The 287,768-nt window shown below is 41.5% G+C and overlaps 8 protein-coding genes and 1 long non-coding RNA gene across 17 annotated transcripts in view; 6 read left to right on the forward strand and 3 right to left on the reverse strand.

Annotated features, from left to right (window-relative positions):
* Nucleotides 1–12,113: 12,113 nt before the first annotated feature.
* Nucleotides 12,114–38,075, forward strand: MAN2B2 (mannosidase alpha class 2B member 2). Of its 2 annotated transcripts, none has more exons than XM_015862884.1 (19): nt 12,114–12,140; nt 16,168–16,314; nt 19,852–19,957; nt 21,907–22,079; nt 22,952–23,067; nt 24,150–24,327; nt 25,785–25,983; nt 28,779–28,969; nt 29,534–29,717; nt 30,604–30,737; nt 32,515–32,771; nt 33,752–33,943; nt 34,229–34,481; nt 34,587–34,697; nt 34,787–34,979; nt 35,630–35,782; nt 36,165–36,277; nt 36,831–36,948; nt 37,841–38,075. In XM_015862884.1, the coding sequence occupies exons 1-19, from the start codon at nt 12,129–12,131 to the stop codon at nt 37,933–37,935; spliced, it is 2,925 nt and encodes a 974-aa protein (XP_015718370.1). In that variant the 5' UTR covers nt 12,114–12,128; the 3' UTR covers nt 37,936–38,075. The 2 variants fall into 2 exon arrangements, with proteins under 2 accessions (XP_015718370.1, XP_015718369.1); XM_015862883.1 differs by lacking the exon at nt 12,114–12,140 and adding an exon at nt 13,495–13,740.
* A 1,693-nt stretch (nt 38,076–39,768) lies between these two features.
* On the forward strand, nt 39,769–52,547 carry LOC107314073. Of its 2 annotated transcripts, none has more exons than XM_032444558.1 (5): nt 39,769–41,229; nt 43,128–43,454; nt 44,788–44,910; nt 45,356–45,462; nt 46,119–52,547. In XM_032444558.1, exons 1-5 carry the CDS (start codon nt 41,178–41,180, stop codon nt 46,314–46,316), a joined length of 807 nt encoding a protein of 268 aa, XP_032300449.1. In that variant the 5' UTR covers nt 39,769–41,177; the 3' UTR covers nt 46,317–52,547. The 2 variants fall into 2 exon arrangements, with proteins under 2 accessions (XP_032300449.1, XP_015718437.2); XM_015862951.2 differs by having other exon boundaries at nt 43,131–43,454.
* A 2,211-nt stretch (nt 52,548–54,758) lies between these two features.
* LOC107314078 lies at nt 54,759–74,888 on the reverse strand. 2 transcript variants are annotated; one of them, XR_001555292.2, is made up of 5 exons: nt 74,001–74,888; nt 70,953–71,082; nt 63,709–63,820; nt 57,255–57,301; nt 54,759–56,832 (listed from the first exon to the last, which is right to left on the reverse strand). It is a non-coding gene; the product is annotated as an uncharacterized LOC107314078 (long non-coding RNA). The 2 variants fall into 2 exon arrangements; XR_001555293.2 differs by lacking the exon at nt 74,001–74,888 and adding an exon at nt 72,532–73,975.
* Nucleotides 74,889–84,427: 9,539 nt separating this feature from the next.
* KIAA0232 (KIAA0232 ortholog) lies at nt 84,428–137,453 on the forward strand. Of its 4 annotated transcripts, none has more exons than XM_015862598.2 (9): nt 84,428–84,597; nt 98,833–99,336; nt 112,292–112,429; nt 122,674–122,740; nt 123,519–123,600; nt 124,635–127,932; nt 132,454–132,562; nt 134,248–134,345; nt 134,751–137,453. In XM_015862598.2, the coding sequence occupies exons 2-9, from the start codon at nt 99,106–99,108 to the stop codon at nt 134,928–134,930; spliced, it is 4,203 nt and encodes a 1,400-aa protein (XP_015718084.1). In that variant the 5' UTR covers nt 84,428–84,597; nt 98,833–99,105; the 3' UTR covers nt 134,931–137,453. The 4 variants fall into 4 exon arrangements, with proteins under 4 accessions (XP_015718084.1, XP_015718085.1, XP_015718089.1 ...); XM_015862599.2 differs by having other exon boundaries at nt 84,429–84,597; nt 132,481–132,562; XM_015862603.2 differs by lacking the exons at nt 98,833–99,336; nt 123,519–123,600 and having other exon boundaries at nt 84,429–84,597.
* Nucleotides 137,454–140,471: 3,018 nt separating this feature from the next.
* On the forward strand, nt 140,472–194,993 carry TBC1D14 (TBC1 domain family member 14). Of its 3 annotated transcripts, XM_015862604.1 has the most exons (14): nt 140,472–140,722; nt 144,645–145,371; nt 156,956–157,076; nt 172,817–172,935; nt 175,418–175,500; nt 176,609–176,726; nt 178,203–178,309; nt 179,197–179,277; nt 180,439–180,533; nt 181,550–181,621; nt 182,490–182,618; nt 185,715–185,824; nt 190,843–191,101; nt 191,811–194,993. In XM_015862604.1, exons 1-14 carry the CDS (start codon nt 140,680–140,682, stop codon nt 191,874–191,876), a joined length of 2,130 nt encoding a protein of 709 aa, XP_015718090.1. In that variant the 5' UTR covers nt 140,472–140,679; the 3' UTR covers nt 191,877–194,993. The 3 variants fall into 3 exon arrangements, with proteins under 3 accessions (XP_015718090.1, XP_032300410.1, XP_015718091.1); XM_032444519.1 differs by lacking the exons at nt 140,472–140,722; nt 156,956–157,076 and having other exon boundaries at nt 145,300–145,371; XM_015862605.2 differs by lacking the exons at nt 140,472–140,722; nt 144,645–145,371; nt 156,956–157,076 and adding an exon at nt 169,466–169,588.
* On the reverse strand, nt 194,298–197,842 carry CCDC96 (coiled-coil domain containing 96). Its single transcript, XM_032444439.1, has 3 exons — nt 197,447–197,842; nt 196,476–197,336; nt 194,298–196,265 (listed from the first exon to the last, which is right to left on the reverse strand). Exons 1-3 carry the CDS (start codon nt 197,840–197,842, stop codon nt 195,723–195,725), a joined length of 1,800 nt encoding a protein of 599 aa, XP_032300330.1. The 3' UTR covers nt 194,298–195,722.
* Nucleotides 197,843–197,900: 58 nt separating this feature from the next.
* TADA2B (transcriptional adaptor 2B) lies at nt 197,901–203,155 on the forward strand. The gene is made up of 2 exons (XM_015862807.2): nt 197,901–198,217; nt 198,598–203,155. The coding sequence occupies exons 1-2, from the start codon at nt 197,948–197,950 to the stop codon at nt 199,588–199,590; spliced, it is 1,263 nt and encodes a 420-aa protein (XP_015718293.1). The 5' UTR covers nt 197,901–197,947; the 3' UTR covers nt 199,591–203,155.
* A 778-nt stretch (nt 203,156–203,933) lies between these two features.
* GRPEL1 (GrpE like 1, mitochondrial) lies at nt 203,934–208,440 on the reverse strand. The gene is made up of 4 exons (XM_015862808.2): nt 208,327–208,440; nt 207,588–207,753; nt 206,007–206,088; nt 203,934–205,176 (listed from the first exon to the last, which is right to left on the reverse strand). The coding sequence occupies exons 1-4, from the start codon at nt 208,395–208,397 to the stop codon at nt 204,830–204,832; spliced, it is 666 nt and encodes a 221-aa protein (XP_015718294.1). The 5' UTR covers nt 208,398–208,440; the 3' UTR covers nt 203,934–204,829.
* Nucleotides 208,441–250,598: 42,158 nt separating this feature from the next.
* SORCS2 (sortilin related VPS10 domain containing receptor 2) overlaps nt 250,599–287,768 on the forward strand; it is a 509,530-nt gene continuing 472,360 nt past the window's right edge. The window contains exon 1 of the mRNA XM_032444044.1: nt 250,599–250,742. Within this exon, the coding sequence (XP_032299935.1) occupies nt 250,713–250,742 (30 nt within the window). The 5' untranslated portion in view covers nt 250,599–250,712. The remainder of the gene's footprint in view (nt 250,743–287,768) is intronic.

Genomic DNA, 287,768 nt, shown 5'->3' on the forward strand with positions numbered 1-287,768 from the left:
TTTTCTAAACAACAGCTCAACTTCAAGCACAATGCTTTGCTGTTTGCCAATAACTGTAATCAACAGTTCTTAGTTTCCATTCAGTTTAGTTATGAACTCCACAGTTACTAGGTGTAACCAGATAAAGTTTTTCACACTTTGAAAAAGCCCCAAAGCATTACACTGAAGGGAAAATTAATGTCAAAATTCTGATGCAAGCCTATGCTCACATATACTGTGTACCACAGGTGTTCACTTTGTTGATGAAGTTTATGCTTTAGCAGCACGTTCAGCCTCAATATATAAAAACCTAGAATCCAATTCAAATTCAGTATTCTGCCTTCCCTTGAAGAACTTCTATGATCACAACATCCCAGTCCCCTTCTCATTTCAGAACCAGTACAGACCCCATGGAGAGATTACACCAACTCCTGATCACACAGTAACCAGAATTTAACTAATCTTTCTGCATTTATCTGTAAAGAAATTATTGAGCTGTTGTGATTGTTCTGCTGTTAATTTTCAGGTCAAGTTCAAACTTCAGTACATAAACTCTGACACAACAAAACCTGCATTCCATATAAACTAATAATTTTGTACTTTTGTACATGTGCTTGTATAAAATCCCTGCAGTTCGTAATTAGCTTTTAAGCAAAATGAAAACGAACAATAAAAGCTTTGGGAAGTCAAGCGGGCTGCAGAGCGAATCCCCTCACCCTGGCTTTGAGTACACTGTGACAATCCTGTAGGTCTCTGCCTAGCAGAGATAAAAAGGCACTGTCAGAACAGGTTTCGCTATAGCAGATTGCCTAACTATCTGAGAAGGGCAGAATCCAGGATTCCCAAGGAGAATATTTTCAACATCTAATCAGTCTTTCAGCTCGCCAGACTGTCCCATAAAGACCTCGTATTGGAGGCTGAGACTTGATGGAGAGCTGAAAAAGTTCAGTCCAGTAGAAACAAAATTAAGTCCGAATTAATTTTTGTGTAGTTTACTGAAGAAGAAATCTTATCACTAACCTCCCTTATCTTTATGTAATTTCCTATGTTTTTTAATGATTGACAGGATACAGTTCTATTATGATAGATCTCATAAATAAAATAGGAGCATTAGCATATGCCTCAATCAGAGGGATGTGTTTGATTTAAAATAATAATAAAAATCACAAAATGTTCAATCCCACCTATAAATGCAATATTCAATCCAGTGACAATGGGACTTGATATAACCATCTTCAAGTGTCACAGCCTGTCTGGATTGGCCAGATTCAAAAGATTCAAGTCATACCCATATCACATATCCCAAAGTTACATTTCAGCCAAACAACTTCTGGAAATCATGTAAAATATATTCTAAAAAAATCATTTTCTATGTCCAGTATGTACCACACTTTAAATATTTACATGTTTCTAATTTCAAAACAAGGATGCTTCCACCTCTTCACTAACTGCTAAAACTGAAATGCTTAACAGGTCCAAATGAAGAAATTGGCAGACTCATCTGACAAACAAATTCCTAATAAATACTGAAAAGAAATGCATTCCGTGTGCTTTGAGATATTTCATAGTGGAATCTTACACTATGGATGTGCTTGAATAACAAGATGCATGACCATGTCTGGATATATATAGGGCTTTTTTATCCCTGGTAGGCAAAGGGATAAGCTTCATTTGCAACAGTTCAGGAACAAGGCTAAATGAAAGAGAGAAAAAACTGAATCAAATAAGGAATCAAGCGAGATTGTATTTCATGTTCAGTATTATTCACTTGAAATCAAGGAAGACTATGCACACACACTCACACAAATAAAGGCAGATATAGGAATAGAATCTATTGTTATACATTGGAAAAAAGCAAAAAGATATGCTATTCCAATTGGCCTCTTTCCCTCACTTTGTCACTACTGCGTTGTTTCCATAAAATACAAAGAATTACAGCTACAAATGTGAATCCAAAAAAAAAAAAAAAAAAAAGATAAACCACCTCTGGATATTAGAATTTATGGCTCTCCTAGCAACTGTATTTCACACACTTGCATCCAGGCAGCGTTCTGTATGGTGTTTGGTGTGGGCTTTTGTGCTTTCCCAGCAATGAGGTTGAATTATGGTTGCTGTGGGAACTGTATCTCTGAATTTCTTGACTTATGCCACCATCTCAGCTAAAATGTTACATTAACATAGGTAAGTATGTGCTGGGTTTCTTACCAGAAAAAGGAACCTACATGGATTGTTACACATTTAACTCTTCTTACCATAGAAAGAACACATGGCTGTGTCTGTCAAAGTAGAGAGCTCTAATTGTTCTCACACTGCCTATACAAGAAGTAAAACAGAGCCACATAAGACCTGTGAGTCAAATACAGAAGGGTACCTACAGGAATAGCAGAAACACGATGAGGTCACTGAAAACTTGTTTTTGCCATCTTCTTTTATTTGTTCCACCTTTTAATTTCATGGTTTCAGTACATGTTTCTTTCAAGGTTTTAAGAGAGGATGTATACAATCGTCATCATCTCTGGAACTGAGTGAGCTTTCTGTGTGTGATGGAGCTGACAAAGCCAGTATTGCCTAGCCCCAGTCAACAAGGGCACTGCTATGGTATATTGTGAACACAGAGTAAAAGGAAGTGATTCCTGCCATAAGATTACTGAGGATGGACATTTGACAGACAATATAGATCACAAGCTGCTACAGAGACATGCATCAGTGTAGCAGAGAGGCACAGCCTCTTGCTGCTGCTGGAGATGTTCTTTGGCAGAGGCTGATTTGTCTCATGGCTGAAAGAAGAAATCAAAGTTCGAGGTCAGTTTCTTTGACCCCAAATACACATTTTGCTCTATCCCTACGACTATATCTTGTCTTCTGGTAAAAACAGGAAAGGGAGGGAGTTTTCAACAAACTTCTGTATTTTGGAACCTTCGCTGAACAATTATGCCTCTAAAATCATCAGATTAGAAATCTGAAATACCAAGTTGATATTACAGAACTTTAAAATCCAAATCAAATCCATTGCACAGTTGCTAAGTCCAAAAAAAAAAAAAAAAAACACCAAAAAAACCCCAAAAACCATCAATATGGAAATTACTTCTAAAGTGAGATTGTTAATTACTGTTAGGAAGAAGAGGAAATCAAAAAGCAAACTAATGTCACAAAGTTACTAAGGCACTGGCATATTTGTGAAGGACACACAGCAATGCACAGCTACTCTGTCCATGAACTCATGACTAAATAGCTTCCACTTATAATACAAAAGGTGAGTGTTCCACTAGGGCAAGTGGGATCTAAACCTCTATTAAATACAGAAAAAACAGCCAAAGTAAAACATAACTGTACTCTCCTGACTCAGAATGGAGGAGACAGCATACATGAAAATAATATCCTACCAAGCCTAAGAGATACACTTTCTGTCTATTTGGAAAACCTCAAGTTTATAAAGTAAATTAATTAATAAATAATGTTCTTTTCAACCTGTAAGTGCAAGGAAAATAAGAATAAAGCTTAAAATGTGAGCTCATAACTATTTAGAATCATAAAATCATTTAGAACTGATAATATCTACTTTGCATATTATTATGAAGGTCAAAGTTAGAATCATACAATCATACATGTATGGTGCAAAAGACCCTTAAGATCATCAAATCTGACCATCACCTCACACTAGCAAAGCCACCATTAAACCACATCCTTAAGCACCAAGTCAACACATCCCTTGAATACCTCCAGGAACACAACTCCAGCTCTTCATTGGGCAGCCCATTCCTATGCCCATCCACACTTAATGCAAAGAAATTCTTCCTTATGCCCAGAGCCTAACTGAGGCCATAGCCTCACATCCTACCACACTGATCACCTTGTATTCTTGTCCCTTCACCAGCTTCCTGCTCTTCACTGAATGCACCTGAGCAACTCAGTAACTGTTGAGCTTCTTTTGAACAAAATCCAAACCACAGAATATTTCCAGAGCAAGCACTCAATTTCAAAGCAGAGTTTACGATGTTAATGCAAGAGCTTATCAGAGAGCCTCCTAAACTGAAAGTCACCTGATAACAGAAATAGCCTTGAGGTTAGAGCTTCCAAAGATCTAGAAGGTTACACAGTAAGACAGACCTACTAAGAAACCATTAAGACTTGTAAGAGTAACACTGCTACTATTAGACATGCATCTTTAAAGATGAAGCTATTTGAGTCTAGTGAAAAGAAATTATTCTGGATACAAAGAGAATGAATATTACTATACTTTGTACCTGACAAAGAAAATGTGGATAATTTTAGTTTCAGGGCTCTGAGAAAATTCTATTAAATACAGTAATTATTTGAGGTAGATCTTTGAAATGGAGAGGCACATCACTGACAAGGAAAAAGTGCTAAAGTCTCTTCTGAACGATACATGCCTTCTCTGTAAGTAAAACCTCAAGTTACTGGACCCTATTAGTTTCTAGACTTAACTGTCTATCAATTGAATTCACAGCCTTTAACAGTAATATCAAAATGGTTCCAACTAAAATAATGGAACTGTCCTTTACATCATACTTCTGAATGACTAGGCAACGTCATGCACTTCAGAATGACTGGAAAAGCCTGATTCTCCTTCCTAACCAGCACAGTAAATTCATGCTAACATGCTTTTTCCTGGTACTTCAATAGTCCTTTATAGCTCAGAAATGGCATATTTATAACAAAACTGCACTGCAGTTTAAAATAAAATCTGGGGGAAAAAATAACAAAGAGAAAGTAGATGGTAGCATGCATTAGTTCTGCTACTTTAGTTACAACTGCTGTTTTCAAAATACTATCTGTATCTTCTTACTGGGACAAACAAGAAATGCCCTTTACATGGAAAAAAGAAAAACATTCAAAAACCCTTTGTAAAATACCCTGTAAGCCACATCCATCTCACTGGACCACCAGGTTCATTCTGCATGTTGCGGATAAACCCGCAAACACCCACAGCATCCTAGTCAGGAAACCTATGTTTATAAGGAACTCATAATATTAAATAATTTAATATAAGAAACTGCAATCATGATATCAACCACAGCTTTTATGGAGCTCTACAAACACAACATTTGAAGATGAACACTGAAGTGATAGTCGAAAACTGAAGGCAATTTAAGTCTATCAGAAACATATATATATATATATATATATATATATATATATATATATGTAAGTCTATAAGGAAAATCCTTAAAAATCAGCAAAGTATGAACTGAGTGACATAAAAAAGGCATCACAAGACGTTTCTGAATTCAACCTTCCACCCTCACCCCAACCAAAGAGAAAACATCCATGAGGGTTGAGACTTCGTTGCATTTAAAACCGTCGGAAATTTGTGAAGTAGCTCCCTCTTCTGGTTTAACACACAATGACAATTCAACTTAACCAGCAAGATGCAGAATTTGGCCAGTACACAGCATCTTCCGTTCTTTTGGGTTCTGTCCCAAACCATCAAGTGATCACACAGAGACCTAGAGAGATATGAGCTACATACATGGTTTTGAATAAGGAGCCTGGGACACAAGGATGGTTGAATCCCCTGAGCAGCTCAGTAATGACCTTTGGCTTTGTACTCCTAGAACTTAAGCTTCTGGATTGAAATACTTGAAACAAAACAACGTAACATCTTTAGAATTCATTTCATGTTTAACAGGTTCATACAGATCAGCAAAAACTGCACAGTGCTTTCTGACTTGACTGATAACATTAGAGGGGGCTTTGTGAAGGCTTGGTGATTATTCTGCATCCCAGCTGGACCAACAGGCAACTCCATAAAAATCTATATTCAAGCTGAATGACAATATTTAATTTAAATACAAAAATTACTTTAAATGGCAAAGTTGTGGCACCACTGAAATCAGTTTCCTCCATCAGTGCTGTTATTCATAACAAAATCATGGCATAAATCAAATTATAGTGTATTTAATGAGAAAAAGGGAGCAGAAAAGATATTCCTGTTAAATTCTGGACCAGATAGCTTGAAAGCATGATGTTTGACTTGCTAATACCTGCATAATCAGGCACACAACAGCATGATTTCATCTTTCATGATGTGTATACCAAGTGCATCTTAGAGGATGCAGCCAACTGAAACGCCCAAGGAAATTTTGATCATTCAACCACAAATAAACTCGAAATTGCCAGGAATTACTTGGATGGAATTGAAAAGATCGTATAAAATAGTAAGCTTTGGAGACCTGGAAATTGTGAGAGACAGAGGGAAAAGAGGTAAGATTTGCTGTGCAAGCACCTGCTGCAAATGGCAGACTTCCAGTGGCACAGAGGGGAGACCCCTTCGCCAGACTCTGCCACAGTCAATGGACTGAGACCCCCCATAACCAGCTTGGCAGAGAGAAGAGGTAAAGGAACAAAGAGAAAGTAAAACGAAATCAACTGAGACTAGAAAATATGACTGAGTGTGTAAGTAAAGCCATTACAATGGGGCAGACTGGAAGGAAGGAAAAAGGATCAATAGGAGATTAGAGAGGAAAATGTGGCTGAAGACCACATCCTAGACACTGAGATTGTGAAGGCCACAACTTCAGACATCAAAGAGCCAGAGGATCACATAAACAAATACAGGATGTTACAGGGAGTGAGTCCTTGAAAAGAACAGGGAAAAAAAATCTGGAAACCCGGCAAAAAATGTTGCAAAGCTTAGTATGTTTTTCAGGTGTCAACACAAGAGACCATACAGTGAAGAGATGAAAAACGGGGAGTTTTGCTGAATGTACAATCATGGATGTATGAAACAGAATTGGAATAATAATATCATCCACATAAATGGTATCAGGAGGTACATTAGGGTGCATACAAGCCCTGTGATGCACCCTGCAGTGCTGTATGGAAGCTATCAGTGTACACTGTGGTGAGGCAATGGGTTTACCAGCCTCTCCCAAAATTGCAGGCCTCAGAGGATCATGGTTCATCTCAGCCTAACTCCACTTTGGACAACTGGAAGACCAGAACTGTGAGGCATGTCCATCCTACTAAGGCCTCACAGAAATACATCCATTCACGGTGATCACACCTCAAAAGAAACACTGACAAACTGTTAAGAGCTGCTACTACGTCTTTTTAGGAGAAACAGGACAACCAGTTGTTTGGTTTGGCCAAGAGAGGACTGAAATAGCAGCACATCTACAGATAGAAACTCCCTATTTAATTACACGTGAGTAATGAAGACATGGCCCACAAGAACGTCACTTCAGCTGCAAGCTTGTGCAATCAAATTGCTTTCCATGGAATTCATGTAGCACTGGCAAAGACAGTACTGAACCAAAAGCAGACTTACTGTCTCTGAAAACTACAGTGAGCAACAAACTACTGCACATAAACCTTACAATCACTGAATTCAGAATCATCGGTTCCCAAGACCTCTGGCACTTTCAAATAGTACACTGCTCAAATGTATATTGACAATAAAAGCGGTGTTTGATCCACCTTATCCACTCAATGACTCACTTTCAAATTACTCAAGAAGAAAAGAAAATGGTAGAGCAGCGTAAGGCAAGTATAAGGAAAGTTTACATCACACGACTCACAAGGTTACTACTGCTCAGGTTTCATGTAACTCAGCAGCATAAATTTACAAACTGAATGAAAATTAAAACTGTTAAACCAATTTCAGCTCATGAGTTTCTGAGGATTTATCAAGATTGAAAACTAGAAATACCAACCTTGATTCAATCTTCTCTTCAGCATACAGTCATTAGTGATTGCAATGCTATTTATGTTCTGGACGAGATCTAACAGATTTGAGTTTACCCCTCGGAACATCTAAAACGTATTTGAACTTACACAACATTACAAAAAGTTGATATGATTTCAAACTCAAAGCAAAGGGTCTTGTACAAGCAGTCCTACTCACAGTTCGCTACATTTTTGGGGGCAAACAGCATGAGATCTGGTTTATCAGGAGTTCAAAGCACTGCTCAATAGCAGACACTAAGTTCCTACCAAAAAGAAATTGCAACTTTTCATATTTCATTCTGCTACATTGTAGCTGGGTACTCTCATACTGTTCCTCATGCAGCTTTTGCGAGGCTGCACTTAATGTGAGCAAAGTGCTTTGAAATCTTTAGCATGAATAAAATATATTTTGCACTTAGATGTTAATTATAGAAGTAGCAATATTTTAAATAGGGTTTTGTTTCAAGAAAGCAAGACTAAATCAAACATGGTTATCTGGGCTTTGATTGCTATGTTTTACTTACTATGCTCTATTTTTCTTTGCATTTGAAATGTGCAATTTTGCTTTTCTGTTATGGAAATGAATGTTTTTTTTTCATCTAACACATCTAATTTTGGAAAAAGAATAATTTTCTTTCTTAGCCTAAGACAGAAACGTTGCTGAACACAACACAGGAGTCTTAATGACAGAGTGCTGCAAGAGCACTGCACACATTCAGTAACAGCAGCAGCAAGTGGTGCCCAGAAGACTCACTGAATTAGAATTATGAATACATAAATGGTTAAGTGCACAGATATATATCTACATGAACACACCGTCATATTTAATGTACATTAATTAGTCCTTCTGTTCACTGATTGGGTAGCCTCAACTAATGCATCTGTAATCACAGTCGTTATGGCCTTTCTTGAAAATAAAAGGATTCTGGATAAAAATAGAAGAAAAATCTGCATTGAAAGTCCTAGGAATAATCAATTTTCAACTAAAGGTTCTATTTGGCTTTATATAATTAAAGCTATTTCAGAGAAAAACTTCAGAAAATAAAAAGTTTGGGCTATGTCCAAACCTATCATGCAAAAGGTCAAGCCACCTGTTACTGTAGTACTTCCTTTCAGATGTTGTTCTTTCCTTCTGCAGAGAGTGCTGGTTATACTGCTGTACATGTCCCTAGATATCGGTAACATTTAGTAGACAACATTTATTTTGGAAAATGGAAAAGAAGAACAAAATGCACGTTAAGCCTATTAACCAAAATGGGGTGTACTGCCTGCAGATGATTACGATTCTGCAGTCTGTGTGACCAAATTACGGTGCTTCAGCCTGTGTTCAGTCCTCTGAAATTCACCTATTCCCATGCTGAGGAAGAAAGAGAAAACATACACGGTTTCCATTTATGTTAGGGTATAAAACTGGCATCCATAAATTGTCTGTGTTAAAGAAAACTGAAGTCAGGGGTTAGCAAACTAATTTTGAAAGTCACGGTTGATTCTGTCATATGACAACGACATCCCAGTAAATCAAAGGAATGCAACACTAGCACAAAATAAAACATAATACTATTAAAGCAGTGCTGAAACACTGGTATTTACCCAGACAAGTGAGGTTAAGAAGCATATCCCACTCATTCAAATCTTTAAATAAAATTAAATGCCAACCTAAAGCTTGTTTTCAACTTTCTATGATGCTTGAGAAATTCTGTCACTCACTCATTACAGTCCCTCACACGGACGTAATTTCCACCCCCAGCTATCGTCATCACATCTGGTTTAGTATGCAGTTATACACAAAAAAAATACCAAAGAAAAAAAAAAAGAAAGAACAAAATATTACCTAGGCACCAAATCACAACACATTTTAAGGAATACTTTGGTATGCATGCGAGTGTAATTATGCACACTATTAAGTAAACCTTCAAATAGAAACCACCATGGAATAGTTTGGGGAAAAAATAAACTTAGCCCAAAGCCTTGATTGAGCTGCAGCTTCATTATCAGTCACTGGGGCTTAAATCACTGCTCCAAATAGAAAAAAACATGAGACACAGACATAACAGAAAACTTGGCATCCCACAAAATCACAGATAACAACACTGAAAGAGACCTCAAATCATTAATCTTTCCACCTGCCCCATGGCAGCATCTGCAGCTTTCTCACTTCAACCTACATTTGCAAAACAAACTTTAAGTGAGTGAGATTTGGCTGTTTATCCACCTCATCTGTTCTAGGGCTTCATCACTGCAAAGCTTTTCCTGCTGTCTAACCCGAATCCAGCCTCACCACCAGAAAGTTTTTCAGCTGGCCCTGAACTTGTCACGTGTTCACCTTGCAAACAGCAGTGCAGTTAGTGCACACTAACAACTGACATCACTGAGATGAGGTCCTTGATCCACCAAACCTACTGGAAACAGAATCAGTGGAGACATGGAAATGTGCTCTCTGACACCTGCAACTCTACATATAGCATGTACTGGAAAACAGAGGTTGAAATATAGTGTATATTCAAAGTGGTTCAGAGGCAGAAGGCACCAAAAGGCAGCTCCTTTTTAAAGAATATTCAGAAACGAGCCTTTCCAAGTTACAACTCCCATCAAAGTTAAGAAAACACAACGAAGGCACAAAACTCTCACATGTACTGCATGGCCTCACGAGCAACAGCAGCGCCAAGTGCCCAAGTGGACTGATGCCACCTCGTCCCATAGGACAAAACCCAACATCTCCCCACAGAAGCCAACCGGCCGAGGTGCTCACACCAGGCCCCTCAGCAGCCTGAGCCCCTTTCCCCACCTTCCCTGAGCGCAGCCAAACTCTCCACCACCCACAGCCATCCTCGTTAGGCCAAGAGCAGCCGCCACGTTTCGAGGCCATCGGCCTGGAGTCTGCAAGCCACCAGCGGGCAACAGGACGTGGGAACGGCCACTTGGCTGCACCCCAACTCAGCGCCCCGTACTCACCTTCGGAGACCTCGAACTCGGCGGCTCCATTGAGCTGGTAGAGGCACCAGTCAACCGCGCTGTCGCCTGGGGGGGCGCCAACTGGAGGAGGAGGAAAGGCAGCGTCAGCCGGGGCACGAGGGAGAGGAGACGGGAACGGCGGGGGGGAGTGCGAGGGGAAACGAAGGGGACGGAGAAAGGAGCGGACGGATGAGAGGGGACTACAGGGAGCCAGGAGAAAGGAGCGCGTTTCCAAATACCCTGCTTTTGGGACATGTGTGCAGCCCTGCCAAAGGTGCCCAGTGCTCTGAACTGTGATTTGCTCCGCTCCCAGCGCCGCTAAGCTCGGGCCGCCTCCTCTCTCTCCCAGCGGAGCGAGCGGCGCAGCAGCCGAGATGCCTCGGGGCGCTGAGGGAGCCGGGGGAGGGCGGACGGGAAGGAGGGGCGGCTCCACCCGGAGCTCTCGGCGGAGGCGGCGCTGCCTCTCGGCTGGACGCGCCCGGCCTCGGCCGCGGCCACAACAGGTGAGAGCGGAGCAGCACCAACACGACGCGGGGATACCGCCTGCCCTTCCTCCCTGCGGGAAGAGCTCGGAGCCTTTAGTGCTCTTGATCCAGTTGTGAGGATGGAGAGGGTTGCTTGCCCTCGAGTTTGCAGGTCTGCGAGCTGTCCTTCTAGCTCTGTGATAGGTAACTGCGAATGCAAACCTCTTGCAAAGTGAGCTTACGTGCTGTGTGTAACGACCCTTGTTTTCACTGGAAGTTTGTAGATTCTAGAACATGGAAACAGACAGATAGAGCAAACTTAGCTAGATGTGTCTTTATTCTTACAATGTCCACCCCAAAAGCACCACAGGAGGATATGTGAAGGTACGTTGCCATGTGGCTTCGTTGGCTCAACACAAAGATGTGGCTTTGTAGCTCACAGCCAGCAGGGGCTGCACATGCCATCCCTCTTTCTGAGAGGCCCACACGTGCCATAGCTCACGTGGAGGAAGCAAACACCCTCTGCATGGGAAAGGAGGAAAGTGTAAGAATTAGTACAGGACTGTAATCAAGCCATGCTAAGAGATCAGGAGCACAAGAATAACGTACCAATGTAGGCAGCTGTCACAGCACAGCGGCAGCAGATCTGCCACCTATAGCTTGTTGCTATTTTTGAAGCAGTGTGTTAAGCGGTAGGGAAACGTTATCTCTGGCATAAATCCCATTTGATGTGCTGACATTCGTTCCTTTTCATAGCAGGTGATGCCTTCACATTCGTACGTGCTTTCATAAACTGCAAGTGATTTGATTCAGTTTTACTAATGAAAGTTTTCTGCTCAAACATTTATGTTTTTATCCACTCCACACAGAACAGTGTAACACTGTGACCCCTGTGAAACAGCAAGGAGGGCACTTACGTGTTCTGATGAAAATAGCTTTAAAATGGGAATAACATTCTGCAGACATTCTCAGCTACTTTAAGAAGAAAGTAAATGCCAACACTTGAGTATTCCTGGAAACTTCACCTGAATTACGAAGACCATAATGCCTTCTGAGGTAAAAGAACATCACTTCATTTAGACTGTGTGTGTATATATATCTCTCTAAGCCATATGTTTGCTGGATGTGCAATAGCTTTCTTGGAACTGAAAAGGTTTAAGCCGGTGATTTGAGGGAAAACACAGTTTCATAGAGCTCTATTAGTAAAGCTTAATTCAGCTGTCTTTAAAGATAATAACTCCCTCTACAAAGTACACACAGACCTTGATTGCTCTTCACAAAGCATTATTTTAAATAAAATTAACCTTAGGATTCCTGCTTTGCCCCTTAATTTTAGGGAAAAATTATATTCGGGAGTATATCTGGGAATATTGCTAAGTAATAGGGGCCTTTATGTGGGAGAATCCATTCATATCAAGCTTATTTTTTTTATGAAATACAGGAATCAAATCTTCAAATCAATATCAATATACAAATACCATTCTGGACTTCTGGACTTTCTGTCTAAATGCAGAGTTTACTTGAAGTTTGGTCTGTTTCTACAGGTGCTTTGCATATTTAAACGGATTAATTTGCAAGTTCTGTTTGGATTTATCTTCTTATTGGTGTAAAGCTGTAGAGGGACGCTTAAACTATTTGTGATTGTTTCCTCTGGAGATAATTGATTCAACTAAAACTAGTTAAACCAGTAGAGCTAAATCAAGAGATAAAGATGATGGTGGGAGCAAATATAAATTTCAGCTGATCTCCTTTTGCACTGCTGGAAAAAAAAAGAGTTAAGCATGATAGTTTTTATCGTTGCAGGACTGTGAGATGGAGGTTCTAGTTTCAGTAAATTACATGCTTCTAACAATAAAATAGTCGAATTATACTGATGTCTCTGTAAAGAGTTATCAGAGAAAGAACTATTTTGGCTGTTGATATATTGGGCAAAACCAGGTGAAACTGCAGACAAAATTCCTGCAGAGGCTGGTTGAACTACAATGCCTACGTAACGTTTTTGTAATGATGGGCTTTTAATTTCCTCTTTTCACAAGGGCTTCCTGCTGTCACAGGGGCCAGATCCTTCTAAGAGTGATAAAACAAGGGAGAAAACCAATTTAAATGGGATCAGAAGGTCAACCGCATAAAATAAAATCTTAATCATACTACTTCAAAGCCCTCAAAGACCATAATCCATATTGCAGCGTCGTGGCTTGAAATAAAGAACTCCTGTCTCATTCAGAATTTAATGGAAAGAGGGAGGGAGGACTGATACACATCAAATGCCCAACTCAACACCTTTCTGAGCAATCTTATTTAACAAAACAGTTCCAGAGGCACCAATATGAGGCACATAGCAGGGCTGGGATCCCACTGGGGCTCGCACCCGCATCCCCTCACTGTAAGCTGAACCGGGACCAGGCCCAGCCACCGCTCGCCCAAGATGGAGCCGCCCCAGCCGGGAGGCGGGACCCGACCGCAGCGGGGCGGGACGCGGAAGCTCTGCCGGCCCTGTGCTGCTGCCGGCCGTGCCGGGCTGGGCCGTGGAGCTGCCATGGGTTCTCTGCTGCTGCTGTTCATCTGCCTCGCCCTGCCGGCCGCCAGCAGCGGGGAGCTGCGGGCTTTCGTGGTCGCCCACAGCCACATGGACGTCGGCTGGGTGTACACCGTGCAGGTGGGCGCAGCGCTGCTGCCGGGGTATGGGGATGGCGGGGCCGGCCGTCCCCACTGCCCTTCTCTGCTCGGCCTGCAGCGAAACGCGAGCAGCCCCGAGGGCTTCCCTTATCCAGTGCCTTCTTGGAGGCCGGCTGGGCGCCTGCTTTCTGTCTGGGGCCCAGGGTGCTGGCCTGGAAGGCGAGGCAGGCTCAGGGGCTGCTGGTCTCTGGGCTTGGCTTGTAGCGGTGTATTGGTGCTCACCAAGTGCTGTGTTTTGTGTCCTGTGAGGTTTTCTTAAAGAAAAAAAGCCTTCAGTCTTACAGGCAGTCTTCACTCTCCATCCCTTCGCGTGCTTCTGTAGTAAGATGAAGCCTGAAGGTAATTCTCTGGGGATGTGGTCCCAGCCTGCTGTACAGGTTTGCTTAGTTATTAGGCTTCACACATACTACTTTTTTTAGTGTTTCGTTTCTGTGTTTGTTATGTGGAAAACATTTATGGTATCAGAACCCCATTATGTACTGGTAATTATGGTGCTGATGGATAATTCCAGTGTTGGATGTTTAATAAAACTTTGTTTTTTCCCTTCAATGGCAGCAGTCTGTTGCTGTGGTGTACTAACTTAAGCAAAATGCAGCACCACACTAACATAGCTTACTGAAGATGTGAAGGATACCTCACCACTGTCTATGAAAAACAAAGTATAATTCTTAAATCACTTCACAAGTTTAAAATCTACGTATAAATAAGTGCAATTTTGTCTTATCACTGCTTATTGTTTCATTTCCTTAGCTGATAGAGGATATGAATTGGAACAAAAATCATTATTATTGCTTGCAGGTGGCCTGGCTTGTGAGAACAGTTTTTAATTCACTCCCAGACCACTGGGCTCTGTAGGAGTTCTTGATTAGCTTGAGTTTGAGTCATAATATCTTACTTCCCAAAACACATCAAGAAAGTATTTTTAGGACCTTTCCACTCTGAATATTTTAGTACTGTGTTGTATTTGAAGAGTCCTTGATCAGCTCTTAAAATGCAATGTATTTTGCTTAACTATTAAGAATTAAAATTAAGCTTTATGTCATAATCCTTGTAAATAAAGGTTTTAGAATAGATTGCTTGCAGCTGATTGCCAGTGACAAATGAAAATTTAGCAATCATTTGAGTAGCAGTAAGACTTGAAGGCCATTCCCTTTGTGAAAATTGGATAATAATGAGTTTCTAATCATAACCTTGATTTTTTTTTATGAAGTCGTTAAGAAATGATGGGTAAGTCATTGAACAAGCAATTATTTACATATGCTCTGAATTATTCTAGACCGTTCCTCCTACATTGAAATGTTTTCCCTTTTTTAACGACAACCTTTAGCCAAGGTAGCTGCGTTCCAGTTGTGGAAAGGAAGGAGATAGGAAAAGTTAATTTCATATTTGAATCACATCATCTTGCTCTTATTTCAGAGCAGGCTTTTCTTTCTTAGAAAATTAAAAACTAAAATTAAATTAATTAAATTTAATTAAAGATTTTAAAAGCACCAGTTAAAACTGTGAGTTCACATTTTGTGTATCGTGCCCATTAGCTTCAATTGGATGAAGGATGTCTATTAAACGCTTTCAGGTGGATGTGTTGTATATGTTCTTAATCAAGAAGCAGTGGCGTTAAGCAGAAAAGTGATATGGATGATGTTAAAACAGCTCTGCTGTTATAGTCAGGTGCTGAAACTGTTGCAACAGACATTACAGGTATTTCTGGGAGCTCTTCTGTTGCCTTTAGGTGTTGAATACCACTTTGAAGTTAAGGGTAGAAGACTGGATCTGGACAAACAGAATTGTTTCTGACAAGGGAAAGCCTATTCAAGAAACATTAATGTGCATGATTTCAAATTAACATGATGTTAATTTGATAGCGTCGTACCATGTAATAGGTTGTTTGATGAGTACAGTTACTGTGCTTGCACACCAGTAAAATTCGTAGGCCTCCTTCTAGAATCAAAATTGCTTTAGGAATGGGAGCAATATGAAATAGATGTGCAGATTCTCCTTCAGATTGTTCTTCATCAACAGTCAAATTTGTTCTAAGAGTCCTTTACCAGTTTTGTGTTGTTCTGCTCCATGATTTAGAACAGAATTCCATCCTGTTTGACAGCTGCCTGATGCTTCTCACAACAAAGAACTTAATTTTCACTTAAATGTTGCTCAAAAAATTACTGTTTCAGTCTTAAGAGTTTCATGACTGAAACCTCTGGGGCCATAATAGTAAAATTTTCCATTTGTGCAGAAGTGTTATACCAGAAACATACACACACGGCAGAGCATGCTTGCTCTGCAAAAGCAATTCTACTGATGCTCTAAATAATCAAAAGAGCAGAAGGGGTAAAGCCCAGTGAGCATTCAAAACAGCCCTTTTAATATCAACAAAGCTATATACAGTTTCTTTATTTTTTTCTTTCAGGAGAGCATGCATGCTTATGCAGCAAATGTCTACACATCTGTTGTTGAAGAGCTAATGAAAGGTAAGCAGCGCAAATTTATTGCTGTGGAACAGGAATTCTTTCGGCTTTGGTGGGATGCAGTAGCCACGGATACACACAAGCAGCAGGTAAGTTGTACTGAAGCTAAATGTGCTTCTAACAAAGCATCCATGCTTATTATTTTTTCCAAAGGTCAAGAAGGGACAAAGTACTTCAGCATTTGTTTAAGTTATCTCTGAATCCAGCTCTTCTTGCAAAAGAACCTTAGCTCTAAAGGCAGTTGCAAGAGGTTAAAACCGAAGCTGTAGATCAGAGCAGTAGGTGGTGGTAACCTTTGAACTGAGGACTCTTTACACTTTGCAATTCTTGTTTCATCGATGAGTTTCTTATTTGGTGGAACAGCAGTTTAAGATAAGTGATTCCAAAAGAATGTGCCCAATACCTCTCAAACATAACGCTGTTCTCAAGAAGGAATTTCTTTCTTTTCAGTTAAATGCTGTTCAAAAAATTGCTGTTTCTAAGCAGTGTTAGTGTAGCTAAGGGAAAAGCAAAGGACTCAGCAACAAGAGCTGTTCCTCGGGATTCTCTATTGATAGGCTATGATCCATTTGAATCTTGAGTTACAACTCAAGAATTATTATTCTTTTCCTAGTAAATACTTCATGAAATTTGGTTTCTTATGAATCAGTCATAGTGGAATCAAAGGATGGGGTGGCAGCCTAGTGGATGGTGATGTGTCTGGTTGCAGTGCATCATGTTTAACCCTCTCTAGACCAGTGGGTACAAGTGCCTCTCCCTATAAGTCCTCATTTAGAGGATGAGGCAACAGCAGCATATTACATGCAGTACGCTAAATTTCAGCTTGTGTAAAGACATCTGGTTTGATCTCTGGTTGATCCTGTGTGGATCTCATTATCATTGTAGGTCCCCTCCAGCTTGCAGTGTTCCATGATTCTATGAAGCCCTGTCATGTAAGAAATGTTCCTCCTACCTGTGTGTTTGTTTAGTTGTTTAGACACAGTTCTTCATTAAATTCTGAAATTTCTACAGTGTTTCTTATTTAAAAAATAGCTCGCAACCTGTGTGCAGCTTTGCAGTGCGTAGGCTGCTCTTTGCCCATGCTTTGCAAGAAAGTTTTCTTAGTTTTAATTCAAAAATAGTGTTGTAAATCTAGGGTGGGGATTAAGAAAATAGCATGGGCTGCTTTGTGCATTGTGGTAAAGTACTCTTTCTAATGGAGATTGTTCTTATTCAACGTATGTTGTGTTGCAGTAACACAAACTGTAAGTAAAAGACCTATAATTCCCTATAGGTCTTAATATTTATTCTTACTGTGTGGTGTCTGAAGAGTAAATATTTATCACATTTGACCTCAGCAGCACCAAATTAGTATATGTGATTCAACCCTAACTTTCCTTGTCCTGATACTCGAGACATTTCTGCATTTTAATCCACTCTCTGGTTACTTCATAGTTGGTGCTTTTCTAAAAATTGAAATGATTAAGAACAAGTTTCTCTTGAACTTGTTGGGCAAACGCTGAATGTATAGGAGCTATGATGGTTGTTGGTAACTGACATGTTCTTAACACTAGGAAGTTGCAAATATTGGGCCTTGAAATTAGGTCACTGTAATTATTGCCCTGCTTTTTCCACTTGAACTCCAGCATTAACTATTTTCTGTAGTACAGCCCTTGGGTTTTAATTTTGCTGGTTTCTCCTAACTTCGTATTTTGCTTGAGATGAAGGATTTAATTATTTTTTCTTTGCACGTCTCTGCTTTAGATTGGTGGTAGTATTCAAATCAGTAACAAGTATGCCCTGAATACTGAAGCTGGTTTTACAGTTCGGGCAAGAGAATATGTAAACTGAAATGCATTACAGCAGCATGTAGCTGGATGTGAACCTCCTAATTCTCGGTGCATGTCGTTCATAGAATCATAGAATGGTTTAGGTTGGAAGGGACCTTAAGTATCTTCAAGCTCCATCCCCCTACCATGGGCAGGGCTGCTGGTCACTAGATCAGCCTGCACCATGGCCCCATCCAACCTTGCCTTGAAGGCCTCAAGGGATGGGGCATCTGTAACTTCTCCTGGCAGCCTGTTCTCTCAGTATTTTATTTTGTGAACCATTCCTGTCTCCTTACCATGGCTTGATGTTTCAGGATTTTAACTAGTGGGGAAGGAAGATATTTAGCTACTTATCTGGCATGTACGGGTGGGTCCATGTGAGGAAGTACTGGTTGTTGCAAGGTCTGCAGATATTTTCCACTGTTGTAACAGCCTGCTCCTTGCGTAACTGCTATGTCTCTTTCCTAAGTTCCCCTGTTCTTTTTCCCAGTTCAAGTCATTGAAGGGAGCGGAGTATATAGATATCTATTTTTACTTTTTTTTTTCCCCCCCTTCCTCAAGTTGGATATAATTCAAATTACTTGAAATATTCTTTTAGTATTTTCAACCCCCGTGTGGTTCCATGAAACTTAATTGAAATTTCTGTGGTCCAAAGTCTGGTTCAAAGATATCTTTTTTGGACATCCACCCAAATCGGGAATAATAACCACAGATGCTTTTCATGTAGGTCAGGACCAGTTCTGTGCTGACACCAGATATCAGTTATCTGGTCTCCCAGCATGCTAATCAGTCACCACAGTCAGCTGGAACTAATTTATGAATACTGAGCCCTGAAGCATTTTCACAACGTTGTGAATGAGAGAAATGATTATAATCAGAATTGACAATCTGGCATCGTATCTAAGCAGACACAGGGGCATTCACTGAAGGTTCCTGGGGAAATAAACATAATAGGCCTGGAACAGCCATCCTACATGACATCCTACATGACAGATATTTAACAATAAACAAATAGTGGTGGGCAAATAAAATATGTATTTATACCTCAAACTTTCAGCAAGTCTGTATCTTCAAAGTTCCAGGTAGCAAAGTAGCTGTAATGAAGACAGAAGCCTCACAAAGACTTTTGGAAAGGGACAGAGACTGTGATTGCCCTCCTTCCACACGCACTTGTACAACTTTATCCTGCATATTTGCTGTCTACTGCACTTGACCATACACTTGGGCTTCTAGTGGCTGAAGTTAACAAAAAAGTTCATGATCTTACTGAGGTCATGAGCTAAAGGAAATCTCAGGAGCCTGGCCATTGCTCCTTGCATGTGGTTTCATTTCGCTCTCTCATCTAGCTGCCTAATGGCTTTCCTAAGGCAGGATGGCTGCAGCAGGAGGACGGCTTCAAGAGGAGAAGTAATACTATCTTTTTTAAACTTCCAACTGTAGTTTAGTCTTTAGGCAGGATCCTAGGCTGTGTGGGGGGGCAAGAGCCTGTTGTTTAGATTAGTAGAGCTGTCATCATGATTTTATTCTGAGAAGCAGTATCTACATGGTGGTGCATCTTTGTGCCACTACCTTGTTTCTGTGTAAGCTGGGTAAATCAATGCACTGTGCAACCCATTAGTGTGCTTTCCCTCCCAACCCCATGCTTTTCTGCTTTTGATGGCACTCAGTGCAGACAGCCTTTTATCCCACTTATGACCTAGATGCCCTCTTGACAGCTGTTTTGTCTGGGTAATATGCTGTGATTGAAATGAATTTGCAGCCTATTTAGAGAAGACTGAAATGACATTTATGTTCTGTGTCTTAATTTCAATATCATAGGTCCATCAGTTACTTCAGGAAGGACGATTGGAATTTGTCATTGGAGGACAAGTGATGCATGATGAAGCTGTGACGCTAATTGATGATCAGATTTTGCAGTTGACGGGTATGTGTATTTGCATTTAATTTTTATTTTTCATTGTTATGACCTTGGGGTTTTTTTTTTGTTTTCATTTCTCAACCCCAAGTTTGCTTTAAATATATATATATATATATATATATTGTTCTTTAAGAACTGGTTTAAGTATCTCATTTGTTGTATTCACTGGTGAGTCATCTGTATAAAAAAGCCTTTGCCATTAAAAAAAATTAAAATCTGCAGTAAACAGGGAGGTTACAGACTCCTTTGGGACAGAGACCTTTTTGGTTTGTGTCTATTTGAGGGCTGAAGCTCCTGTGAAGATAGTTGGATAGTGAAGATAGTTGAAGAGGTGAGGGAGAGGAGGGGAGAGGGAGAAAGGTTCATACCACTGTTATGCTGCATATGCCCAGAATATGATATGAGGGAGTGGCATACATGGGGGCAGGGGATAAGAGGGCATAAACAGTGGCCTGTCATGGCTGATACGCTGTGCCCGTTTTAGGGCTACGCTGTGGACAGTTTCTTACATCAGAGAATAATGGGTCAGATAACAGGTTTTTCATGAGATAAACCTGTCTGCACAATAATACTGTGTTCCTTGCTTGTTGACGTTTGTCAGGAGTACAAGGGGAGCTGCTGCTTTTCCATCTCAGTGAGTCACCACATCACACAGGCGAAAAAGGAGAGGGAGGGGATGGAGTTGGTTTTTTTTCATCTAACGCTTGTATTTATAACTGGTTGAGAGCTAAAAATATGGTATTTACAAGCAGTTTTTTTAAATTTAATTTAGTGTGTAAATGTAAATGTTGTTTAAAGGATTATTCAAATTTACGAGCTAATTTGCCAGAAAAACAAATATTAACATAATAAAATATCCCCTTTTTTTTTTTCCTGAAAGCACTCTGCTGTTTCCGCTAAAGGAGTATATGGAAGAGAAAGAGAATAAAGATGTACCATTGCAATATAAACTGTGTACACCTTGAAAAGACAAAGCCAGTGTGGATGACTGGGATCTACATCCCTTTTCTTTCCGCACAGTTAGCTGAGCTTAGGTGAACAATCTAGCAAACAGCATCTGAAATGTCCTTCACTCACTTTTTCTTAATGTTTTCACTTAGAAGAGGCATTAACCATGGGAAGAGTGATGTGAAAGGAGAGTGCCTTGGACCCTCAGATCTTTAAACATGATCTTTGGAGCGAAGTTAGTCCAAAAAGAAAGGATATATTTGTATGTTCAAGTAGTTACGTGCACAGCTATAAAGAACTATAAAATCAAGATCTGGGTGGTTTTTTTTTCAGGGGGAAGGTTCGGTTTGGTTTTGGTTGGTTGGTTGTTGGTTTTTGTTTTGGACAATGATAATCCATATGATGTGTTATAGAGTTCTCTGTGAGACCATCTGCTTAGTTCGTTGGGTTGTTTCCATTTAATTGGTTTGCCTGAATTGATCCTGTTTGTTCTTTTCTGATGTGTATTCTGTTTTCTTTATTACTGAAAATCATTTCAATACTAAAAAACATTGATTATAAATAACATCTTTTAACAATATTGCTGTTAAGCTTTGTCTTTTTTCTATTTTCATGATCAGTCATATTCATGTTAGTTTTGTCTACTGGCTGCCTCCTTTGTTCTTTTGTCATTGATATGAGACTAACGTTTCCTGACAATAGGTTGAATGATTTTAGCAAACTCGAAATGAAACTCCAGCATCAACCTTCTACACTTAACCTAATCTGTCTTTAGGTACTGTTTCTGAGGCCTGTCTAGTTCCCATTTATTATTCATCCTTTATGATGTTAATAAGATATACTTGGCATAGCAAAATAAATACTGTCATTGTGAGGCTCTAAATGCTTTGGAAAACAGCAACAAAGAGCTATCCTATAAGTGCTATATAAGTCATACTACACGCATATTACTTTTAGAGAATGAACTTGTAGGAGTGCACCTAATATAAACAAATTTTGCTTTGCAGAGGGCCATGGTTTTTTATATGAAACTTTTGGGATCAGACCTCAGTTTTCTTGGCATGTTGATCCTTTTGGAGCCTCAGCTACAACACCAACTCTTTTTGCTCTTGCTGGCTTTAACGCTCATCTTATCTCTCGAATTGACTATGACCTGAAGGCTGACATGCAGAAAAACAAGGTAAAAATACTGGAGGACCGGAACCCGTGACAGTATGTACATATAATAATCTAAAGCATGACGTTATGAAAGGCCTCTCTGATTTGTGCAAGAAAACATAGGTATTTCTTCTCTAAATGTAACTGAAATACTTCTCTAATATTGTGTGTGGTAGTGGAAAAGTACGCTGTGTCTGTACAGTACTGTCAGTAATGTCTTCATGACTTTTGGCCAAGGACAAAAATATAGTCTAGCTTGAGAAGGATGCAAAATGTGGGCAGCTTGTCAAGGAATAAGTGGTCATGTTAGAATTGTAATCTTTTAGAATTAATTTCACATTCCCACAAGAAAATCTTTGGTATCTTGTTTTGTATATACACAGATTTAAAGTGTAGAGTTTGTGTTTGGGGCAGTGACTGTCATAGCTTGGAACACTTATTTGTGACTGTAGAAGTGATAATACTCTGTCAGGGTTGAAGCTGAACACTGTTGTGCTGAATTCAGTTTGTTTCTAATGCTCCTTTCTCTTGCACAAAGTGTTCCAGATATAGAAATATTTTTCTTTTCATGACATGATGTTTTATCTTGGTCTGTCAACAATTTTATGCCCTAAATTATGTGCAAGGGCTTTGACTGGTATGAGCTGGGCATTAGGCAGAGCTGTTATGAGTGTTGCATGGAATTCAAGCATCTCTGGAAAACAGGGCTCTTGTTGAATTTGATGAAACCAGAACTTACTGCCTCAAGCTTGCAATGAATCCTGATTCTTCCTTTCTGTTTTTATGAGCTTTTGAGTATCTTTTCCCATGAAAACCTTTTCAGGAAGCTTCCAAAATGGCAGTTCTGTGCTTGTCCTCAAGGAGATTGGTTTTGTTGTTGTTTTTGTTTTCCAGAAGCTTCAGTTTGTATGGCAGGGTTCTCCTTCCTTATCTGAAAGTCAGGAGATCTTCACCCATACTATGGATCAGTACAGCTACTGTACCCCATCGCAGCTGCCTTTTTCAAACAGGTCTGAAGATTTCAAAAATATGCAGAAATATGCTTTGGAGAGTTTATATTGTCAGAGTTTAAGACTTTCCTTTGATTGTGCTCATAGAATCATACGATGGTTTGTGTTTGGAATGACCTTAAAGATAAGTTCACCTAATTCCAACCCTCATACCATGGGCGAGGATGCCACCCACAACAGTGTGCTTTCAATGGCATTCTCCTGCTTTCTGTCATAGACCTGTGGTAGGTCAGTGAGAAGTCTAGACTGTGGATCTGAGTCAGGGTTATTAAGCACCCCCAGCTACCCACCATGATGCATGAAATCTGCTCAATACCTGACAATTGAATTCTCAAAAGTGACATTTTCTACTGACAGGCATTAAAAATACTTCAAAATGTTGACAGACTAAAAATAATCTTTTCTACCAGCAAGAGTCTTAGAACACAGGTACAACGTTCATCTACACACAAATTGTGTCAGTTCCTATCAAGATAATAACTATAGGATGAAAATGTGGAGCAAATCAGTTGCTATAAACAGGATATGCCCAAATTGGGGCTGGGTTTTTGTTTCTCTGCCTGAAAGTTTAAGAACTCCAGGAAGCTTAGTGTGGGCTTGGCTATTGCTAGTTGATTTTCTGTGAGAGATTTTTAGCATTATATTGGACTGAGATCGTGTACGTTTTGTGTATAGAATAGGCAACTTTTCCATTTACTTTGTGGAGAAAAAAATGAGAACTGTGAACTGAAAACTTTGTTATCCAGTAATATGCGCTATGTAAGCTGAGTTTACTTGGGGGGGTGGGGTGGCATCCTCATTGTTTCAGAGCCAGCTGGTTTGTTATGTGATTTCTTTGTTCTATGGAAGCAAGCAAGCAGAGACTTGGAAAACTACAATGAGAGAAGGAAAAACAGACAACCTTCCTCCTGTCCTTCCTGCTAATAAACACTAAAATCTAAACTTTGGCAACAAATGTTAGCTGAATTTCTTGGTTCTGCATTCCCTCTACCAATATTTTATCCTAGGACCTTTTTATGAGGTTTTTCTCAGTTTGTTGAATAAATCTTGTTTATGGTCTATTATTTTCTTCTTCTACCTAGATCAGGGTTTTATTGGAATGGATTTGCAGTTTTCCCAGATCCACCAAAAGACTGTGTTTACCCAAACATGAGCCTCCCTGTTACAGACAGCAACATCCATATGTATGCTCAGGCCATGGTGGCAAACATTAAGGAGAGAGCAGCCTGGTTCCGAACAAATGATGTTTTGTGGCCGTGGGTAAGTGAATTATCATCAGAGTTTGCCTGAGAAGTGGCCACCTCTCAGTAGTACAGTATGGGCAGTAGGTAGGTGCTACTCTGCTACAGTGTGTGCTGCCCAAGTACAGAGTACAAATCATGGGACTGTGAAGTGTTTTTCTAGTAAGTGATTAGTAATTACTTCTAAACATTAGAGCTTCCTCATACTGCCTGTGGACTGTCTACCAAATCTCCTAGCCTACTCAATATAGAAAGAGATGTAACAGAGTTGTAAAGATAACCTCTTGCCTAACTCTGTACTATGATCTGTTTTCCTCACTTTGTACTGACTATTTGGATGACCTCTTTACATAACTGCTTAGCACAACAAAATTCTGTGTTTTAAAAACCATTAGCATTACAGAAAATGTGCTAAACATTAGATAGACAACATCTTTTCAAACTCATGTTGTCATTTTCTTATGAAATCTTTAGTTTTTATTTAGAAACAGGTATATCCTAGATGGATCATCCAAACGCTTTTCACCAATCTGCTATGTTAATCATGTCGGACATGTACAAATAGCACTGCTATACTTCTGCAAGATTTAAGTTGTTAGAAAATAATAACCTTTCCTAAATTGATTGTACAGTCTGTTTTTGAAGCTTGATGGATGCCGTAGGTCTTGTAATCACAATTAAAAAATAATGTGTCATCTCAAAGATGGATATTTCACCAGAATATCTGTTATGGTAAAGTGAACAAGCATTTTCTAGTGGATGCAGTTTTGAGTTACTGCTTTGCTTCTCTCCTGCTTGTGCCACAGTTGCATGATGCTGTGGCTGAGTGTCTCACTTTCCTGTTCAGCTGCTGTGGTTCAGTAAAGGCATTGTTATAATGGTGTTGTTTGCTTGTTGTTTGTTTGTAAAACATTTGTACATGCAGGTAGGTTATAATGTGATGCCTTCAACAGAAGTCAGAGGTTGTGCAAGCATGCTCAAAGAAAGAAGAGGCTTTACTGTATCACTCCCCTTAGCAATTAGGATGAGCATATAGTCTACGGTCAAGATATGGAGTCAGCAACATACTGTGTGACATTTGTACTATAGAATTCACTTCTCGTTTCACACCATGTCTGTACTTCCTAAAGTTTATTTTCTGCTTTTTGCTCCTAGAAGTTCGGTATTTTCTGCTGTGAGAAATGCAGTGTGAAAAGAACAGATCTTTCTAGTCATATATTCATACATTTTCCAGTTGCTGCCACATTTCATGTTCTTGCACACAATACGTCAGCAGGCTTCTCTCTGTCTGTAATGTCAGCTGGTTATCAGCTGATCTGGGCAGGTAACCCTACCTGAGGTTTCTGTAACAAATAACTTCTTTATTGTTAATTAAGTTCAGAAGAAATATTACTTTAATACAGGCTGTTGTTTAAAAAGATCCTTCTAAATTACATGACCCAAAGGTATTTTACTGTTCTATTTTTGTAATTGCAGGGCTGTGACAAACAGTTCTTCAATGCATCTGTTCAGTACTCCAACATGGACCTGTTGTTGGACTATATTAACAAGCATTCTGATGAGTTTGGAGTGACTGTCCAATATGCAACCGTTGGTGATTACTTCCAAGCAGTTTATAGCAGAAATCTTACATGGGAAATAAGGAATTCTCAAGACTTTCTTCCATATTCAACAGGTAAGTAAGTTAACAACTGCATGACATCTGCAATTGTACATACTTATTATGCTAATAAAGGAAACTGAGAAAATGAGAAATAAAGAAAGCCAGCAGTGTGCCCTTGTGGCCAAGAAGGCCAATGCATTAACAAGAGCATGGTTAGCAAGGGAGGTTCTCCTCCCCCTCCTCACTTCCTAGGCAAGGCCATGTCTGGAGTACTATATCCACATCTGAGCTCCCCAGTTCAAGGAAGACAGAGAATTTCTTATCAATACTTATAAATATCTAAAGGCAGGAACACTTCCCTCTAGATGAGGCTGCCCAGGGCCCCATCCAGCCTTGCACTGAACGCTTCCAGGGATGGGATATTTATTTACATTACCATGCTCTATAAATTAAGACAAATTGATCGAAACTTAGTGATATGGGGAAGACAGTGCAGTGGTTGTAATATTCCATTGGGGCAGCTAGCAGCAATGGATGGAGGAAGAAACCATGAAAGAAAAGATAAGAAAATAGGAAAACTCTTGGACTCTCTTTTACCTGAAGTGTGTGTTTTTGAGTAATCTCTTTCGTGTAGACGTAAAACTTGGTATTTGTTATTTTCTCTGCCTCCTACACAACAGCAGAAATGCACAAATACCTGTAGTCTCCTATAGTATTAAATGCGTGTCTTATTTTTCTCTTCCTCTAAAATGACCCATAGTAGGTACACAGTGCTTCAGGATCCAAGAAACTGAAAGGAAACCAATAAATCAAAATATACCTTGAAACAAATGGCTATGTTACCATACAGAGCAATGTCCCACTGTTGCTATTTAAAAAGATAGGATTATGCATAAATTAGAGCATAGATAGGAAGAGTGGCACTGAGTAATCTGAAGGAAGAGTCACGTAACCAAGGGAACAAGGAAGGGCTCAAGGTGATCTTAAAGCTCAAAGATTACTTCTGTGTTAGTGCAGTAAAACATCAAAGTGAAACAACTGGTGCTGAGAACTTAATGCTTACATCATGTGTATTCTATGTATATAGGTATAATCTGATTGTTTGAACTGAATGTCCATTAATATTTGAACATACCTACAGGTTTATTACTACGTGAAAGAAATTCAGTTTGTGGTCCGTAAAGCCTTGTTTGTTACTTTCTGTGCTTTTCAGGTAGAATTGGGCAGTTATTAAGGAAGGTGTGCTGTACTCAACATCCTTTTAATTCCTTTTCCCAGTAAATTTACTCCATAATCTTTTTTATATTAGTGCTTAAAAAAAAAAACAAAAACACCAAAACCAACCAACAAATGTAGAGAGATGGCAACAGGTAACTTCTCAGTTATAGAACTCATTAGTTTCTTTCATTGTCTTGATAAATTATTGAGATACCTTCTATACATAATTGTAGCTACGGCTGCTTCATCACTATTATGGACTATTATGACCCAAATATATCTTATACATCCAATAATCTGTAGCTTGTCTTTTAATTTTTAAATAATAAAAATAACCATTTCTTCCTGTGAGTCATTGCATGGACTGATCCCTGACTCACTCGCTTCCCCTGAGGGATCATGTCATATCCAATAACTTGCTGATAAATACATTGTGAGTTCTAACTGCTAATAGCCTTTTACACATTCTGAGCTCTTACCTGTATCTTTTGGTGTAATTTACAGGCAGCTGTCACTTGTCACTATCTTGCATAATAGCAGCACCCTTAATGCTCCATGTGGGTTCCCACACATAGATGCAATCTCTTCCCTAAACATCTTACTGTGCCTTGCAATTACAGTATAGATTTGAGTGCACTTTCTCCCACGTACTGTTTTGCTTCATGATGATTAATCCTCTCTCATTCTTTCTATGTCATTTTATTATGAGTCACTTATTGGGCTCAGTGTCACTTCTGACATATGCCTTGGAAACTCAAGTTTTAAGTCCCTGAAAATTATTTTCTTTTTCCATTCTACATTTGTTGCACTATGCTGTGGTGCGTGTGCAAAACTTGCTTGTAACCTTGAAAAGGAATTAATTCTGGTTGGATTCATAGCATTTCTTCTATTGCAAAAGAGTTTGTCCTACAGTTTTTGACACAAAGATCCCATTCTCTAATTGTTGCTTTTAATTGTAGGATCCTGGCAGATTGCTACAGTTGCTTACACAGACTTTACAAGGCACTTTCTGCAGCTTCTCTATGGAAAACCAATTCATCAGTGGTTTATCTGTTTAAAAAGCAAACAACTAAGGAAAGATGTGGAAATTTTAAAACAAATAGCTTGTTTTCCTAGTTTGTGATACTAAAAGACATTAGCACGAAGGAACCACTGAAAGATTTTGCACTAACCACTCGAGGGCACATTTTGGAGTACTATGGGGTCGTGTTATCTCATCACTGTTTCTATTCCATTTTTAAGATTTAAAATTTAAAATAGATCCTTTTATCTGACTAACAGTGGAGAATACAGAGGGCAATAACCAAAGATTATAGTCTGACTTACAAACATAATGTCCTTTATTGAAACTTCCACGGTGTTTTGTGCAGGTCCACAAAAAAGTTTTTACAAATGCAGTTTAATGCAGCAGACAAGAGCTTTGTGTCAGTAATTGCATTCCTAGACTTGTACGAAAGACTGTACTTATCCAAAGGGCATATTTATAGCTCCTTCTTTGTAGGATTCATAACTATTCCATTTGATGTATGGTGTGTAATACAAAGCAGTTTTCATGTGGGTAGGTGTATGGTAGTAGTCTAATGAACAGCAAATAAGCAGCAACAGAAATGGTATTTTGGCCTTCATTGGATCTCTTCAACTCTTAACAGAGCCATTTCAAGCCTGGACTGGATTTTATACTTCTCGGAGCATGTTGAAAGGAGTCGCTAGGTGTGCGAGTTCACTGCTTTATGCTGGAGAGTCCTTTTTTACACAGTATGTCCGGAAACACCCAGCAGGTTCTATCTGCAAACATGCAGCGCTAAAGCAGCTTCAGAGCCTTAGATGGGCAGTTTCAGAGGTAAAGATTGGTTTTTATATATATATATATATATATATATATATATATATATATATATATATATATATATATATTCCTATATAGCATATAGGAAACACTTCATTTATAGTGTCACATATATGGTTTTAGCAATAATGCCATTAAACATTTGTATACCTTAGTGCTTTTCCTGGTCATAAATGTTTTGTCAACTAAGTTATTGAACAGAACTTAGTAGCAAATGAAAAGCCTGTCATTGTGGTATTCTTGATTTTTGTGTGTTTTTCTTTTTAATTCTAATACATACCTTCAGAAATGTCTAAATACTAAAAAAAAAATGATAAAGTGTAGAGGGATGTCTGTGTGTATCTTCCCTTTGACCATTTTCCTCTATGTATAGCACTTTGGAATAGGCTCAATGTAAATCTGGGAAGTACAGCTGTAATACTTTATTATTTTAAATGGATTGTCAGAGGGTTACTGGATTGTGGTAGTGTTTGTTTTGTTTTGTTTTGTTTTTTTAATTCTGAAGATGCCATTTGTTTGCATTGCATTCTGACCTTTTAACCTATTCTTAAACATAAGGTCCAGCACCATGATGGCATAACAGGCACAGAGTCTCCCAAAGTTACAAGCATGTACATGGATAACTTGATGTATGGCATGTTCAACGTTAAGAAACTAATGGCTTCCATAATCTTCGATATGAACAATGCTAAGAAGAGTGGAGAGGTCTATTATACTTACAATAAAGACTCAGGAAAACCAGGTACTTTTTAAGAAAGCTTTTCCAGTATCTTTCCTATCTTATGAAAATTACCGTGTTTCCTTCAGAGTCAATATATTTACCACCTACATTTTGTCAACCACCTCTGGAAAATCATGTTTGCTGTATAAGACATGCTGTATAAGATGTGCTAAGCCTGAACTAATTAATGAGTGTTCGGATCTCAAGCACCTGAAAACTGAACTTCATAGTTCAGTGTAAATGTCAAAGCTGGCTCCTACATTCAAACCTCAGCTGTATAAGAGAGAGGAGGGAGGGGTGGTATAATTATGAAACTAAGCCTACTACACAACGTAATCCTGTGCAGTAAGAATCACAATCACAGCTAAGAAAAGTTCTTGCTCTGATGAACTGCCAACGAGTATAAAAATGTAGAATAGTTTTAAAGACGCTGTTCCAAAGGCTGCATTGCTTTTTGTCTTGACTTTGGAAACTTTTTAAACTGTCAGATATAAGCAGTGCCGTGGGCTGCACAACAGACTGATTTGGTTTTTTACAGGGCTGTTTTTAGATTAGGCTTCTCATTTGATCTTCTGTATAACTCTCATAAAGTTAATTCTGCATGACAGCGAGTTGTGGTAAGCTGCTTATTTTTGCTGAATGCATTTACATTCAACTCAGGTGCCACTGGCTGAATGCAGGGTCTCTTTTTTAGAGTAAATAATAGGAAATTACAGCAGGAGGGGTTTTTATGAAGTACTGTGAAATGTACTACTACTTCCAATCATGAAGTTTTACTGCAGGTCTTTATGTTAAAACTTTGTAATGTAGTTGTGCTTAAGCAGATCTCTTAACTACTTTTCAGCATCGCATTTTAAAAATCGTAATTGTAGTGACTGATTGTTCTTACTTGTTTCTCTACACAAAGGTACTACAGATATTGACCATTATGTTATTGTGTATAATCCCCTGGCCTGGAACATCACTACAATTGTCGCAGTCCCTGTCAACATCTCATCAATGAGTGTTTATGACGAACTGGGACATTCTGTACCAGCACAGGTACTTGAAAGTTGTTTCTTTATGTTGCCTTTCTTTCACTTACCAGTTCTCACTGACTTGATCCTACATGGTAATATATTATATTACAGGGAGACCAAGGATTACTTCAAGTCTTTCTACTCTTCTTGTGTGTTTTTTCCTTTGCATGTCTGCTGTGTGCCACCTGGCAGGTTTTATTCTAGCATAAATGCTGTGTTTTGAAAAATAAAATAAAAATAATAATAATAATAATAATAATCAAACAAACAACATTGTTTCCAATAAAGCCTTATGGGCATAAACTCTGCCCTCCCCACTTAATGGTCCTGTTTGTACAATTGACGTTTTGCCTTGGAGAAGAAGAGAGATTTTAGAAAAGTAGGATCTTAGTTACAAGCCCAAAGGGAATGAGGGACAAGCAGCTGCCAAGGAAATCCAGCTCATGCTATGTTGTAGTCAAGCTCTATGACAAGACCAGCTGTTTCCCAGGAGGAAAGACAGCAGCCTTGCATGAAAACTAGCACCAGCCTTTCTCAGGATAGTCTGCTTTGTAGAGTGCATCACCAAGTGGCTTGAAAGACCTGTAGGAATGCCTCCTGCACAGAAAGGCCTGAAGAGGCTTGATATGCTTCCTGATGCTCCCTTCTGTCCCCGAGATGCCGTATAACTCAGCAGCTTTTGCCTGGTGGATGGAGTTCCTCTTATTCATGTATCTGTGACACATTACTGCTGCTGTGCATCAAGGCACACTGTAGTCAGGTACACAGCAGCTGTCTGGGGTTTCAGCACATATGCATGATGATGGTGTGAGGTTTTATTGCCTTGACTGGGAAGCCATTAGTCTCTTGGGTTAGTGCGTGGTCGTGCTTACCTGTCAGCCACTTACCTCCTAGAGGTTGTCTTTTCTGAGTTATTTTAGCTTTGTAAGGTAAAAGTGGGAGACTGAAATGTTTTTAAAGCTTTTATTTCAGGACATAGAATGCCCTCAGGTCAAACTGTTGTTTTTTTTTACTTAAAAGTTCTCTGTTCCAGAGTTGTTCTGTAGTCTTTTCTTTGCTAGAAGTTACCCCCAAGTGCACATGGGTAGTCACTTAAAGCAAAATGAAATCCGTTTTTAAGTTATGTGCAGTTAGTTCAGGATTGTTTCAGTGTACATTTATATTGCACATCCCTTCCCCTCAAGCGAAAAATCTTTAGCTCAGAGCCTTGATCTAAGTATATGGTTGAGAGGAAGTGGGGGTTGACAAAAACTGCTGCCTTTGGTACCATGTGCATGAGCTGCATAGTACTGCATAGTACATAACACTGATGTTCTCTTTACACAAAAATATGCCACAAGATTTCACCTCTTCTCCTTGTCCCTTGCTTAAGGTGGGGGTATACCTGGTTGCTTCTTCCTCTTGCCACCCATTTTCTCATATTCACACTAATTGCTTCCTTTATGTTTCAGCCTCTTCTGTCATTTAACTGATTAGTTTTAGTTATGATTATTTCTGCTCATTACCTTGTGCTGTGTGAGATTAAGATCTTTAATGCTATATTCACAACAAAATATGTCACAGCTTTACAAAGTGCTTAGCAACCTTCTCTTTGCTAGCATAGCTAGGCTTAATCTGAAGTCACTAAACTAATTTAAAGAAGCATGGATTTAATTAAGAAGCATAAGACTAGCTTATATAGAAATATATTTTTATAGTGTAAGTTAATTTTTGTAGTGTAGGTCTTACTGCACATGAGGACAGTTGCCTTGCTAATTCACTTTCTGTAATGGAACAATGTTGTATATGTTAACTTACAGATTCAAAGTTCAGCTGAGTCCCATTCTATCTATGATCTGTACATCCTAGTTGAATTAAGTGGTCTGACTTACAAAAAATACAACGTTAAGCCCTCAAATGATAAGCAGTCTGCGTTTACTGGAAGATCAACTAAATACGAGCGGAAAGACGTGATGCATTCAGTTCAGCAAAGTCAAAAACTGCTTCCTGTGTCCGGCAACTGTTACGAGATCATGTTTGATCAAAGCACTAATCTAATGCACAGCATTACAAACAGGTGAGATTGCTTTTTGTGTTTCAGATTCTGTAAAACCATTCTGTAAAAGTAAGTCCAGCTACTATATTGTGTGCCTTAATTCCGAGACATAACTAAATTTTCTTCATAATTATTTCTTTTTCTCTGCCATTCATGTGTCAATATTTATATAATTAAGGTCAATATTATATAATTAAGGTCTTACTAGTTACTAGTATTTGGAAGTCATTCTTTCTGTGACAGGAAACTATAAAACATTTTGAAAGCAAACATTTAGGCGAATGAATTAGTCAAATTTAGTTAAGCAAATGAAGTGAAAGAACAATCAAGATCAAAGTGAGGTTTGCAGCTTGTCTTTCTTGGCTGACATGAACTGGCCCAATTCCTTGAGGTTTCAGTGAAGCTGCGCTTTTTGCCTGATCAGGATTAAGGTAGCATCTTAAATTATCTTCATGTGACTTAGTGGAGAATGGAATGGGTTCCTAAGTATATTAGCCATAAGGAGGAGACAAAGTATGCTGAGCTTGTGTGGGTTTTGCTACCCTGTTGCCACTATATTCTTGTTACCAACTGTTAAACATGGAAACCTTTGCCACACAGGTTTTCTTAGCTACAACATCAGATGAATTAATCTGATTGCTCATTGTTAAGTAGAGGTGTTCCTCATTTCTGTGCAGCATCTCGTTTTTGATCCTATAGCAGCTCTCACTTGTACTTCAAAACATGACCTAATGTGGGTACTGTTTCTGTTTTAAGGCGCTCCTATGTTATGGAAGTAAAAAATGTGTGAAAATCCTTTTATTTATACACTGACAGATGTCTTAATGGGGTGTGCTTTAATTCTCTGTTGTCCTTATTTCGTTAGTCTTATCTAATGAGTTCCTCTGTTTGAGAAAACAGGTTTTTCTTATTTTCACAACCTTATTCCAGTTTTCCATCTGTTATGTACAAAATGTGTTTGTAGGTAATGCAGTTCTTGTTTTTTCTTCTCTGGTTCACAGGGAGACAAACCAGTCTGTCCAGGTGACCCAGGAGTTCCTTGAGTACCATGTGAATGGAAATGTTACAAAAGGACCCATTTCAGACAACTACTTATTTGCCCCTAATGCTTCTGCCATTCCAGTATCACAAGCAGTTGGGATGGAAGTGGTCTCTGGAAACTTAGTGACAGAGATACGGCAATACTTCTTCAGGTGCAGCTCCATTACAGCTTCACTTCACTTGAAAGTGTAGTCCTCTGTTGATGTATGAGAGTCGTTCTGTGTAGCTCCTCCTCCACACAGTGGAGTTCTTGTACTCTGAAGGTTTCAGATGAGAACAGAATTGTGCATCTGCTAAGCATGATGCTAAGGAAGCACTTCCTTTTAGATAAGTCGTATCACCTGGGGAGGGAGGTGAAGATTGTTCGGAGTTATCTTAGTAGTCTGTTTTATAATGTAATTATAAATAATAATTAATAATCCTTCTTATTTTTACAGCAATGTTACTGCTCAGTATTATACACATGCAGTATTTACAAGGATGTATTCAGTACCAGAAGGCTATGATGGGAAGTTGCTTTGTCATAGGATAGAGCAAGAATACAGTGTTGGACCTTTGGAAGTAAATCGTGAGGCAGTTCTGAGAACAACCACAAATTTGAACACTGGGCAGCTGCTCTACACTGATGATAATGGATTCCAGATTCAGAAGAGACCATTCAAGGCGTATGTCAATAACACAATAGCACGGGTAGGTGCCAAGGCATAATCCAAACTAGATGGTGTTTTATCTTCGTTCTCCATCACTTTTATCTAGATTGCTATTAATACAGTATGAATTACTATGTTTTTTCAGAACTATTATCCTATGGTCCAGACTGCCTACATTGAAGATAATACCACAAGGCTGGTGCTGCTTGCAGAAAGAGCTCATGGTGTCTCAAGTCAAGGGAATGGACAAGTGGAGGTAACAAATGCAGTTGTGTTGGTTTTTTTATTAGGAGAGGATAGCTTTGTGGCTGTTTGGGTTTTTTGTGACACTTCTTCTCAACACAGGTGATGCTTCACAGGAGACTATGGAACAATCTTCAGTGGGACCTAAATAACAATCTTACTTTGAATGACTCTTCAGTGGTTCGTCCTGTGTTTTGGCTTATTTTAGGAACAAAGTCTGCCACCAATGTTTTGTATAGGACAAGTGGCCTTGCATTACAACACAGGCCAGTTGTAATGTTTGGAACGTTTTCAGGTAACTTGTTCTGTCTCCTGTGCTATCTTTACTATCTGAATAGTTTATCTATTTTGCTTTGACTTCATAGCGTGAGTTTGTAAATGCAGACTTTAAGCCTCCTGTGTGGTGAAGTTAGTATACAGAGAGTTTGAAGGCAGGTTTAGAGACCGTTAATTACTTTGCATTAATTTCAGATATGGATGCTTTCCAAGTGTTTCCAAGAATGTTTTTCTTGTTATGTAATTATCTCTGCATTTAGAGGAGAAAAAAAATTGTAGAGTATGCAACGAGAACAAAATGTCCACACAGGGAATTATTGCATAGTAGCTTAGTGTACCATATATCAGCTTCCTGGATGCTGAGTCTTTGGTGATCTTTTCTGAGTCATTCTTTCAGAAATATTTGACTGAATAACTAAAACTGAAACCTGGTAGTGGAATAAAAGCATCAGACTGCATTGAAATCTGCTTTGTTGGAAGCTTTAATACACTTCTCCAGCACGTAGATTCCTTCTGCTTTGTATCTCAGAAGACCTCAGAGGAGAGAGCACAGCATCTGCTTTAGATCTGCCTTGGCAGAGAACAAAAAAATCTCTTTAAGTTACTCTAGCCAGGCTTATGTATGCGTGATGAATGTTTGATGTCCACTTTGTTTCCTTTTGCATGGAGGAGATAAACCAGAGCTACCTGGGCAACTTCGGCAGACATCAGCCCACAGTTTTTCTGTAACAGTCCCACCTAATCTTCATCTCCAGACTCTGAGCATTCCAGGGTGGAGATACAGCTCTAATCATGCAGAGCAGGTCCGCACCATTCACATGGGTAGGTGCTTTCAAAAGCATGTCTGAAAGTTATGCTTTAAAAAGCTCTCAGTATTTTTCTGTGTTCTGTAAGTAGTGCATTTATTTAAGTGTTAAATCCCATAATGAAGACAGTTAATTGTCTTGGCAGTTAACAATTGCTTTACTCAGATATTAGAGTGTCTCCTATGTGAGTGAGTGTCATGTCCTGTTAACAGGGGGAACTGGGTGCTTCCTGCTCTAAGCACTCTGGCTAATCTTCAAAAATGGATCATAAGTTCAAATAATGTAATTGCAAAGCACAATAAAATTAAAACCAAAGTAAAAACCAACCTAACAAACAAAAAAAAATGGTTTTATTTTGTAAGAAAGGAACTGTTTCAGGTTGCTTTTTTTTCTTAAAGGTAAACAGAAACAAGGTGATGCAGACTTCAGTCGTGTCCTGCTAAGAATTAGACACCTGTATGAGGTTGGAGAGGATCCTGTGCTGTCTCAGCCTGTGATGGTGAATTTGAAGGTAAATCTAATCCTTGTGGATAGAACACTACTCAAGGTATTCTTGTTCCATGGAGAACTCATTCTGGAATGAAATGTCTTCTGTGATACAGACTTCACAAATGGTGGATATAAAAATGCTACTGTAACTTTAGCCTTAGAGGAATGCAGATCTTACTTATATTCAGACTTGTACCACAAAAGCTATTACTTCAGATAAAGCTGTCACAGGCTCAGTATGCAGACAATATGACAGTATCAAGGTGGAACAAGGTGTAGGGCGTTCTGTTTTCTTCATAAAAGTTCAGTAAGAGTTTCAATTCTTGAATGGCAAGATTAGTAGGCTCAGAACTCTGTTAAAATATAGAGGAAGCTCTCAACACCTCTACTTCTTAGTTCAGGTGAGTCTGTATTTGTCCTTGTGTTGCAACTCGGAGTATCCTATGACAGATTTAAGTCTCTGCTGCTCTGCTTAGCAGGTCAGTGCTTTATCTAAAGTTCTACTCTGGTCTATCTGTGTATTAGATCAGTGGTTGTTAAACTAGTCTCAATAAGTTGTCACTCTTTACTTGCAGTCTTTGCTGAAAGAATTGGGGTCAGTGAAGTTAGTGGAGGAGAGATCACTCACAGGCACCTGGGATGTGAACACTTTGAAGCGGTGGAAGTGGAAGACTGTGCAAAATCAAAGCAAAGGTGGGTGGAACAAGGTGGTTTGTGTCTTTATTCCTGTTGACTGTTGAAGCTCCATGAGTTCTCTGATTTAAAATATTTCTATATTTGCAAGATGGAAAAAAATATTGTTCCATCTACATCATATACCTAGTATGTAGCATAGTCTGCAAGCAGTAAGAATTAGCAAAGATTCCCAGTAAGAACTAGGCTGCAGTATTTCTCTTATGGCTTATTTTATCCAGAATTCTTGAACTCAAAAAAGGCTTCAGTTTTCTATCTCTGTCCAGATTCAAGTAGCTACTCTATGAAGTCACATTTCATGAATTTTGTTACACGGTGATGAGTTGTGTTAATCTGAGCTTAGCCTTTTGCTCTAGAAAAACAGACAGCTGGAGTTAAAAATCCTCCTCTGTAATCAGCTTAAAGGTCTGTGTGGATAGGATTCCAGTTAGGGCTCACACTCAAGTGCTGTAGGTGCCCTCATTTCATTTCGCATTCCAGTTAGTTGCTTGGACGTTTTCCTTACTCTCACAACTGTATTATGTGCCTTGTAAAGTGCTTACAGATACCTTGGCTCAGGCAAGCTGTGAGTTTCAAGCTCTGCTTGACCTGTAGCTTGGAACTTGCTTGTTTTTTACTCATGATGAACTAAAATGCATGACTGGGGACTCACTCACATCTTCTGGTATGAGTCAGTATATGAAAAGTAGGTAGATTGGTGTATATTTTAATATTAAGAATGGTAGTACACCATAAGTCCCATGCTACTTATAGGTTTAAAAGAAGAGAACCTGCTCAAACACTGTCTCTTAAGGAATGGTCAAAACACATCTGTTGAGATAGAATAATACGTACATTTAAATAAAGCTCCTTCTTGAATAAGTTACCAATTTTTCTGTGTCGTATCTTGCAGGATTCTCCAATAGCACAAAGATCTCAGATGACTTTACTGTAACTGTTCACCCGAAGGAAATAAGGACTTTCTTTGTGTATTTTCAAGATCAATAAAGACTGACTTTGTTTCAGGACTGAATATGTAATTGCTTTCCATTGTTGTTTGGAAACGTAAATGATGGTCTTCGAAGATATTCTACTGCTATCAATGAAAAGAATGTCACTTTGGAATAAACTCTAATTATTAAACCGTTGACCTGTGTATACTTTTAGTAATTACTTAGGATTCTTTTTCCTGAAGTTTATTCAATTTGAAAATACAAAGATGGCCTTAATGTGGCAGTGCCAGTGGTTTGAATCATTTCATGTTTGCTGTGGGTGGTTTTAAAGCTATTGATTTTATGATGTTTGATTTGGGAATGCTGACAGAGGTTCATTAGTCCTCTAGTCTTGAATTTTCTTTCTTACTGTGGTAGCTTCAGGAGTCCTTTCTCAGGGCTTTTATTGTTAGCGATGGCTTCTCAGTCACAGAATAATGATTTGCCCAAATCCATTCTGTTTCTATATCCCCATTGTGCCTTTCAGCTACTTTGTCCTTCAGGCAACAACCTCAAATCTGCTTTACTGTGAACTCAGTTTGAATGTGGTGTTGGTATTCCTGTGCGGCAAGTTCATTAAAACTGCCTCTCTTAAGATTTGGAGTTGATTAGATTTGCTTCACACTATCCCATTATTCTTCTGCTCTGTTCTAGTTAGTTATGAAGGATGGTGTTTAGAGAGAAACTGATGGTAAGTGTGAGTTCTAAGCAGACCTGATTGAGCAGCAAGCAAAAGGAAACAGACAGCAAACAGCTTTTCTAGTAGCTGGTGCGCTTTTGTGTTCAAGTTCTTTTTCTTAGCTGAAACTGTGGAATTCTGTTCACATGCCCTTAATTTACCTTTTCACCGTACAAGTGCGTGTGGCTGAGATGAGAATCAAGCTGAACACTTTCTGCAGTGGTAATGATGAACTGTGCTATGTACAGCAATGTACAGACCTGTATTTCTGGCCAGCAGAACTTGAAACACATGGGACTAAAGGGGAAATATAGGAAATACTGTGGGAGTGTGCTGAGAAAAGAGAGCAAACAAAAAGAGGGTGTGAGACTGGTACAGGAAGTTCAAAGCTCCAAATCTGATCATCCTTCATTTTGGTCACAGCTAATTGCAGCACAAGGTTGGGTTTATTACACACCTCAAATACTTGTGGTTACATCTGCAGTGCTGAAATGTACCTATTGGTTATTTATCATCACAATAGAAACGTTCACTCACGACCCTTGTTTTGCATTGCAAACCTAAACTAAGGCTAAGAAGAAAATAGTTCCTCTTTCCCATTAGCATTCACCTCATTTGAAAAGGTGCTTTTGGTGAATGCATTGACAGCACTACCATGGTTGATTTCTTTTCACTGTGCAATAATTACTTCTTTTTATTTAAAGGGGAAATGTTGCAGATCTGCACTTTAATCACGAGAGTGAGTAAAAGTGTGACGTGCACTCATGTTTATTTGAATGAGTCATGGTAGGCACATCTGGCCTATTTGTTGTGCTACAGAGCTGTTCTATGTAATTTATTGTTGTTGGAAAACAAATTGGGTGGGGTTTATTTCCATGCTCATAAATGTTTTGAGAAAAGTATCACCGTATTTTTTCCACCCACTCAGTACACCACAATGAATTTGTGGGGTTGTGCTGTGAACTGCTACAGCTAAAAATAAACCTTTTTTCTAACCCTTTTCCTATGCCAATTCATTTCATCTCTGACAGTGGGTGCTTTGGATTGGAACCAGAGCATCTTTCAGAGTGAATGTGAGCTGCTACCAGCACTATTGGAAAAGTTTCGCCCAGCCTCTATGTATGGAGCTGCCAGCTGCACACCTGAGCACAAAGTGCACAAATACACGTATTTAAATGCAAAAGAAGCTAATTTCTCCCTTGGGTCTGTGCAAACCTATTTCATTTATTCTGCTCCAAAGATAACATGAATTTCAGTACTAGTAAAGATGATAGAATATTTGTAAGTATTTAATTCATCTCTTCCTTCACTTCATTTTAAAGGTATTTGTTATGCTCTCACTAGCCCTAGCCAGCTGGGTGCCATCAGAGATAAGGACAGCCTACAGCAGTCCCAGAACTTACCATCTTAGAAACTTATTTATCTTTGCTCTTGTGTTGGGGTTTAACTTTACTTCGTGTTTAACCTGGCAATGCAAGTGACACCAGATAGGGCAGATGCTGAGAAGCAGGCACGCTGATGCATCGTGGTTTTGTTGCTGGCAGATGTGAGCAGCGCTCTAGGCTCTAAATGCGGCTGTGTCTTCCTTACAAATTGCAGCTCAGCTGTTCTGGGCACATGCCTGGTGCTGCTGCCAACCAGATGTTGGCACTGGGATATTTTCTGGATAAGGCAGGCTCATATCAAGACTTGTAAATTAACTAAGTCATGTTTTCTAAGTCATGTTCCATTAGACTTTTAATTTCTTTTTTATTTTTAACTTCTGTCGCTGCCATTTTTGATGTAATACAACTGAGCGTATCTGTGGAACGATTTTGTGTGGCCTGCTACTTCTGCATTTGAAAGGTCTTCAGTCAATAAGGGAATAAGGCTGATGTGTTTTGCCTTCCCCGTCTCTACCAGGCAGTCTAAGTGATTCTGGGCTGGAGCCAGGAATCAGTGCAGTTGTCTGTGTTTCAGATTACATTTTGAACAATTGGATGGAGATGAGTTTCATCAAGACAGACATTAACTTGATGACGTACCATAGCTCACCTCATACAACCCATGCTCGTCATCTTCCTCAAGCAAATGCATGACAAAGAAATGTAGGAGTAGTGCTCAGTATCAGTGTGATCTATGTACAAGCATAGCCTCTTAGGCTTGGGCAAAATTACTCCGCGTGTATGGAAAGGAATATCGACAGCCTTAGGAAGTGAGAAGTCTCATCTTCACTGAATGCTCCCAAACAGAAGATTGCGGAAGTGATAAATCATGAAGGGAGTGCTGCTACTGTTGGAAAGCAGCAATCTGTGTCTTAGCAGAAGGGATGCCTGTCTGTCGTGAGGAAAGGCAGCCGGTGGAAGTTCTGGGAAGAAACACTGTGATTTCAGGAGGCACAACTGGGCCCTGAAGCAGAGACAACTATGACTGCAGAGCCCTGAAGAGCATAGAGAAACACTGGGCTGCGTTTGCATTTCGCGTCATTGCCACCACATGAGGGAAGAGGAAGTTGGGCTGCAGCTCTGATGTGCTTTCATTTGTTGTCTAGTTCATCTTCAGCAAAGACACCCTGATGTGCACGCCAGAATAACTGTGTGATGGTTGCCACTTCACTGAGAATCCTGTTGGCAACGTGTGTTGGCTGCTTAGGTAAGTACAGCTTATGGCTTTGCTTCTTTTATCATTAGCAACCTGTAGTTCTTCAGATTTTTTATGTATTTCAAATCCAGCCCAAAGCATGTCAACCTCAGATAGACTTGTGTGTACGTGAGACAAATGTGAAGCATGTTATTGTAATCCAGAAATCAAAATTAAAGCGTGTGGGGGATCAAAAGGCATTTTTACCATGAGATTGTTGTGGGAAAACGTGTAGAGGAACACAATTTAGACATTTAAAATGTATTTTAAACGTATTTTAAATGACAAAACAAGTGAGCAGAAGTGACACAAGTAATCAGTTCTTCGAACAGCTTCCAAGTTGTTGTTTGCTCACCACGTCAGTTCTTTCCCTTATTGTTCAGCTGTTTATTACCCCTACAACATTCTCTGCTTTTAATGTAGGCAGATACTCTGTTTTAGTCTACGTGTTAATGCAAACTTAGAGCTGTTTGCACAAATTGACAGCAATAAATATGCTGTATTCTTACCCAGAAGTATCCTCAGTAGGGAGCACAAAACATTTGGCTTCTAGCATAATGTTATAACAATAAAGCTCCCGGTAGAATTTCAGGCTGGTTTTCTGAGCCTTTGCTGTTTCTGTTCCTCCCATACATGTCCTGCAAGGGTTTGGGTGATTCACAGAGCAGCTGCAAATGCTGGGCTCGCTGAAATGGAGGTGCTGTTGAGTGCTGTATTGTGGGGGAAGAAGTAGAGGTGTCATTAGGTGTGATGGCTAAGAAGCTAAGGAAGGTTAAACGTAATTTGTGTAATTCTAATAAAACTTAACCAGATGCCACGTTAGGACCAGTTAAAGGCTGAGTCATCACCTTCCTTATATACCAATGTAAAAAGAGTCTGAATTGCAGGATAAGAACTGGAAGAAAAATACAAAGCTTACACTCCTTTTGAGTAGTTCCTCGCTTTAACAGTTTACACTCTGGAACAAGGATGATAATTTTTCACACATCAAATGAAATCCATATTCTCAGCAGCCTGGGGAGGATAGATTTGTGTAGGATTGGCCTTTCTGTGATGAGAAACCAAATCGCTGACGTTGAAGAAGAGCATTATCTGATGTCCGTGCAGTGATTTCACTATGGGAGAAAATATTTTGTACGCTGTTGTACTGCACTTCATGGAGGCAATCCAGCAGGTGAAGTGGGCAATGAGTGGTGAAGTGGCTGAAAGTAGGAAAGAGTAAAAAGTGTGATGTTCTCTGATATCATCCTTAGCTTAAAGCCAAAGGAAAACCTGACGAAATAACTGTGGTGTGAATATGGTGGAATATGTAATAAAATAAGGAGGTGAACGTCATGCTATAGATACAACTTTTTCAGCAATAGCTTAAAAGGAAATTTCTAACAAAATGACAGAACCCAAGACAAAAATGCTGCACTTTTTGTCACTAACAGAAGCAGGGCAGGAAAAGAACTCCTACATGGGGACAAAAAATTCTAGTGAGTTTTTCTTTCTTTTTGACAAGCCTTTTTCATGATGGATGAATCATTCTGAATAACTCCTTTTGGTCATTCCTTATCTGGCAGATAAAGACAAAGTGTTTAATGTGCTTCAAAGTCGAGATCTCTTATTTATTAAAAACAAACAAACAAAAAAGCCATTCATTTAAAATAAAAAATAGGTATATTGACAAGTACCAAGAAAAACTTTGCACGTTATGCACCGGTGATGAAGTGATGTAATACACAACTAAAAGTTACTTCAGCCACAATGTGTCTACATTCAAGAAGTGGGCAGTAACTAGTCATAAAGATTAACGTCATCATGATTTTACAGTATTAGAATATTTAAAATAGTATCACTGTAGATATTAGAGCTGTTATATGATCTAATTGCCTCTTTCTCTTTAAATCTGTACGTATTTCTCCCAGTAGCTACAGATCCCAGCAATGTAGTAGTCACCCAAACACCAACAGAAATGCACCTATCTATTGGAGACTCCACAGAAATAGCCTGCACTTGGGAAAAGTCGATTAAGAGATATAGAATCAGCTGGTATCTTGTTAATAAGGAGAACATCACCAGAACTGTATCATCAAAACTTGTACGCAATGCCACCCGTGAATTCAAGGATGTCCTGGTGATTGAAGCTGCCAGTGCAAATGACACTGGGCTTTACTACTGTGAGATAATTATTGAAATACCTTTCTATAAAAAAGCATATGGAAATGGAACAATGCTGGTTGTTGAAGAGCGAGGTAAGATTGCATGAGTATGTTTATGCCACTTAGCGTATCACTTCCTTCCCCTTCCTCAATGCTGCAGATCTCAGAATGAGCAAGATGAACACAGGAAGACCTGAATGACTCCTTATGGCAATTACCTTAAGCTGCCTGCCTTAACAATCCCGGTGTAAAGTGTTTGCTTTCTTCTCTAAGGGTTTTACTAAGAAGAATTAGCTCTCTTAGGATCTGGAGAACCCGTGTATCAGCAGTTTGTTTCACAAAAGACCCAAACCCAGTTCCTTCTGTAGAGGAATCCATTAGGGTGGATGTGAGATACATTCATTATCTTCTATGTGGTGGGAAATGGGTGAAATAATCATGTGTCACCGCTGAGGAACACACATTTAATTCTATTGAGAACAAGTTAGAAAAAGTGGGAGATTAATATGAAGGATATAGAAGTTTGGTGTCCACATTAATAAGTGTTTCTGTCCATGAGCTCATGACAAGTTGATTTCTAGAGGCCGTATTATCTTACTTTATTATTGTCACGTGCTAACCTTTAGCAAGAACAAATCAAAGTCCCAGTTCTGAATCAAAGATTGATAAGCATTAATACAGTGTGTATTCAAACCCAATTAACTTATTAGGCAGCAGGGATGAGATGTGCTTCACATAACTCCAGAGAAAGAGCGTGTCATACCTAGAAAGCAATTTACCTCACTTCTGTTACACAGCTCTCTCCATATTCCAGGCATCACTTCCTGAAAATGCCAGTCTCTTTCTCTCTTTTTCTGCCTCTGAACTGTAAAGAAAAGACTAGGTGGCCAGTTCTGACTAGACCTTAACATGATCATGTAAGTGTTACATCAACTGCTTAAGCCATAGAATCATCTGCTCATCCAGCCCAGTCTGGGGCACTGCTTTACACTTATGACCAACTGGTAGCCCAAATGGAGGCACAAAGATGATAAAAAATCTAGATAACACCAAAGGAGATTTAAAATGAAGAGCGAATGAAACAGTGTTGTTCTAAGTAGGAGGGGGAAATAGTCTCCTGAATTGTATTTAGTGATCTGATCCATCTTGATCAAGAAGCAGTAGCCTAGAAGTATGGTAGAAAAGGTTCAGATGCACTTGGGGAAAAAGCTTTCATTGCTGTAGGAGCAACAAGCTATAAGTGGTACTGATGTTAATACTCATCAGAGAGCATCCATCAGGAATGATGCAGGGTAGATGATGTTGCGTATGAGTAGGAGAATGGATTGATTCACCCCTGAAGTTGCATTCATGTTCGGTATGTAATAATGTTTTTCAATTGTTTCTTTGAGTTGTGCATAACTTTACTTTAAAAATGTAATTGCAGAAGCTCAGTCATTGGAGAGGAATGCGCCATTAGTTTGGGTCATCATTCCCATCATTACGTGCTTAGCAGCAGTGGGAAGTTTATATTTTTGCTACAAAAAGAAACAGAAGTTGACAATTTCTGGTGAGTGACAGTATTTCCATTAACATGTACTTTCTGAAATAAGTGCTCAGAAGGTGCTCTGAGCAGCCTGGTCAAGCTGTAGGTGTCTATGTTCATTGCAGGGAAGTTGGACTAGATGGTCTTTAAACAACTCAATTCTATGAATGTATGATTCGTGGAACTTGAGGTCTATGTGAGAACTGATAAGTAGTAGATGCCTACTCGGAGGTGAGCTGATATTGGTTATCTAGATTAGTTTTTGTGGCACATGCTGTTGACAAGTTCTCCATCACATAAGAGATATTGAGAAATCAGAAGGTAGCTGATATCGTCTGCCAGCAGAATGCCACACTATCATCTGTCGCTGACTGGCCGCACATAAGCTCTGCACACTTTGCTTCAGTAGTTTGGTAGAGTAAAAATGTGGGCAACAAGAAAGTGATGATCATAACTCTTTTCTACTAAGGTTCTGCCCAGCTTCCTGCACCACAAGAAGGGCATCAGGAGGAGCAGGCACTTGAGGTGGCAGAAATTTATGGAAGAACTGAGTCCACCAGAGAAGAAGCTGGTTGGGTAAGAGGTTTATGCCAAACCTTTCTCTTGCTCTGAGGAAAAGACATTCAAAACAAGGCACTGGGGGGTATGTACTGAACTGAAAGCATGCAGTGATAAACTGCAGGTCTAAGAATGGCATCTTACTGTGTGTGAAGAAGTTCTGAAGCACAGAAATGAAAGATAAGTACTTTAAGAGCCAGCACTCCGAAATAAGGACTTCCCAAATCCTACATATGCTTAGGAAACGAATATATGTTGGTTTCTGCATAGCCCAGAATAACAACATCTGAATCCCACTTCAGTTTGGTGGTTTACTGCATCAAGAAGCATCCACCCAGAAGGAACAATATGGCTGATTATTTCATTTAGCTTTTGCACTTTTCAGATTTCACAGAGCCTTATTTACACCTGAACTCATATCTTCATTATCCCAAATGAGTACCTTGAGTCTGGTGCTTCATTAGCTGAGAAATGAATCCCAACACAGGGAGATTTTGCCGCTCAGTGTCAGTGATTTCCCTCTAGAATTGTAACTCTGTGTTTCTGTGATGCATCCGGTGCTTCTCCCACTTTTCATTTAGGCTATGCTATATGTTTGTGTCTTGGATATAAGGTTCGTTTTAAGTAGACTTTGAAAGTAAAACTTTTGACTGGAATTTTCTTTGCTTTTTAAGGCTGTCTCTACGCTTTATAACTCACTGGATTCTTTTTACGACGCATCAAACCGAAAGATGATGAATCCACCGTCACTACTGGACCCAGTGCAGCAGATAAGCACATCCCATGGTCCAGGGCAGATGCAAAGTCCAGAACAAGGGTGTGCTGAGAAGCTTCCATCCACTTTTGATAATCAGAACTCAAGGATCATGTAATAACTGTTATATGGCTAAACAAGTTATGGAACTGAAAACAGTATGGTAACGTGCTGCTGAACTATCCATTACGTGCATTTCCTGTGAGAAACGTGTCAGAAGAAAGGTTGGTTCAGGGCTGTTTTTTGAATGTTTTGTCACTGACCTTATTGTAAGAGCAATTTTAGAAAGCTGTCTTCATCTCAGCTGTTTTAAGATGGTCTGAATGATCCCTGTGGTCCTTGTCAACCCAGGATATTCTATGATTCTAACTCCTCCCCCATATCCAGAGTGTGGAAATAATATAGGATGCATTCTATTTTGAAAGATCTTCTGGACTGAACAACTTTCTGAACAGCAAAAGCATTTCTTCAGGTAGCCCCTCTGTACATCAGTTTTTCATGATGAGAGAGCTGGGGCTGTTCAGCTTGGATAAGAGAAGAGAGACCTGAGAGTGGCCTTTCAGTATTTAAAGGGGGGCTGTAAGAAAGAAGGGGAGAGATTCTTTAGCAGAGTCTGCTGTGACAGAATGAGGGGAAATGGTTTCAGACTAAAAGAGAGGAGATTGCCATTGGATATAAAGAAGGTTATTTTTTACCATGAGGGTGGTGAGACACTGGCACGTGTTGCCCAGAGAGCTGGTGGATGCCCCAACCTTGGAGACATTCAAGATCAGGCTGGCACCTGGTCAACCTATAGAGGTATCCCTGTTGAATGCAGCAGAGCTGGGCTAGATGTCCTTTAAGGCTGTTTTCCAACCCAGTTGATTCTGTGAAACAGCAGAAAGTAAAGGCAAATGCATGTCATGGCAATCATTTGGCCAAGCAGACAGTAGTGCATACAGGATGACGTCTGCTCTCTGAAAAGGTCGTCTGTGCTGTCAATGCCATAGAATGAGTGGTGGTGCGCCAGGAGGTGTTGTGTTCCTGTGGAAAGGGGCAAGAAGTTAATTCACAGAGCTACAGAAAGTCTGTCAGAGAACGCAGTCTGCTGTGTGCAAAGAAATACTGGGTTTAAATGAAGCTGTATGTAATATAATTAGGTGTATTTATTGCCAGGTGTCTGCTATGCTAGACACAGAGCAGCTTCCCAAAGCCCTTCTAAACAGCTGGCGCCATCTCAGCATGTGACTGCTGGCTGTTCAGCATCCTGCAGTGAACTCCTTGCTTTACAGCACACCTCGTGCTCTGGCTCTGCTCGTGCTGTGGTGGCTGCAGCTCATGGAGCACCCTCCCAAAGTGCTGCAGTATATTGTGGATGCGTGTCCTGTTCCTGGGCTGTTCTGCAACCTGCCCTGGGGCATTCTGCAGCATGCTGCTGCCTGAAATACACTGTTATGGCTGAACTGTGAGCACACCCTGCAGGAGAGAAATTATTTCTTACTCTACCATTTATGTAGAGGATTTTCTTCTCCTACTTTTGAACTTTGGTCACTTTACAATCTTGGTCTTTTTGGTCCTTAAGCTTGTTATTACAGATACTTCTGCTGTGTGGTGGAGCACTGTGCTGTGCCGTATTCCTTTGGGGCTCACAGACATGACTGTCCTTGATTTCTGCAAACCCTGCAGCTTTTTTTCCCTATACCACAGAGTCAGAAGCAGTAACAGGAGAGGTGACCTTCAAAGCAGGTCAAGGAAGCTCTCAGTTATGCCTCACAGATGTACGTGGGTGTGGTAATGTTGGCCATTTTATGTGTTACTGGTCACTTCTATAGATAAGTTCTGTGAAGAGATGTGTGCAATATTCAGATAATGAGTAAAACCACTAAACAAAGATTGCCACCTGGCCACAGTTTCATAGTCTGTAAATCATATTTTCATTACAGCACCAGTAACAAATTGTTGATTAAATGTTGTTTCTAGTAGCAGAGTTCCTTATTAATGACAGCTGCTCATATTTTGAATGCTGACATGGTTGTATCCAACATCTGGCACATGGGGAGACGGATCTCCACTTCATCAAGTCTTATTCTTGTCTGACAGCAGCCGTGAACTGCAGCTGCCCTCCCCATTTCTATCCCACTGGTGGCACTGGCTTGGAGCTGGTGCACTTCAGCCTGTTTCCTTTCACCTGGTACTGCAGACCTCAGCCTGCTCCATTGCACAGAGATCCTGTGGAGCTCAGCTTCATTCAGCTACCTGGCATTTGGGCAGCTACTCTTGGCAGTTTGGCTGCTGGATGCTGCAGTCTGCCTTGAACCTCACTCCTAGGAAGAGGAGCCTGGAGCTGCACCCCTGGCTCTATAGCATCAGGCATCCCTGGCAGCAGACAGGAGGAGGAGCCCCCAGCCCATTGGCCCAATAGTCATGTTTCTGTGTGTGATGCTTGACCTGAGATAAGGTGTTTTTGCTTGTTGCTCTATTGAAAACTACCATCTTCAAGTAGATCTTCTCTTTAAGGAAACCTGAACCACCTGAGAAGGAACTGACGCACATATGTGGGGCGCATGTTTCCACTCACCTAAGGGAGATGTGTTGCTTTTATTCTGTCTCACAGACTGGGCCTTCCTACCTCAGTGCAGTTTTGTGCACTGCATCGATTGCAGTCAGACTCCAAACCAATGCATATCACCACATCCTTTGTAAACAACTGCAGAAACAAAGCAGAATAGATCTATGATGGTCAGAATTTATTTCTGATGTTATAATTGTCTTGGGGAAGGTACAATGAAGGCTGTTTGGTTTGCTGGTGTTTTTATTTAATTAATGCCATCTTATACCACTCTTGTAGTAGCTTTTTAAGCTCCTTTTTAAAATGCAAACTTCAATATTAACATCTAGCCCTATACTGAGCTGCTATTGAGCAAGAAAGGAAATGGAAAAAAGCAGCTGATGTGTTGTTGAGGCTGTGGGGGGAGGCTGATAGCCGCTGGTCAGAAAGACCAAGAGCTGCTTTCTCACCCTTCCTGTCCACGGTGCTGTGACAGAGCTATGGGGCTGGTAAGCATCCTGTATTATTTCTGCTCTGAAACCACATACGTAATATTTTACAAGGGGACGAGTACGCTGAGCATGTTGGCATTGCATTTTGGTCATTTGCTGGGGGTCATCCTCATGACCGCTGCTTGAAATGACCCCCTTGGGAGGTTTTCTGTTGTTCTTTCTGACCATAACGTGGGACTTTCCCCCATGCTGACCACAGCTCAGCAGGGTGTGCCTGCAGAATTATATAAGGATGAAGGCAGTGCAAGTGACAAGTGGACTGCCTGTGTGAGAGTGACCAAAGCACCATGGTTGTTGGAAATACAATAGTGAAAAACTTCTTCCTGTTGCTACAATAAAAAACAAAAGAGCTCTGGAAGACTCAATATCATGAAACTTCAGCACTGAAGTGTATAAATCCCATGCAGAGTAGCATGCAGGAAATGATTCAATCAGGGGCTGAAAACTAGACAGAAGTATTTACACTGTAAATATTGATTTACTGTTAGTCGGCTTTGGTATGCTTGACTTTACCTGTCTTTAAACTTTAATTATTTATTGCATGCACTTATTAATTGGATGCGTGAAATCAATTTTAAGGGTATTTTGAGAAATAAATGATAAAATAATGATCTATGCAGATTTCAACCCTGAAAAATTGCCAGAACCCCCTCAGTAGCTGCAGCATTTAATCCCCAGACGTACATGTGTGAGCTGTGGGAGTGAGATAACCTTTAAAACCATTACCCAGATGCAGAGCATGTTTTCAGAATTGGTGCAATGGAAAGCCTTGCTCTTCAGTAACTGAAGTGTGATGGTGCTCTGAATTCAATAGAAGAACGGGATGCTGGAGGAAATGAGGGTTTTGATAATTGCGTCTCAGCATGGAACATGCACTGCTTGTTTTTCCATAAAAGGCAAATAGAAAAGGGAGTGTCATCAATAGTAATTGAAAAGGGAAGGGCTGTTCAGTGCTGCTGTGAGAAAAACACTGAATTCATCACTTCAAATTGTGTTTTCTCCCGTGCTTCCTACGTTCAGGTACTTAACAACTAGTGAAACCTGTCAGAAAGCTGTTCTGCAAACCTTCTGGGGTAAACGTTCGGGGATGAGAAGCTCTAAGAGAAGTTTAACCTTTCAGCTCTCCTGGCAGTGATGGTGACATAAATGGCTCGTTAGAGCTGATGAATGTATTTAGTCAGACTTTTCCAAAGCAGAAGCTGCTGCAAAGAGCACAGGGTGAAATTTATTCTCTGAGAGAAAATCAGGGCAAGGTCGTGTAGATCACGTTTAAGCCTGAGCGCCTGGCCAAGTGCCACGGAACTTCAGCATCTGAATGGTTTCTGGAAACAACGTGACTCTGCACATCAGCATCATGTTAATAAATTATACTTCTGGCCCAAGTCAGGGCAGCAGGACCTAATTCTGTATAAATTATCTGTAATGCCTCATCCAAGCCGTTGTCTACAACATTCCTCGAAGAAAGAAACTGCAAGGAAGTAACTGATGGTTTGCATGGAGACTGATGTAAAGTTTAACCCATCGCCAACTCCCAGCTCACGTTCCTGAGAGCTGGAGTGGTGGGTTGGCATCAAAGCATTTCTTGCTCTCCTGTATGGCCTCCTATCTGTACTCTGCTTTGTTTTGCAAACAGTCAGGGATGGTCTGTTCTGTGCCTTGTGCACCAAGCTGCTATTTTTAAAGAAAAGCAATTTAGAAGAAAATATTTAAGCAATACGAAGCACGTGAATTGAAAGTCTGAGCAGTTCTGGGGTGTGTGTATGCACTTGAATACAAATACATAACATTAAAATAAAATAAAAATAGAAAGCAGACGTTGCCACCAAAATGACCTTTCCATTACTAGACATTCAAATCCTGTGGTCTATTTTGTGCTTTAGCATTTTTGAGGCACCTTCTGAAAACCTCACGTCACCTTTGTTTGCACAGAAGAGCAGGTCAGGGATGAGGCTGCCTTTTCTGCCGAGTTCCATGGCAAAGGTGTGGTTGCAATGAAGCTTCCTGTTGGCTGAAGCTAATGATGTCCCCCCTCTGTCTTTTGGGGGCACTTTTTTCTCTTCCTCTATGGTCACTAATGTTGATGAACATGATCCAAAGCCCAGAGAAAGTGTCAAGTAGACACTTCATTTTGTTCAGGTTTCCTCGAGTGGGAGGAACTGGTTTCTCTTTAATAGCCATGTTTTATGTTCTTGCTTTGGTTATGTGTTAGAAAAGGACAAGAACACTACTGAAACATTTTGAAGCACATCTCTTGAATAAAGCTGATAGAAACATAGAACTGATTCTCATATTGAGAAAACCTTTGAAATGGATTGGTTTTTGTCTTCAAAATTCATTGACTTATTCCTGGGTTTATAATCTTGTATGATGTCACAGGTAGCCATGTCGCCAGTAAAAGATCTTGACTGAAGATGGGGAATCAACATATTTCTACAATTAATTTTCCTTTATTTACATACTCAGTGTGTACATCAAAATGATGCATAACCATGAATAATGGATGAGATTTAACAAGAACAAGTGTAGAGTCTTGAAGGGTCTCCTAGAAGGATTCTGACAGAGGGTCACAAAGATGAATAAGGGCCGGCAGCATCTCCTGTGTGAGGAAAGGCTGAGTAACCTGGGCCAGTTCAGCCTGGGGAGAAGACAACTGAGAGAGGATCTGATTCATGTTTATATCTTTCTAAAGGGAGGTGGGAGACAAATACATGAGGCCAGGCTCTTCTCAGGCACTGCAGACAGGGTACTTAATATGATTTAGGCTCTTTCCATGTATGCTGGGTGAAATCACTGTATGAAATCCATGCCTGCTGGATTTATGACTCACAAATTAAATGCAGATGCAATATTCAGAGTAAGAATCTGGATGACTCTGGATGAGAGGAAGAAAATGTGTCGGAAAATGTTTTAGATGAGTGGTTGTGGCCCATAAGTTATCTACAGTAAATGTCCTATTCCTTGTTATGGGCCTGTATGTGAGTTACGATACATCCACATCAAGAAAAACAAACAAAAATAAACCTTTCACCCATCATTAAAACGAGTATGGAAACTCAAAAAACAATTGTCATTTGATTTTTGGTCTACAAAAATCTGTGGAGCCATTCCCCCCTTGGACTACAGAATGCAGGGATCCCCAAAGGCCATTCCCAAGCAGGGTCCCTGGCCAGGCACCACCACCTCACATTGCTCATTGCTGCTCTTCCTGGTTCAGGTTATTTCCTGAAATCACTGGAAACAGAACATAATTTTCCAAGAAGCTAATTAGCTAATTACGCTGCTATGTTCCAGTCTCCAGCTCCATTTCCATTTTTACCTATTCTAGGAAAAATAAATCTATCTATATATATGCAAACATACATATATATATACACACATATATGAGAAACAATTTTATGTCAGTACTCTAAACAAACGCGTTTGTTTTAGATAAACTTAAATCAACAGCATCTTGTCTTAAAAGCTAATAACTGCAAGAAAGCAACAGAGAATGTAAGTCTTAGTTCAGAAAAATAGGCATTATTATACCTGCTGTTATTTTACTGGCATTTATATGTGCATAATTTTTATTACTATTTTCAAGAATGTTCTATGAAAGAGTCCTTAAAATACTCCTTTATTCCTGGTCCTAGAATGAGTAATGGCTGAGCTCACAACTGCCTGGAAATGCCTTCAGTCAATCAGAAGCAGACAGGAATCCATGGCGTAGGACTGAAGGACTGGACAGACCAATAAAGTATATATTTGCACACGCACACAGAAAGCCCACACGAGCATTTCTGAAGTAATTGCGAGGCTAAAACTAGTTCATGCTCTCCACTAAATAACTTAACAATATGCACTTACAAAATTAATATTGATCAGAGATATGATTTAGCAGAGTGTTGTTAGAGTTAGGGTACTATGGTTAGGCTGCGGTTGGACTTGGTGATCTCTAAGTTCTTTTCCAGCCTGGGTAATTCTATGATTCTATGTCTGAAAAGGAACAAAGCTTCCCAGACACACTCATCAATGAAACTTGGGCAATTGTGTCCCTTCATAGTGCTCTAAAGAAGCATTTATTTAGTTATTTATTAAGAGAAACAGAATGCAAACAGGGTGCCATCTGGGTCCGGGTCAGGCAGTCCTTACTGTACAGTCCTGGAACAATCCCAGAAGTTCAAATGATCTCTATTTTTGTTTGCTCCTTCAGCCCCACCAAAAGGCCCGCAGTTGCTTCCTGCGTTACACAGATCTCTACTGCCATCCCCTGCTCGTTTCTAAAACTGCTTTTACTCCTAAAATCATTGGAATTGATCAGCGCCCAACTGGTCTTTGACTTGAGCCAAACAAAAAGAGACCTTCTGTGAGCTTTTCTAGAGAAATGCTTCTTATTTTGTCAAAATTATTAAGAAAACACACATCTCTTGGCTTGGCTGTCATCTTGCTTGGTATCCATGTGGTGATCTAGTCAGGCAGAATTAGGATCACTTAGAAGGAGTCATAGGATGTCCTGAGTTGGAAGAGACCCACAAGGATCATCGAGTCCAACTCCCGGCTCCACACAGCACCACCCAAAACCCAAACCCTGTGTGTGACAGCAGTGTCCAAGCACTCCTTGATCTCTGGCAGCTCAGTGCTGTGCCCACTGCCCTGCACAGCCCATTCCATGCCCACTGCCCTCTGGTGCAGCCCCTTTCCCTGGCCCCCACCCACCCCTCCTCAACACAGCTCCATGCCACTCCCTCGGGCCCTGGTCTTCTTATGCAGAGACACCCCACCTCCTAGGCATTGTCCTCATGCCTCACACGCTTGATATTGGGATATTGATATTGGCAAGAGTGCTCTGGGGTTCTGGCCTGTTCCTGTTCTTTTGCAGATGAGAAAGGACAAGGATGCTAATAATAAAGTCTTCAAGAATCTGGATGGAAACGGTGATTTCCAAGTGGATTTCAAAGACTTTGACATCTTTGTGGCAGCCCTGATTTGATGCTGTCATAAATATTTTGAGCAGAAAGCAGCCAAATAGTTGTCAAAATGCTTGCAAGATGCCATCTTTGCCTGTGCTCCATATGCTCCTGCTATGGATGCCGTCATCCCTTCCATGTACTGAGATGCAGTTTACAAGCATGCTAGGCTGTAAAAATAAATCTTTCTCAGCTTACATTCCTGTCTTGAATGCTGATGTCTACTCCTTTGTGGAAGAGCCTGGGCTTAATGGGTAACACGTATGGAGCAGTTTCTCTCTCTCAGCTTTTTAAAATGCTGTTCTTATCCAAAAGGCTCGATATCCATCCGAGGGCAGAGCCCAGGCAAGGATAAATGCTGTTGGAGCTGTGAAAGCAGCTGGAGGCAGGTTTTATGCAGCAGCCTCCCTGGGATGCAGCCATCAGGATGTGTGTGTGCACAGCCTGATCACAACCCTCAGACATGCAGCTGTTTACATTCATCTGTGTGAAAAACTTCCTCCTAATCTCTAACCTGAACCTCCCCTGTCTCAGTTTAAAACCACCCCCCCTTGTCCTGTCACTATCCACCCTTGTAAACAGCCATTCCCCTTCCTGTTTATACACTCCCTTCAAGTACTGGAAGGCCACAGTGAGGTCTCCCCAGAGATAAGCAACAGCTTCCAGCTACACAGAGACCAAAGCAATGCAGGCTTTGGAGCACATTACAGGTACACATCCACCAGCGATTTCATTTCCTTCATCTTCAGGACCATCCCATTTGGTGTCATGCTCATGTAGTCCTCAGAGCCAGGTGGTTCCTGTCCCCACCCTTGTGAAGCGGCCACTTCCCCTGTCACATATATATACCCAGAGCTGGACCAAGGGCTGGGTTCTGCTGTGTTGAGTGAGGCTGAAGCTGGACCTCCAGCTGAGTCTCCAGATCGTTGTGGTACAACAGTGTGATACACAGCCACGCTGAATGACACTCAGGGGTTGCAGGGATCATAGATTTCCTCTATATATCCCAGAAACATCCATTCTCGCAGACATTATTACTGTTTTTACCACTAGGTGGCATCACATACAACCTTTTTCTTCCTCTTTGGGCCTAAAACTCCACACTCTCCTATTGAGACAAATTTGAAGAATTGGTCTTAAGATTCAATAAAAGCCCAGAAGTGTTCTTAACACAGTGGCAATCTTCTCTCTAAATCAACACTTCTCATCCCATGGCAGGCGGGATGAGTTGCCCGCAGCCAGCATTTCCCTTTAGCCCTGCTGAGGTGCTCCCCTGGGCTCTGCTGCTCTGCTGCAGCCACCCAGGGATACCTGGAGAGCTATGAGAGCATCCCTGACAGCACAGAGCTGGTGCAGAGGGAAGGAAGCGAAGGGTGTGGGGCTTTTGCAGTGTCTTTTTTTTCCCTGCAGTTCTTTCAAAAGCTCCGACTCTGTGATGAATATTCATCTCAATGTAGTACTGAAAATTCAACTGATGACACCTCAGAGAGAAAATGATCCAGGAATAAAAGAAATTAACATATAGCTCCCACCTTATCATGGAACAAAAGTGACTTTTCAGAATACATTATCAAACTAAAAGCACTTCATTAGAGTCATTTAAATCTCTTTCAATCCACTGATTTTATTCCCCAGTACCATTGATTTTCACTACATCTACCCAGAATGGGCTGTGTTTCCTTCCCCGAGTAAACTTTAGTCAGGTTGCAGAGGTGCTGGACCTGTTTTTGTACCCACCGTTTAATCTTAGCTCCTAGGCCTAAGTATTACAAAGGATGAGACTGTTTAACAGACCATATAAGGCAGCTTTAAGGGAAAAGAAAAGACAACACAGCTAGCAGCTCAGCAAGTATGAGCTACTGATTGTGGACAGCTTGTGTTTGTTTTAGTTAGGTTAACAGAAAATAATAGATGTGGGAGACAATATTACTCACAAGTGAAGATAAGGAAATATTCATCTATGGTAAGTTCCAAAGGAGAAAAGGCTTAAAGGCTCAAAAAGTCAGCTAAGAGCAAACCAGCCAATAGATACTCTTTGTTGTCTTATATGGAACAATATACATTTGGATTAACAGTAGGTACCTTCCAGTGATTAACATATTCCAGGATCTGTTTACATTGTGGCATTACCTGAGAAGGTCCCTCTTTGTACAACCTTCAGAATAATCACAGAAAAAAGTAAAGATTCATGGGAAAAAAAACCACACCTCCCAGAAAATCATTGGGTTTATCTTCCCAATAAACCCAGCTTGGGGCTGGACACAGGGAGCTTCTGCCACTTGGTCCCTCTGTTGTGTAAGAGACTGGAGAGGCTGAACAATGAGTCCCTGGAGCCTGGCAGATCAAGTATTTTGGCAGCAGCGCAGGTGGCTGTGTCCTAGATACTCTGCAAGGGCACATTTTATATTTTAATCAATAGCTACTTAAAATACATATCTGGCACAGCTGAAAAGATGGTCTTTGCCAGGTGAGCTCCAAAACCACTGAAAGGTTGGGCCACATTCCCAAGTCATTCGTCTCTCTGTTGAGCCCATATAGCAGGATGGAAAGGTCTCATCAGGGCAGGAGGCATCTCCTTCTCTTTCTCCTCTTTCTCCAGCTCAGAGAAGCCGGACACTACTGTAACTGGTGTTAAAGGTTGGGTGACTCCTGCTTAGACACATGGAAGAATTTACAGAATCACAGAATTATCAAGGTTGGAAAAGACCTAGAAGATCATCTAGTCCAACCATTACCAATACTTCCCTCTAAATCATATTCATCAACACAACATCCAAGTTACATCTCTGTTTAGCAAACGCAGTTCCATGTCTACAGCCCAGGTGAGGTTCAGTGCTTGCCCAGCATCCTCGTGCCCCCCAGGGGATGCACAAATGCTCTTAGGTCCCTTTCTGAGGCACCTTTCCCATGTTCAGGTTCTAACAGTCTGCTCTCTGAGCCACCCACATGGAAATTAGTCATTACAGCAGCTAATTGACTGTGCTTTTATACAGCTTTTTCAGGCCATTTTCTTCCCTAGACTCATTCCAATTATTTTTCCCCCTACTTGAGATTTTTACTCCTGTACTCACCTGAAAACCTCTGGGTCACAGCACTGTCTAAATTATCTGGTCATTATCTGTATGGAGAGAAAAGCAACATCTTTACCAGCACAGTGCTCTCCAGCAGGTGCTAAATAGCTGCATACATTGTCTTATGCAGCAGGATTAGGCAGCAGAACAGTCTACAGATAGATTGGCTTATTTTTGTCTAATAGACATTTCCATTACATCCAAATAAGTGCACTGATATTTTTCATCATGATTTTACAACTTTTCAGTCAACACAATTGCCAATAACATTTTCTTTTCTTTTATGACAGGCAGAAGTGGGTCTCTGAAGTATTAGGTAGCTATTGACTGTTGCATTCAGAAAGAACGAAAGATTCCTGAGAAGAAATGGGTAAGAGAGCTGAGCAGGGATGTACTGATCCCAAATGAAACAGCTGAGAGGAAGAGAAAGCCCAAAGCTGTGGCTGGAGGGGAGCTGGAGAGGATCCAAAGGAGATCCCGAGTCCCAGGTAAACCCAGGGTAATGCCAGCACAGGGAAGGTAAGGAATGATGGGATGAAACCAGTTAAGCACAGCAGAGCAAGGCAGGTCCCTGCTCTGCTGCTTATTTTGTAAATAGCAAACTGAAGGATTTTTCTCATGCAATGCCCCCAGAGATCAAGCAGAAGAGCTATTCTCCCCTTGGTGCAGGAGGCTGCTGTTGTGTCCTGCAGTTTAACCAGTAACACATCAGCTCCATCTTTCAGCGCCCAGAAGAGGAGCACTTTAGTGGCTGAATATGTTGCTTGCAATTTGCTCAGGCTATGCCCAATTACCTCATTAATGAACTGATTTCATCATGGTACAGATAAAATAAAGCTGTGCCTTAGGTTTGCTTTTGTAAGTCCCCCTAACTTTACAGCAGTAAAATGAAACAGTGCTAACTTTGTTATTATCTGCAGAAGCACAAGCAAAAGACCTCTCTGTAGGTAGGCAGTTTTCTGCAGATCTCAGCATTAATAGAAATAGAGGGACAAATCATTTTATTTTCCTGACACTTTTGATGAGGGAAGGGTTCAGTTCAGTAGCTTTAAATATCTATCTAATAGTGGTTTGGGGTTAATGGGTGTAGTATCGCTCTTTTCAGTCAGCACCAGACTTCAGCTGTACACGGGGATCAGAGGCAGTGGCCTTCCTCCTGCCAGGCTACAGGAATGCTGACCTATGGCCATCACACAAGATGCAGACCTTGGTTCTGTGGTGACGGCAGGATTAAGATTCTTGCTTGGAGAAAAAGCCTTAAAAGTATTTTAGAAAAAGTGCTTGGTTCCCAATTCCAATTGATAAGCAAAGAGTATTAGGTTTTGCAACTGCTCAACAACATGGGATGATAGGAGAGGATTCACGACTAAACACAAAAGCCATAGAGGCTTTGTTATAGGATATCGCTTGTTGTCTATGCACATATTACCTTTGTTTCAAAGTCTGAGTGAAGGATAACAGTGCTGAAATGGAAAGCGATAGTTGATAATGAAAGCAAGCAAGCCATCAGCTCAGTGTCCCCAGTGAGAATAATGCCCTGGGCTTGCAGAGGAAAGGAAAGAATCAAGACAGTGGGAAAGCAGAATAAAAGAAATACAATAGTTTCCTATGGCTATATTTAGAGCTGAAATTGTGAATGCTAAGGAAGTACTTGTACTTTTTGCTGCATCATCTTGAGGGAAGAGGCAGAGACCATGATTAAATGCTTCCTCTTATGATGGTGCCTCAGCAGAATAACACATTGCTATGGGTACTGCAAGTTTTATATCACCTACAGAGAATATCTTCATTGCCCTGATATCTCTGACTTGAGAAGCACTGCAGGACTCTCAGCACAGTCATTTTAGCTTTGCTTTTGTCTTTCAAACATATGAATCACCTTTACCCTTTGCCCCCTCAATCCCTGGAGAGGTTCTGCCTTAGGCTTGTCTTCATTTACCAGGGACTCTGTCTGCTTTCAAAGCAGCACTGGGATGGACTCTTAAACCAAGACAGCAGTTATACTTTCCATCCAGGATCAAATTCCTTTATTGCTGTCCAGATAAATATAAGTGTATTCATATTCCCAGGCCGTAGGCAAAGTGCTGTGCACAGGTAGCAGCTAAAGGAGCAAAGACAGTGGCCCTGTTGTCCTGCAGGCAGCTCTACCCTGACTCACTGGGCCAGGACTCCACCTTCCTGGTCCTCTCTGGAAAATCTTGAAAGCAAACACTTCAGGACATATGGAGTAGGATGGGGCCCTGAGATAAAGGAGAGATTCTACCAAAGACAGGCGGGTTTAGCAGACACTGACTTTAGCCTTCTAAAAGCCCAGGAATTAAAATGATAATTAACAGCTGTGCCAACAGGTTTTGACTCCATCTAAAAAAAAAACTCTTCACAAAGTCTTGAGCCTTCATTTTCTCTCCAGACCAGCTTCTGCTGCAAGATCAAGGACCATTTGCTCCAGCAGGCTGGCCACTGACCTACATACAGCAGCAATGCTAAAGGAAAAAAAGGGCAAAGCTAAAATTCCTTTTTAAAAATAATCTAAGTTTAGAAACAATTTAGATGCTGTTGAAGCCATGTGACTCCAGAAGCCCCAGAGCCTAAAGCCAGTGGTTTAATCTGCACCTGGCTCTTGGCAGACCATGTGCTGCTGCTGATTTTACACCTAAAAATCTCCACTTAAGATGTTATTCATTCTGATTGGTAGAGGCATTGATGAAGACACGTGGAATCCTATGTCTTAACACATACTGGTCTCTAAATGCAGTATTCTGTATTCATTTAAGGAGGTCTGCTCAAATCTATGCATAGTACCCTGCCCCAAGGAGGTTCCAATTCCTGACTTAAGGCTCCAGGTACTATGGCAAGATAAGTAAAGAATGTTAATAATACCTCTCATAGGTGTCTCTAGTTGTTTACATATCTTTTAACAGTTCTCATGGCTGGGTTTTTGAGAACTGCCCAGTGCTGATCTAACTCTGACCTTGTTGCTTCCAGAGATCGAGGTATTCATTCAAAATAGATCCCAGTATGACTGCATCATTTGGGACACGGAAGTATTTTGTTTTCTAATCTTAAAATGTAATATTTGCCTTGTTAAACCATATTAACTCAATCTTATGCTAACCCTGAAATAATTTGTCCTGGTAGACTCTGTACTCATCTTGTAGTTATTGAAAGTGGCTTATGTTTGATGATCTGAGAACATGGTCTTCTAATTTCTTAATCGACATCATCAGGACTTTTAAAAAGTGCATCTTATGTCAGATCCAAGCAAAAACCCCATTACATGTGAGAAATTACTGGCCATCCGCATTGTGATCAAAAGCATACAGCAAGATTAGTGATCATCTGTAGCTCAGCTGTTATTTTTACTGGGTTATCAAAGCTCTGGGGAGGATTTTGTAAAGCTATTTAGCCCGAAGGAAGGGATTAAAGAGGTTTCTCCTCATGAAACATCTGTTGCAAATGTACCTTCTAATATTCAGAGCCAAAAGTTAAAATTAATCAGAAAGGGGAAGTTTCTTTCCTGTTCAGCAGCCATCCCATGGGCCAGTCACCATTTCCTTCTTTGCCCAAAACAGAAACTGCCCCCACCACTGTATAGCAGGAGACTTCTTTGGATGCTGTGCTCCTCAGTCCTCCATGGGATACCTCACGTTTTTCATTAAGCTTCCTTCCCTTTCACTAACTATTGAGAAGCCAGGACTTGAAGTGGCTGTTACAGTCACAAAGGCCAACCATCTGTGATCTTCTCTTCATTCCCTGATTCTCAGGCTCCAAACTCCTGCTTTTGTGGTATATTCATGTACACGGATATTTTTTTCAAATACCTGAAGGAACAGTACCTGATCACTGCTACTCCGAGCAATAGAAGCTGATTATTTCCCAAATGGATTCCATTTATGTTATGAAATAAAGAATCAAGGATACCAAGGAGAGAAGCCCCTAAAGCTGGACTTGCACCCTACTGTTGTCCTGGCATGGGACAAGATTTTGTTTGCAAAAGCAGGTTGTGGTAACAAAGTAGAACAGAGATTTTTTGAAGACTCTTTCAGGATGACATACGGAAGAGTTAGAGGCGCAATTTCTGCACTGAGTATGAGGATAAAGATCATAAATAAGAAGGCAGACAGTGAAACAACAGCAAGTGTCTGTGCCTACTGGAATAAATGGCATCTCAAAGATTAACGGGTATACTTAAACCAGTCAAACTTTTCTGCTATGGCACGGGCTTTAAGAGGTCCATGGATACTTCATCTGATTGAGGTCTCACCTGAAACCCTGACAAATATATCCCAAAACCTGAAAAAGGACACAGTGACCAACCAACCAGAGCTCCCCTGAGGCACAAGGAAGGGGAAGGGACAGCAGTGTGAGAATAACAGAACAGTGAATCACATGAGATCTTGTCTACCAGAAACTGGAGGAAATCCAGAGTCACATCACAAGGGTCATAAAACAGCCACTAAGTAACCACTATAAACCTGAGCTATATTAAACCCAGTGATATGTGATTAAAAACCAGCTGTCATTGCCCTCAGCCTCTGCCCACAGCCAGGTGACACACTGTCCCCTCCTTGGGGATGGCTGGGAAGTGGCAGTTGATTTGGCACCTACAGTGGTAATAATTTTTTCTCCTCCGAATCAGAAAGTATTAAAAACATGCTGACAAAACCCACACTAGATTTTTCTCATGTAATAAATCCACTCTTATATTTAAAGACTACATTTCTTTCCCTGGCAGGACATCATCATGGAATATTTCTTTCCTCAGAAGACACTGTACCAGCCCAGTTTCTGGAGGGCCTTAGTGGGGTTATGTAGAAGTGCAAAGCATGAGCTTCACATGGGTTTCTGAGGCACAGGAGTTGTTCAGGGGACATCCATGGGTTTGCTGGAGATACTGCAAGGAGAAAACTATGGTATGACACACAGACTGGGCCAGCTATTGCAGGACAGCAGTCTGCCAAAGCCCTTCCTACCCTGGGGAAAGGACTGCACAGCAGAAATGTCCTGCATTCCCCACACAGCATTGGATCCCACTCCAGCACACTCCTGAGCATGGCCCAAGGTGGCTGGGAGCATTGACTCACACTGTAAGGCCTCTATGGAATTTGTACTGTCCATTGTGACCTATGCTGACAAGAGCTGTTCAGATCAAGTTTTCTCCTGCGGGGTGGGTGTATTTGAAGGAAGTTAAGCCAGTCTCTAGGAAGGACACAGCCTGCCTTCAGGGACTGCTCCTAGGCTTTACAAGACATTGAGCTGTATCAAGCAGAAATAACTATGGTCATGAGTGACATCTGCAGCAAAGCCTCAAAAAGAGGACCAATACCCTGCCTTTAATAATAACCTCGGCTATTCTGTTTGAAACCAGCATCTGTTGAGAAAGCATCACCCTGTGGTTACAGAGCAAACCCGAGCACAACAGATTCAGGAGCTGTGATGTGAATGGGAGCTGCTGATTTTTTCCTGCATTTTTTTGCAAAATAAGTCTGGAGAGGCACGCAGAGCGAAGCTTCTGAAACGTATTGAATTAGATAAGCTGAATCTGCAGTGTAGCATTTGGAAGCTGTTCAGGTTCAGGATGGATAACTCAGTAATCTGGCTGGGTGATAGCAGATTCTGCTGATTTATGCATGAATCAACTGCTGCTCTTCTGGGTCTCCTTTCTCTCTCCAGCCCTATATTTCATTCTCCTTCTCCTGCTCAAAGCTGCTGGGTTTTTTTACACTGTGATCCTTCTGCCCTGCAACACACACCCGCGTTTTGAGAACTAGTTTTACAGGAGTGGAGGCACAGAGGTGGACTGATGAGAGGGACCATTGCACTGGGGCCTGGAGGCAGTACAGCTTTTCCAGGTCCTCATTCCTGTGGAATTGTTGCTGCATCCTTTCTTTAACCAAAAATCTCCCTTTGCAATGGGAAGGAAAGAGGCTCTGTGTATCCCATCATTGATTTTTATCTCAGTGTAGAAACAGAGAACTCACAGGGACAAGACTAAAACTTGCACGAGGCCAAGGATCTTCTTGAAGAAACTAAAGGTCCAATTGCAGTGGTCAGGCTATTCAGAATTAGCAGCACTATGGGGGTGCTGAAGGGCACCCAGATGAGAATATGTAGCTTATTCTTTGTATTGGCAAAGTGATACCTGGGACAACGTTGCATAACATTATAATCTAGACCTCAAGGTGTCCATGGGCAGGTAACTGCACCCAAACAGTGACTACTCACTGGCTGAGGTTAAATTCAACCAGTTTTTCAGTCAAGATCTTTCAGTGTTTTCTGAAACGTGCTGGAATCATCCCATTGCCTGCATGCTGGTACCTGGGCCCAGGGATAAAACCTGAGCTGCTCCATCAGAGTATGGGCAGCAGAGCAGCAGGGCTTGCAGTGGAAATAATTAGTGTGTAATAAAGGGCAGGTATTGACTGAAGCCAGAGATTCCTGCAGCTCTCCCTACCTCATGTGAGCTCTCTGTCTCTCAGTCGTGTACCTGCTGTCACTGCATCTTCTGTCTTTCCATGAGGAGTGCCCATTTTCCTCCAGCCTCCTCCGGCCTAGGCACTGCAAACCTGTGAAAACAGAGCATTTTTGAGATAGTTAACAGTGTAACACTGACTGCATTTTGGTTGAAAGGTCTGGTTTTTTATTTGGGGAAGACAGTTGTTCTCCACTGCAGGAGGAGTTAGAAAAGCTGATATCTGATGTTCCTCCAATTCATCACACTTTCTAAAATGACTCTTTAATAGGTTAGAGCCCAACAAATGTGCAAATAAGTCTTGTACGTGCAATATAAATTACTCATGGGACTCTAACAGCATTCAAGCCTTATGAAATTCCTTTGCCAGGATCTGAACCCATCAGTCCAAATAGTTCTGCATAAATCTTGTCTCCTCAAGTCAGAACTGAGACATTTTTTTGTGACAGAGCAGGGATGGGAGCCTGTGCTTTACTATTTTTAATAACAGAACAAGAAGTAGCAGACTTTTCTGTTTCCAGGGTTCTCCAGTGAGACTTTTTCACAAGCAATATATTTTCTTCTCTCAACATAAATATATTGCTCTCTTGCTGGTTGAAGTATGAAGCCAAGGAATCTAAATTAATCTCATCACTTTAAGCTGAAAAAAGCACCCATACTCCAAGAAGCTAACAGGAATGGATAGCTGACCCAGCACTGAGGCTTCCATAAGATTTGGCTCTTGCTGCATGCCTGCTGCCCAGACATTGCTCTGAATACAGAGGCTATGGTGAGAATTTTGGCTTTATGTTGTGTACACACACTTCAGCTCACTCAAATTAAGCCATGGACACACGCTGACTCCATTTCTCCTAACAAATATCTCATTGCTGCTCTCACAAATGCAAAGCAGCATCTTTCCTGCAGAACAGTCACTACCCCTCCTACTTTGGCATGCAGTGTACATATATATGCATCCCAAAGCAAGAAAGAGAAGAAGCTGCAAGCTAAACCAAATGGCATAAGTCAGACATTGTAGCAATAGATTGAGAATGGAGTAATCCAATTTAGAGTTAACAACAGCATTTTTCATGGAAGCAAAAAGCCATGCCTCAGCCAGACTAACTAACTTTTATTCTTTCTGTTATTGCCATCTAAGCCTCACAGTTCTTAGAGCTATTGTCCCATCAGCCCCAGAGTAAATCAAATCTGGTTTCATATGGATTTGTGCCTTATCTCCCTGCACATCCTTACCCCTTTCCTGCCCTTTTGAGGACCTCCTCACTCCCATGTCTGTGCTGAGCTTTCACCCATCTCCCAGCCTTTCCTTGTCTGGACTACCAGCTTGTGCAAGAGGTGTTGTATGCTCTGTCTAGTTTTGAAATATATGTATTTAAATATATGTCTGGTTTGTGTATGCATACTGGATTACCTGCCCACAGCACACATAGCAATTTGCTAGCAGCAGATCAGGTACTGCTGAGCACACAAGCAAAACTCTTTCCCATTGGATACCTTCTCCCACAAGACTTATCGGGATTTAATTTCTTGTGGAACTTTCACTCTTATGACTAATTACAATCAAATCTGATAAATAGATCTGGAACTTACTGGTGGGACAGACAGAGCTGAGCAGACATACAGAGGAATCCTTACAGAAACAGAACTAAAATAAATGTATCCACAGATGGTTTTGTCCTTTTAGACAGCTTAGAAAATATATATATATACATTATATATATATATAATATACCCACACAAATGCAAATTTCCAAAAGGAAAACTTTACCATCAAGTGGAAACTCATGTGGATGTACTGGATTTGATGGGTTGAGCATGTTTTTATAGATAATAATGTAAATTCTACCCTGATACCATAAATAAAAGGCCATTAGTAAGTTCAAAAGTACCCTTCTAGGAATTACAAAGTTTCTTTAGTCTGAGAGGTCCTAAACTAATATATGTTAACAGTGGTCGGACAGTTCCTATGTGCATCCACAAAATAAAATGATGTAGAGAAGTTTCCAGCACTGCTCGCTGATGTATTGGGACGTGCTTTAGAAGGAGTCATTTATTTTTAAAAGCATGCAGTAAAGAAACAGCTGCAAGAAAGGTGCCAGTCAGCCCCCAGCTGTGCAACATTTTCTTTGGGCACCGTACAGCCCAGACCAGCGATTACAGCCTCTCCTCCCAGATTAAGGATGCTCTGTCAGATTATCCCTAACCCTGAGCAGATTTGCCTTTCACTTTTCTCCCCCAGCTTTCACTGCCTGCTGCCTTTCTCCACCTGTTTATGTGAACGACCAAAGCAGATATTTGTGCTGAGCAGAAAACCTCATCCTCTTGCAATACGGATGGGTTTTCAGAAGGCCCTAGTCTTGGTTTTCAATAGGCTTTGGATGAACTGAGAAGAGAAAGCCTGCTGGTGTGTGCAGCACAGCGCTGTGAGCCTGCGAGCAAATTCCTGCATCTGCATGTCACAGTCATCCAAAATAGTAGCTTCAGTCTAGAGGTTGGCATGAGCATGATGCTGCACCCAGATTAATGACCACATGCACTCTGCCAGGGTCAATGAGCCAGGGCAGGCTGCTGGGTTAATTCAGGTCCAGGTCTAGCTTGTATTCTAGTTCCAGAGTGACCTGGCTTGCCTCTAATTTGGGTTTCTTTACGTGCTGTCATGCTTCATCTTCAGACCTCACAGCATCTCTGCCACTTCTGAAATGTGACGCAGTCATTCAGTGCAGCCCTGTCAGATGCAGCAGAGCTATACATAAACATGTTCTAACAACCTGAGCATCAGTGGACTTCTCAGGTGCTTTTGGGAATCCTGCCTGGGAGCAGCTGCTGTTTGCTATTCATCTCATGCAAGACCTGGACTGACGCATTTTTTGCTGCATCAATCACAAAAGTAAAGCAAACTGCAAACTAAAAGGATGGAGTGGAAGTACCAGTGATCATGCCTTCCACTGCTCTGCCTGAAGGAGGGACAGGCAGAGCAAATACCTGTAAGTCTGGAAATCCACTGGAAAATATAAATTCAAGCCTTGGAAACTGCCTACATTTACTTAAAGGATAAAAATGTTAAGAAGTCAGGAGAAGATTTACCCACTGTAGCTGCACCAACCTGAATCATTGCCCCACAGCCATCTTCTAGCATTACCAGTCATCAGGGCTGAAATACCAGTATTGTGATCGCCATAACTCTCCAAGAACCATTTGTACCAGTAAAGACATTATGGAAAACAAAAACAAACCAACAAAACCATAAGATTTTTTCTGATTACTATGAATAGTGTAATAGCAGGACCAAAATTCCATCACTTTATTCAGTGTCTTTGAGCAGCAGATAGAGCCGAGTTTCTGAAGAATTACTTCTTTCTCAGAAAACTGAGCCTGTAATTATACTCCACATCCTGCTACAGACAGCTGTTATATCATTGCCAGGCACTTGTTCTTCATAGGTACGTTAATGTGCCATTTCTGAAGTTTTCATAGTTTTTATGTATGGATGATTCATTCTGAGCAGCACTGAAAGAATTCAGGTTTCTTTTTTTTCCACGCACTTTTTGCAGACTCAGTCACAGCTTTCCATAGACATGAGATTGAAACAGAGCGTGTGAAGCCTCCTAATTTGCAGAAATACCTCTGACTTGAAACAAAACGAGCAGTGAAAGCTGAATCCTTCCCTGGCACAGCAAATGGGGAAGGAAATGCTGAAAGGGAGATCCTGTGGAGGATAAGAGTGTGAAGGCAGCAAGGAGGGGAGGGGGCAGGCAGGTGGGGAACACGATAACCAGCGGGGTTATCACCAAGGGATGCGTGCCAGGTCACGTGCTGATAATTCTCTGAAGTGGACGGTGGGCAGGAGTTTGGCAGTAATAAATGGGACAGGGTGTGTTTGAGTAAACACAGAAAGGACACGGGTTGGTGATGAAAAAACAGCTGCAGACACAGCTGAAGTGAGGTCTGACCTGCTCTGCTTAAACTGTAAAGACAGTTCATTCTTCATGTAACTGGAAATGATCACGAACAGAGATTCAAGTTCTGCTCAGAAAAAGTATTTCTAAGGGCACACAGTGTCTGGGATTCTGTTTTTGCAAAACCTAGTAGAATACAGAGAGAATTTGGGGAAAAAGGAAGTGAAGTTTGTTCTCTGTTTGTCTTATTTTCCCACAGGATGATCAGTGAGGCCAAGAGGTTTGTTTCAGGTTGTGCAACCTCCACTTTAGGGAAGTGAGTGAGCATCACAGTGGAAGTTTCAGAATGAAAAGTTCCTCCTTTCAGACCCAGACTCTGCCAGGAGGGAAGCCCTGAGCCAGGCCGGTGGCTCCGCTCTCTGTGAGCTCTGCTCCCCTCACACTCATTGTAGGGCAGCTATTTTCAGCCGCAGCCATAACACAGTGATAGCTTGTGGTGAGAGTGCGTGGGGCTGTGCTCTGTGCTCTCATCCCCATTCCTGTGCTGATCTTTCACGCTGAGCCACACCAGCTGCACTGCTGGGGCTCTGGGTAGCTATAGAGCATGCCTCCCAAAGCCTAGATGTGCATCACAGCTCCGTGTCTATGATGAGATGCCTTTGACTGCCCTCGTACTCTTGCAGGGATCAGGCAGAAGATCACTCACAGGACTCAGACCACGCACCAAGAGCTGAGAGCAGTCGCATTCAGCTTCGGCATACTGCATGTGACCAGGCCAGCTGTACTCCAAGTGGTCTGGATGTCCAGTCAACTGGAAAGATCGAGCAGATCTCTCTGGTGTCCTGCCCCATTCTCAGCAGAGCACATTTTCCCAGAGCCGCCGATATTCTTGCAGCAGGGACCTGATTTATGAGTGGTGTCTTTAGGAGCTGCTGCAACGCGCACCATTAATCTGTCAGGAATAGTAGTGCTGGCTGCATACATGCACAGGGAAACTTTCTGCAAATGCTATCAGACAAAAAGCTGATTTACTTGCCGTTTCTACCTGTTGAAGAACATTAAGCAACTAGCAGTACTGCTTTGGGGATGAGCTTCTGCATCCTCTTTCAAACACCCGGCATCCCCACATTGTGGAGGTGCACTGCTGAGATGCTATGTGTGTTCAGCCCACAAATCCCTTGTTTGCGGCAGAACAGTCTGCATGTGGCAGCAGAACCTCTCCTACTAACAACCTGAACTAGTACTAAGTGAGTATTTTGAGGCCTGTACATTATCTGTTCGATGCAAGGCAACATATCAAGGTGAAAAGCCCCATAATGGGGCCATCCCTGTGACTGCAGCACCACGTGTGCCCCACAGCAGCACCAGCGGCCACGGGGACTTTTTGTGCCCAGGATTAGCAGGGATTGGGAATGATGCAGAAGCAGAGAGCTGAATGTGGGGTGGGAAACTGCTTTGCAGGGCAATTTCTCTGGGAAGATTCAAAACTGGTGCTGATTTCCAAGTACAAACAAATGCTCTGATGTCCCGTGTTCAGAACTTATTTAGTACCTGTTTTTTCTTAACAGAAAATGCTGCAGCTCAGAGCTTGTTTCAGTGAGCTGACAATGCTGCATTTCATGGCATAAAGGTTCGCCTGCAATTGACAGAACTATCAGAAAACATGGGAGAAGTGCATGCAAATGACTTTGTTAAACTTTGACAGCAAATAAGAGGAACAAAAGAGAACTCGTTTCCAGTCAGAGATGTCCATGTCATGCCGTGTTTCCCCCACTAGGAAAAGCAATGAAGCACTTCTGCCTAGTGCTGAACTGACTCGCGCAGCTGCTGACACAATTAGTTTCAAATGTGCATTATTTTAAACAATCTTTACCTCTCAACTACATAGTGAACTTTAATGAAAAAAGATCTTCTTGGATCCACCCTCAGTCAGATGGATTCCCATCTCTGTGTTTACATTTAATATTTCCTAGCATCCATCAGGGCTTTATCAAGGATACTATATTAAGGAAAGTGAAACAGTTCTTATCCTGTAAGGCCACTCCTCATGAGAGCAGCATGTCTCTCTTCTCAGTCATCCTTCATCTCCTGTCCCTTTGGTCCACTTCTCCGTTGTCTTCCTGCATCCTAAAATCCATAGTCCTCTTTTCCCAGGTTTCCAATAACTTTCTCCTGTGTCTGCAGTCCTGCTCCTATTCCATTCAAGAAAATTGCCAGCCCTCAAAAAAACGCATAATGAATAATAACGAATTGTTTTATTGCACACTTAGCTGTAAACACACTTGTTAAGTATCCAGGTTGCACTGTGAATGAAGATTTACACTTCACCTTGCCTCACATATATAGGCACATTAAGAATATTTGTAGTATCTGTGACAGACAGAAACGTCTCCAAGTTTTCTGAAAGAAGGGAAGAGACCAAGTCTTGATTTGCTCTTTGGCAGTCTCAAGAATATCTCCATGGAATAGAAGTATTTTTTTTCTCTTAGCTGAAGGACAGAGCTGCATAGTTCACTGTGTCAAGCTAATGTATTTATGGTTCGAAGGGCTCTCTTCACCCCCAGACTTGAAGCTTACCAAGGAATTCAAGGTATGTAACGATGATGTGAACATGATATACTGTACTGTAACCTGTGCTGCAGGCAGCTGTTCATGCCAGTCTAACTTTCTGCAGTCTGCAGCATATGTATAGCTTCACTCAGCAGCACAGTTACTGTGAAGTCAGTGGTATGCCGAAGTGGATGCTGCAGAACCAAAGAGCCATTTGTTAAAATTCAAGCCTCAGATGTTAATATATATTTGGGGTAAATTTCATTTTCTCCCTGCTAAATTGGTACTGCAATAGCATATACAGTGTCACACACGGTTGTAAAGACTCATTGTACTTAACACTAGGGAGATAATAGGAAAGATGGGCAGGCTCCAAAGAGATAAAAGTCAAAGGTACCAAAAAGGTCAAAGCACACCAAGGAGACAGCAAGGAGTGCAAAGGGAAAGAGAAAGAGAAACAGACCTTAACACAACTGCTGAGCAGATCAATAACAGAAAGATACGAATTCAGTCTGTTGGCTCCTTGTCTAATCTCCTATTGCGTGCTGCTGCTTCTGACAGTCCTTGGCCTCAGTATTTTGGTACTATCCTGAAAGTTCTTTCTTTTTAAATTGCTCTTGTTATGGAAACACTTAAATTTTCAGCCTATATTTCTGCAAGTCCTATGCCGCTTTGTGAAGAGGGAGATCATTACATTTTACACCAAGTGTGAGTGCTTTCAGTGACAGTCAGTCAGTAATATCTTATTCCCTCCTTGCTTTATGAACATGCAAAACTTACGCAAATCATCTAGATCCAAAAATGCAGGCAGTCAGTTTCTCTGCAGAATCTCAGTTAATGTTCTGGTTGAGAAGGGTTAGGGAAAGCAATCAGTTCTGTTGCTTTTCCATGGATTTTTGCTCTCTTTGATCTATAAAACCAAGCACAAGTAATACTGAAATTATTATTACTGAAAGTATTAACCTCATTGTGTATATATATTTATGTATATATGTACAGTTTCTCCCTATTCTCCTATTTCTATGCATGCGTTAGTGACAGCAATGACAACATGTATTGATTTTATTGTGGATTAGATTTTAATTATTACAGCTTGTATAACAGAGACATAATTATGGTAATATCATTTACAACTGTTGTAGGGTAACAACTTCACCTTCTTCACCACCTTTTCTAGAAAGCTGGTTCTTTACCTGATGGTTATGCTTTTAATTACACTGTCAAAGTCAGGTGCTGTACAACACATACATCTTCAGCATGAAGATGTCAGTACCTTTGTGGAGTGCACAGGCATCACCCTGCTGGCAGAGGTGGAACCCAGATATGGACTCAGCTACCAACGGTATCTGAATTTCTCACCTACACACTCAGCTGTCAGGTGCCCAACTGAATGTGTGAGTGCACACTGAGAGGCAGGCTTTGTGGATGAGGGAAGGTAAGAAATAGATATAAGATTTGCAGCAGATCGATTTGGACAGCACAGACATATCATTTGTCTTCCTGGAGCTCCTTGGAAAAGGGTCAAGGCACCTTCAAGGGCATTGCTGCTTACAAAGAAGAAGGTGAGCGCCTTTGTGAATAAATTGCTTAGTGATCTGTAACAGGTTAAGCATTAAGGGGAAACATCAAGTGCCAGAATCATGTAATTAATTTTTGGCAGACAGGAGCACTCAACAAACCACACAGATTTGGTAGTATCAGGCAAAACTGATACTTTGGGCCACAGAGAAGCATAAAAAGGGTACACAGACAGGAAGAGCAAGACAGGAGGGCAAAAAGAGACAACAGGAGAACAGTGTGCATGTTAAGAGAATGGGAGGGAAAGCAAGTAAAAAACATAGCATTAGTTTTCTTTCAATAAAAGCCATATTTTCTGCCTGTTTTTATTTCCATTTCACCCTACCATTTGAAATCAATGAATAATGCCTGTTCATTCCAGCAACCAGTCCAACCCTCAGCTTCCAGGTCCCACTATTCAACACAATTTTGGAATGCTGTCATTTGATTATTTTCATTTTTCTATCTGAATATTTGCACATTTCCATTTGTGTGTGCTATATTCTGGCCCCTACCTCTATCACAAAACACTGTAGTAACATTTTGGAGTAAGTGTAACAGTGGATTTTGCTTTTTGAAGTTTGAAATGCAGTGCATTTCCCAAAGAGGAGCTAACCTACATGTGGAGAATCATGAGACTGGTTTAGCATCCTGCAGACGTGTTTGGAGAGGACAAAATTAAACACCTAAGCATGCTGATTAAAGCACTGATTCTGTAAAGACTTACTACCAGGCACAATCCCTTTGAAATCAGTAGAACAATTCACAGTCATAAAAGCTGTGCCTGTGAGTAAACATTTACCTGGCTGAGCCCTTGATAGCAGTTGCAGACAATGATTTTTGTTCTAGATGGACAGTGCTCAGTTGCCAGCAGTCCACAGCTCTGACATGACATAGATTGCCATTGTGGCTGCGTGGTGAGGCACGGAACGCATCATTGCCCTGCGAGAGGCCCACAGGAAATTGCATAGACTGGCTGCTGTAATTAGACACCTATTATTATTATTTATTAAAACACAACTAGCTACACTGGTTGTGCATATTCTGTAGGCAGACCTTGTGAAAAAGTGAGTAATCTAGTCAGGGCTGTGCAATGCAGGCATTGTTTACGACAAAGTTGTGCTGACCTGACTACATGTCTAAAGTTAAAGCTGCACTTCTCCAGTGTGGCTGGTGTTGTATCTGCATAGCTTATGTTTTACTTAACAGAAGGCAAAACAGAGACAGTGAAAAACACCTTCATGGCAGTAAAACCACACATCAATTTAAACAGCACAATTAAATGAGTTGTAAAAATTCACAGCTCAGACAGTTAAATTGCTACATGACTTATGAAAAGCTCAGACTCCTTATTCCATACATAAATGATAATCAGTTAGACTTACCCCTCCAGTACACAGGAGGAGAAGAAAGAAACGAACATGTCCCTTGTTCAGGACAGAGCCTTTCACGTCTCAGCACCCTGTGACTTAAGCAGCACTTGCAGCTGAGATGATCGTGATGTATTTGTCTGGCTGCTGCCTGCACAAGTGCTTGAATCAGTCTGAACTGATTCTTTGAACAGGCACTAAGAATGGAGGGAGAGGAGCTGCTCATTTAAAGATAACAGCGAAAGGTCACAGAGGGATAAATGCTCCTCCCGGCACTAATTTTACTATAATGCTCCACTTTCTCATCTTGAAAATTGAAGGGATTTCTTCCTTATTCTTCCAGTCAGAGAAAGCATGAGAATATGCACACATATGAACTAGAAACACACAGCACTATGGAGGAAGCTGATGAACTTGCTAAGGGTGTTTGTGTGCCCATGGAGATGGAGGAGGAACACAGCGCTAGTGACCAGGCCACAGCACCAGGCCGAGGAGGCTGGGCACTGCCTTTGGCCCACTCTGAGCCCTTGATACACAACCGTATCTCTTTATCTCTCTGGTTCTTCCTTTATAGGATGAAAGAAGGACAATTTGCAGAGCGCTCTGAGGATTAGAGATGACAAACAAGTGTTACATATTAGCTGGGTGGAATTTCTGTTAGCTTCAGTACCTTCTCTTCTGGTGCAACAAGCTGCCATCCAAGAGAGAAGTTTAATCTCTGATTGCTTAGTGAGGCAGTTTGATAATTTGGGCTCCACATTCAGATTTCAAAATGAAGTCCGAAAATCCATATTCTTGAACACCACTTTTCAGATTGAGGTATTATTTTCTTAAAAATTTCATGTTAAAACAAGACAAAAAACTGCAACAGAAAATTTCATACAGACTGCTTCAAACTTACTGTCCATGAGGACTCAAATGGGCGCAACTGATCAGCTCAGCAACATTTCCTATTTTTGAAGTCTCTCCTCATCACATGCCTACAGAGAAATGGCTACGAGTAACTTCACTGCCTATTGAAACCAGTAATTCCATAAGGTTGAATCACTGAGTCACCTTGTTTGTGACACCACAACCAGGTCGGCCTACCAAGTAGTGCACTGAATACACCACATACTGCCTGGCTGCTGAATGAACAAGGATGTACTGCAAGCTTGGGAATGAGAAAAAAAGTACATAGATGTGAGATCTAACAAACCGTGCCAAAATTTGGAGCCCAGTGTTCCTTGCTGTCCCTTCCTAGGAAATTTGCTACTACTCACAAGATGTGAATATACATTCAGGATTAAAACTTATCAGTTGTTCTCAGACATAAGTTCCAGGCAAGCAAGCAGCCTGTTTTTTGACTGCAAGATCGCACAAGAAGCAATGTGGCCTTCATTTTACTGCTTTAGTTCTGCAAAGGATCAAATGAAAATAGAGCTAAAACAATATGAAGAAAACAGGATCAAGTCCCAGATTTTGAGTATTAGATGTGGGAGACTGGCTACTTCTACTCTCAGAAACTCCTCTATTTCTCTTTTACTGGTGTTGCTGTTTTGTATACACTAGCTAAATTGATACATACTAATTACATATTTTTTAATATTGGAAGTCTTTATATTATCCTATTTTTGTTAATGTAGCACAGAGAAGAATCTAAAGGCTACATTCTAATAATGTTGATTTTTGTCAAATGATTTAATTTATTTCATAATGGACTACTCTCCTTTTTTGTATTTCCCAGACTATTGGTATATGTAAGAAATTCTCTTTACATGACGCTTAATTTTGAACTGCAATAATGGATTATTTTCTGTAAAACATCAGTTTCCTAGGAATGGAAATGGTTTATTCTGCAAGTTCTGATAAATCTTCCTAACATTTAAAGTATAGTTTTGAGTGCCAATAACCCAGGCCACATTGGCTTTACCAATACCAGTTCTACTGAGCCGGTCATAAAATATGTGAATAGCTTTTGTTATCTAAATTGCCATTTGGATATCATCCCAGCATCTTCTGACCATTCCAAATCATGTTTGCTATAGAGATAAGTTTGAATTAATTCTCCAAAACTAATGACTTCTCATGTAAGGGAAGTTCATTTGCAGGCTCTGATGTACTCCCTTCTCTCTCACAAATTTCCTGTCTGTATCCCTTAATCTTGTCTTGTGTAATTATATGAAAACCCTATGCAAACTATGAACTCACTTTTAAAAGCTCTAATTTTGCTCAGATTTGTAGGAAAATCATTTTGTAAACACATGTATATGGATGACGAGCAGACCAGGACCATAACAGCCTGTGCTCTTCCTGCTCAGTTAGTTGTAAATTGTAGATCTTGCTGGCCCTATCTCAGGAAAACACTTAAACCTGCAATTAAATCCCAGAGAAATCAAGGACACCTCAGCACACATTTAAGGTTCAATGTACACTTCAGTGTTTAAAAGAGAAGTTTAACAGTATGCATTCCTGAAGGAATATTAATTATCATAAACCAGTATTTCTCTGTGACTGGGGCACAGGCTCCAGGCAGTGTCAGTCCACCAAAAGAGATCTAAGAGATCGCGAGACACTGAAAAACTTATTAAATGACAGGGAGACAACTTATATACTCAACTTTTGTGAGGTCTGACTTACTAAGCTTATTAGCTCCACCTTTTCATACCCTGCAGGCGACTGTATTATCTTAGTTCACCACAACTCACACTCCCTTATCATTCACTCTCAAGACCTCAGTCAATCTCTTGAAACACACATGGAAATGATGTACGTGTATACTGAGAAATGTCAGGACATACCATTCAGCACTTCTATCTGCGATACCAGCATAATTTCTAGACATGAATATATACTAGCTAATACACGTAATTTTTTGGATATCTGCTATTATTTAGATGGACCTGTGCAACAAATCTGGCAACCAGTATTTTCTTCTTCCTGGAGGAGTAAGGGATTCATGGATATTAACTATAGATTCATCTCTGTGTATTCGAATCTCTGACATTTTCCTACATTGAAAAACTGGCTGTAACACTGCGATTCTGTGCTTTCCGGAAGTCTATGACTAACATGGCAGTATTCTGAGGGTGGGAAACATATATATGCTATAGGCTCTAAATGTGACAGAACTTATATGGTCATTCCCCTAATGAGCACACACACACTGAGAATTACTGTGCATGCTATTTACTGCAAAAACTAAATGCAGATTCTATTTTTCATTTACTGCTTTATTTTCAGAGCCAGCTTTTCAATACAATTCTCTGCTATGACTTTTTGTGAACTCACTTACACTGCAGTGTACATGTTCCTTTTTTATTTGATGTCATATGGAAATGGGACTGAAAGTGAAAGAAACAACCCTTACGTAGGAAAAAAAAATGATGATTTATAGCTGAAATAATTAAACTTTCCAAACTAGATAAACTACTAAACTTAGTTCTTTTGTTGGCACTATGTTCATCTCTTCCTGAGACATTCAGCCCCTGCAAACAGCAACTGATACTGTCTGCAAATATGATACGCTGCTGTGGGTGTTGTGCAAGCCAAATGCATCCCACAGGACAATTCCTTTCATACTATCATTACCATCCTGTACAATCTTGGAGAGGAGATGAAAGGAAATGACTAATTCGGGAGGCGCATGAATCTCAGCAGAAGTTGCTGCTTCCACGTGAAGGAGTGGTTTGCTATCATTTAGCAAGCAGGCTGGCATACAAATTTGTCCTCCAGCATTGAAAAAGTGGAGAATGCAGGTGTGTGAACCTCTGATGAACCTTCTCAACTCATTCTGAGAATAGGTTGCTGCTGCAATAGTATTAGCACAAGAGCCTGTCTGTAGAGAGCTCTGCTGCTGTGAGTAAGTGCAGAAACGTGTTGGTACAGCCCTCTCCATTAGAGCCTGTGGATGCTGCTGAGCTTCCACTCAACGGAGCAGCACTGTACTGCCCACTGTGCCCACGATGAAGTACACTTGATGGGTGATGAATCATGATAACTTCCCTAGCTGCCATAATGTTTCCATTGCAATTATATCTGCGTAGCTATTTGTTGTGATGTTTTATCTTGCAGATTTTGAATATGATGTATTAAAACACGGTGCAGTGCAATCCAAATGCAATGAGGCAAGTAACTGTAGAAGTCAAAATGAGGATACAGAGAACAATGTATTTCAAATTAAGTGGGAACAAGATTACTTGTTAGCTGAAAATAATGAGCACCTTCAGTGCCTTATGCGCATGCAAATGATAGGTGTGCCAAAGGAATATAATATCAGCTGACATTACAAAACCTACCACCACAGAAAATAAGAGAAGTGCACTGGAGAACCTAATCATTACAGAATTAGAAGAAATCCCCCCTTCCCCAAATCAAGATTGCAAGCAAAGAAGTATGCTGATTGAACCTGCCTCTGCATAAACTGAAAACCTGGCTACATTCTGTGAGACATACGTCAGGTGAATCCCTGAAATGGAATGTGAGCTGGAAAAAATAAATGTGTTAAAATGTTCTCTGCATTTTCAGGTAAAAAAAAAAAAAAAGAATGTAAAAAAAAATAGTCATGAAAGCTGGTTATCATCTCAGGGAATAGGGCAAGCAGAATAGCTGACACAGTCACACACTCAAAATCCGAGAACAAAACATAAGCACTTGTCTTAAGTTTGCATGAGAGCCCCAGCCCCAGTTAAATTGGGCAGTTATTAAATTCCAGCTTAGCTATCATTGAGGCCTTCTTTGTAAAATGGGACAATACTTTCAAAGTATTTAGGAAGTATTTCTCCCTGTCATTAGCTCACATAAGTTTCCGAAACACCCTTGTTATAAGTAATGACAGTGACTGTCTTGAAGAGTCAATTAATGAGTATGCTGAAAAGAAACTGCATCTGAATGCCTTATTTCTCTGCACACTGCATTCCCAGGCAGTTGGTGCTAAATCTATGAGACAAGGAATTTGAAAACTACTATAATATATATACAGTTAACCTCATTCAGAGAAGAAATAGCACTCAGAGGCACAGAAAATGTATCAGATATCTCAAGGGAGTGATTCGAAATGATGGGAATTTACCCTCTCACTCCGAAATCTGAGGGACTGTATGGAAAGAAGCTGCCTTCCATACTTTTCCATATGTGCATGTCTTTAAGAAGAGAAAACAAATACAATTCAGTCATAAATGCCTATCACTACTTGGTGGTCTTCCTACTTTATAATAGTTCAATTTGCATGGTGCCTAAAATGTAATTTGGCTATTTAGGTCACTTATTATCCATGGAAGAGCTAAAAATTTGCTAGCTTCTGTGTCGGACTGCAACACTTTCTGCAAAGTCTTCCACACTTACATACTTATATGCATCCCAAAATGAACTCTTAAATTTGTTATTGAGAAAGAAGAGTCTAAACTCATCCCGAGTGCCCATTCCCACATCTAGTAACCACAAACAGCATTGAATTTAACTCAGAATCCATTTAGTGCTTCCAGCTGGCACTAGCAGCCTTGTTCTGCCTGTGGAGAGAACTCTTCCAGTTGACTCCTCTCACCAGCAGCCTAGAGAATAGCTTCGGATGAGGCCCATATCTGCCCTCCCAGTAACTCTCAGTAGCTCACACGTGAGATAGGAACAGTATTTACATTTTGCATTATGGAGTTGACTAAACTGCATGCGGACTTCTCATTTTAAAAAAGTATTTTTAGCATTGGAAGACAGGGAGTCAAAGCCTGTTTTGGTAGGCTTCATTATCCTATTTACTCTTAAAAATGTTTTGGTGGCCAGAGATACTTCCGGCAAAGCCAAACCTGCTCACTCTTCAGGTGATTTCAATAGCTTTTTCCACTGAAGACCTCCATGCAGAACTCCACGTCAGTATATGGGAGTCCTGAGTCAGCTCGCAGCCCCAGGCAATAAGGGCGAAGCAGCCGGTGCTTCATACAGGTGCACTGAATCCCTTTTTACAAGGTCTTACATTTTTTAACTGGCTGTGAAAGAAATTTTATAGTAGTTTCCTGGCACAGCAATGCATCAGTTCCAGATATGGAAATAACTTCTTTGCACAGTGGTTATGAATGGAGTTCTCCACCTGTTTTTTAAGGATTTCATTTCCTACCTGAACAACTGTGCAGTGCAGCACTGTTCACTGTACAGAGGAACTTGCCTCTGAGAAAGAGGCTCCCAGGAAGAAAAGCTTCAAAAATTGTAATATGACAACAAGCCATGAAACAATGCCCTTGCCTGACAATTCTTATCACTCTGGATACTGACTCAAATGAGCATCTAAATGTAGTTAAGTTGGAATTTCAAGGCAAACAAAGATACTTCAGATGGCACATCAGTGCAGTTGAAAAGCATCAAAATATTATTGACATCTTGGCAGAAAAAATGTGCTTTCCTTCTCTCAGGATGCCCAGTTCTATTTCAGCCTGACAGCCCTGAAGTCAGTCACACAATCTAGATGACTCTCCTTGCTGTACTTACAGTATTGGAAGTTCAGGTGCTATATTTCAACTACAACAGTAGATGTTCTTCCAGTTGGGATTCAATACCCTGCTTCTGTCAAACTTGGCTTTTCCCCTATTCAATATGAACTCCTTGGAGTGGTTGCTGCTATTGATTGGTCACTCTTAATGCTTCTTCACCACCTATGAAATTAGTACTTAATGGTAACGCTTCTCAGGTTATCAGTGAAAGCAATGGCGGGTCTCCCCTCTGCTGCTGCACCATTATTATTCTTTGCCATAGGATCAGATAAGAAAGGTTTTTTTTTGATCAGCCAAAACAGAATGCCAAAGTGTCAGGACAGCAAGCCATTAATACACAAAGGATCTTTTCTATTACCAGAGTATGCAACAGAATATCATGTTAAGAGAATGCTGATGCACTGGTTAAAAAAAGAATAATGCCAGGACAACTACATTAAGAACACGATATAATTCCATGTTTATGTCAGTTTCCATTTCATGTAAGCGATTAATGAAGACTGAATCACTAAGTCTATTCTTCCAATATATTCATTCAAAAACCTATGGCCAGATACAATACAGTGTGACTAGCCCTGTTCTCAGCATTCTCACTGACTGAAAATACAGTCAGTATCCAAAAAGAAAACTGCTTGGTGGAATTACTGTGCAACAATAATTGTATTTCTGATGAGTAAGGCAAGGACCGGCTGCTGATGCTGCAGGCTACTCAAGGATGGTTAATTGTATTCATGGACTATTTGTAAGACAGCAAGCTGCCAAAACCTCAGACATTTCCAACATGGTAATTCAGGAATGCTGTAGTAAATAGGAGAAAACAGATGTCATAATGTGTTTCATCTAGTCTAAAACTTAAAATGTAATTAACTTAATGGCTTGACAAGTAGCTGATGTAGCAACAAATATAATGCAATTGAATTAGTATCTCATTATGACATCGAACTTTTCGACGTAGGCTCTACGAAAATAAGATCAGCTTTTGAGATGTTGATGTATCTTACAGTGATTGTCCTTGAAACGCTATCACATGTAAGGCTTCCTGTGTATTTCACCACTTGTGAAAAGTATTCCTCTTTTATAACGCTACACTTCTGTGGTCTTTCCATTACGCCACTAGTAAAAGCTGTTCCTTGCTTTATTGTTTCATTGTGTCTGGGCGCTTGGGCTTCTACATTCATTGTGTAGGATTTTCTATCTATCTTCCCTATTGCTTGGCTGTTTGGCCAAAGCATCGTAGGCAATTCTCACAGCTCTTTCACGTCTGACTATTTCTTACGATAGACTTCAGGTGGTCTGCTGTGCACACAAAGCAGCATGCTGTGACAGAGGCCTGTGCGGGTATTATTTTGGGCTTCCTGAAGGCTCCTCAAGGTATTGTTGTAATTAATTAAAGTAATGTAATTGAATTAAATTGGAAAAATGAAATGAAACAAAGCAAAAAACTCTTTGAATTGTGAAATTGATTTTTCCAGTGACTCAGGACTTCTAAACTAACCATGTTAATGTGCCCCCTTTAATAATACTGAAACCTGTTAACAGCAAAATCTGAAAGTAAGACCGTCTGAGTGGCCTAATGCAGATCTGACTAACATTTACATTGTTCTCCATTCATGTACATGAGGTCCTCGATGCCAACCAGAAAGCGGCCCCCTGCTGCTGTGGGTAACTCCTACTAGCTCTTACACTGCACAGTGGTATTATTAGGAAGGAAGGATCAGTTAAAAGCAATCTGCAACCTGATCTGGTGCTGAGGAATGCCGTTTGAATGTGTTGTTTGAATTCAGTTATTACTTCTGGGAGGTGTGAACATTTTGCAAGGCTCTTCATTCAAAACCTGAAATTGACTGTGAAGGGTACTAAAAAAGTTATGCAAGCCTTCACGCAATTACGCAAAGTAGTTTCAAAAAGGTAATTATATACAGTATGTCATGATAGCCAGTCAAATACACTGTTTATGTGCTGGACGTTCCTTGCATTGCATTGCTTTTGATGGTCCATTTTCTGGATGTATGTGTATGTTTGGATTTAGACCTTGCACCCTTTGTTAATTTGTTGTTGTTGTTGTTCTTAAACTACATTTATTCTCTCATGGATGTTGCTCCATCTCCGTTTCTAAAATGCTGAATGGACAGACTGTTTCTGTCAAGTATTTTACATGAACCGTTAATGACGGGTGAGCAACAGGGGACTGTCAACTGACTGGTTCTCAGGAATTACAATTAAGTGATACAGAAGCCCTGCTCAAGGAAATTCAGCTTTTAATTGCACCTAGCTGGAAATTTCAGGGAATATTACAAACTGACCAATTGCAGAGAAATATGACGTATGTCTGGGAGTAAATGCTGACAAGCCCCCACATACTGTACTGCTGATCTGCTGTGCAATTCCTACTTTAATATGGACCTGAATAGGAGAAAATCTTACACGGTGAAGTTTGTAATTTTCTAAGAATTTCATTGGAGACCCCATCCAGCAGGGGTCAGAATGAAAAAGGGAAACAGTGGTACTTGCTGATGCTGACAGCTAGAGGCACAGATTATCAGTCACTCAGCGTCTATTCAGCATTATTTTCAGCACAGATCACTTGCTCTTGATTTTCCAAACAAGTGTAGTTACCTACAATTCACACCCACCTCGTTGTTCGTGCTGTGCTGTGCGTAGACTGTCATACATCGTTCCTTTGTAGAGCCTTCACCTCTGATATCAGTTCAAAAAGTAAAAGAACAGAAACAAAACCCCAATGATGCGAGTTAGCACTGTCTACCCCCACGGTTTTTCAGAGGAAAAGTTCATTAGCTGCTTCACATGCCAAGGGACCAGCTGTCCTTCAGCACATGGAGCGGCTCTGATTGACCAGGAGGACAAGTGGGAAATAAGCTCACAGAGGTGCCAGCACAGCATATGGTCACGTACCAGCTGTTTCTGAAACGCTTGCCAAAGGGAGACCGGAATCTGGTTGGCTGTTAGGAAAAGAAAACTCATCATAAACCAACAAGCAAACAAAAAAATCCACTATCAGTGTTAATGAGACCTGGCCACAAAGGCAGGACTGTGGATTTGAAACCTCACGCAGCAACTATGTGAATATTCAGAATAATCTGTCATTTGCTTGCATGCTCGGGCTTCCTGCATTAGAAGAACACTGATAATCAGAGCGTTTGGCCATTGCACAGAGCTTTTAACACAGGAAAGCCATAGAAAGAGTTAAATAAGGTAAGTGGATTTGTACCTGTAATATACATTGCTAATACATTGAAAATGTTCACAGCAGCCTGTGTGGAGATCAGTTGGAAGTGGTGCCAATTTTCACCTCACACAAATCGCAGGTGTCCCACATTTTACTGTATTTTATTTCTATCTTCAAAAAGGGAACTCAGATTCCGAGCTTGAAAACAAAAGGAGATGTGATTTTGATTGGCACGGGTCGTATTGCTGTGCTGGTGAAGTGCTTTCGATAAAGCCGTGGAGTGACTCAGCAGAAAACAGTCAGCAGGATATTTCCCCAAGCTTTTCCGTTTTCAGTTTCAGCTCTTCTGAACAAGAAAATAAGTGAAACAGTAATTAAACAGCTCACGGAATGACTCCGCTCTTCCAGCACGGGGTTTGAAGCGCTGCTTTCTCTTCAGAGCACTCCCATAATACTCTGTCAAGGTTTGGAAGAAGCTGTGCTGATTAACTCCATGTTCATATGACACCAATTACTGCCTCGGCAGCATTCAGGACAACGTCAGTAGCTCATGCAGTCACACAGTCCCGCACATTTAACTTTAAAGATAGGTTTATTTGCTCAGCTAAATCAAATGTACAACTAAATGTGGTGCTTGGTAAAGAACAGCTAAAAAAAAAACCAAAACCAATTCCTGGCTAAAAATGAAAATTAAGGAGAAATAAGAGTAATGCTGTTGTCGTGTATCACAAATAAGTACGTGGGTGGGGAGGCAGTGGCCACTACCTTGGCACACATTCGTGGTTTCTATGAGTTTTCATACACAGGTTTAACTCTCTGGAATGCCCACACCCAGCTGCGGGATCATCTTGTCAGTGGGGAGCGTGGTTTCAGCATGGACAGCAGTGGTAGCATGAGCCTGGTTAATGGCTGTGAGTAAAGGGAAAACCCTCAGAATGACACGGTCTGACTTTGGCATCTTACATAATACTGACTTTCCTTGCACCTGCGTGTGCTCATACAGCTGAGAAATGAACAGACCCAACACACATCCAAGAGGGCGTTATTATTTCCCCAATTAAGACGCTTAATTAGCACTGCGGTGTGCCGCCCTCGTCGTATTTTCAGTCTCACCGCGGCCTACTTTCATCCATCCACCACACTAAAAGTGCTGCTCTTTCATCACCCCTCGGTGCACACACAGCTCTGACGAACCCGGCGCTTCATCCACGGGGATAAAAGTTTCTCATCTCCTCACAGCGGCTCCCAATAGCAGCCTTTCATTTCAGCCCGGCTCCCTCACCCACTCTATTCTCACACCGTGCCCTCGCAGTGCCCGCACACGGTGTCACTCCGTCATTATCCCCACTTCCTTCTCCTCCACATTCCATCCCCGGGCTCCTCCCGCCCCTTTTCTCCTCAGGCGCTCCCCCACCGGGCGGGGCCGCAACACCCAGGCGGCCCAAAGGGACATTTCCCGTCCCGTCCCGCCCTTCCTGCCGCCATGCAGCCGCTCTGCTCTCCCTCTCCGCTCCTCTCCCGTCCCCTCAGCCCCGCACTTGGGCGGCGGGATCGGGGCCGCCCTCTGGGCGGAAGGATCCGGGGCGGGGCCTGCGGCGCGGTCCGCCGGGGAGCTGAGTCCTGTTGCCGGGTGACGGAACGGCCGCCTCCCCCCCCCTCCCCTTCTCCCCTCCCTCTCTCCCTCCCTCCCCGTGGCGCTGGGAGCCGCCGCCGCCGCCGGTTTACGTAACGCCTCCCGGGGCAGGTCCCGGCTCCGTCCCGCCCGCCTCACTCGGGGACGGCCGCAGCGGGACGGAGTCCGCCGCCTCCTCCGGCTGCCAGAGGCCCCGGGCCCCCGCGCCGCGCCGCCACGGCAGGTAAAGCCCGGGATGAGCGGCGGGAGGGGCAGGGCCGGGGCGGCGAGGGGACGGGGACGGGGCCTCCATTGCCGCCGCCGCCGCACCGAGGGCCGGGCCCGGCCGGGGAGGCCTCCCTCGCTCCCTCCGTGTGCCGGCGGGAAGCTAGAGGAGGAGCCGCGGGGCCGGGCGGCGGGAGGACGGCTCCACGGGCCGGGCGGGGGAGCGGGGAGTGGAAGCGGCGGGAGGGGAGAGAGGGGCCGGCTGGGGGGTGACAGCGAGCGCCGGCGGCGGGCAGGGCCGGGAGGCGGGGCCGGGGGCCCGGCCCGGGGTGCCCCGGTACGAGCGGCTGGCGGCCGGCCCGGCCCCGCCCGCATCGTTCCGATCCGACCCGCGGGGTCCCGGCGCCAGGTGAAGGGCGGGGGGAGCCGCAGCGCGGGCCGGGCGCACCCGGGGGGGCAGAGCTGGAAGCTGCAGGGCAGAGCTCAGGGCAGAGCTCAGGGCAGAGCTCAGGGCAGAGCTGCAGGGCGGGCGGGGACGGCCGGAGCTCGGTTGGTCGTGACAGCGCAGCGCAGCGCGGGCCCCGCCGTGACCTTTCGGCCGCGCTCCGCCGGCTCCGGGCAGCGCAGCGGGGCTGAGCGCTGCGGCTCGGGGCGGTGCGGGCAGCTCCTGGGCTTCAGGCGGGAGGCGGCCGGCGGGACTCGGAGCCGCTTTTTTCTTTCTCTTCCCCCCCCGCCTCTTTTCTTTCCCCTCCCGGCAGCATTGTCCTTTAGGGGCCTATTGAAGGCAAAAGGCGGACAGAAAGGCTCGGGCTGCCGCCGGCGGGGGGCGGGGCTCGGCTGACGGCGGAGTGACGGCAGCCGCGTCCTATGGCCGCGCGGGGCGGGCCCGGCTGGGCCGCAGCCGCTGGCGGGCGGCGGGCGGGGCGGGGGCCAAGGTTTGCCGAAGGTTACGGCTGAACGCGGCAGCCGTCCGGCCCAGCATCCAGCCCGACGGACGGAGCCGGCTTCACACGGGCTGCGCTGCCCGGAGCGCGGCCACCCTCCTAAACTTTGAGAGAAGTGGGACCGCGGTGCGCTGCCCCGTTTTGTCTTTGTTTTAATGGCTCGTTGCGGTACCTGGCGCTTATGTGAAGGGTGAGGACGGTGCCGTTTGTCCTCTTAAGAGCAGGCATTCCTGCGGTCCCTCGTTTTCCGTCTGTGGGGTTGTAGCTGATAGGAGTGGAGCTGAGGACACTGCGGTGTGTGCAGCAGGTTTCCCTGCCAGCCCTTCGGAATGCTGGGCTTTATGGCCTTTTTTTTTTCGCACGCACGACTTTGTGTCGCTGTGATGAAGAGGAAATTGCAGATCAAATTGGGTGTCCCAGCTGTCACAGGTGAGCTTGCTGTGATTCAGCGGGTAATTGTATGAAGCAAGTTATTTCACCACAGCACCCGATCCCAAGCAATGCAGGCTGCTTGTGGTCCCTGCCCATCTGAAATGGCCTTTCTTAGATTTATTGCTGAAGACAGAAATATTCCTTATAAAAGTAAATGACACGTAACTTGCTCGTTACTTGATGTGTAACTCTGCGGATTTTATTTTGTACTGATCCTCCATCTGCTGCTTCTTGTCAGTATGGATGTGCTAAAATGGTCGTGTACAACCCTTCCCTTGCGATTAATAAAGTTTGTTGTGTGTGTGTGTCAAAATCCCCAAACTCCAGCACTGAGATGCCAGAGAGGAAGTAGATGACATGAATGAAGACAAGCAGTTCCTTATACGTGTGTCATGTCCTCCACGTTCCAAGAATTCTAGGGGAAAATCCTGCTTTGAACTCTGTGTGGAAAACCTCAGCAGTTGCTGTCCATGCCTCGTTGTGTGTAGCAGGTGTTCCCGTGCTGACAGCAATGGAACTTAATCTCAGTTTGTCTGTTTTGTGCACTGTTGGAGGTAATGATGCTTGTAGACTGCGGGTTGTGCAGATTGACATGAGCTACGTGACCCCATGGCCCTTCTGCTCATCAGCAGGTGAATCGAGAGGAAGAGGAGAACAGATTGATATGTGACCCCAGAGGAAAGATAGGAGGTCTTGAACATCTGTTACCTTAATATGCTGATTCCATAGCCTGCACCCCCCACTGCTTTCCCTCTTGTTGCTATTCATTGTTCTTCTGAGTAAGAGAAATTCCATAGGAGTAAAAGGATGTCAGCATTTTCCTTTGCTGCTTTGCTATGCGTTCTAGCAGGAAGAGGGACGAAGTGGGATCTGTACACTGCTTATAACTGAGTGTCAGCTTCCCTCCTTGTCCTTCCTAAGCTGCCATAGTATCACAGAGCCCCAGTAGGAATCCTAGTTATTCAGTTCAAACTGAGCAAAATCATCTGCCACTTCAGACTCTGCTTAAAGGAGCATTCAGAATCGCTTAATGATGGGTATTGAAAGTGGTATATGTTAAATATCACCTCTAAGCCCATCTAAATGATAATATATTCAAAGGTATATATAATTCTAGGGCTTCCTGTAGATGGTGTGAGAAAGAGACCCCCATTTCCATTTACTCCTTTGTAGCTTGCTGCTTTTATTTATTTTGCCCTTTATTCTTCAGACACACCTTGACAGCACATCTTTCATACTTGTCTGGTGGAATAAAGCGAAGCCCCTACAATTCTGCAGTGGTAATAACTTATTAATGTAAGGTGACGAGTGGTAACGGATGGTGAAGCAGAGTGTGATGAGGACAGCAAGGCTTAGAATTTCCATAGGCTGAGAGGTAGCAGGGATTGTTCTAGACAGCTGCACTGCTGGGGGAGCCTGGAACACTAATGGGATCCTGGGAGCTTGTTCATAAGGCCTTTTTTATTGGGATTGCCTTCTGTGTCGTGGGACAGAGATTGGAATCATACAGTTCAGCTCAGGAGCAGTGCCAGGCTCATTGGTCTTTTGTGAATATCGGTACAGAAATGAGTTGTCTTTGGATTGTTTGTCTTGTAGTTGTTTTTCCAAGGTATTTTCTCAGTAATTTCATGATGCAAAATAAACACATTCAAATGAATCTTTGAATGCTTGGTTGCACTTAAGTATATAGTTAAAAAATTGGCTACTGTGAGGGAAAGGAGTAATTTGGAAGTCATTGATCAGCCTTTTGTCAGGCAGAAATATCAAGTAACTGTGGGACTTCTTGAGCATTTAGTAGGAAGAGTTCGGTACCAGCAGCTTCCTCTTCTGTTACTGGAGAGGCTGCTGGACTTTTCCAGCAACTGGTTGGGCACGTCTGTAGTGGATGCTGAGTGATGGATGGATGGAATGTGTGTTTTATCATCAGGCAGTTTCTGACATTCAGTAGCATTCAGTAGAAAGCTTCTCATCTCCCAAAGTTCTCACTAGAAGCTCCTTCTGTAGCTGTATTGTAAGTTACAAAAGCATTGTCATTTCTAATCTATTTCCTCTATAATTCCGTGTGCAGTTATCTGGATTTAATCACAGTGGTGTTATCAGAATCCATGCAGGACAACTGAGCTGCCGTGTGACTGCTTTGGCATCTGTCCTTCCAGGAGTCTTCCCTGAACCCTGGGCTGAGACTGAAGAGACCCGCGCTGCTCTGTCAGCTGTGTCACAGCATGGATGGAAGCACAGGGTTCTGTTGGTTGTGCCTGTGTTTCACATGCTGTATGGGAAGGAGCAATGGTTATACTATTCATGTATTATTAAACTACACGTGGGTTGTTTTAGTGGCGGCTTTTCACATTTGGTTAGAAGAGCGAGTTTGGTTGCAGAAGGATTCCAAAGAGAACCATGGTTGTAGTGCAGGAAAGATTTTGTGTCCTGTTAAAGGAAGTCCGGAGATAAGAGTGAGAGACGAGGGGCTCGCTGAATGCAGTGGAAATAAAGCCTGCTTTCATAGAACTGTTGTCATTTCAGCATCAGAACAGCAGAGCTCAGCTGCAAGACGTGCACTGTAGGGTTATTCCAGGTAATGTTTGCTCAGCCAAGATTTGGATTGAGATAATCTTTAACGGCAAAGTGGCGAAACGTACCAAAACATACACAGGGTGATTAAAGACACTGTTTTTGAGATGTGTCATATATGCTTTTTAAGAAAATAGTTGTGTTAGCCTAAAGGGAAAAGGCTGCTTGAAGCATTGCTAATGAAGAAATGGGTAATGCACATTGCTGCAACTGAGTGAGTAATTAATTCTCACTAAATCCTTGTGACACCGCAGTGAGTTATTACAAACTTGAAACAAATGTGAGGGCTCCGGCTGAGTGGGAGCACGAGGCTCGTGCCGAGCTGGGGGAGCTGGAGGATGTTGGCAGGAATGGGGCCGGCTTCCAGCGACTGTCTGACGGACGGCTTTGCTTAGGAAGCTGAAGGAATGACTTGTGCTTTTTCATGGCATTTTAGTTCAGCTGCCTGAAGATTTGAGCCAGCGACTGTTACTAATTAGCTAAAGGTTGCAGCTCAGTGACTTCCTATTCTCCTGCCTCTGTCTCCTGGGTTAGAAGTTGAGTGCCGTGTAGTTGCGTTGAGCAGCGGAGCACAGCTCCCTGCAGGAGTTCTGCCTTTTGTTTTGTCAGAGTTTTCATAGCCGCTTTATGGGAGTCACGTTGAGCTGTGTGGGGTCACACAGGAGTTGTGAAGCGATTCTGTAAGTCCAGCTATTAGTTTATTATCTTTTCGTATTTACATAGTTCTGTTTCTTTTTACCAGCTTCTTTGCACAGCGTATCTTATCAGCTGGAGAGAAACCTCACAGTTCCAGTTTTAGTAACTTTGTTCTTGAGTTGTGAAGGAAATAACTTGGCTGACAGTCCCGTAACTTCCTGGAAGAGAAGCAGCGTAGTGCTGACCTGCTCTTTTTGTGACAGTTCAACACTTGGCATTTTTAGTAAGTCAAATCTCCAGACACCATTTGAAGTAGCAAATACTTGATTTTTAAGGGTGACATTAACCTGCCCTACCGGCTTAGTTTATACACTGTTATTTTCAATTATTTTCACTTAATGAAGAGATACTGAAAAGTCTGTGTGGTCATACAAGTCTGTTTCTCTTTTAAACCCCTCATGGGGCTATTTTGAAGCTTTTCTAAAGGATGGTAACTGACCATTTGAGTCATAGACCCACTATAGAAAACCTCAGCCAAATACAGCAAACTTCAATACGGAGCATTCAGGGAAGAGCTGCATACATGTTAATGAAATAGATTGTACAGTGTGGCCATTTACTGTGGAGGAATTTATATATAGCCAAATGATTAATTTTAAAAGTATAAATAGCTGGAGAAATGCCTTTGCCTTTAAATGGACAGTAATTATTGCATGTCTGGAATACAGGATTCTCCTTTCCGCTCCCGAGCTGAAAGATGCAAAGTATGCCCACGAATAAATGTTGTATTAGTTGAATTAAATGCTGTACAGTTGCACAAATAGTGGCTGCAGGCTACTTAATGCAGTGGTGTTCTGATGGATGGGAAGGGCAGCTCAGTGCTTCATCCTGGTGCTTCCTTTGGCTGCTGGTGCTGCAGGAGGCAGGCAGTGCTGTGCTGTGACACTCAGGTAAGGCTGTTTCAGGGCTTGGTGCTTAGGCCTGGGAGCCGTTACCCTGCTCCTTGGAGGGGGAAATGAGCTGTCCACAGAGGGTGTGGAATCTCCTTCTCTAGAGATGTTAAAAACCCACCTGGATGCTTTCCCTGTACTGTAGGGACCCTGCTTGTCAGGGGGATTGGACTAGATGATCCCCAGAGGTTCCTTCCAACCCCTGTTATCTGTCATTCTGTGGGGAGAACTCTGACAAGGAGCTGTTGTAACAGAGAGCTCGGGCTACTCCAGAAGTTGGATGAATGCAAGGCATCAGGAGGGCAAAAAGTGGAGTGATCCAACAGATCCTCTTTCTGGTCTTCCCACTATTTGACTGGGGAAGTTCTTCACTAGGAGAGTGGTTAGGCCCTGGAACAGGCTGCCCAGGGAGGTTGTGGATGCCCCGTCCTTGGAGGTGTTCAAGACCAGGTTGGACGGGGCCCTGGGCAACCTGATCTAGTAAAGGTGTATGTTTGGTGGCCCTGCCAGGCAGGGGGGTTGGAACTACATGATCCTTGAGGTCCCTTCCAACCCGGGTCATTCTGTGATTCTGTGACTGTGTCCTCCCTGTTTGCATTGTTAAGCCCTGCCTGTGTTTTAGCAGGGAGAAAAATTAGTAAATCTTTTAGGATGCAAGCAGCTTGAAGAAGATACCATATACCAGAAGTCCTGAAGATAAACGTCCCACTGAGCTTAGAGCATGTGCATTCTTTGTGATCTTTGATATATTTGGTTTTTATTAATCTTTGCTGTTTTCCTAAGAAAGTGTTGCTGAAGAATGGTGATTGATGGTAATCACGACACGCCGTCTGTTGCTTTTGTATTTGTATGTAGGAGAAGATACAGCTTCTGATAAATTGTCTCTGTTAAAAATGTCTCATGGGACTGAATAAAAGCAATGGACGAGGTCTGCTCTTTGAAGTTACAGCCAAAGAGGGTTCTCGCAGCTCCTCCCAGGCCCCCTAGCGATCCATCCAAGTATTCCCTTTGTGTAACGTGTGTGAGAGGGTGAGATGTTCATCGCTGACTTTGCCCTGGTGTGCTGATAGGATCTGCAACTTCAGATTGAAACACTTAAATCATACTGACATCTTCACTGGCAGAAAGAGATGAAACAGAACAGTCTGAAACCTGACGGTGGTGTGATACCAAAATCATAGCAGTGTCTGGGGAGTTGCTGTGAAGTACTTGAGGCGCTGGCTGCTTTTTGGAGGCATACATATATACCTCCTTCTGAATTAGCACCTGGTGTTTCTCTTGGGTTTGCCACTCTTGGCTGATCCACAGTGTTCCAGGCTGACAACAGTGTAGCGCTTCCCACTGCATCACCTCAGCATACAGCAAACCGTATTTGTTGTCTCCAGGCTGCTGTTGCTCTGAACTACATGTTTTAAAGGCAAGTCTGCTGAGTTACAGTGACGTTTCCTCTCCTACACCTGTTGTGGAGGCTTTGTGACAACAAAAGTTGATGGCTTATTTGTGTTTGTTGAAGAGGGACCCACCAATAGTGACCAGTGAGTTCAAGCAGCAGCTTTAAGTAAGCTTTTAGTGCCAGATTCAACCCTAGATAGTAACAAATTAAACGGGGGAGAAGTGAAGTGGTGTTTTCAATCTTGTAGGTTCAAATCTTGTAGGTTCATATAGAGTCGTCTTGTGAAACCACTTCCAGATCTCCTTGTACCTCTGTAAAGTGGCGGAGTTCTGATGTGTGGCTCACACAGTGTGCTGTGCCTGTTCTTCACAGCGCTTGCAGCTTTTGCTGTTAGGTCATGCTTTTCTCTCTTGCTTTTTTCAAACTGACATACTGTAGGTTTTTCATCTTGTGTTACACGTTTATTTTGAGGAAGCAGAGAATATTCTGGTGACTGAGAACACTGAGATCTTGGATGTGCAGCTGAACCCAGTGCAGGTGCATCGCTTGCTGCTTCTGCAGCCCAGTAGTAATTGCTCCCCAGAGCTCACTTTTTGCTTTGCTCTTTGGCAGGATTGGTGTTCTGACATCCTGTAACAAAGTCCATGTATGTTAATAACGTGCAGCTCTGTGAGCTGATCAGCTAATTGAACTCCTCCAGCTCCTTTTTTTTTTTCCTGAGTGGTGTTCTTGTATTATGGTGAACATGAATGTTTTATGAGAACAACTGTACTGCTTCAGACAAAGGCTTTGTCAAATCCAGTTCTTGTCTGCATCAGCATTTGTAAGTGAGCTGTTACAGAGGAACAGGGGGAAAGTACATGTGATACTTCTCCCAAATTGCCCTCAGCCCCTCGCTGTTTTCTGCCTGGGGGATTTCCTCATGTGTTTTGCCTTGTTGGAAACTTTCAAAGGATCTCTCCTGTTCAATTGCTTTTGTAGCCCATCTGAATACATACATATGTGTGTGTATATATTCTGTATATATTTTGTGTCTTCATTATCTTTTGACAAGGAATTCCTGATCCGTGTTTTGTAAAGCTCTGTATGTAGCTCGTGTTAACCAAAAAAACAAGCACAAAACCAAACAACAGAGCATTGAGCAATCCCTGGCCATGGAGAGGCACGTCTGTTCTGATATTCCAGGACCAAAGTTCTGTGCAGCTGTTGCAGATAACACCGGTGGGCAGCTAACAGCACGCAGCCGCTCACTCGCTTTCCCTCAGTGGGGTGGGGAAGAGGTTCAGAATGGTAAAGCGAAAGCAAAGCAAAATAAAGAATTGCAACTTCCCACTGAAAATGTGCGTCTCTCTGCCATCTTTCCCCCAGCTTTTACTGCTGGGAACAACATATGGTGTGAGACATCCCTGCAGCCAACTGTCCTGGCCCTGTCCTCTCCCAGGCTTTTTGCAGTCCTGTTCTCTTTGCTGGCATGGCAGCCTGAGAAAGACGAGGTGTGTGAGCACTGCTTGGTGATAGCCTGGGCATCCCTGCATTATCAAAGCTGGTTTGGTTGCAAAGTCAAAGCACAGCAGGGCACATTCTGCTCTGCTGAAAATTAATTCTATCCCAGCCCAAACCAGTGTAATCTTCACCTTATACTCTATTCACGCTACCCAACATGCTCTCACTAATCACCGCCCCTCTTCCAGTCTTTTCATTTATACACAGGTGATGCCTTTGTCTGTGGACTGCCCCTGCACAGTGGGTTTTGGGGCACTGAATGTAGCTCATGACAGGGCACTATTGCGCCTGCACTGCCCTATTGGATGTTCATCCTCATCAGTTTGGGTGGTTCCTGCCTTGGAATCCCTGTAAGAAGCAGCTGAAATCACAGACTACAATTATAAGTATATTCGTTACAGAACTGCGTGTGTGTGCAGTGGAACAGATGACTTTGGTTTCTCTACTGTGGTTTGATCTTTTGATTGCGGCAGAGTCTAAGCTTGCAGTTTCATGAGATTTCTAATGTACTGCTTAGGAACTAGATCCTGGGAACAACAGTGAACTTAGAACTCATTGTTTTATATGAGGAACTTAGTATTAATAGCACAAAATTACTATTTCTGCCCTGTCTCATTTCCAGTTTCTCTACGCTGAATTTTGTTTGCATTTTCATTGCTCAGTCACTGTATTTCATAAGCATCTCCTGCATTTTCCACTTACTCTGTTCACAGTCCCTGCTGGCTTGCTGTAATTCTTTAGCTTCAGCACTGTGCCATGTATCCCACCTTCCAGGTCACTTATATGTTTGTTAAGCAATGCAGGTCTTACAGAACTGTGCTGATGACTTTCCCTGTGTTGTTTTGTTGATATCTGTGCTCTTTTTATTTGCTAAGAAGGTGAGAAGCATAGAATGGCCTGGGTTGAAAAGGACCACAATGATCACCCAGTTTCAACTCCCTGCTGTGTGCAGGGTTGCCAGCCACCAGACCAGGCTGCCCAGAGCCACATCCAGCCTGGCCTTGAATGCCTCCAGGGATGGGGCATCTGTAACTTCTTTGGGCAACCTGTTCCTGTGTGTCACCACTCTGAGTGAAGAAAATGAGGCTTACTGAGTAGATCTTGGATTCTTTGAGTAATTCCATTAAGCTTTGATGCAGGATTAGCAGCTTCAGGTTTTCCTTTGGATAAACATTAGGAAAATAAGCAGATTTTTTTTAAGAGAAGCATCCCGCAGTGACATCCCCACACTGTTCTGTCCCAGGTGGGTTCCCACTTGGCTGAGTTACTGTAGAACTAGAGCATAAACAGCAGCCTGGGTAGATATCAGACAGCTGTAAAATATCTGTCCATTGGAAACAAGCTTGTACTGACCTTGAACATCTGATAATACTTCTTAAAAAGAGAAAATCTGTGTCTATCAGGAAGTTAATTCGCAGAGCTGCTCATATGCTTCTTCATTAAAGTCCTCCTTGCTTTGATTCCTGACAGCCGTTTTAATTTGCGTTTGCTATAATACAGCGATGCTTCTGGAGCCCTGTTGGCAGGAATGGACTGACATGGGATGGAGGCAGAGGTTTGTTTGCAATGCAGATATTATCAGTGTTTTTTGTTTTACTGTATTTGGTGCCTTAGTCATGAGTCAAATCTCTGCTCTGCTGTCGTACAGTAAAACCAAAACATCATCAACACATGAAAAGGTTGTCCCCGTTCTGAGAACTGTAGAGCCAGATTTCTTTGGTCATCAAGGAATGTGATTAAAAAACAACAACTTCTTCTGAATTCACGTCTTTTAAGTGCCATGTGAAATTGATTAAGGACACAGATGCCATTGTTTGCTGCAGTGTAAATAGGCTTTGTTTCACGGCTGTGACAGTGCCCTCCCCAGTGTGTGGTCCATTGGTTGGCACATGAAGGATTTGTTGAGGCTTTTCACTGAAAGAAGTAAAACAAATAGTGGTAAAATTGCTGAGTTTTCCATAATGCATAAGAGAAATTTTGGACTTCTCTTGCCATCTGTGACTGTGCTTTTTGAAACTTAGTTTTCTGGAGGGGACTGAAATATACTAATGTGAATACGTATTTTGATGTTATTGACCACACACAGAAACGTTCTCACTTCTCATTTATAGTAAATAGGATTCATGGGTTTTTGCTACAAGCAGTTGTCATGGAGAGGAAACATTGCCTGTTTGTTTGTAATAAAACCACTCTGCAAAGAAGTGCTACTTCTAAAAGGTGTCCTGGTTAAACGTGTGTGGATTTCTATATCCACATTTATAAGCAGTAAGGAAGCTGTGATTGCTTTGTCATGCTTTGAGCAATTGTCATCAGTTGTCAAAGACTGTAGCAAAAAGTCCCACACCTTTAGGAAACGAGAGCTTCTAATTGTAAACTAGGTGAAATACCGGCATATTTTACAGAATGTTAGTGGGAATCACAGAATCACAGAATTGTAGGGGTTGGAAGGGACCTCTAGAGATCATTGAGTCCAACCCCCCTGCCAAAGCAGGCTCCCTACACCATGTCACACAGGTAGGCGTCCAGGCGGGTCTTAAATATCTCCAGAGAAGGAGACTCCACCACCTCCCTGGGCAGCCTGTTCCAGTGCTCCGTCACCCTCACTGTAATGAATGTTGTGTGAAACAGCGCTAAAGACAACTGCTGTGTGTTGCTGTGTTTGTTCCAGTTGTTAACGTACAGCGTTAGGCAGAATGGTGCGCTGGAAGCACAGATGTTGTGGTTGTCCCTTCTGGGAAAGGGAGGAATGGAGTAGCTGGCATCTGTAGCTTTATCGAGGAATGTGCTTCCCTGCAGTAGGTGCACAGCAGTGTGTAAAGGGCAGGTTGGTGGCTTGGGAGCCTTTATTTGCAAATCATAGGAAGAAATTATTATTAGTTTCCAGGTTCCTTCAATATATAGGTCCTCTAATTTTTGTTCCTTTGGAGCGTATACTCCTATGTTGTGGATTTAAGCCTGCAGACAGCTTGATTGCTTTCTGAGTTACCACCTACAAGAAGCAGTCTGTTATGCTTTAGTTTACCTACAAGCACAGTAATAAAGGATGTGATTGATTGTTGGTTGTTTAATTTTATTTAAGTCCCCTATTCCAATGCTTCCTGCTGCTCTAAGTCTCACTATTAGGTTTATCTATAAGAAATCATGAAGTCTGTTTGATTTTTGTATAAAAATATTTGTTCAGAACCGTGTCATGTGAACACATGGTTTTACACGGGCCTCTGGGTGCTGATAAAACATAGGAGTGGTAACCTTAGATTAATTCAAAGGGTTTTGTGGTTTGGCTTTGTTCACTGTTTTCCAAGATTAGAAACAACGGAAAAAGGTACTTTTCTTAAGTTCTTTCAAAATCTTGTTTGTATCAGCGGGATTTAAAGAGGAAAAAGCTGGTCAAGATGTGGGAATGTCTTACCCAGCACGAGCTCTCAGTCAGTTTGCGCTCTCTGCTGGTAGTCTGGTAAGAACATGTACGCATACAGGGGCTTTCTTTGTGGGTTTTTATCAGTTTAAATGAAGAATGATTTAATTACACCTTCCTTGGACAAATACTTGGTTGTTGTCTTCCACTGTTTTTCATGAAAAGGTTGTCCAGTGGTATTGAGGAGAAGTATCTGTTCTCAGGTAGCCTCAGTAGTAAAGTGTTTGTTCACATAAGGTTATATCCTCTTTTCTTTATAGGACACTTTGTGATTTGGCTGTAGTGCTTCTTAGCGGTCATTGATCAGTGTTATGAAATCTGAAGTAAGGAAAAAAGCATACTTAGTTGTGGAATAAGCAGCAGTTGTCTGGTAGGAGTTTTGTCTCATGTTTTTGACTTTGGGATTTTAGTGAATACAGTCTTCACGAGCTATTGAGAGATGTGTGTGATTTCTTATTTGGAAATTCTCACAAGGAGTGTCTGTCCGTCATGTTTTATAGCTGGAAATGGGGAGTTCTTTCCAGCTGGGTAGTTAAAGTAACTGGCCTTGCTCTAATTACTTAAGCTACTTATATAGTAGTCTCCTTGTTAAGATTGGCCTTGTCTGTTGTGAGGACAGAGAGGTGGGTGTTTTCTCTCCAACAAGAAACTCTGAAAAAGAAATTAAAAAGAGTTGATAACTGATTTGTCAAAGACTGTTATCACAGAGGTTGGGCTTCACACCTTGCAGAGTGTCTTTTGAGTGACTTGTGTTAATTTGGTGTGTAAAATCCCTGCGAGTGCTGGGATAGGAAAATATTTCTGTTTGTATGGGATTTTCTTCTCAGGCATAATGGAAATACGTGCTTAGCACTTCATGTAGAGCAGAGCACTGGAGGCTGCTATCAAATGTGAACTCCAAGACTGTGAGAGTTTTGTTCAGATTTCATATGCAACTTTGATGAAACAGCCTTTGCAAAACATTTCTATGTACTTTTCCTTCTGCTTTCATATAAGAGGCCATGTAATACGAACATGCTACTGACAGAGCTTGAATACTGGTGTGTTATTTGCCTGCTCAAGTGAAGACTGTCATTGGAGCAGTAGGGCAGCTTTAATTGTAGGGGTAGGGTTCTGTCAGCTCAGATTATGACACAATTAATGCATCAAAATTCTTGAGTATACAGCTGTATCTGAATAGTAATGCAAAGAAAGCTCCTAAAAGCTGCCGTCTGAAGTCATATAGACGTATGTCAATAGTGAAGGCACCTGTTTGTTCTGTTTGGCCGCAGAACATGCGCTGCCCACACAGCGTTGCTCCATTGCAGTAAGGAATGGCTGTTTGAGCGAGTCGGTCCCATGCACCTTGCAGTAGGGTTGGAATGAACCAGTCGATACTGCTAAGTGCTTTCTTTGGTCCTTCCTTTCAGTGAAGGTATATTTCTTGCTTGGATTTGAGCTTTGTTTTCTGCTGTCAAACTAAAGAGTAGCAAACTTACACAGATACCAGGTTGCTGTTTGGCTGATTGGCAGCCTGGTCCAAATCGCCCTTTTTTTTGGACTTGTCTTGCTCTGGATTAGAGGACAGAAGGATTGCGTACATGGAGCTTGCTTGTTCTGCACCTTACTTGTGCATGATTGGTTTGGCATTGCAGGTGTTCTAAGTCTTAGGATGATTTGTCTATTTTAGGATATGGTTTAGAGTATAAGCTCACTAAGACTAGTCATCTATGTGAAGACGGTTACATGTTGATTCTTAAATGAGTAGATGAAGTTCTGCTCAGATTTTTATGCGGACAGATTTTAGATTATAAAATGCTGTGTTGATCTGAGGCCAAGCAAAAAGTGAAGTTAAAACAAAAAACCACCAACAAAAACAACCAAACCTGACAATAGCAACTATTTAGCAGTAGGATATAGGAAATAGTTCATAGGTCTGGTGAAACTGCTGGCCAGATTAATGTTATACATTCAGTTTTTTATTAAAAAGACAGTTTTTTTCTGCTTGTAGATGGAAGTCACAGCAAAACAGTAGGATTATATTGTCCTATAGTGATGCAAAATATGCAGTTAGCCTTAATGTAAGTGAATGTAAATTCTTTGATCAAAAGGTCTCTTTTCAGCTGATAGTAAATAAAATCTCAACCTTTTATTAAGGTTAGGTCAGATGTACGTTTCAAGTGTTGGGTTGGTTGTGAACTGCTTGAAAGTCTCTCTCCCTTTGTGAAAAAGTGATTTTTCTCTAAGTCACCTTTTAACTTGGAATAATGTCTTGGAATAACTCTTCAACATGACACTGAACAGGTGTGCTGTATAGATGAAGGAAGCAGGATATAAGTGACTGCTTTCTACGCTGTTTATTTTGCACTGTTTGATGTTGTCTGTGTGTGGATACGGAATATCACAACTTATCCTTTTTTCCTCTTTATAGGTCCTGCTGGGGACTTGCATCTGGCCTCAATGTGAAATTAAGGTAGAAAAACACATCTACATATGTGTTTGCTATTAGGATTTAGTTTATTCACTGGTCATGCCTGAAGAGTGATGTTCGTCTCTAGACGGCTAACTGCCAGGAAATATAAATGATTGTCCTAGAAGTCAAGCCTCTCTCCTATTTACTGGAGTGAAAATCACCTCCAGATATCGACGGGATATCAACTACAGAAAATGCTTCACGTTATAAGGATGCCAACCACCTAGATTCATGCGCCCTATCTGTACAGTTGTTGTGGATGGTTTGCCATCAGAAAGCTCCTCAAGCTCTTATCCAGGCCCTGTATCTGTTTCTGAAATGTCTCTGCTACATGCTTTGGGTCCAGTGCAGACCTGGCTGGGACAAGAGCTAGAGAAGTGTGGCATTGATGCCATGATTTATACTCGGTATGTCCTCAGTCTTCTGCTGCATGATAGCTATGACTACGACCTGCAGGAACAGGTATTTACATATTTTAGATGTTGTCCAGTGAAAGTGAGTTTTGTATCAGTTATGTCTTGTGTATTAGATTTGGGGATGGCTCAGGTGGTGGGAGGTTGTTGTCTTTCAGTGTGTGGGTGGAAGGAGGGGGTGTAAGTGCTGCTCTGGGATCGCATTCAGGTTGATGTCGTTGGTTTTCTTTATCAGCCATTGCATTAACATTTTAGCATTACTGTAACCTCCATTAGAATTATTAGCTCTGTCGTGTTTCATTAATTTAACACTTCTGCTACTCCTGGTTGTAAGGCTTATTTAATATTGGAACATTAGTAAACTTAGGTGAGTTTTGTTGTGTGTTGTGTGTGAAATTGGGCTGCTTCACAGTAGCCTGTAGATTGCCTGTTACTTCCTCTGATGAATTTCATCTCATGCTATTTTCAGTAAAGAATAGAAAGTACTTCTTTAATATCCAAGTATCTAAAATACTTTATTGCACGTATATGGTTCATCTTTTAAAGGAGTGTTAATGCTGAATCCCAATGACAGGCATGCAAAAGAGTTGTGGAACAGTGAGTTTTGATGCATGGCTGTAATTCATAAAGGTCAGAGGAAGAGAAGTGAAGCCATGTAGCAATAACAACTGTGCTGCCATTCCCACGTGCCATTCTTGCTGCAGATTTTCTGTGTTCCAAGAACAATAATCCTAATGGATCCCTCCCAACTCAGGATATTGTGTGAGCTTATCCTTTGCTCATAATTTCACCTCCTTTTTATAAACTTCTCTGCATCTTACGGTGTATATCAGAATACTTTTACTAGAGGATTTTTTAAAATATAAAATTCAGAGAAGTTCTGCCATTTTCAAGAGGGAGGGAGGGAGAGTACTGTTGTCATGGGCTTTTATAAGGTCCTTGTGATTACCACGAAAAAAACAGGAGGAAAGCACTGCCTTTTTTGGTGCCTTGATAGTTCATTTTTTGTTGCCGTTTCTTTGATAATGTTCCACTCATTGCAACTGAAGTGCTTCAGGATTTTTTATCTAGTTTCCTTTTTTTTCACGACTCCTTCAAGAACAGGGCAGCAGTCAGATACTGCCAATTGCAGAACTCTTAGCAGCCATCACAGTGTGTGCTCCCGTCATGTAAAACAGAAAACTCGCTGTGCAAAAGGAAAATTGCTGTAAGATGTTTTAAGAACGTACCTTAACAGGGAGCTTACTTAGGTCTTGGTCAGACACAAATGGCTGTGTTTTAGAAGACAGGCAGAATGAAGTTCCACAGCCCATTATAAAGGAGGGGAAGGACCGAAAAAAGAAGCCAGTGGTACCCAACCAGAATTTGAGAAGCTCTGAAGATAGTCTTGTGACCATGGGGAAAAATGAAGGCTTGCTTCTTTCTAGTTCAATTTGGAGTGTAGTCATAACTGCAAAGTCTCTATTGTGATAATTTAAAAATGACTGGAGTGCCAGAATTACTTTTCATCAGGCATTACAAGAAGCATGGTAACTCTATTACGAAAACCTCAAACATTTGATTTCATTTTGATACCTTAACTGGATACTTAAGAATTGATTGAGCTTCAAGGAAAGTCCCTGTTCTTTTCCAAGTTGGTTATATGAACCTAATGAGCCAAAGAGAGAATAGTGCATGCTGGCAGGGTAGCCAGGCTGTGTGCCAGCCATACATGATGTCTTCTGAACGGCATCTGGATTCTGAGCAACTTGGAAGTTTCTTTCCTGCCTCCCTGCTTTTAACAAACTGTTACTGAACTCATTCACTTCATTTACAAGTAACTGTTCTCGAATTGTTCAGGTCTTGCGTCCGTTTGGTTTTGTGATGATTCTCTGTAGCGATGACTGGATGAATTCATTATGAGAAGCACTGCTATTTAATTCCTTTCCTGAATGGCTTAGTCTTTAAAACCTGCAAATATTTCTTTTTTATTACATGAAGAATTGAGGATATTTATATCATGTGTGTTTGCTTTGCTCTATTCTATTTTATTTTTTGTGTGTGGCTGCATTTTTAAAATTGGCTTAAGCTGCTCAGCAACAAGAGATTGGATGCTTAAGTGAGGTTTTACTGGTCAGAAGTTTTAACCTAATTTTGGTGATGAACATGAAGACAAACAGAAGAAATAGAAATAAGCAATGCTGCTGACAGGTGGGCATCAGGGAAGAGCGCAGTGATTAAAATACAGAAATGTCTTTTAGATATTTAACAGTAAAATATCGAGAGATACTGAACTCCTCTAATTGTGATCTGTTCTTGGGGAAAAACTGGTTCTCAGCATCTCAGGAATTTTTCCCCTCACGTGATTCCTTTGATTCTTGGGGAAATATGACAGAATTTCCAGGGGAGAAAATGCTTTCAGTAACCAATTGATTTTGATGATTTTTCTTTACATTTAGAAGTCTTTCTGCAGGACATGATCAGCCATTGCTTCATTCCAAAACCACAGCAATGGGGTCTGTTTTCACCTGTTCAAAGGGAATGTATGGGCTTGAAACAGAACTTTATGATCCTTGAGGTCCCTTCCAACCCAACCCAACTGGTGATTCTCTGTTATAGATTCACCAATCTATATTCAATCTATATCTATATAGGGATGTGTGCATGCTGAAGGAGACAAGCTATTTAGGGAATACTAATCTTAAAGATACATTGTAATCATCCTTATTAGAAGTGCTGTAAACTGAAGTTTAGGTGATTATTAGGATCTTTTTATCTCAAGTTGTTGATGGCATTTTGGGCACTTCTAAATGCATTTGGAAGCTTCCTTCCATGCTTCCTTTTTAGTGTTTTTGTGTCATCGACCGTAGCAGAGAAATGAATGCATGAACTCCCAAACTGAGCTTCTATCAGAAAGATTTGAGGTGTTTTTTGTTTTTAACCAAAAGCAAAAATCATTGTTAACCTTACTAAGCAACCCCAGCTATTTAAATGCTGTTGTTACTGTGTTAGTGCTTGCTTCTGCTTACATTGACCCATATTTCAGCATCATCTGGCAGTGTTCATTGAGTAGGTCTTTGGGGTTCAGTTTTGAGTCTAAGCAGGATGTCTCCTTTTGTTCTCTTGGTTATACAAGGTATGTGGTTCTCTTTGTGATTACACTGCTGACTTGTATGCCCTTCTGTCACTTGATGGCTTTTCCTCCAGTGTTATCCAGTTCTGCACAGTGAGGTCGTTTGATACCTGGATGGGACCTTAGGCAGTGTTAAGGGTTTGAGATGTGTGGTGGTTTGTTGGTTTTGGTTGCTTGCTTGCGTTTGTGTTTTGCTTTTTTAAATTCATACCTGTTTATTTTACTTTTGCTTTCATGATCACAGCTAATTCCATGGCTTGTCCAATTAGGGTGATTTCTCTGGGGTATCGTTATGTGTGCGCAGATCTAACATCATTGAATGACACATTGTTGAGATTCCTGATACCAGGTCTTTAAGACTTAGGTTTTCAACAGAGAAATTATAGATGAAAGTAAAGCTGTAACACACCGCAACCCATTTTTACTGGAATGTTTGCATTTTTTGTTCTGACTCATTGGCTTGAATATAAAATTATTCAGAAAATGCATAAGCAGGTGCGTTTTGTTCAACTGTTTTGGAATCTTGTTTATGAGGAATTGTACAGGGATTCCTGGAGCCTCCAGAGCTGCTGTGGTTATTCATACAGCCAGCTACTGTTACAGTTACACACGTGTTACACATATAAGCGCTGCTGTAACACCTTATAAATATGCCCACTCTAACTGTTGTAAAAACTAAAAACCCTCTACTGTAGTTCATTATCGTTGGCATTTGTAGCACGTTTCTCATTCAAGCCAGTTACATGCGTGGATACCTGCTACTTCTGGAAATGAGCCCAAGAGCTTAAGATTTGAATGTTCTTAGGCAGTCCTTAATTCTTAGTGGTTTTGGTCTTTTCCTATGAGGAAGTAGAAATTGGTGTGGATTTAAAGAATAGAATGTGATAGAAACTTTTAAAGTATATTTGTAAATACCTGTTTTCAAGCCAGTTTGTGATACAGCAAATACTGCATTACAATCGTGTACTCTGTTGGAAGCTTACTGCTTCTCTCTGCATTGCCTTGGGATACATTGTGTGTAACAGTATTTCACTGATCTTTATTTGTGCAGTATTAGAATCAGTGCTCTGTGATATATATTCTACTTGTAAGCATAGCTGTTATGGAACGTAACAGGTTCATCTGTTTTTGCCTGCAGATTTTTCTTCTTTTTGAAGAAAGCAAACAAACCAACCAACCAAAACGCCAACAAGGCAGCAAAAGAACCCCCACCAGCTCAGTGTTGTGCAGGATAAAGGCTTTGTAAGCCCTTGGTCATGCAGCAGGAAGGTCTAAACACATCTGTTATGTGTACTTGCTATACACAGCACTGGCTGCTGTTTGTGACTTAATTCTTTTCACTCCTTTCTGGGGGAAGTTGACTTTTTGCCTGACCCTCAAAAGTAAAAATCCTACTGAAGTTGAAGAAGTTAAATCCAAGATTTAGGAAAATATTAAGTAGCTGTTCTATTATAAACCATGCTCTTGGCCTGGTGTTCTGAAATGGGCTGGGTCTGTTGCTACTCACACAGGCAGTACTTGAGGCACTGCTGGGCTGCAGTATCTGGAGCGTTGCTCTTCCTGCCATCCCACAGCAACCCAGCTTTGGGACCTGATGCCTGGGTATGTCTTAGAATGACTGGTGTTTAGCTGTTCAGAGGCCTCTTTGGGGGAGGAATAAGTTGTGTCTTGATGGATTTACTTTGTTTTTAAGTGAAAATCTCACCCATAACTATAAGATGTGAAGAGAAAGGAAGATTTGGTCTTCTGTAGTAACCTAAACCCATATCAAGTTTAGTAACCTAAACCCAGTCTGGTTAGAATGCCTGTTCAGCAAAACACAACAGCGTGTGTTCTAATACAGTGGCTCATGGATCATCCCTAAGAAATAACTGTGCTTGTGTTACAGCAGGGCTCGTTGAGAAGTGATTAGATGAGGACTCTTTAAATCACAGTTGTATTAATCTTTCAAAAATAAGTCTTTCATATGCAGTTAACTTGGTGAGAAAAGCTGTGGTTTCTCCTTGAGCACATACTCCCACATAGTGCCTCTGAGCAGCCCTAAAGCAGCCTTATGGCTCCCCAGCTCTATCAGCTGAGATCAGTCTGTGAAGCACTGCTGCCCCTTGGTCGTTTGCTGATGCTGAAACCATTCCAGCTGTGTTCCTTTTACAGTCACTGTCAGTGTGAGAGCATCCAGCAGGAGCTCCTGGAATAGGTCTGGCTGGTGTAAGGCGGGTTCTACTGGTGCACTGCCTCTAAAGGACATACTCTTTTTTTTCCTCCCCGATTACTTGATGTTTCTCTTGTTAATTATGAGGCGATTGCTCTGTTCTGTATTTCTGTCTCAGTGACTCCTTGACACTGGGTACAGTCGATGTGCCTGGACAGTGCGCTTGTATTCTTGTGTTTTAATGATAGGAACTGGAGCTCAGCAGCTCCTCATAGGCACTGAATGCACAAACGGTGCAGGTCCCAGGGCAGCCTCCTTCAGCTGTGTTGGCACAAATCCTGTTGGAAAGCGTTTCTTCTCAACAAGGGGCATTATCAGAACGTTTTCTTTCAGTGTTCTGTCTTTGTGCTGGTGCCTGTGGTCGTGTTTGCGAATTTAAACATGTCTGTTTCATGATGTGAAGTATCTTTTTCAAGACATCTGACTTAGCCAGGCTTTTTGGTGCCTGTCTTTTGTGCTGTCCTGCTGAAATTGGCAATAGAGTTAGCACGTTTTCTTTAGCCTCTTGTGAGGATTCAAGGCGATCTTTGAAATATGTATTGTATTGCCTTTTTGTGGCTTTCTAAATGGCATCTAACACTTAGTTACAGTGTGTCTCACGCAGTCACCCAAGGAACATAATGGAATGACTTCTTTGTTATCACTATTAATGTATTCTTACAAAGGTTTATATAATGCAAAACAGAGACAGAAAATCAAGCACTAGGCTGCTTCTTCTCCCCGAGAGTCAGGGTTTGTTAGCAGCCATCTCTGTGCTGATGTAATTGCCCTGTTCTTGATGCTGGGGCTACTGAGACACTTCATGTCCTTTGTGCTGCAGGACATTGCATGATGGTGCACTCACTGCATGTCTCCAAGCGTAGGTGTGCACTGTGTTATGTGAAATCAGGTGATTATTTGTGATCTTTGCCACACAACTTAATTCCGAGGTTCAAGAGAGCAAACATAACACGCTGTGAAATGATTTCCTCAGTCATAATATGGCCTTGTCACACATTAGGACTTCGTAATGGCAGCTTCTGTTGAATTTTTGTCTTCCTTTTTTGCCATGTTACATGATACGCAAGTAATGTGATTTCTCTGTAGCAAAGGCCTCACTACCTGTTCTTTTCTGCATTTACTTTAATGGGAATACTTTTAACTCAGAGCCTACTCAACAAACCTAGGCTTTCAACAGATGCAGCATTTGCATGTTCTCTAGCTCTTGGGAACGGGTGTGATTAAATTCCTTTTGCTTGATTTCAACCTAGGGTAACTTCTAATTAGCAAACAACACATAGAACGGCCTTTCAGGTTGGTGGGATTATAAGCAGGAGTTTGTCATTGACAGAAGCTCAGTGTACAGTATTTTATACCCAGATTGATTGGTTTTGATACGTGCAGTTCTTCACTGCCTGCACATTGTGGGATCATCAGCTCAGTGTCTTGAGAACCTTGAAGTCACAGCAGCACATGCTGTAGTCTCTTACACTGTCAGCTGTTCTGCTGCAGTCCAATGTGCAGCATTCTCATGTTCTACTTGGAGCAGCTGGGAAAGAGCTGACTGTAGTGGCTGGTTACTTTACTGTACCAGCAGCTTATAATGTGGTTTTCTGCTTTTTCACAAAAATCCAAGGTGAATTCTTCCACTGATAAGAGCTGCATTTGGAATTTATCTAATAATGAGGGATGTTTTTAGGTCTCTTCTGTTCTGTGACCAGCACAGCTTCTGACCTGGAGAAAGCTTGTGCTTATCTACTGCTGTCTGTGCAGCTTCTTGTTACACGTCTTCTGAGGAATGCAAGCTGAGTTTTCATCTTCTGAATTCTTGCATACGCATTAATTCATCATGGGCAGCTGTCAGGAATGCCTGAGCCAGTCCTGGTCCATTGGACCGTTTCCTTCAATGCTCTCTTAAACTTTTCACAGAAGCCATTGTGAATAGAAGTACATCTGCAGGGCTCTAAGCTGCCTCTGAAAGGTTTTTTTCAGACTCAGTTTACAGGAAAATATTTTATTTTTTTCCAGGAAGTAACACTTTTTATACAGTCTACTTCTTGAGGGATCTTAAAGATGAAATCAACTTGTTGTCTGTTGCAGCTTTCCCCTTATTTTCCATTATGAGAACCTCCTACAAGTAGTGAGGATCTGCCCCGTCTTTTCTCATCTACTTCTGGTTTTTTTTTTTCCCATTTCTTTACCATCCAAATATCTCAGAGTCAATTTTGGAAATGAATAAGTTTCTGGAAGAGCTTTCTTGCAGTGCACAGTGGTTCATACTTGTCTACCTGAACGTTATATTTAGTTATTAATTGTTAAATCAATTTAACTTTGTTGCCAAGAGAAGCCAGGAGTGCTGTACCACAGAGTTTTTTGTTCTGTCAGTTTACATGGCCCAGGCTTTATTTTTCTTTTTAAATTCACTATAAGCCTTCACCTCTGATATTTCCTTAAAATAAACTGTGTGGTGGAGGCTAATGCCCCAGTTTGGATACGGCATCTGACAGGAATTTGCCATCCATATAGCAAACATGCAGCTCCAAACTGTTGATTCTACATACCTGAAACATTATGGGAATTCTTTTTCACACTGGAGGTTAGACGGCTTGCTTTGATGGTTTTATGAGTTAGAATCTGGAAGGGAGAGACTGTCTGTTTTTGTGGTATTTCAGTAATTATGGCATTGAGTCCTTCCTACTTTTTGTATAAACTTGTTTCTTGAGCTTGCTTGTCAAAGCAGCGCTATTCTGTTGGCCAGCAATAATGTTCAGGAGAGCAAAAAAAGCTAAGCCAGTAATTTGCTTTAATCATGAGTGGTTTGTGCTGAAATTAAAATGCTCAAAATTCCCTCATCCAGATTTTTTTTTAATTGTTTTCTTCTGCCCTGTCAGAGAATTGGATTTCTTGCCTTGAAATCACTTATCATTCAAAATAGGAATATTGACCAAGTAAGTAGTTATGGTTTGTTATCTGAAAACCTGGTCAAATTTGTATGTAGAATCACAGAGTCATAGAATGGCTTTTGTTGGAAGGGCCCTGTAAGCTCATCAAATTCCACCCTCCCTGCTACAGGCAGGGTCTCCATCTAGACCGGATTGCTCACAGACCCATCCAGTGTGGCTTTGAATGCTTCCATGGAGGGGTCATTCACAGGGTCGCTGGGCAGCCTGTTCCAGTGTCTCACCACACTCACAGTGAATAATTTTTTCCTAATATTTAGCCTAAATCTGCCCTTTTCCAGTTTAAAACCATTTCCCCTCATCCTGTCACTACATGCCCTTATAAAAGGTACCTTCCCAGCTTTACTGTAGGCCCCATCAGGTACTAGAAAGCTACTGTAAGGTCTGCTTGGAGCCTTGTCTTCTCCAGGCTGATTAGCCCCAGCTCTCCCAGTGTGTCCTCACAGAGGAGGTGCTTCAGCCCTCTGATCATCTTTGTGGCCCTCCTCTGGACCTGCTCCAACAACTCCAAGTCCTTCTTGTGCTGGGGACACCAAAACTGGACACAGTACTCCAGGTAGGGGTCTTTTCTAAGCATAGTAGAGGGGCAGAATCACCTCCCTTGACCTGCTGATCACACTTCTCTTGGTGCAACTCAGGGTATGGTTGGCCTTTTGGGCTGCAAGTACACACTGCTGAGTGTCAGTTGACACCCCCAAGTCCTCCTCAGGGCTTCTCTCAAGCCATTCTTCACCCAGCCTGTATCTGTGCTTGGGAATGCCCCAGCCAAGGTGCAGGAACTCGTGCTTGGCCTTGTTGGACTTCATGAGGCTGGCATGGACCCAGCTCTCGAGCTAGTCCAGGTCCCTCTGGATAACATCCCTTCTCTCTAGTATGTCAGCTGCTCCACTCAGCTTGGTGTAATCTGCAAACTTGTGGACGGTGCACTCAATCCCACTGTCTGTGTTGCCTACAAAGATGTTAAAGAGCACTAGTCCCTGAGGAACGCCACTCATCACCAGATTGATCATCATTTTACTGTATCTAATTTAATCTGTGTTGTGCGTAGAAATAATCTTAGGGAATCTGTTTTTCTGAGTTTGCTTGAAGAAAAAAGCATGATTTTTTAAGCACACTTTTCTGCTGATTGGGTTTCCCCATTTTGGAAGTATGTTTATCGCCTTACTTTTCTGCATGTTCTACTGGCCATGCAGAACTTAAACTCATTACCTGAGTGTGAACTGGGACCTCGAGTCTTCTTTCTGTGCTACTGAACGTTATACCAGCTTTTATGAAACAAGTAGCTTTATTTTTGCTATTATATACACCACGAGTTTCAAAACAGCTGAAGTACATTGAAGTAGCATTAAAACAAACCTTATGATATGGTCTCTAGTTCTGTTAGGAAGCGATGGTAAATGAACACAGCTAATAGCTGAAGAGAACAGAAGTCCTTAGTGATTCTTTCCATGTGAAGTAAGTAGCTTACTCTGTTTCATGCGCACAGAATGTTTTGTTGAACTGCTTTCTTTCCTGTTTGTCATGAGCTCAATATTTTCCAGCCTAAGGAATAAACTTCCTAATGGGCTTCTCACCACTGGAGAGGAAAAAAAAGAAAGGGAAAAAAAAAGGTGCAAGAGATTAATTTAAAACATACGAAACTCCTGGATTGTCTTCTTACCAATGTATTCATCATAAAAACAGAAAGCTGCTCAGCTTGTGCCATCCCCTATGTTAACTTTCTAGAACTTGAGGGATATATATGACATTTTCTTGTTCCTGCCCATTTTACTCGAATTCCTTCTCCTTTGTTTCTTTGTTTCTGTAAACTCATAGAATTACCCAGGTTGGAAAAGACCTTGAAGATCATCGAGTCCAACCACAGCCTAACCAGTACCCTAACTCTAAGAACCCTCTGCTAAATCATATCCCTGAGCACCATATCCAAACAGCTCTTAAACAGACCAGAGACAGCGACTCAACCTCCTCCCTGGGGATCCTATTCCAGTGCTTAACTACCCTTTCTGTAAACAACTGTTTCCTAACGTCCAACCTAAACCTACCTTGGCACAACTTGAGGCCATTTCCCCTCATCCTGTCATTTGTCACCAGTGAGAAGAGACTTGTCCCACTCTCACTATAAGCACCTTTCAGATACTGGAAGAGAGCAGTAAGGTCTCCCCTCAGCCTCCTTTTCCCCAGACTAAACAGCCCCAGCTTTCTTACTGATGCAGGCAGGTTCTGTTGTACCACAGCAAAAGGATGTTATGTCAGGAATTTGTTTTATTTGCTGCTTTATGGCTGCGGTATTTGCCTTATTTGCAGAAAGTACAGGGCACTGATAGATGTGTGGATAAGTGTTGTAATTGTTGTGAGGATTACACAGAATTTTATGTGGAATAACTGTAATTCATGATATCAGTTTTGTAACACACAAGGTGGGAACTTAAACAGGAAAAAAAAAAAGAAAACTCAATTTTCCAATAGTTCTTCCTATAAAAATTAAAATGGAGGTGTGATGCACTGGCAGCCATGTGTGATTGGAAACCCAGTCAGTGTTCAGAAACAAGTTTTCTGTGTGCTGCCTGGAGGGAGAGAAAGAAGATGTACCAGGGCTCTGTCCTCTATTGCTGCATCCTACAGGATGAGTCACTTTGTTCCCAGAGTGCACGATCAAAGTGTTTGCTCTGAAAGGAAGGACGAGATGGTGCTGGATGATAAGTGAATATTCCATCTAGACTCGCTTCCTCCTTTAATAATGGGTGTTTTTATTGCAAAGAGTAAATATTTAAAAATGAAAAATATATGTATTAAAAAAATAGACAGTAGCCAGATATCTTTTGGATTATGTGTCTAGAGGACTGATTGAAATGTTTTATGTCCTTAATGCTCTGCTGACACACACCACTGGCTTATGCAGTGTGTAGAACTGTTCTTGCTGAGGACAGCTGTGATGTGCTTGTGCAGAACTGGGCTGCAGTGTAGGTAAAGCAAAGTGTGCTGCTTTAGAGCATTTTGGCAACATTTATATAGTGTAGGTATTGCCTTAATCAGTTTTTCTGCTCTGGTGCTTTGGAACCCTCTCAGGAAAGAAGTTCTTATGTTTGTATGGAACTTCCTATGTTCCAGTTTGTGCCCATTGCCCCTTGTCCTGCTGCTGGGCACCACTGCTCCATCTGACTCCTGCCCTTTAGATTTTTATAAGCATTAATAATACTCCCCCCTTGATCTTCTCCAGGCTGAACAGCCCCAGGTCTCTCATCCTTTCCTTATGTGGGAGATATTCCAGGCCCCTCATTGTTTTTGTAGCCCTCTACTGGACTCTCCCCAGTAGTTCCCTGTCTGAGGGGCCCAGAACTGGACACAGAACAGGACGCTCCAGATGTGGCCTTACCAGGGCAGAGTAGAGGAGGAAGACCACTTCCCTCAACCTGATGGCCACGCTCTTTTTGTTGCACCTGAGGATACTGTTGGCTTCTTGGCCACAAGGGCACACTGCTGGCTCATGTCCACCCTGACACCCAGGTCCTTCTCTTTGGAGCTCATTTCCAGCAGGTAAAGCCTGAGCCTGTACTGATGAGTGCAGTTATTCCTCCCCAGGTGTAGGACTCTACTCTGTTGTTGAACCTCCTAAGGTTCTTCTCTGTCCAGCTCTGCAGACTGTCCAGGTCCCTCAGCGCAGCCTTCTGCTGTGTCAGCCACTCTTCCCAACTTCATACCATCAGCAAACTTGCTGCGGGTGAATTCTATCCCTTCATCTGGGCCACTGATGAAAATGTTGAACAAAGCTGAACATAGCATTGATCCCTGCGGAGCACCACACACCTTAAACTTACCTGTTATGACAGGCAGATTAATAAAAATAAAAACCAGTGAACTGCTCTTTCCTGAGGGACTCAATTGGATAACGAGTCCAGCAGCTGTTAATATTCTTCCTCCTGAAGGCATGTGGTCATTTTCCCCCTTCCCACCCTTTTTCTATCTGACTTTGTAGGTGTGCAGAGATGATCAGTCTCAACCGACAACTTGTTTTTACTTCATTTTGAAGCTGTGGGGAGTTTTAAATGAGGTTAGGTCTTCGCCTGAATTTCATTAGGAACAGGTGAGAGATATGTTGAAAAACAGCAGTTTTGTGAATCTCTCTGAAGATGATGTTTTAGACCAGCATACATTAAATAGCATAATTGTCCTGGTAGTCAAAGTGTTTCTTTGATCAGATGAGCAAGGAAGTTGTTTGTATGAATGTGAACGGACATTGAAAGACAGACACTGCTATCTGTAGTATTAATGGTGCTCATTGTAAGAGCTAGTTGGAGATCTGGGGAACTAACATGAATTGTCTTCTTTAGGCCTATTTTACATAAGCTTAATCCAAACTCTGAACTTCTTGCTCTTTGTCCTTATTATTTCAGAGATCAGTGAATCTAATAAATTCTATAAAAATAGCAGTGATGCATTCAACTCTAAGTTGGCCCCAAAATAATCTTTATGGATATGCCTTGTGGTTGGAAAATACTGCTTTCAAGTGTGAGTGGCCTCCATGTCCAGAGACAAGTATGTGTATTTTTCTGAATGCAAAGTGCAGCCATCTCCTGTAGCCGTTGGTTTTAATCAAACTGAATTTTAATTTGGAAAACAGCAGTTTTTGATAGTGGAATGAATTTGTTATTATTCTAAACGATATGTTGTTTGTAGTCTTATGTTGCTATAGTACTGAATGATTTATGTGTCTTAATACAATTGTGTTTATCTTTTATTTTAGGAGAATGACATCTTCCTGGGCTGGGAAAAAGGAGCTTACAAAAAATGGGGAAAGAGTAAGAAAAAGTGTTCAGATCTAACATTAGAGGAAATGAAAAAACAGGCTGCTGTCCAGTGTCTTCGCTCTGCTTCTGATGAAGTAAGTTCAGATCATTTAATAGATTCTTAAGACTTTACACCTACTTTGAGTTAGCCATCACAAGCTACAGATAATCTTATCTGCTCTGCCTTCTTGAAACGCAGTATCCCCAGGAGTTCTGAGTGTTCTTGTTTTCCTTTGGGAAATTATGAAACTTTTGTTCAACATCAGGATTTCACAGAAGATTCTATACTATTTGCAGTGTTACATTTTCTTTCCTTTCTGCAAGCCCTTACCTATTATTGTCATGGACAATTGCAGGGCACCAGTTTGTGTTGAAATTGCCCCAGAGATTTGCATAAGGTTATTTGTTAAAATTCTAAGTTTACTTTGTGGTGGAGCCTGTGTGAGCAGCAAGGAGCAGAATGTTTGGGCACAAGGTCATCTTGCTGCGTGCCTGGTGCAATTTCTGCAATCCAGAATTGCTAAATAAGTAGCAAACATTCGTTTTCAAGATCACATCGTTAAGTGGAAGTGGAGTGGAAGCCTGATGACTGGAGGAGGTGAAGAGAGATGAAGGCAACACAGTTGAAGGAAGGATACCCAGTACAGTAGAAACCGTGTTGCTCAGTAGGAAAGTAGACAAAAGGAGATAGTATAGAATGCAATATTAACATAAAATTCTGTAGCATAGATCAGTGGAAGCTCTTAAGAGAGATTTTTCAGACAACAGAGATCAGAAAGTCTAATTGCAGAACTACAAATGCTTACATTTCTCTCAACAGTAAGAGAAATTCTTCCCCTGCCTTTCAGCCTGGTTATGTTATTGCTCTGTACAACTTCCTGGTCACAGTTTGTAATTGCCCAAGTATTTGTGTGGTATGGTCAGGAAAGGGAATCAGTATTCTGAGATGAACTTATTCTGGGTGGAAGGAATGTAAACCTAAAGCTGTCTGGTCCGATTCATAGGGAGACTTTCCCCAGCAGGAGTGGGGAGGGTATGTGGCTAAAAATAATGAATATTGATGGTATTGATTTGTGTGATTATTGTCACTGATTTCAGAAGCATTCTTGTCATTTACTGTCTTACCAGTTACTATAATGTTCATTGACTAGCTGGGAAGTTTTGTGAACTCCTATTTTCCCGTCTTACAATCTGAACAAAGATGCAGAGTATAATTTGGATGGTAATTTGCTGTGCTCTCGTAGCTGCAGAACATTGAAGTCAGCACTCTGAGTACTGTAAGTGTTAATGTAAATAAGGAAGTATGAAGAAATAGTCTCAAGAAATATTGCCTTTCTGGTGGTATGGCAGACTTTATGTACTCATGAACAACAAAAGCTAATAATCTGCATGCACTGCAGGGATACCAATGATTGACTTTTAGCATTAAGAATGATTCTCTTTACGCATCATTGCAAATGAAAATAAAGGATCATCACTTAGCTAAATCTATACTGAGAAAATGAGTTGAAAAGAGAAAGGAGTGAGATAAATTTATTACTAATCCCTGGCCTGCATTCACTTGAAAGTTTGTATCATCTCAAACAGATGAAGAAGGGAAGAAGCCCTTCAACTGGAGTTTTAAAGGAATGAAAAGATGCGTGGTCTGGAAATCTAGACAAGTAACTTCTTTGAATCCTGCCACCTTGTAAGATTTTACTGTTCAACAAGAAGCCGTAATCTATAAATTGTAGTCTCTGTTTTCTCAGGGCTATTTTGACTTCTGTTGCTTGTCTGGGCAGTTAAGTTTGCTCATTTGTTGCCTTTAACAAAACTGCAGGGTATGCTATTTTTTCTCATATTTTCATACAGAATGGAACCTTTCAGCCTTTCTCAAGGTTTGAACCCTGCTGCTTAATGCTGTTTTGTAGGCACTGCAGATAGATTTGCACTGTACAAGAGAGAAAGGTTTTTGTTTGAACGCAAGTGTGGCGTGAGGGAGGTGATCCTGCTTAGATATGAGTGCAATTAAAAAAGAAAAAAAAAAAACTTGCTTGAAAAGCAGAAACATTTTCTATGTTGGCTGGTGCTGCTGTGTATCACTACGTGCTAATGTGACAGCAGGCTTAGTATTACGACATTGTTTCAGTGCACACGCAATACCATTTCTCTTGAGTCGTGGTGGCCGCTTTGTGCAGTGTTTGTTATTTCATCTCTACAAGAAGATGAAAATGCTTAGCAGTGTGTATGAGAAGTCTCAAGCTATTTAAGGAAGTAACTAACGTTATAATTTTGTTCCATCTGTCACCCTGGGGTGGACTTTGGGATTTTATGTGCATTGAAACTGAGATAATTTGTCTGTTAGATTTAAGCTTCACTCACAATGCTTATTTTGGGTAACGAACTTTAGGAGCAAAAATTGAGGTACCTTAGCATCTGATTGAAATGTTTGATTATTTAAACTAGTAATGTGTTGAAAAATTGCTGCTGATACATCTCTTCCCTTCACAAATAACTGATGGCCTGCAATTTGGGTGTCCATTTAAAGGAGATGCTGTCTGGTGCAGCGTCTGGGAAGAGGAAATCATAAAATAAATGAAGTGAAAATTGGCTTGGTGAAAGTAACCTCTTTTGTTTCACAGTTGAAATAATGTTTTTTGAAAGCTTGTCTTTCATGGGCTTCTGTTTTCATGGTATTCATTCTCAGGGAGCATTTGGCTTAGGAGCTTAGCTTTCTTACTGTTAGAATTCAGTATTGCCTCGTTAAAAACAAAACCAATAAGCACCCAATATATGTTAGTCTGAGACAGAAATCCAGGATTCTGTTTATAACTTTATGGTGCAGAAAACAAGCATTGGAGTTGTGGAATCTGCAGTGTGGTGTTTCTGTCTTTCCAAGTTACAGAGTGTGTGACAAGTCAGGGAGGCTGACTGTGGCATCACTGTGTCTCCCAGTGGCCAATCATGTTGTAGACTAAGTACATTCATTTGTGTTAGAAGACCTGATTTGACAGAAGGATGCAGTGTCTACATCTGTGTGTTCTGAGGTTGGTATTTTCTGCGTGACAAACATCTGGATGTCTCAAGTTGTCATTATTTGTTTCTTTGGCTGCAGATGCCCCTGATGCAATTAGAGGCAGTTAAGTACATCACAGCTCACCACAGAATGAAGACAGAAAGTTGGTGAGAAGGAGTAAGACAAGTATTTGAGTATAGTTATCAATTGTTACTCTAGCTGTAGTTCTGAAGCTTATCTTTTCCAGAATGCGTGGAGTATAAAAAGCAGGTCAAAAAGAAGCAGTGAATTGTTCAAATTCTAAAACACTCTTTAGTTACTGACCTTGCATGCATTTTGTTTTCTTATCCTGCTGAAACAGAGGAGTAATTCTGAATTGTTGGTTTGCAGTTAGCTGGCAAAGTAAGGGTATCTGCTCTGATTAGACATTGGGTTGGGGGGAAAAACACACCAAGAAACTCTTAGGACTAGAGAGTATTTATGGAAAATTCCTTATTTTTAGCAAAGACATCTCAAAAACACTGCCTCAAATGTTAAATAAAAACAGCAGTTTATGATGTTATTTAAAGACTTTTTATTCTGTCTGGTATGCTTAAAAAAAGTCAGTTTGTTCAGGTGTAGTTTCTGAGTTACTTTAATACTTCTGGTCCTTCTAATTCTGACAGGTGGTAAATCAACCTAGATTTGGCAAATGAAACTTAGCGCGTTCTGTCCTGTTACTGCTGTCTTTGATGCCCCAAAGCTTAGGCAAAAAAGATCAATGTAAGATTGCAGAAATCCATCCATGTTGAATTTTTGCAGGGTGGGAACTGTCTTAGTGAGAATGGAAGTCTAGGTTATTTCTTGGAAATTGATGCGTATGACTTTTCAGTCAGTACATTTCATACTCCTAATATTGATATCACTTCTGTTGCATGGCTGTTCATCACGAATCCAAGCCAGTTACCTTTTAACTGACTAGATTTCTGTTAAAGGCTGATTTGCTCAGTAGGGTGAGCAGGTTTCAGCTGTGTTCCCATATCGTACGGCTCTCACTGTTCGCCTGTAGTGTTGCATGTGAAATTCTGCCCCAAGATGGCACTAGAGTTTTAATTCACGTAGTCGATGGCTCTGTTCTTCTAAATGATTTGGGGACACTTTAAGATGTGGGCACGGTGCTGTTTGGGGCATTGGATCTTCTTGCTTTGAATTATGAGAGAGAAATATGACCATTCTGTTGTCTGTATTATCAGCACTTAGAAGACCAAATCATCTGTTAGACAAAGTTATACATGGTTGGGATTTTTTTCTGTTGTTTTTCCCCCTTGTTTGTATTCAAGTCTGAATTTTCTTTCTTTTTAAATGCCGATGCGCAGAATGTTAATTGTTCTTCCTCTTGTGTCCTACATACTCAGTGGTCGGCATTTCTCTGTGCTTGAGAAAGATGGTTGTTGGGGTTCTTTTCTGGGTTCTTCTCAACATCAGAGAAAATAATCTTCCTCATGGGTAACGTCACTGCCCTTCTGCAAAGGCTTATAATGTCTATCTTTAGAACACATGGTATTATATATGAAAGGGTTTTTAAATCAGTCATCCTGTTAAGAGGAATTTTAGATTAAAAGTTTTTAAAAATGAAACTGAGCTTCTTCTGTGAGAAAGCACCGTAGGACTTTATTTCCAACCAGTCATTGTTTTTCTGGGATAATTTAATGTGAATTGGGAATTTGTATTGGTTCTGTATTACCAAATCCATTGGCTTCAAAACATTCCTTCTTTTATTTCCTCCCTCCTTTCATTATGTGTTATTGTGGATTTGGCAAACTGTATTAATCCATATTTTATAATTCCAGCTACCGTATTAATACTTGCAGTAAATTTGTCTTGCTGAAGTAACTCTCAGAGTAAATTAATTACAGTAAATCAGTTCCTTCTTCCTTCTGATTTTTGCAGTGCAGGAGGTGTTATTGGTCACTTGCCATCAGCTCTGACAGATGTTAATGCTGCTCCCCCAGGTGCAGTAGTTACTCACGTGGAAGCTGGTAGACATTTCAATTATTAAAACTCTTATGCTAGTTTTCTTGATACAGAAGAAGTATACGCTGAACAGGAAGGTCTTCATGGAAGCTTTGTCTGTGCAGAAGTTACTTCATAATGTTTGTTTGGGCATGAGAACTTTCTCAGTTTACACTGAGTCAATGAAAGGATACAAGTGCTTTACCTTGTGTTTCTTTTGTTTGAATCTTTCCCGTAGTATTTGTTGTGAAGGCTGGACATAGGCTTGTTCAGTGTGCTTGAAAGTTATTTCATCCGTCAGATACTGCCTGTGATGATGGGAGCAGGATGGGGCATCACAGCTCTTTCACCAGCAGCTTCTCTATAAGTATGTGGCAGGAAGGAGTTAGCACAGGTCTGGAAACAAAAATGCCCTTCCCGGTACTCTGCTGGCTAATAGCTTATCTCTCATCACAGCACAAAGTTACTAGGTTATTACTTTCCATCACGTAGAAGAACCATTCGCATGCACACAAGTGGAGTCCATTATGAATTCTGTCTTAAGCAGAAGCAGACCAGCAGATGTTGCAGAGTCTCTACCTACTGCAAGTGTTCCTTCTGCTCTTTGCTCTGTGCAGAAGGTCACATTCGCATGACTGGAGGAAACATGCCTTTAAAAATTTCTCCTATTTCATTGATGACACAGATTAGAATATTTCAGCATCTGAAAGCTGACATACTGTAATTAAGTGAATTCCCTAAGCAGCTCTGCTTACAAGAACACCAAATCTATTGTGGCTTTGAAGTCGGTGTGTTTGTTTATTAGCAATTAATAATAATCAAGAAGAACATTTTTTTAGAGGCAAATTATTCTTTCTCAGGGGGGATAAAATTTATCTCAGTGTTATTTTAGAGTTAAGAATCTACTGTAACTTAAATGTAGTCACTATATAATTAATTGAAATAATAGGGGTCAGCGCAGCTGCTCTAATAACATAAATTTGGGGATGCTGCATTCATTTTAACTTAGTTTGAACTGATATTTGAATTCTTACCTGTAATGACTAAATAATACATGCTGTGATTTCTGTTTCAGAATATGGTATGTGAAGTGATGAACAATAAATCTGAATCTACATATACAAATGAAAGGAATGCATATGACAGGCATTGTGGAGGCTGTGGGGATATTTGATTTTGGTTCCCACTTCTTGTGCAGAGCACTTTAGACCGTAGATAGGCAAGTCAATCTGTTCTCATCCTGCTAGCAGTCTGAGATGCTTCTTACAGTTCTTTGTATTAAATATCCATTTAAGAAAGACATGTTGGTAACTTTTGTTTTTCAGACTTGGACAAAAATGACCATCTCAGACATGTATAACTGTACCTGATGTGTTGTATCAGGATCTGAGAAAATGGAAACCTGGACATTACCTGGTTCTCTTTATTCTACAAAATAGGGAAATAGATGTGTGAGTGCAGTGAATCCCATTGTGTGCCTTATTCAGTTCACGTGGCTTAACCGCTGATTCATATGGAATAGCTGCCTAATCCTTCACTTGGTGACAGGCTGCGTGCCAAGAAAACAGTCCTGGTACACTGGGATCAAAGGACAGTGTCTGTCTGGAGGGGCTGATGGCCTGTCGTAAGAATGATTTGAGACTGTGAACCTACTGATTAACCTTAATTTCAGGATTGTTTGAACTTGTGTTTCGTGGGAGAAGTGTCAGTGTTCCACTCAGGGGGTCTGAGCAGGTGAACTCTGCAGGTCGTTTCCAACCCAACGCAGTTCTGTGGAACTGAAATATGGAAATGTGTAAGGAAAGTGAGGACTTGTTTCAAAAGTGTAAGTTAGAAAGATCTCCAGACACCTAGGAGGAAATAAGGGGCTGGTTTATAATCAGTTTTTCTATTTCTGCAGTCATATTATAGTACAACAGGTTTGGAAAGCTCATTCTAAATACTGGGTATGCAACTCGTGATGTGTTTTCTTATTCTCTGCCCAAAATGTTGAGATATTGATTATGCACAGTGCAGCTCAGTGTACACATTTGCAGGCATGCTTGGGATTGCAGTATACAAGTCATACCTTGACATCACTGCTGGAGTATAGAAAGGGCTGCAGAAAAAGCAAGTTTGCTAACCTGTGCTATCTTTGGTTCCATAGAGCAAATGACATGAAATCGTTGTGGCCAGTTGTGCTCAAATCCAGGGAAAAAATAACAACTAAATCTTCTGTATGGTGACCCAGTGGTGCTTGTTTGCAATGCTCAGAAGTCCACTAGCAGAGATAAAGGTCAGCTGGAATTAAAGTGACAGGACCCGGCTCTCAGAATGCGGTAGCTGGTATCCACTGTTACATGGACAACAGTTTGTAGCAGACTTAAATTTTATATGCATATTATTTTCTTACTGTAGCTGCAGTTAAACTGAATATATTAAGGCTGGCTGCTAGTGTGAATCCTCTTAACTCGAGCGGTCAGATTGACTGTTCTTTTTCATGCTGGATGAGTTCAGAAGCTTAATTTATCTATTAGCACAGTCATTCCTGTGCCAGTAATATAACACCTCTCCTTTATGTAATCCTTCCCTTGCTTCAGCCAGCTGATGAAAAGCCAAAAAGCACAACTTCTGATGGAACTGGCTGTAAGTTCAAGCAGAGGAATGAAGTTGAAGGATATTGGAAACAGTAGGACAGAATAAATTGTGTTTGGTGTGGAGGAAGATTTGATATGAGAGATGGAATTGTGAATTAAAAAAATGATACCTTATCTTCTGTTGATTGAATGAGAGAAATGGGTTAGTAGAAATCTGGGTCAGTAGTTAAAATTATCTTAGCGATGATCGTAAGATTTAAGTCTTTCACGTTGGAATTACAAAAGCAATCCTAATTAAGTGCTGAGACTTCCATATTGGAAAGTACTTATAAAGGTACTCTGATATTTGTACTACTGGGGGGCTGCCTTTATGTTTGAACCTGATGGAATTACTTGACCCAGTATCCTGGTATATCCTGTTTTCTGGCAGTGGGATTCCTGCAACTGCTGTGCGTTCACATAAGCAATGAAAAATGCCGGTAAATAAATCATATATTCAGAGAAGAACACAATCAGATTGAAAACAGTTGCTGAGGCATTTGTTACATTGCCTGCAGCCTGTTTTTACATACTGCAGTGAGAGGTTGAGTAAGTGGTCTCTGGAGACTTGGTGTTCTGCACAGCCCTTTGGTTTTTTTTTTCCCTTTAAACCCAGCACTGGCTACATGGGAGTGCTATGCAGGACAGCATGCAGCGTGTCAGCTGACCTGAGTATTAGTTTCATGGTACAGGAGGAAATGAAGTGTTTGATTCCAAAAGTTTTCCCTTCTTCGGTGCAATGGTGAGCATTTTTTTTCTGTTTTGGGTTGGGTTTTTTGTTAGTTTAGACGTGGTTGGACAGATTCAGTTCTTTAAGTTAAGCTGTTTAGTTTTTGAGTATTTGCTACAGGTGCCGGTTCAGTTAGACAGTTCTGAGTGCTAAGCAAAAACAAGGCCAGCTCCTCCTCTGTTGCCCTTTTGCGGGGAGGAAGGGGGGTCAAAAGAGGTAAAGGTATAAATTGACAATTCTTACAGCTATGCAGGTTTGTCCCTTGTACTGTGCTGCTTGGTTGTTTCTAAATCATACAATTTATGTGAGTGAATTTACTGATGTAGGAGATACCTTAATACTGCTAAGTCATCCTCGGCGAAGTGCGTGGCATAACGTTTCATATTTAGCACTTCAGTGCAGCAGTGCCGATAGGGACAGAAAATTGCTTTCTCACTTGACTGCAAATAATTAAAACTTGGAGATTAGTGTGTAAGTCATCGCTTCAGTGTGTGATTTTTCAAGTGCGTGTTTCTGACACTTGGCTGGCTCACTGTATAATTTAGTATTTCCTTTTTCATAAAGTTTACTTGTGCTTTAATGCCATACATTCACGTTTCTCAGCAGTTTCTAGCCAATAGGCAGGAGAAAGGATGAGCTCTTATATCATGGGAGAACAAAATTCGCCACCATAGTGACACAGCAAATCTTAGACTTTGAATGCATTTCTTTACCTTAACATGGGATTCATGTTACCTTTGGAGAACCTGAATTTTCACTCACTTTGTGCACAAGACCATGTCAAAGTCAGAAGGTGAGGTAATTCCACAGGAGCTTTGCACATGTCTCAGAATGTCCGAGTGGGTTGGGAACAAGATGGAGCTGTTATTGGGGAGTCTGTGCTTAGGGTAGAAGAAGCTGCCCAGTGCTCTGTATTTACCACTCCCAGCTGTAAGGGGATGTAAAGGTGGCTGCCCACATCCTCCTCACGTGTTGCTCCTTTTTGCTGTGGTTCCAACCTTCTGTTTGCAGTTATGGAAAGGGCCGTCTCCAAAGGTGACCCCTGAGTACCAAAATACTGGCCTCACCCAGCCTTTCTACCCCAAGAGATTGTCATTTCAGGCTGTAGGTTAGTGTTCAGTATTTCACTGACTGGCATCCGAGTTTTATTCTGTTAGAACAGCACGGTGTTTTCTCCTATGGAATGCTTGGCAACATACTGTTCTGCTTTATGCATGTTTATCTTCCAGCATTTTGCTGTTCTGGTACTGTTGTTTGATCTAGAGCAGCTCACTACATTAGGCAGATAGAAAAAGCATGTGTAAATAATATTGAAATGGGATTTGAAAGGAAGTGTGAGTGTAAGGAAGGTTTATGTGGGGTAATTAAGGAGCAAATAGAGGCTCATAAGGGAAGGTGAATAAACTATAAGCTGTGTATTTTTCCCTCTGCTTTTCTGAGCAAAAACACAATGTTAAAAAAATGAAATAAACGGGCATTGCAAACTGCCAGAACAATGGGAGGTGTGTTCCATGCATCCCTTCCCTCCATGCTACCTGACCTTTTGTACCCTTTTACTTTTCACCTTCACGGGATTTTCTTAATCCTTTTCAACAGTCCCTTTCTCACAGGTATAAAATTGAGCAGCAAAAGGGCTTGGACTTTCTGAAATGCATCTTAGTGATGGGCTGGTTCTTGGATTTTATTCTGAGACACTCAGCCAAACCAAGTGATACAGTGCAGTTAAGTGTGACAGAGCCTTGGGTATACAGTAATACCTGTGACTTGAAACCTTAGTGTGAATGTATTTCTCATTTCGTGGGATTTACCTCTAATGAATTTACTTAGAGGAATGGATTTAAACCTGGGGAATAACATAGGTACCATGTGAAAAGAAAATGTCTGGCTGCCAAGGTATGTTTACTGTATTTTGTTGTCTTTATGTAAAACAAATATCCTTTTTGCTAAGTTTTCTGTTTTTCTGTTTTTCCTCCTTCATTCACTTCTGTGTTGGTGTTCACTGTGCAGAGCTCTGGGATTGAAACTTTAGTGGAGGAGCTTTGCTCCAAGCTGAAAGACCTTCAGAGTAAGCAAGGTAAGAAATAATCCCTTGGACTTGTCGGGTTATACGTGTTGTATTAACTGTACATGTAATTTTTCATTTAGACCACGCAGTTTTAAAATAGAGGTTAGTAATTTCATTCAAAGAGTTGCATACAGTTCCAGCAGTTGCACAATAGTATGCCTTGTTTACCTAAGAATTAGCCATTCGTGAATAGCATTTCCCTTGTGAAGAGAACACTTTTCTTTTTTAGTAAGTATTCCATATTCAGCATTTTCTTTTCTTTTCTAAAGAAATGAAAATAAATCAGGCTTGATTCTGTTCCTTTTGTACGTTGATATTTGCAAGGAATAGATTGGCCTCAAATTACTCTTTGCTAACTGTTATGTGAAAATCATTCAAATAAGTGTAAAGAAGGTGTGCTTGAAATTCCTGGGCTTCAGGGGAGCAGTAACGGGGGTTTCATGTTCTAAAACATATGGCATAATATAGAATTATTGTTACTGCAGTCTGAATTCTTTGCATGTAAATGTTTGTTCAGGCACACAGCAGCACCCTCTGACACCTTACAGTAAAATTAGCAATAAAGAATAAGTATTTGTCTGCTTAAAGAATGAATCTTTGGTAATAACTTGTGTCTTCAGTATGCCTAATGCTCAGACTAGAAATTGCCCTGTTACTTTACAGCATTTAATGAAAATGCGCTGCTATTATAGATGTATGTCCTGATGCTTTTTGTTTAGTACCTGTATAAAATGTATTGGCTATTTGAACTTTTCTGTTAAGCATTTGGAATTTTCTTCCAAAACAGAGGAGAAGATTCACAAAAAGTTAGAAGGCTCATTGTCTCCTGAGGCTGATTTATCTCCCACAGCAAAGGATCAAGTAGAAATGTATGCATTTATTATTATTATTAACTTACTCATATTTTATTAATGTATCTTATAATCTCTCTTCTTCTATATAGGTGTTTTAAAACAGTGAAGTTAACTTAGTGGTAAATCTGAAGCTTTGTGGATATTATGCAATCTTGTTTTTTCCCTGCCATCTTCTGTTGTTCATCTTAGATATTTAAGTATAGCAGATCCTGACTACTTTCTTATTCCTTCATCTTTTGACTATAAGCTGAACTCAGGCAAATACAGTATTTTAGTCTCCTTGAGACTGAATCACCTAGAAAAATTAAAAGCCCTTAAAGCAGCACTGACTGACAAACTGCAATAAGAGAATGAGTTTTTGGCCGGAACTTCTGTTGCAGAAATGGGAAACTGAAACTCTTTATAACCTTTAATATCTTTATAACCAATGTGGCCTACTGGATACCAGGTACCTCAGTCTGGTGTTCCTGCAGTATCCAGGAGTGTTGTGGTTGACTTTTCTTGTAGATACTACTTCTTTCTCAGTCTTCTTAGCCATTGCTTGCAACAGTCAAGTAGAAGTATTGCTAAACAAACAGTACTTCTCCAGGGAGCTGATTCTGTTAACTCACATTTAATTTAACTGACTTTTGTATATTTTTAAAAAGGTTTTCATTGGAGCGTATATGAGAATCTGCATAAATTTCTTTTAAGTTGCACACCTTTAAGATAGCTATTAAATAGCTTCAGTATTTAATAAACTTGGGATTGGGCCTTCACTATTTTAAGCAATTGCAGTTTCTATCTACAGTGAAGTTTAGTATGGGAGCTTTACTTTGTAGTATATTTTAAAACATACATGAGAATATAAATATAAGCTTATCTTAATCTCCCCTTTGTTACCATTCAGATAAACAGTGCAGTGAATGGCGTGTGTATAAATAGAACAAACTAGGCTTTTTTGACAAGTAGCTTGGCAGTGTTTTGATGTGTTTTTAGTGATACTTTCTAATTTTAATGCCTGTCTGAAGTTCTAAGATACAAAGGTCACCTTTTTATATTACTTTCAGGTACTATGAAGCATTTCCTCCTCTTTCTGAAAAGCCAGTTTGCCTGCAGGAAATTATGACTGTATGGAATAAATCCAAAGTATGCTCTTACTCTAGCTCCTCATCTTCATCCACTGCTCCACCAACTAGCACAGATACATCTTCTCCAAAGGACTGCAATAGTGAAAGTGAAGTAACTAAAGACCGAAGTAATAAAGTACCTGCCGCTGTGCACGAAAGAACCCAGCAGAAGAAAAGTAAAAATGAGAAAGAAAACAAGTTTAGTAATAATGCTGTTGAGGATAAGCCTGTTTTGTATAAAAAACAAGTCCGACATAAGTCTGAAGGAAAGATGCGTCCTCGCTCCTGGTCATCGGGATCCAGTGAGGCTGGCTCGAGTTCTAGTGGTAATCAAGGTGAATACAAGGCATCAATGAAATGCATTAAAGTAAGACACAAAACAAGAGAGGTTCGAAATAAAAAAGGGCGTAATGGGCAAAGCAGGCTTGCAGTGAAATCTGGTGAAAAGGCCGATAGAAAAGTCCACAGCGGGAGCAGTAGCAGCAGCAGCAGCGGGTCCATCAAACAGCTGTGCAAAAGAGGTAAAAGGCCATTCAAAGAAATTGGAAGAAAAGAAGCTGGCGGTAATGACGGAAAAGATTTGTACATAGACAGCAGAAATGAGAAGGAATATAAAGAAGAACCCTTGTGGTATACTGAGCCGATTACAGAGTACTTTGTTCCTCTTAGCAGAAAAAGCAAGCTGGAGACTACATACCGCAACAGAGAAGATATATGTGGCATAACATCAGAAGCTGTAGAAGAGTTGTCTGAATCAGTGCATGGTCTTTGTATTAGCAACAATTATGTTCATAAAACATACCTCGCAGCAGGTACTTTCATCGATGGTCACTTTGTAGAAATGCCTGCAGTTCTAAATGAGGATATTGACCTCGCTGGGACCTCAGTTTGTTCTCAACCAGAGGACGACAAATATTTAGATGATGTTCATCTGTCAGAACTAACACACTTCTATGAAGTGGATATTGATCAATCCATGTTGGATCCTGGTGCCTCAGATACGATGCAAGGGGAGAGTCGGATTTTAAATATGATTCGACAAAAGAGTAAAGAAAAAAATGATTTTGAGGCAGAATGTTGCATAGTGTTAGATGGAATGGAGTTGCAAGGGGAAAGTGCAATATGGACAGATTCAACCAGCTCTGTTGGTGCTGAAGGGTGGTTCTTGCAAGACCTTAGTAATTTAGCTCAATTTTGGGAGTGCTGTTCATCTTCTAGTTCTGGCGATGCAGATGGAGAAAGTTTTGGAGGAGATTCTCCTATCAGATTCTCCCCCATCTTAGACAGCACAATGCTTAATTCACATATGCTTGCTGGCAATCAAGAGCTCTTTTCAGATATTAATGAAGGGTCTGGTATAAACTCTTGTTTTTCAGTGTTTGAAGTGCAATGCAGTAACTCTGTTTTACCGTTTTCTTTTGAAACACTCAACTTGGGAAATGAAAATGCAGATTCTAGTAGCACTGCTAATATTCTTGGGAAAACACAGTCTAGGTTGCTAATATGGACCAAAAATAGTGCCTTCGATGAAAATGAACACTGTTCCAATCTTTCAACGAGAACTTGTAGTCCATGGTCACACTCGGAAGAAACACGTTCAGACAATGAGACTTTAAATATTCCATATGAAGAATCCACACAATTTAATGCAGAAGATATTAATTATGTAGTTCCTAGAGTGTCTTCGGGTTATGTAGATGAAGAAATTCTAGACTTTTTGCCAGAAGAAACCTGCCAGCAACAAGCGAGAACTTTAGGAGAAATGCCCGCTTTGATTTTCAAAAAGAAATCTAAGCTAGAATCTGTCTGTGGTATTCAGCTAGAGCAAAAAGCAGAAAGTAAAGACTTCGAAACTACACAGGGGTGTAGTGCAAGCAGTCCGCATGAAGATGGCTACAGCTCAGGGGTTATTAAAGATATTTGGACAAATATGACAGACAGAAATTCTGCGGCGATGTTAGAAATAGAAGGAGTAGAAGATGAATTGTTTTCAACAGATGTAAATAACTATTGCTGCTGTTTGGATACAGAAGCAAAAGTCGAAACCCTCCAGGAGCCCAATAAAGCAGTGCAGAGATCAGAGTATCACCTTTGGGAAGGTCAAAAAGAGAATTTAGAGAAGAGAGCGTTTGTCTCAAATGATTTATCAAAAGTAGATGGTGGTGACTATACTACACCGTCGAAACCTTGGGATGTTAACCAAGATAAAGAAAACTCATTTATACTTGGTGGTGTGTATGGGGAGCTGAAAACATTTAACAGTGATGGAGAATGGGCAGTGGTGCCCCCTAGTCACTCGAAAGGAAGCTTATTGCAATGTGCAGCTTCTGATGTGGTGACAATTGCTGGTACGGATGTTTTTATGACTCCGGGTAATAGCTTTGCCCCTGGTCATAGGCAATTATGGAGGCCATTTGTATCATTTGAACAGAGCGATCAATCGAAGAGTGGAGATAATGGATTAAATAAGGGTTTTTCTTTTATCTTCCATGAAGACTTACTGGGAGCTTGTGGTAACTTTCAAGTTGAAGAACCAGGGCTTGAATACTCATTCTCTTCCTTTGACCTGAACAATCCATTTTCTCAAGTTCTTCACGTAGAGTGTTCGTTTGAACCAGAAGGAATCGCATCCTTCAGCCCTAGTTTTAAACCTAAGTCAATTCTGTGCTCTGATTCAGACAGTGAGGTTTTACACCCCAGAATATGTGGTGTTGATCGAACGCAATACAGGGCAATAAGGATTTCTCCAAGGACTCACTTTCGCCCAATTTCTGCATCTGAACTTTCTCCAGGTGGTGGAAGTGAGTCAGAATTTGAGTCAGAAAAAGATGAGGGAAGTATTGCTGTCCCTTCTCAAGTAGATGTGTTTGAGGATCCACAAGCGGATCTCAAACCTCTGGAAGAAGATGCAGAAAAAGAAGGGCATTATTATGGAAAATCAGAGCTCGAATCTGGAAAATTCCTTCCCAGATTAAAGAAGTCTGGAATGGAGAAGAGTGCACAAACATCATTGGATTCCCAAGAAGAGACTGCTGCGATTTTACCAGCAGGAAGCCAAGATCCATGTTTAGAATGCAGTATGAAAGAATCCCTAGATGGGAGGGTGATGGAGAGCTCTAAAGTAAACTGCAGAATAGTGGAGCCGCGAGAGGAGACTAGCAGGTTTTGCAGTTGTAAAGCAGAATGCCGTTTCCCCACTTATGAAGATAATCCTGTTTCTTCAGGAGAGCTTGAAGAGGTACGTGGATGTGTAAAATTATGGTAAAATAGCTGATAACCAGTAGTTCATCATGCGACAGTTCCATTTAAACAATTGTAATTGTATAGCTCTCTAGGAAAGCACAGTTCTATAGAAGCACAAGAGGTTCTGCCTGAACATCAGGAAACTGGTTTTTGTTAGTTTTTTTTTACTGTGAGGGTGACATAGCGCTGACATAGGTACCTTAGAGGTACTTGGAAGCTGTCCGGACACAGTCCTGGTCAATCTCCTGTTGGTGACCCTGCTTGAGCAAGGAGGTTGGACACGATAACCTCTGGAGGTCCATTTGAACCTTAATCATTACACGTGTACGCTCATGTGACTTTAGAATCTGTTTACATTAAGCTTTTAGTTTATGATTTACATATAATGTGTTAAAGTGAGCATAAATTTTGGATAGTGAAATATTAATGGTTTTGATCCATGCCTGTTTTAAAACACAAAGAGGAAAATCTGAAGTCAGTCTTCTCAGTTTGAATGTCAACATGAGTTGTCACTGTTTCCAAGTAGAAGGCTGTGGAGTTGAACTGTTGTACATTAGCTTAGGCAATGTTTCTGGAAAAGGGGTTATTGGCTGGAAGATAAAGCGTTCTCTTGTCAGTGTTAGACATAAAATGAAGTAAAACTTGCATGCAAAATGTACGTTGCTACCGCAGCGCTGTAAGCAAGCCTCAGTGTGAGTTAAGCTCAGTTTTCTCTCAGTTAAGCGTAGCCATAGGTTAAGTAAAGACTTAAAGCAGAACACCCTTCCAGCCATAAATAACCTTTTCTTGCTGTTAGCTCCCTCTGCTGTTGAGGAAAAAAACAGTCCTTGACCTGCAATATTTGACCCAGAGAAACTGCGTGGATACTTACAGGGTGAATCTTAGGTAGTCTGTTCCTCTTCAGTCTCTTCTTCTGCGTACCTGGCAGTTGTAGTATCATTCAGGAAGGAATTCTTTGTTTTTAATTGAATAATTGCAATCAGCTTGTGTTGTGCAGATTGTGTACTCTTTAGTTACAGGTTTGAAACACTATATCATGTATGAGGAGGCTAACCATTTTCTTGCTAAAACTGAAGCAAACTTCTTTTGTTGAATGAAAAAGTTCCTTATTTTTCTTCCTCATTTATTTCTCCTCTCCCTCCCCTGTGAATTAATTACTATTACTGCTTCTGTTCCCTTCAGTAAGTTGTTGTCTGCTGCTTGTGCATCAGAGTCAAATAATTGTGGCTTCCTGCTTCTCCAGAGCCTGGGGATTTTCTGTTTGTGCCAGGCCTTGTGATTAAAGTCACCAATAAAATGAATAACCCTTGGTTGTAAGGCAGAAAAGATTCTGAAAGTTACCTTTAACCAGGCATAACAGAGTCTGTCTACCTTTATCATACGGTAGCACGTCATAAATGAATAAATGGTGATAGTGGGAGAGAGAATTTCCTACCAGCCTCTTTTCAGATCTCCTTTCTTGCAGTTTAGTGCTCCATGAGGATGATTTGCTCTTTTCAGTGACATACCCATAGAAGAAAGTAGGATGTGCCTGGTATGAATTTATAGCGCTTTCAAAGTTTATGATAGCTACAGGCCTTGAAGAAAGCACTGGTTACCAATCTCTGCTCAGAAATTTCAAGTATTCTATTTTCCTTATATTCTCTGCCACAAGAGTAAGGTCAACTGCTTCCCATTCTCAGGTCATGTACTTTTGTCAGTCTAGACTCCAATTTGGTTTGAAATGAAGCTCTTCCTGGGGGACTGAAGGAGCCTGACTACAACTTAAACTCAGAAGGACTGGGTCAGCTCGCCTTCTTATATATAGTGTGTCTCAAGAGGATGCAAATACACTCTGGGCTTGTTTAAGAGCAGTTAATGCATATCTGATGGTAATTGGCTTTTTAACTCAAAAGCACATGTAAATTTATTGGAGTTAAGTCTATATGTAAAAGTTTTCAAGCAGTAAGACAATAGATTCTAATGTATTGGATATGAAGCAAGCTGTAGTAAAGATGATGACTATTTTATGTGCAAGAAAGGGTGCAAGTGGCATACAGTTGTGCTGAGGTACTGTTTGATTGGAGTAATGGGGTGCTGGTGTTAACTTCCTTAGGAGGGACTGGCAAAAGAGAAAAGGAGGAGACTTACATTGGTTCTGCTGTTAATAGTGTATGGATGACCTGCAGTAATCCTCTCAGTAGCTGTAAGAGAGAGATAGAATAGAGAGGGTCTGTTTTATGCCTTAAAACCAGGAGAATTAAGTGGAGGAAAAACAAATTAAATTCAAGAACAAGTTGTCATCCATGTGCAAAGCAAAGTGCTTCATTTTTAAAGGGTTACTCATTGTGAGGCTACCTGAGAAAGGGCTGGCCCTGGTAGTTCTTGATATGTGCAGGTTGTGGCAGGTGATGGAAAGTAAGGGGTGGGGGGGAGGTGGATAAGCAGGAAATCCAAAACAACTGTTTTTGGCTTAGCGGTTGTCTTTTAAATTTTCAACATGAACAGCTTCTCTTTTATAGCTTCTATATGCATAAGAAGAGGGAGGAAGAACCCTATGCCACATTCCCCAGCCTCTCTCCTGTATTTTATTCCTTGTCTTTTCCATCTGCCTTTATCATTTATCATTTGTGTCATCAAACCTTGTATTGCAGATGTGACAGAAGCAGGTTTATTGCTGGACAATCATTATTGACTCTCCAGGGCTGTTTTGCAAAGAAAGCAGCCATATCATAAACCTGCGTAGAACAGTAATCTTCCTTAGCTGCCTTATTTCAAATAGATACGTGAGTGGGAGAGGTGAGGAAAAACCTCATCTGCTGTAGGAGATGGCATTGATGGGACAGGAAACAATCTTAGCGTTTTCTATCTTACTCACTTTTACCCGTAGCAAAATACTAGATTGCAATTGCATAACACTAGCTCTGTAAAGTGGCCGTTATCTATGTACATTCACTAAATATTCCATGTTTGCTACACTGGCTGAACTGCAGAGTTGTTTCACTGTAATTTGGTCTTTGAAACAGCACTATAATTTTTAGAAGGGGAAAAAAGAATTACTTTCATTTCTATAGAAAGTGTGTGAAGTGATGTTCCAGCAACCAGAAGTTTCAGAACCGAGTTAGGTGGAGAACCCTGCTGCTGTGTGAACTTATTAGGAAGTTTTATTTGAGACAGACCTAAAATGATATTGGAAGGAGCGAATGTCAGCAGGTTGCCAATGAAAGGCATATAAATGCTAGTTAACTTTTTGGAGCTGCTTTATTCTCCTTTCACACTCTTAAAAGTTTTAAAAGAAGGAATGCTAAATTGGTTTTTGGTATTTACTGGCAAACTGCAATTTATTAAACATCTAAACAATTAAAGGAAGAAATGGTTTTCTTCAGTGAATGCATAAACAGCAGCTCCTGCCCCCCGTCCCTTCCTGAAGACAAACCCTGGCTGGATTTAGTGTTGGTAGCAGATCTTTCTAAAATGTCCCTTAGTTTTAGACATCAAACCTTAAAGCTGGTTTAGAAGTCAGTCATTCCATGAGGATCATCTCAGGGCCAGGTCAGAGCTTGAGTCCTGTTGGGCTGCTCCTCTTCCCTGTTTCCTCTCACACTTGTGATACTGGGATAGAGCTGTCGGGATGAGGAGCAGTGCTGGCCAGCAGCGGACCCTGAGCCGTCATCTTGACACAGACATGTTGGCTCTGATGGTGGCTCAGCCCAAGGAGCAAAGCAGCCGTAGCTCATTAAAACCTGCCAGCCTCAAGCTGGCTTTGTTTGTAACCTGCTGTGCTTCACCCAGCACATCACATGCAGATAGGAGTGCAGGTGTGACATCAGCAGCGTGAGCAGCTCTGAATTTGATAAAGTGTAGTGCTGGTGGAGTTTAGATACCTTTGTCTGTAGTCAGCAGCACAGTGATAAATTTATTCTTGTGCTTCCATTCATTTCTACCTTGTGTATTTCCTGTTAAGTTCTGCTTCAAAAACCTTTGGGCTTTTGCGCTTTTTTTTGACTATGACTTAATTTCCTCAGAAATCCTTTTTTTTTGAGTTGGAGTTTGAGCTTTTGGAGGTTTCTTCTGAAAGAGGAGTGTGTTGTGATAGGAGAAAGCATGGATAATTTCAGTATCTGTCACAGAATTTCATGGGGAAAAGAGTTTCATCTGGAAGATGCTGCTATTACAGTTCTCCTGAGTTGCTCATTTGGTTTGAGAAGTGAATGTTTTTAGCAAAGCAAATTTATTAGTAGCTCCTGTGACTGGTTCTTCCTCATGCTGACATTAATTCTCTTATTGTTTGAAGCTGGAATTTCTGGTTTTGTTCTGGCTTTGTACAGCTCTGTATCTGTCACATATCGGCCTCTGAGTGGGTTTGTGCTGGCTGTAGTAGTTCAGGTAGTGGCTGTAGTTTGACAGTCCTCTCCCATCAGTGTTAGAAATTGGGCAGTGTGACCGATGTGACCTAGCAAGCTGTCGCACCACTTTCCTCCTTTTCATGTAAGTATTTTATTTATAGCATAACGAAGCATGATTATTGTCTAAACAGTTTCCTGTATTGAATACTGATCTGCAGAGAATGAGTGGCAGCCAGGAAAAGCAGTGCTGGTGGGAAAAGGCGCTCTATTCTCCCCTTTTTCCTGCGTCACAGTGTGAAGGTAAGAAACCGTGCGTGCCTGAACTAACTCACTGCTGCACCTGTGCTAGAATGAAGAGGCCTTTGTTGTGGATTTGAATTGTTGCAGATGAGTTAGAACCACCACTTACATTTAAACAGAAACAAACACAAAAAAGGGAAGTACATTTTTACAGTATATTATCTGAGAGGGAGCTGGGGTTGCTAGGTCAGATCTGCGGTAAAGCTCCGACGTGCTTCTGAAATGAAACAGCTTTCAGAACAGCCTTCACTACTCATGCAGAGTCGCTTCATTCCAAAATTTGGCCTTACACAGAGCGTGTTGACCTCTGACTCTGAAAATACTTTGTGACATTTTTGAACGTTTCAATGTGTACAGCGTGTAGGCAACTAATTTTCAGCGGAATGTAAGAGCATAGCTGCCTTTTATAGGCTTGCATAGACAACATGCTGGTTATTTGGTGAATGTGAGGAATTCCTCTCAAGCTGGGAAGCAGAGGATCAGCCTCCTGGCCACCCTTCACACTGACGGTCTGGGAGCTTTTAGGTCCCGTGCTGAGCATTAAGCCCAGCCCTGATGGCAGGCAGCTCACTGGCAAAAGCAGGTGTGCTTCCAGCTCTATTGCCTCCCAAGTATTTGTAACATCTGACAGCTGCCCAAAGGCCAGGAATTCTGTCAATAGAATCCTGAGATTTTTTTGTCGTTGTGGATTTTGCTGTATGGCAGTTTATTTTTTCAGGGGAGAAGGCTAAATAAGAGCATTCTGTGTACTGAACTGATGGGTATCTGATGCTTTCAGAGGCTCAGTGCAAGAAACTTTTAATCAGAGACCTTGTTCCCTGATGGTGTGGAATTACAATAGCCAGTAATTATCAGTATTCAGTAATTACTGAATTATTTTTTAGAGTGCATCTTAAAGTACAACGAACTAAAGCGTGCTTAGAGTACCCTCAGAAACATCTTTGCTTCATGAGCTCCCAGCTGCAGAGATGTGTTTGTGCTGTGAAAGGGTTCGTGCCTGCAGGGTTGGCCTGGGCCTCTCATACTGGAAAAATACTCGGTATTTAGAAAGTGAAGTTATTTAGCGTCCTCTTGTCAAGTTTGTTTCTGTGGTGGTAATTGCAGAGATAGTATCTGTGTAACAGCAAGTGCAGTGACTCAGAGCTGTGAATATGTATTTTATGCAGAGTAATCCTTTAATTCCTGTGAGGGGATTGTGTCATCGTACTGCTGACATCTGCTGGTCAACTCGCAGATTGTCTGTGTGTCACTGCCTTATTTCATCGGATGGTATCAGACTGTACAATACTTGGTGTGGGCGTAGAAATATAAATGACTCGAAACACCAAGTGATATCAGAACTGAGCAACGTATGGAACCATTGATAATAAATTCATTTCTGATCTTTGTGCGGTATTTCCCAGATGTTTTCATTAAGTGAGCAGCATTGCTGTTAGCGTTAGTTTAGTTATCTGGGAAAGATCTGATGATATGATGCCTCAGTCAGACCTCATGCTGAGCTGTTTGTGGATGTCAAACTAGAATCCTCCACGAGCACAGAGTTAAAGTGTTTTAAGAGTGTGAGTTTTAAAACTGCTGCTCAAGGTGCTTTTATTTTGGCTCAATGTAAATAATGTCATTCCTCAATTTTTCTTCTTTTCTTTCTCCTTCCTTTTTCCTCTGAACACCCCCCCGGCCACTCTCAGAGTGTTACACAAATGCCAAGGGAGAGAATGGTGTGGGAGAATTTGCAGATGTAAAGGAGATACCCAATGATGATGAACACCTTTTAGATTTTAACATGGTAAGTTAAAATTGGATCGGGGATGAGCTCCTTGTTTTTGTAAGGCTTTAAGGGCATTCATCATGTTTAACGTTCACTATCTGCATTTGGAGACAGCTTTTCCAGCAGTGTTCTCCTAAACAACACAGTGATAATGACACATTCACAGTTTACTTTCGATTCTCTTGCCATTTTATGCAAGTCCTAAAGGGCCCTAAAATTAATTAAAGCCCTAAAATAAAAGACCACGTTTTTTCCTGCTGTTGTGTAGTTGTCGATACATCACGGACTACGACAGGAAAGAGCAGAATTTATCCTGAATTGTGACATTTCTCTTGGACAATATCACATTATTTACCAGCCCAGAAAAAAAAAGCAAACATGTTTTTATTGTTCCCCATCAACACTGTCAGTTTAAATCCGTAGGTTTCTTCTGTTTATGAAGCAAGATGTGCAGATGATATCAACGCCGAGGCAAAACCAAACGGCTTCAGGAAGAAGATCTACTCCAGTGATAGCTCCAGCTCTGAGGACACCGCTTCGGAAGGTGGCAGCGAATGGGCCGATCCGTGTGAGGAGGAGCTTTTTTCTCGAACTCAACTCTAAAAACTGCAGAGTAGGACGGATGACTTAAAAGTAACGTGAGGTGGAAAACTATCCTTCTTTGAGGGTCTGTAGCTCTAAAACAACAACTTGAGTTTCCTCTTCAGTTAATGGATTCAGATGTGTATTTATCTTTCTCTTCTTGCTTATTTTATAGATGAGGACACAGCTGTCCCGTTGAAGATTTTTTTCACCCCCAAACTGTTAAATTCTTGGCTATTTGAACTAGACTAGATTGTGTTGTTAAATCAAGAATGGATGTGCATGTGCTTGTCTTAGTAGTACCACTGCTTTTTTGCATCTTAATTGCAGTTATTTTCATTCGTAACTGTAGCCCTACCACTACTGCTATCTTCTTAGCATCGCAGTGTCTACAAGTACTTCTGCTGTTCAGAGACTTTAGCTTTTGGCACATTAGGCTTTGTTCTTTAAGAACCGGGAGATAAATACTTAACACTGTAATCTATCAGTGCCTTTCTGAATGCAGGAGAAAAGCATGAATGACTTGTCCGGTCTTCATTCAGTAAATCTCATGACTTTGAAGTAGGAACAACAGGGTTGTGCTTTAGAGACTTACAGAAACTGTGTTTTCTCTCCTATGATTCCCTTTCTCCCCCCTCCCGCAAACCAACGCTGAGGTTACCATGGTTTGTATTTTTGCTAACTGGAGTAGCCAAGGATTTTTTGTAGGTATGGAGGCAATGTGGTTTTTCTTTTTTTTTTNTTTTTTTTTTTTTTTTTTTTTTTTTTTTTTTTTTTTTTTTTTTTTTTTTTTTTTTTTTTTTTTTTTTTTTTTTGTCCTTTTTAGCAACTTGCCGACGTGGGGCGGTTTAAAAAGAAGTAACACCAAAAATAATAAACCACTGTGGTGATGTGTGGGTCGTTTTGAACCTTGTAACAAGTAATGAGAATGTTGTCTTGTTGCAAACGATGGCGTTCTTGTAACCTGCAAAAGCATTCGAGACTGAATTTGAGCCTGAGTGACTGAACCGATCTCAAATGCTGGGTGTGCTCCGTGTTTTAAGTGCGAAGGGTCAGTGCTTCACTTGAGAGAAATCCTGTGGCTGCTGCAGTTAGCTGCTGTTGTGGCTGTAATTTAGTAAACCTCGTAGTTCATTTTGTGTTTCTGAGAGAATGCGTGGGGCAAGTTACGTGTGTGGTGGGTGGGGGTAGGGCAAGTGATGATTTCCAACATACCTGTGTGATTGCAGTAGTGACTGTTGCTTTATGTGACTTGCTTTTCGATTTTATTTTGTTAACTTAGAAAGTCAATACATTGTCAAGTTGCATCTGTACAAAGGTATCGACTCCTTGTGCTTTTAACACATTATGCAAAATGTATAAGCCAGGAGGAGCAATATTTGCAAAACTAAACGTTCTTAGTTTTCACCGACTCGTAGTTAAAAACCAACAACAAAGAACTAATTATACAGTAGCAGCATGTCTATAACAGCGGAAAGTGCAGAAAGTCCAATACTGACTTGAAAAGCTTAACCATTAATTTTGACAGGCAATAAACATCACGTGAGAACTGTAGCTGTTTGAAACGTGAGCTGAACTGGCTTTGAAATATGTTCTGTGCTAGGAAGGCTTTCTGAATAACCGGGTTTTGTTGCCTTTATTAAATTGATAGCGGATGAATTGAAACGCGTGGTTAGGAAACCACGCCACGCTTGGTGCGACATCGTAGTTGAGTTCCTCACCTAAAATTGGCTCAGCCTGTCCCTACCCTGGGGCTTTCTTTGGGTCCTCCTGTTGAGCTACGTTTTAGGGTTTGTATTGATACAACAAATCTTTTGACACTTTACAGTTTCTTTTCTTAATTTATTTGCAGACTTTGGAGAGATTTTTATATATTTTACTTTCTTCTGGAGCTTCCTTGAGAGCTTGTTTAGCACCTGCACTGAGAACTAGTTATAACTGTAACATGAAAGTAAACGAGAGCTTTACACGTAAATTCTTCAGATCACTGCAGTGAAGAATGGAATAGAACTTCATTCAAGAACAAGAAATGATCAAATGGACATATTTCAAACACAAACTTCAGCTCAGTTAATTTTGGCTGGAGCTGCTTCTTTGGTAAGAAAGGGCTCAAAAATCACAAAGGTGTTGCCTATAGTTACGTTGTGGTATGTAATAATTCCAGCACCTTTGGGGAAAATAAAATCGTATTTTGAGCTTGGGCAATAACAAATTGTCTGTACTTGTTTTCATAGTTTACTGGCTAAAGCTCTAAAGCTTTCAGTGAGAAGTGAAGTGTGGTTTTTAGTTTTTCTGTATGGATAGAAACACAAAACAACAACAAAAAGCATTAAAGGTTGGCATACGCTGAACCGCACTGTGGTATGAAGCGCATTGCATATCCATAGCACTGAAGTATCAGTTTTCCATTCCTGGGCTGAAATTTGTTTCTACTTTTTGCTTCAAGTGGTTGTATTGTTCTGATTTCACGTACACCAGAGTAACTGATTTTGTTTTCTTGTGGAGTTACTTAACACCAAATAAAAATATAAAAGGACAATTGGACGGTGTGTCTGTGTGCTCATTTTCTTTAACTAACAGTATGTAATCAGGTGACACGGCAAGTTAGAAATTAAACGTTCTAAGAGGAGTGATGGTGTTTAGAAATAAATGTTATGAGATAGTCATGATGCTTCTAATCTGGGGGTCCTCACCGCAGTATTTCCTCACGTTTTGTACTGAAAAAAAGCATTAAAATGAAAGAGATATTACTCATGTTCTTAAAAACAGAAGAAAACATGGCAGCTTGTTTAGTCCTCGCTTCAGTTACTTGTGAACTGAATTGTTATCGGGGTGTCCAGCTAAACACTGAATGTGCAGTGACTTCTTCATGGTTAGGGAACGCAAGACCTCTGCTTTTATATGGCATGAGATGTGAAATTCAAAACAAATATTAAGTCCTTTGAAGCATTACAGATCGATAGGGAGATATTGAATTGATCTGTTGTCTGCCCAAGTTGAATATTACCTGTTTTCATTCATCATCACTAGTTCTGGCCAACTCACTTTTAATTCAATTCTCCCTTGCTTTTTTCCTAGCCACCGCCAATAGGAAGTTAGTTACCGCATGCTGGGCTCATTCCCTTCTGTACTGCAGACCTCATGTGTTTGCTTTAGAAACATGGTTTCAGTTGTGCTGAGATATTAATAAGAGAAGCAGTTATTTTGTTATGTGTATTCTTACTCCTCCACACCTTTTAATTTCATAAACAGCTTGTAGGCAGCGATAAAAAAACAGCCCAGCTGCATTTAGTTACAGTAATATCAATTCAAATGTGCTGGGAAGTCTCACAGAATCTTCTACCTTTCCCTCCACGCAACAAAGCTTTTAGTCTATTTTTACCTAGTGCTTAACAGCAATGGTATTCAGAGACCTGGTTTCACTTCCCTCATCTTTTTTACATTTGCGAGCATTAAGATCCTATAGGAGGAAATGTTTTTGGGGCCAATGAAATGGCAATTTCTCTATCTGTTCCTGATCCACCATAAACCTACTTAGCGGATGCAGTAGGGAGGGCAGTGTAGATGGTGGAAGGGCTGCAAACGGACTGCTACCATTCACAGCTTTGTTCAAGACAAACATAGTTTTGCATGAACAAAGTTAATTTATGATTACTTTGAAGTGGAAGGGATAATTATTCTCTTATTTTGTCATAACCATCACTTTGTCAGATAATATCATAACAGGACAATTTGATCAGAAAACATCCTAAGTCAGTAGTAGAAAGCTGAATACTTGAGTATTTATTGTGCAAGTTCACTTAATTCTAAGTCAATAGGAGAAGACTGATAGTAACCAGCTTGGGTAGTTACTGTAAATGCTGGAGAATGGGTTTTTTTTTTGTCCATCACCTTTTCTAAGCTGCCTGCTTATGGTGAAGGCTGAATGTGTTGATCGGGGGTTTATTCCTCATTTAATGTCCCACCGTTTCCAGGAGCATTTAGCAGGTTCCAAATAAGTCAGGAAGGAAATACAGACTGCCTCATTTAACAAAAAAAAAGCAAGTGAATTATTTACTTCCTGTGCATGCCCTGAGAGCATTGCACTGCGTGCTCAGTTTGCTTCCTCAAACAGTCAAGCAGGTTGAAACATAAAAACCACAAACGAGCACGTCACATGTTGGCAAAAAGGAGAGCCCTGCATTTGGCCTCTGAGCATTTACTGATGGCCCAGCTATTCAAACAGGAGCACTTCTCAGCCTGCCCCGCAGGATGAAGTCATTTACATGTCTCACACCTGCAAAACAAAGGATCTCAGGGACCCTTTTGCACATAGTTACACATTCATTCTTACTGAACCTGGCAGTACCGGTTGGGTTTCCTTTTAGGAATTAGGGCATTCCACACTTCCCCAGCACTAATGACATGAAGCTGTATTTAGCTGCAAAATGTTGGCCCTTCACCAATAGAGGAATAATAACGCACAACACCTGAAGGCAGAAATTGTGCCAACTCTGACAGAGTTCTGTTAAATGTTGCTGGAAAAGTCAGCGACTGAAAATGAACTACTAATTTCAACAAATTATATTATGAATCAGACGGAAAAAAGAGTACATATGTTTTGTACTAACTATGATGTGATGTTCTCTAAGTATTTTAAGGCTGACCTTGGTATTTTTATGCTGCCTGGCGTAGCAGGATCCTGGTTGTTCTTATGGAAGTAATATGGAAGGTGCCTTATAGAAGTGATTCATGAAGACATGGAGGAATCGGTGACATCTTAACTGTTGTGCATCCTTCTTAAAACCACACGAATCCAGCAGAACAAACGTTGGAATTTCTCTCTCTGAAGCGGCCATACCAGAGGTATCATTCGTGGTTGATAATAGTAAATCCCCACTTTTCATCTTGTTAACGAGCTGATTCTCATCTCAGTAGCACAGAACTGCTGTGAGTGGGGCTGTGGTGGCAAATACTTGTATACCTCAGAGTGATGATTAACCCAGGTTACCCAGTGGCTGACAACTGTATTTTGCTACCGTAATATATTCCTTATGCATCGCCGAGTTTGGGTGCTACCCGGAACTTTTTTTGCATCAATCAATAAATGAATGAATGAATAAAGGATGAGTTCCAAGGATGATAAAGAAACAAGATCTCTGCTCCTCAACTGTACCACACGTTTCCATGGCCTTCCATGGCCATGAAGTCTTTGACTTCAGACTGTGTGTGAGCAGAAGGGCACAGCAAGGTGTGAGGGGTTTGGACTCGGGGGGTTGGACTCGATGATCTCTAGAGGTCCCTTCCAACCCCTACAATTCTGTGATTCTGTGTGCCGATAGCACAGAGCACACACGCAGGTACGGCTCACACACAGCCTCATTTACTACCCCTGGCCGACAAACTTTAAAACATCGCATTTTCTTCCCCAACTCAGCGCGGCTCGGTATTGAGCTGGAAGCCCCTCAGGCGCGCTGAGGCGATTCAAAATGGCGCCCAGCGCGCAGCCCCGCGGCCCAACGGAGCTCAGCCCTCCCCCATCGCGCAGGCGTTGTCTCCCCGGCGGGCGGCGCTCGGCCCCCGGGCTGGGCTGGGCGGGAGCAACGGGAGGAGCCGGACGGGGCCAGAGCCGGGAGGAGCGCGGCACCTGTCCCAGCACCGCCCGCAGCCAGGTGTGAGTGTGTGTGTGGCCATGGGAGGCCCCGCGCCTCGTCGGCGACCGGAGAGCGACATGGACCCCCCGCCGCAGCCGTCCGCCGCCTCCTAGTCCCGGTGGAAGGGAAGGCTGGGCATGGCCCGGCGAGAGCGGAGCGACGGAGCGCAGCGTTACCACGGTGAGGCGGCAAAGTTTGTGCGCGGCTCTTCCTCGTCTCCGGGCGGCGGGGCCGGAGCCGGAGGGGCGGGGAGCGGCTGCAGGGGGAACCCGGGGAAGGCAAAGGGGTTAAAGGGCTCGGAGAGGGCGCTGTGATGGGGGTACAGGCGGCGGTTGGTGCTTTGGCTCTGTATGTCCTCTTCGATCGGGGCCGGCGGCTCGGAAGCCTCGTTGGTGCCGAGTGAGGCGCTGGGCTGTGGGGAGGAAGCAACTTTGAGTTCTCACGGGCACCGTCAGAGAAGTGTGTGAGCGCTGCGGGCGGCTCGGAACGTCAGTTGAAGTTGTTAAGGCGCTGCTGGCTCACCTTGTTAGTTAAGCAACGTCGGGGAGGGTTTAGAAAACAAAACCAACTCTGTGAGCTGCCTCCGGAACAGAAGCTTTATAGTAAAACGCGGCGGCTCGTTGACCTGGTGCGGCCAGAAAGAGCGGCAGCCCAACCAAGTGGCTAAAAAGCCATTTTATTCTGTGTTTTTTTTGGGAGTTCCATCAGGCGTGATTTCTTCCCTCAGCGTGGTTGGATGATGTGCGAAGTCAGAGCGTACTTTAAAGCTCAGGTGCTGTCAGGACAGGCCTTCTGACATGCTCGAACCAGAACTTCAGAATGCCTGACCCTATGGACAGCCCGGACCCCACCCATCAGACAGAAGAATTTACTTGGGGAAAGCCTGCAGGCAGGGCTGCTGGTTGTTGGTATTTCCCTCAGGTTCCTTTGTGAATCTTTAGTGATTCCTTTTTGTCTTCCTTGCCTTTAAACCTCATACTACCTCATAGTACCCACTGCATGAATAGCTTAGTAGCTTTTGAGCCTGGCTACAGCTCTGTCTTTATTTGGTGCCCCGTTGCTCTTTTGTTGGCTAAGTTAATGAGTAAGTGATCCCTGCCTTCCCTCTGCTGCTCCGTGTGACCTGTGTTGTCGCCTTCTGTCTCTTCCTCTGGCTGTCTGTGTTCTGGGATATTAATGTTGGTGAGATCACCATTCCCGTAAGGCGAGAGGTTTTAAAGACTTGACGAATGTCAATTTTATGTGAACGTATTACCAGATCGTGGGGATTAGGGATGTTGTGCAGACAAAAGTGCTTTTTCAGTAGTTTATTAAGCTAATAAGGCTTTATTGCCGTGTTTATTATGGTAATATATTGCACTAATAAGTAATTTACAGAATGAAGTCTGTATTGCAGAAATGACGCTGTAGATGTTTGACATCAGTTGTCAGTTTTTGCACTTAGCTGTAAAGCAGCTGATATAATATAAATACCCTTATATTAACGGGACTCCTCTATTAGCCCAGTGCAGAGTGAACTGAGAATATGTGTATGTATGTGACAGCTGATGGTATCTCAGGTTCTCACTCAGAGCCCTTGATGTACCTCAAAGCTCCCCACAGTTGTGCTGAACTGTGTGAAACCTTTGTCACTCCTCATTGCACAGTCTGCTCCATCGAGCTGTGGCTGTTACATGCTCCTGCAGTTGCTATTTGTCCCTTTTAAAGGATCTCTTCCTGTGAATTTTCCTCCTTAAAGTCTTATCTGCTCAGATCAATATCGCTTCACTACCCTGCTGGAGAATTATTTTCCCTCCTCTCTGAACTCTCTTTCTGCCTCTCGGGCTCTTCCCAAGGCTGCTGGAGCACTTGCTATTTGGGAGCTCAGTTAGAAGAGCTATGCAGATAAGGCAGGAGCTGTCTCTGCTTAGGGAAGTCACTGAGCAGAAGTGAAGGCAGCGGGGAATTGATGATGGTAACACCATGGCTGATTGTATTTCTGAACCTTATTTTCTGGACCAATTAATACATATGAATTGCAATAAAGCAAACATCTGCACCTTTGCTTTTAATGATCTGAGGGATGGAACGTCTCCCCTACAGGGACAGCCTGAGAGCTGGGGGTTGCTCATCCTGGAAAAGAGATGGCTCTGTGGAGACCTGATAAATCCTTTCAGTATGTAAAGTGAGGGGCGGGGGGGGGCGTAAGAAGGGGATGGACTCTTTTTGTGGGGTCTGTGGTGATAGAACAAGGGGAAACAGTTTCAGACTAAAAGAGGGGAGATTTAGATTGGATATGAGGAAGGTGTTTCTGCAGTCAGCATCGGGTGGTGGCTGCTCCATCCTTGGAGACAGTAAAGGTCAGGCTGGACAGGGCTCTGAGCACCTGATGTGCTTATAGGTGCCCCTGTTCATTTCAGAGCAGCTGAACTGGATGGTCTTTAAGAGTCTCTTCCAACTCAAACGAATCTGTGTAATAAAACCTAACACTCTATTCCATGGCTGTGAGAAATGCTGGGACTGGATGAGCGCTTGATATCAAGAGCAACATAATGTGTATGAAGGGGTAGGTGGGAATAGGGGGGAGAAAACAAACTTAACTTAGAAAAACAAGTGGAACCCAGCAAAAAGATGGAAGCAGGAGATTCAGATGTACGCAGTTGTAATTATACCTCATACCTCGATTCCTGTTGTATTTGTGCACTTTGACCATCGCCGCTGACTTCAAGAGGTACAAGAGTTTGTATTCAGGAAAAGTCATTTAGTGTTTGTTGCCCTTTGCAGCTTTGATGAACCTCTCTTCAGGGAATAATTACGCAATTTCTATGCTCGCTATCTGAGGGCATCACTTCTTCAAACTGGAGAGGATGTAAATTTTTCTAACCATGGTAATGAGGAGGAAAAAAAAAGTTGCTATAGCAACTCCATAAGAAAAGTGTACAGCTTTTTAATCCCGACAGTAAACTTGAAATCTCACCTCTCTGAAGGATTGGGTAGTTGATGTATTGATGGCTTTGAATGGGTACTGCCCACCTGCATCACAATTCCAAAGGATGTGGGTGAGCTCAGGTGTAACAGCAGCTGCACATCAAACCTGCTGCTGGGCAGGAGGGCTCCCAGCCACTGGTTTGGAACTGCTTGGAGGAGCCGCTTGTAAAGAGCTGCTTGTTGAATGGGGGGGAGCATCCTGGTAGACAGCTGGCACCTTTCTGAAGTGCTGCGCTGCAGGGAAAGCAGGAGAGCTGACATCAGGAGCTGCAGAAAAGTCTATTTAGAAAGAACCATTTGCACGATGGGAGGAGAATTCTTCACTGCTTCACAGTTAGCACAGAAAGTGGTTGAGAGTGAAGAAACCGAAGCAATATGTGCATATTTCTTCTGCCAGCTGCTGTAATTACATTGCAAATGAAGCACTGACTGGTTTGCTGCCCTGCTGGCAGCCCCTGGGTTCTGTGTATTGCAAATAGATGGGCTGGTGGTCCCTGTGCACAGTGTGCGTGTTAGTTTGCTGCATGTGCACTGATGAAGCGCATCGTGTGTATCATCAAAATGTTGGTGATACGAATATCTTCCCAGCTATTCAAGGTCTGCATCTCTTGCTTAATGCAACACTCGTATGTGATGGATTGGATCTGAGTGACAAATTTATTGTAAATTTTACGGTTGCCAGAAGAAAACCAAGAAATTCTATTTAAACCGACACTATAATTTTGATGTAAGTTGTAAAGTACGTGGAAACAATCTTTATAGCTCCTTAACGTCAGTAAATATGCCTTTATGGCTATATAGAAATCAATCTCAAGTCTTTGCATTAGTATTGACGTGGAATGTTACACTGCTGTGGTTCTGTAGCACATAACTCTGGGGAGGTGGGCGCGAGGCACCGCTGGTACATTGCATACGAACAGCTTTTCATGCTTGACATTTCTAGGAGCCTAAATTAAATTGCCTTTGTCCTGCTTGTTCATGCAGGGGGGAAGGGGCGTTAATTATCTGCAAGGGAAGATGAATAACTTTTTAATTACAGAGCTTAATTTATGACAGCACTGAGTGTAATTAATATATATATATATTTCTTTTTTCCTCCCTGCAAACTCATAATCCTTTCTTTCCTTTTACACAGTTACCACGTGTCCCAATACACCTGATGGAAATGTATCCAACTCCTTGAATGGTTTAATGATGGGTGTTCTAAACACAAGAGCCGGTGGCAGCATCCAGGGTCTTCAGAACTTGAAGTCCCCGAGGTCTCTCTCATTGCCTGAGTATGGGCCGGGTCAGCATTCAGGTGCTTTAGAAGATTGTCATAGCCTTAAATCAGTGGATTCTGGTATTCCAACCCTAGAAGTAGGAAATCCAGAGCCGGTTCACTGCAATGTGCTGACTGTGAAGAGGAAGCAGTCAGAACCTGACATTGTGCCTGACAGGACTTTTCAGAGCGCCTGCACGCTGCCGTCCTACGTGCCTCCACGCCCTCTGGCTTCTGAACACGATCGTGCCGTGCGGAAATCCTCGACTTTTCCAAGGACTGGGTATGACACTGTCAAGCTTTACAGTCCGACTTCAAAAACCCTGAATCGAAGTGATGACATCTCTGTCTGTAGTGTTTCCAGTCTTAGCACAGAACTGTCGACAACTTTATCAGTCAGCAACGAGGACATTTTGGACTTTGTGGTCACAAGCAGTTCAAGCGCGATTGTGACTCTGGAGACTGATGAAGCGCACTTCTCAGATGTCACCCTGAGTTCCACTAAGGAGGCTGGTGATCAGACTCAGCAGGACTGCTGTCAGGAGGCAGACGTGGACAGTAAACGAAAAATATTGGGACCTTTTACCAACTTCCTTGCCAGGTAACGTTTGTGTGAAATAAATTCTTAACAGTGAGAGTAAATGAGACCATAGGAGAGCTTTCTGGTGCACTGCTTAGGATTTTACTTCAACAGTGATAACAGCTTGCTGTTTGAAGTTTGTGTTGTGAACGTAATAGTTCTCTTCTGAATAAGTAAGCCAGTATTGCTTACTAAGGCTTTGAATCCTTTATTATCTTTAGGATGTATCAAAGCATCTTAAATCTCCCTAGAAGTTCCTCCTGCATTACAGAAGGAGTTCTGAGCTAAGGTTTCCTTCCTATGAGCACAGCTTTGCTTCTAGGCTTCCCCAGTGATACTTCTTGTATTTTGACCGAGATCCTTCATCTCCTGGCTCATGAACAGATACGTACTGGTGGGATATGTACCTGGATGGAAGAGTTTTGATAGCTGGCCGGTCAGGTAGTGGTGGAGCATTGTATTGATGGGTATAGAGTTTAAAATATGAATGCTTGCCAAGCACTTGCGTGATGGCTGTGTTGTGTCCCAGTCTCAATGATATTGTGTTAACACCTTGTTTTCTTCAGTTTGCTGTGGAGTGGGAACACCTGATGTGGAAATTTGGCATTCGGATGTTGAAATAAAATCATTTGCCACTCAGTGCAGTTACCTCTTCTACGCCTCTGGCTGCCATATGAATGACAAGGTGTTCTAAATGCACGTGCTCATTTGGTAAATGAAGGTTGTGAATAAGGAACGGGGTTATTCCATTTTTTTTCATTCCAGGCCTCGCTAATGCCTCTTATTTTTAGATCATAATGTCTGAGATGTGTCGTATTTTGAAGGGATGCTTTTAGAAGCCAGCTTAGACTCTAAGCAGTGTTTGCAGTCTGGCCTGTTTTGAGAACTCTTACTTCAGTTCATCTTTTTCTTCACGTAAACTTTTTATTGCCTATTCATCTCTTGAAAAAAAGTGTTGAAAGACTTGGCTACCGTCGTTCTTTAGAAGGCTGTGTTAATTGCAGAGCTCAAGAGAAGCAGTTCCTTTAGATTTAATCAACTCGCTGAAGCTGTCATGGGTTTTTATTCTTAGGTTGAAGTGACAGTAGAGTACCGAGTGTTGTACTCTCCTTATCAGTTCTATTTGAGGTGCTGAAGCTTTTGTGGATCTCTGTTTGTTGCCATGGAGCCAGACTCAGTTCTGAAGCAAGAGGGTTTTTAGCACTTCAGAGCCTGAACTTGTGTTACCCTGCTGTAGCACAGCTGGTGGCTCAAACAAGTGGCTGCCTCAGCCTGGAGGTAGCACGGGGTTGGAGGGAGCACGGCACCATTTAGGGCCTGCTGGAAGGAGGATGTTGTACCACTTATTTTGTTGGATGGGAAGAGTTGAGAAAACTATCTGTCCAGTTCTGTTCTGGTGTAGTCTCTCATGGTTTTGCCCGTGTTACTGAACACAGTGCTGGACTGAGCCATTTAACCTGAATGTCTTCGGGTACATTGAATTTCAGAGTGCGAGGAACAGCCTTATTGCCTTTCAGATGAGAAGCAGGTCAGCTTGGCTGCCAGGTGGTCACCAGGAGAATATGAGGATCTAGTTAAAACTAGGTTATCAGCCTTGAAGTTCCAGCTGCTGTTACCTGACCTTCAATATTGTCCCCCTAACACATCATTCTGCTCTGTTTTGAAAACAAAAAGAGCTGCTGGCTGGCTGTGCTTGCATTTCACATACTGTATTCTGTGCATGCATTCTCGTATGCCACACAAACTGGCAGTTTCACTGGTGTTGAACCGGCATGGAGCTTCTGAGCATCATTTTGTCCCTTAGAGGATACTAAACACAACTTACACTATTAACCTTGTTGAGGATTAGGAGATTGCTGGTATGTGCTGCCGTCCCTGTGGTTGCACTTGCATTCTCTAATGATCGCATGCAGTTGCTGTTTCCCAGGAGTTCCCATGGCCTTGATTATGCTCCTTGCATTCCTGGGCTGAACAAACGCTTTGGTAAATGAACTCAACCCTACAGTGTTTTGTCTGAAAGTAGCTGGCCACCAGCAGGCTTCCAACAGCTGACCCTGTGCTGTGTGCCAGGCTTTGTGCAGTTCTGGAAGAGAAGGAGGCGTTTGGAGTAATATCTTTAGTGAGCGGTTTGCTGAGAAAGGGGCAACTGAGAGCACTTTGTAAAAAGTGCTGCGGTCACAGGTAAAAAGCCCCATGTTTTCAGCACTTAGTGCTGGAAGGAGTTTCCCTTGTGATTCATGCAGGTCAAATGTGTAAAGCTTCCCTTTCAAAAGGGTGGCAGGAGAAAACCAGGCTGCTTGGTTAGTGTACATGTAATGTGAAGGAGCTGGCACAGGAGGTTTGGGTATGGCCCTTCTGCTTTCAGCAGCCTGGTGGTTTGGCACGATGGAGGAGTTCCAGCCTTCCTCTTCTGGGTTAGGTCAGTGAGGGTGATGAGGTGCACGTCTGAGCTGTAGTGAGCTGTGATGAAGCTTAGTTTTAGCTCAAGTTGTTGGCATTTGGTAAAAGGAGGGATCTCACTTCTTGAAGCAGCAGCAGTGCTTGTATTGAACCCTGTCAGCTGAAAATGTGTTAGTTTCCAAGCTTGTTAAGACTGAACGTGTGCTGGGTATGTCAGTTAGGATTTACTGCTGCCTATAGATATTACAGTGGCAAAAATTATATGCCTCTGTTGCTTGGTTGTATGCATTGAAAGAGCTTAGATATCAGTGAAAGTTAAAGCTTCTATAAAGAAAATGCCTAGAGAAGCATCTGTTTTGGAATGCAAAATGATTTCTTAGCATTCTGAGGATTTAATCTCCTCAGTGACAAGGTTATGTGCATGCACATGCAAGGCATGTGGGGTGGTGTTCCCTATTAGTTGTGGTGATATTTATCCTCTTACAAATTGTCAGTGTTCACTTCAGGCTGCAGCTCAAAGTTAAATCATAACAGAGATGGAGGACAGGAGAACCTGGCTGGCTGGTGCCTGACCTGGCACCTTCAAGGCACTTGGGAATGGAGTGCCCCTGCTCTCCCTTTGTAAGCACTGTGCAGAAATTTCCTGGACTTCTCCTGAGACTCAGTTGCTGTCTCTTCTGCAGGACCAGGTTTTGAAAGGTCCAGTGGTCTCCTCAGGCTCTTCCATGCTTCCTTGGGTGCGGCAGGAAGATCCAAAGTGAGAAGAAGAGGTGGCTTTCTGCTTTGTTACACAGCTTTCCTCTTGGAAGAGCTTAAGGCATCACGTGGATCAGCTGCGTGTACTGGTAGCTGTCATTAGGCCCCAGGTTAGTGCATGAGAAGGGATTATTGCTTTGGAAAGCAGCTGTAATGCTGACTACTGCAGAAGAAACCTGGCATCAGGTTGTTTTCAGGAGTTGTGCGTATATGGATCAACTCTACAAGGCTGGGATCCTTTGCATAAAGCATGAGTTTGAATTCATTTCCTTAATTTGAATGTATGTAGGAATTTGGTTTGAGAAATAGTGTTAAGAAATAATTGGCTGAGAGACTGAAGGTTCAGTGCCTTGGCTGTGCCTTTGCCCTGCTGAACCGCAGTAGTGTTGGTTAATGAATTCCACCTTTGTACTTTGCTTCTGTGCTGTACTGCTGGAACAGGCTTTTAAAAGGCTCGTTTTTAAACCAGCTTTGGTCGGAACCATTGTGATTTTACTGTACAAGTTATGCTCTTCATTGTTCACTTCAGAGAGTGAGGACGAGGCTCTTCATGGTTACATGCAGAGGTTTTTCTAGGGCTGTGCTTAGTTAAGTAATAAGCCACGAGGTTCTCATCCTTTTTAAGGGAATATAGGAATCCACACTCTTTACTTAATCCATTACTGTGAATATTCTCTTTTGTTTCTGGAATCTGGATCCTCTTTTTTATCAGGTTGTTCATAGACGTTTTTGATCCCAGTTTCCTTAGTAGGAAGATCTCAGGAAGCTTTTGCGGAGAACAGAGACTGTGCTAACAGTAGGGGCTTAAAGAGGAATATTAGCTTTCAGTGCTTCCAAAGAACCTCTATTTCTGAGAGAGAGAATCTGAAGGTGGATGACATCACATCCCATACATAGAGGAACAAACCTGTGGCCTTATTTGTAGTAGAAGATGAAAAATAAGTGAGTAATCTGAAATGTTAAACTTCAGGAACTCCTCAACATGTTCTGTGTTAAATAAAGGCTATTAATGAGACTATAGGCTGGAGACCAGATCTCCTGAGACTCACTCATCTGCTGGAAGGAGCAGGGTTGTTCAGTGGCAGCTTCATTCCCATCCCACAGCTTTGTCTGGGCACTATTGGAACTGTTATCAGTAGTGTGGATCTGAAAGGGGAGGGAAGAGGTTGTTGGGAAGGAAGAAAGTAAGCAGGTGCTTCAGGGCTCACAGTGTGATTTTGGATGGCTCTTACTTGAAACTTGCTTTGTCTGCTTGGAACTCCCCTAATCTGTATAATTCTGTGGAGAACAGAAGTTACAGAATTTTCCTGAAATAAGCAAACACTTTTAAAAGCAAATCCTTTGCAGATGCAGATTTGGAGTTCTATCATGGTAATAACCTTTTCATTTGATAAAGAAAGCAGAACATTGTTGAAAGTGATGTGATAAAGGTTTCAGAATTCCTGTGCTCTCCTTCCCTGTGTGAAGATAGGAACTTTGTCATGTGGCCTGTTCTCCACTAGGTGCTGAACTTAAACTGTCCTTGGGAATTATAATCTTTTCTTTCCTCTAATGCGTGCAATAGCAGAACTTTGGAATTTCTGATGTGTTATTTCTAACTTAAATTGTGCTTTAAACCTGACGTGAGGTGCTGCCCTTCAGAATAAATGGAAGTTACTACTGGAGATCAAATCTTTGTTTAAATTTGTGTTTGTGAAAAACTTTTCAGTTATTCAGCAGCAAAATGGGAGAGAGGCTTGTTGAAACTAATTCTTCATTATGGAAGTGAGGTGAAAATCTGCACGGCAGCTCTGTGGTGATTATTGTCTGTTTCCCAGCAGTGGTGCAGGGAGCACGGGCTCGCTGTGATCCAGTTACTATTTACAGTAAAGTCATGTTTTTGAGTGGCTGATGGGAAGAATTACCCCAGTCTTGCACCATCTAGTGAGCGTGCTTTGTTAGCATGGGGAGCATCGTGTGTTGCTTGTAACATTATAATGTTTTTTTAATCCATTCCTTGTTCTCCCCCACATGAGGCTGCCTTTCAGAAAGGTTGAGCTTGTTCAGTCCTGTGTGTTTGCTTTTGAATAGGAAGTGAGAATTATTTATGTTTTGATAGTTGTGCATGATAATGTCAGGTGGGTGAAACTGAATTCTGCTTTCGTTTTGATCGTCTTTGAGAGAGCTTAGTGAGTTAGTGGCCTTTGTATCTTAGGTTAATTAGCATGATCTTGTCTCATGTTTCCCTGTGCCAAAGGGGGGGTGAGTGCTGCCATTGAGGAGCTTCGGGAAAGAGGCTGTCAGAGCAATTGCTGCCATGTGACCCTGTCTAAGCAAAAGAACATTGAATGTTCAGCTGACTTTGTTTCTTCACTTCCTTTTCTTCACTAGGAGAGTGGTTAGGCCCTGGAACAGGCTGCCCAGGGAGGTTGTGGATGCCCCGTCGTTGGAGGTGTTCAAGACCAGGTTGGACGGGGCCCTGGGCAACCTGATCTAGTAAAGGTGTATGTTTGGTGGCCCTGCCAGGCAGGGGGGTTGGAACTACATGATCCTTGAGGTCCCTTCCAACCCGGGTCATTCTGTGATTCTGTGATTCCTTATCCGTCATGTAAGCTGTTCAAAGTTGTCCTACAGAGTTCTATGTATGGGTGAAGACTTCTTTGGTAGAAATATTAGGTCTTGCTCTGGATAATGTATATCCTGTTAAGCAGATTTGAGTTTGCTACATGGCAAACCAACCAAACAAACAAAAAAAAAAGGAAAAAATTAAAAATTCTTATTCCTATACTGTTGTGTAGGCATTAGCTACGTTACCGTTTTAAGCAAGTATTTGGCCCCAAACCAGGCACAGGTTTACAATTAAGTAGGGGCTTTTAATCATTTCTCTCATGATGTGGTAACACATGTCTATGGTCAGTCTTTACTGCTGGCAGGTTTTACTGCTCATTCAGTGTCTCGCTCCAATTTATAGGAGGGAGAAGAGATTCTTTGATATATGTATACCTGGTGTGAGATTAAGAAACAGTGGTTCAAATGTTGGACCGACCAGTTTATTACAAAGCTTAATCAGGGACATGATGAAGGGGAGGATGGGTGATTGGGAAGGGAAGACAGGCGATAGAAAAGATAGAAAAAGGCAAGAATTGCATTAACTGGGGGTAGTCACCACCAGGATCCAGCAGCCGAACTGGTAGAAAGTCCTGTTTCTAAGTCCACAGAGTTTACATTCTAGATTAGTGCTGCACGTCATCCACGCACACAGTATTTCTTATTTTGCTACAGCCAGTCTTTACTGCCCAACATGTGGGATTAGTCTTCCTTATCTTATCATGTCTTTACACTTCAGTACAAGCAGCTCCACTTTGTGCTCTAAAGAAATGAGGGTTACCCTCTAAGAGAAAAAGGTAAACACAGAACACAGTAGTCCTCTTGATTTATAGTTTACTAAACCTTGATTTTCTTTTTTTCTTTCTTTATTTTTTTTTCCAGAACAGGCTGGTGAGTGTGTTGTTGTGTCAGTAGTTGGAAATTTAATCATAACATTTGAAATGGACTTAAAAGCTGATTTGTCATTAGGGATGTCTACTTCTAGACTTCCAGATTCTAATGCTGTTGGGTTTTTTAATCCATAAACCAAGTATTGGTCATCCTTTACCTTGGCCTGTGGTGATCTGTGAGATAGAATTCTGCTAACTCTTTTTTAATATCTGAATTTGGGTTCTTCTTCACAGCTTGGCTTTTAAATAGCTATCAAAGGTTCCTTTCCGTGGCCAAAATACTTGGATGTTCCTTGATTATGCTCTGTTCAGATCCGTGTGTGTATTGGTGAAGTGCAGGTTGACTGAGAGGTGACCTGTTGTGGGTGTGTTTCCCAGATGGTGTTGGTTGAGTTTGTGCTGTACCAGGAAAAGATGGCTGGACACTAATGCTCACTCTGCAACAAATATTTAGTACAGTTTTTCTTCCTATACTTTCTGCTTCTTAGATGCTGTACGTTGCTTTAAATTCCTTGTTCCAGTGTAGGTTTCTGGGTGCCTTGTGGAGTAATGTTTGTGTAGACATCTGTTTTACACACTGCTTGTGTGCTAAGCATATGGGTTTACCGGATTTTAAGAGCAGCATCTCCTTATGCTTTACAAAGTTGATTTTGCATTCCGATTTGACTGCCTTTACATAGACTGAAGGAGCTCAAGACCTGAGCGATCTCTTCACACTTAATTTGGAGATACGGGAAATTTCAGGATCTTCCTCCAGAAGCAGCTGAAGGAAATGCACTTTGCCTCTTAAGGGTACAAGTTTGATACTCATTTCAAATTGCTTCTGAAGAGAATTCTGTCGTACAAAATCTGAGCCTTCTGAACTGTCTTCACTGCCCTTATCTTTCATCTGTTCTCTTCATAAGGCCGGTAAGTTCTTCCAGTTGTTAATTGTGTGTGACTATTCTAATTACTTTGTCTTCTTAAAATAACCGTCTTAACTGGGAGACTAATCAAAATGTGAATGGAGCATGTATCTTGAGAGCAGCAAATGTGGCACGTGTTTGTAACGCTCCTAACAAAAACGCACATACTATTACAAATGAATTTTGGGCAGACATACTGTATCAGTCTTATGTGTAGGTTGGGTCAGCATCTACCTCTGGTTAGATCTGCTGCGCATGTTTCTTTACAGCAACTGTCTTTTTAAAAGTAACCAACCTTTTAAACATGGCTGTGTCTTTTTTAGTTAAAGATTGGACTTTCTGAAGTGTGTTTGGGCAGTTGGGCAGGTCAGTGCACAGTAGTGGTGCAGTCTGTGCATCTTCATGGGGAAGGATCTTGAGCCTCTCTTTTATCTCAGGGTGTTACGTGCATGTATGTAAGCACTTGCTCTGGCTCTGTAATTCAATTATCTCCACTCAGGTAACTTTTTCTTATCTCCACAGCTCAATTAAAGCAATCAGATTAAACATTTATTTGGTGCCAAATCGTGTTTTTAAGGCATGGTGCAAAAAGTCATTTTGTATTTGAAATCCTTCTGTGCTAAAATAAGCAGCTGCAGACGCTTAGTGTAAAATAGTTGGTGTGTTTGATGGGAATGCAAATGAAACCCATGGCACTTTAATGGTTCCACTGCAATGATACAGCAGACATAATGTATTGTGTCAGTGAGTCCTGTTAATATCCCAGCTGTAAATCAGCACGATGTGCTCTAACGATTGTGAAGGAGGCAGTGAGACTGGGATAATCATCAGCACATGATCTTTGCTTTCCAGGCATGCCAACCCTCTTTACATTTAAGATCTCAAATGTGCTTCTGTCTTAAAGCACTTGTAATTAAGCTTTAGGATCCTTTACCGTACGAGTTCGGAGTTTTTCTTTGGAGTGAAAAGTTCTATTTCTGCAAATAAAGAATTTTTGCTCCTTATTATGTTTCCCATTAACTGTAATCTCCTTAAGCGTGTCACCTCCAGAGCTGAGTTATTTGTATGTTGTATTTACTCAGCAGTGAAGCTGTTCAGCAGTTTATTGGGTTTTTTTCCCCCTGTTTTGTTTATTTTTAATCTGATGGAGCGAACATGGGAGGAGAAAACCTTTTATTGTTATAGTAACAGAAAAATGAAAGCTTTTGCTGTGAACTACTTGCTCTTGTATACGTATGTATACATGTACGTATGCATAAAAATAGTAGACGTTATTTCCTTCCTTCCACTCAAGCAGCGGCTTTATCAGGACCTTTTGGTGCTGTTCTGATTTATTATAAAAAAAACTGGTTGTAGTTTACAGTTCTACATCTGATTGGGCAGCTTCTGGCTTCTCATAATGCTGTGTTGTGCAAGTTCAGATACTTCTTGAAGAGTGAGAAGGGCGCGGGAGCCAGCAAAGGAGCAGAATTTAGGCAGGGGGTGGGTAAAAGAAGAAAAGGCGGAGTAAGTTGTAGTGCACAGAGTGGGAGTTGTACGTTGACCACACCAGGTGCTTTTGTTTCGTTTTTTAGTAAATGAAATCTTGAACTGGAAAACACTGATGGTGCAAAGAGAGAAAGAGCTGCCCAGTGCCCAAGAACTTGCACCAGGAATCACACAGATGGGAAAACAGTGAGCTGAACAGCACGGTGCCATCCGTTAGATAAGCCGTAGGACAGATACTTACTGTGGTGCTGTCTCTGAAAGGAAACAGGGCTGCTGAACTGAATTCAAAGCAACTACTTGAGATGGACTTCTCATTCTTAGTCTAACAGCAGCACTTCCAGCTGAAGTGACTTAATCATCCCAGTTTGTCTTTATTTTGCTGTGAAGATAAAGATGTATTGCAGCCTGCTGCCCTTCCTAAAATCCTTTAGAGAGACTGGGGGATATCATTGCTTGCATAGACATTTGCTAGCAGCCTCTATGGTGTGGGTAGACAGGGAAAGCAAATTGCCTGCTGTTCTTCTAATTTTCATGTCACTGCCATTCTGACAAACTGCTGAAAGCTTTTATTTGCAAAAGAGGATTTGAATGTGCAGAGAAATGCCATGCTTTGTGCCTCTCTGGGTGGCTCTCAGCTGTGCCTGGTGTTGTGCTTTGCTCTACAGCTGCCTTGTAGTCATGGACTGAGTTTCTTGCTTCCTTAAGTAATAATCTTACAGCAAGAACAACCAACCTATCTTGCAATGGGGATCATATTTTTCTGGAGTGATTTGGGTGATGCTATTGCTGTCATATTTTCCTCCTTCCCTTTTCAGATAGGTTTTAGAACTTTATTGATATATATATATTTACCTTTAAAATTAACAAATAAAAACACAGATCTCCCCCCAAAACTCACAGCTGTCCTTTTTAAGTTTTATTTCCCTCGTAGTTGTCTCAAACAATCCTGTAAATTCATAATCTCTGTCTTTTGTATTTGAACTCGGGCTGGGTTAAAAAGGTAAACACCTAAATTCAAAGAAAATGGATTCTTCTGTTGTCAGGGTCAAGGAACTGCTAAAGAAAGCAAATCCAACTGAAATGTCTTTCTTTGAAGCTGTTTTTATGATGGCCTCTTTTCCCAACAGTAGCAGTTGTAATGGCAGCACTATAGCTGAACTTGCTGATTAATGCTCTAATTAGCTTATACGTCTTTAAGTAGCATTGTAACTTTAATGATGAACTACTGGAGAGCTCTGTAACTGAAATGGAGCGTGTTAGTTGTAGAGACACAGCAAATCCACACAGTGGTTCAGTAATTTACCTGTGGAATTAGGAGTTCATGCCATGGGGGGGAAAAAAGGGAAGAGGGGGAGCGGGGCTGGATGTCAGCATGCTTCTCTTTTCCTTGCTGCCTCCCTTACATCTTTATCCTGTTTCTTATTTTCTCTCAGGAGTTAGAGGGGAAACTGTTTGCTTTGTAGGAGTGTAGTTACTCTTGAGACTTAGCTTTGACATCAGCTGTTACTGAATTGTGTGATTTCTGTACCTAGCCACCTTGCTCTTATCTTTTAATATGATAATCTGTTCCTGCTTTGGGTTTCAAGGTAACTGTACCCTTGTGATACAGAAGCATGTGATCAGTAGTGCAAATATAGATGTATTTAAGGATAGCAGTGCATGTTATTAACTTCAAAATACGTTGCCATGCACCCTATGCTTGTGTCTCAATTATTATCCTCCTGTTAAACATTTCTCCTCTGTTCCCAGCACTTTGATATATGTTGCTGTCCTCACGATATTGTTCATGTTGGCTGATCCAAGGTAGCCTGAGAAAAAATAACTTGTAGCTGTGTGTGCCTTTCCTATTGTGGACTTGTATTCAGCACATTTGGAATGTTCATTTCCCAACCTGCCAGACTTAATGTATAAGAAACAGTCTGTCCTTGCTAGGGTTGGCCCATTGGGTGTTAAAGTAGTGATTGTAGGTTGGGGGAAAAACAGTAGTTCTAGACTGGAAGCAGCTGTGGTATGAAGCTGCTACAGCTGTGTGCTGATTGGAGAAGTGAAAAAGCTTTTGGCTTGGTGGAGTTAATGTGTTTTGATAGCTGCTTTTAAGGTTACTTGGGAAAATAATCTTTTATGAAAACAGATCAAATACAGTAAAAGGCTACTGTGCGTGTCTGCAGCCTTTTTGCGGTTTTCTTGCCAGCAGTCTGTTGTAACAGGTGGGTAGGGAGTGTTTACGTAGCAAGAGATGTTTCTTAGTCTCACTTTAAAAGACTCAGGATGAGAGTTGTGGAGGGAGGCTAAAAAAGCAGAAACTTTCAGAAAGTCATAAAAACACCTTATTTATGTGTTAAAAGTTCTTACTTAGCCAGGTCCATTGCATACTATGGTGGCAGTGCTGCATAACGTATCTCCTGAGGGCGAGAGTTGGTCCCTGCCACCACAGCCACAACAGCAGCTGGAATATGTGGTTGAGGGTGAATAAGGTTGACACACTAACCATCCCGTTTGTCTGCTGTAATTAGTTATCTCTTGTTTATTAATAACACTTTTTTTCTTTTTTTTCCTTTTTTTTTTTTTTTTTTTTTGTAGGAATTTGTTTACCAGGAGGCAAAATGCAAGATTTGAAAAACAAAATGATGTGGGCTGGAAGTTGTTTGGAAAGGTTCCCCTCAGAGAAAACTCACAGAAAGACCCCAAAAAAATACAAAAGGTATTTGCTTTAACTCTATATTAGGAGTAGCAGTGAGTGTAGAATCTAGTTCAGTTTATGATCTGTGTATGTGACTGTAAAACCTGTTTGTATGAAGAGTTGCACCCAATTTCTTGGGCCAAATCAAAGATGGTAAAAAATGTAATTCAAAAGAGTGTGTCAGTTACTGACTTGAAACGTTGGAAAAATGTAATGCCATTCAGCATAAGTAAATGAAATGCAGTTTTCTTCCATTCCTACCACAGGATAGTTCAGGGTGGAGTGTGTATTGCAGTTGTGGTTCCCTGAACAGAAAGATCTGTCGAAGCTTCATAAACCCCTAAGTAGTAAACATTTAGGTCTGTGATTTGTCAGATTTTAGGTCGCTGGTTTTGGATGTGGGATTGTGGTGGGGAGAAAAAAAATAGACAGCTTTTCAGGTCACCCCTGGCTTGTCATAAGGGAAAGGAAAATTGTGAAATCCTTTTTTTAATATAAATTTTTTTAATTTTGTGTATCACTTCTGAGCTACAGTGTTCTAGCATTTCTTATGATGTAACAGCATATATGAGGTTGGTTTGACTACAGATGAATCTTATGGATTACATATTGACTGATGCTTGAGGTTTTTCTTGTGGTATCAAAAGCTTCATGTTGTCACTTCCTTATTCAGACCACCTGGGGGGGTGGGGGGGGGGTAAAAAGGTGTATCTAGAAAGAGGCCACATAGCAAGAACTTCAAAATCAGCTGCTATGTGTGAAGTGAGGGTGTTTATTTAGAGGATTGTGCTGCTTTATTCAGGGTGTTCTGGAAATCCAGCGTCTCGTGACTGTTGTTACCTGTAGTCGGGCTCTTGGTTCCAGTGAAGCTGCAGCACCTTTTTGAAGTCACAGCTATGATCAACACAGCTATGATTGGAGGCGTGCTTTTAGCAGTGTGAATTGTGCCCAAAGAATATGAAGGATGTGTAAAGGTACAAGGTGACAGAAAGGCTATTGGAACAATTCCTGCTGGCCTCCAGCCATTCTTTCTCCTTTGAGAATAAAAGGGTACTAGGCCAGAAGAACAGATGGTTTTGTCTCATTTTCTGCCTTGAGGTACGTATTTTGTTTCAAAGACTGGAAGATCTTTATTGAAGTATTTAGATGAATGTGATGGAATGGAGAATTAGGGGAAGAAGGTGGTGACTGTGAGCAAGGTAAATGATTAGTGTCCTAGTAAAAGATTGTGTTTTCTGCACCTTTCTCATATAGGACAGGAAGCAATAGCCAAACTATATTTTTACAGGTGGGTGTTAATTGTCTGCACTTTGTTTGCTTTACTTGAAATTGGGCTATTTTTGTTTTCTCCAGAAGTGCTGAGCTTTCTTGAAGCTCAGTGGAATAGGAGTTAGGCTTAAATGTATGAAATACTCTGTCAATGCTGGGTGTCAGAGAACCCAGTCCTCTGCCCATACACAGCTGGCTGTGTGTTGGAGCTTAACGCTACATATCTTGACCACCTTTACCACTCGCAAGTGGTAAAAGTGCCGCTCTGCTACACAGAGGCTCGAATCTCGGGGGCTGGACTCGATGATCTCTAAGGTCCCTTCCAACCCGCACAAAACTATGAAACTATGAAACTATGAAACCTTTGTTTCTTGGCAACCATGTTGTCTTATGCAGAGTGACGCTGTGGGAAACACTGTGGGACATTCTTAAACAAACCTGTCATTGGTGCTGTGCTGGGAGTTGCAATGCCCTGAGCACTGAAGGTAACATAGTAGTTTTCCATTGAATCATGTCAGTTTTGCATATTGAGTGAAGTATGTAGAATACTCAGCCCACTTAGAAAGTACCCACGTCTTGGGTATTCATCTGGATTTGTACTGGAGAGTTTCTGTTAAAAGGTCTCATACCAATTTACTAATGGCAGAAAACTGACAGGATTCTGAGGGTCTGTAACTTGAGATTCCTCAGGTTTGGAAAAGGGTGGAAGGGAAAAATGTACCTTCCTCTCCAGCCTGACCCTGTTGTTGCTGTTCCAGTTCTCTCCTGTATTGGTGCTGGATATTAACTGGGTACGTGAAATACGTGTTTGTTGAGTAAAAGCTGTTCCAGTCTTTGGCTGCTCAGACTTGACTTACGGATTCTTTTCAAGGGGAAAAACATATTTATACCGTGCAGTCTCTGTCCTTGAAGTTGTTTGTTCAGTGTTGTCTATGCTGTCAAGTACTTAGAGGCCCATAGGTGTAGGACTCTGTGTGGCTACAGAGAGTAGCTTTCCTGTTGTGAGTTAAAGGCAAGGTGCAGAAAAGATCATAATTTTTTCATTATGCTTTTTGGGTTTTTTAGCTGTGGTTTCCCATCTGACAAAAAACAATCAACAACAAAAAAAGCCAACAAAATGTAAAAAGAAAGAAAGCAATAAAGTAAACTCCAGTGCCGTGTAACTTGTTGAGACTATTGAAAGTCCTCTGGATTATCTAAGGTGCCACAAAATCACTAACCATAGTAGTAACTGTATTTATCAGTCTTCTGGTTTAGCATATCCGGGGAGATCAATCTGATCCTACTTGCTTGGTAGGAAGCCCTTTGTGTGCAGGATCTGTGGTAACTGAGTCATCAAGCAGCAGTTTCTCAAGTCAGCTTCTTTTACTTCTGCACAGACATCAAAGGAATCCTTTATGCCAGGTCAGCTAATTGGAGCCTTGTGACTCCGTTGGTATGTTCGTGGTTGCATCTTCTGATAACTTCATTATATGGATGAAGCAAGATTTTTTTTTCCTTTTCCCAGAATGAGATGAACAAAATTAACTGAAAATGTGAGTGTTCTTTCGAAAGACAGGGATTGTGTTTGTGTATGCAGTTCTTAGACTGCTTAACGGCTGTAGGGAACATCCTTACTGTACATTGTTCTCATCCTTTAGCCATAATAATTTCACATGGGTTTGAAAGAAATGTGTAAGAAAGAAGCTGTAAGATCTCTGTGTGTGTGTGTGTAAAGTATAGGGGGAAAAAAAAGTAATTGAACTGTGAAGTGCTTGAACACCGTTTGTAGAACTATGGGCTCTTACTGCCTTCCACTTATGAAGTAAATAAGTGATGAAAATGCCATACTCTCAAGTTGCAGTTCTGAAGCTGAATGTTACGCTGGGGCTGATCTAGGAACTGTTTGTAAGAAGCTGCCTTTTGTTTTCCTCTGACTTCCAACCAAAAGAATGGTCTGACAGGTTCTGTACTGATAAGCTCCTTCTCAAGTCTTACTAACACCCCTCTGAGTACACTCATTTAGTCGACTAGTGAATGGACAACACAGGGCTGTACTCCATTTCGATGATGTGGGAATTAAAATCACTCCAGTTAAGTTGGTGTTTGTCCTACTTGTGAAGGCTGACTATATATACATATGTATGTGAGCATTACTGTTTTGAAACAGCACTGTCAGAGACCAAGCTGGGGTTGCTTTGTGTCAGCGCCATGAAATTTTGCATAGATTTTATCCAAGTAAATATTTTAAAGCTTAAGAGCTGCCAGGACGAGCAATCTCATCTGTGAAATTGTAAGCGCATTTACAATGGAGGTTTACATAATTAATTTTTTGTATCCATTGTCTTTTGGAATCCTGCTTGAGCAGAACTGGTTAAGCCTGTTGCTTTCGTAATTGTTGTGTCAAAATACACTGAAAGTCAGATGAGGTACTTCAATGTGAATGATAATAGAGGTAAAATCATCTTCCTTTCTGAATAGACTACAAGGCTGAACTGTGTGGCCATTACTTCTTTCTGGAGAGCTTTTAAGGGTTGGTGACATTAGCAGATGTTAGTATTGTATGTTTGCTTTTATTTTTTTTCCCCAAGTGGTTTTCTTAGTCAAGAGACTCGCTGGCACAAACTGAAGAATGGGATGGGTCAGTGTCTGCATAACCTTGTCTCCAGGTGTGATCAGTCTTCAGGAAGGTCCCCTTTCAGCTGCGTCCTCAGCTGAAGACATTGCAGCTGTATTACTCAGTAGAGCAGTATAAATGAAATGCAGCGTGCATCTCACTCTGCAATATGAAAATCCATTCTGGAAAATGTTTCCCTCTCCAAATGTACTGTGCCCCTTTGTAAACTGCTCAGTTTAATTTTAACCATGGAAATTCCACTACGAGCTCAGTGGAATTTTATTATTTTCTTTGAGTATCAGCACCAGTAAAATCCAGCAGATATATCACATGAGGCCTTTCAAATAACACTCTTTACTTGTACTTTCACTTTTAAATATTTTATGAACTCACTTGCTGGCTGGAGACATTCCATATATGAGGCTTTAATGGAGTTCCTCAAGTATAAGAAGTAGCCATACTTTTTACTTCAGTATTGTCAACTTTCCAAACCTAGAAGGGTTTCTATTTTGGAAGCTCTTTCATGGGAAGAGGAGACTCTTTTTTTCTTTCCCTCATATGGGTAAGGATTCAAAATTACTGGGAAGTGAGGCCGTTGGTGATGAAAACAGTGTGTCTGCTTCAGATACAGTGGAAAACTACAGTGGTTTATGTGTAACTGAGGATAACAAGTTTGTCAGCACAGGACTTTGGGAACAGACTGCAGCTGTGCAGGAGGCAGAGCACAGCAGCACTGGGGCTTTGTAGGCAGCCTGCTCTGTGCACCTCATCTCTTTTGCCCTTGTGGCTCCAACAGTTATCTGAGGCAGCTTGCTTGGCCATCATGGTCTATTACACAGGTTGGCAGCACGGTGTTCCATTCCCAAACTGTTGAGATTCCTTCAGCTGTTCATGTATTTATTATTTTTGTTTCTGAGAGGAAAGAAATATAAACCTGTTCTTTTGTGGTACCAATAATAACATTTTCTGACTGGGATATATTCAGCTGGAGACATAATGGACTTTCTTGTAGGAGTGATGTACTAAAACAAAATAAATCAGGATTTACCAGCTGTGGTTTCCTATAATAATCAAATAGTGACTGCAAGTGGAATCAATCTTCCTGTTAATCAGAATGAGTTCCACTTAAGCAGATCACTGGGCAGGATAAGATGAAGTGAAAGCGAACTCTTGAAACAGGCTGTGTGCAGTGTTTGGGTTGTAGGTGATGCTTTATTTTGTGGAGTGAGTTGTTAAGCTTATGGAAGAAAAACTTGTAGGAGATGATTTGGGTGAGGTATCATTCAAGTTTACTCAGTTTTACTTCTTTAAAGCTATAGGCTTAAGTGATTTATGAATTCACTGTTCTTGAAATCAGTTTTCTGGCTTTCGTCTATTAAGCGGAAAAGAACAGAAGCATTTTGTAGGAATTACTGGAAGAAATTACTGCAAGTCATGCCTTAGCCAGACAGAGACAAGAGCTGGTGCTGAGGGCAGCATGTTTTATCCAGGCACCGAGGGGAGGAAGAGTGTACTGAGAGCACTGACCTGCTGTGTGGACATTCTGTGCAGCTCCAGGTGCAGGAGCATTCCAGATGTGAGCTGTGTGCCACGTGTACGGCTCACACCACATGTCCCACTTCCTCTTGGCCTCTGCTGATGGGTGACAGTTGTCTAAAAATACACAGCTTTTCTAAGTGCTTATCTTACCCGTTTTCTCTGTGCTCAGATAGTCCGTTCAGAGCCTTCTGAACAGGAAGTGGATGATTCAAACCAATTTCTGCAGGAGCTTTGAGTAACTGCTCATACTGAGTTTCTCTGCAGATAGATCGCTGGTTCATTGTGACTGATGGCTAAAGCTGTTACAGGTGCAGGGGATGCTGTTAGATTTTTATTCATGCTTTAAAGTGTTCTAAGCTGTAAACTGTCTAATATATTTTTTCTGTTGCACAGTGGAAGTCCGAGGGTGTAAGTGAGTCATTTCCTGTCTTGTCTTCCTCTGGGCTCATTTCTGTCACCCTGGCAGGCAGGATTTAGATCTGTTGTGGTGTAGCTGAGTTCATTCCTTAAAAACAAGAAAGCACAACTGCAGTGCTGTCCTCATTGATCTGAATCTAACTTCTGTTTGAGAGGCTGCAACTAGATGACCTTTGAGGTCCCTTCCAGCCCAGTCCGTTCTCTGGCTCTGTTCATACTCTGTTGCTGTCTCTAGAAATAAAAATGTAAATCCAATTTTTCCACTTGAGAATTATACCCGCAAAACTTGCAGGCTGCCTTGATGCGCTGCTGTTTTCCTTTCTAACCCAATTCAAAACATTTTGATTTTACTGAAATTACGTGTAAAGAGAATCCAGTTTTTGTGATGCTACATGAAAATAAGGAAATGAGGGGCACCTGTTTTGTCACTTATAAAACCTAGGATATTTTTTTCAACAAGGAACCTAGAGAAATGTACTGGAGAGACCGCTCTGCAGTTCCAGCAGGCTGTTACTACTGTACGGTGTTGTTCTTGTCCTGACTTGAAAATTACCTGCCTCAAACAAATCTAATATTATATTTAAACAGATCAAGTAAGGATAATAGCTTCCATCCATAGTAAATGAGAGGGTAATTTAATCCTACAGCAGAAGGATTGTTCCTGAGTATTTTAATAATAAAAGAATGTAATGTGATCCACCCAAGTATCATAATCTAGTGAACAGTCCAGCTGCCTCAGTGCTTTTAATGCTCGTGGAACCTCTTCCCTTGTGTTATGAAAATGCATATTAGGAGCATGAAGCTAATAGAAAATAATAGGCTTTGAGTATCGGTTTAAGAGTTACAGCAAACTGAGAAGTGTTTTGCTGAAAGGAAGTGAGGTTTGGTGGATTTTTTTTCCCTTCCTCTTCAGTTTTCAAGCCTTTGTTTTAGTTTTAGCGCTCTGAAATTCCTCATAAACTATCTTAGGCACAACACTTGGAAGCTTGAGGGATCTTAAATTTAACATGATGTTTGAGGATAAGTAATTGGCTTCCTGGAATAAAGATATTTGGCAGATAACAGTGTAAGCTTTGTTGGTTATTGCTGCTAAAATATTTGCTATTCTCTTTTAAAATGTCCATTTTAATGCTAGTGCTGAGTTTTAGTAAGTTTAGCATTGTCTAGTGGGATCATAAACGTTTGTCTATCTTAATTGAAATGGTTATTTTGTAGCCTACTCTGATACTTTACATTAGATGGAATATAAACTCATGGAGCGTATGGTGAGTTTTAAGTTCAGGAGGCCACAAAGAAGTGGGAAGATGTTTGCTTGTTGAAGGTGAAGTACATTGACAGCTCTTCTTACCCTCTACAGTTCAAGGCTGGGGAGAACAGCTTTTCTGAAGACCTGGTGCATAGGTGGAAGCTCGTTCTCATTTGTTGTTCAGTAAGAATCCAGCACATCACTGGCATTTGTGTGTCTCGTTGTGCTTAAACTCTGGCATCTTCATGTAGCCAAGAAGTTTGTTTGTTTGTTTGTTTGTTTCAATGTAGTAATGTTGGGATGGAAATAGAATTATGCAGAGAAGGAACATAGAAATACCAGTGTGTACTTCTGAATGTTGCATCAGAGAAACACTTGGCAAAACATGACTGCGTAGTAAAGCTGGAGAGAAGTCCTTGAAAGCAGATATGTTCACCTCTAAATGTTATAAGCAAATATCTCAACAGCAGACTGGAACTTGCGTTGCTAGAATGTGATACTAATTGAGAAGGCTTTGCTAGAGTTCAGTGTTATTTTTTTATTGAACAAAAACAAGCTCCCAAGAAACCTAATCCAGAGGTTCTCTTTGTTTCTCCTCCAGTTTATACATTTCAAGCTTCGTCTTAAATTAAAGGATGGGGGCAAGGGGGAAAGAATGCGGGTTGTGAAAGGCCAACTCTTTCCATGCGCACTAGCAATAACAAACAAAGCTGATGTTCTTTGGCTTTGCAGAGTGAAAGGAATTACTGTGTGTGTTATTGGAAACCTGAAGGGTCCAGACGTACGGATTTAAAGAAGCACAAGAACAAACACCAAACTGGCACTTTTCTGAGGTGTCTTTCTGAAGAAAAAAGATAGGAGAATATTTCGAGCTTTGTAGTCTCATTCTCCCCCTCTCTCTCAGGATACTTGACCTCATTTATCCACATGATTCTATTATACATTGTTAGGTAGTCATTTTTTTTTTCCTGTGTTGTGAAGCCGTCTCTCTAGCAAGACAGTGCAAACAGTGTCATGAATGCTGAAGCCTGGAAATAGCCGCCAATTTAAGCTGGACTAGGCAGCTTTGTTACCTTCCTTCATGTGTTTTATTTATATTAGTGAGTGATTTTAAAAAGTCACAATCTCTTCTCATCAAAACCAAATCTGAAGTTATAAAGATGATATTCACAACAATGTATATGTTGATACAGCTTTTTGTTTTTTAAAAAAAAACATATATATGTGTGTATATAAATATGTATGTGTGTATATATATGTGTGTGCATATATATACACATACAGAATGCACAGGAGTCAGTGCTAAGGCTATACAGAAAATTGAGTGATTTGAATGGACATGTAGTTTGTTTTAAAGCTACTATTATTTTTACTTAAGCTCCATACCCAGTGCACTTCCAATCCCCAGGAGTAACATTTCAGGTACGTACTTGAGAGCAGGTGTTGACAGCATTTTATTTTGATAGCTGTTCGTTAAAAACAATAATTAAAAAACCATTTAACAGGTATTATCCTGCTTTAAGCACTTGTTCAATGCTTGCCTTGCTGGAAGCTGTTCTAGTAGATGCTTCTGCTTGGTTTGTGCTGTAGCGTATCAGATGGTATCAGTATGTAGGGAAACTGCACGTTTGTATGTGCAGATTAAATTACATCCTCTTCAACGTTCTAAAGTAGTATGAATTTTTTTGGTTACAGTGACTCATCCTGGAGTCACTTGTAAGAGTTTGCTTCACAATCTGATTACAGATACCACACAGTGCATAGGTGTGCTTTGTCTTCTCTTAAATAGTTCTTCAAATACAGGGAAATGGTCTGGATTCTTTCTTTTTTTTTTTTTTTCCTTTTTTTCTTTTAAGTATGTAACTCTGTATGATTCAAAAAGCGCTTACATTATGCAGATATAGCAGAAATGAAACATAAACCCCAAGGGCAAAAGCCATCTGATATGTAGTATATTGCACGGCGGACTCTGTAAGAGCAAACTCATTCTTTCTTGGGAGACCTAAATTGACTGTATATAGACTTGGATTTTGAATGTTAACTCCACATGGCTCAAAATACAAGGCCAGAGAAGGTAATATTTGTAAATATGGCTAAAGTGGTCCAGCAGAAGCACAGGTCTGCAGTGTAGTTGCTATGAGGGCTGCTCCAAAAGTAATGCCTCCTACTTTATGATGTCAGCCCATGACATCAGAGGCAGATGGTGTCATGCCAGTAGAGGTTAAGCATTCCTGCTAATATTGTGTTACATTTTTTGCTGTGTGACAGATGGCTGCAGAGGGGCATTCAGACAGCGGCATCTGACATAGAAACATACATGAAGCAAAGGTGTGTCATTGAATTCCTCCACAAGGAAAAAATGCACTCGTTGACGTTTGTTGATACTTAGTGAAAGTTAATGGAGGACAAAACAGTGGATATGAGCACTGTGAGACAGTGAGTAGTGCATGTCACCTGTGGCAACAGCTACATGAAAGACAGGCCATGTTCCGGATTAGCCATGCAGATTTTTGAGTATGGTGTGCAAACTCTTGTTCATTGCTACCAGAAATACGCAGCTAATGGTAGTGGCTATGTTGAAAACCAGTGTTTGGTAGCTGAGAATTTATCAAATAGTGTTATTGTGCTCTTTGTAGCTGTTGTAGTTTCCATGGAAATAGATAGGAGACATTACTTTTGCAGTGACCTTTGTAGTTCTCGTTACCTTTTAGATTAAATATGCACTATTTTATTCATATGAATTCAGCATGATTGTGTAGGACCAAATCCCCGTATAGTCTGTATCAGAAGGGAGAAGCTTTTCAGGGAATAAGGGAGGTAATTTCAAAGCACTTGAAATTATGCCTGAAAGTAGGTGGTGTGAGGTTTTCCTTGTGTGAATTGGCCATGGTCTCTTACCCTTACTTTGCTGAAGTGTTCCTAATTTGTTAAGTATGGAAAAGAAAAATCCGGTAGTATTAAAGATGAGGATAACCTGGTAGTAAATGCACATAATGTTAGTGCAGTCAGGTTCTCTCATTAAATGTCTGTCTTTTGCTGTGGTATTCTTCTTATACACATTTTGAAGTCTCTTAAGTTATAAGAGGGTAGAAAAGCAAGTAGAGCTGGTGGTTCTTGAACCATGGCTGAGTCACAGAGCTGCCAAATCACTCTGGCAAAGTTTGTGGGTTTGGTGTGCAGCTGATCTGATCAGATCTCTGATAAACTAATTACATTTCAAAACAGTTCTGGTACTCTTTTTTGGACTCTAATCCTATTAATACTAAACTTTTAAACAATTCGTTGTATTCCTATTTGTATTCTGTTAAATTTGAAGGGTGTTCTCATAATCTGATCTTTGAGGTATTAGTCTTCTGAAGTTCCCTTTGATTACTGTAATTGATCGTATACAAAGAAGCTCCATTAAAATGACTATTTTATGGCTTAATATCATGTCAAGAATCAAATCTTAGTTACCTGTCTCAAAGATCGCTTCAAGTTTTGAGGTCTGCTGTTTTCAGTTCATCTTCTGAAAGCCCTTCTGCTCATTCCATTTTCTGTGTAATACTTGTTTGTGTGTTGCTCTGTAGCAAAGCAGATCCAGAAGTTTACCTAGAGTAACCAAAGCAATGCAATGAAACAAAATCTCTGTTTGTAGCAGTCAATCCCCCAAATTAATGTGTTGTGCAGTAGTACAACTTCTTACAGGGGCAGTGAAGAATTGGAGTGAGGTGCTGGGTGGGGGGAGAGTGGTGATGTTCTGAGTGTGAACCAGCATAGATCCACCTGCTGAAGTACTTCATAATAAAAGGAGAGAGACTACAGGTGGATGTAGTAGGAAGCTATGAAGCAACAAAAGGGGGATGCTGAAGCAGTACTTTGGTAGCAGTCAGACTCAAAAGCCATGGAAAAGAAAACAATTTGCCCTGTGCAGTTCTGGTCTGGTTCCTATCTTGTAAGCTGGAAGAGGCAGGAATTCCAGTGGAAAACGTATCATGCAATTACAGCTTGTGCAGAACTTGTCCGAGTAGCCTCAGGTACTTCTAGAATTGTAGCAGCCTAAAAATAGAGCTACAAAACCTCTATGTAATCTGTGGTAATGAGGTGAGTTACGGAGTGTACTTTGTTTCACCCTGCTGAAATATTTCCTAGTTTCACCAGGCTGCGCTTTCAACATATATATGGTTTTAAGTAAATGGTTTTTGATGTGTGATAACTGACTGCTTCAGACAGCATATGAGGAGAAATGTTGACGGTTGAGGGCTATGGTGATTTTCATGAGCTCAGCTGATAGCGCTGTGGTGATTGTCCGTGCTCTGACACCAGCTGTCTGTTGTTAACTGGTGGTGGTAGGAGTGAGGCTGAAATACTTTAAAACAAATGAGCTGCCCCTCATTTGGTGTATTATTGCTACTTCAGGATTGGATGGCAAGCTGTAGGTTGAAAACATTAAGCTGACAGAACATCCAGCAGTTCCAATCATCACAGGATTGTTTTGGGTTGTAAGGGAGCCTTAAAGGCTCATATTTGCAACAACGTTTAGTTTGAAACCCTTCAACAGAATCATAGAATCACTCAGGATTGCAGAGGCTGGAAGGGATCTCAAGAGATCGAGTCCAAGCTGCAGTTAAACCAGGTACTGTACAGCAGGTTGTACGGGTAGGTGTCCAGACAGGTCTTGAGTATCTCCAAAGGAGGCTGCACAGCCCCTCTGAGCAGCCTGTCCCAGTGCTCCATCACCTTTACTGTAAAGTTCTTCTGCATGTTACTATGGAACTTCCTATGTTCAAGTTTTAGGTGGTTGCTCTTTTCCTCATTGCTGTCTGCCCCTGAGAAGAGCCTGGCCTCGTGCATTTCTCTCCCACCTCCCTTTAGATATTTATAAACATTAATCAGGTCCTCCCTCAATCTTTTCCCCAGGCAGAACAGATCATCCAGGTTACTCAGTCATTCCTCATACAGGAGATGCTCCAAGCCCTTAGTCATCTTTGTGGCTCTTCGCTGGACTCCTACGAGGAGATCCTTGTCATTTTAAACTGTGGAGCCCAGTTGTCTGTCACAGCAGCCCCTGGTAATGGCTCTGGCTCCTTCTTTCTTAGCCCACCCCCTACTGAAAGGCTGCTCTCAGGTCAGGACGGACAGCAGCAGCGAGGCCGCCCGCAGTTTATGCCCGCTGCTCAGTACACGTCCCGCTGAGGCAGCGACCCGCCGCCCTGCGAGCCGGGGAAGCGGCCATAGAAGCGTCGTACCCGGCCGGGCCCGCCCCGCCTCCACGCTCCTCAGGCAGCGCTGGGCGAGAGGGAGAGAAGCGATCGGCCGCGGCGGCTCCGCAGCTGATTAGCGGGGCTGGCGGGGCGGGGCGGCACGGGGCGGGCGGCCCGCGAGGCCGTGCGGGCCCGGGCGGCCAAGCGGCGGGGAGCGAGGTCCCGGAGCGCCCCGGGGATGGGGCTGCGGCGGAGCGGCCGGTGAGGCTCCGCGGCGTTCATGGTGAGCGCGGCCGGGCGGCGGTGCGGGCTGCGGGCGGCTTGGTGGGTTTGCGGGGCGGGGAGACACTGCGGACGGGGACGCGAGTCGGGTGGGTCGGGCTCTGGGGCCGAGCCCGGGCGCTTGGTTTTGTTTAACGTGAAGGCTGCTGGCTGAAAGCGAGTGCCCTCCAGCCCCGGCGCAGCCCAGCGAAGCTGCCCGGCGGTGGAGCGGCGTGGTTCTCGCTGCCCCGTCGCTTGGCGTTAGTGCTTCGTATTCATCTCCCTTCAAACAAAGAGCACGCAGAGCCGGGTCACCTTGGCAGGGAGCTTTGCGTCCCACAGCCCGGGCTGCGTTGGGCCGCCTCGCCGCGGGTCCCTCGCTGCTGCCGGGCAGGGCTGAGCGCTGGTGCCTCGGCCCCGCGACTGGCGGTGCCCGAGCTGTGTAACATCTACGAGCTGCTCTCACAGAACATCTTCAGTGTACATCTACCTTCAGTGTACATCTACCTTCAGACGTCAGCTCTGCTCCCCCGGCTGTGGCAAACGTGGAGGAAAGCCTGCGTGGTCCCGGTGTTAGGGATGTATTCAAAATCATACGCGATCAGGTCATCCTGAATCGATCCTGAAGTTAATTTGCATCCCTGTTGGGTAAGCCAGCCCTAGTTTCAGTGCGGGATTTAAATACAGTGTGTCATTGCAGGAGATTTGAGTCTGGTTTAAAAAAAAAGAAGAAAAAACAATGCTTAAAGTGAGCCATTGTGCGCCCAGCCTATTGCACTGTGCTGGGATGTACAAATGCTGCTGCTTGCTCTGTCAGCAAATACTCTCAGTATGAGTTTGTGGAGGCTTCACTCTGTTTCATTGCTGTGTCCTACAGAATGCGCTCCTCAACATTGCATTCTCTTCCTACTGAAATAGAAGGTCGTTGTAAAGAGCATTTTGTGAGTCTTTTTTAACCTTGCCCAATTCCTGTGCAGTCTTATCGTTTGTACGCAGTGGACAATTTTGTTATTTTTGGCTGATACTGGAAATACTACAAAGGGCTTGCACTGCTAATCTGATGAAACGAGCCACTCCCATTCTGTGTGCTGCTCGGGCTTCTTTGCTGTAGTCATGCTGAGTAAAAGACACGGGTGAATGCTGGCTGAAATGTGGGATTGGCTTTTGCTTTATCCTCTCAGAGCTGTGAGTAACTATGCTAACATGGCAGTGGTGTAACTAGCTGCCTGTACTCCAAAATGGTCTAAAACAAAGCATCAGGGATCAAGAAATTCCTGAAAGATGCTGTGCAGAGCACTGCTCTGGAGCTGTCTGTGCTTAGGGGATTTACATTGCCAAGTAATGGGAATAAAATGCCCATTGCAACCCAGTTTGTACAGATTTTTGTGCCTTCTGAAAGCAGTTTTGCTCTGTAATTGTCTTTCAATGAAAGGAGACCTTGAAATTAATTTTCTTACGCAAAAATCAGATGGCTTTTTTGGAACTTGTCATGTAATATGCATTGAGTGCTTGTGTTTTCCTGTCAGACTGTGTGATGCTTTAAGGAGGTCAATGTGTGACAGTTTCTGCCTTGTTGCAGGTTCTCGTGGATGTCAGCTGGTTTCTTTTTCACTAGTAGCAAAGGAATAAATACATCAGGTTTAGGGACAAGGTTCACGTTGTCTGGGGAAGCAGCAATGTGAGTTAGTGTTTGGCCACGTTAATTTGTGGAAAATAGCTGGATCCAAAAATCCAAAGAAAAAGCACAAGCTTTTCTTTCATCCCCTAAATGCAGTAGGTATGTTCCACAGTCAGTGGGCAGCCAAAGCACCCACTGATGGGCACTAAGGTATGCTGATGCACTGCTCACTACCAGCTGCCTGCAGGGACTTATTAGTGTAAGAGCAGTGTCTCAGTGTTCTGAGCTGCTTTCTGTCTCAGTACCTTTTCAACTACATTTGTTCGCTAATTTTCTTGTTATACTTTTATTTAACCAAGAGCTTTATCAGTATGACTGCTCTCTCTAATAGTCAAAGCTCCATGTAGTTCAGTAGTTTAAATACTTTTATTTTGTTGTTGTTCTTTTCCTTGTTTTCGACCTGCTGCCGTGCATAGCAGCATTAGCTGGTATTAATGAGGCAGACATTCCAAATTCATGACAGTATTTCCCGTCACAGCAGTACGAGCATCACAGGATTGAACGCTGAGACACTGCCCTGTTGATAAACAAGGAGGGAGTTCTGTGTCCTGAGAGCTTCACAGAACTCGGTCTTTGAGTCTAGTTTGAGCTGGAATTGAGTTGGACAGTGTAAAATAGAGGAGTTAATATGGTTCTGCCTTAAACTGTTTTTTATGCATTTCTACAGTTAAGGAGGAAGAGAGGGGCTTTCTGTTACTAGCTGATGCTCCGTTCTGGTTTCTGAATGAGCCAGTTTGGTTGCATTTGAGGGGCTGGATCTTTTGCCCAAGGAACTTTCTTTACATAACTGGCAGGTTAGGTTGACGGCAATCAGTACTATTTGATGGAGCTGTTTGTGCTGGCAGGAAAAAGGGAGAGAGAACACTCTCTGTTTGGAACACCTTTCACAGTGCTCAGTTACAGTACTTTGTTCTTAGAGTACTGTGTGCAGTTTTGTTGGTTTTTTAATAGGAATGGTAAAAATAAGTTCTACTGTAAAGTGACTTTTGGAAATGGCCAAATTAGTGAAGTTTAATTTAAAATGTCAGTGATATTCCAAACACAATTTAACATCATGCTTTGTTATGATTCAGGATTGTCGTACTTAAAAGCATTTTAAGAACTGTGATTTTAACCCCCCAAACTCTCCTCCTCAGCCTCTGGGGAACCATTAAAATGAGTTGAGAAGGAGAAATCTCTCAATGAGATTTTAGGACATGAAATCTGTGGTTGCTTTTGGCTTTGATTTCAAAATGATGTAGATAAAAATATTGTAACAGATCTTTTTTACACCTCAGATAGTGTGTGCTGTTTCAAAGCATGTTCTTAGCGGTATTTTGTAAGAGCTTCCAGCCAGAGGAACTTCAAATTAGGAGTAATGAAAGAAGACATGGGAACTCACTCCTGAACTTAAATTTTAGCATTGTTTTCAGTTCTGAGTTGACTCAAGCTAAAAAGCTTAAAAGAGATTGCAGTTGGGCAGAGATTCAGGAGCATTATCTTGATGTCTTTTACTGACCCTGTTTATATTCTCCTGAGCATCGTTTTGGTGCTCTCCACTTTTGTAACTTGTTCTATCTTTTTCTTCTCTAGGAATATGAAGAAAAAACTGGACGAGCTCACAGACCACTCTCTCCTAAGCAGAATGTGAGGAAGAATCTTGATTTTGAGCCACTCTCCACTACTGCGCTTATTTTAGAGGACAGACCAGCGTAAGTTTTGGGAATCACCACAGTGAGGATCCCTTCAAAATGGGGCTAGTAAAGCTTATCTTACCGTGTGTATTCATTCGATCGCTCCAATTCAGACAGATGATTTTAAATGTAAATACGTTTGTTTCAGTGCAGTTGCGCTGGTTATGAGGAAAATTATTCAAATAATTAATTTTGTAGTAAAAACACTTTCTGAGCTTTAGTTTTGAATAATTCGAAACACAAGGAATTTTTATTTTCCCTTTGAGAGCATAAAGATAAGAACGAAGCTGATATAAGCTAAAGAAATTGAGAAGCAAGGATACAGTGTCTTTGTTTGCATGGAGAAAGACCAAACCCATATAAATAATGAAATGATATAATGATCGTTCTGCAGTGGAATCAGCATCACATGATAAAGGATGTCAGGAACTCGAGTTCTTTGATGCTTCTGTTTCGGTAATGAGATTATTGCATATGCAGACTGACTCTAGAAAAGATGTATTTGTGGCTGCTTTCATAGTTTTTTGTATCTCTGAATTTTACAAATTTGGTTGCATTTAGTCAATTTGTGGACAGTATCCAGTCTTGTAGACATGATGTCTGCGGTTTTAATAGAGCAGTAGATCAATACAAAGAGCTGGTGTAACATGGTGTATGTTTTCATGAATAACTTTATATGAAAAATCCTCCTATCAAACTAGTTTATTAGTAGGATCATCTAAGACACTTTTTGGTTGGCTGGTAGACTACAAGACTTCTCAGTACACCAAAACAACCTGTGAGGGATAATTTCTAATACTAAATTTTCTTGTGTACAGCTGGAAGCAGTGCACACTGACTGGTAAAGTCATTCTTTATGTGACATACCCTGAGACGCACAGTATTCAGCTAGATTCAATTACGGTACATTACAGGATAGCATTCAGATTTTACTTTTTTCCTAATGTTGATAAACTGAGGAACTTATAGCAAAAAAAAAGCTCTTTTATTTATTTATTTATTTATTTATTTATTACATTGTAGACAGTTGAATCATGATTTCTTCCCTCTAATGGAGGAAACCGAGTAGCAGTGCCATCCTCTAATGAATCTCTAAGGAATCTTTTGTTGTCTTTTTAGTTGGCTTTTTTTTTCCCCCTACCTGTTAGGCTTTAAGTAATTTCTTATGGATTTTCTGCAACAAACAGACAATAAATAAATAAATAGAAGCTTCCAAGAAATGCAGTTGAGATTTTATTTCCAGAACAGCTACTTGATTTTGGTCTCACTCGGAAGGCTTAGGTAAAACTCTAAGGAGAAATCAATTAACGTTATGTAGTCCCTGTAGCTTTAACTGGACGATGTTGAATCTTAATAGATACATCATTTCACGTACATGATGGTGGCATTAAGGGAGGGAACAAATAATTCAAGTTCTGAAGTTTAAATTGGTAGAATTTGAATCATTTCTTATGATTTTTCCATTCCAAAGTTCCCTTAACTCGCACCGTTTATAAGGACTTAGGATTTATGAAAAGAAGCCAGTCAACTTACTTAAGTGAAAGTGGAAAAAAACATTATGGGTAACAATTATGGGTACCATTAATGGGTAGCATATGGTTCTGCATGCTTTACAGGTGATGTGATTATGTAAATAGTAAAGCATACTGCTATTGATGATATCTGTGTTGACAGCTGGGAGCTGCCCTATGTCTGAGATCTTGCAGAATTATACACTAATTTTTTTATTAGCTAAAGATGTTAACTGAACTAGAAATACAGTGCATCAATGAACAAAATACTTATTTCTTGTTCTGATGTTTTGGTGATCTTATAGTTGCATGAGATATGTAGTGATTATGTTAATTATTAATATAATTAGATAAAAATTAATGTAATCTGATACGGGAGCGCATGTATTATATGGTAGAGATTTTACCTAAATCACACATAGAAAATGGCTGTGTTGAAGTGGAAAATGCAGAGAATGGCTACTGCTTGTTGCTGTAGAAGTGAAGGGAGGGAGTTAAGCATTCTAAGGGAGAAATGGGGTCTCTGAGAACAGAAAGAGGAAGCTGGTGTAGTGAACTATTACTGCGTGTGTAAAGCAAGCTATGGATGTAGTCCTGATGTGAGGTATGCAGTGAGTAAATAAGGCCTCGAACTTTATCTGTAGCTTAGTTTAAAGTAAAACTACCAGCTTGTTATGTACCACTATGTTCCCTTTATTTATGAAGATTAGTCTGTGGGCTCAGTTGGTTTAATAATAAAAATGCTGAAATTGCCAAACAAAAGGAAATTGCTCAGCATATTTAGTGTATGAAAGTACTCATTGCTGTTCAAGTGTTCTTTCCTTCTCTTCCGCTGACTCTGGCAAAAAAAAATCTTTCCAAGAATCTGTTGGACAACTCCTTAATCAAATATTTTGACATGGAGCAGCGTTATGTTTTTCTTTTAAGAGTGCCTAGAATTGTCTTTAGATGGACATGGTAACTGGAAATACTGCTTTTTTTGATTTAAGGAACCTCCCAGCAAAACCAGCAGAAGAAGCTCAGAAACACAGACAGCAGTACGAAGAAATGGTGGTTCAAGCAAAAAAAAGAGGTGACGGAGTTTCTTTTCTTCAGAAGAAAGCAGTAAAGTTAATGGCTGTTTCTAAACCTGAAATATAATTGTGTCATTCAGTTTTCCTGTGTCATGAGGGATTTGTACTTCCCTTCAAAGAAGAATCAATCCAGAAAAGAGAGAAAGACAAAAGTAGTTTTATTAATAAAGCCCCAAGAGTTTAGTTTTAAATAACTAACATCTTTTTAGAGTTTTATTCCAGGAAGAGTTGGTTGAGGCTGTCATACATAAATACGTGTAGTTTCCATGCAGGAAGTGTAATAATTTCATTTAATAATCAGTCCCCCATTTAAACGTTACAGCTCTCCTCAGGTTTTGCTTCTCATTTCTTGTCTGGCTTCACAGCAGTGTGTCGGTAGCACCATACTGTGCGCATCAGGTGGAGCTGATAGCAGTGCTTTCTTGCAGATTATTTTGTACTGTCAACATTGCAGTAACAGGAAATCTGGACACATGGAAATTGTATGTCCGTGTATGTGTCTGTGTAGCAGGTAGTGATGCAGAGGAGATTCTCCTTTCCTTCTGTGCATGTACAGTGGGTGGTTTGGAAGAAATAGAATAACACTCAGGTTAGGCAGTGGGCCAAACCTTTGTGCTGTCTTTACTAGATGAGGGTATGTCATTCTGTCAGATAAGCACCGGAAAAACAAAACAAATCAAAAACATTTTGCTTACAATGTCTGCAGATGAACAACTTGGCAGAGTAATGTGTTGTGTAGAGGTCAGGAAATCAAAGTATGTAAGCACTGTTTTTGTTTAGAGAAAAATGCAAGTCTGTGTTTAAGATAGACTTACAAAGAGGTTATGTCAAAGCCAGAGGTCCTTGGAGGCAGTTGCTGTGGTTCAGCCGTAGCTTCTGTTGTGCTTTAAAGTGAACCCAACAAGTGGTGTGTGTTCATTCCAAAGAGCGTGGTACATGGCATCTTACAATTGGTTTTCCTTGCCCATCACTACTTGCTCATACTGTGCTCAAACACACACAGGTTGTGAAGTGCTTTTACATGGCCATGCAGTCCTGTAGAGATAGCTAACTTCTTTGTTTACTGGTTTTATTAAACTAAAACAAAAAATAATTGCTTTCCTGCAGAGCTTAAAGAAGCCCAGAAGAGAAAGAAGCAACTGGAGGAACGTTGTAAGCTGGAAGATAGCATTGGCAACGCTGTTTTAACTTGGAACAATGAAATCTTGCCCAATTGGGAAACTATGTAAGACAGTATGTTACAATGAGTTTTAAGTAAAACTCTTTTGTAGTTACAAAGTTAGCAAAGTATAATTTTTATTTATTATATTATTATAATATATAATTATTATATAATATATGATTATATAATAATAATATTATATTATTATAACAGAAGGTAACTTCTGTTTGAAAGTCATCTTCACACTGTGACAAAGATAACAAGTAGTGTAAGCTTCATTAGTTTGATAAGGTGATCAAAAGTAAAGCAGTTCTAATTCTCATTGCTTGTCTTCAGTGGGGATTGGAGATATTTGGAAACAAAGTGAGAAATGATCCATGAAACAAAATGTAAAAGCAGAAAGCATAACGCTTAAATACATGTATCAAAAATGAGCTTTTCTGGACTACTTCTTGAGCTTGACATTTCAGTTTCAAACATGGAGTAAAGTATGTGCGTGGTACTATTAAGCCTCTTTAATTAGGGGTAGACCTGCTGAGATAATCAGGTGATGGGAAAGAAAAGTAGGGAAAAAGCTACTTTAGAAGAGCTGAAGTACTCCAAAACGTTCCACAAAGACAGAGCACATACAGTTGGTAAGCTGCCTTCACTCTTCAGTTTTTCATAGGCGTTGCTGGTCATCTTAACAACAACAAAAAAAACAGTCCTTCCCAATCTGGAGAGCATAAAAACAATAAACTATTGCAAAAGCCGACACAGCTCTTATAAATGCAACTGAATTAGAGAACCAAGTGTGAAATAAAGCATAAACAAACTGTAGATTAAATGTCTGTCTTTAGTAGTTGAAGGTGCATGTCGTGTCTGCATGCAAATCTCAGTGTGCATTTTACTGATTGTGTCATACAAAGCCTGAAGTTCCTCAGTGTGTTCCATATTTTACATCTAATTGAGAATCTGCTTTTAGGTCATTGGGTCGCTGGGTTTTTTTTGTCACTCCTGGAAACTGTAGCAATTTCTAAGTCTGTGTTTTGTTAAAATGTCTTTTGTGCTTCCACCTGAAAATTGCTACTTGATGCTGGAGAGCAGGAGTGGCAGAGCTGAGTGGGTGACTGCGTCTCATTGGCGCAAGAAAGCGATGGCTGAGAGAATAGATCTGTAAATTGTTTATGCATTTAATTTTACGTGGAGGTTTAAGTCTGTCCAGACTTCAGCATATGCCGTGGCATAGATACGGATCTATTTTTTACTTCTTTATTACTGTTCCGTACAACTCTTGCTGGTCATCTGTGGTGGAATGTTACAGTTACTGTGACTGCACTGCTTCTGTCAAAATAAACCATTAACTTCAGAAGGTAGCAAGCTTTCCTTCTGCAGTTCAAGACAAAGTAGTACTAAATAATTGATATATGCCAATCTTGTTTGACTTCTTGGCTCACTGATGTTCGTTCTGGTCCGTATCCCTTTAGCTATGGTAAGAAGACACGTTTACAGTTCAGCTGTCAATGAAATCTTTCTAAGAATGCATTTTGTTTTGGACAGGTGTTGTTCCCGTAAGGTTCGAGAGTTATGGTGGCAGGGCATCCCACCGAGCGTGAGAGGCAAAGTCTGGAGCTTGGCAATTGGCAACGAGTTAAACATCACCCATGGTGAGGCTGTCGACTTGTCTGCATTGTGATACGAAATGAGTCTTGTACTTACTGAGTTGCATCAGAATCTGATTTGTGGGCATGAAGTATTATCTGCTTACGTTTTATTTCTGGTGCTTTTACACTCTTTGTTCAAAAAAATATGTATCTTTTAATCTTGTAGCTGTTGTAGGACTGCCGCCATGAGTTATTTCTGATTATTACCACCATTGTGTCTTGTTTTGATGTCACATGGAAATGGTCAGAACTACTCAAGCTTTTTTACTTTCTTTCTTTTTTCCCATATTAGAGTTGCTATTCATGTTGTAATGCCTGTGAGTATGCAGGCTCTCAATTTAGAGCAAGAAATTGGGGGTATATGAGATGGAAAGACTTCCAGGAAAATTAGTCCATTTTCTTATGTGTATGTTCATGAGAACAGAAGTAGTGTGCTACTTCACACAACAGCAGAACAGTTTTGAAAGGGCAGTTAATTCCAGTATGGAAAGACAGTAAACTGCCTGTACCCTTGCTGGTATTGTGCTGCTTTTCTCTGTTTGGTTCAGTTACCTCCGGCTTAGCTTTTGCCTTGAATTTGGTAGTCTTATCCTAGCCATCTGTTCAGACTGTAATTTTGAATGTCAGTGCTCTGTAAGGAAAAAATAATTGCTTGAACATAGAATGCAATTTGTGCCTTGATTGCCTTTCCCTCTTTCTCGATCTTAAGTTACAGGTCAGTGGAACAGGTCTTTCAGAATCATAGTAAAAAATTCAATTAGTATGTCGCACGTACTGCTGTTTTGTATGCTTTGAGCAGCGTTACTCATATGGTACGTGGTTGGTACTTGACAGTAAGCACGTGTGTATTCACATAACAGCTTTGATTTTCTCTACTCTTCTTCTTCCAGAACTGTATGATATTTGTCTGGCTCGTGCCAAAGAAAAATGGCGATCCCGTAGCACAGTAGGGGCTGAGGTAGAATGTGAAGGTATGTTTTCTTTTGGTGAATAACTTACGCTGTGCTACAAAATAAAACGTTTGGTTAAATTGTTCCTTAAGTTACAGATATAAGGAAAGAAATAACCAGATATAAAGATGAATTTGATTTAAAAAACCAAACAAACAAAAAAATCCCACCTTTTTTGTGGGAGAAATAGCTACATTCTTTCTTAATGAATCTTTTGGCTCTTGTATACCATGCTTGTTCAGTTTTTCTTTGAAATCTTTCTCTAGGTGCAGTTAGGAATTGATACCTAATTTGTAGGAAAAGTAGGAACATTTGGGAAGTTCTAATTTGGACTGAAACACAAATATTTTGCTGGCTCTGCAGTTTTGTAATTGAAACTCGAAACTGTGGGTCCATCTCTTGGGCATGTTTCAGAGAGAAGCAATTTATTTTTGCATATGAATTGGTTTGAGATTTACTAATTGATTAGAGGAGTTTTATTTTTGAAAGTATTACGCTACTGCTTGAAATTTGTCTTTTGTACATAATTACACTGAGCAGAAAAAGGAGAACGTACATAATGCTGCTGCTTATCCACAGAAAATCGTGGTTAGTTGGAAACCCCCAACTTTGTTTTCTTAAGATGCAATTTCCTTCATCTTAATTATGCTGACATTGGGTACATTTCCAGCTTTCTCTTGCATTTTTATTTTCTGGAATGTGTATCTTCATACAGTTGTTATAAATCACTGCTATTTGCTAGTGACAAGTCTTACTGTTTCATTTCTCCAGAAGTGACAAGAACTGAAGTTTTTGGGTCTCGTGCTTTAGAAATTTACGTTCAGTGCGGTCTGTTTCAGTTTTGGACCACGATCTTTAACAACACATACAAAGAGTAAATACGATTTTGGAATGGGAGCCAGCAGTAGTAGAGATAGGTGACATCCATTCTATAATTCTTTGTATCTTTTCTCACCAGTACCTCTCCACGGAGGTGACTACTTAAAGAACTATTGGAAGCCTTGTTTGAAAGCCAAGAGGCTTTTGTGTGTCTGTTGGTTTGTCAAAGAATGTCAGTGAAATTTCTGGCTTGTTTTGCCCTGTCTCCCTCTTTATCCTGATGTTTTCATAACAGTTGGGGGAGGGGGGGCAAAAGGTGTTCACTGATCCATGCAGTAAGAGCAGTAACTTTGGCTTTTGTAGATGCTGGATTTTCTACAGCTGACAGAGAAGCAAGTTTGGAGTTAATAAAACTGGATATCTCAAGAACGTTTCCTAATCTCTGCATATTCCAACAAGTAAGCCACATTAACATTCAACTTGAATTCTCTTGGGAAAATAAGGTTACGTGATCTTGTCTGTCCTCTGGGTGAAACAGTCCACTACAAAAAAAAAAAAGGGAATACATGTCTTGAGAGAAAAAGATGTTACAGATTTGGGAAAAAGACCAACCTTAAGGTAGTGTCTGTTTGGAAGAGACAAAAACCCCATCTGTTAGCTGACCATCGTGTTTGAGTTCATAGAGCTCAGTTCGTGCTGGTTTCCATCCAGGTGGTACAAGTTAGTGTTTCCAAGTCAGTGAGTCAGCACTGCTGCATTGCAAATGCATGGGAAATGAGAAAGCAAAGCTCATGCAAGCAAGATTGGATACAATTTAAGCAAATATTTTGTCCTCCTATAGAAAAATTTAGACATCCCTGTAAAAAACAACAACAACAACAAAAAACAATGGATTGGCTTGTGATGAACCAACATTTTTGGGTGAAAAAAATCTCCCTTTAGAAATTCTCAGCCAGTTATAATAATTGGTGTAAGCTATGGCAGCTGTTAATAGGCAACAACATGAAATTCTTCTCAGCTATAGAGCCATTGATATGCTTGATATGCTGTGCATGCATGTTACAGCATATTGCTGTTCTGACTATTCCCTTCATGATTGCATTCTGCCCCTAGTCTAATAGACAATTAAGTAGTCCTCATTAGTGTTCTGCTTTCTTGGCACAATTATCAAAATGCTGCTAAGCTGCAGTGAATCTCTTAGGCTTACATTTCTCTTGTATAAGGATTTCGTATATAACTGGTACATTATGCATCTCTAGTACAGGTGGTATATGCAGTTGTCACAAGCTTCTAAGGTTAATAGATGTTTGTTAAAGATTTGGGGATGTTCAGCGCTACCTTGGGGATTGTGAATAATAATAATATGAATAATAATGAGATATCAGAAGTTATACAAACTGTCAGTAGCATTGAAGAGTTTTTAATGTGTTTGCAATGTACTTAGATGTATTGTCTTGCTTTTGTTACATTATAGGGTGGTCCTTACCATGACACATTGCACAGTATTTTAGGAGCCTATACTTGTTACAGACCTGACGTAGGATATGTAAGTGAACTTCTTCATCTGGAATGGGGAGGGAGAGTGAGGGCCTTCATAGACCAGTATTAAGTTATTTTGTGATTAATTGTGGGGTTTCTGCATTCTCATATTCCAACACCCGCTGTGTGAAGTGTGTCTCATGTAATTGTTCTGTTGCTAAATTTAAGCTTTTTAACAGTTTAAGTCATTGGAAAACTGCAAAGTACATATTTTTAGTACTTGAAAATTGGAGTTGAAAGAGAAGATGTAGTTAATTGGTCCTTTGAAGTACATGCTGTTCTTAATGGCAGTGAATACAGAGATTGTTCTGTTTTATTGTTTGTTACTCCCCTTTATGTACATTTCTGCACCTTAGTGTAGTCAGCTATTTGCAGACTGTAAGAGCTGTGTAACAGCCTGTAAAGCAACATCTGGATGTTGGACTGGATGGTCTTTTAGGTCTTTTCCAACCTTGGTGATTCTATGATCTATCCAGGCAGTGTGAGCTGCCCAGTGAGGCAGGCTGTGAATGCCGCATCCTTAGAGGTGTTCAAGGCCAGGTTGGATGGTGCCCTGGGCAGCCTGATCTGGTATTAGATATGGAAGTTGTTGGCCCTGCCTGCAGCAGGGGGGTTGGAGCTTCATGATCATTGAGGTCCCTTCCAACCCAAGCCATTTTATGATTCTATGAGGCAAATGGGGTTTGTTAGTTTCCGCGCTCTTAACATTCAATACCAAATGGTTACATGGTTTAAAAATCACTCCCTTCTGAAAGTTCTGCAGCATGCAGCAGTGCAGTGAGTGCACAGAACACTGGTGATTGTGAGGGCAAAATGTGACAGTGTTCTTGAAGCAATACAGTTCTTGCTGAATGGTGAACTTCTCCTTTCTGCAGGTACAGGGCATGTCTTTCATTGCAGCGGTACTGATTTTGAACTTGGATACTGCAGATGCCTTCATTGCTTTTTCTAACCTTTTAAATAAGCCCTGTCAAATGGCGTTTTTCCGTGTGGACCATGGCCTTGTAAGTATGCAATAAATCTGTAGTCTACATATTGAAGGTAAGGTTTTAAAATGAAATCATAACCTCAGTAGACTAGAAGATGTCAGGATTAACTTCAGTGCAATGTATTTGTTTAAAAATAATCAAGGGCTGGCACAGAAACACCTACGCGCTCCCTCAAAAACAAGCAAACAAAACCCAAATACCAAACTGGGTGGTTTGAAGAAGTGAATGAAGGTGTTATGCTGATCAGTATCTTATGATTCTCAGGGGATAGTTATGAGAATATTACTTGAAATGTGTTTCAATTTGAGCTGAAAGCTGAACACAGCATTCAGACATGGTTTGAGGGTGCTTTTTATTCCAAGCTAATCCCTTACTCTCTAGCATTTCTTTAAAGATGGTATTGGGGAATCTGATGAGCAAACACTCCCCCCATCTTCTCCTTGACAGTGTTCAGTGAAGTTGAATGGCTGAGTCTTTCTGAATTGTCTGAAATTCCTTGTTAGCCCATACATAGGGCTACTTGTGTACCATAACAGGACAAGGGGAAACGGCCAGAAACTGGAGCATAGGAAGTTCCACACAAATGTGCACAAGAACTTCATGGTGAGGGTGATGGAACACTGGAACAGGCTGCACAGGGGGGTTGTGGAGTCTCCTTCTCTGGAGATATTCAAGACCCGCCTGGACGCCTTCCTGTGTGACATGGTGCAGAGAAGCCTGCTTTGGCAGAGGGGTTGTACTTGATTATCACTGGAGGTCCCTTCTGTCCCCTACGATTCTGTGATAACAAAATAAGACTCATCTCCTGGAATATATTTTAATTCATTCTTGTTTTTCAAAAAATAAATGGCTTTCTGCATTTCTTTCTCACTTAGTTAACACTTGACACTATAAAAGTAAAATCTTGCTTCTCAAGAGTTGAAATGGGGAAAATAAATCACGGAAGTGGCTGACATCAACAGTGACCTCTTGTGTTTCTTAAACAGTAGGACATTAGGAATCCTTTCAGCATTTTCTGCTGGAAAACAAATACGTAATTCCTTGCTGAAGCTTCTGAATCTCATCACTTGTAAATGGCCACGGGGGAATTTTTTAACAACAGCATTGCTACCAGCGGTATCAGTCATCTCTATTACTTGAAAAAGGAGGAAGTGCTTACACATTCAGTGTGTAAATACGGTTGTTCTGAAGATGGTCTCAGAGTTAAATTTGCTGGAATTAGATACTTACTAGCTGAAATAATGTTTCTTGGGAGACTCTTGGATAGTGCCCGTAAGGTGCTGCTACAAGAAATAATGTTAGCAATAATATTAGTGTTTTGTCCAATTACAAAGCCATGATTCACACTACTAAGAAAGCTGTGTAGTTTAAAGACAAAGTGAGAGAGTTTGGGTTTTTTGGGGTTCATATACTGATCTGATGTCTACCCTGAGCTTTGTGTTTAAGTTCTATAGCTCCATAAAGAAATGCTACTTTATCTAAAATTAATAACAAAGTAAAACCAATAGAGGAGTTACTTGTGAAAATTACAGTAATATAATGTATTCTGCTTTTGATTTTGATTTCTTCTATTGGTTACAGTTTTATTACACTAGATGTTTTAATTATTACTAAGTGAGGTACCTTCTTGCATGTTGATTTGATCAAGATGAACACCTGGACTGCTGTTGCATTTCTAACAGAGCTACCAGCGGTACCATCAGCAGCTGTGATACAGCAGCTGTGTAAAATCCCTGCTATAAAATAATTCAGAAATGCTTTAGTATAACTCTTACTGTGGTTTTGCATGTAAACAGATCCCTTCCAGTCCCTGACATTTCGTGATTCTGTTATTTTGAAAGTATGGCTGTCTGTTGCGTTACCTGCTTCCTCTTTATGCTTGGAGATCTCACATGATGCCTGTTTTTTGTGCATTTAAAAATACATGTTGGGAAGTTGTTTTGTTGTACAGTTCACCAGAGCGGGTTTCTAGGTTTCTGGTTTCATGTTTATCACGAAGCTCTTTCTCAGCAACTAGTAGGTCAGAGATTTTACATAACCTCGTGTAGTTATTTCTTTAGTATGCCCATCTCATTGGCTTGTAAGCCTTAATACTCTTATTTACTTGGTTACTTCTTCGCTGCTGTTAATGAGTGTATTCTGTCTGTGACTGTATTCAGATGAAACAGGAAGAAAAATCTTTAAGGACATGGTAAAAATGGGGAATCGCCTGTCATGCTTGTCAGTATTTCACACAAAAGGCCCCTCTTTTACTATGATGATGATCTGGGGGAAAAGTGAGCAGATACAACTCATACTTCAAAGAAATCACAACTACTCTTCAGTGCTTTAATCAGGATATTGAATTAAAAATACTGAGTCATTCAGACTTTGCTGCACTTTCCTCCCTGCAATATTAAAAGAATTGAGGCAGAAAAGCTAAAAAGCCTTTTCTTTTTAACTCTTAGTTGGATGGGAAGATTTTTTTCCGAGCCCTCTGTTACAAAATCTGCATTAAACATTCAGTTAGTGGGACAAGGTATCTGTTGGAGGTTGGAATCTGTTTTACTCACCATATATGTTTTGTCCTGATCTTCAGCTCTTCTGCGTGAGCTTTCTTTCTCCTTCTTTGCAATAGAAATGACTTATCTTGTTTTAAAACATGCTACATAGTAGAATCTTTGGTATTATAATATGATTTATCATCAGAGCCAAACGAACTCTTCACTCTTGCTGTGGGCTATTCAATTGTTTTAGTTTGATAGTCCATTTTTTAATCCTATGGGTCTTGGATTTTACTCAGTGTAATATTAGGTTATTGCCACAAACATAAAGCACTGTTCCATTATCATAATTATTTGAGGAATCAGCAAATAACTTATCTCCTGCTGATATTTTTCTTTTGAAAGGAAGCTAGCCACGATCCAAAACAATAATTATATTGTTTAATATGAGATCAATATATAGAATGGGTCTTTAACTTGCAGATGCTGTCTATTATGTGAATGATTAATTCTGTTGTATCATGTAATTTATACAGTCTTTTTGAAGAATGTTAATCCAACAGCAGATAGTATATTTAAGCCTATAAATAATAGAGCTAACGGCTTTTTCTCCCTGTTGTTTTCCCAGATGTTGACTTATTTTGCTGCGTTTGAGGTATTCTTTGAAGAAAATCTGCCAAAGCTGTTTGCTCACTTCAAAAAAAATAACCTAACTCCAGATATCTACCTTATTGATTGGTAAGACATTGAAAGCATAAGTACTAATTCGCCTATTAGCTTATAGCTGCATGTCTATATTCTTAATGTAAGCTGGAGCTCTCAATTGTTTTAATATTTTATAAGGTTAAAGTTTTATCTTGTGTTGAGTAATTTAATTCATCAATCCAACTATTTCTTACAGACTTCTGTGATAAGCTTGAGTTTTGCTCACCATTTATTACTCTAGTTTTGTTGATTTGAAGCTGCTTTTGCATAAAGCTGGATAACAGTGTTTATCCATATTTAGGATGTATCTGAATGCTGAGAAAATAAGGGAGGATGCAGTGAAGACACAGGTGTGAGCACTGCATCATTGCTTTCTTACGTGGTCTCACTTCCTATGTAGAAGATCCTAGCACAGGTTGTTTAAAAATTGCACTTCAGTAGCATTAAGGCTTTAACATGTTTTTAATTACTTCAGCTATTGCACTTAGCAGACAGTTACACCCCTTGTACTTTATGAGATTGTCTTTCTTTTTAGCTCTGTGTAATTTTAGTCTTTTTCCTTAGAGGTAGAAAAAAGGCATGAACCTTATTTGCAGACCCATTGAATTTCAGTGCATGAAGTATTCAGAATTGAGTGGTTGCATTTGTGCCTATCAGGCTTTGGTTAGGAGGCAGCTCAAATGCCTCTCCTCAGCCAGCAAGGCTTCATGGTCAATTTTGAGGTGATATTTGTTTGATTCTGCAGCTACACTGGCATTAAAGTTTAATGCAAGTTGAATGGAGAAATGAGAAGTGTGATGGATATAGGCTCATTTGTCCCAACATTTGTAAATGCTGTCAGTTTTTTATGACTGAATGCAGGACCTCTTTTAATGCACAGCAGGATAACACTGGGATAACACTGGAATAGGATAGAAGAAAAGGAAGGGGGCAAGGGCTGGCACATCCAGTGATAAGAGGAAAGATGGTGAGGTTATATTAAGCCTCAGGAATGCTAACAACTTGTGTAGTCCTGACAAATCCTATATTAAATGTCCTCACATTTGTCTTCAGCTAAACTGCTTTAGACAGTAGGGTTGGTATTCAGCTGTGTCAGATTTTGGTATAATATTGTCCTCCCAGAGGTCATAACCACGTGGGTAAGTACTGAAACACTCTGGGAACCAAGAGCTGCATTGCTGCCCCCTCCCCAGCTTTGACAGATCACTGCATGATGTCACGATATGGAATACCCATAGAAAGCCATGACAATTACTTAAATACATGTGTATATGTGTGCTTGTATATGTGTGCTTGTATATGTGTGTTTGTATATGTGTGTTTGTATATGTGTTTATACATATATGTATGTATCTATGATATTTCTTTCAAAATCCTTTGATGCCATAGGAAGCAGATTTAGATTTGTTGTTTTTTTTAATGTCCACTCTAAACTTAAAGAGAATTAAGTTTGTATGTGCTGTCCTTCCATAGAGATGAATAGGGAAGTAGGCAGAAAGTACTACAGAAAAGATAGGAAGGAAAATCAAGTGAGTGTTTTGTTGCAAGTGAGGACTCCAGAAATGTTGGGTGACAGCCAGTTTGAGAGTGAATTTGCTGCAGTACTGATAGTGCTGTGAAAAACAGAACTATTTGTGGAAAAACAAGAACGAGCTTTTAATTACATTTCAAGTCATTTCAAGTCAGAGAAGAATATGGTGAAGGGATGCTTTTACAATGCTGGACCCTGTGAATTCTCTGAATAGACAGACCTTCTGGTCATAGGTAGAAACCTCATTGAAACAGCCTTGCCCTATCAACATGACTTTTATTTAAATGCACGTTTGTTCTGAGCTCCAGGCGGACGCCTGCTGCTGTTCTGGTGGCTGCATGGTTACTGTGCAGGCATGTATGCATTCAGTCTCAGCTGGTGGCAGCTCTGGGAGTACTCCAGTAGCCAGTGCCGTGCAGACCAGTTGCTGGGAAACCTTCGTGCTCCTGCTGCAATTATTGTGGAGTCAACGTGTCTTCTTTGTGCCGCTTCATGCTACCAATGCTGCAGGAAGTGGCAATAAAGTCATTGTACTTAAATCATTTATTGAGGGCACATGCGTCGAGAACAAGCAGTTGTGAGCATAAAGGTGGGATCAGCTATATGAGCAGTGTAATATTGCTTTGGGTTTTCTTGGGGTTGGTAGAGGATTTAGGGAGTGGAACTCCCTGCTTTCTGTCACAGATGTACATTGAGGACTTAAAAATTTAATTAAAAGGTGCCCCAATTAGCAGCAATGGCTGCTTGCCCCAAGTAAGGCTTCTCTTTTGCACAGAACATGAGCTTCAAGCTCAAATTCCAACTGATACATTTGAGTATAAATTTCAGAAGCTGGGCAGGCTTTCAGTTTTTTAAGAATGCCAAGGGAATCAAGTGTGCAAAGGCTGTAAAGAGCAACACACAATGTGGTTCATAGGGAACACAGGGAAAATAGTGTGCCTGGATAACCCGGTTTGGGCCACTCAGCGCTGTCAGCTGATGGACTGCAGGCTCTTCTGAGCAGAGCTGAATGTGGGTTTACAAAGGACACGTGCTGTCTATTTATGGCCTGCTGTTGCTGTCCAAGTACCTCTTCATCCCTACTAAGAAAAATGATTTTGGCAATAATTACAGCCCAAGGCTTTGTTTGTACTGATAGATTGATCAGTGGTTCTTTATTACTGCATTGACTGTATTGTGCTGTGTGAGCACTAACTTTTGCTTACTATGACAAAGGGCTGGGCCAGTTTGTCTGTGCAAATGTTTCTCTGACACTGGACATCTCTGTGAGCTGCTGTCTGCACCTGGCTGGGACTCATAGTGAGCTGAAAGAGCTGCAGGCAGACAATCATCCTGCTCCCCAGTGCAAACAGATCGTATGCAGGTCGTGTGCTGGCGCTGCTGAGAGCTGCTGCAGCTGCTTTATGGCCGTCATAAATTTCTGCTGGGTTTCAGAGCAGTAGCTCAGATGTGTAATAAAAATGTCTTCCAGTAGGAAATGTTTTCAGAGAGCAAATGCTGCATCAGTTCCTAGAAATGACTCTTCCTGTTGTACTGCTGCTCATTCCAGGAGGCCCAGTTTCCATTTTGTAGGGCTCGATGCATTTGGTTTCGCGCTGGTGTTAATGAAAGTTAATTGCCTAGTGAAATTCTTGCAGATTGCACTTCCTTGTGAATTATGAAGAGATCAGTGTCAGATCCTCGTTTGAAGCGACAGCTTTTTTATCCAAGTCAATCTTCTCCTATAGAAAGTGGTGTTCTAATAAATAGACGTGGCTCTTTTCTCCGACAGTTAATTTTCTGCATAGCTGCAGATTTAACACGTGTGGGTTATTCAGGTTAGCGCTGATTCATGACAGAATCATCGCTTCTGGGAATAAAATGGAGCAAGATTAGGCATTGTTGCTTATCTTTAACTGGTGCCAATTACTGGCTGAGAGTTCGCCTGCCGCTTGGTGACCAGGAAAGCACTGCATTGAATTGCTTCCTATTGCACTGATCCTTTTAAATGGAAAAACCCATTGCTGTTTCCTGTACACGTGTATGTGCATACAATGAGTCCTGACTGTGCTGTGTAAGTATTCTATAACGAGGTGTTATTACATGGCATTGTGACTGTACAGAAGTGCTGAAAGAATATACAAGTTCTGCAGTTCAGCGTGTCAGTCACTAACACACAGAAGGGTTTTTGTGCTGCTCTTTTTTATGTGTAATAATACATTGTTTGATAGGACCAGTAGTATTTTTTTCACTCCAGACTCTACCATGTGTATATATATATATATATATATATATATATATATATATATATATATATATATATATATGTGTGTGTGTGTGTGTGTGTGTGTGTGTATGTGTGTGTGTATCTATCTATATATATTTGCTACTTTTTTGGTGAACAGAATTCTAATATTTTCCCACTTTTTATTATAAAAAAATAATCATCATCATAATTTGAATTTGTGCAAATGATTTAATGTGATCTTCCAGCTCGTCAAGTGAGTTATTGCCCGGTGTTCCCAGAATGTGCTGACTGAGAAAAGCAACATGTCATTCCAATAACCTTAAGTAGAAAAGGGAAGATACTGCAGAAAGCCATTGATTATTAGAATCTACTGGGAAAATACATTAATTTGTATTTTATATCTCTCTGTATATCTATTTATGCCTCTCTGTATATCTGTTTATACCTCTCTGTATGTCCATTCAGCTTCATTTTATTTATTTTATGAAAACTGGAATTTCTTGAATAACAAATCGGAGATGTTGGCAAGTGGAGAAATCATAAACATAAGAAAGCTACTGTTAGATTCAGCGCCTTTACACATAAATGTGTTAATATGGGAAGGTTTGATTTATATCTGAGACTTTGCTGACCTCTGCTGGAGAAGGAATTATTTGCATTTTTGCAGTGACAAGATGTGATGCGTCTGTGGAGTAATGCCCTCTTTTTAAGTTTTCAAAGGGGAAGGTTACTGTGACTCTTTTTTCTCATACTGTCACTTGATTCCACCAAATGTAACTGTTGGCGCTTTTTGAGGTGATGATGTTGTGCTTTGTTAGGACCAGGGATGGAAAAGAGAGCACCTTTGCCTTCCTTGCTGCAGAGCCATCGGTGGTGTGATGAAGGAGGAATTGTTCTCTTGACAATTATCAAAATGCGGTTGTAGCCACCAGCAGGACATTGTTGCTTCTGCTGTTGCCTTTGCTCTTTGGAGATCGCGTCTGTCTCAAGAGTGTTATCACAGCTCGTTCTCTGTGGAAGTCTTGCCTGTCTTGCTCAACTCACTAGACACCAAGCTCATCTTCCAAAACTCACCCTGTTATTGCTTTGCCAGCGAATCCAGTCTTGGACACTGAAATAACTGTCAGCTTCTCCATCTAAATCACAGAATCCCCCTTTTAGTATGTCCTTGAGCAGTCTGTGTACTTCTCTGATTATCCATTACTATGTACTTACTATCCATTACATGTACTTCTCTGACTGTCCATACATTTTTGTCATGCAGTAACACTAACATTTTACTCTGTTTTTCAGGATATTCACATTGTACAGCAAATCTTTGCCTCTAGACTTGGCGTGTCGTGTCTGGGATGTGTTCTGCCGTGACGGAGAAGAGTTCTTATTTCGTACAGCCCTAGGAATATTAAAACTTTTTGAAGATATTTTGACCAAAATGGATTTCATTCATATAGCTCAGTTTTTAACAAAGCTACCAGAAGACTTACCTTCAGAAGAACTCTTTACATCTATTGCTGCCATCCAGATGCAAAGTAGAAACAAAAAGTGGGCTCAGGTAAAGAGAATGTTGATCTTTGATTAATAGATGAATGTACTGTACCTGTGAAGAATGGTGTTTGGAAACATCTAGGAGAACATCTGCTTTAGCAGACACAGGATAGGTAGGGTGACTTAGCTCGCTCTGTGTATTTACTATAGAAGTACCCCCAGACAACAGGCTTTGCTGCCAAACTGTGGAGCAAATAGATCTTAGGTTTAGCTCCCTGTAGGGTCGGTATTGGCTGATGTCTTACCTACCTTGTTGACTTCTGCACCAGCTGCCTTTCTTCACTGTGTATCTCTGTTACTGAGTAGATTTCCATAAAGAAGGCCTCTCTCCAGCCTGTCATCTTTTTCCATATCAGTGGTGGGTAGAGGCTATGAGTTTGCTTGCATCCCATACATATAAGAGTTGTTGAGGTGCTGCTATTGGAACTGACCTAGAATCAGTACCAAGAGAAAGAGTGTGTGGGATTTTGTTTCCTTTTACTAAGATGCTGACTGTAGTAGCTTCTACCTTTCTTCAATCTGTACAAAGTTCACTAGATGAGTTTGGACTCAAAATCCTGAATTTTGCTTTCTTGAGGAGCAGGTTTTTGGTAGCATACAGATAATGTGAAAAACTGGTTTTAGACATTTAGTTTATGCTGAGCACTATGATATCCCCTCAGGAATTGTTTTTAAAATCTAATATCTTTTTCTCTGTCGTTTCTTGACGTGTCCAGATACTGGCTGCTCTGCAGAAGGATAACCGGGAAATGGAGAAAGGAAGTCCTTCACTTAAACATTAACTCTGGCTGCCTCCAGTGACGTACAGGAGAAGATGTAAAGTGGCAAAAGTATTTGATATGATGAGCCTGCAAATCAAAGTGTGACTTCAGAGCTGAGTTCAGTAGTAAGATAGCCTTAAAGGGGGAGAGGGGAGGATAGAAGAAAGAAAAAGGGAAGGAAATTGGGAGATAAAACCTCTATAAGTGAAACCAAGGCCTAGCCTTAAACTTCTAGTGGAGTGAGCGCTTGCTGTGGACAGCAATACACATTCACATGTCTGATGAGGGCAGTTAAACCAAACTACATTAAGGTTTCTTTATTCTTTCTCACTGATGTTTTATAATACTGGGCATTCAGCGATGCTGGTTGCTTGGAAAGGCATTCCCTAGTTCTGTTCTTAGGCAGGATATACACTTCCCATGCCCAGCAGCTGGATCTGGATTTTAAATAACTGGTGCTGGAATCTAAATGATGTAAGGAGCATTCCTTTAGAAATGCTATTTGTTTTATAGGCTGTGGGTCCCATTTACCAAAGAAATCATGTTGATGTAGAACTACATTCCATTGTTTAAGAAAAAAAAGTCAAGTATGCTTGGAAGAGAAATGGCACTAGCAGTTTAAAACCAATTATTCTTCAAGATGCCTTGGAAATCCATGCTCCTGTTGAGTGTACATGGCAAAAGTTCCAGTAATTTGGCTGGATTCCAAACGCAGCAGGAGTGGAAATAGCATTAAGCTGGTATTATTTCCCAGCTGTACTCTTTCCCCTGTTCAAACCCAGGGTCACATAGTACTAAATGGATGCTTTCACGTCGCTTCTGGGGCAATGCCGTTTTAGGGCTTTCTTGCCTCCCGGCTACTGACTTCTGTGCCATCCGTCCAGTTGTGCTCATAAAACTGGGCTGAGCAGAAAAAATGAGAAATGGTTAAAAGGAATTTGTTGAGCTGGTTTAAACCCAGCTCTGCTCGCTGGCAAAACTGAGGAGAAAGGGGATAGGGTAGGAGTTATATAAACCATTATAGCTGCTGAAAAGAAAAGCCTGTGGGGAGCTCCTGAAGCTGCTACCACAGTGGAAAAGCACATGAGAGTTGAACTTGATTAAGTAATGAGGGAAAGAAGTGTATTGGGAAATATGCCAAATACTATCAATCAGGACAAGTTCAGGCTGTCATTTCCTGGCATTTTATCCAGCCTGTAATAGATGTGNGAGCAAGTTACAGAGAGATCAGATGGCCGCTGCTCAGTTGTTATACTGGTTAGATTCCCTCTGCATCCAGATGAATGTTGAACTGCAAAGCGTAGGTGCCTCTGATTTAAAAAATGGTGATTGTGGAGTGCAAAATCTGTTTTATAAATCATTATTACCATTGGAAAGGGAGACTGACCGAAGCAATATCTGTTAACTCCAAGCAGGAATTACCAAGTCCTTTAGCTGTACGGCCATAGGCTTCCCAAGGCTTTTCGTTCTGTTTTGTGCTGAGCATTTTGGCACTGGATGATTTAAAGAAAATAATAGTTGCACAGTGCTCAACTCAGCAGCAGTGTGAGGACCATGGGACACAAACACATCACTGTCCTTTACTACAAACATCATTTCTACTAGTGATACTCTGTAATGTTAAAAGAGGGAAAGGAAGATTTCTTGGTAAGTCTTTGAAGACTCACTTTGGAATATATGTAACACAAATGCAGCTTGCAAGTCTGTTACCTCATTGGCCTTTTTTCCTGTCCACTTTGTGTATGTAGCTGCCATAATAGATGTGGTATTTTGGTTGGCCACCTGCATTTTTCCAGAAGAATTCTGTAGGTCATCGCTTACTGAAAACAGCCATCAGGATGCTGACATTGAAAACATATTAATTCTCCCATGATTTGTGTATCTGTATAGGCCGGTACTTGTTGCTATGTTGCTTTGAAGTGCAATAGAAAGCTGGAAGGTCAGTAAGTACTTTTTGTAGTACTACAGCAAATACTCTCTCATGAAGGGCATGAGAGGCCTAACATCTGCAGCATTTGCACTATGCTTTAAAGGATTTCTGAAACACACAGACAACTCTCCCTGGTGGGCTGTGTAGGAGGTGCTGTAACTGGCTGTGTGAATCAGTCTGCGTTGTAACTTGGTGTGTGTTTCTGTTGAACCCAAGTTGTCCGTGTGGCTCACCTGTCTGGTTGGGATGCATCCTGGAGCCACTGGGTGTTTGTCTCAGCCATCTGCAGCCTGTTTTCTTCTCAAAAACACATTGAATGTAACAGTGAAAATAGGCATAGTTGTGAGAAAAGGCCTGCTGCAACACTTGTGCACTGTTTGTTACTTGCAAATGTAATTATTTTGGTCTGTGATTCGATCTTTCTGTTCTTAGGAGATGTATATATTTTCCAGATGATTTCTTTGTGTATATAAGGTATGTTCTTTAATGAAGAAAAGCAATGCAATAAGGAGGAGCTTTGCACAGTTTATTATCAAACAAAATGCATTTGAAAACAAAATGACCTGCCTAAAGATGCAATTGTTCCAACCTCTCAGTAACTTGAAGACTACACTTGAATTTTGATATGAACAGAGATGAGTTGTAATGGCTTAGAATTACTTGCCACCAAGCTTGTTAAGTTCCTTGCGGCATACCAAATCTCTTCAATATTATGGAAGGTTTCTGTAATCGATTCAGGGATTGCATAACAAATAGTGACACCGTTACTTCAGGTGCTGAAGGCGATTTGTAACGTCACGCGTGACGTGTTCTCTCATTGAAGCGTCCCCATCTCAGCAGACTATTGTTTTCTTGGTGGGTTTCCACCATCACCGTACGAACAGATCAGAGAATCCAGAGCATTGTCACCAGCTTTGGAGTTTTGTACAACCCGCACTTTATTGCAAAGCCGTTTTGCAGCCGCCGTCAGCAATCAGTCATTAACGTGTCTCATTTGATTCAGTCTGGGTTGGAAGGTTCCTTCCAGCAGCTCATTTTTGAATGTTTTACAAACTGGACGCATAGAGAACTGTTGAGACATCCTCTGTACATCATGGTTCAGTCATTTTTATGTAGCTGGTTTCGTTTAGATACGTGTATCAAACTGGAACTTTTTTCAACTGTAAATATATGGTTTTATTAAATAAAGTCATGTAAAGTTACCTTAATCACCTGCTGTCGGTGCGACTGAGAAACCGAAAGCTCAGGTATCTCCTCCTTCCACAGTTTGGTCTCCAAAGATGTTCAGCAAATGTGGATGGATGTCAGGGGCGCCATTTTTTCCATGTGGAGAAACACAGCGACACATTTCCTTCCTACGCATGTACTTTCTGTCAGACAGCCTCTGCTGCTCACCATGAGCTGTATGATCATCCCTGTGTGGCACCTTCTCCCTCCCTTCCCCCTTTTTTCAGTCTTCTGGCTTTCTGATGCGCTGTCCTTGAACAGTGCAAAGGGCCTGTAGCTGTGGTGGGCTTGTGCTATTCCATCCCCACCACACACCACATGGTGCCTGCTAAAGCTCTAACAGCTGAAAGACCACAAAATTCAGACTAGTTTGGAATGAGAAATTTAATAGACATATTTGGAGCAGTAACCTTTCATCCTGTACAGCACCATAATGAAATTTGCAGCCAGTTCTGTCAACAGAATGAGGGTGTTAGTCCTTCTATAGTACGCTGTGTGTATGCAAGTGGGGTTTGCTGTGAATCCCCAGCATTCCTCCAGCTCGCAGCTCCATCTATGAAAGTTAACCTTGAGTTAATTCTCCAGGTCTCCTGGACCTGTGTAGAAGTCACACGTGGTGGTTGTACAGATTGTTACTGGATTGAACATGTTAAAAAGAGGATTACAGAAAAGGCTGCGCTTTCTCTATTTTCAATGCTTTACTTCCCTCATCAAGGTAGAAATGATTTGGCTTTGCTCATTTTTTTCTGAATCTCCCTCTCTTTGAGGATCAGAGCAGCGTGGCGATGTTTCAGTGCTTCCAGCTGCCGATGTAACAACTCCATGTTGTTCACCTTTTCCTCAAAGTCCCTCAGCAGTGTCTCCTCCCCAAGCAGGCCGCGCTGCTGCAGTAGTTTCACGCTGTGTGCCCTCAGCCTGTCTCTGACCTTCTTGCTCTTGGTCAGAGCGTCTCTCTTCTGCCTCAGGGCGCTCATGATGTCCCTCAGCTCAGCCTTGTGGCCTTGGTTCTCAGCTTCCGCAAACTGCAGCTTCTCCCTGATGTAGTTGAGGGTCCGTTCTACGTCAGCTACTTTCCTCTTGAGCTTCAGAACTTCGCAGTTGAGGCCTTCGAGCTTTTCGTTGAGCTGCTGGTTCTCTTTCTTCATGAGACTGATCTCTGCGCGGTTGCTGCCTTTCATCGATTCTCTCTGGGCTCTCAGGATCCTCTCAAGTTTTCGGACCTCAAGCTTCACCTTGATGTTTTCCAGCCGGGCCTGGAGGGGCGGAAGAACACAAGGGATGGAATCACACGAGGGATGGATGGAGGCACACGAGGGATGGATGGAGGCACGCGAGGGATGGATGGAGGCACACGAGGGATGGCTCCCCGCCCCTCATCCCCGGCTCGGCAGGGAAGGAGCTCGGCGCAGACGGAGGGCTGAACCCTTCGTGTTCGCGGCCGGACCCGGCGGTGCCGCACTCACCTCCCGCAGTGCGGCCTCCTTGTCCTTCTCCCGAGCCTGGATGTCCCCCACCGTCCTTAGGGCCGCCTCCCTGCCGCCCCGCCGCCGCTCGAGTGTCTGCACGGCCACGGCTTTCTTCCTCGCCTGGAAGGCGGCCCACGCGGCTCTGGCCCTGGCCTCGCTCTCCTCGCTGTCCTTCTGCCGTTCGTCCACCCGCAGCTTCCAGCTCTCTGCCTCCCGCTCCCTCCGCCCCCAAAGCTCCCGCAGCTCCCGCAGCCGCTCCGCGAACAGCTGCTGCCCGCCCGCCTCGTCCGCCCGCCGCTCGCTCCGCTGCGGCCTCAGCAGCTCCGCCAGCAGCAGCTGCAGGCGGCTCTCGGTCTGGTGCAGCCGCTGCCGCTCGGACTCCAGCTCGCGGTACTCGGCCAGCAGCTCGTCGCGCTCCCTTTCCTCCTCCTCCTCGGCTTCGTCGCGGCACTCGGCCTCCTCCGCTTCGCCTTCGGGCTGCGGGGGCTCCGCAGGCTCCGTCGGGCCCTCGGGCTCCTCGCTGTCCTCGCTCAGCGCGTCGCGTTCGCTCTCGGAGACTTCGCCATCCCCGGGCTGCTCAGCCGGGGGCTCCTCCAATACCGAGGGCTCCTCCAATACCGGGGGCTCCTCCAATACCGAGGGCTCCTCCAATACCGGGGGCTCCTCCAATACCGGGGGCTCCTCCAATACCGGGGGCTCACTCAATACCGGGGGCTCCTCCGGCGTCGACGCCGGAGGCTCCTCGGCCGGGGGTTGCTCCAATGCCGGGGGCTCCTCGGCCGGGGGTTGCTCCAATGCCGGGGGCTCCTCGGCCGGGGGTTGCTCCCAGATAGCCGGGGCTCCTCGGGCCCCGGGTTGCTCCAATCCGGGGCTCCTCGGCCGGGGGTTTGCTCCTCAAAATGCCGGGGGCTTTCTCGGCCGGGGGTTTTGCCCAAGCCGGGGGCCTTCCTTCGGCCCGGGGGTCTTGCCTCCCAATGCGGAGGCTGCCTCCGGCCGGGGTTGCTCCCAATGGCCGGGGGCTCCTCGGCCGGGGGTTGCTCCAATGCCGGGGGCTCCTCGGCCGGGGGCTCCTCCGTTGCCGGGTTCTGGCCGTTCCCGTCCATGTCTCCTCCCGTTCGCTTCCCCCGTTGCCCGGGTGACTGCTCTGCTCTGTCCCGGCCCCGCCCCTTTCCCCGCCCTCTCTCCCCGGCCACCACTGAGCGGCAGGTTCGCCCGGGGTCACGTCTCCGATTGGTCGCCCGAAAGGCGGCAGGGCTCCGCTCGGCCAATCGCAGCCTCTCGTTCACACGAATCCCCCCCGCCAACGGGCGTTTCGCCCCCATTGGCCGCGATCCGGAGGGGCAGCCCGAGCTCTCGTCACCCATTGGCCGCCCGGCGCGAGGCTCCTCCCGGCGGGAGCGCCGCCATTGGCCGCGTGTGAGCGGGGGCGGGGCCGCGCGTGCGCGCGGGGAGGCGGCGGGCGGGGTAAGATGGCGGAACTGGGGAAGAAGTACTGCGTGTACTGCCTGGCCGAGGTGAGCTCACTGCGCTTCCGCTGCACTGAGTGCGCAGACATCGAGCTCTGCCCCGACTGCTTCTCGGCCGGAGCCGAGATCGGCCCGCACCGCCGATGGCACGGCTACCAGCTGGTGGACGGCGGCAGATTCACCTTATGGGGCGCCGAGGCGGAGGGTGGATGGAGCAGCCGGGAGGAGCAGCTGCTGCTGGACGCCATCGAGCAGTTCGGGTTCGGAAACTGGGTAAGGAGAGTAAGGGCTGTAAGGGTGCGGGGCATCGAGCTGCTCCGAGCTCGGCTGGTCTCTATGTGCCTGTCCTGTGTAGCGCTGCGCTCTGGGTACAGGATTTCTTCCTAACATCCCCAACTTCAGTATCCCTGCTTTCAGCTTGAAGCCGTGCCCCTTTTCTTTATTTATTTCTCTATTACTTTCTTTATTTCTCTGTTGCTCCAAAAGTAATGCTGTAAAACAGAACTCTGGCAGGTGACACATTGAGCTCAGGGACTCAGGAGCCATCGTGGTGTCTTGTGAATCAGTTTTTGAGGGGCAGGGAAGAAGGAGCGAGTGCTGTGCTGGAGGTATAACGGGAACCTTCTTATTGCCCCTCCTTGTTTTCCATTTAGGAAGACATGGCCGCTCACGTGGGAGCATCCCGGACACCCCAGGAGGTGATGGAGCACTACGTGAGCATGTACATCCACGGCAACCTGGGCAAGGCCTGCATCCCCGACACCATCCCCAACAGGGTGACGGACCACACGTGTCCCAGCGGGGGGCCTCTCTCCCCCAGCCTGACCACGCCGCTCCCGCCCTTGGACATCTCGGTGGCTGAGCAGCAGCAGTTGGGCTACATGCCGCTACGGGACGACTACGAGATCGAATACGACCAGGATGCTGAGACACTGATCAGCGGCCTGTCAGTGAACTACGACGATGATGACGTGGAGATAGAATTGAAAAGAGCTCACGTAGACATGTACGTAAGAAAACTCAAGGAGAGGCAACGGCGGAAGAACATTGCGAGAGATTATAACTTGGTGCCGGCCTTCCTGGGGAAGGATAAGAAAGACAAGGAGAAAACTCCCAAACGAAAGATCACGAAAGAAGAGAAGGAGTTGAGGCTGAAACTGAGGCCTCTGTACCAGTTCATGTCCTGTAAGGAGTTTGAAGACTTCTTTGAGAACATGCACAAGGAAAGGGTGCTGCGAGCAAAGATCCGGGAGCTGCAGCGGTACCGGCGGAATGGGATCACCAAAATGGAAGAGTCGGCGGAATACGAGGCAGCCAGACATAAACGGGAGAAGAGGAAGGAGAACAAAAACATTGCCAGCTCCAAGAGGGGGAAGGAGGACGGCAAAGAAGGGGAATTTGCTGCCATTGAAAACCTGCCTGGTTTCGAACTCTTATCGGACAGGGAAAAAGTGCTTTGCAGCTCTCTGAATTTGAGTCCTGCGCGTTACGTGACTGTAAAAACCATCATCATTAAAGACCATCTTCAGAAAAGACAAGGGATTCCTTCCAAGAGCCGCCTCCCCAGTTACCTGGATAAGGTACTGAAGAAAAGGATTTTAAACTTTCTAACAGAGAGCGGTTGGATATCCAGAGACGTGTCATGAGGCCCATCCATCTGAGCCACCGCATCAGAGACCTGACAAGTTCCCTTCCTTTTCCTGCCCTCGCTGGAGATACAGAAATTATCTCATTCAAAACAGACAAACAAAAACAAAAGAAGCAAAAACAACCCCCCCCCCCCCCCGCGGTGCTTGTGGGCTGAGCTCCCAGCACACTTTTGCTTTGGGTCATGAAAAACCCTGAATTGTGAAACTTCTCCATTCGGTTGCATTACTCGTTAGAGTACACTGTTGTTACATTACTCAAAGAGATTGCTTTCATGTGAGCCTACTCAAGTCCGATGGTTCTGGGGTGATCACTTCACTCCTTACTGTTGGATCAATGTCAATGTCAGCCATAATCTTTGCCTTTTATTTTCCTTTTCTTTTTGTTTTCGGAGGTGAGAGCTGGTTTTCAGCAGCTGAGTTCTTCTTCTCCCTGATGTTTTTTGTCACAGTGATGGCAGCCAAGCAGAGCTTGCAGAAATCCTGAGCTGTCAGATGTGGGGTGCAGGGATTGGTGTGGCCGTTGCTGAGCTTTTGGAGCGCTGCCATTAGCACAGCCCAGGTGTCAGGATGTGGGGTGAGAGCTTCCGTGGGGTGCAGCGCTGGTGAGCTGTGATGGGGGTTGGTAGATGAGGTGCCTGCAGGTATTTGTGCTGTGTGTGAAGGCTTCTTGGAGAGCTGCCTGACCCAAGTGTAAGCTTGGCTGGGCAGCTGTGTGCTCTGCACTGGGCTCAGCACTGCAGTGAAGTGTTTGGTTCTGGCCAGCTGTGGCTTAGAGCGGGCAGAATGCTGCCCTGGCAACCTCAGGTGGTGAAATAACCTCTTCCTTTTGCAAGGAGAACCTGCTCTTCCTCTCCTGTTTGTTGTGCCCAGCATGTGTAGCCTGAGCTCTTGCAGCTGCCTCCTGAGAGCTGCTGGGAGGGATGGGGACAGGGAGCTCCGTTCTGAAGCTCATAGCGGCCACTGAGATTGGTTTGTACAAACTAAAAAGGAAAGTATATAGATGACAACGCACAGCTCTGTGCTCCTGGAGTGCAGAGCGGTGGATGCAGCCGTCGCAGCTTTCTGGCTGCATGTACCTCCAAACCTTCTGGACTAAATGTGCCGAAGTTTCCGCTGTGGTTGGCAGAATGGATCTCGGTTTGCCGCAGTGGCCACTTTGGTGTTGTTGTGTTGTCAGAGCTCTCTGAGGGCTGCGCTCCCTGCCACACAGGGCTGGAGTTACAGAGCAGCAGAACACAATAGAAACACCTCACCCACCCCACTGTATTAGTAGTATATACCGGTTAAGGGAAAGGTGTTCAAGGAGGAGCAGAGGCGGCCTTTCTTTATCGTCATTTCATTCTTAGATTCCTGTGCTGGCATCCAGCCACGTGAAATTAATAAAGGAGAGTGGATTCTGTGTGACAGACATCAGTGTTATCACACCTGGGCTGTGCGTGGTGGCTGGCTGGGCAGCAGCTCCACTGTGTGGGTGTGCCAGGAGGTGGAGCTGAGTTGAGAACAGCTGTGAACACGGGAGGTGCGCTCTGGTTCTGGTGCCGCGGGCTGTGGTCAGAGAGGAGCCCCCGACATCTTACAAACAGTATTAATTCTGCAGCTTGGCAGAGCTACGCTGACCAGAACTGGTTTTGAGTCAGTATCTCCAGCGTTATCAGAGTAGTGTTACCACTGAGTTTAGAATACAGAGAGTACAGTTATAAAGCCAGCATTTCTAAGGAGAAGGGGAAAAATAACACACAAAAAAGCTCTTAGTGCCTTTTTGTTTTGAGCTTGTGGTGTTACGTCCCTCCAGGAAAGGAAAGGGCTGTGTGCTCTGGAGGAGTGCTTTGGCTCACCTGGAAGTGGCTTCTCGGGCACTTGAGACAGCGTTGTAACTCACTGCAGTGTGCCAGTAGCTTTAAGAACCTCTTCCACCTACATGCACGTACAGAGCGCACGCGAGACAAGTTCAGAAGGTGTGAACTGTTGATTATTTCCTCTGTCCTTCTCCTGTGGAAAGGAAGCTCAGCCTTTCCAGCCTTGGAGTTATGCAATTCGGTTCTTCCTCTGCCCGGCTCTGGCTGCAGCTGGGAGGTTAACACAGATGTGGGTTTCTGATTTATTCCTATCTTCCTCAGATCTCAATTTTATATTCCTACGGTGCTTTGGCACACCTAAGCCTAACTGAAGCAATAGCCTAAAGCCCATCTGAACAGTAATTGAAGAATAAAAGTATCTCGGCACCAATGACTCATTTAGACGTTGTAGAACTGAATTCTGCATTCACTTTGTAGTTCCTGAATTCCTCAGCCCTTCCAAAATGTTTCTTTGGTGCTAGACGTAACTTATTGAACATCAGGATGAATGTAAAATAAAGTATTTTTAATGTATGAGATATGGATATCGATATTTATTTTATATTTGCAAGCAGATTCAAGGTGGTAAATGTTTGCTGTAGCAAATGCTGATCCCTTGGAAAGGGTTTCCCTAGAAGCAGCGTCTCACTGTCAGCTATGCTGTCGATTCTAAAGGTGACTTGCACTAGAGGATGCTGCTGTCCCGTGTTTTCAGATGGAACTGACATAGTCTAAGCATTCCTTTGTTACGAGCTGCTGTTTTGTTTTCTCAAGCACAGATGCAGTTATCTTAAGCTGGCGATTTAGTAGAGCTGTGCTGCTTCTCGTGTGGTGAAGGGGCTGAGAAAAAGCGATGCAAAAACTCTTCAACTTTGTGTCTTGTGTTTGTCAGGAAGCACTTCCTGTACTGTACCGATACCCTGGCCTTCGTGTTGCTAATGAAGAGGTGCTTGGTTGGTTTGTTTGTTTAATGCTTAATGCTCTTATTTTTGAATGAAAAAATAATGCTAACGATAGGATCTGCCCTAACAGCATTGATGCAAGCCGATGGAAAAGTGCTGTCAGCTGCTCAGTCTGACCTGCTGCTGGTAGATGGCGGCAGTCGGCCTGTTGTATTGCTGTACACGTGCTTCCATCAGTCTCAGCCGTGCGTTACAGTACAACTTACTGAGTAGCAAAGGAGCATTAACCTTCATTCTGTGCATACAACAGATGAGGAGGGCTCCTTACAGCGTCCTGCTTACAGCCCTTCCTGCCCTATGTTCTGTTGCAGTCCCAGCCAGGGTTAAGAATGGCATTAAGAGGTGTTGGAGCCTCTGCCTGTAAATGGCCTTGTGGATCACAAAGCTGAAGCACTCTGTCGTTCTTCTCTTGCATGGTGGCTGCACTGGGTTTCTTTGCAATTGTAATCGGCTGCGTCAGCCTTTTGGTTTACTGCTCTTCCTTGCAAGGTGTTTTTGCTTGTGCCCCAGGTGCTCTTAAGTGATGACGAATTCAATACTGTGAAGGAGGGTACCTGGTGAGCACCTCTGGTTCATCAGCTTCTTCCTTAAAGGGAATGTTGCACTCATTTGCATAGTGTACTGGCGTAGCTGTGCCAGGCACACAAATGTCTGTGCTGAAATCATGTAAAACCTAACTGATGTTGTGCACACTCAGCATTTTACTAGATTTTTGCATTGTATATTGGTAAATAAACTTGTATTAAAGTTTCTTTCCACTATTGATTTCATGGTAACGTAGCCCTTTTCCTCATTGTACCAGCCAAAGCCCTGGCAGCAGTGACCAGAGATGTGTTTTAGCTACATGCTGATGCGTGAAGTGCTTGTAACAAACCAGCTTAGGCCAGAGGTAGCAGTGGCAGCTTTATTAGCTGTTCTTACACTTCAGAGCCACACACTTTTTCATTTCTTCACTGTATTCTGCTGTCATCTGTCAGCACACGGGTGCTTGGAGAGCTCAGCAAAGGCTTTCCTGTATGCTACCTCCTCTGCAGGGGCACACTGAGGAGAAGGAATTATTTCACTCAGACGTTGTTCAGAATTCACTTAGTTTTAAGGAAACAAGCTTGAGTCCTGTGCTGCACACTCACCAGTAAGCTGCGTTTAGCGGTACCTTAAATAAAGTAACGGAGTCTAACAAAGACACCATCTAAGGAGCTGGTCAATTCATTACTAAAATCTCAGTCTCAACTGACACGTGAACTTAAGAAGCTCCTTTGTTCAAACCACCAGCAGTGAGGATGGAAAATTCAGAAGCCCTTACTGTTCCACTACCAGGTCCTAAATAACGTGTGTGATTCTGATGTTTCAGTCTGGTGTGTTACATGTATGTGCCTTGAGGATCTGAGGGAAGACACTCTGTCAGGTGTGTAGATTGGCATGTCCCATCCATTCAACATGACCAGATGAACATAGAGCAGAGCACTCTGCCGCTCTTGGCACAGTATTTTAGCCTCATTCTGCAGAATGGGGTGCAGCAGGTGCAGTTACACGTGATGAGAGCTGCACATGGGAAAAGTTCTATTGCAGCCCAAGATCCAAGGTGAGCAAACACAAGAAATGAAACTGAGTTCACACTGTTGTTTGAGTCACTTACAATTACTTGTGTAGCTCTAAATGTAGCAGATACCACTTCAGGTATTCTGACTCTCAGTGGAGTTTTAACTACATCTTGCATAACAAACCGATGGCAGAGCTTGAAAGTTACAAGTCTATCAAAATCCATTAAATCAATTTAAATATTAAATTAAAAATCCAGAGATAGATAGGATAAGTAAGTTGTATTGGTTCTTCAATGCCATACAAGTATTAGATGGTTTTCTTGAGTCAATCAACTTAACTTGACTATTGATCTAAAAGGGCTGAACAATTAGAAAGGATGTCTGCTCTCCCTCATCTTTTATTTAGAGGTCAGAATTCACAAACATTTGTACTTCAGTTGTTGAGAGGGATTGTTTCTGAATAGGCACACTACAAAAATGGGTGCTTCCATCAGCCAAAAAGCCAATGGGTAATTGCAGAGTACCAGTAATTATCTGTATGACTTCACCCACTTTTGCAGTGTTAGGTTCTACAAAGGGAAAGGAACCATCTGAACCACTGACTGGATCTTCACTTTACAGTGATAAAAACAGAATTGTGAGCACTTTGTTCATTTTAATGTACCTTCAGTAGCCGTGGTTGTAACAAATATTACTGGAAGAAGAGAGCTGAAGGAACAGTGTTGAAGGCCACTAAGCAACAGAATGTCACTGACTGCTTCGTTTTCATCACTGGGAGACCTCAACTGGTTCACTGAAACCTCCTGGGGGACGGAGGAATAAGGGAAACACGATGTAAGAGAAAAACCATCCAGCTGTTTAATAATTGTATGGCATTTTATGTTATCTGATTCAGCAGCTAAGCGTCTTTCACAACTCCCACGAGGGCAGGCCGCAGCGTGCGCCCGTGCAGCTTATAGCCAATCTTGGATACCAATGCAATGGTGCCAGGCTCCTTCCCTTCCATGGGAGCATGGAACAACGCTTCATGTTCGTAGGGGTCGAACTTGGCTCCGACAGGGTCCAGTCTGAGCAGCCCGTGTTTTTTGAACACTTTCTGGATCTGTACTTCTGTCATGACAAGACCTTCGTATAAGCTCTTCAGGTGAGGATTTTCATCCTTTATTTCTTCTTTTGGAACGCTTTGTGTTGCTTTCTCCAAAATGTCTGCGACTTCTAGCAAGTCCTTACAGAAACTCTGAATACCTAAAAAAGAAAGGAAAGGGGAGGGAGGAAAGCAAGTATTAAAAACCACCACCACATAAATGAAAACCATGCTAGTGAGATGACACTGACAGCTACCAAAACCTCCAGACAGCTTTATATCACTTCCTGCTGTTAAGGAACAGATCTTTTGTCTCTCACATGGTGGGATCCACCTGCAGACCAATGCATTATATTGTTCTATTCGTACTCTTAATCTGATGTAGTAGAAGTGTTTGCAGAACAAAAAGGTCATAGTCAGACTGATGAGGAATCTTAAGAGGTGAACAGTGATTCTTCCTTGAATGAACAGAACACTTGTAACCCCTCCTCCCACTACAAACTGCGCTTACAGAGTGAGCCAGAGGCTGTGCCTCATGCTGAGTAATTCCTGGACCAGCAGCAGCCTGCATCCTGGAGCTGATCTCTGGCTTACCCTAAAAGAATCTGGACTCATCTCATGTAAGACAGACTGTCTCAAGCAATCACAAAAGAACAAAGCAACTCAGTAGAAGAACACGTTTCTTCACAGAGGTACAATGATAAAGTGCACCAACCTGTGGCAGCCAAATTCAAACAAAATTCAAAGTTGTTGACTTAAATTGGTTAAGTCTTGCCCTATCTTAAGGGAGATTATTATTATAATTCTATTACCAAGTGAGGAACCATTTTTAAACCCCTTTCCCCAGAGATGTTTGTTAAATTAAGTAGCCAGAATAACTGTTAAGCACAGCTTGTCAAAACTGCAGGCTAGTTAGCTCTATTTTCCAGGCTTTGCTTTTCAAGTTGGTATTCCTGGGTCTTAAGATTAAAAACAAAGAGTCTTCACTGACCGTACAACTTTGCTTCTTCTACTAGTTTCTGGCTTCTTTGCCTCACATTTTCTGCATCTGCCAAGGCCCGCTTGTACTTATCCTGCAGAAAACAAATCAAGAAGAGATTTCAGTCCAAGCGGTTGAAGTGTTGAAAATAATTCTAAAGCAAGTTCAGTACAAAACAGCATTTCTCTTTTACTGTTACATCATTTTTAGATCACAAATTTAGGCAAACTGAAGGCATGACAATTATCACCGCATCCTTCTTGCAAAGTCACTTGTTTGCTTCATTTCAGCACAGAAAGAAATTAGAGAAAGGAAGTAAGGACTGGCTTCCAGAGTCAGTATTTGTGAACGGATTTGCTGTCAGGACTTTTTAACACTACAGATGCATGCATTTTCCTAAAGATTTCTGCTTTTTCTGGCAAGTGTTTGCAGGCAGTCTTCATAGTCACCACATATTCTGACAAATAAGATTCAGCCCAACCATTCAATCTGCCTCTCCATGCGTACCACATTGCCCTCCAGGCTTTTCAGACCTTACAGACTACAAAATCTAACTCCTCTGTTTATCAGGCTGAGTTTAGGTACGTTCCTAGCAAGATGTCCTGCAGCAAGAAATGCATTAAGAACTAGATTCAACAAACTTCAGCACTGCAGTGCTGCACCACCTGACCCAGAACTCTTCTGGGCCTGCACGCTCTGTAAGGTTGACTTTCACATCAACAAGTTGACTGAAGAGATGCCTTACATAGCCAGGAGTATATGCTGTAACAGAGGTGTTTAACAATCTCTCTGTTTTGTCTTTCAAGGGCAGCAGAAAGGAATCTCAAACTACTTACAGTGCATAGGCACTACTACTACTGGAGGTTCTGGGTCACGTCCTCAAAGTCCCAAATGCTCTAGAAAGGCATTTTATATAAAGCACTCATCCAGAAAAGCAATGCCTTTGTTTAATCCACACCTCTCACCTCCCGGGGTGCTATTCACTCTCAGTTAAGTCATGCATGAAAGAGAATACAAGATTCATTAGGCCAGATAGTGGGAATGCAACACGGCATGTTAGTCTCCTGTTTAAAGGCATCTCCAGAAGAGATGGGTTCAAACTCCCACTGTGCAACAACGTAATAAGTACAATATTATATACAAGCCAACAATCATTAACCCCTACCTTTGGAAAAGTCAGTGGCTGTTTTAAGAATACCTACTCTTAGCCCACATACATACATACAAGATACATTCTAAGCCTTAAATGAACTTCAAAGAATTATTTCTCCACTGAGCAAAAATCAAAGTGGCCTGAAGTCAGTGGACCTACAGCAACAAACTTCCAGGTTGTAAGGAAACTATTTTGTCACAGGCTGAACTGATGACTGAGCACCTGGTTTTAGAGCAGGATGGGATGTTTTGGGTCTTACAGTAAATCCTCTCTCTTAAGCTTTGAGAAATTATCTAATTACAGTTGTTTTTTTTTTTTAATCCATTAACTAATCAGCAGTTGGATTACTGTGTTCAGACTATGTACTGAGAACCTATAATCAAGGCTCTTAGGTACACAACCCGGAAGGTACGAGCACAGACTGCACAGAGGCCGCTTACAGTAACTTCCTTGAGCTGCTCTTCCAGTTTGGCCTTTTCCTCAGTTACCATTCTTTCAGCAGCACTGGGTTCAGCCTTCTGCTCATTGTGGCTCTGACCCTGGTCCTCTTCCAAGTTCTGGCCAGTGCTCTTCTGCGTTGCCACACAAAGTAGTCGTGGAGAGGTCCTATGGCAGAAAATATATGGTAGGTATTAATCAACCACTTACCCTGGAAGATATCAGTGCTTTCTGGACACATTGGATGCTTCATATGACAAAGCAACATCCACAACAAATGAGCATCAGAGCACAGATCAACGATTCTCGAACTATGGAATCCATTTGCAGAACCTTTTGTTAAAGAAACTGAATTTAGCTTATTTTAACAGCTGCAAACAACAACTCGCTGCAGGATTCCGACCACCGGACAGCAGCTCGTGAGTGCCCCTTCGGTCCAGCCTATGCTATAGGAACAGCGCACACTCTGTGTGATGCAACCACTCGCAAGAGCCGCCCGAGGCCCGGCAAGAGCAGCGGCCTCACCGCACCTCGGGCCTTACACCAAGCCCAGGCCGGCCTACGAGAAGGCCCTTGAGGCGCTTCAAAGCCGAGCCGGCCCAACGCCCCAAGCAAGCCGGCTTACGGGGCTACACGGCGGGCCTGTCCCAACAGAACGGAGGGCGAGAGGCTGGGCCCCGCTCCCAAAGACCCCAAGTGCGGCCCCAAGCGACGCGCCCAGCCCAGCACCACCGCACTCACCTCAGTGCCAGGCCCAGCAGCGGGGACCGAGAGCGCAGCGAGCCCCACACGCACTGCGCTACCGCCGCCATATTGCCTTCCTGCCCAGCACCGCCTCTTCCCGCCCCCTGAGTACTCACCAATCAGCGAGTGGGTGACCTAGGAGTGACGAGGATAACAACCAATCCGAGAGGAGGATGAGAGAGTGGTGGGTGGGACTTACGGCCCTTCCGGACCGCGGAGGGGAGCTCCGCGTGGGGCGTTGTAGTGCGCCCCCTTGTGGCAGGAGGTGTGTCCTGAGGGGCCATTTTGTGGCCGGTCCGGTACCTGTCTGTGCCAGAGTAACAGAGGCACGTCGAGCCTACGCAGTGATACCCGAGTTAACTTCATCAATGCGATCGATTAGTTTGTGATTATCGCTCTAAAGCAAAGAAAAATGACACGGTCCCAGAACTTTGCTCTGTTTTTCACAGCCGCCCCAGCTGTCAGCCTGATTTCTGTACGTCCTGAGGGTGAAGAAGCTGCACGTACTGTAATACAAATTCAGTGTGTTATATATCCAGCTGCATTACTAAAAAGGAGCCTCGAAGGGCCGTCCAGCTCCCCATAGGGGAATTCTGCAGCAGTCAGAATGCTCACTTAACTCAGGCTCTGTACAACACAATTTGCTTGTCTGTGGTGCTTCTTGGTGGCCTCTGCAGAAAGGATGTGTGACAAACCTTTGGTGTGACAGTCCCTATATTCCAAGGAGAGCCGTTGTCTCTGATGTAGGTGTGTGTTTCTCCTCTTCAGGGACAACTTGGAAGGGCAAGAAGTGCACCAATAACACCCTTGGGTGATAACATCTCTGAAATGAGAATAACGCAAATGGTTTTGTGCTCTGGAGAACATTAGTTCATGGTGTAACTCTGATACAGCACAGCAGCTTGCTACACTGAACAAAGCAAAGACTGAGGTTACATGCCATGTTCTGGTGTGGCTCCAGTCCTGTCAGTGTCTTCCTGCTGCTTTCTGGCAAGTGGATAAACTACAAATCCCAAGCTTCGTCCTCATAATGCTTAAAAATGCAGTTGAGGAAACCTGGTAAAGATGCCAGGAACCACGGAAGGATCTGAGAGAACAAGGAGAAAAGTGGGAATAGCTGTAAAGGAGGTTACCCACAGAAAACCATGAAGAAATGGGCCAGAAGAGGTAAGCAGGTCTTTAGATCTGAGGCTTCTAAAATTTTGTCTGGAAAAATAAGTGGTTCCATTTAGCACTCTGAGTGTAGGACTGAACAGCATACACAGTGCTACAGTGTATAGGTGTATAAGTGTGTAGGTTACCCAGGGCTTGTTTGCCTCGGGACTGATGTTGGCCATAAGTACTGTCCCATTTCGGAAGGCACTTTGAAGAAATGACTTTTCCGTGCTTTGTTCTGACTGACACCTTTGCAGTCTGTTCTGTTTTAATCGCAGTGCCACCTAGTGGCTCGCTTTATGTGTATTATTATATCCATTAATACTCAGCTGAGGAGTATTCAGCACCTGCTGCTTGGCCTGGCTGGCAGCCACAGCTGTGCAGTCATAAGCACAGTGCTGTTCCTGAGCAGTCCTCTCCATATCGAGCAGTCTTTTGCTTTTCACATAAATACAGGGTTTGAATATTGTTTGCTGATAACATTAAGCAGTTGCTGCCTTTCAACTCGGTGTGGTTAGAAGTGGTTCTAACCTCTAATTAGTGCAGTCCAGAGATTGACTCGGGCGGTGTGGACTTAATTCCTGATTCATCTCATGATTCGCTCTGTAGCCTCGTGCAGTTATTCAGCCTCGTGCAGTTATTCAACCCCGTTTTCACACAGCTACAAATTAAGGGTAGTAATCTCTCAGACCATTGTAAGAAAGTTGCTTAGAGTGCACAAGGGAATTTCTGTGATATTTTGAGAATGTCAAGGGGATGATAAGGCTCCTTTTTAAAAATTATTATTAATATTAAATATATAGTAAAAAAGCTTGTAATCTTTTGAGGTGAAAAATGGTGTAAATGCAAGATCTGTGCTTGCAAAGTTATATGAAAAATTAAGGCATTTCTGCGTCTATGAAGAAATACTGGTCCTCTCTGAATGCCAAGATATAATCTGTTGATATTCAACCAGCAGGCAGACTGCCATTGCGTTTGTGTTTCAAATATGAGCTGCATTATTAATGTTTTCAGGCTAAAAACGAAAGGGTATCGTATCTTCCCTGATCAGATATGTTATATGTCAGCCTGATCAGAACCAAATATTGAACTGTGGTGGGAGCAAGTGGAATGAGAAAGGGGGAAAAAAAACCTTAGTAAATATTCTAGCAGTGACCTTTCAAGTCAGATATCAAGAAATAATGAAATCAAATTAAAATATGTTAATTTAGCTGTAAGACTGTTACTGAACTTTTCAGTGGTGAAATCAAACTTGTTTGTCAAACCTGAGCCCTTCAGGAAAGAGTTCAGACTGAAGAAGACTAGAAAGATTAGACTGTTACTTGCATCCAGACTTTAAATATCACACAGTGAGATGCAGATGTGTGTGTAGGGGAGCATAGCCTTCCTTCCTTTTAACCAGAGCCTTACTAAGATAGTTAATATGTGTCCCAAATTCTTAATTTTTAATGCAAACATTTAAAGAAATCTCTCCCAAGAGAGAATGTGTAACACCTACAGTCTGCCTAGTTTCTCCGTAGGCTGGAAGTACAGAATCATACTTCTTATTCTGGTTACAGAATACCCTTTGAGTTCCCATGGCTTTATGCTAACTAATTAGAAAGGTACATTTTGTAACTATCTTGTTGCCTGGAGAAGGTTGTTGTTGTGCTGAAAATCTAATAGCGACAGCCACGCGGCCCTGAAGTGAGCTAATGAGAGCAATTTAGAATAACAGAAGTTGTGTTCCTAGGAGGACACTGAAGAGATCCTACCCCAAAGCAGCAAGCGACAATTTCAGAGCACATTTATGGTGATATTCCTGCATTAGTCATTTGGTATCCCAAGGATTTGCAAATTTGGCTGTCTCTTATGGTTTGTTCTTTGAGCTCTCATAATCCAGGTGCAGGTATATACGCCTTGTAACACTTCTGGCAATAAACAGTGCTTCACCTGTGCTGTTTCTTAAGAAAGCAACTAGTTAGCAGCTAGAACCAAGCTGGTTCTAACACACAAAAGCAATCTTTTATCATGCTGATGTGGCTTTACATCTTGAGACAAAATTATTGAGCTCTGGGAGAAGGGTTTTCAATCAATTGTTGTTCTCATAAACTCTTAGTGTGGTGCCATTGATTTTTCTTAATATTTTTCTTAAAAATAAATTGTTGTCTTTCAGCTGAACGGATCAAGTTGACAGAAGAGGTCAGCTGTGTTAGCGTGGTCTGTCCTCTCTCTTTTGTTACATTCAGGTTGAGCCAAGAGGACAGAAGTTGTTGGTTTCCATTTCTGCACAAAGTTTAACAGTGGAAATAGTTACTGAAACAGCATTTGGACATTCAGGCCTACATTTTTCTTTCTTTCTTCCTTAATTTTTTTCTTTGAGGTTTGATGAATTAGTTCCTGTGGGCCCATTTCTGCTATGCTGTGTACAAGTGATTTGTATTAGTCAAAGGGAGCGTGGTGTGGCGAAGGGCTGCCAAGCCAGGTGCAAGGCGCACAGGCTGCCAGCAGCGCTGTAAGAGCCCCAGGCCTGGCTGCTTATTGCTCGAGTTGGACTAGTGCAAGTGTTTTTCCCTTGGTTTTTACATATTTTTTCAGATAACTGACAAGTGGTTAAGCTGTATGATGCATGCCAGTGAAGGGAGCTCTGTTTAGATGTGGTGTTTTAGTGCTGTAATTCAGTCTCGCTGGCAGGCTGTTCTTTCTGCACAGAAAGCATTCTGCTGATGCTGTTTGAGTCTGTTGGAGAGCTCTGAAGACAAGAAGCATAAAGCAAAGTTTAAAGAGGTCGTCCCCTGCTTTTCTCCAGCTCCTTTAGAAAGCAAGAATTTTTAATTGTGTTTCTATGAGTAATTAATGAGTGCTTGAATTACACAATTATTATTCTCCACTCAGTCCTAATCTATCGAGGTGGGGCTGGCCAGACAGGAGAGAAAGAGTCCAGCTAAAAATAGCTGGAGGGGGAAGGAATAAAATGCTTCCAAACCCCAGATTTTCCATATAAATGAAATCTACCTAATGCCCTCTTGGTGCTGCTTTTGTTATTGTTATTTTTGTTTGTAGAGGCCACAGTTTCTGAACTTGGATTTACCTCTGACCCCATATGAGGGCTTTGCTCTTTGCTTCCTTCCTACAAGCATCTGTGAACACACAACTTCAGCCCTGTTAGAAGAGCTCTTATCATGATTGAAGTTAGACTGGTGACATTTATGGGGAGTGGCATTAGATTTTCCTCAAAACCTCTTGAGTTGTGTCACTGGTATCTGTGGCATGGCTCTCTAACCGTGGTATCTACGGTAGATTGAAATTTACTTAGATATAAAAGCTGTGCTGGGCAGGTGCAGACAGAGCTGAATGAAAGCCCTTGTTTTACATCCACGGTACTTGAAGCCTATGTGGCTGCTTTAAGTTCTGTGATAATCATCACACAAAGGACTTTCACCGCTGCTTTAAAGGTCACCTCAGATTCATGAGACACTGCAGGTTAATGTGTTATTAATCAGTCATGGACCGGCTGAAAATTATTGGCTCGGCTCTTGTGTTAGATGTTTGTGAAATAAAACACAAGTGAATCTGTACTTCTGTGCTAGGAGTTGAGCCGGAGTTCTGCTGTTGTCACTTAAATAATGTGGTCTTTCCCTCTGACTCCATCACCAGCTCCTGCTGCTGGTCTCAGTGCTGTCATTCTCTGACCTGAGTGGGGATGCTTCTTCTCATTGCCAGAAAACCTTTTACTGGCCCCTTAATTTTTGGCTTTTCTCTCCTTTTTCCTTCCTCTCTACCTCCTGCTTTACATTTGCCATCACCACATCTGCTCACTTTGGAGTGGAGAAGCCTCCTTACTGCACCACTTCCATCTCCGCTCACTCATTCTTGGGTTTTACTCACGCTGTCCTTACTTAATGTCTTCTGTTATTTGTGATTGAGAACACCTCCACCTTTCTTATATAAAATCTTGCTTCATCTGCGTTGTGTTCATTTGTAGAGATTCATATGTTCATGGTTTTAGTATCAATGATCATTATGCTTGTGCTGCAGAAAAGCATTAAGGTGGAGGACGCCCGTGACTTCTAGTTCATTTTGTTCATTACAGAACAAAACAGGCTCCTCCATTTTAAAGAGCTTATGGCTTTTCTCTGACTAATCTTGTACTTTTCTGCTTGCTTAATTTGTGTTTTTAGTCTATTTTTAAAATAATATTTCTATCGTGTCTTTTAAAATACGTGTTTATTGCTGTTCTACGACTCCCAGGTGTCTTGGCTGGCAAAGTCTTAATGAATAAAATTGTTGTCATGTTATAGCTATAAAAATTCACTCTTTCCCTGGAATGAAGCGTGCGAGTCTGAAGGAGTGGGGGGAAATAAGAAGTTATCCTGGAGTTATTGTAAGTAAAATGGGGTAAATAGTCTCATAGAGACTAAATAGGGAAATAGTCTCATAGAGCTGTACACTGCTCTGCAGACACATTAACAACTGTCTACACATTGACTCAACAGCTTTTCTTTTGTTTTCAGCAGAAGGAGATGTTTTGGACTGTTGATCGTTGTCTTTCAGTAACAATTGTTAATACCTTGGTGTGATACCAAATGAGTAGATGTGTACAAACAACAGCTTGAGGCTTCAGAGATAGACAGCAGAGCTGTAAAGCTGATGCTGTGCTCTTCTGACAGAAGATTGTGTGACAGACTCAGAGGCTCAGTTCCACTTGTCTGCATTGCAAATAATTGTGCGAGTGCCAACATTTCCATAAACTGCAGTTATAATATGTAGATCACGCAAGCAATTGGCCAGCACAGCTCCAAGCAAGGTTAGGCAAGAGCATAGCACTGGAAATAGTTAGGCATTAATGGCAATATCCTTATTACTGCTCCTGTTTTGTAAGAAGCACATTTCCAGTTGGGAGCAATTCTAAAACAGCAAACAGGTTTACCCAGCTTTATACTTTTCAGACTTTGCTTTTGTTAAGGGCTCTGCAGATCACTAAGTGTGGAGTGCTGATTAGAGGTCAGGCAGTGTCACCTTTCCAGGCAGAATCACTAAACAGGGGACAGAGCACGCATTTATCTTCCTCTGTTTGCACAGTGTGGTGGGTGGGTTGAGTGGCCAGCACCTAAGCAGCCACCACCAGCCTGCCTGTGGGATAAGGCAGAAGGACAGGAAGCAAGAAAAACTCATGGGTAGAGATAAAGACAGTTAAAGTGAAGGCAAAAATAAAACCACAAGTGATGTAAAGGCCATCACCAGCTCATGAGCAGACTGATGCCAAGTTGGTTTCTGAAAAGAAACTACTGTGGGAAGAACCCCTCCTCAGTTTTATTTCTAAACACGGGGTTACGTGGCATGCCAGATGGACTGTTCCAGTCAAGTCTTTTCCCGTTCTCCTCCTTGTCCTTAGCCTGTTTAGGGAGCAGAGTGAAAAATGGAGATGGTCTTGATGCTGCCCAAGTACTGTTCAGTGATAGCTGAAGAATTGGTGTGTTACCAGCACTGTTTTAGTCACAAATCTAAAGCACGGCACCATGCAGGCTGCTGTGAAAAAATAACTCCATCCTGGCTGGACACAGTGCATGCTGTAATAGATGGGCTTGGCCCTAAGGTGGGGTAATCACTGTGCAAGCTGTAAATTCATTCTGATTGTATCTGCATCTTCCCATCCTCAGTTCCTAATAAATTTTATGTGAGCTATGAACAAAAGTATAAAGAGCGGCTGAAGTTCTGCCTCTGATCACTGTATGTCCACATATATATTTTAGGCCTTATATATTTTTTTTGCTTGCAGTTCTAGAAAATTTGTAGCAGCTTGATCTCTAAGATGGCATTTTGCAGGAGTTGTGCGTTATCATATTTTGCTTGCTATTTGTGATGTATTTCTGTTGTCTGTTTAGGTGAAATTCTGGACTGGTGGAATGTGTACCCTACATAAATACGAACCTCTGTTACAAGGAAACTTGTTCCTATAGATTCATTTGGATTTTCTTCTAGAAAATTTTGTGGTTTATGGTGAAACTTTATTCTGCTTAGGGACTTTCTGGGTTATCATTTCTATCATTCCTCCATTTGCCCTGTAAGTGCCCTTTATTTGAACTCCTGTATTTCTGTGAAATTTATTACGCTTCTTTCTGGAAGAGGAGATCACTTGGAGCAGAGGAGCTGAGATGGCACGCAATGTGTTAGCCTAGAAACACTAATACCTTTATTAAACCTAGCAGTGTTTTGACCTGCTAGGATCAAGGTGTAAGTGAGGTGTCAGGCTTCATTTTGTTCTATCAGTGATGGCTCTTGATGAAATTATTTATACCCCTTTCATTTGCCTTCCAGACTGATCATTAAGCCATTTCTTGGCTGGCATTCAGTCTGTTCTCAATGTCTGTGCTCTCATTTACCTCACTCGTATGACTGTGATTCTTGTCTGTTGGTTTACATACCTCTTTCAGGAGACATCCTGTCTTGTTCTGGGCTCTGTCTGCTGAGCTGGCCAGAAGCGTGAGTCAGATGACCTCAGTTTGAGTTATTTGAGTGCATTTCTGTGTCTACTGTTGAATTCCTAATGGTGAACCAGGATGTTCTTCTTGCTTTGATCCCTAAGACCACCTCAGGATGCAAACCTTAGACAGAATGTTGGCCTAAGAAAGCCTGGGGTAATCCTTGAGAGCCTGGAGCCAAAGACCACAGATTGGTTTATATTGGACTTCTGATGGTCTTCTTGTCCAGCACCCATCCTGAGGCAGGGCCACCTGAAGCTGCTCCGAGCATGTCCAGGTGGCTTTTGAATATTTCTGAGAAGAGAGGCTGAAAAGTCTCCTGGGGCAACCTGTCCCAGTGTTAAATCATGCTCATAATGAAATACTGCTCTTTGGTATTGAAGGACAAAGCATAAGTACAGTACATGCACAAATATGTATAATGGTCAGGCTAACCTGGTGCCAGGATATTAGCATGTCTGTCTGACAGATGTACCGATGTGTGTCTCAGACTGAATGGAACACTTGAAATGTATTTCATGTTTAGAAACACTCAGTGCTAGTGATGGCATTACAAGGATCCCCACGTCCTAGTTTTGATCTCCTTTTAGACATGTCAAACTTGGTGTATTTCTCCCTATTTATTAAAAAGAGGATACGGTTGATTCATATGATTTAACCATAAATGTTTACCTGCTACTTGGACCATATTGAAAATAAAAATCATTAGGCTTAATGAGAAAAATGACTGATATCAAGAACAAAAATAAATAAACATAAGCCATACTGAGAATTCATCCTTTTATATTTAATTCTAACTTAGAGAAGATAGGCTACAGACAATTTTTCAGCTGCAGTACATTTTCTCATCTTCATTATGCAGAGCTAAATTTATCCTTGCTGTAATTTGAAATCTTTGGTATTACTCTGCTAGGTGTGAGAGTGACCTGCTCTGATGGTACTGCTATTCCAGGGCATGCTACACTCCAGCAGGTTTCTTCCCTCAGTTGAATGCAAACATACAGGTAAAAACGTGTTTACTTCTGCAGCTGTTTACACGGTTATAGGCAGCAAAGACAGAGGAGCACAATAACTTAAATCTGTGGCTTTCAGTTGGATGAAAGGAGCTTTTTTTGTTGCCTCAGAGGAGGATGCTGTTCTACATCCTGTAGCTTAGTTTGAAATTCATTGCATCCATTAGGCAGAAGCCTTCTATAGAAACAAATCAGGATTAGAACCCTTGAGATGTTCGTGTCTGATATCTCCTATGCAGTATCTGCAAATCACGGTGAAGGGGAGGAGAGGCTTTGACTTTTTAAAATAACTTTTTAGTTGTTTTATAGAATATGTTGTGGTTATTTTAAGAAAAGAAAGAAAATAGGATGGCAGGGATTTTTCCAGTGATTCTCATTTTGTGAAATGTGTGTCAGAAAGAAATAGCAGAGAATAAGATTTATGTAGGAGTTAGGACTGCACCGCGCTTCAATATCCAGTCTTTACTTTGAAGTTATCACATTTCTATCTATTAGGCCATACAAAATGCAACTGAACAATTTCTATTAACTGAAAGTTCGTATTTCACTCTCAGGGCTTCTTGTTCAAATCTTCCTTATATTGATGTGAAAATCTGACTTTTTAATAAAGCTGCTTCACTTTTTGCTTCTACTGTGGAAGTATCGTGCATCTAGAAATGCATATGGTTCCTTTTTTCTGATGACTTATTTTTATTTAACAAATTGTCTTACTCTCATCAGTAGCACATGAATGACATGGATTGCTGCAGTAAGTATGAATTTTAGTGAATATTGTAAATATTAATTTAAAACATGAGAAGCCAATAACTGAGACGTTAATGCAGCTTTGGAGATCTTCCTGCTTTTGAGGTGATAAAAATTGCATATGGGGTTAAGAATGTGAAAAGCAACGTACCTTGGGAAGGACGTGCTGTAATAATAATATTGCAAAGGGAAGATGTGGAAATGTAGGATATTTAGATTGTGAAAAACATGGGTTGGAAAAGACCTTCACGGAAGTACAGTAGGGGAGGTGGTAGTTCTGTCCAATGGAATCAATTTATCTGCATAACTTGCCATTCCTGATGTATTTTTATTCATTTCTGAAGTCACTGGTTTTGACAGGTTAACTGTCACTGTGCAGTCAGTTCTATAGCAGAAAGTTAGGAGATTGGGTGTAGTCCTGCCCTATGACTTGACTCTCTCTCAATCTCTCTGTTTTTTTGTTGTTGGTTTTTATTTTGGTGCTGTCACTGACGAGTGGCTTTAGAAGATTCTGCATGATAAGAGATACTATCCTTCAGCTGATATGTTAAATTGAGGCCACTTCTGCCAATGGCCCTCCTAAAAATCACCACTGCGATTTGTCAAACATTCCATTTCACAGTGAAATTAATTCTGAAAATCAAGGACTGTGTATGAAATATTACTGAGCCCATAATAATGGCTCTGTTTGCCCTGTATTCATTGTGTTGCTGGTATTTCACTTACAATTTTTGTCAGGACTTACATTATAAAACTCAGTTTTACTCCGTTTTGTATCACAAAGCAGCATATGTCACATTAACTCCACTGAGCAGAGTAAGATTACTACATGAAATCTTATATCATCTTGTGATATATATACACACAAGATTACTCAGAAAATAACTTGTCGCTGCTGTAGACACTTCATGGTTGCTGGAAAAACCACTCCATGCTGAAGGTCACATGCACACACACACACACGCACTGATTTAACAGCTCTATTCACCCCTTGCTAGAACAGTGCTGCTGGAAGAATGACAGGAGGCTACAAAAGCATCATGCTTTCAAGGAAAGCTTTCTGATCCCTTCTGTTTAAAGGACCAAAGTCCAGTGTATTAAAGGGAAATAAAACTTTGGAACTGCTTTATATTGTGAAAATAAAAGCACCCTCAACTCTTTTTGACCTCAAACTCTATTGACTCCAGAAGTGTTGTAAACCTTGCTGTAGAGCACGCCTTACTGATGGCAGCACTAGTTTTGGTGCTTTCAGATTGCAAATTCCTTGGTTTAGGTCACGTTGTTGTGTTGTTTGCTTTTTCTTTTTTGAGTACAGATAAATACTTCAAGAAGTTCAATGTCTCTGGGTCTTTCAGTTGATGCTTTATAAAGCATACTTCTCTCACATTCCTTGTATAGGCTTAGCTCTTACAGTCCATTCAATTGCTCTGCATTATACAGGTGCTCTTGAACCTTATCAAGGACAACAGAGGCAGCTCGGTTTGCGCTCAAGGAAAGCAGAAACATTGACTTGTTTCCTCTCTTTGCAAAGTTTTGGGAGCAGTAGTTTGTGGCAAGGGTTGGTGACAGGCCACTGTAAATTAATAATAGTGATGCGAGTGCACTTGCTTGCAACACGAGTGTGAATCATAGCTTCTATTTCACTTGCTCAATGATGCTTCAGTCTTACTTTGTAATAGAAGAACAACTTCTAACATAAGGAGTATGCTCCTTTTTCTTTTTGCAACTTTAGGATCTTGATTGTGGTGCAGATTGCCCGCACCAGCGTAGTGTGAGTAGGAAAGTGTGAATAGTGAGCACCGCTGCCTTATTTTAAATTGGTGAATTGCAGGGCTATGTTTTATGGTATTTGGAGTCTTTCTGCAGTAGGTAAAGGGATTAATGCCAGCCATATGGTAACTATAATATAACAACCTAATGGTTATATGTTGTGTATGCAGTCTGGTTTTTTTTAATATACATCCTTCTGTTTGTTTTTAAGGCAGCTCTTGCAAGTAATTACCATAGCTCTTTCTGAGATGCCAGCTTCTGCATAAGAACTGGTCTACCTGCTTCGTCAGTTTTGGTTTGTCTTAAAAAGGCACTGCTACACTGGTGGATTTAAATCAGTGTTAGAATCTGTCTAGATGCTGAGGAGACGTGAACAGACATGCTATCCATTGGGTGGGTAAAGTGATGAATACACTCTTCAGCAGGAAGCTAGCACACCTGCTGCCAGGTGTCAGAGCAGTGCAACGCAGTGCAAAATCAGCCTTTTTAGCTCCAGCCACAGCTGGCATGGTTTAAGGTGAGCCTTGCTCCTGCATTGAAGTAAATGAGGAGGACTGAAACATTCTGGCTTGATGGCTCTGATGCAAGAGGACTATCTTTCATCCAGTTGATGGCAAGAAGCAGCTTTTAGGGGAGTGACACCTTTAACTGCTTCAAAAAGCTGCTAAAAAGCAAATTTATAGTTTTAAGTTGTGTACCATAAAAATGTACATCTAGAACCTTATAGACTCAAGGAAGCAGATATAGACTACATACGTTTAACCAGATAAAAGTAATGCAAAAGTGCTTAAATATTAATGCACAGTATTTCAATATATCATTTGTTAAGTCCATGCAAGGCACAAAGATCCGAAGAGAAGGAACTACTCTACATTACAAAAATTACCAAGTTCTGCTTTCTAAATCAACTGAGGTATTAGGAAGAATAAATGTCATAGAAAGTCAATAAGGCTCGGCTCCTGGGTAACTCATGCTATTTTAAATGTCATGCTCTGTACTAAAAAGTGACTCATTTTGTGCATGTTACTGAATCTTCCTGGGAAATGATAGAGGTTTAAGCTAATGTGTGTGAAAGTAGAAGCTACTCCCAAGCCATCAATTGCTGTTTTTATTATTATTATTATTATTATTATTATTATTATTATTATTAAAATATTGGCACCCCAGGAAGGGGTCTAAAACAGAAAACAGCTGATAGACTAAAGGTGACCTAGTAAAGATACATGTCAAAGAAAATGGGGGGTGTCAAATGCTGTTTCAACTCTGAGAAAGGAATGTTACATAGAGGCAGATGCCCCCGTGGCTCTTAAATGTAGTTCAGCTGAGAAGTACTTAGGAATTTCCAAGAAATATTCCACTGAAGTTGTATTTATGCTAAAACAAACACTGTTTAATGTTGAGGGGCAGAATGCTCTAGTGGTTTCCAGTTTTTCTCCCTCCAGACCCTGCCTGAGTGTTTCTGAAATAATGCAGATGGCTTTGTTTGTCAAATATTTAGTTGTTAACTTTGAGTTTCAGAATGTTTTCTTCAGGAAAGTTGCTTTTCTGGTTCAGTCAGAACCAACAGCATCAGATTGTAATGATAATTTTATATGCCCCAGTCTTGACTCTTCTTTCATGTTAGTCTTGTTCTCAGCCTCAGTAGGTCAGACTCTAATGAATAACAAGACCTGTACTTCTCAAAAAATAAAAAAAACAAATAAAAAACTGTTACCTGAGATCAGAATCTGGTGTTCAATTTCCTTTCTTGAATTTTAAGCATCTTTATTTTATCTATGAACATCAGAGAAACATCTTTCAATCTACAACAGGAGTTGAAATATTTTTTTCTTGCTTCATTTCTAACCAAATAACTTTTTGATTGTAGTGTTCTCCTGAATGATGCCATAGGAAAGATCTGACAGTTAATAAGTCTGTTTCCAACACCGTGTACTTTGGCTGCAGATAGAATTCCAGGTGGAAAATTGGCATAGCAGGTGTCAGCTCAGGATACTTGGAATGCTTCCTCCTCCTGCTACCAAATAAAGCAAAGGAAACCTTGTGAGGATTTTGTGGCTTCATGTTCCACTGTGCTGCTTTTTGTTCTTGTTACTCATAATTTCCTTCCCACACAGCCTTCCACAAGTTTTCTGAATGAATGACGGTCTACAAAAAGGCGAGGAGAAGGACTCATGGTGCTGCTTGCTGGGCAGCATCACCTCAGTCCCTGAAGACCTCATGGAGCAAGTCCAGCTGGAAACCTCTCTGTAGGCATACAGAGAGCAAGAAGATAACTCCGAACAGCATCATTTCACCAGGACAAGTAATTCTGACGAATTAGTCACCTTCTAGAAAGAAATCACTTCTCTGTGGATGAATTAATAGCAGTGGATGTCGTGCATGTTGAAACAGCTTCTGACACAGCCTCCAATGCTATCTGTGTTCAAAGCTTCTTCATTTCTCCCTTGCACGGTCAAAACTGGACACGCTGCTCTACATGGGGTTTTGTAACTAATGAATTGCTGCTTAGGCATGGGGGAGACATGAATTGGGCAGTGAATGGAAAACCCATTGACTCAAATAGGAGTGATGAATGATTTGGAGTAAAACTGACAGGTAGCAGCAAGTGGTCAGTGCTGGTACTGATACTGCTACACGTCTTCAGGAGGAGTGGGCTGGCAGAAGCCTCACAATGTTTATGAGGCAAATGCTCACAAGGCAGAATTGTGATTCTGCCAAGACAAATTAGCACAGGCTGGAAGCCAACTGACTAGAAAACAGCTCTGCAGAAAGACTTGAGAGTCCTGGTGGACAACAAGATGGTGGGTCAGCAGGAACATGCTTAGAGCAGTGAAGGCAAATTGCTTACCAGTCTGCCTTATCAAGACTGTAGTCAGCAGATCCAGTTGTTATTCTCTTCTATTCGTTACTTACAAGACCCCACGTGGAGCAGTGTGTCCACTTTTGACCTTCTGTGCAAGGGAGGAATGAAGAAGCTGGAGGAAATCCAACAGGGAGTAAGACTGTGGCATCGGAAAGTTAAGGAAGCATAAGGAGAAATTGAAAGAGCTGTGCGTGTTTATTCTGGACAAGTGAAAGCTAAGGGAGAATCTTAGAGGTGGTCTTCCACTACCTCAAGGAGGAATATATGGACTTCAGAGCAGGACAAAATGCAACAAACGCTATATGGAAAGTCCAAAGGCATTAGGAAAGTTTCTTAGACATTATGTAATTTTATTTTACCGTGAGGGTGCTTAAAAACTGTAACAGGTTGCTCAGAGAGACTGTAGAGTCTCCATCCTTGCAGGTGCTGTTACTTGGTTAGTAACTTGAAACTTGCCCTCTCCTGTGGAGAAAGTTGGGCTCGGTGACCTCCAGAGGTCTCTCCCATGCCAAACTATTATCTAACTATTCCATTCTATAATAAGCCTTCACCTGCAGACATGACATACTTCTGAGATGGAGGAAAGATGTAGGGAGGAAACAGGGAAGAAGCATGAGGCTTGGAAGTTGCTCTGTGGGCTTTTGTGGAAGATTGTTTAAATCTTGGTTAGTTCTTGAGTTGTATTGGGTGTATTTGTCCTTCAGGAGTGTCACAGAGCTCTGTTATTGCCACAGCAGCATAACAGACATAAGACTGACACTCTGAGTTGGATTCCAGACTTGACTGTGCTGTTGTTCGGCTACTTTACAGGTCTCTGTGGTTTGTTTCATTCTCCCATTCCTTCCATATTTAGACTGCAAACTGTTTGTCACTGGTTGTTTTATGTAGAGCGTGCTCTGGCCTCATATTGTGTATGGCTGTAAGCACTTTGTAATTTTATTTATTTATTTTGAAAATTCCATCTGAGATTAACAGTGCACAAAATACAAGGTATTACAGCTGGAATTTCCCTCAGACTACATTTGTCGTGCAATACTGAGAGAAAATTAAAGTCTTCCATGCTGTATTGCTCCCTGTAAGAGGCTTAAATAAACTTGCACTGTGTGTTGAAATGTTAGCAGTAGTGACTGGAGCCTGGGATTGAATTAGAGTCATCTGTGAGGAGCAAAGCTGAAGAGCCTTGTTACAGTTAATGGAGCAAGATGAGGGAGAAGGTCTCTATTTGCTCATAAGATTCTGCTTGTCACCAAATAAAAACAAAGCTTTGAGACTTTATGTGGAGCTGAAATCTTTATGCAGCTTGGTGGAAGGCTTTGTGTTCATTCTGTGGTGTTAATTCCTTTAGGGTAGTGTGAACTTGACTTCCAATTAACATTGATGTAAAGCGCTTACAGGATTTATGAGCTAGAATTAAGAAAAATAACCAATGTGGACTGCTGCCATAGCTCTGGAGATTCTCTTTTAGCCAACTCTACTGCCACTAAAATTACTTCTGGCAAAGTATTGCAACTTGATTTCTTTCCTTCTCCAAAATGGAAGGAAATGCCAGCTCACACTATAGACGTGTGTTTCTGGCAGCTTTTTGCAAAGGCAACTGGAGGAGCTTGAAATGAAGGGTTCAGTAACCCTGCAAAATATTCTCATCTCCTTGACACTTGTGAGACCATAGAAGCAGAACCATAGTGCACAGCTGGGGCAGATTCACTCTCTTTCAGAAGAGAATCTCCCATAGGTGACTCTGTTATTCCTTTCTCCTGGGTGTCAAAGCAGTGGGTATGCCCGAGATATAACGTGTGTCCTTCTGCAGCATTAGGGGCTGGAATAATCTCTCACAGGATTTGTTCCTACACACAGTGGCTGTTGAGCTAATTCTGGTGGTTGGCTGAAGGAACTGTGGTTTCCTTGTCTGTCACAGAGTGCATAGAGCCCCCAGATTTGAGTCAGATCAGGATGGGGATGTAGCTTTTAAAAAGGTATGTGTCAGAATCTTTATATTTTTCTTTTTTGGACAGAAAAGACTCTCACCTACTGAGGGTATAAAGTCAAGATTTAAGTTATTCTGGTAATAATACTTATAAAATAAATGCTCGTAAGTTTATATTAACTTGTCATTTGCTCAGCTTGGGTCTGGTAGAGCTAACTACAAACATATTTTAGGTGACTCAGAAGGCTTTGATTTTTATTTCTGCTCCTGCTTATCTGATAATGAAGTTCCAAGATGTGATCTAGGAGTATATTGTAATTATATGCACCTAGAAAGGTAGCACTGGTCTTGAGGATAAATCTCAGGACCTGATGGTAGGAGGTGTAAGTTCTTTCTGCTTCATTACCTTTCTGATCTCCAGAAGTTGTGAGGTTTTGGGGTCTTAGGGTGCCTATCAGCTTAAGAGCTCAAAAACCCTGGGAAAAGCAGCAGGAAGTAAGTATTTGTATGTATGTGAGAACTTTTAATGGACTATTGTGTGAAAATGATATGATGATATGGTTCTGTAATGATATGGTTCTGTAAGTCACCAGCTGAGATTGCCCATGTAGCATATTTCTGTTAAAAACATCACTGCTGCCTTTAGTTCTGTTCTTTTTAAACTAGAGTGCACGCAGGAGAGGAAAATAGCAAGACTGCTTCAAAGTCTATGAAAAGAGAGTATTGCAGCTCCTGACTTAATGCTATGGCAATGTTGCTACCTATGGTAACAATAGCTGGGTTTGCAATGATCCGTATTATGATGTAGCTTCAGAAGAACTTACAGCACTTCAGAAATTAAACAGGTATAATTTAGCCTTGACTAAATAGTGAAGAGGAGCAGCAAAATCTTTTGTAGTAGCAAAATTTGTGACTGAAAATTCTGACTATTGACAGTGCTAGAAAAACTGATCTTCATCTTAATGCTATGCAGCCACTAACCTTAGTGTCCTTGATATCTGCATATTGTACAAGGATAACTCCCTACTCCTGGTTGATACAAATGGTCTAATTTCAATAGGACTTAGCACAAGGCTAAAGACTTTATGGGTTCAGGGGCTTTTAGATTGATTCTGTTAACCCGTGTCTCACTCCATTTTTTTACTTGAGATTTCTGTGTCTCCTGCAATAGATTAACAACGATGGAATCATAGAATCCTTAGATTGGAAGGGCTCTTTAAAAGTCAGCTAGTCCATCTCCCCAGTCCTCATAGCAGAGGCTCTCCATCCCTTGGATCACTTTTGTGGGCCTCCTCTGGGCATGCTCCAACAGGATTTGACTGGTGTTTGTAAAATGCTTTGAAATCCATGTGTGAATGGTGTCATAAAAGTGAAAAGCTGTTCTTTGGCAACACCAGGTAAAACAGACATTGCTTTGAATGTGAACCGTGGAGTTGTCCTCAGTAGTTCCCTTATCGTTACTTGGTTTTATGAAAAAATAACTAAAACAATGGAGTATGACTAGGCTTGTTAAAAACATATTTTGTTATTAAGCATCCTATAAAGAACAGCTTGTAATATCAATTACTGGCTTCAGTGGTTTTGGGAAATGGGAGTGCCAAAGTACATATAGGAAAGCCAATATGCACCGATGACATAGTCATTGATTTTCGTAGGACAATGGGAGTCAAAGATGGAAATTGATATTGCAGTGATGTCCTGGGTAATTGACCATTTAAGTGATTTGGTAGTGTCCTGTAGGTAAGGGAAGAGATGCTCCTCTTCATGCCTGTTCTGTAGTAATGAGTTTAGTACTTTGTCTTTTATGCTTGTTTCTTTTGTAGTAGAGCTTTATGTACTTGATCTTGTCTTGAGAGTACTTGGCATCTTGCAGGATCAGGAACTGTGCCTGCTGAAGCTTACTGCATTTAGTTTAATTGTAGCATTTTATTCACTGTTACTGACTCCATATATCCCACGAGGAACGTACAGAAAGGAAGAGGGGGAGGGCATCGGTAAACCAGAACAGCTGAAAGAACTAATTTTAAACTGCTTTGAAACAGGCTTTCTATAAGCAATGCTGTCCTCCCAAGTGGCCACGAACTTAACAGAGAGCCGTGGTAAAACTTAAGTTTTCCTCTGGTGGCGTAACATAGTGTATCGACTACTCTTAATTACAAACATTGACTAAAATGGGTTTTCTAATCTAGGGAAATTGTCAAGTGGATAGGACCAAAAACCAGGAATATTTATCATGATGGGAATTTATAGTGAGAGTCATACAGAGGGTTGATAAAAGACTTAATAGATATTTGATTAAAAGGCAGATCAGCAATTACAGTCCAATAGGTTGCTTATAATCATTGCTTTTAACTGTCCATTAAACCTAATGATACTGTTGACTGTTAATACCTAAATCTTATACCATCTTTCTAATATGTTGTCATTTAACCTTTATGAAATATTTATAAATGGAACTTGACTGCAAGTGTAGCCCATATTTTGTGTTTTTGGTTTCTGCTCTGCAGCATTCACCTTACTGTGCCGATCAATATTGTCTAACTGCTTCCTTGTATTTCTCCATCTGCCTATATTTTAAAAAAGAGAATTTTCCTTAGATTAGTATCCTCATGCTACTCTGGAAGCATGAATATGCATTCAGTGACACACACAGAATCTGTTTGGGAAGTGCCAGAATGAATGTTACCTGCCCTGGAAGAGATGTGCGTACCCCGATGTTAGGGGCTCCCATCTCACAGCTTGTGAGATTGAGTCTGTGTGGTGTCACACATAAAGCTGTGCTCATCCTCTTCCTCCTTTGCCTTGACATCCAGCCTCGTGGCAGACCCACGTGGTAGTGTGGGTGGGAGGAAGGCCCTGGGATGTGTCTTTTGGTGGATTCACTGTTGGCCCATTTTGAAGCAGGTTACTCTTTCTGAGGCAGATCTCTCAGCTAGTAAGTACTGCGTATTTATTTGCATCAAGCAGTTGCAATTTGGATGAACTAGATTGCTTTCAGAGGTAGCTAAACTGGAAGATCCACTGCAAGTATGTACCAAGCTTGTCCCAGTCTGTAATCCTGGGGACTGAAACCATAAATTACCCTCAGCACCACGAAGTTCTCATGCATGAATTGGACAGATGGCAAGAAAAGGCTCATGAACTTCTGCCAGTTTGTGCAGCACCTGGAAAGTGTTCCTAGCGCTATATGAACACCTACAGGGCATGTATGCATGACGTTTCCTGTTGCTGACCACTCCTCAGCTCCTTGAAACTTGTTCCTTTTTTCCTTTCAGGGACAGCTCACACCTCAGAACTCTGTATTTATCAGCACTGAATGTGGTGCAATCTCTGTTTGCTGAACCTAGTTTGGACAGTTCTACTGTCTATTTTTTTTCTCCTCTTATTAGTTTACACACACCTCATTGCTTTCTTTCTGAATGGAGTATCTTTTGTTTCTGTCCCCCAGATAATCCAACAGTGTAGATGCTGCAGCCCCAGAAATGTATTTATGTTTATTATCTTATGCTGTAAGAAAGGTGAAAGCTTCTCAGATTGCAGAATAACCCAGTGGCTATCCCAGCAGTTTGCTGATGTCAGGATAGCTTCTAGGTGCAAGAGAGCTGGTGCTTCTTAGTGCAAGTCAGTGCTGCACTAAGTGCAAGAAGAGGAAGGTTCTCTTGATAACAGCTGCATTTTGGGATGGCACACCGGATGCACACTTGTTCATCACAGAATCATAGAAAATAGTAAGTTGAAAGGGACCCATATGGATCATTGAGTCCAGCTCCTGGCTCCACACAGAACCACCCAAAAATCAGACCATATGTCTGAGCATTGTTCAGGTGCTTTGTGAACCTCTAGAAGGCTCAGTGCCATGACCACTAACGTGGGGAGCCCTTTCCAGTGTTTTCATTCTAGGTAAGCATTGCACTGCAAAACTAAGGAGCCCACCTCCATCCCCTAGAAGCAATAAGGACATGAAAAAGCTGGAATTGTTTTGTAAATCAGACCAAGGGTCAGGAGCTGCTGATACATTTGAAAAATACAAAGCTTTCTGTCTCCAGCAGGACTTTATGCTTAATTTGACTTCATTGGAATGAAGTTTAAATGATGAGATTAGTATTGATCTTAATGTTAGCACATAAACCTTTGGATTTTACATGACTAGTCATAACTAAGACTTGGGTTTTCTATATTTGTTTCTTCCTCTTTCTTGTGGCAATGAACAAATAATAATAATTATAATTACTAAACTTAATTGTAATGGTAAAATAGAGTAAAAAGGAGGTGATTAAAATTATTTTTAAAATTGACATTAGCCATTTTCTTATAAAAATACCTTTAGAATATGAGTATATCCTAAACCCTTAGTAAAAAAAAAAGAAATACTTTTAGTCATTTTTGTACAGTGAGAGTTCATTGATTTGTTGTCAATGTTTTCAAGGGTCAAACCACTGCATTAACTTTGTTTGAAATGATGGGTTGCTGAGGCTCTAATCTAGGATGAGTCTTTCTCTGCAGTCAGAAAACATGCTCCATTACCTGGGCCTTTTCAAACAGTTCAGCTCAGTATTTATTTAATTACAAGCTGAGAAACTGACCTGTACTGAAAAGGCAGAAAATCTTGCTTTTCTCTCCCTAGTTGTTGGTAGAATAGAAGGAACAGATCTAATAATTAAAGACTTGGAGACAACAGCTAAAAGAGATGATCAGATTTGTTTGCTAACTGACTGAGTGTAGTCTTCTTTATGAAATACATATTCTTTGAACAGGGAATTTGAGTTGACAAATATTTTTCCTTGTGAATAGAGCAGATTGAAGGTTTTTACTTAACTTACAAAATAGCTTCAAATGCTATGTTGTGTATTTGAGGTTAATTAGGATTTTTAACCTAATTCAATTTGAGAGAAATAACTCAAATGAAAAATGTAAATTAATTTACCTTGGCGAGAAAAGAGAAAATAACTGTGTACATAACTCATGGAAAATCATGAATTAATCAATTACAAAGTAAAATTAATGATTGCTTAATGTTTTCTTCTCGGTAATTCATATTATAACTAAAACCTTTGGAGCTTCCAGAAGCTGAAAATGGGTTATCAGTGATTTAATCCCATGGTTTAGCATTCTTTGCTTTGTTTGTTGTTTGTTTCTTTGACAGTCTCAGTATTCAAAATAAATATTTCTGTGGTAATTTGGGAAATAATAGACATATTCTGTAGAAGGAACCTGATGATATTTTCTTTAATTGCTCAGTGCTGAAACACTTATTCAACAGTTGAAATGCTGACTTACTCTGCAGTTCCCATTCATTTCAATGTCCTGTTCAGCAGTACGACGTTTCGTTAGTCCTTGGCTAGGAATGGTCATTGGCACTTTCAATTCCTTCATTCTGACAGTGTTCTCTGTATTTGTAGCTACGAGTGAATAACAATAAAATGACCACCATGAGGAAACTGAGCCAACAAAAGCAGTTTACCTTTGGATATGAACTTAATGCAGAAACAACAAAACCCCCCAGAAGCCCATTAATTGAGGCTGAAAAGGCTGAGCTCTATTTGTATCTGTAACTCTTTTAAATTCTGTGTTGTTTCTTCAGGTTGTTTCCCTATGGATTTGAATAGTTTGTGATGAATAAAATATTGATTGGTGGTTTCAGATGACAGATGCTTCTAAATCTGAACAAACATAACTAATATGAAATTCAAATTCTGATCAAACAAAAAATTAATATGAATTTCATATTTTGTTGCTTTTAATAAGCACAGATGTCTTGCCAGTGGCTCAGGCTCTGTCAAGCACCACTGCTTCGTTTTTTCTGGGCTCAGACTCGAAGGTAGAGGGTTCCCTCTATACTAATGCTCTGCATGCAGAATCAGAGTGATTGGTATTCAGGCAGAACTGATGTTAATTTGCTTGAATTGCAATTTTAGTTCTAATGTAAAAGTCTAGATACTTTCCTTTTCCAGTACAATATGTATTCAGTAATTTAGGGCCAGAAGGGTCCTAGTTCACCAACAAATCTCATCCCCTGCTCCTGCAGATGGTTTAATCACATAATCTCTTTAAGAGACTGATGCGATTCTGTATGTCCTACTGCTTAACATTGGGTAAAAAAGATAAAATTGCTGATACCGCACATTATCTTCTGCCACATAACTGGAGATGAATGATGCCCTAAGCTAAATGAATTAAAATGAAGTGTCTGTTTGGTGAACAATGAAGCAAATGAACATGAGAATTGTGAGTTAGGTCAAAATATTGCATATCTGGCCCTGAATGCTGGTTCTGACAATATCCTTTTGCAGAGTAAGGTTTAAGATTTCTTTATTGCTGGGTCATCACACAGTGACTTTTCTCTGGGGGTGGCATTTTTGTAATGGCTGCCTGTGAGTAACCCACCCTGACATGACGTTTAGTGTCTCACCTGGAGGAAATGTTTTTATTCCTGATATATAACTTGATTGTTCTTCCTGCTTACATAAACTTTTAAGTTTTGTTCTTAATGCCTCATAGTGGCACATTGCAGATGTTAACCTGACAATTTTATTACTTTAAATATTTCTTCCTTTCACCTTCACTACTTCACTAAGTATAGCAGAACCTTGGCCATTTGCAACTATAGCACTGAATATTTTAATATCTTTAGCACATGTCTCCTTGTTGGCATCTTACTGAGGCACTTAGTTTTCTCCATTAGTTCTGACAAGATGTGCAGAACTTAGTGCGCACTATTTCAGCTGAAGACATGCTAACAATTGTAATAAAATGGCATCCTAACATCATTTTTATTCTTTTTTTGTATCATATCTTTACTGAAAAAAAAGGCTGAGCATCTTAAGGTTTCTTTTCCCCTCCTTTTCCTGTAATCCTAATGTATTGTTTGCCTCTTTGTTTGCAGTTGTGTGTTGATTCAAAGCTTTTGTATTTCATATGTTTACAGCAGTGCCCATGTCTCTTTCCCAAACTAATTTAGAATTTATCAGTGAATGAGCAGTTCAGACTGGATTAATGTAAGTGAGCTCTGTTTGGATTTTGTGTTGAGACTGCAGAGAGGACTGGTAAAAGCACACAATGTATTTCTGTTCCAGGACAGTTATTTGACACAGTGGGGACTGGAATTGTCTCTTCATTGAATGGAGTTTACAGTGATATTGTCTTGGCTCTTATGTGAAGACAATTTTTATTTTTTTTCGCAGTTGGCATGTTTATAGGAAATCTTCACTAAGTGGTGAAGACTGGCATGAAGTGACACCTGTGCTGGCGTCTCTGTGTGGGGCAGAGTAAAAAAAGCTGATGCCACTGCTCGCTCTGTATTATTCATTCTAAATAAGTGCTGGGGAAAGGCAGGGAAGTATTTTTGTTTTACATCAGTCAGCAGCATTCTCCAAAGTGTTAATTGCTCCTTAGGTCAGAGACTCAAACAACCATGTTATAGTATTCCTTCAATAACCTAACCAAGCTCAGTCAAAAGATGTGCTGATGTCTTGTGTCATGGCCAAAGTATCCAACATTAATAATACATCCTGATTAGGAGGCACCTATGCCTGAGGGCTTCATCAGCTGCAATTAGCATGAATATACAAGCTGAAATGAAACATGAAACAGCAAAGTAGTAGATTGTACCTGTAATTTGAAATTATATTCACTGTGGGCATGGTAGATTGATTTGTCTAGTATATGTACATGTATATTAGGTGCTGGAACAAAAATGTATTTGTCTAGAATATATCTGAAATCTTGTTAATTGCACAGATTTTTATCCGAACAGCACTATGTGGAGTGCAAAAAGTGTTTGTTCCTCTAGAAATTTCAAGAGCAAAGCAGTGATTGAATTGGTGGGTTTTCTACTTATTTTCTGTGATTATTTTGAAAAAAAATTATAAAATCTTCCCATGTGGCACAAATCAACCTATTGTGACAGTTCTTGCTAGAGATCAGCAGATATTACAAGCTCAGCATTAATCCTTAAGGTTCATGTGAGACTCGCTGTAGGCTTATGACATTACACGGACATTACTCTGTCTTGGTCCCGGAGCTGTTTAAAACTTGTCACTAATCACTACTTTTAACAACAGCTTCCTTGTTCAGTGCACCTGAAGGAGAACAGGAATTCTGTGTTTAGTGCTGCATAACGCAGACAGGAAGGTTTCTACAGCCTAAGGCTGAAGTTGGCAAGGAAGAATTGGAGAAGCATTTAAATTTCTAAAATAACCTCCATCATATATCTGTAGAATACACACGTACACATATCAGAGCATGTTTTTGTCAGTGTAGGTATAGAAATCTACCAGCTAAACGTTAGCTCTGTTCTTTTAGGTGTTGTGGCAAATATGGGGAATGATAAAAAAATAAAATAAAATAAATGGCTGAAGTTGCTCCTGCTCTCATGTGGTTGGAGTTCAGTTCTGGAAGTGTTGATTTCATTCTTTTGTCCCAGTCTTCTGCTTTGAATGTATAGAGGGACCTGCCTTTATTGACAGTCCTTATCCAGAGTGAATTTTTCCTTGATTTTTCTTAACTTCATGTACTCTGTTCATCTTAGTTATGCAAAGCTTAAGTGCCTGAACGTACTAGATAAGCAAAACGCAGCTCTTTTTAACATTTCTCTTATTCCTTGCTTGGTTTATGCAGCTGGTGTAATATCAGCCAGCTATCAGCTAGTTTTGTTTGACTTGATAGTTACATCTTTAGATTGGCTCACTGTGCTGTACATGCCACAGCCCGAGTTTCTAGCAGTAAGCTTAAAAATTCTAACTCAATCTTGTTACTGTTCAGTATGTCTGCATCTTGTCTAATTGATCATAGTGTTCTCATTGCTCAGCGGATTTCTGTGAGACCAAGAAGTTGCAGCACTTGAGTAGCTTTCATCTTTTCAGACTACTTGCCTCTGCTTGTATATTCTGCATGGAACTCGGGATTTATCAGTGTATTTACAAGGAGAAAACAGAATCATGTGAGGAAAGTATTTTTGTCTATTAAGCCTTCTATTGTGGTAATAAAATAGATTTACTCTTTCTTTAATCGAAGAACAAGGATTTTAAAATAATAAAATAATGTCTTTCTGAACTTTATAAAAAAGACTTTAAAATGTTTTTTTTTCCATTTAAATGGATTTGCAGTTTTCCTGTGGGATATGAGTTATTTATTACTTTTTCCTTTTCTTTTTCTTGGAGTGTGAGGCAAAGTTTATCCTTTTGTTCCCAAGGTGTTAATAGAGCCATATTTCCACTCTCTTTCCTACATGGATCTAGTGTACCTCCGGTGACACTGCTTTTAATTTCAGTAGCTCACAAATTGTCTTTCTGATTTTAAAACTTCTGTAAATAATTTGATTTTATTCTATGATTTGAAAGGACAAGAGAATGCTACAGACATAAGAAGAAAGTCAGTGCCAGGTACAACCTTAAAGTGGACGAAGATTTGTTGATGAATGACTGCTTCTATATGATCTGACAATCGTCAGGTGCTAGTGGACTAACTGCTCTCCCATGCCCGCAGTAATGGATCTACTTGCCTTTGTGAAGTGTAAGGAGAAAGAAAAGAGTCAGGTGCTGTGCTCTGCCCTTCCACAACCAGTCTGTCAATAATGAGAAGCCCCTTCCTTTAGGGTCAGATGTTAGGAACACCTTTTTCTTCCTCTCATTCAATTTTTCTGCAACTATATCTATTCTGTTTATCCAGACAACATTGTGTTTTTGCAGGTACGTGTACCAATGGGGTTTAAGCTTTCTTTGATTTCAGAGCAACATGAAGAATTTTGTTGTAGTGACAATATAATAAAAATAAATAATAACATTTTCTGGTGGAAATGTCACAGCCAGATTTAAATACATGCAGTACTCATGTTTAAATAAGTTGAATTTGAATGGCAGTTTTGGGAGAACAAGTTGGTTAGTGACAGGAGCATAAGCTGTTGGTTTTGGAAGAGTTTTGCATCAGTATCAATCCATGCTGAATATGAGGTTTATTTAATTCTAGTAATCATAGAAGAACTTGCTTTTAAATAGAGGGACGGACTCGCTAAATATAGTTGAAAAGTCTGATTAATGTATATACTTATATATGTGTTTCTATTGCAGGAGCTCAAGACAGGTAGTTCAGACTCCCTAGGACTCTTGTGCTTATCACCTCTCATGTATTCCAAGAATACTGAGGTCCTTATGTTTGATCAGGTTTTCAGAAATCAGGTACATCAGGATGCTTTCAGACTGTAAATATTTAATACAGTCTCCTTCCAGAAGATAGAGCTGTATTGATCCTGTGTTCTTAATCTTTACAACTTCAGTCTTTGTCTGACTGAAATTTGAAAGCTGTCCTGGCTGGGTTTGGGGTGTTCTTTCTATTTCTGCTTAATGACCTGACTAAACTTCAGATCACCAAAACAAGAATTAATGGAACTTGATTTTGCAAATCAATGCATGATTTGCTTTATTATTTAAATACTTGACACCCCATAACTTACTGATCAGTCTTCAGTGGGTAAATTAGGGGTGCAAACGTGAATGAAAAATTATGACCTTCATACAGAAACATTATGATTCAAACAACAAACCGGATATTTTTTGGAACATTTATTAGTTGTTAACAGAGTAAAATCAGTTTCGAGCATTTTTTCTGTGCTGAGGTTGTAAGTCAAGCTAATAAAAGCTTCAGCAAAGAGAATCAATTAAATGAAGTCCTGTGTAGAATATAAGCAACAGCATATTTACTACCACTGTAATGAAAATGCACTTGATTTTAGTAGAACGTGCTTTTTTTTCTATGAAATGAATTATACATGTTTGTTGTGTTTTTGATCTATAAGATTATTTTAAAAGCATTAATTACACCTTATATTTATATAGGTATGAATTACATAGTAGGGTTCGTAATTTCTGATACTGTCAGTTCATGACAAATCTTAGCCTGAATCAGTCTGAAACAGACATTGCACCTCATGGTAATGCAAAGGAACAGGTAAGGGTTGTATGATAACGAGCAGCAATATACAAAGTGTAGCCAATTGCTGCTTAGCAAGAACTCTTAAAACTGAAGCTGTCTTTCTGGTGATCTTTACCATCACTAAGCAGTAGGAAGAGCTCAGTTCATTTTAGCCGAAATCGTTGCTGAAAATATTGAGTAACTAACAGTAATGTATCCAACAGAGATAGACTTTCTTCAGCAGTTCTGTTTATGCCATCAGGTCTGTAATTCTGTTTGTCCAAAATACATGCTTGAATCTATCCTTGCAATTTCTGAAACCCTAAATCATTTCATTTCCTTAAACATGGAGTAGATGATGAATTCTTTCAACTCAGTAATCTTGCATCATTTCCTTCACTGACATAACTTATTCACTAGGGGGGAGGTTTAAACTAAGCTTAATGCTTTTGCCTTGAATTTTTGAGCCCCGTATATTTACGTGTCTGACTTGTTTAATGTTCTGCAAAAGCAAATTCTGTTTCATGAAATAAATGGGGATAGGGCATGGTTCTGTTAGCTGTCTGTCTAGTTTGAGAATGCCATCTGAAAGCAGTGGAAAATAGCAGAGATAGTAAATAAATGAATATCATATGTCTATGTTGCTGTTTTGTCAACGTTGCTCCCTGAGTGTTGCTTCCTAAGGATACAAAGGCGTTCTTGCTGCCTTTTATAGTTGCCATCTCATTTTATAGTAGAGCTACTTTGTCTTTAAAAAGTTAAAATAGTGTTACAAACAGAGCAAGGAGATACAAGTGAGTAGTCTTGCAATATCCAGTAGCAGATGTTTAGGGAAAAGTAAAAGAAAAAGAGAAAATACAGAATAATCTTGCCCAGGTACCATCCAACCTTTCTATAAATGGCAATTTAGGGACTTCAGACCTGGATATTTCATTCATGCCACAGTGTTTAAAAGTCTTGATGCACCATCACTTCTCTCTAGTGTCTTTTTGCAGTTCTGACTTCCACATGGAATTTAATTATGTCAAGAAGTGTTTCATTTTCTAAGTTTTAGATCATCAACATCTTGAATTCATGAGCTACTTTGACCCTACCAATTATTTCATTTAAATATACTGTAATACTCCTCAGTGATCTCAAGCCCAAGTGTCTGACTACTTCTCATGCAGGTATTGTCTTAAGTCCAGTCATTATTGTTGCTCATTTCATTCTGAGTCTCACATCTTTTCTGAGCTGGGAAGATCAGTACTTTGAATGGTACCTCAAGTGTAGACACACCTTTATTTTATGCAATAATGAAAACTGTCTTTGCATCTGTTTTCAATTTCTGTAAATGAGATTTTTGGGGAAAGAGATGAGTACCTTTTCATGCCACTTACAAGGCCAGAAGCCCTGCTGCAATGGCTTTAATCAGTTGTTCAGTTCATCCAGGAACACTGAGACCTTGCCACCTTGTTGTTACCACCCTTTCTTGATCTTAATGTGTTTCAGTTCTCCTAAAGAGCCGAATTCTCTCCAGTGGGTGACAAGAACTGAAACAGATATACTCTTTAATCAGTACTTCTTTTAGTCCTTTCACTTCATTGTATCATTATTGTCAGCTATTACTGTTGGCTTTCATGATGAAACTACTGCTCCACGTGTTTCATATGCAAAGATGCTTCCCAGATTATATAGGCCAATAGACTCTCCTTCTCCACGGTTTTATCTAGCTCCTCTGCCTGCTTTCGTACTCCTAGAGCACAATATTCTTCTTAAAGTCCCTGCTCCTCATTCAGGATCTTCCACTCATACATTACTTTGCTTTTAGTATTTTTCTACGTTTCTTTTTTTCTTTTCTTCTAGAAATCATCATTAAAATGTGAGCTCATTTTGTCAAGTGGAATACAAACATGGCATAAAAGGTAATCTCAGTTAAGAAGAGATTACTACATAAGTTAAAGGTAATAAGGGACTCTGACAAGGGAAGTGGAGCAGGGCAGTGTAAACTGGAGGTGGTCACAATGGCACTAAAAGTAGTCATAGATCTGAGACCTGCACTACTGAAATGTGGTGTGGAAAGAGTGGTGGAAATGTGGGGTTTGTATTAGGCAGAACCAAACCTTTGATTTGGATGTCACTAAGGGCCATAGACATGACGTTCTTGGGTCTCAACCCCATGTTTATGTAAAGACTTTACTGTAGTTGCAATTCAAGATTATTATTATTTTTAAATAAAAATACCAATAAGAGAACTAAATATGCTGTAAGGTTAATAACAAGTGCTCTTGGTTATTGTGTTGTAGTCATAGTCTTATGCAGAGGAAGTCTTATGTATCTATGACAGGAGAGAAAGTTATTGTGGATAGGTGAGTGAATTGCATTAAAAGAAAGCTACAAGATATTCTACTGCTAACAAACTTTTACCCGAGATGTTCTTTTATCCTTTTTTTTTTTTAAAAAAAAATAAAAAAATACTATTTAATATCTTAAGATAAAGTCTTATCTTAGACCTGCAAGTAAAACATGTAAGGGTTTTGGAGAGTAATAAATGAAAATTGCTATAGAAATAATACAGGAGTGCTTAAGAATGAATTTTAAATGGTTCAGTGAAGTAGATACTGCAACAGCAATCTAAATTCTATCAGACAAGGTAATGGAGGGTAAAGAAGCTGGCAAGCAGAGTGACTGGAAAACTAAGTGATAACATAAGCTTAAACCATAGAAGACCTTTGGAAAAAAAAAACCAACAAAAAAACACTATGTAAATTGACCAGAAAACTAATGTATACATAAAGGGTTGTAACTTGAAAGGAATAAAATGAATGCCTGTTTAAAAGGGATCGAGGAAGAGCCAAGCCTAAGAGTTTACTAAGTGTTTTTGCTCTGGATGCATGGAATCTATGTGGCTGAGGGCTGAATTCCCATTTGTGGAGTTTTGATATGAAATAAGATCTTTCAAGGGATGTCTGGTAACAGTCATCTGGTGAACCTCGTAGCTCCAAACCAGAATCAGCTGCTGCTAAACCATTCTTAACAAAGCGTTGTTCTGCTGATCCTTAAAACTTGCATGAGGATTTGCAGTCACCAGAAGCACTCTATTCTAAGTGTTGTCACTTCAGCTTAGGAAAGTTTTCATGGTACCTCACCCTTGTATTTCTTTCTGTACTTTGGACCCTTTACTTCTAGCCACAGTCTCACCTGTCAAAAATGAGATCTTGCTGCTGTATTAGCTTTCACTTAAAGGTTCCTTCCCCTATTCCCACTGTTGTCCCTTATATTTGGGCTTCAGACAGTGGTGACCTACTCGCCTTCCTCTGTGATCAGGGAACTTGGGTGAGTGGCAAAAATGGTGTAGGTGCCATATTTCTGTCTATGGTTGTTTACTTAAAAAGTATTTGTATATTGGCCTCATAGCTACTAGCACTCACTGTTTTGGCTGATGCTCTGGTTATCTGGGAGCCACTCACAAATGTATGAATCCCCCATAATAAGCATGGAAGGAAATCCTAGTTTGAAAAAGTTAGTACACCCTATCAAAATCAATGAAGATACAACTTTTTAGCTGTTGAATTCTAGTCTGAATGTGTTTAAAGAGTTCTAACAATGGCATGCTTGCTGACGGCTCTTTATGAAACTCTTTATAAGGTAGCAGAGAGGCAATTTCAGTTTTCATATGGAACGTTCGGGAAGTATGATTCTATGATTCTATGCTGTTCCCAGTGCTTTCCTAGAAGTAGATGTGTGCTTACAGGTTTCTCTACTGATAACAAAATGCTCAAAATGAAAGCCCAGTACAGCGGTTGAGCCATATGACAAAGTATCCTGACAGAATCAGTACATCACGTGCGTACTGCAAAGGAATCCTTGGGGGGATTACAGGTTTTGTGTGCGGACGATCTGGCTGCTGTTGAATACAATAAAACAGCAGATGCTCTGTTGAAATTTTGATTGAGGAGAAGACTGTTTTTAAGAATCTCTTCCAATATGTTTCCTTGTGGATTTGGAAGGAAGGATGTTCAGACGGCACGGCAGATGAATGCCTTTTCTGTCCTGGTCAGCACTACAGCTGTGCTTGGTCTGTGACCAAAGCCTAAGCTTCTCAGCACATGTGGTATTTGGAACAGCTAACTCTGTTGACTTCAAAGGGATAAAAATTTGATGGAATTGGCTATATTTTTAGCTGGTTGGACAGTGCAATGCATTATTTGGTTATGATTAGCTCAGTCAATGCACAGGGCTAGTAAATGTTAAAACATTAATATTAATTGTGCAGCAATGCCACTTGCAGGCTCTCAGCATTCTGGTCTGCAGCCAGAAGTGCAGGTGTGCAAATGAGAAATGTTTTGATATTAAGAGCCAAACTTTTCTGCTTCTCACACCTGCACATATTTGGCAAATAAATATAGCCAACAAAAGCTTTTCTGAATTATTATTGTCAAAGTACTCCTTGCCCAAACACTGGTGAGACACGCATACATATATAAAAGAAGTAGATGCTATTCCAAAAAGTTTAAAGTGTATGTATTACACAGGAGCTGATGTGATTTTCTCATGCTCATCAGAACATTGTAGAGCTTGTAGGAGGCATCTGACTACCTGCAAATTTTGGCCTAGTATCAGTAGACTGGTATGGGGTTATCTTCAAAGCCTCATCTTGCTCCCACTGCAGTTAATGATGATGTTCTTATCTCATTCTTAATGGGTTGTCTGTTGGCAAGATTTCATCATGTTGTTGTTCACATACTTTAAGTTACATTTAAAATCTTTACAAATATATAATATGTATATTGTTATAGATGTATCATTTATAATCTGCATGGCTTTCTTTCTTGAAACGCAAAATCTAGCATTAATAATCTCAGTTTTTGTAGGAAAACCTTTGAACACTGATTGCTGCACTGCATTTTTGAATACAATAGTCCAGAATAAAATAGCTCTTTGCCAAGAAGCAAGGTCTTCTTGTAGCATATGGTGATACACAGACACTTAATATGTAACTTCCAGAGGTCAAAGAGAAGAAGATCAGAAGTGGTCCAGAACATCCAGAACTGATAAACCCTGTATAAAGCAAAGTCAGATCCTGACTTGCACCACCCAAAGAGCTCCCTAATGAAAAAATAGCTGCTGGTGTGAATTGCTTCCTGGTGTCCTGCAAGACAAGGGATTCAGGATTGAGACAATGCTGCATGTTATCATGATCCCAGTGCTGCACAGACATTGCTGGGGAAGGCAGGGTTGGGTCTTTTTCAGAGTTGATAAGGTTATCTGTTTTATCAGTAGGAGTGGATCTGGCTTAGTGTAAACTCTGGTGAAACCACAGCTACAAGATGGTGATGGGGAATATGGGCAGATATGTAAAGTGAATGAATGTAATGAAGAGCGATAATGAAACTATTTGTGGTCTATTTGGATCTGGAAATAATGAAATCAAAGAAAAACTCAGTTAGGAAATGCAACTCACTTGCAGTGTGACTCTAAGTCTCATTTTCTTAGACTTAAGCTCATTTAAGACATCCATCCACCTAAAAAGATCATTGCAATCATGCTTGTCTACGTGTTAGTAAGTGTATCTAAGGTTCAGAAACAACCATTTACACTAGGAGAAGAAATAAGTGAATGGCAGCTGCTTTTAAGACATTATTAAATGTGATGTATGTCAGAGGTAGTTAACTTCTGAATGGCCAGAGGCTACTTTTGTTCTTTGGTAACTGTTTGGTGACCAGAAGGAGCAGCTTTAGTTCTGTGGAATTGCATGACATGCCATACATCAGCATAGTCTGTATATCCTCCCTGGCAATGCCTTTTAATTTAGTTGGTCTGATGACGTTCCTGGTATCCAGGTCTCTCTGAGGTTCCAGCCCTGCAAAACCTACAGACCAAGAAGTTTCAGCCCTCAGATTACTAAGTAGTCATTTGATTTAACTGGAAATTGGTTTCCAAGCTCAGTTAGCAGTCAGAGCATGGATAACCCTTTAGGGTAAGCTGGAAATAAGCAGTCCAAATGACAAATATGACAGAGCCTGTATTGGAACATAATTCATGTGGGAAATAATACTATGGAATTAATCATTCTCCTTTGCACTGCTAATGCCTAGTGAAAGTGATGAACATGAAGTCGGGATGTTTTCCATATTTAACTCTTAAAAATTCCCCAAAATACTTTGTTTCGAGGGATACAGAAGATTCCCAGTGGAGTCAGGGACCCCACCGGCATGATTTAAATTAAATGTCTGCATGTGGTCTCTGCTGATTTGTGAGCCTTGGCCGAGGACCTTCCTTTATTGCTCTTCTTTGTCACTGTGAAGTCAGTAATGTATTCAACATATTTTCTGTAATTTATAACCCTACAGAGATAAGCACTGTATCAAATGCTGCTCTGCTGACTACTGACTGATTGAACTAATGAAGTCCAGGGGCCATGTGCAATATTGCAGAGATTCACAAAGAATTAGCATTTTGGAGATGGAAGGTGACTCAGTTAACCAATAAAAAAAAAAAAGATGAAGTGTGCACCCAGTTCATAATAATACTCGCATCCCTAGGAATAGCTGATAATACGGCTAAAGTGGAGAACCTAGAAAACGAAGGTGCCTTGAGGACAGACTAATAGGAATAACTTAAGGATGAGAAAAATGTTTCATCAAGCCAGCTACAATCGAGTGTCTTCACTCCTATCTTTTTCTGTTGACAAGAGACCCCATGAGAAGTCTTTTATTTTTTTTTTTTCTCCCCAAAACAGAAGATTTGTGTCCTGTAATGCAGTTCCATGTGGGCTGGAGCTACAAGAGCACTGCTGGAAAATTGCAGGAGCAGTGATTTATTCCCGGGTTGAAAGCTGAACAAGGGAAAACACATAAACACTGCACTATAGGCACAAAGGGTGATTATTTTTGCCACATGAAACTGTTTTAAAATTCATGGGAAAAAGTAATTTTTGACAGTATGGTATAGGTGTTTTAGTGCTTATAAAAATAGCTAAGGAAGGAATGTTTGTTTGTCAGGGAGTGCTATCTTTGCTCTGCCATTCAGGTATTTTTAATGGCTTTTCTTGAATAAGACTTAGCATAGTTGTGTTTATTGATGGATGGATTTATATAATTACAGCAGACTAAAACTGCGGAATCTTTACAATGGCAGAAGGAAATCTGTGGCCTTGCTATATTTTTCTCGAGAAAGTTTTCTTGAGAGAAAAGGTCTAATCATTCTGTTTACTTAGATTTTTTTTTTTCCTGGTTGTATGTATTCTAGCAGATAAATAAATGTACTGCTTTTCTGCAGGTTGGACTCAGAATCATACATGAAATTGGAGTGAAACGTGGACATTTAGGAGTAGATTCCCCATTAAAATGTAGATTTAAGTAATTGCCTGCTGATTTTTGTTTTGTTTTGTTGGTTTTTACAGTTTTGGGGATACAAATTCAGTTTTAGGATGCTTTCTTGTGACCTCAAAGCAGGTTTGTTTTGTTAAACGTTTTAATGTCCATGTTCCCCATATTTGTGGTCCAGTGCCCTGTAGATTAGGTTACTGTGTTACCAAACAAGGGTGGAAAAAAAATATCCTAGTTAAGGTCTCTTTTCATTCTTAAATATTTTTCCACAATATAATTTCAAAGCTGGAAGTCAGCTCAGATCTTGTTGTGTAATAACCTCTAAAAGCTCTCTGAAGTTCAGTCAGACAGGGGAGGAAAGAAAACGATGAGAAAACCTTTCTGCCATAGCACTGCCAGAGAGAAACTGAAGGTAAAACATTATGAGATTACCTCAAAGATTTAAACTATGAAGTGAAATTCTCGTCTTCACCTTCTTTGCATTCTCCTATTTTGATGTCAGAGGATTTAGTTATTCTTTATTTTCTGTCTTTCTTTGAATGCATGAAGACTAACAAACATCTTATAGCCCTTTTAGCTGCTGTGTAAGAAGAAAGCTTTACTGTTTCCTACAAATAGACATTTGCTCTTATTTACCCCTTATTCACAGCTTTTAGGTGGATGATACAGCAAGCATATCATTGGGAAACATGAGTTTCCCAAACTTCCTTGCTTGTTGATCAATAAAAATAATACAGCATCTTATGCTAAATTTCTAAAGGCAAATTCATTTTTTAAACCATTTGGGCTCTTAGCTGCCCATTGATTTTTGTGGAAGTTAGGAGCCAACTGTATTGAAAATGCCCACCTGCATCTTCATAGACATGAACTATTTCAAAATTCTACGTCAGTGGGAGCTTCAGGCTCAGCTGCAATTGTTTGGGATGGAGGGAAATAACTGCACTGGGAAGAAAAATGGGTAGATAATTACTTTTTAATGGATTTTTTTCATTTTGTGTGATTATAAGAGGTACTGATAGTGTAATTTGTATAGTGCTATTCCAAACAGCATGATATTTATGCACTACTTTGTTTTTGTCAAGTTAGGTAATCTTATATTCATAGGACAACACCAAAAGGTACTTATTCTTTGGGAAAATAAGTATGCTGTCTTGATATAAGCCATCTTATTGATGCAGAAAATGAGATTTTAAGATGCTATGAAATATTTTTTGTTATTGTTGTTCTACCAACTCAAAAGCAGAACAAGAGTGATTTAAAGGAAAGCAGTGCTTAAATCTAGAAATGTAATTGATAAGGGGAGTCTTGGAAAGCATGAAGTTCTTTGTATTTCTTCATCTTTTGATTCTAAAACCTTTCACTTATCCAAAACATCTGCCTTCAGCTGTTCCATTTTTCAGGAGAAATAGCTTGTAGGACAGGCGCCAGTTGTCTTTTATGTTTCTATTACTTTAATTTTTACTGTTACCCATATGGCTTTTTTGGAAAATGCTCTACTCTATAATGTGTGATCCTCAGGGTCTCTGGCATCTAATAATACACATTTTCGCAGTGCTACAACGCTGCCAGTAACTTGCTTTTCATGGAGGAGAAAGATCCATCTTTATCCATTCCTCTAAACCACACAAATCTAGATCAGAAACAAGGGGGGGGGGGGGGGGGGGGGGGGGCAGAAAGATATGAAATGGAATAAGCCGGCATAGAAAAAATCACCTAAGCAAGATTCTTGTACTGTTCTGTTAATTATTTAAAGCAGCTGCTCCTGAAGGCTGGTGCTACTCCAGGTGAATTTGTTTCAAAGATTGAAAGTAGTGGGATCTTCTACGATGTTCTAGTTGAGAAAATGTCTCACACTAAAACCTCTCATTTTTTGGTGGTTTGGCTTTGAACCAACCTCTGCTATAACTGGGAGACCTCAGACATGAGACAAAATTCAGAATACTCCCTTGAAAATGCACTGTGAAAACCTTTCTCATCCCATCAAACAGGCACACAGGCAGCACTCAGTCATGTACCAAGTACAGCTTGATTGCTTGCAGTATGATGGATTGGCTCTGGTGATCAAATGCTATTAATTGGAGCTTGCTCATATTTGCATTCTTAGCTATTCTCATTCCATGAAGAGAAGAGAGAGGATTGTACTGTAGCCCCAGGTGCGTCCCCCTGACTTTCCATTGAATATTTAGCAGTTGGGAAGGTCTCCTCTAAGAGAAATGGTGTCTTCCAGGATCCTTTCCAAAAGACCACGAGACTGATTTAGAATGGTTTTAGTTGAGTTTAATATTTATTTTCCTGTTTATTTCTGAGATCATTTTCATATTAGGGAACTGATTAATTACAGGTAAAAATACTGTAGATTAGACAAGGAGGTAAGTGCTTCGTAAGACATCAACAGCATTTCCAAGATGAAAGGAATGGCAGACTTGTATATATACAAAGCTGAACATAAGAATTTACCTAAATGCTCAAATCTTTTCCAGCTTTCCATATTTTCTCAAGTTAGCTTCATGAAATTTTGAGATTGAAAGAGCACAATGATTGCAAAGCGATCCCATGGAAACAATTCCCACAGTCTAGCTGGCCACATGAAAGGAAAAGCTCTACTTGTTCTGTGTGAGCATTTCAGGTGTAGGCAATTAATCCAACTCTCTCATGTTTTCAGACCTCATTAATTGTCAGGGAGAAATTATGAAGGCTGCAGACTTGTGGTAGCTACCATAAAGCATTTTTTTCACTATATGCTTTAATTTCAGACTAAACTGCTATTTCAGGATCCAGATACAGAGCAGATTTATACAGGTAAAGTTTTTTTTAACTTACAGAAGAGAAAATGTTAGATGTTCAAACAGCTCGTATTAATTGTCAACCTGTTTTGTGACAACTTTTATTCTTTCAGTTTATGAGCTGGAGCTTGAGAAAACTGTACTTTATATTTACCTGCTCCCCGGGAAAAATCCTGCAAGGTGCTGAGGTTTGTAATAAGCACCAGCACTTTCAATGAGTTAACGAAGAGCTGAAGATGCTCAAAAGGGTCAGGTTTGTGGCCTATGCCAGCAACTTCTTGTTTAGGGCTACTGGCCTATCTAAAAACAGCTGGCTGTGTCAGTTCTTCTGTGTCTGTGCTGCTTGATAGTTTAATAATGCTAAGATTATAAGCTATTCAGCTTTCTCCCAAATCACTTACAATTCTTCCATTTTTTTCTCGTATGTGTGTGTCAGTGTACTCATACTGGAACACAGCACTCAGTAATAATCAGAGATAATACAATATACAGAAATCCTTGCTTATATTGTTCAAATTTGAATAGGATAATTGAAAGTGTACATTATAGCTTAGGCAGGCTTTCATAGAACAAACACATCTACTCACTTTTTTGTTTCTTATTTTTAATTATTTTTTTTCTAATTCAGAAATACCCATAGAAATAAAGTTGTGTCCTTCTATAGACAAACCTTTCTTGCTACTAAGGTGGTTTTCTTCAGAGGGTGTCTGAGATAGCAGCTGATAGTGACAAAGCAATGAATGAATGAGAAAAAATCAGTCTGACATTTGCTTGATTTTTTTCATCCTGTCAAATGGAGCAGTTGTTTAGAAAGGTGTTAAAAGTGACACCTGGATATATATATATATTAATATAGAAAGATTTTTTTTCCTGTAACTTTAGTAATACAGATAGAAATTATTTTGGACCTTGAGAGGCCTTGCTAAATAAAAGTTTTTGTTTGGCTTAAAGGAAGTTAGGGTATGGGCATCATGCACATTACAATACGTTTATCAGAGAGGAAAGCATTTATTTATTTATTTATTTATTTATTTATAATTGGGTAACAAGGCAGCAAAGTTTTGCCATTTGTTAATCTGATAGTTTACAACATGGTCAGAGTGAGTCTTAAGGCTGTGCTGGAGTTGGGCATTTTGGTAAGACGTGAGATGAAGTTCTTTTCATGCATAAGCATTTTGTTGAAAACCCTTCAGGTCAGTCTTAACAGACAGTCATTTCTATCTGATGTATAGAATAAAGTATCTGAAATGCATCCTGATACATTAATTTAAATCAGCCTTGAAAATATGTAAATGATCTATAAAGAACATTCTTGCTTGAGTAATTCTGTGATTTGTTACCGTGTTGTTCCTACGCAGCCATCTTGCTCTACTCTGTTAGAAAGGCTGTCTGAGACATATAACAAATTTACTGGTATTTTTATTTATAAGGGTACTTCCTACATCCAGTAGTGAAAGGAATATTAGCATGGTGTCTTGGTTTCTGCTCAAGCAGACTTATGATTTTTTGTAATACTTTCCAGTGTTTGATCAGAAATGAACTTGGCAAAAATAAAGTGGTTAACTGAAGTCCTCTTAATCTTAATCTAATCTGACAGTCAATAAAAATTTGAGCAGGCTTTATTAGCATAGCACTAATAATTCTGCCATTAACAGGAAGAAACTTGTCTTAGATTTACAAGGCACTAATTCTTTCTCAAGCTTTTTCTATTTCCATTCTGGGACTAGAAGAGCTCAGAGGTGTCTGATACAAGGCTATTTGTCTTTCTGTGTGTCTGAGCCTATTTGCTGGGCCAGAGCTTATAGGAGAGATAAAAGGTGGCAGAAGTTTCGGAAAGATTTTTGTTTTTGGAATCCTTAAACTTGAACAAAACAAATAAATGTTAAGAGGGGGTTTACCTGCAGGACTTGGAGTGAAAGGAATGGGATTTATATAATGAAGTTCCCTTTTCAGTTTTGCATACCTCAGCCTTCACTTCCAACATGCTCCATTCTGGTGTTTTAAGCTGTACTATAAGCTGTACAGTAGTGATACAGGGCAGTGGGTGTTGTTGCTGCCATATCCCTAGTCTAGAGTTACTACACTTTGTCACTGTGAATTACTGGTGTATTAAATATGTTATTTATTGTATTTATCTGTCTGATGTTAAAACAGATTAAAAAACTATTGAGGAAGTGGCCAGGTACAAGCTCATTACCTAGATGCTGAGGTTCTCTGTATCCTAAGAATGCCTGCTGTATAAACACAGATGGTGTAAATATTTTCTTAACATTGCCCATACATCGGTCATGGATATGATTCTCTGAAGCACAGAAATAGGGAGGTTACCTTCTTTTCCTTTTAATCCTTGACCTCTGAAGAGCCAGGGTGCAGAGGGATTCAGTTAGTGACAAGCACTGTGGTAGGTTGAGTGGTTCATGCTCATGTACTCAAATCTCACAGTTCATGCAGAGATGAGTTACATCCATTGCCTCTGATTCAGCATCCTTCAGGTGAGATTTTTAATTGATTTGCCAAGGAATAAAAGGCCTGCCTAGCTTTTCTTTGTCAGTGGGCTGGTCACTTTCTCTTTCCACCTTGGACAACATCTTCTCAACCTGTAAGACAGTTCAGCTAAACTGGCAAATGAGGAGGTCACAGAAACAAATAGGAAGTGCTGTGATTGCATGATCTGGTGACAGACAAGTGCATTTGTTAGGTCTACTGAGATATATGGGAAAGACATTCCAGCAGCGAGAAAATATTCAAGCAGACCTTGCATCCATAGGATGAAAGGCTGTAAGAAACTGAGTTTTGTCCCTTCTGGATTGACTGATTGCTTTTTGGTTTTGTTCTTCAGTTTCATTGTAGGAAATGTCAGTAATTGACAGGTGTAAGGAACTCAACCCTTGTGAACTTAGATGTTATCATCTCTGCTTCTCCCCTCCTGTTGAACACAGTGGTGTGAAAGCAAAGTTGATAAGCATAAGACTGTCTGACTGTCAGATGAAGTATTAGTCGTAGTATGCCAGTTTAAATCTGTAGGGATTTCCTTCTATTCTGAGCATTTTTAGATTGTTATACAAATGTTGAGTAATCTTCATGGTTTCATGGGAGATGATGGCAGAACCCCAATTGCTCACTTCCTAGTAATCTACAGATCACCCTTCATATGGACTGATATGACTGTGGTTAGTCAAGGTTTTCTAAAGAACTCAGCGTTGCATCTTTCCCTTATTCCCTTTGTGCAGAGAGGTGCAAATGATGGAAGGTGACACGTACCACGCACACAGGGCACCCCAGCAGGAATGGCTTTCTGCTCTGTGAGCTCTCGAGTCACTTCCTAACTTCTACACCTCTGTTGAACATATCGGAACACTTCTGACTCAAATGAGTGTTTTATCACCATCTCTCGCTGATACCAGTCTGCAAGTCAAGGGGCTGTGTCTGGAAAACTCCCTTTCTGCCCACTGGAGCCAGGTGTTTCCCCGCAAGAGCAGTGCTTTGAAGAGATAACACCCTGTGAGGAATCTAACTGCATGCTGGGATTATTCTCACCTCACACTCATGTTTAAATTCCTTTAGGTATCTTTGTACAACTATACAGACCATTAAAGCTTTCAATATTGTCTCCAGAAATCAAGATATATATGAATATTTGTACGTATAAATGATCTACTTGCTTTATATACAAGACATAAGTGGCAGCTTTTGGTGAATGGGGCCTGGAGATGCTGCCTGCCCTGCATCCTGATGGTGGAGCATCCAGGGCAGGGATACCAGAGCTGCTGCTGAGGTCCCTCAGGTGTTGGCAGTTTGTGTGTTCATTCAGCATCAGTGGTGGAGGAAGGAGGGAAGATCTGCTGCGGGGCTCTACTTGGGTTGATGACTTAATGGTCAGCATCCCAGGCCTGAAAGTTGTATGGGCAAAACATTAGATACTGTTTTGGTGGGTGTTTTTCTGGCTCCTAACACAGCTCCCTCCTGACTCTCCTGCTGCACCCTCAGGACTCACAGCCAAACCCTGTGCTGGCTGGGTGTGTCTGCTTGCCAGGTGGCCCACAGGGACAGGCAGGTAGCTGAGGGGGCACAGGGATGATTGGAAGTGCTGCAGTCCTGCCCAGTGGGAGTGTTCACACAAGGCCCTGTGACATGGTGTGGGCTGATGATGTCTGCATGTTTGCAGCTGTAATGCAGGGTCTGGGCAGCGTGGCTGTGGCCTGGTGTGCAGCCCCATGTGTGCCCCTGCCTGTGACCTGGTGTGTGACACCATGTGTAGCCTGGTGTGCAATGTGGTGTGTGATAGAGAATCATAGAATCATTTGATTTAGAAGGGACCCTGAAGGGCCATTTACTCTCCTGGCAATGAACAGGGACACCTACAGCTGGATCAGATTGCTCATAGCCTGACCTTGACTGTCTCTAGGGATGGGGCATCCAACACCTTCCTGGGCAACCTGTGTCAGTGCCTCACCGCCATTATAATATATATGTTTTTTCCTTATATCCAGTCTAAATCTCTCCTCTTTTAGTTTGAAACCATGTTGTGAGGCCGTGTCACCACAAACCCCACTAAAGAGTCTGTCCCCTTCTTTCTTACAGCCCCCCTTTAGACACTGAAAGGCTGCTCTCAGGTCTCCCTGGAGCCTTCTCCAGGCTGAACAGCCCCAGCTCTCTCAGCCTGTCCTCGTTGGAGGGATGTTCCATTCCATCCATCATTTTTTGTGGCCCTCCATTGGATGCGCTCCAACAGATCCACGTCTTTTCTGTACTGAGGACTCCACATCTGGATGTGGTGCTCCAGGTGAGGTCTTAGCACTGTGGTCTGATGCGTGACCTGGGGTGCGACCTGGTGGTAGCGTGTCCCGCGGTCTGTAACCCAATTTATAACGTGATGTGCAACGTGACGTGCGACCCGCACTCCGACCCTCAGTCCAATTCCCGTTACGACCCGCCTCGTCCCGGTGCCGCTCGGAGCGATCCCCGCCGCGCGGCGTTTCGGTGCGGACCAGCAGATGGCGGCGCCGCCCCGGCTGGGCGCTCAGCCCCGCGCACGCCGCTGCCGCGCGAGCCCCGCTCCGGTTACAACCCTCCCCCGCCCCCGCCCTCCGCGGCGGTGTCTCCCTGCCCGCCACCTCCCCGCCTGTCACTGCCACGCCGGAGAGCCACCATGGCGCACGCCGGGCCACGCGTGTCCCCCGCCGCCGCCCGGCTGCCGCTGCTGCTTCTGCTGCTGCCGCTGCTGGGCGCCGCCGCCGCGCCGCGCTGCGCCGAGCCCTGCGGCCGCCCGAGCCCCGGCGCCGTGACCCGCGGGGCGCGCAGCCTGCCCGAGGCGCGGCGGGGCGGTGGCGGGGCGGCGGCGGCGGCGGCGGGGGGCGGCCGCTCCCGGAGGGCATCCCCGGCGGCGGGTCGGGAGCGGGTCTCGCTGCTCAGCACCTCCTTCGTGCTCAAAGGGGACGCGTCTCACAACCAGGCGATGGTGCACTGGACGGGCGAGAACAGCAGCGTGAGTGCAAAGGGCGGAGCGAGAGGGTCGGGGGGTTCCCCGTTCTGGCCGGGGTTTCGGCCCCATAACTTGAGCGGGTTCAGCGCCCCGCCGGGCTCGCCGCTCCCGGTGCCCGGGGCTCCCGCGGGGCGGACGGGTGGCGAAGCGCCTCCACCGCTCGCGCAGAAGTTTGCAAAGTTGGTGAGCGCGCATCGCGCACGGCGCCTCTGCGCGGCGAGGCGAAGGAGGGCTCTGCCCCCGGCCCGGATCGCGGGCTAAGCAGAGGCGATGGGCCGAGAGCCCTGGGTTCGGTTGCCGCGGCTCGGTCGCATCGTTTGGCCCCGCACAGCCTTCCCCTTGCCGCCGCGCCGCGCTCAAGCGCCGGCGAGCAAAACCGCAGAGGAGAAGAAATCCACGGTGGCTCTGCCCCTCGCCGGGGGGCAGCGCTGACGGCCGGGCAGGGCCGGGCGCTCCCGCGGGTCCCCGAGCACCGGAGCGCCCCGAGGAGCTCCGCAGGCTCAGGCGGGTCGGGACCGCGCACGGGAAGCGGGGCTCAGTGCAGAGCGTCGGCTGCGGCCGCAACTTTGCACGGTTGGAGCCGTGTGCCGTGCCTCGGTTGGTTTGTTGCCGATTTTAGGCAGAAACTTTCATGGTGATTTGCTTTTGACTCGTTTTCAATGTCAGCTGTCGTCGCTTCTTTATGTGCCGGCCCATAACGTTTGTGTGCTGTTACGGATGATCCCCGGGATTTGTGGCTTCTAATTTATCCGGCACGGAAACGTTATATCCTAACATCGTGCATCATAGGGAATCGTGGCACGGCACCTTGCGCTGTTTGTGCAGCTTCACCGGCAGGAAAATACCGTTATGGAGGCTCAAGACCAACTTTCTTCTGGGGGATTTGAGCTTTACTGGCAAACTCCTGAGAGTTTATACTATAGTTCAGCTAAGATTGAACTTTGTGAGCTTAGTGTAAAGTTTGTTCAAACCCGGCTCGGTTTGGAGCACTTGCTCTGTAGTTGTTGCGGGTGTGCGAGTTACTGTCCTGTCTGTAAGACATCGAGTCCTGTGTTTCTCCTGCCCCGCTGTCTCCCGGGTTGCGTGTTGCACGGTGCGGGTGCGGCAGCGCGTTGCGCTGCGTTAGCGCTCTTGTGGGAACTCCTCGTGTGTCCGGATCGGAGTCAGCACAGCGCCTGACACTTTAAAGGCAGATTGCGAGCCGCTCGGGGAGGCACTGTGCAATGACGGCTGGTTCCTTCTCGCAGAACGGGTTGCGTATCGGCAGCATCAGCCGCTCCCATTCTGTCCTTCCTCCGGATTCTGTCCTTCCTCCGACTCTCCCTGCTGGGGCTGCTGCCGTCTCCTCTTTGTGGACTACTGCGGGCTGTCAGGCTCATTGCCTTGAAGGATTCAGTATTAAAAAGTTGGCATAAATTCTTTTTTTTTTTTTTTTTTTTTTGACATAAAAAGCAAGTAACAGCTTTCGTACAAAGTGCCCGGAACTGTGAAATGAATGTAGCAGAACCTTGCTGATCCACGGCTGTGACAGTGGTTTCCTCACCTCTCTGCAAAGATTTAATAACAGATGCTGCAGCGGAGGCTTCTATTGCTACGATGGTATATTTCTTCCCAGGATGCTGCAGTTCACTCCGTAGTGCAGCCTGAAGTAGCCTGTTCAAAAGCAAAGATAAATGGCAAGTGTCAGAATGAATGAAAGTAGATGCAACTTCTTAGTTCTCTCTGTGTTTGCTTGTTTACTGTCTGCTAATTCAGTACTGCAGGGTGGTGCTCTCATCCTGGCTGCACGGAGCCATTCTCCATGGCATTTACACACTGAATACAAAATACTTTTGTGCAGTTACTTAAAAAGTGTGCTCTTACTTTACCTGCCACCAGTTGACTGCTGCCAAGTGAGGCTGGGTTTGAAGAAGTGTCCAGGTAATGAAAGCCTTTGCTGTCCCAGCCTCATTGGAGCAGTCTTTTGACCGTGGATATTTTGATGTATCGCTGTCAGCAGTTCTTTCTGCACTTTTTTGGCTTGTTAGCTTTGTTTTATCGCTCACTTCCAGTAGAAGAGCTGATTTAAACCAAGCCGTCCAGGGAAAAGTGATCTGTAAGGAGTCCGTAGAACTTTTTTATTATTATTATTATTATTAAATTTATTTATTTATTTTTTCTCCATGGAAAGAAAGTGAAAGAAATGCATTGAGCCCAGTGGAAGCAGGATGGGTATAAAGGGTTTGGAGATAATTATGTTGCCTCAGTGTATGTGAGATGAAAATGTTTGAAAATAAACACCTAATCCAAAGCATACTAAGATTGTCTTGAATGTTTGCTTGCTTTTTTCACTTCGGTTGAGAGTTTAGAGGTAGGAATGCTGACATCCAGTGCTCCCTGGACCTGACACTGTGCTGTCAGAGGCCAGGGGAAACCTTCCTTGCCTCAGAAGTCCGGGTTTGTGTTGTGAGTGCTGCTCTGCCCCAGCACCGCTGTGAACGGGAGTGTTGCTCAGAGCCGGGATCGGGCCCTGTGAGCAATCCTGAAGTGTCACCGCGGACATTTGGCACCTCATTGAAGGTACTCAGCACTTTGTAAACCAAGGAGCTAAACCGGCTCCTTTACCCTTAACAGCTACAGGGCTGAAAATTTGACAGTGATGAGCTCCAGATGACCGTATATCCCCTTAAACACCTCACCTAATAAAATAAATGAAGAAGAAATTGTGCTCCATGCTGGGGAGACAAATACCCATAAAAGCTGAGGGGCAGCCTCTGAGGGACGCTCACCTTCACGGCTGGTTCACTGAGAGCACCTCAGGGAAGTGTGTGTGTGTGGATTGAGGGTGGAAAACCAACTGAGGGAGGAGTGGAGCACGTGGTTTTTGGATGCAAGGCATGTCTTGAAGGAAACTAAGGAAGCCGTAAACTGAGTTGTTCCTCTCTCCTGCTGCTTTTCTGCATGAGGCTGTTGTGTACTTTGTGGTCCTCCCATAATACCATCAGTTTTGTGAAGTAGGGAGGCTGGTGGATTTGGTAGCAAAATGTGTGGGTGAGGTGAACTTGCATCACTAGGAGGATGACTGTGCTCCTTGTTTTGTCAATAGGGAGCCATGCAGGGAGGTATGGAAATTGTTTCTTGCTTTGTGCCCTCACTGCTTTTATTTTATACTCTGACAGTTAATTATTTATGGCTTCCATGCACACTAAGCCTTTTCCTGGCCTTTCTTGGCAGTGGGATGCACAGTTACAACTGCCACTAATGACACAAGCCCTGCAGACCCAATTCTTGTAGCATCGTGGATGTAGCTACTTGCTGAATTCTTGCACTCAGTATTTCTGCTCTCTGTCTCCTACATCCACAGAAGTTGGTTGTTCACTAATACTTGCAAACAAAGGTTTGTACAAGTGGGACTCATTTCTTTTCCAGTCTTAAAATATCATAAACAGAAGATGTGGCAGCTCAGTGTCGTGGCACAATGACTGCCCTGGAACTGTTGTGGAACTGATAAATAACATGGAGTGGTGCATCCACAGGTACAAGTATGTGTCCAGAGCAGCTTCTTACTGAGCTCAGCTGCATACAGGTGTCCCCAGCTTTACTCTCCTACCCATACATTACCCAGTCTAACTTAAGGGAACCCCTGTTTTTCTTTAGGAAACTTTACAGTCATCCCAGAAGCCTTTGTTCTTTCTTTCTTTCTTGTATTTATTCTTTTTTTCCCCTTTTGTGCTAGGTAAACAACTTCCTTTCCAAAGCTGTATTCTTTTTGACCCTCCTGGAGAATTCCCATTGTGCATTAATACCAGCTGATTTTAAAAAACATCAAAGCCAAAACAGAGCTGCAGCAAGAACGAGACTTGTATTCACAGTTGATTTTGATTCCTTGGATGCTCGTCATGCTGTGTGCAGACTGCTAAAGTGTTGCAAACAGGACTTCGGCCAACTAGTTCCAAGTCTGCAGCTTTGTGGTGCCACTATTTCCTTTTTTTGTTTGGTGTCACAATATTAACCCCCCTTGCAGGCAGTTATTTGTCCCATGCAGGCACTTAATTGTCCCGTACGTTGATGTCATGATCCCTCATAAATATGTGATTCTTTATTGTGAGAAATAAACATAAATGCACACACAATCTTAACAAGACATATTATTTGGCAGTAGTTTATCAGAACTACTACCCTCGAACTTCAGCTGATCCACACTTTCTGATGTGCAGAGACTTTGTTTAATTTAAAAACAGATTTCCTTTGCAATACAGTTTCACAGTACATGATTTGTAGAGTAAGTGATCACTGAATTTACTCTTCTGGCAGATAGTTTATTTAGTTGTTTTTCTGTTGTGTTCAGTTGGCAATAAACTGTGCTTAGGGGATCTGTAGAAACATTGACTTCAGTATTACTGTGGCACTATCTGTAATGGTGAATGTAATTTTCTATCCAAAGTGGGTGAAAGCCCAGCTGTGGTGAGGTTTTTGGTGCTGTTTCTCGAGGATAGCCAGGGTTCTTTTTATGGAACTCAAAGGAGCCCGAGGTCAGAAATCCTAACAGCTCAGCCTTTCTTAAATGGCATAGAGTCATAGATTCTATCGTGAAGTGAAAGACATATTTCCCACAGCGAGGATCTTGAAGATGATAATGTGATAGAAAACAAGCAGAAACCAAACCTAGTAATCATATTTGAATGGAACAGTGGAATCCCACACTGAAAGCAGACTGATGTTAAGCTCACCGATGAAACTGAAGAGTTTGGCATCATCTTGGGATTTTTGGATGGATGTGTGTGTGTATTTTCTTTTTAATTGCAATATGAATATTATGACATCATTTATTTGCTTCTTCCAGCCTCCTCATTCCCTCTCTCCCAGCCCCCCAGCATGCTGCCCACACTGCTGCCTGCTGAGCTCTCTTACGTTTCTGCAAAGTCCACCTGCTGAAAGCACTTCTTGTCCCCTGCGCAGGCATTTAAATACACAACTTAATTAGTAAGTATGTGTTTTAAATGCACCTTAAAGTCCTCCTCCAAGCACACCCCTCCATGCCACCCCTCTGTGTCACACCTGGGTTTCCCTGGGTTTGCTGGTTGGACTGGTGCTGCCTGCTTTGCATTGAAACAAGCTACCTGCAGCTTTAGCGTGAGCAGGTGCTGCTGTGCTGGTAGGTGCTCAGAGAGAGCCAATGTGGCACAGGAGTTTGAAACTAGGAAGCAAATTTAGTAGTAAATGCTACAGGCACAAGATTGAAATCACCTGTCTGATACTGGTGATGTATTACAAGCACACGATGAACCAAATCTGGCTTAACAGCAATCATTAAACCTGTGTTTAGGCTTTTGATGGCAGGATCGCATATCACAGAGGGAATTTCATACAGCAGGTATGTACAGATTTATGAATGACTCAGACTTTGAAAGTGGTTTTCTCCAAGTCCTTAATATGCCCAAATAAAATATTTTGTGGTTGTGTCAGTTAAGACCAAGGGATGTTAGCATGAAATGAGACAATCTACAGTGCAATGCAAGTGGGATTCTTCCTCTTCCTGGAAGCAGAAATTCATTTAAGCAAAAGCTTGAAGTGTAGGTTGGCATCATTGTGCAATGTATGGCAGCTTGCAGTGGCTCATGATGAAACTTGATGACCTGCAGCATTTTTTTGGCATTTTTATTCCCATAATCTCACATTCTTTACCAAAAATTCCCATCCCCAACCCTTCTACCCAGCAACACTTATTTTAAGCCCAAACAAATCACCAGTGACACTTGGAAGTAAGAATGGATGGGATCTTTTGTCATGCATAGCCTCAGCCTTCACCCATAAGCTTGGACTTGTGCAGTGGGAAGCAGGCAGAGCTGGTCCTTGGACTGATCTCTCCAGTGGTAATTGTAATGTCCATGCTTGAGGAAGCTGGGATGAGTTGTCTTCTGGGAACATGGTTCTCTTCTTATTTTAGAGGGGCCTGGATGACTAACTGAGATGAAATATTGAATTTAAAGTCATCTCTAACCCAAGTATGTGAGGTTTGTTGCTGCTGCATTTCCGTGCCTATGGACTAAGTTATGGAATAAGGCTGTCTGAAGCAACCTCTGTGTGAAAATACAGCCGTAGTTCTAAGGTTTTTATAATTGCAGTTTTACCTAAATATATCCTTGGCAAACAGAATTGTCTGCTTAGAGGGTGTTCATTGACAGGGATTACACAGAGGTCTAAGTTTTAGGCCAAGAGTTGCTCCAACAGCTGATTAAGTCTTTTTTTTTTTTTTTTCCTAATGTCTTGGGATATTCATATGTAAGTGCAGCTTTAAAGAGAGTTGCCCCTGTGCACTGCAAAATGCCTAGTCTTGTTGGTACATGGTGGCACATCTGTGAGGCTCGGGTAAGTGCAGAAGTGCCACATTTATGGTTCCCATTGGATTTTGTCAGCCCCAATTGAGGCTGTTGTGGTAAAAGAGATGCTCTGGCACTGCCCTTGCAGAGCTGAGCCCCACTGATGCTGCTGTGAGCCTCAAAGCAGTGCTGTGAGGTTTGTGGGAAGCATCAGGGCATGGTAAGGCATGGCCAGAGGTCCAACACGAGGTTCCAAATGAAAGGATTTGGGGTTAAATTGAACCTGAATGGGATTATTGAGCAACTTTACTATTTGCTTCACGAATTTCCACTGAAATAGCATTTGCAGTATGCAGCTTATTTTGTGCCTCAGTTTCCTTCCTGTGATGTGAAGATAATGGTAATTCTAATTCTTCATCGCTGAGAATCACTGAGGACTTATTGTGTTCTCAATGAGATGGGCACTTTGATATTAAAGTAATGATTCCTGCTTGAACACCTAGAAGGGGCAAGGCTACAAGAGATCAAGAGATCACATGTATGGTTTCTTTGTTCCTTTGGCTGTTTGGTGGTACAGCCTTGGAGTCGGAGAAGAAAAGGCTCTCCTGGGTCATGCTTGTGCTGATGTTTGTTTTGATCAAGGCAGCTTTTAATCTGTAGTCCAGTTTAATTTAAATGCCTGGCCTCTGGCACTTCAGTTGTCAGACCAGTGAATAGACTTAAGAATATGTGGCTAAAAACATTTTCAGTGAAATTTAACCTGTATTTAACTTGTTCCCTGCCCCCTGCCTCATTTACCCATATACTTAAACTTCTTTCTCACTGTGTGTACCTTGCCTGCTTTTGTAGACTCGTTATTATTTCCCTGAATAAGTTCTATTTTAGCCTCTTGCATTTTCTTTCTTCCTAATTCACTCTTGCAAGCACTTTAATTGCCCCGTCTGAATAGGACAGTGCCTTTGGCATTGGCACTATTTACCTACAGCGTATTTGATGGGCACATCTTTAGAAATTTACGAGCATGCAGATTATTGTTCACTTCTGGTTTCCCTCTAGTGCTCGTAATAATCTGTGTTTTCAAAAAAGAACAGTAGATTTTTTTATTTTTTAATTTCAAAATGATAAGTTGTAAAACCATTTAAACAATCTGGACCCGAGGAAAACTGTTTTTTGTGCTTTCTGAGCAGTAACACTGTAATAGGTTTGTTCTAGTTCATGAAGGAGATGTAATTAATGTTTCACCTTTCCCCATTCACTCCATGAAGTTTGTCTCTTCCCTGTGCTTTTTGGAGGGTAAAACTGTGTGAAGTGTTGAAGTGTGGTAGCAGTGCGTTTCCAAACCCCAACTGCTGGGATGTGTCCTTATTCCTGCTGAGCAGAAGCCCCGTGTGCACTGGCCAGCACGTAGCAGATGGCAAGCTGCAGTCTGTGCAAACACATTTGTTATTACTGCTACTGGCTGCTCTCTGCTCCCCAGAGTGTGAGTGCCATGGGGAAGGAGCAGCCTTCCCCCTGCATGTGCACCAGCAGGCTGTGGTGCACCGCCGCGCTGCTCTGAGTTGGCAGCGTTTGAGTGATTCTGTAATAGCAATAGATAACGATGATGATGGCTGGGAATTGAGCTGTTCCACCTGTAAATTCTAGCAGTGCCTAGCCTAGCTTCCTAACTGAGCCACAGCAAAGTTGCTTTTCTTAGGTACTGAAGAACAACCTGTGTGTGGTTAATGTATTTCTATGCTGCCGCAGCATGACAGATGCCCACAGGGCTGGAGCTGGGGGTTGGAGGAGTGTGTTGAAGTCACTGCTGGAGCTTTGGGCAGTGTTTCACAACGTTAAATGTGACTGAATCAGAAGGAATAGTTGTTACTTCATTGAAAACACAGTTGTATCAGGGAATGGTAGGTTGCCATAAAATCCTCCTGGGTCTAAGTTCAATAAGATATTTTCCCCTTGTTTGCTAGCGGAAAATACCTTGTTACTTGTTTTTTTTTTTTTTTCCAGAGGATTGGAGCTGCCTGTAAGTCTGAGGCCTCTAAATCTGCAGCAGTGCTGGTTAAATCTTGCCATGTACAGAAAATGGGATATTTTTTTCTTAGTTTTTCCTCTTATGCTCTTCGGTGCTGTGTGGAGTGTTCAGCGTAAGTAGGTATTACCGTTAGCACAAGCAGAGATAAGAACACAACCCTGAACTCTTGAACCCCTTTCATATGTTCAATTCAAAAACCCGTGAGCCAAAAATTTCAGGGATCTATAGTGACAAACACCAGGGAATGCCCAGGGGCTGACTCTGATGCTGGAGACCAGTGACCACACTCAGTTGGACACAAGAGAACTGGTAATGCTCTTTTGCCCATGTCACCACCACCTGTACTGATCGCTGCAGTGCAAATCGAAGTGAATGCCTGGAATCCTGTGAAGGTGAGAGTGTATGTGTGTGTACTGCAGGGCTCCAGTCTCAATGACTCTTAACTAAACCCTTTGTCCCAGTCCACAGCAGGCTGGTGCTAACCTACTTCTGTATCTAAATTCCCAGCTGATCTTTAGAGTGATCCCACTCTCTTCAGTCTGTGCACTTTATAGGGCACTGTTGAGGCTGGTAGGGTTAAAATAAGATTTGGCTCCTACATGTGGTTTGCAGATAGACTACATGAGTATCATTCCTTCTGGCCTCTCTCATTTTAGCCTTGTAAACCACACAAGTTTAATAGATAAGTGCAGGACTCTGGAGCCTTGGCTATTGTAGCATTTAATGTGGTTAGAGCATAGAAACAAGCAGGCATATGAAGTAAAAAGCCCAGACCCAGATGTCACCCTACAGGCACTAGGATTTCATTAGAACTGCAGCTTTTGATTTAGAGGGAAATTTCTTATTTTGTTAATTTGTTTGTCCTTTAATCAGTGGTTTCCCATGTTTTCCTGCCTGTTTTCCAACCACATAATAGCGAGCATATTGAGGTCTCAGCTGTTTGGAGAGAGGTTTTAAAGCATGTTTCTTGCTCTGAATGAGATGTAAAATATGAACAATGAATGGAGGCTATGCAAAATATCTGTGCTGGGAGTGAGGTGGCTTTGGAGTAGGAGCTGTGTCCTGAGCACAGCTGACGGAGCACAGAGGAATAACACTGAGCTCCCTGGCTGTTCTTGGCTCTGTTGGTGCTGGAGGTAGAGAACTGGGAAGCCATTACTGCTACTGATCCTAAGCTTTGCTTTCCTCTTGGATGAAGGAGGCCAATATTGGCAGAGCCAGCTGGGGCTCCATCCTGTCCTTTGTGAGGTTTTCCAGCCTTGCAGGAAAAACAAACGTGACGGAATTCAGTTATTTTTAACTCTCTTGTATGTGACAGCCACTGAGGTGCTGCTGAACGCATGTAGGAGAGAGGAGGATGCGTAGATGGAGCAAAAGTGCCTGTATTTTTGGAGCAAGCAGCCCATTGTCAATGCTTTAAACTTCTCTTGGGGCTCAGCTATTGTTATTAAACTTTAAAGCAACTGTAAAGAAGGGAAGCAAGAAAGTATGTTGTGCATCAGATATACGGCATTTTTGTAGCTCTGTGAAGCCCATTTTGTGATTTGCTGGCTGAACTGTTGGATCCTGCTAAGGAAAATGTGGAAGGAGTGTGTTCCCCTGCACCTTACCTGAATTGAGAATCTCTGCTTAAAGATGGCAAGATGTAGCTCAGTGAACATGTTTTCAGTTCCTAATGAAATACATATGTTCTTCTTTCTCTCAAGGACTACTGTGCAGAGCACTGAGGGCCACTCATAGGGTCTTCTATTCCTTCCTTCCTTCTCAACTGCTGTAAAACAGATGCATTTTTACAAAGTCGGATACATTTAGAGAGTTTTGAGCCTTTTTCTTTTTTTGAATGTCATTGATCCCAAAGAGCTCTAAGAGACTGCAGATTTCAAATCCGTTGTATAAGCATCTCGTGCTCTTTGCTCTGTTTATTTAAAATATCTTGGGGGGGAAAGAAGACTTGACCAGACATGGGAGATTGATGCCAGGCTAACATATATAATCAGTGTGAGAGTTAGCTAGTAGCTGTTGAATTATCAATACACTATTAGTTTAGCTTGGTTTAGCTGACTTCACAAATGCCATTTCTTAAACTGGTTACAAAGTGGCACAACTGAAGGCCTGAATGAAAGACAAGAATCTTCATCTGCTCATCGGTTTGCTTTAGTTAGTCTGTGAGCACAGGAATGTTTGGGCTGATGTATGTGTACTACTGAGGCAATGCATGCTTAACGAATGCTAGAGCTGCATGAGAGGAAGTTTGAATCGATGCATATATTACTGTGAATGATTACATCTGAGCTCCAACATTTATGACTGCAAAGACTGTTATGACTGTTCCTGAAGATGGGAAAATAGGGTTACAGAAGGAAATAATCTTTATCTTGTTTGCAGAAACTGCCTACAAGGCGTTCTGTGGCGTTGCTGTGCTTTGTGGAGTGCATGGAGGCTCCCTAAGGGAGCAGGACTTAGCCTGGAGTGGTGTTTCACAGGGGTCGGCAGCTCAGAAGTCAAGCCCAGTGAGATGAGATTCCCATCTAGGCATAGACTGTGTGCCAGGAAATAATATAAAGGGTTCACAGTCTTTGACTTACAGGCTGTTGTGTGTGGAGGGTTTGCACAAAATATGCAAGCTTTTCATTTTTTGCCATGACTAAATAGACTTGTATTTATTAACTGAACCTGAATGTCACAATCACTGTCACTCAGCAAGAAACTCTGCTCCCTTTGGGCAAGTTCCGTGTCTGTCTTTTGTTTCTCTTACTTTTCCATCTGCTTTTTGTATGGCTCTCATCCCTCCTCTCTCCTTTCCTTTTTCTGTCTGAGTCCCCTTTGTTATTCTCCCTTAATTTCTTCTTCATATTAAATCACCTTTCTCACCCCTGGGGTTTAAATAGCATCGTCTTCCCCATTCTGTCTAGAAAGAAAGATCTTCAGGGACGTGGTTGGTAATGATCTGACGTGTCAGCACTTCAGGAGATGCCATTCCAGGAGGTATAGATGTTCACACTGGGTCACATACTGTCTGCGAGCTTGGACAGAGCGGCATTGCTGAAGGAAATCTTTTCTTTGTGACAGTATCTGTATCTCTGGAGGATGGCAATAGCAGATGTTTAAAAAAGAAGCCCCTCAAATCTAACTCAGGCCTGGCCCCAGAGCAGTGTATTTCCCCTCATGCTCTGAGCCTAAAGCTGCGAAGTGATCTCTTAAACTCATCTAGGGGTAGGCTGGGGACACGAAGGGAAATGCGCTGCTGCTGTGTCAGGCTTCTGCTGAGTTTAAATGATCGTAATTAGAAATGAAAGAGTCACAATCCCATTTCCAGTCATCCAGTTCTATAATCTGCACATACCATCTAATAAGAATGTGTGTATTACCCATCACTGGAATCACTCTGCTGCTCATCCAAGCTTAATTGAAAAATAATCGTAATCTATTCAGTGTTACATTTAGTGCTTAAATGAGGTATTATGAGGAAAAAAACAACTTCTGAAATGTGGATTGTCATGGATTTCATTGTTTGGGCTTAGTTTTGATATTAGTGCTCATCATTCTGATCCTTGGGTGATGTCACTCTGATATGTGGCTTTGCAAGTACACCTCATTATTACTCCCTGCGATGCATAGGAAGTGAATTCTTTCTTCTTTACGTGAAATATTTACAAGGTGTTACTTATTACAGGAATTTAAATGAATGAAGCTTCTTTTAAAACAAACACAAGCTGAGGAAAGCAAAGACAGCAACTGAGTGTGAAGGTGTCATAGGGTGGAAGCTGTGCAGCTTACATATGTAAGTTCTGCTGCTTCTGTTGTTTGGGGTGAGTGCAGAGCTTTTTTGGGTGCAAGAAATACACCTCATTTATAAACATGGAAGATGGGCTTACATAGGTCAGTGTAGTACTTGGCCTAAATTGCTAGTACTGAATTTCTGTTAACCACAATCCTTCCCCCAGATCTGAATGAGCTCAGTTTTGGGGGTTTGATCACTGACTAACTGAACACTTAAATCCTGAGTTTTGTAGCTACACTGTAGAATTTCAAATCCATTTGTTACTACATTGACTTAAATAATATTTAAATTCTAGCAAATTATGTAAGATAGTAAATGTATCTTCCATTTCATAATTGACACTATTTATTTTCTACTGTTGGTTTCTCACCAGGTTGAAATGATACTATTTCACTTGAGTGTTGTTTCTGTAAAGAAAGATACACAGCAAAAGAGTTTTTTTGATGCCTTTTTGTTTTTCTAGATTTTATTGAAGCATCTTTTTAGGAGTGTTGCTTGATGGTATGAAAAGAAGTACTAAGTATACTGAATTTTTTCTTCAGTTATTTGGAATTAATACTCATTAAATGGACAACCTCATCCAAGCCAGGATTCACTTCATCTTGAAGCTGTTATTCTCTTGCTACTTGAGCAATACTGTATATGGTCTTATCAACAATTGAGTCTCATTTTTAATTTATGAAAGTTTACCTGAGAGTATTCGTGTCTCACCCTTTCCAAGTATAAGAAAATGCCTTTAATGTCTTAGTGCTTGACTTTGAACAGCTAATCTTCTTCTGTGTTATGTAAGAAAGTTGTTTTGATATATACAAGATTTGTTGCTTGTTTGTTCCGGGTCTACATAGCATAGTCAACCTAAGCTTTTTTCATTAAGAAATCAGTGATTTTGTTAAAACAGAAATCAATCCTTTTCTCTTAAATTCCTTTAAGGCCAATTATTAAAAAGTCATGATCCTGCTTCTTCGATTTTAAGAAGCCTGAAGGTGAATTTTGAAAATTTTCTTGCTAATTTTTGTTCAGCAACATTTCATGATTTATGCTCGCTTTAAATTTTTAATGTTGGACTCAAGGATATCAGTACAAACAGTTAATTGTAGTGGACTGTCTGCAGGCTCCATGAGAACCCATGCTGTGATTAGATTTGTAAGCTGGTGTGTGGTGCATTATTTTATTGACTTAAATTTCACACGTTATTGAAGGATTCTTAGCTTTCATTTGCCTCACAGTTAATTAAGTCTTCAAACTAATTGGAAACAAGAGGGGCAGAAGCCTACAAAATGGCAAAAAGTAAGCACAGAACAGCCTCGAGAATGATATGTTAGATACTGAATTCCACACTGTTCTTTCTTATTGTTTTTCCTCTTTTTCATTTTTCCTTAAACATTTATGTGCTGTTGAATCTAGAAAAAGTAGGTTTGTTCCTCAAGTAGAGGTTTGTTTGTTGTTTTTGTCTTCTCACTCTCTCATACTCCTCTGCCTTACTTTCTATAGTTTGGTAAATTTAATCTTTCTAGCTGCTGCATTGGTTTACTTGGCCTCACTAGAGTCTGTAGGAAGGCACGTCAGTGGAATGAAACTAATATCCTGATCAACTTGCCATCAGTGCAGCTAGAGAGAAACCACCTGGCATGAGTGAACTTGATCTTTACATCACTCTCCCTGCAAATGCAACCAGTTTAACAGAGAGAAATGAGAATAGAGGCCTCACCACTACTAAGTTGTGGAAGGCTCATGTGGATGTTACAGTCTCATCCTTCGGAATTTACTGATGCTTTCTACCATCACTTAGTTATGGGAGCAGTTGTCCATGGTGCTTTAAAAATCTAACCATACAATATTCCTGAATCCAGAGCCTGTAAAAAGAAATAGCAGGCTTCACTGTTTAGTCAGTCACCATACTAGTCACCATACTAGTTAAGAGGCATTTAAGCTACATAAGCATTAGAGGGTATCGGTCACAGCTAACAGCATGAGGTTTATCTTATTGACAAAGGAGGACCAATCTTATTCATGGTTTTTTAGTAGACCCGGCTGTGTTGTGCACAGCATACTAATCATAATGAGGAATGACATACTGTTTTAGTAGGAATCATTATTATCTTCAGCATGGGGAAAAATTGCGTTTTCACTCTCCTCCATCACTTTTTTGGTGAAAGAACAAAAGTGCAGACAAGCAGATCTGCTCTTTAATGAAAAATTTCAGGTCACTATGCTATATAACTTAGGTAATGGCTTAAATAGTCAAGTTAAAGAGAAAATAATTGGAAGGCTAATTTGGATTCATCCTTCCCTACTAGTGTTTAAAGATGCCGAACACTGAGTTCCGTTACTGCTTCATTTCATTTGGCTGTTGCAATGACCTAACTCCTCCTGAGTCAGGCTGCTCTCACTTCCTATAATGTAGGATTTTTACATTACTGGATTGGAGCATGTCATACCTTTGGCTTTTCTGATACCATAAGATTTAGAAGCAAATAAGCTGACATACTGACTCACATAAAGGAACAGACTAGCTCTGTGTTGGTCCCCAAGGTGTCATCTATTCTATTTGCATTACATGGTCAAATATTTGTATGTGGTATCATTGAGGCTAACAAAAGGTTGTCACAGGGCAGTGATTATGTCACAAATTGTGACATTTCCCCGTTGATGGGAAGTATAATGCCAGCATGCCATGGTGCAAATGTCATCATTTTGTGATGTGACAAATTGTCCCTGGGGAAAGACTTTTAAAAGAACTTCACTGATGTTTGAAAAATGAATTGGTAGAGACGGATTTCATTTGCGTCATATTTAGGAACGATCAGAAGTTCAGAAAGCAGAGCTTGCAGCAGTTTGTATCACTTTTCATTCTTGAAGGGTCTTTGCCAATGCCACAAACTTTAGTCCTTATATGCATGATGCTTGGTTAGCAGACACATTTGTTGACTCATCATGCTTAAAGGTGGCTGCAGAGCAGACAATTCTTCAGTAGCTAACGTGTTTAATTGGACTGTTCTCTGTTTGTAGTGTAGTGGGTTCTTCTATTTTAACCACAAAGCGGTAAGAGAATTTGGAATATTTCCAGCTTGTCAAAACTTAAATGAAATGAGAAGTGGGATAATATTGTTTGTAATTTTTTTTTGTTCTTCATTCAATGCTTGTTATAGCAATTGTGAAGGATATTGAGTGTTGTTTCTTCAGCCTTATCTGCAAGGCAAGTTCAGCTGGAAGGGCTGGGCTCAGTTAACATAGCTGTTAACCAGAGATATATTTGGCATCATAGGGAAGTTCCGTGTATATGATGGAGGCACACTTTAATTAATAGACACAGATGGTGTTAGGTAGTTTCTAGATGGCATTTTTAGTAAAATTCAGATGTAACTTGCAGTAAAATTGGTTCCTTTGAGAGTGTTCTTAAACAATAAAGAACACAGTCATAGAATCATTTAGTTTGGAAAAGATCTGTAAGATCACCAAATCCAACCGTGGCTTCACACTACCACGCCCGCTATTAAACCATGTTCCTAAGTGCCTCATCTACACATTCCTTAAATCTCTTCATGATGGCCACCACCTCTTTGGGCAGCCTGGAGAACTGGAGGCTGCAACTGTTGCTGTAGAAATAGTAGATTTCTTTTTCTGGAGAAACAGAAATGATGGAAAATGTGTCCGTCCAATCCTAGAATAATCAAATCACAGATTTGTTCTACAGGTAAGGAGTTCCTAGATTTCATGATCATATTTGTTCTTAGATACCTAGTAATTCTTCTTGGTGGCTGCATGCAGATTTATTTTGTTCCACATTGGTCAGAAAATGGACAAGGAACAGCATTAGCCAGCAGCCTCCTGTTCTCTGCTCCTGAAGCTCTATGTGTTCATTGTAAACCAAGCTTTAGATTAGTGATTCTATATGGAACTACTTTCCATTAGATTTGGAAAATGTTTGGATGAATTTTGTGTTTGCTGGTTCTGCATTTTCTCAGCTTTGTGTTTGCACAGAAATTCTTGCACATTTTGAGTGTGGGCTGTATGTGAAACTATCTGCAAATGGTGCAAGTCATTTATTCTGCCTATTTAATCCTGATTTTAAGTGCTGTTCTTTGAAAACGGAACCAACAAAAGCCGCAGTCTTAAAATCCAGCGTCTTATCTTGTAGCATTTTAGCATTTCCTAAGCAAGGAACAGTGCTGGGTCACCCACGCACCTCTCTTAGGATCTGATGGTGGCACAGCGCAGCGGGCTGCTCCTGCTGCTTGGTGCTGAGCTAATGCTCTGTACTTGCATAACTCACAACTAAGGAGACACTGAATAAGGACAAATCATATTATTTCATGGAAATTAATAGTGTTGAACAAACTTTGAACGGCTTTCTAGTCACGGTGTTTGGACATCGGGTATTTTTTTTTAAACTGGTTTGTGATTGATCCAAAGCCAGTCCTTCTCCTTTGTGAATTCCTGCTATATGACATTTTGGCTCAGATTTCCGAGAGCATAAGCCTCCATTTCTGTCAGTTCGTAGGCCAACTCCAGTTGAGCTCTGCTTCCTCTACAGAAAACGGGCCAGTGGTTGCAACATGAGGGCAGCTCCTGCAGAAACAGCGCACACAGGGGCCAGTTGTTCCATTCATTTGGGCTTCAGGAAACCCACTCTGGGTTCTTTGGGCTGCCAGAAGCTTTCTGTGCAGCTCTGAGCAGGTAACTTGAATCTTTCTGTTTCTGAATTCCACACACACAGGTCTTGTTCTGCGTCTTTGGTTATAAGGGCAACATCAAAGATCATGAAGTGTTTGGATACTTTGGAAATGTATGTGATCATGTTACCATAGATAAACAGAATGGTACAGAGAGGTACGCTGCACAGGAAAGTGATTTTTCTGATGTTAATCGCGTGTAAGAGAATCTCATCTTACAGTTTCTTATCCAGAGCTTTCATGTGGCTTTACATCCTACACAGTATTGCTTTTTAAACGCTGTCCTGCAAAAACAGTAGACTCCTATGAATGATTTTTCATTTATGTGCATTTTTAATGCCTGATACAGGCATTGGTGAGATATGCTTTTTATTTTGAAAAATACAATTTCCTTTATAATAGCACCTATTTGAACAATAATTGGGAACTTTTAGAGAAGGCTGTGTGATTTTTTTTTGTTTTCTTTTGTTTTTCTTCTTTTACCCAACTATTTGCTCTTTCTAATTTTAATTTGGTAGTAGTTATAAATTTCTTGGAAGACTCACTGCATACACAATAATTTGAAATGTGTCTGGCATTAGTTCTGCGAAAACAATCTGGATGTTCTCTGATCTGGATCTACAGAGCCATAAAATATATATGGCACTGTATTAAGTTTTATAATGCTCATTACTTCAGTGTTGTACCTGTTGGGTACAAAATCACTGAAGCGGATGAAGAGTATTGCTCTTTGAGCAGCAGAATTATTAGAAGTGCTTTTATATGGTCTCTTCTAGATATGAGTTTCATTGCAGGGTTCAGTAAGGAAATAATTAGTATTTAAACTGTTTGCTAAGGAATATGACTGTTCCTCCACAGCAGAAGAATTACAAATCACTGAAGTGCTGCAGAATTTTCTTTGGGCTAAACTAATTGCTATATGAGGTCTTCAGGTTATAATGGGAGATATCTGTGGTTTAGTAAAGCAGGCTTAAGACTCAGTATAGTAGAATCCTTTTGTAGCTCCTGAATCTTTCACAGGACCTTCTTTGTAGTTTTGGGCAGTGCTCTCTGTTCCCGTTCCAGTTGTTAGAGCTGTATTAGTAGCTTAATCTGTGTGCCTTTAAAATTAACTGTGCATTTATATTTAGTTACTTTCAGGGTCAATTCTTAAGCTACTTAGACAACAAATTTAACCCACCTGCTTTGTAATCACTGTAATCAGTTCTCTGAAAGGCTTGGGATCAACGTGTGTGTTGGACAGCAATTTGACTGTAGCAGTGAGCTCTGAAAGGTTAAATGCTCAGACTGTTTATTGTTAGGTAACCTTCTGCTTATAATCATAGCCATAATAGACATCAGTATTTATCTTGATATCTTTCTATTGTTGAAAGGGATTTTTATTTATGATTGGTAGAAAATGCATTTACTTGACAGGCATTGCATTAGCATTTCTAAGCCTTGTAATGCATTTAGTTTCACATGGTATCCTGAAACTCACTGCAGAATAGTAGAAGTGCCACCGTTCTCTTGGGGGTGTCTAGGTGAAAGCCTTGTAGACATTTTGAGGTTAGACTATTTCATTACACTGCTCATTTTCAATCACCAAAGTGCTGTTTGGTTTCAGTAGCAACATACCAGAAGTGAGGTATTTTCTCTGAAACAGTCCTGTAAATATCAATATTAAAATCCATAAGAAAGTCTGGACAGTTGTAGTGGTTATATAATTCCCAGCTCCGTTTTTCATAGTGAGATCCTGTCTCGGTGTTGGGTATATGCAACTTTTGAGTGTCAAGCAGCAGGCATCTCCCATTGATGTGAGTGACCCAAATACCTGCCTACTGCATGGGTTTACATGTGTGCTGATTTTGCATTCTCCCAGGTTATAGCTCCCTTAAAACAAACCTTCCAACACCAGGCTTATACTTAATCTAACTCCTCTTGCATTTCTCCTTTACTGTGCAGCCCCGCTGCTACTGCATTGGCACAGGTGGAGGGTATTGGATGCTGACTGAGAAAAGTGCCTGGAGTGTTGGGAAATGGGGGCTTTGGGAAGCGTGCTGCTAAATATACTTGTTGTGTAAGGGGCTTCTTAAACACTGCCTGCTACCTGTTTGTCTGGGTAATGGTTGCTGTTTTAAGTGACCATGGGATGCTTAAGTGACCAGGCATGTGCAAACTCCTTTACCTGGTGTCACTGTGGTTGTTTATGGAGTTGGGTGGGAGTTGAACTGGGGAACTTATTGTAGTAAGAAGAACCTGGATGGCTGGATTAGGCTATTTTCTTTAATGCCTGACTTAAATCTGTTTCAGTTTACTTCTTTCCCTCTGCTTTATGTCTATGGAGAAAAGTTTATACCCTGTCTCTTCTCATCAAGCTTTAATATAGCTGAAAGCCTTTATTGTGCTTCTCCTGTCTTGCATTCTTTAGATTTAATAACCTCAGCTTGTTCATCCTTTCCTTGCTGCTCACTTGGTGCTGCTTTTCTAGGCCTCTTATCATTTTTACTGCATTCATTCAGGCTCTCTCCAATTATTCCACATTAGTCTGTGATGCTGTGGTGTGAACACTTGTTCACCCAAGGTCTTCAGGCTGGAGTGGAAGTTTATTTTGAGTCTTACTGTCTCATCTTGCAGCTTTTCTCTCCATTACCTTATGATGCCATGCTGCTACAAAAAGGACAGATGTAATCCTCTCATGATTCATTAATACTCCCAGCAATTTTGCTGAGCATACTTTGCTCTTGACAATTCTGATTATACGCACTTTAGTATTTAATAAGTGTTGAGTGTCATCATTCTTGCTGAACAGCACCCAGTCATTTTTGATCATTTTGTCAATTTGTGAAGATCGCTTTGAATTCTAATTCTGTGCCTCTGGTACATCTTTCAGCTTGGTGTCATACTCATATTTAATATGCATAGCCCTTTAATACGGATGTCCCATAATACCAGACTAAGGACACATTTCCTTGCAAACCTGCTTGTTTGCCTTTCTGTTATCCCCAAGGCCTGCTACTCTTGTATATGAGGGAATTAGATAATTTTGATGGTATTTGCTTTTGGGAATTTAAAATTGGACTCCATGTATTGCTTGCACACCATTTATTTGGTGATAGTTTCTAGAACTTTTCTGGGACTTGAAGGTACACTGACTAGTTGGTGATTTCCAGAGCCATTCTAACTCTTCTCTTTTTATGTTCAATATCTGTCCTTTTCTGGTCAGCTGGTATGAGTCCCACAGTGCACTAATTCTTTAAGAAGTAATTTAAAACCATCTCAACACTTCCGACAGTTTGAAAACNTTCATCTCCACCTGGGGATGCTTCTGTTGCCTTGTTCTTCATGCAAATACCACCCAAGTTCTTCTTTCACCATTTTGCATTTCCTGTCATTCGTTGCTTTTCAACATATTTCACCGGGCTTTGGCACCATTGCTCTTCATGTGACCGTGTGGAAAAGCTGATCAGTGAAACAATTTGGAAAAATGATCAAACGTTTTCCAGTCTTCAACCTGCTTGAGCTTCATGAAGTTATTATAGATTATAGATTTTTATAGGTACATCCTGCATGAATAAAATACAAAGCCGGTAACTTACATTAAAGTTAGTGAAGGATCAGAAGCTCAGTGTGCACGTATACATACATATTTATGTCTCACTTGAAAAACTTTGTAGATTAATACCTCTTCTTCGAGAAGATCACTGAAATATTTACAAATCATGACCTCAGTTGCCTTGGTTGTATGTTTACTTTTCCCTAACCCTTTGTCCATATAGTCAGTGTGAAATCTGTGCTTCTGTAACAGTACCTTAGCTGTTGCTTAGTGTGACTTTGATTTTGAACTTGGAGATTCGCATATAGGCACTGGGGTAAAGCAGGTAATAATAACCAGCAGACAATGCAGTAAACATAGCAGAAGTTCAGAGGCAAGAGTTTCACTTTTTTTATTACCACACAGCTTTTAAACATCCCTCTGTCGTACCAGACTGGTATCTGGAGTTCATTGAGTGCAGTAGATTCATTTGGGGTGTTCACGGGAAGATGTGACAAACATGAATTGATAATGTTGACCCCTTTCCCCCTTTCCTTCTGTGAATCCCAGACAGCTTTTGTGAGTAATATGGCATTAAGTTATGACCAAGGCGTAGACTGTGAGTTGGTAAGACCAAACTTTTCTGTAAACACTCAGATCTGCAGAATTTCTTAGAGACATTCAGACAATGATGGAAAAAATCAGAATGTCTGAAAGAATTAAAGTGGTTTTTCAATGAAGCAGAATTGCCTAGCTTGCTGAACACAGTGAAGAGGAAACATTGCTGGTACCAAGTACGTACAGCCACTGTAGTTCTGTGCTGGTGGATCCAAAGACTTCTCTATGTGCTGGTGAGTTACTGATCTTTAGGAGAGTGCTGAAGGAAGGCTTAGCATACGAGAAAAAGGGTGTTTGGGTCTTCAGAAGATGGAGAAGAGATTGTGCTGATGGGAGTTGCCATTGTGGTTATAAAATTCTCTGACATTAAGGAAGCTGAGGTTTGAGATGAGGTCAAACATGAGGGTCATGTTGGAGGTGTGAGCATATTTAGAGAGGCGGGGAGTTTTGTGGTGGGAAAAGTGGTGCTGTGGTATGGCTGTAGGTCTCTTCTTGCTTTTTTTTTTTGTTTGTTTTGTTTTTATTAGAGCTAGATTTGATTTTTGAACAAGTCACATAATCAATTTATTTCTCGACCTTAACCTCAGTAATCTGCTTTCTATTTTCTTTTTGATCCTTTTCTGTCTATTTAGACGAAACCTCAGGGAAAACCTCTTACCACGATTTTTGTAGCACAAAGCACAGAGAACTCCCAAATTGGAACATAGTTTTGAACTTCTTCTGTGCAGAGAGTTTACCAAAAGTGGAATTAATGCAATTTATTTTGCCTCCTGAGCTGTTGCTGTCCTTCACAGGGAGGAGGAAGAATTTGGCATAATTTTTATTTGTAAATCCTCCTTCAATTCGTCTTTATGTTAGTCTAGTTGTGAATCACTAGGGAATAAGCAATGACAAATAAGCAGACATTCATTATGAGTAGGACACAAAGTGTAACTATGCCCGAAAATATTTATGAGATCACACTTCGATTTTTAAACAATTGCTTAAACAAACAGTTTGTTGATAGAAGGACATTTTTTGAGTTGGAAAATAATATACGATTTGTACAGTAATTGAAGTGGCAGCTGCTTCATCACACTTAAGTTTATTGATTTCATTAGTGCACTGACCTCCTTTCTGCAGAACCACCAGTCCGAGTGCTTGTGCTGTGTGAGACAGATTAAAAGGAAGATATGCCATTTTTCCTAACTACACAGGTTCCATTTTTCTGCAATAGATAGAGAAATGAAAGAAAACAAACTAGTGGAAAAAGAAAAATCTCAGGAGAAATGATTATTTGAATATCTTTAGATTTGATGGATTGTTTCAAAGAAACTGTGAAAACAGGGAATGCCTTTTTTGCAGGTCAGTGATGGAAGCTGAATTTTCTTGCTTAGTTAAGTGTTTGGCATCCATACTCAAGTAAGCAGAAATCCAGAAGAATATGAAAATTGTCATACGAACGGGAGAACAAGGCCAGCTGGAAAGTGAGTTTGTATATTCTGTGTGTTAAATAATAGTTTCCACACTTTTATTTTCCCCCAGAAGGTTGGCTCATAGTTGGGCAATGTTCAAAGCTGCAAAATAAGAACGTAGAGCATTGGCACCTGAACTCAGAGGGAGCTGGGAACCACTGACTTGCCGGACAGGAATCTCTCATCACTTGTGTTCTGCTGGGCAGCTCTTTCCCCCTCTGTCTCCTTCAGTGTGTGCTGCCTTGTGCTGCGTGCTTGCTCAGTCTTCTCTCCCCTCTGGAAAGGGAGATGGACTTTGCACCAAATGGTGTCCTTATTAAAAAGGAGCTGGCAGCAATTGGTCCTCCAGCTCTCTGCTCCTGGCAGCCCTCAGCTTGCAGCAATTTCCCAGGACAGAGAGGTACAAAAGCTGGTGGTCTGCCATGGCATGGAGAGCTCTTCCAGGCTGAGTATGGCTCTAAGGAATGGATGTTTTGGCTTTTGCTGCCTATCCCTCAGTTTTGATAGGTTTTCTGCTTCCTCCCTTTAATCATTGAGGAAAGTCAGCCAAACTGAAAGGACGTGTTTTGCTCTTTGTATCTGGGAAACAGAACAAAACAAAGGAAAGATTTGGCCCTTGGGATAACTGAAGTGAGGATAACCCATCTCTGTGTGTCTGGTAGAAGGATAGATGTTATTTTTTTGTGTGTTGATAGTATATGCTGTACTAATGGATGTAAAGCTTCAAATGCACTTGTAGGATATTCTGACCATTCTACAATGAAATTACATAAATGGCTTTAGTTACAGACAACGCTCAATAACATTCGAGATCTCTTAGTCGCACTTAGGTGCTAGTAGAAGAGGTGTTTAGTAAAGTCATCCTAAGAGCACCATATTTTTTAATACCAAGATTTGTGCCTGGATTACCACTAAGTGAGTTCTGACATAGTTCCAAGAGCACCTTTTCATGGGATTTGGCCCAGGAATACTGTGCTTTCACTGAAGTGAGCCTGGAGCAGCTGAATAGGAGAAATAGAGATTGGGAATGGTCATGCTCTTTCTGAAGGGTTTTTCAAACAGATTTGTTTTCTTCCTGTTGCAAGATGGAAACTTTTGGATGCAGAGCAGGCATCTTTCAGTCTTTCAGAGACCAAAAGGATAGAATGCTCTTGCATTTATTAACTTGTGATGTGAGTTGGGCCATATGGCACAGAAGCAGAACAGGGGTATTGTGAAGGTTTTTCTTTGGGGATCCAACTTGCTTTCTGTGAGTTCATTGGAATTATTAGAGTTTTATTGCGCAGACATGCTCAGATGCTCTGTTAAGAAGTGCAGTATAGTAATCTGAACTGGATGGAATTAATTGCAGTCTTCTAGATGACAACACATTCTCTGGCCATATTACCAGGTTGGCTTCATCATCTTTTTTGATTGTACTACTCTAAATTTGGACCATCTGCATGGAGTTGTATTAGTGATGTTGCTCAGAATTTTACAGGCATTCTAACAGCCAAGTGGAAAGGGCATTTCTCACTGTTGTACCAATGGCTGAGACACTAAGTGATTGCTGTTATGTTCACAAATGAGTGTATGAGTTTTTGGCAAAATGATGGAGCCGGGTTCATTCATGTAAATTAAGGGCTTATTACAGTATGTCCAAGGGGGCTGTGTGTACCCAGGTAAAACCACTGGGTCTTTCATGTGAAATGAGGGTAGGTTTTAGATGCGTGGTAGAATCGACGTAATATTTTATCGGCACCATTCAATAATTTTTTTTTCCATTGACCTGATCAGGAAAGAAAACAGGATCTAATTTAGTTTCCCTTCCTCCTCTCTGTAAAAATCTGTTTTACTGGCAAATTAGAGTGATGAGAATTTCTGAAAATTTTGTCAAGCAAATACTTTCCATCTGACAAGGCTGAAACTCCAAAGTTGCCAGGAAACCAGAAAGCCAGTGTGATGTTAATTAGAGGAGATGGCCTGGCACTTGCCATCTAGCTCCACATAATTTCACAGAGAGATTCCGATAACTATTTGAGGTTCAAAAGCCAGCTGATGGTCTCATCTTTTGTATTGCATAAAAGAGAATTTATTTACACAAGCATCACAAATTATTTGTCTGTGCTATATCTGAAAGTGCAACAGATTTTTTAGACTTTCTGGGGCATGAGCTTAAAGGGGAAGGGGGAAATGGGGAACAAAAGGGCAGCTGAACTCACAAGAGCTGCAAGCTACTTTTCACAAGCTCGTTGTTGTTGTTTTATTAAAATCTTGATTAGGAAATGACATGAATGCTTTGAATTCAGAAAAGGTTATACTTCCTACCTCTTGATTTCAGGAGATGCAGCAGGATTAAATTAAATACACCTGTAATTTATTGTATCATGAACACTGAATGTGCTTGCTCTTTGATGAATATCGAGTTCCTTTCAGTGCCAGTTACTTCCTAATCAGGTAGTAGATGAGTCTGGAAGGACAATGCTCAGCATCTCTTCTTTGGGTAAAAGGATGAGATTGTTTACAGTAAGAGTGATGAGGCACTGTGAAGGGTTGCCTAGAAATGTGTGTCCTTGTCAACATTCAAGGTCAGGGTGGACCATGCTCTGAGCACCTGGTCTAGCTGTAGATATCTCCATCCATTGGACTAGATGACCTTTGAGGGTTACTTCCAACTCAGATGATTCTGTGATTCAATGATTCTGAGTACAATCCATGTTGGCTGTTGCTAGCCTGAATATCAATTACTTTTCTAGTCATTTAGCTGTCATTGATGTGGACTCCTGTCTCGTGTGGTCAAATAAACCATTTTTTTTCACAGCATTAAGAAGTAAGAGTGAATTGAAGTTCAAGCTTATTTAGTTCTGGGGCCAGAGGCAGTGAATGCATACTTTGATCCACAGTTTGTTTTTGGAGCATAAACTCATTAGATGTATTAAGACTTCACCTTCTACAAGGAGAATTAAACCAAGTACTAGGGCTAAGTTTAAAAATATTATGGCTAAACTTTAGATAGAGCCATAAATAGCATATTTCCCTTTTTCCTGGTTTGTCTACATGGAATTTCCTGAAAATTTTTCTAGAAACTTGGCTTAAATGGAATATTGAAATTGGTTGCTGGTGTTCAGAAGAATGTGGTGAGAGTGCTGTTGTCTAGTATGATTACTCACATGCTATATCTGCTCTGATTGCATAGAATATCTCATGATATTTTTGAGGATCTCTGAAGTTTAATGACATGGACTATACTGAAATGTGGACACAAGTGAAATCCAATGTTCTTGTTTTAATTCAAGGCTATCAGTTTGCTTGACTTTGAAGCCTGCAAACTCCAGTTCTGGTCCGATTTAAAACAAAACTAAAGTAATTTCTTTCGCCGTTTCCTAATAGGCATTGCACGTGCATTGGATATATGCCTACACCTTGATTACATTTTAAAGAGCATGTGATGGCAATAGCTCTGGTTCATGTTAGAGAGCTCTGTGCTGCCATGTGCCAGCCACTTAGAGTTTTCAGTGCCCTTCCTGTTGATCTGAGTGCTGAACATGTCCCTTAGGGCTCTACAACCATGCCAAAGTATATTGCACTGCTCAGGATTTATATGTTCACTATACCTTTTTTCCCTCTGTCAATGTTTTTTAACTGTTCTCTCCAGATGACTTTGAGTTCAGGACCGTAACTGATTATAGTTTATTAACGAAGTTTTCTGCTGCCTGTCTACTCCCTATTTCCTAATTGAACCCTTCTATGTAGGAGTAGAAACTTTCAATTTGTGAAGATTTTGTTGGCCAAGAAGAATTTTTGCAGCCAAATAATTTTTAACAACATATAGATTCAGTGTCTTGCAGCCCTGTATGTCTTACTTTTTGCTTTATCTCTCCTGCCTTTTCCTTTAGCAGCTGCTGTTTATGCATCTTTTTATAATTTAGGACCTTGAAATGCACTGCTGCTGCCTCACTAAGTTGTATTTATGAATTGGCGTATTTAGAAAGAGAGGATTGTGCTGATGAACACTGACAGCCCAGTGAGCCTGCACACATCTCTGGGTGCGCTGCATCCTCTTCTGCCTTCTGACTTACTTCAGAGCAGAGGCAGTTCTGCTTTCCACATTTAGTGTGGAATAATGTGAACTGTTCTCTCAGAACATGGAGCTGAGCAGGCACTCCTGGGTTCTGTGTTTCAGGACGATTTATAAGGTGCTGGGAGTACAAAGTTTGGAATTTTGGTGCTAGATCTACTGTTGATGTGCTGTTGTTTCCTATTTGCGCTGCCCGAGAATCTCAACAATGAAGTCAGGGAGCTGAACCTCATTGTTCTAATATACACACAACACAAAAGCGAGGTCAAAGAACACTTCAGAAACTTTTATCAATAAAGCGAGTTTTCTAAAATTTCTACTCAAGTATTTAAATACAGTTGGCTGCTTTTTTCCAGATGTTCTGGGCTGCTTCTTTGTCCCTGTGATATCACAAGGCCTTTGTAGTCATCCAGCGACTCGTGCTGGTGCTGCTGCTTAGTTGCTGCATAGACACTGGTGCATGCAGCGTAGGTCCACAGCAGTATCCTTCTATGGAGATAATCAAGATCCATCTGGATGCCTCCCTCCACTGTAGGGAACCTTCTTTTGTAGAGGGGCTGGGCTCTGTGATAGGTGTTGAATTATTTCATATACTTAAGCTTTTTCAGTATGCATTTTGAGTTACTTTTGTAAAAGGTCATTCAAAAAGACTGGTAATATAGTACTTTCTGAAATTTTAGTCTAGCAAAGGTTGCCTAAAATGGCAATGAGTGCAAGTCAGCTCACAAGTCACCATTGGAAATCCATGTTTGTCTGATGTTGAGGTGTCTAATTAGAATTACCTGTTGGAAAACACTGGTGCATTTTTTTCTGGCTTCTTTTCACCTCTGTCCAGGGACCTGAAAGAGAAATACCTCGTCGTGTTGCCATTGAAGTTAATGTTTTGAAAGATTTTGAATACTTTACAATTTATACCCCTTAGGTATTAATTTATTTAGTATTGTGGCCTCTGATGGAGACATATTTTGCCTTTCTGTATCTGTATCTCTAAAATGAGCACAGTGTTATTATTTGGTGTTAATCCAGATTTCTTTTGTGGGAAATGGAAACCACTTGATGGAAGTAGGAAATTCTAACAATTCTACAACCCTTTGTCAGTCTTGTAGCTGAAGAGACCCCTCTGCAATATTGCTGCCCTATTAATGTGAAATTTGAAGCAGCTTCCGCCTCTCATTTAGATGCCTGCTTTGTAAAATGTTCCTCTTCACGTCACATTTGCATCCTGCATTGTATCTAGTGCTGTTGTGCAGCTTGGAGGTGCAGGCATTTCAACCCAGAACGAGTCTGTGGCTTGTATTCATAGTCAAATTTTGGCATCATCCATCTATGAAATTATTCATCAGATTCATGTGCGAATGTTTTTAATGGTTTAATGTGTTCAGCTGATAACAGACTGCATGCTCAAATGTAATGTTGCTCTTTTTAGACTTGATTAGACTCTATCCTTGATTGTGATTTAATGGCTGTTCACAAGCTTGTTCGCTCTTGCTGTTGCATATTAAGTACCAAAGTATCCAGCCAGGTCTGCCAAAGTCTTTCAAGGGACCACGGTTTCTCAAGGGAGATGAAAAGCCCTAAGTAGGCTAGTGTTTTGATTCAGGGCTTGGATTGTGTTTAATTGTTCTTGATCATCAAAGATTTTGTCTGTAAATCCCTCTGGAAATGTTTAAGTGCTCAAAGACCTGTCTCAGTGCTGGATTTTACTCTCCTAAAACGCTATCTAAACAGTCAAACAAAATCCTTTTTAAAGCAATTAGCACAAGGAATAGCAGTCATAACAATTCCAAATGTAAGTTTTATTCACCTTTTCATTTCCCAAATGTCTGTCTGTGCTATGGTTCCATAAGAACCAATGCATGATTAGAAATCTTCTGTTTTTCATACGCTTTGTGTACAGTCTCTAACATTTCACATTTGTGTACAGTGGGTATTACATGGCCCCAATTACCATAATCTCTGCTTTTTAGCATGTACTTTTTTTGTTGTGTTCTCACACAAGTGCAGATAACCTGACCTCACATGCTGAAAGATACGGGGGAGGTTATTGGGTCTGTTGAGGATCTTTACAAAAAGTCTACAGAGCAGGGAAATGAAGTTCTAGGCTAATGCCATTACCACGCACTCTTTAAATCAGTATCCAGTATTCTCTGTTTAAATAGTGAGGTGCTTAATAAAAATGTGATAGAGCTAATTAGGAAACTGTTCAAGCTCAACTTGATGTTAGGCTGCGGTGGATGAAATGTTCTTAGTAGTCTACTGGACATAAAGCCTGATGGGTGAAGATGTGGGCAGGGGAGTGGGATCACAGAAGTGATGTGCTCCTCATCATTGGCTACTATGGCTTTTATGAGCCTAGCGAACTCATGTTCTCCAATAAAATACCTAGAAGAGTAAACCAGCTTTCTAAGTAGAAGCTGATTGTACTTGATAGTGTAATCAGGTGATGCTGAGAATAAGGTGTCAGGGATAGTTTAATAAAGTTTTGTGTCAGAGCTGATTTCCACATTTTGCCATAATTGTTGCTTTCCAATAGAAGCAAATAATGCAAAGATTTGTCAGCACTTTTCCCTACCAGTGAATCTCTATTAACTTTGAAATTACTCCTGGTAACTGAGAGGAGGCTTTTTGCTGGCTTTGCCTTTTTCTTTCTCATGTCCAGCTCTGGTTAATTTATGTGTCATAAGATTACTGAGAGATGATGGCTTTGCTTGAGCTGACAAATGAACATCAACTGCTTGCTTTTGAACTGCATTTTATTCATTTACTGAGAAAAAAAAAAAGGAGCAAGAGATACTTCTCACCTGTGCTTGGGTAAGACACCAAACTCACTTTTTGTTAAGCAGAATGAGAGATTAAATGCAGAAAGTTACAGATGAAGGAAGGAATGCTTTTGCTGTAATGAGTGGCCTGGTCAATCTCAAGTATCAGCAAAAAGCCATAAAACATGCAGTTTTGACTCCTGGTGAGAAGGTGTAACTAACTTATTTTGAAGGTAGTCATCCAAGCAGACAGGTTCTCAGACTCTGCTTTAAAGTACACCTCCAATGTGCCTGTGCCAGGCCAAGGGGCTCTTTGTGCTTGTGCTCCACTCCATGCCTTCATCTCTGCCTGCTAAAAGCCCTTCATTTTTCCATGGGGAAATAATCACCAGCTGAAGTGGAGCAAGACATACTTTTATGTGGATCATATTCGGCAAGAAGTTTAATTAAAACTGAAGTGGCAAATATCCCCCTTGTGACACATCCTCTGTTTATTGGCATCACAAGGAATGTTTAGCAGAGGAGGAACTCCAGACTTGCAGGAGAACATTCTGCTCTTCTGCTACCCTAACCAGGCGACTCCTATGTTAGCCCAGCTGCCCCTTTCATCTTCCTTTCAGGAGAGAAGGAATATATATCTTTATGATTTAATGCATACCCAGCACAAAGGCTTTGCTTTAAAAACAGTGAAATATTCTGCAAGCTTAAATGGCGTGATAGTATTTTATTAAGGCAGCAATCCTGGATTTTGTTAAGATTTAATGTAGACATTTTTATTACTTATTAATCAACTCCCAGATTCATCAGGAACATGATTTAATTTCTACTTAATAATCCTCTAAATGCAAATATTGGAACTTTTTAAGACAAGCTAAATATTTTTTCACTTGAACTTGATGAAGCTGATTAAGAATTACCTGCAGTAAGGGGTTTTATCTACAATGTAAACTATCTGTTTAATGAAATAAATCAACACTTCCTGGGAGTGTGGAGAGAAACACTGAACATTTCAAGTGAGATTTTCAGAAGTTCTTTTCAGGGTCTCAGCTCTGCTCTTCATTGTGATTTTTATCCTTCACTTAAAATGGAGCAAGGTGAGGGAAACACCCAGTTATCTTGGATAAACTGCGCTCAGAGAATGCAGAAATGTTTTTCCAGTATGTTCCCTACAAAATGTTTGTTCAGCATTGCTGTGAAATCCTAGTTGTCTTGCAAAAATCAAAAGCCTTCTGCCAAAGGCAAGGACAGGTTAAACTAAGTGAGCTGAAAAACAGCTGTTGGACTCGCTGGCAGTACTTCATTGTCTGTGTCTTGTTAGCTTTCTGTTGGATTTGGCTCTGTTCCTTCAGCAACAATCCCATCTCTTGAAGAAATAAACCTCTTGTAACCACCTTAGCATAATATGAAAAGTCTTCGATTCCTCTTACCACATTCCTCCCATCTTCTTCTCTCATTAAGATGTGTTGTTTGGATGCTATTTTCTGGTGGCCTGTTTCTGTACTGAACCTGCAATATTTCTCATTGCCTTATTCCTTATAAACTCCAATGTGTTCTGCTTCTTGCCAGAAGTTGAGCAAAACTTTACTAGTTTATGAAATATCTTTAATTAATATGCAAGGTCATCTGGTTTCCTGTCCAGTCCTCATCTCTGTTTTTGCAGCCTTAGGTCTAAGTTATGAATACTTAAGTTTTGCATGTGGATGTCTGAACTTAGACATCCACATTTTCAGGTAAGCATGTAAGTAGAGCTCTGATTTTTATAGACACTGACTCCCACAGTGTCTTCATGTGTTGTGTTCCTTGGGGGTTTGCAGCATTACTGGAAACTAAATATGGATTTAGGAGCATAATGTAAGTTTGTGAATGTCAGCCTTGACCTCTGCAAACTTATCTTTTTGCTGTTCTATAGAGTTGACATAATAACATTTCCTTGTCTGGAGAAGACTGCTGGACGATGGGTTTTCTGACTGCCAAACTGTTTTGATCAACTGATAGCTGATATTTTCCCACTGATGAATAAATATGGTTATTGTTGTAATATAAAGAAGATTTCTTCAGAACCGTTGGCCAAACACACTGCAATTGTCACGTGCAAATGTACCTATCTAATGAATTACAGTTTCTTAACAAGAGGTTAGATGGCTTTTGTGAGACGTGCAGTGTCGTATTGATGAGAAAAGGGCTCCTTTGTGGTTCTTCAGATTCATAAATATGCTGGCTGCATGAGCTGGGTCAGACTGAGCATTTTATTAATGAAAATAATCCTCTGTTTTGGTAAAGTTTTGGGGCCACATTCCAGTCTTATTTTAATCATGTATCTCTGGCATATAAGAAAGAGGAGCTGCACTGAATGGAAGTTGGACTTTCTTTTCATCATATTGAGACCAAAAATAGAGTTCGCTATGAAAAATTCCTCTTGTCCACTTTTACAGTGTCAAGGATACATTATTTTTGCTTTGTACCATGCTGGGAGTGAGTTCTGTGGCATGTATTGAAAGGGTAGATTTGATGGTAGGAAGTGCAGTTGCAGCTTTCAGCATGTTACAGAATTAAGCTCTGGAGCGTGCATGCTAAGAGAGATTCCCAGTCAATGTAATGCTGTTTTCAGGCAGAAGCATCTCAATTGTAGTTTCCCTCTCACTTCCGTTTGGTGACTGTTGTGACATCTCTGTCCCTTTGGGGGACAGGCAAAGTCTGCTGCAGCTTTATATGGAGCATGTATCAAAGCCTACTTTTGTCTTGATGATTTCAATGGGAATTCTGTCTTTAAATGTAGCAGCAGCCCGGTTGGATTCCTTCTGTTACAATTTATTCTTTGAGGGGTTTGTGTCCAGAAGCAATGACTGCTTCTTGCTTCCAGTGACTTAAACATGAGCTGACTGCTTATCACCCCTGGAAGATGGGGTTCTTTGCTGGAGAAGATTCCAGCTTAAGCAGACAGATATAATTGTTCGGAAACAATTTTTCCCTTGGCTCCTAATGAGCCTGCCTTAAGTCAGGTTTGCTTTGGTGTACTTTGGTATGGAGGTGTGACAGTGCATTTCACGTAATTGGGTTAACACTGAAGGCATTGTCTATGTTGATTAACATGTTGCAGTCTTTCTCTAACAAGAAGAGAACCGGTACCAGCACGGAATCGTTTTGACTACCAGGAAAATGCTCTTCGGGCAAATGGGTTTATCACATACTTTATCAATCTTTCAAAATTCAGCTGTTGAATAGAATCAGGATAAAGAGTTGTGCACTCTGTTTTTAAATAATGTATCAGAAAGGAACTTGACTTATAAGAAATGCTCTGCCTGTGTTGTTTTTTTTCACTCCAAAGCCTTTGTGCTGCTTTGCTCCAATTTGGATTTGAGAGTCTTATGTGGCATAGGGCTGCGTGTGGTACACAACTGCTGGAATTGTTTCTTTTTTTAACTAGGAGATTGGCAGCCACTTGGATGAGTCACAATCAGGAGCCTAATTTTAGCTGCTATGTATGTATTGGGAGAATCTGTCACACAAAGTTGCATCTCAAAAGTTCAGAGAGGTGATGTGGATTTCTTTTTTTGGGCTTCTTAGAGGCTGGCTTCTGTGTCTGATTTCTGTTCTTTTCTTTTGGCTTTGTACAGTCTGGCTAGAAACACAGCATTTATGACCTTTCTGTCAGAATTAACCTAACTCCTTCACCTTCAAAGAGTTTATAAGAAGGACGCAATCTAGAGCGACAGCATTGATACTTTGATTGATGTTTGTTTGCTACGTGTTTGACGTGTTTGCCTGTGTTTTGAACATAATGAAGTCCAGAGTTTCATCTGTCTATAGTGTCCCAGTTCATTTGTTAATTTATCTGTGTTGCAGCCTCTGCTTGTTTCTTTGAGCTTGCATGAAAATTAGCATGGGGTGGTAGGATGGAGTTAAAGAGGGGTTTAGGGTAGGCAGTCAGAGCTTTCCAGTCATTCTGGCTACAAAATTTTGGTGCCAGCACACATGCAGCATCTTTTAAAGCTTGTAAAGGTATTCTGCTGAATGCTACATTTCGCTGTGTTGGTTGACATGTATCAAAGTAATGTAACCGCTAGCAGAAGCTGGCTTCTACTTCTGGCATCCTCCTATGAAAGCAAATAGGGAAGAGTGGTGCCTGGATTTGAAAGCTGTGTATATGAGAAAGAAAAGCCAAGAGCTTTTTAAGGCATCTAGCTGTTCCCAAATGCATTGTTTCAGTTTCCTGTGAAGCAAAGGTGTCAGACTGGGTTGTTCAAGGAGATGAAGGACGAGTTGTCATTTAGTGCCCATGTTCAGAGAGTAGCTGTTTGTGTACCCAAGTCCTTGCTCTACATTGTGCCATGATGCTCCTGCTCAGCCTCTCTATGCACCCAGGTAGTAAACTACCATATGTTGTTTATAGAGGATTCAAAGGCAGTGTATCATTTTCCACTTAATCAGGTTGTTCCTAATTGAGGAAATTGCCCAGAGAACTAATTAAAGCCAAATGTACTCAATAACTACTGTTTAAGAGACATTTTAATTTGACTTAGCAGGAACATCGTTTGGTGATTTACAGGTACCTGGGCCACGTCCCATTTTCAAGCTGAGCGTGTCCTGGTTTCTCCCAGGAGAGCTCTTACGTTGGAGTTACAATGCAGAGAATGTCTATACGAGTGACATTGTCACTATTTGACCTGTATCAAAGCTGTACTTTCTTTAGATCAGATGGGCAGAGTCTTTGCCACGTCTGGGCAGTGTGTTCTGCTCTCTGTGCAGAGCTGCTTTTTCCATCCCTTGAGGAGTCTCAGGCTGCGTACTGGTACTGGTGACAGTGCTGCTTAAGGTTAGCATAAACACCTCCAGGTCCTGGACACATGTTCTTGATTTATGCTGTTTCTTGTGCTGTCCTGGCAAGCTATTTGTTCAGCTGTGTAGCAGTTAAGTCAGGATACTGATCTGGCTGAAAAAATAACCCAGAGAAAGGAGAAGAAATAGGAAAATGAAGAGAGTTGCCTCATCTGAATGGGTTTTCTAGCTTGATTCGCCGTGTGTCTATACAAACAGCTACACAGGCACAAAGAAGGGAGTGGTGGGAATAAGTGGGTGAGGTCAGGGAGAAGGGAGGCTGTTTAAGCTCTGCTGCCAAAACGTTACTTGCCAGATTTCTTAGCATCCCTACATTCTTGAACAATTCCTCACATCTGCTGCCACACTACACTCATGTGGATGTTACCACTCCTGCATAATAGCATGACATCTGTAGTGGTGCAGAAAGTGACTTCCTCCAAACCAAATATCCTGTCTCCAGTGGTGGCCATAGTAAGCAGACCCTTGGGGTAAGGATGGGGCAAGCACTTTGATACTTCCATGGCTGTTCTCTCAAACTCTTAGCTTAGGGAACTTCTTGAATCTGGTGTTGTCTGTTGATGCATGAACTCTCAATGAGTCTCTGAAGTACTTCAAATTGAATGCTCCCCTGAAGACCGTGCAAGATGACCATGCAAGTGCTCACAGCATCTTTTGTTAGGGAATTCTATGGATTTTCAGCTTGGAATAATCAAGAAATCCATGGACAGGACAGTCCTACACTTCCAACCTGAGCAGACGTGGGAGTGTGTTGGCACAGAGCAAGCATCCACTCCATATACTGTCACACCTCACCTCCAGAACGATCTCCATCTGCTTCTACTTTTGGGAACAGTTCCTGGCTCCCTCTGGCTCTCAGGATCTGTCAAGGAGTTGTTTGCATCATTGGTGCAAGCCAAATAAGAGCCTTTAGTTAATCCGAAAGGGACTGAGATCACTAGGATGTTCCTAGGTCAGAATTTTTAACCTCTGAGTATTTCAGGAAAATGATAATTTCCTGGAGGTGATTGTAGATATTATTTAGTATTTGTAAACTGATAATTCCATTGGGTCAGTTTTGATGCCTCGTCGAGTCATCTGTTGACTGTTGTTATTATTTTTATGAATATATAATTTCACATAATGTTGACTGGCTTGTGCAACAGTTAAAATTATTGAGGGAAAGGCTTCCTTAAAGAATTGGAAGCATCATGAAATTGTTAACACTGCTCAGTGAAGGGGAAATGTTTGGATTGTCTCAGTCCAGTGCATGAACAAAAGATGTCAAAGTACCATTTCCAGAAGCCAGTGAAGGGTAATGAATTTGGAGAACTCAGCTGAAAAGCCCAAGAAGGAACACTTGGGACATGTATGTTCTTCTCAAAGGTAGGCAGGTTGAATTCATATCTGAAAGCACACCAGGAAGTAGATAAGCTTGCAGCCTGTATCAGTTCTGTGGGCACTTGAAAGCATTTTACATCCTAGCGTTCGTTCAATTCTACTGTGATTTATGTGAGATTATAAACTGGTTAAGACTGGATAGCATCACTTCCTTTGTATATCTGAGACCAAGGCAGTGGATTGTGGTTCTGTTCAAGTAAAGTGAATCCACTGAGATTTGCTGTGTTGACAAACTAGGGCAAAATTTTAATGTTCATTTAGCAGTACGTTTGATGTAGCTTATAATTGTTGCTACAATGTGCATACCTGTTTGCTGTGATGAGAGGGAAAACTCTTCTCACCCCATGTTCACCATGTTTCTTGTGGTATCTCTGCGTAGGCTACTGAGGCAGCTCTGCCCAGTGTGGCTGCCTGAGCCTCCAGAGGTGCTCTGGCAATGAGGACACGTGTGTAGTCCCATGGCAGAGAATAAAATTGCCTGGTATTTATGTGCATGTTAAAAGCTTTTTATGAATAGGTTCTACACTCCTTTCTCCCGCCCCCTTGGGATGCAATAACCCCTGTGTAAGATATTCACAATTTATGTAAATGATTGTGATTGCCACAACTAATCAAGGCAAGGACGAAAGCAATCACAAGCTCTCATCTAGCAGTCAGCTTCCTGACTCCACGTCAGCCCCCACATTAGATGCTACTTCATTAAAATATATATGACCCAATTCAAGAGCTAATTTGGGTGAAACCATTAGGCTTCTGTCCTCATCACCAGTGAAAGTTTGCAGTTCATTTTCACACACGAGTGAGCAGTTGCAGCTTTAAGATGCGTGAAGGTTATTTCTATGTGTGTGTGTTGGAGGGGGAGAGAGAGAAAAGGAAGGTGGCAGGCAGTGGTCTGTTAGGACGTGCTTGTAATTTCTAGAGTAGCACTGTTTTATAAGGTCTTACTTGTGCTCCACCTGTGGACTGCTATGCAGGATATGGAAATGTATGTATCAGTTAAACACATCAAGGGGAAATTGAGCTTCTGAGAACAGAGAGTACAGGATGCTCATGTTACCTCCTGGCCCAGCGGTGGTCTCAGTGGAGTCGCTGGTGGAAGATGTTTGGTCAGATCTCCAAAGTTGTTTGGAGCAAGCGCAGAGAATCTCTACAAAGTCTAATGAGGTTTTATTATGATTATGATTATGATTATGATTATGATTATGATTATTATTATTATTATTATTATTATTGTTATTATTATTATTATCATCATCATATTGGTTAATTGTTTTAAATGCCTTAACTTTATAAGAAGCTCTTAATAGACAGGGTTTGCAAAAATAATTAGAAGATCACAGATTCAGGATCTCAAGATGTTTTCTAGTTCCATAAATCCAAGTAATTTCCCAACATTGGGAAGGATGCCACAACTGAGTTGCATCAATGATATCTACTGGCATGCCTGGCTGGCAGGGGTTTCTTCCCTGGAGCCGCTATGTGGGGTATCAAGTTGCTCTCTGTGCTGATGGATGAGTCACTGGAATCTCTGTTTTGTTTGTGCATTTTATCAGAGATCATCAGGCAGCCATCACTGTGATTGACTAACCCAGCACGAAGTGTCAGGCGAAAGGAACTGAAGTGAAGTAACAC

This window comes from Coturnix japonica, chromosome 4 (genome assembly GCF_001577835.2).
Source record: "Coturnix japonica isolate 7356 chromosome 4, Coturnix japonica 2.1, whole genome shotgun sequence".
Taxonomy (NCBI): domain Eukaryota; kingdom Metazoa; phylum Chordata; class Aves; order Galliformes; family Phasianidae; genus Coturnix; species Coturnix japonica.

Bases quoted from the DNA above. Each gene is read 5' to 3' on its own strand.
- KIAA0232 (XM_015862598.2), top strand. From the start codon at position 99,106: ATGCGCCCTATCTGTACAGTTGTTGTGGATGGTTTGCCATCAGAAAGC. The intron at 99,337-112,291 runs GTATTTACATAT...CTTTTATTTTAG, and splicing joins ACTACGACCTGCAGGAACAG to GAGAATGACATCTTCCTGGG. The intron at 112,430-122,673 runs GTAAGTTCAGAT...TTCACTGTGCAG, and splicing joins TTCGCTCTGCTTCTGATGAA to AGCTCTGGGATTGAAACTTT.
- GRPEL1 (XM_015862808.2), bottom strand. From the start codon at position 208,397: ATGGCGGCGGTAGCGCAGTGCGTGTGGGGCTCGCTGCGCTCTCGGTCC. The intron at 207,754-208,326 runs GTGAGTGCGGTG...TTTCTGCCATAG, and splicing joins CTGCTGGGCCTGGCACTGAG to GACCTCTCCACGACTACTTT. The intron at 205,177-206,006 runs GTCAGTGAAGAC...TTTCTTTTTTAG, and splicing joins AGAAGAAGCAAAGTTGTACG to GTATTCAGAGTTTCTGTAAG.
- TBC1D14 (XM_015862604.1), top strand. From the start codon at position 140,680: ATGGCCCGGCGAGAGCGGAGCGACGGAGCGCAGCGTTACCACG. The intron at 176,727-178,202 runs GTAAGACAGTAT...TGTTTTGGACAG, and splicing joins TTGCCCAATTGGGAAACTAT to GTGTTGTTCCCGTAAGGTTC. The intron at 181,622-182,489 runs GTAAGTGAACTT...TCCTTTCTGCAG, and splicing joins ACAGACCTGACGTAGGATAT to GTACAGGGCATGTCTTTCAT.
- MAN2B2 (XM_015862883.1), top strand. From the start codon at position 13,510: ATGGAGCCGCCCCAGCCGGGAGGCGGGACCCGACCGCAGCGGGGCGGG. The intron at 25,984-28,778 runs GTAAGTAAGTTA...AACTCTTAACAG, and splicing joins CTTTCTTCCATATTCAACAG to AGCCATTTCAAGCCTGGACT. The intron at 34,980-35,629 runs GTAACTTGTTCT...TTTTGCATGGAG, and splicing joins AATGTTTGGAACGTTTTCAG to GAGATAAACCAGAGCTACCT.
- LOC107314073 (XM_032444558.1), top strand. From the start codon at position 41,178: ATGGTTGCCACTTCACTGAGAATCCTGTTGGCAACGTGTGTTGGCTGC. The intron at 41,230-43,127 runs GTAAGTACAGCT...TATTTCTCCCAG, and splicing joins AACGTGTGTTGGCTGCTTAG to TAGCTACAGATCCCAGCAAT. The intron at 43,455-44,787 runs GTAAGATTGCAT...ATGTAATTGCAG, and splicing joins GCTGGTTGTTGAAGAGCGAG to AAGCTCAGTCATTGGAGAGG.
- CCDC96 (XM_032444439.1), bottom strand. From the start codon at position 197,842: ATGGGTGACGAGAGCTCGGGCTGCCCCTCCGGATCGCGGCCAATGGGG. The intron at 197,337-197,446 runs GCAAGACCCCCG...CCCGGATTGGAG, and splicing joins GGCAGCCTCCGCATTGGGAG to CAACCCGGGGCCCGAGGAGC. The intron at 196,266-196,475 runs GTGAGTGCGGCA...CCGCCCCTCCAG, and splicing joins AGGAGGCCGCACTGCGGGAG to GCCCGGCTGGAAAACATCAA.
- TADA2B (XM_015862807.2), top strand. From the start codon at position 197,948: ATGGCGGAACTGGGGAAGAAGTACTGCGTGTACTGCCTGGCCGAGGTG. The intron at 198,218-198,597 runs GTAAGGAGAGTA...TTTTCCATTTAG, and splicing joins AGTTCGGGTTCGGAAACTGG to GAAGACATGGCCGCTCACGT.